Genomic DNA, 288,358 nt, shown 5'->3' on the forward strand with positions numbered 1-288,358 from the left:
ATTACTGCTCGAGCCCCATACTTTCAAAAGGGAACGATGTATGGCTCAATCCTTCTCAGGCAATGCGGCTAGAATCTGGAACTCACTTCCTCCAACCCTCCGAACCACAGCCTCTTTCTGGACCTTCAAAACAGATCTTAAGTTAAATCTCTTCTCTTCATAAGATACTTCCAGGCTTCATTCAACTCTCTCTCATGTCCATCAAGTCTGTTTGTCATTCATTTGCCGGGGCGGATTGGCACTGCGGGCACTCGGGCATGGGCCGAAGGGCCGGTGTCTCAGTGCACTCTGTGGGCCGGGTTTTTCCCCTTTGCCAGTCCACAGAGAGCACTGACAGGGAGAGGAAAGGAGCTTCGCTGGGCGGCCGTTCAGTGATGATCAGCAGTGGCCTCTCCTTGACCCCCTGTCCTATCAAGCAATCATGCTGATGGTGGGCTGGGGAGGTGGTGATTGTGTGCCAGAATCTGCCTCCCTGGAGCCCAGGTGTTGCTCAGGCCTTTGAGCCATTTTTGCCTCGGCCCCCCTGGGGCCCACACAGCCCAGAAACAGTCTTTGCATGAACACCTCGCCCACAGCCCTTCTCATTCAGGGCATAGTGGGCGCGGAAGAATGGGTCTCGCTGTGGGGGCCAGGTGATGTTGGGAACTCACAACATCTTAGCCTCTCCCCACTTCCATGGATGGCCCAGCAGCTGTGTTTTTTGCTGTATCCCCTCTACTGCCATGCCCTTGCCCTGAGGCACTGGAGGGCTGGGGAGGGCTGAGGAATTTACAAATAGCTGGGGCCTCGGTTTTTCAGGTGCTCCTGCGCTGGAGGCCTGGAGAATAATTTTGTAATAGAAAGGGGCCTTGTTGCTTTTCAGGTGCTCCTGCGCTGGAGGGCTGGGGGATAATATTAAGAGAACTGGCCTGTTTTTCAGGTGCTCCTGCACTGGAGAGCTGGGGAATAATTTTGTGATAGAAAGGGGCCTCGCTGCTTTTCAGGTGCTCCTGGCATGGAGGGCTGGGGAATAATTTTTTAAGAGAAAAGGGCCTCGCTGTTTGTTAGGTGCTCCTGCGCTGGAGGGCTGGGGAATAATTTTGTAATAGAAAGGGGCCTCGCTGTTTTTCAGGTGCGCCTGCCTTGGAGGGCTAGGGAATAATGTTTTAATAGAATGTGGCCTCGTTGTTTTCTCGGTGCTCCTGCGCTAGAGGGCTGGGGAATAATTTTGTAATTTAAAAGGGCCTCGCTGTTTTTCAGGTGCACCTGCGCGGGAGGGCTGGGGAATAATATTTTAAGAGCAAGGGGTCTCGCTGTTTTTCAGGTGCTCAGGCACTAGAGGGCTGGGGAATAATTTTGTAACAGAAAGGGGTCTTGCTGTTTTTCAGGTGCTCCTGTGCTGGAGGGCTGGAGAATAATTTTGTAATAGAAAAGGGCCTTGCTGTTTTTCAGTTGCTCAGCTTGTAGGACATTGTCTCCTTGGCCCTGTGTCCTTCTCAAGAACAATATCCTCCCACTTACATTCCTTGTGTGTTTGATAAAAAGGCAGGCACGTGAATGTGGGCCATGCCCGTGAATGTGGATCACACCCCGCGAATGACCTTTAGAAATTGGTCAGCTCTTTTTCAGCACTTGTGCTGGCATCCTCCTTGCGGAAGCGAGCAGCGGCGTGCGCGCTAATTGAAAACATATGGTCCACTCGCCGCTGCTCGCTCTCACAAGGGGCATGGTAGCACAAGCACAAGTGTTTACTGAAACCTCATTGCACTTATTTCATTTGGGGAAACTTGACGGTGTGAGCTTATTCGGATGTTGTTTTTTTAAATGGTTTCGTTTTGTTTTTATTAAACCTTTGTTTAAACCTTTTGCAGCGCTGCACAGTGTTTTACTTTTTATAAGTGTGGGCGAACAATTGCATTAAGAATCCTCTTCTCAACGGCTCTCGCCTTGTTCCTTCGCTACTGGCATGTTGTGAAAAAGATTCTGCCTAGCAGTTGCAGATTCCTGGAAATTGGCTGCGTTAATAAGGTCAGCCTCTTTTTATTCTTGCCTTGGGAGTGGCCTTTCCCTTGGTTTCACCTCGTTTTTTTGTCATATATTATACGTCCCCAAGTGTCTCAGGCTAGCTAGCACCAGCCCTGACTTTCATTAAAACCTTGTCTTTTGTCTGGAGGCCTCGTACAGTCCCAGTTGTCCTCCCTCCCCGGGGGGGTTCTACGCACAGGCTGAGATGAAAATGAGGTGCATCATTTGGCGAAGGAGCAGTATGCACGAGCTTGCGAATGGGAAGAACATGTACTTGTCGCGCATGCGTTTTTTCCCTTTTGGACATTAAATGCTCGCATTGACACTGCGGACCGCGCCACCAATCATTCTCACTGGGGTGGGACGTTTCCGGACTGGTTGTGCAGGCATGTAATTCTCCCTTCACCTACCTTTGATGCATGGTAATGGAGGCTTCCTAATGTAGTCCTGTGACACGGCTCTTCATGTGTGCTTGTATACTTTAACTGTTGGCAACATATGACAGTGTCTCACCAGTTAACGAGAACTTAGATGCAGCATTAACATTATTGAAACACTGCATTAAGAAGATAGTGAACAGATAGTCCTAATGGAGGAACAGTGACTGGCCGATATATGTTCCTTATCTATCATCTGATTCTCGCTAGTGGGTGGGCTGAAGACTATATGTGGAGGCGTGCTCTATATTTACATGGTTCATGGAGTAGTCCTGCTGTAAAGAATGCGGTCTTGTCCGGTACACAGTTGAAAAGAGGACAAGCACTACTATCCAGGGCGCTGAAGTCCACTAACTTCTTTTGAAACGCCTCAGCCTCCACATGTTTATGGGTAATTTTCATTACACCCTCTTCCCAGTCATCACACCGCGAATGCTACCTTCAGAGATCGGAAAATACAGTAATTGATGCATTTAAATTTGCTTCACCAGTGAGGTTGCCCAAGAGGTTGTTAAATGTTCCTCTTAAACATGTTTTGGCACTAGTACCCCATACCATTAGAAAGTTTGGTTGGCATGCGTACAGTCGCTCTTAACTCGGGACCAAATGGCCCCATTATGGTGACGTATTCACAGTAAACAACTGTAAAAAAAAATTGGGGCAGTTTTCCAGGGTCATAGCAATGCAGGTTTTGATAATTAAGCATCAATACTTTGCTTCTTAATAGTCATGAATACAAGGTGATGGGGTACTTCCACTTTTTTACACCACCTGTGTGCTCGTAGTGTAGCTGTGTTTGTTGGCTTTGACTCGTAAGTTAAAATACGGTGTTTAACTTGTAAATGCCAGTTAATGGTCACCCATAGAATGTTCTCTTCATCACATGGAAGCAGTTGCCTCTTTGACATCAATATTTTTGCCTAAATTAATGTACAATTACATCTTTGATAAACATATCATAATTTTATATGTTTGATATACGTGTGTCCTAGAAAACAGTAAATTTCGTTTACGTATTACTATTAGTAGTTTTTCAAGTTTCCTAACCATACTGCCAGGGCTTTAAGTGGGACGGGTCTTACCGGTACTGAGCACCGGCAGTTTTTTAAAGGGGGCCTCGAAATGGGTCTCTATCAGGCTCTGTTTTGAGTCAAGATGTGGTTCTGAAAATCTGGATTCGTGTAATTATTCTGGACTCGAGAATTAAAACTTCGTCGAAACATGACGACTTTGGTATCAAAAGACCGAGAATGACGAGTACATCATGTACATATATTTTCAGCATATTCGAGTGACGATTTCACCTCGAAATCATCATTTGCGTTCTGAACCCTTGGCTTCCATTTATGTGTTGCCCTTTACATAGGCCTTAATCCAGTTGAATTCAATCCCACAAGGACACATACTCCTTAATCGACTTTTCCATGACCTGTGCAAGTTGGAACCATTGCCCCAGGCCGAACTCGTTAGGTCAGTTCCCCTCCCAGTGGCCGAGCAAGATAGCATCTAGGCTCAACAAACCATAAAACCATTTCAGCGCGCACACCTGCCATATCTCGCTCACATCTATCTCCACTCTTTTGCTTCACTTACTTTATGGTGGGGAGGTGCCCGTTTTTATTGAGGGTCCAGTGATATCTGATGAAATGTTGTGCCTTGCCGGGTGATTTGTTGTAGGCAGCACAAAGTGAAATATGGACATGTCATCATGACTCTGCTTTTTCTTTGTATTGGAAATATGTTAACGATTTACTTTACAACCAAGAGTGTTTTGCCTGAAGCCTAAAATTGTGTATAAGAAGAGAAGTCTGACTTTGTAAAAGTGAGCAGTCTCCTGAGAATATACTTCCCCGTGTTGTACTTCTAGGACACTTGTTACCTTGGTTGCAGCCAATAAACTAATCTTTGACTTCACCTAGAAGACTCTGAGTTTCTGTGCGCAGGTATGCGTGAAAGTGCAGCCATTACGAACGTAAGGGCACGGGTTCAAATAGAGATTAGCTTCAAGCTGTGTGTAGAATAATGGGGGTGTCCCCGTCTTGATTGGGAGAGAGGGGGGAACATGGGAGAAGGGAAGCACAATGAGGGTTTGCACTCGCACATGTTTAAAGTTCATAGAAAGTTACTCAGTAGATTACGGAGTAAGAATGACATCTAACTGAACGGTGAAACAGGAGTTGAATAAAGCGTATTATGTGCAAGGTGGGTGGTACTACTAAAACAAGGGGAACGTAGGTGTTTCTCTGGGGGGATAATCACGGGGTGCAGGTTTTCTAATGGATTTTAAATGATGTTTTAAACACAAGAGTGAATTTCATGAAGTTGAAACGTAGATGATAGTGTGTATTGTTGATAACGCTGTAATCAGGCAATGATGTTTTTTTCTGAATCTATTAATTTGCAGTGACCCCTGACGAAGGGCTGATGTCACAGCCCGAAATGCATTGGGTTTGTAATAAAAGAAATGCTGCTCCAAACTACCTGTTGTACTTGGATCTTATTTCGGAAGAGGTCTGGATGGGCACACGGAAATATGAGAAGTTTCCAAAATACATTATGTTATGCATGTGGATTTAAAAATGAAAGAAACAACTTCAGATAAAACGCGGATGAAAATGGATGAATCTTTGAATAATGTGAAATGGTGACTAGCTGGTTGGATTTAATATCCATTAATGCAGTGCATCTGGGAGTGGAATGCGGATCCTGCGCTCCCCACTATAATGTACTCTGTTTTGTCCCCTGGCACAGACGGTCAGTTTTTTTCAGACTGCAGTGGCAGCAGGCACATCGATGTGTGCTGCTCACACTGCTCACTTTTCAGAAGTGGAGAAGTTACGGCATGACGTCATGCCAGATGAGCCTTGTAGGGGAAGGGAAATCCATTAAAGAGAGTCATTTTCTCTCTGGATTTTCCTTCTCTTTTTGAAACCCGGGAGCAGCAACATTGCCGTGGTGTCACCAGGGTTTTAAGTGAAAGCTTTTTCAATATTATACACACGTCATAGTTGCTGCTTATTTATCTTATGCAACTAACAACCACTGACAAAGCCAATAGCCCTGACTTATAGGTATGATGTTACTTGTTGTATTATATACCTGGATCCAATGACAGAAAAAGCAAAATAAAAGTCGGGCGGCACACAATGCTAAGCACAGATTGTTAGCTTACATGTTTTTAGGCCACGCCCTTGATTATATTGGTCACGCCCCTTCGAGAGACCACTCCCCCAGTTTTTTCATCCCACTTAAAGCCCTGCATACTGCCCTCTTGGTCTCGATCATTATGGCTGCATGAAGCTTGTTCTATTTTTTTACTCGATGCCTAACCTTATTCTAACGCTCTTTCAAATTGAGGCAGCTAAGTGTATTTAATTTAGTGGTGCAATTGATATTCTGTTAGTCCTCTTTTTATTTCCAATAAGAGCCTGTAAATGTTCAAACTGCAGTTACAGCAATTAGCTAGGTGTAATGTGCATGCAAGATCTTTCCGCGCCAAATTTGCACTTTCTAACGTTAGGTGTACCTCGGGCAGGCACGCAACATCCATTGGACTCGAAGGGCTTCAGCCCCTCCACCCGTCGTGTGTGGCAGCCCGGGATGAGACAGCTTCCGGGGCACACACACAGCCGCACCCGAGCACCTCACAGGTCTTTAAAAGGCCATTTGCATGTTAATGAGGCCTTGCTGTTGTTTCACCCCTTCTAAGAGGCCCTGCAGCGCCACTCTGCATGTTGCTTAAAGATTCAGCCCCCCCCCCCGAAATTTGGCTCTAGTTGCGCCTCTGACCTCGGGCTTACCTGCGTTAAACAGATTATAAGGTAGTCCTGTCATTTATCAAACTTAAAAAAACAATACGGACATTATTTAGCCATAAAACTTTTCATGCTTTCTGGGTGTGTAGGAACTGTACAGCTCTTCAATCCCTGGTGGCACAGCACACAGGCTAATGTGCTGCTTGGCTAAACACTTAATAAGGTCCAAAAGGTGGGACCTGTTGGCTTTGCCAATGCTTGTTAATGATCCTGATTGTATTTATAGATTGTATTGCTAAAACACACAAGTTGATGGACGGAATGTTGCACAATGGCAAAACATTCACCCCTAGTCACAGATCTGGGTTTAATCCATCTATTTTTCTCACCAAGCCACCCCATTTCAGACATGGGCATATGCAAATCAGTCTTGACCCTGTACCTGATGGGAACAGTCCAGCCCGAACTGCCAAGCCATGTCTTCCCTGGACCAGAATCAAGCATCCTAGGACCGGTTTCTGGCTATAGTGGGTCCCGGGCTCACTAAGCCACTGGAGTCAAGCTATCCTGGCTAAAGATGGCTGATAGCCAGAAACCGGTCCTAGGATGCTTGATTCCGGTCCAGGGAAGACATGGCTTGGCAGTTCAAGCTGGACTGTTCCCATGAGGCACAGGGTCAAGACTGATTTGCATATGGCCATGTCTGAACTGGGCTGGCGTGGTGAGCAAAATATCGATCCATGACTGGGGTGAATGTTTTGCCACTGTGCAACGTTCCGTCCATCATCTTGTGTGTCAGATTGCAGTGGCGTCACTAGGGGGGTGCGGACCGCACCGGGTGACACCATGACATGGGGTGACACCGTGGTCTGTGTCGACAATAATCTTGGCCGGCGGCTGGGTAAGGTTCGAGAGACTAATATTATCTTGCATTTTGGTAAATGCAAAATAATATTAGTCTCTCGAACCTTACCCAGCCGCCGGCCAAGATTATTGTCCAATTAGGCTACGACGTTGTTGACGTTCGAAACGTCACTCACGCGACGTTGCTCCCAGGCCCGCCGTTTTCAACACTGCTCATGGGGTTTTGAAAAGGAAGACAAGCGTGCACCTGGCACTGCACAGTCTCCCTCTAGAGTGCCTGCATGAGACAGCCCCCCCTCCCTCGAGTGTCTGCACGAGACCGCTGGGGTGCTTGTGGTGTTTCAACCATGCGCCAAGGCCCCATGGGGGCGCCCGGGATATTACCCGGATGTGTGCAGTGCCATCACGCCCGGAGGAAGAAAATTCAAAGTTATTGAGGCATTAGCGCGGGGCACTCAATCTCCGTCCGTCGAAGTCATCCTCAGCTCTCCTGGCCGCGCAAGAGGCTGCATCGGTGATGGCGGCGCAAACTGCTGTTAGAGCCGGGGGCGAATCGAGTGAGTCACAGCAGCAGTGTCTGGGGGGAGAAAGAAGACTGCTGCTGCAGAGTGAATCATGCAGTGCTGCAGGCCGCATGTCGGGTCCCAGTGAGCAGCCGGACGGGACAGTCACAGACGGGAAGAGTCTCTGAACTAAGTTCAGTAAGTGTGTTTAAGTACATGAGTCATCTGAAAAAATTTATTTCACGCAATTCTGCAGGGCTGCTCTGTCTCATCATCCTCAGTGAGCCTCCTGAGTCATGCTATTCTTTGAAAATGCCAGGGGTTAACTTGTTTCGCAGTTAAAATGAATATTATGTATGTGTGTGAATGACGTGTGGTGATTTCCAGCTGCAACAGAGTCCAATAATCCAAGCTGTCAGTAAACCATGAAATATGATATTGTGCTCTCAATTTTAATACAATTTCTGCAAACGTTTTGTGTCTAACCAGATAGAAACATAATACAGTACTGGTAGGCGTAATGGTAAACAGTGGCAACTGTATTATAGTGCTGTGAGGTCCCAATCTTCAGAATGCACTGTGAATATGCAAGGCTATAAACGTTTTATACGCTATGGCACAGTCATAATGATCAGATCAATACGATCATCTTCTGAGCAGCTGCAGTGCCTGCCTGCCCTCCGTTACCGAGAACTGCAGTCACACATTCTATCTCCAGTTATTGTGCTTCTATTTCTGGTGCTTTGGAGTATTTTTAAGATCTTTTTAGCGTTTCTATTGCTCAAATGGCTGTCATTGCTGATATTTATGTTTTTCCCTGATATGTATAGGCTAGCAGATGTATTTGGTGTTTAGCTTTCAGGCCGAGCCAGGTTCGTTCTTGATACAACTCTCGCAGACTTAAAGCACATTTTATTACTATGTGAAACTAGAAAAGGGTTAATTAAGAGCCATATTTTTTCAAACACTTTTGAAACTGACATCGTCATCGTTTGTTTTCTATTTTCTACTTATTTAACTAATCTGTAAAGCGCTCTGATACCCTCTAGGGTCAAGTTTGCGCTATATAAAACTTTATAAATTAAATAAAAAATAGAGCCAAAGGAATAGGGCACCCATCCCCTGGCTTGGTATAATAAAATATGTAATTGGGGTGTAGTGAGCTCCCCAGTCCCCCGATCCCCGGTGTCACTACACCTGATGCACTATCAGTAGCTACGGACTGAGAGTTTGGATTGCAATAGCCTGGTGATGTATTGTCCCAAAGAAGAAAGTGCGCCCAATAGGATCTAGGCCATGTGACCCTTAGCCTTCATCCCTTGTGTGCGTCTTTCTGGCCCTAGTCAGGGGCGTAGATTCCATTGGTGCAGCAGGTGCAGTGACACCGGAGCCCAGAGGCCTGAGGAGCCAACTGAACCCCGACTATCGCTGTATTTCAGTCACCGGTCAGAGGGACAATCGTCTTCCTTGCCCTAGGGCCCAGGCCATACTGGCTTCCACTGTCCCTCGTCTGTGCTGCCCTGTCTTGACAACATAGGTTCCCAAGGGTTTGTGTATGTAATACGATATGATAAAGGATGCGCTGTATTCAGACATAGTTTAGCTCAGAGAAAAACAATGCAATGGAGAGCCAACATGGATTTATTTCCAATTCTAGGGAAGACCTTGAAGTCTGTATCAAAGGGTTTCCTACAGGTAAGTGTCCTAAAATGACATAATAGTATAGGTGCAACAGGAAAACTAGCGTACAAAGTCTCAGGTAGAAAGCTTAGGGCTACCGCTGTTGTTGCACTGGTCTACAAGAGTCAAATGGAGAAAATAACCTGTCAACACTTTCACTAGTGCCTATAAGTAGGCCCACTGGAATTGTTCAATTCCATGACTGCTGGGGGTTGCCTCACTTGCTGGCTAAATCACCATATATAGTGCACAATTCCCCACCCCTCGCTCTCTCTTTGCCCTCCGTGATGTGTGTTTTTTTCTGCACGCAAATACACTCAGACAGGGCACCCATTATCTTGCAGTTTTTGCAGCACGCCGTGCGATTAGAATATTAGCAGTATGATTAGAAAAGAAACAGCTTTAGATGGATATTGGTTTCCACAAACAACGGTTGCCAAGTGTGTGTTCCGCCCGCAGGAAGGGCTGCGCTTTGAAACCCCGGACTTTTTTGCAATGGCTATTTACTGTTTTTTTTGTTGCTTTCCGTGGGGCACTATGGGCCCTAGTGCAAGCAGGAGGAAATGCGACCACCACCTCCGTGTGCGAAAGCAAAAAATAGTGACAATTGACGGCACTTTACACCCCAGATCCCCGTTGCCACTGCACCTGCTGTACTAAGAACAGATACGTACCTATTTGCTTTGTCAGTCTCGAGGTACTGTATTAGGAGCTTTCTCAACATTTTAACGTAGCAGTTAGTTTCGCCCAGAGTGTGCCGTGTTGTCAAGCCAGACTGTGTCATCATATTGTCAAGTGTGTTGCTGCCGTGTTGTTCAGTGCAGTGTCTTTCAGTCTAGTCTCGCACCTGGCTTTGCAGTGTATAGTGCTGTTTTTCTTGACTAGTGCCACATAACATGGGGTGAGGTCTAGTGTTATGGTTTTTTGAGGGTTCTTGGGGCCTACTGTGGTCCGTATTACTTAGTTTTGTACCACGTTGTTTAGTCTGGTGCCATATTGACCAGTGTTGCGCCATCGGGGTCTCCAGAGTTGTGCCATTTTGTCTAGTGTTGTCTCATGTTGCTAAGCTGGTGTCACATCATCCATTGCTGGGCCATTGCATTTTGTGTGGTGACGTTTTGTCTATTGTGGCGTCCTTCTCTCTAGTGTGATGCTGTGCTGTTCATTGTGATGTCATGTAAACCAAAGTTGTGCCATGTTGTTTAATATGGTGCCATCACATTTTCCACTGTGGCTTCATACTTTCTAGTGTAATGTCCATGTTGTGTTGTGCGTTGTGGCTCCATGTTTTAAGTTGTCCAAAGCAATGCTATAATGTGGATCTCTGGTGTTGACCTTGGTGGTATGCTGCCATGTTGCCTAGTGTTGTGTTGTCCTGTGGTCCCGTTATTTGCCAAATGTGTCCACTGGCGGACTCGGAGCAGAGGAGGTCCATGCGGTAAGTCGTGAGGGGGTGACACCATGTTAAATGTCGTATACTTGTAAAGCACACAGCTGCCCCAGCAAAGGGACGTCCCGGCGCTGTATACCGCTGGGGAACCCGTCCTGGCTTTCCCTGTGGGATGGTCCCTACTGGGAATCCCCAAGGTGGAGCCAGGCATCCCCGGCGTTGATGGGGCCGTTGTGGAGATTAGGCAAGCTAATGCCCAGAGTTGCCGAGTGTGATCCCTGGTTAGAGTAGGCACCGAGGCGAGAATTGTCGAGTCCGCTGACCCTGGTCCACGACCCTGCCGCGTCGGGAATTGAACCCTGGTCCCGGGCCGACTTCTGCTCCCGGGTCTGCCGCCTCTAACCAGTGAGCCACACCACTCCCGGTAACCATGAGTTACCCGCACCGGGTGACACCAACCCTAGTGACGCCACTGTCAGATTGTATTCGTACCTGGTTCCTGTGTATTTATCCTTATGCAAAGTACTTGGTTCTATTGTAAAGCTCTCGGACACCTTTGGGTAAAGTCCGCAGCTGCCTTTATAAAACTGCATTAAATAAATAAAAATTCCCAGGGCAATGCGCTGCAGAGGAGTTAAATAAAGGGGCGTAAGGTGACGGTCACTCGGGCCTTCTTCGCCGACACTGAGACACTGTTCATTACAGCACAGCGGTAAACCGGCCCTCATAAAGCCGTGAGCCTCGGTTGGCCCGCTACACGAGCATCACACCTACTAGTGGGCGGGGCACAAATAGAACTACAGACCGAAGTAGGCACATTTACGCGCGCATGCGCAGTAAGTATCATTGGCGCCTCCCAGCTGTTTTGCCCTCACACATCCTGTCCTGGGTCACTTCAAACAATTTGATTGGAGAACTCGGCTTTCGGGAGCACGTGGTCCTCGCTCCGAGTCAGTGAAGAAACGAATCATCACCAGCGGTACTTCCGACTCGGCGAATAGGTGTGTGACAGATTTTTGTACTTTTATCCAGATTTTTCTCTCTTCACTTTCAGGCACGCAACACCTAGTATCATGAATTTCCGCCGGACGTCATAGCCTGTGACCTCTCGCGGTCGTTCGCTGAGTTCCTCCTATACACAGTTAGATTCGGACTCGGCCAGCATCAGGGTGCGAGCTCCTTCTCGAGGACGTGGGGGCGGAGAGGGGCCACCCAGTTGAAGACGTCAGCCAATCATAGCGCCAAGTAAGTACAGTTGCCCCGCTGGTTGGACGGTGGTTCCTTTCCGGTGGTTCCATGAAAGGGGCGGGGTCACGAAGTATTGCATGATTGGCAACGGAGTTTGTTGGCGCACTGTGACGTGGTTGTTTATTTTTTATTTATTTGTTTATTTATTTATTTAATGAATGCGATTTTCTATAGCTCGAACATTACCGAAGGTGTCAGAGCGCTTTACAAAAGAACCAGCTGTGAAACATAAGGATTTAGGATTACATGAGTTACATAAAAGATACAAACAGAAAAAATTGCAAATGTACAAGTTGTAAAGTCACACAAAGAAGAGATACAAGCAGAGAAAATTGCAAATGTACAAGTTGTAAAGTCATTCAAGGAAGAGATACAAATGGATAAACTCTAAGAATCACATAGGAATGGTAGTGAGTACAAGTGTCTACTACATATACTAGTGGTTAGAGTTATCACTACATACACATATATACAAATAGTAGATTTGCTCAGGATTGGATTTTACTAGCAATTAGGCTGGACAAGTATATATCACATATTTACAGAGTTAATGGGGAAATAAAAAAAAAAATTAAAAGGGTTAGAGAGCGGTAGGTGGGGGAGAAGAGTTGGAGGCTGAGATTGGTGATAGGAGAGAGGGGGGTCCTGAGGGGGAGAAAGAGATAAGGCAGTCCAGAAAAAGAGAAATGACTGAAGGTCGGCAGAATGGAATCCAATGGACCAAAGGAAAGGACAAGAATCCACAAAATGGTGGACCCGCAAAATGGCAAGATGCACCCAGGTCATGACCCAAAAACCATGAGAGCAGAGTTCCATTAAGTGGGGTCAGAGGGGGGACGCAGTCACAGCACTAAGGGAGGGCAGTAGAATGTCTGCTGTTTGCGTGCACAGGCACAGCCCCACAAGGGCATCAGGCTGACGACCCGTGCAACAAGGAGAGCCGAGAACTGGAGTGAGCCTCAGAAAAGGTAGGGACCACAGAGACCGAAATAGAAGAGTGTCCCACACGTTGCCTGCCCCGCTGGGAACAGTGACGAATTCAGGCCAAAATCCATAAACGAGGAGGGAAGCCAGAGCCACCGTTAAACAGCAAGCGCTGCCGAGGAGCACTCCGCCATGTGCTCAGCAAGCGCGCATCTGGCCCGGAGAGTTCAAGGCTGGTGGGGGGAGAGGTCATCGGAGCCCCCCACTGTCAATACCAGAACATCTGGGGGAACACCAAGGTGATTAGCAGTGCCCCCACTCACCGTCTACCAACCCGCATTGCGTGACAGCAGACAGTGGAGACCCCATGAATCCAGCGCTGCGCTCACCCCTCAAGAAGCACATCGCCAGCCTTCAACTCCGCTCCAATCTCCCGCACCGCGAGTGGCTAGGCGAGGCTCGCTGAAGTGCTGGGGGTCTCCAAAAGCGCCCGCGCTCACCGTGTGTAGTGTGGGGAGGTGCCGGCAGCCACGGACAGTGGATCAGCCTCGGCAGCAGTGATGGTGGGTGGCGTAGCAAAGGTCTATCAATCACTCAGAAGGCTGGTGGACATTCTGGTGACTTGGGAAGGAGTGAATTGACGCACCCAGTGACCTCTAAAGTAAAGAGGGAGCTAGCAGTCTGATCAATTTCGCTTACGTATACCACACAATCTTCTACGCTCCTGTAGCTCACTGAAAAGCCCACACCCTCCTCTTTCCTGTAACTGACAGCCTAACTGCTTCTTGGGTCTCGCATAGGCAGCGCTTGCGCTGTTTATTGGAGACATGATGTATTCAGGTATGGACTTGAAGCTCCATCCATCTTTTAAGCTGGCTCCTGTTACTGTACTTTCTCAATGGTTGCTTTAGGTTTGTGAATAGGCTTAGTAGTCTGATTTTTTTAGGTCTCGCCTGCGTAGTGCGGATGCGTTGCATAGGAGGGGATATTTTGGAATCGATCAGCATTTTGGCAAAAAACGTGCACGTTTTGCATGGCTTTCTATTGCAATGCGTGCACGTTTCTCGTTTCCCTTGTGGGAGCGAGCAGCAGGCCATCAGTTAACAATTATCCCGCCTGCCGCTGCTCGCTCCCGCAAGGTAAATGTGATTTGCATAGGAGGCTCAGCTGTAACTCCCCGTGAGCCTGTCTCAGCTGGCACTGTTATTTGTACGATGCCTCATGATTGAAACATCCCCCTCTCTCCGGACACCCACATGTGGCACACAGTTTCTATCTTCTTGTTTTTAATGCACTTCGACTTCTTGCTCGCGCACACGGACGCTCACACATGCACACTCTCCAACTGACTGCCCTGACGTCGAAAGTCTGGCAACATCTTTTATGTAGCAAGGAGTATTTATTCCGCTGCGTTAAATGCCAGTCGAAGTCAACATTGCTCCACCAGTGTGACAGGACCACAAAGGCTCTTCGTTTTCTGGAATGTTTCTGCTCATGTATTGAAGCGTTATACAAAAAATGTAGCAGGCCGAAAGGCATGTCTACACGATCCCAGCGGGGCCTGGCGGAGGCTGTCAGGAAGCAACCTTCACACAACGCTGTGGTCTGCGGCAGGCATCGGCGTCCTGCTCCTTAAATTTAGTCGTTCTTTTCTTTTTCTTTTTATTGTTAATTTCTTCTATTTTACCTATAAACTGACCCTTTTAGTTTTATCTATCAGCTGAATAATATCTTAAGACGATTATGATGAGAAACGTAACTAAAAAGCAGGACCTGTTAATTCTTTCTTTGTTCCCCCACCTGTTCCATTTTATGTGGGGTTTTTTCTTCCTTCATCCACCCTGCTCTGACGTCCCAGCTCATACAATAACAGACTTATTTATAAAGGGAATCTTCACTTTGCTCCCTCCTGAATCATTGTTTAATAATGAACGTTTGAAACTCACTAAAGCACAATCATTTTACCAATCATCAGAAGGATGAAAGGCTGAGAGGACTAGCCGTGAATTCTGTCTGTCTTAAAGTAGTCCATATACAAAGACGTGCGGCGGGGCAATGATATAAAAGCTAGGCTCAACGAGTACAGTTTTAAGTAGCATATCGTTACATAATACAACGCAGACGCTGACGTCATCAAGTAATAAGCACACAGGAGCACCTGTTGGTCAATGTTTGCAGTAAACACATGGGTACAAATAACTGTTTCTGTCCGCATCAACTGGATGTCCCCTTCAACATGCAAACGTGATTGACAGCTTAGCCTTATAGGCTGGGCCACTGCCATTATGCGTCTCTGCTGCTGCAGAGTTTTTTTGCAGATTTATGGATTTGCAACATATGCCACATGACACAATCCATCATCTGCAGCATCAGTTGCAGCCCCTCCCCCAAATTTTTGTGTGTATTTTAGTATTAGACCGTTACCTATGAGGTAGAATATTTTCCCATACAATTTTAGCATGCTTTTGTTGATTGGTAGCCAGTGAAGGGTTCTAAGGTGGCCGGTGATCTGGCTGCAGCGTGGGATGTTCAGGATGAGTCTGGCGGAGGCGTTCTGGATGTTATCCAGTTTCTTTTAGAGTTTCTGATAGGTGCCAGCGTAGCGTGGGCTGCTGTAGTCGAGTCTGGATCCAAAATATTTACATATCTTCTGATCAAGTAAAACACTCTTTTAATATGGCCACGCACAGAATATGATGTCGGTGGAAAGTGACTTAGTTGGGCTGATCTCTTGAACTCACTGTACCGAAGATTGTCAAATGTGTGACAGTTAAAACTTGTTTTCCCCTGTAATGACCTACTTCTCTTTATGTTTTGGTGCTTCCGTCAGTCACCAGGCCATTACTTACCACATCCTTTCTCAGGATCCAGAAAGACACCACATTTCACAATACTTACCCAAGAAAGGAATAAACACTGACAACATATAAGACCATTGCCGAGGAGCTCGCAAATAACAAGTCATCCGAGAGGGTATACAGCAAATCACAACACCTCCCCATCCGAGAGGGTACACAACGCATGCTCCTCCTAGCAATGTATTGGATAGAATAATTAGAATTTAGACATCCCTGCTGGGAGGCAATTTCCAATCCGTATCAACAATTACCCATTAGAGGGGAATCGCCCATCCCTCTGTAAGTACTTGGTAAAAAACGGACCTGACCTTCCTTCACAAGGAATAAAGACAAATTATATACTCCAAAGGTTCTTTATTACATTATAATAGGATGACAAAAGAAAGAAATAACTAAACATCACAGTAAACATTAGTAGCAATCATCAACACATACATATACATAGAGCCTGAAAATAAAAGACATAGCTAGATACAATAAGTACACCTGGAACACCTCACCATAATCTTAGGCGTCTTGTCATCTGAAGAAGGGTCAGTCTCTCTTTCCCTCTCTGGTTAGGTCAGGACTCTCTGTTCCACAAATACGACTGCACGTCAGACCCCCAAACCACCAGACCAGCATCTCATCCTCTCTCGGACCCCCTTTCTCTAATATAGAATGCAGCTCTCCATCGAAGTTTCTAGCTAACTCTGCCTACAGTTCTAATTGGATTCCTGTGCCACCTCGTACCAAGAGCACAACAAGCAGCTGGCCAAGCATTTTGCTCTGACTTGGCACGAAGAGAGCACATTCCACCCGATAAGAACTGGTACTGTCTGGTTCACTACTGGTGAACAACACATGTAATCTAAAATATAACCTCTCACCTAACGAGGCTCAGAAGATGGCTGCAGTTTAGAATATGGAGTTGCTCAAGCATAGGCCTCTACTACTTGGAAAGCAGAATGATATTAGACCACGTCAAAGCCAATAGGCTAAAGTCATAATTCACCTAACTCAAAAAACACTATGCACTTAGTCCCCCAGTCCCATACCTTCTATTCTTTGGCAAACATTATTCTACTGAAAAACAGCCTGAGTATACAACAGAAGAGAAATAGGCATATGCAAGACCATCCTACCTTAAGGCTAAGGTAACATAACACACTGAAGTCAGTACACAATGGTGGTGATCGAGGGTCATCACAGAGCATCAGACCACTAAAGTGGCTGATTCACTACATTCCCACACGCACAAGGTACTTTTCTACATCTTTGAAGTCACATTCTTTTTCTGTCTTAGCAAATCCTTTTAGAAACGTCTCAAGTTCAGCTGTTAAAGCTCCAAACCTTGTTTCAGTTTTGCTCATAGTGCCATCACCTGTAAGAATATATGCCTTGATAAGAACACTGGGCAACTCTGGGTCAAGCTTCTTGCACAGAATATGAAGCAGGATTAAGTGTCGTGTTTCTCTCCTGTTCCATAACGCATCCATAACTGATAATATTTGACATATGAACATTGCACAAAATCTAAGTAGCACAATAATAACATTTGACAGTACGATGACTCGATTGGAACCATTTTGAACAACCAGCTCAACATGTGGCACAACAGGAAGGTCAACTTCCTCCAATTTGCTGTTAAGTTCTCGATCAATATGGCCCATACTTTTTGAATATATCTCTGCAGGCACCAACCCCTCATTGACAATCATTCCAGTTGCAATAAATGGAAATTCAGTGTTCACTGAAGCACCAGCAATGTATAGGCTAGTTAACATCTCCAAGTTCATCTTGTTCGTTGTTGATGACCATAATTTATCAAGTTGCACAGGTATAGGTGTCAAAATTTTGAATTGATGCAGGCACGGTCAATTGTTCCACTTGTAGACGTTTGTTTGATTCTCTCACATTCTTTGACAGATAGTTCAAGATAACTGCCAAAGACAATGTGCAGTTCCTGCAAGGTGCATACTGACTTTGATATCAGACTTTGATATTTGTAGGACTGTCTGAACGGCCTCTCTGAAGTTTTTTTTGGATGCATTTTTGATCATTCACAATTGTGAAATATAGTCCACTTGGCGAAGAGAGCTAAAGAATGATGATGGATTCAACCCAGATCAGTGACTGGGGGTGAGTGTCTGCAAAGTTTCAGTGCTCATTCCATCATCTCCTTGTGTTTGCTTTGTTCGCCCTAGGTTGGTAGGGTATGCCCAAACATGGGTCCTTTGCTCACTTTGGCACTGGATTTCAGCTAGCCTGGCTGATGAAGGGTGTTACCTAGAAACTGGTCCCAGGATGCTTGTTTCCAGTTCAGGGAAGACCTTGCGTGGCAGTTCGGGCTGGACTGTTCCCATGAGGCACAAGGTCAAGACTGATTTGCATATAGCTGGGTCTGAACTGAGGTGGCGAAATGAGCTAAAGAATGATGATGGATTCAACCCAGATCTGTGACTGGGGGTGAGTGTCTGAAAAGTTTCAGTGCTCCAAAAGGGGGTGGTGATGGACGGAGCGTCTGAACCAATCAAACACTCACACCCAGTCAAAAGATCTGGGTTTAATCCATCACTGTTCTTTAGCCCACTCTGCCACCCCAGTTTCAGTGCTCCGTCCATCATCTCCTTGTGTTTGCTTTGTTCGCCCTAGGTTGGTATGGTATGTCCAGACGTGGATCCCTTACTCACATTGCAACTGGATTCAAGCTAGCCTGGCTGATGAAGAGTGTTACCCAGAAACCGGTCCCAGTATGCTTTGTTTCCGGTCAGGGAAGACCTGGCTTGGCAGTTCGGGATGGTCTGTTCCCCTGAGGCACAGGTCAATACTGATTTCCTTATAGCTGGGTCTGAACTGAGGTGGCAAAGTGAGCTAAAGAATGATAATGGATTCAACCCAGATTTGTGACTGGGGTGAGTGTCTGAAAAGTTTCAGTGCTCCGTCCATCATCTCCTTGTGTTTGCTATGTAGTCCACACCAACAGCAATTTTCAATGAGGACACATTTTTTTATTTAAATTCTTCAGGCGAAAGATTTTTTTACGAGCTCTTGTATGAATTTGTGCTTAACTGGTTTGCATTTGGTGGAAGAAGATCATGCTACAGAATGTCCTTGGGAAATTCACCCCTTTCTTTTACTTCATACATCTCTCTATGTGCTTACGGAAGTTTTTTTTTGTAACAAAACTCTTGCTATGGCAATTTAAGTGTGAATGTTTAGCTTTAGTGATTGTCTCCGGCTTCTGTTCAGCATATCATTTTGATCAATGTTCCGGGACATCTAGTAGAAGTGTCTTTATAGTGTTATCCACAAATTGTTTGATCACAAAGTTGGGTAGTCGCACAGGTTCAGTCATTTCAAAGGGGTTTTCTTGCTGCTGCATGAAATTAAGAAAGCTGTCAACATGTTTATTAAAATGTTTCCCTCTCTTTCCCACAAGTTCGTGGTGAGGAATAGTTTCACAATGGTTCATTCATTTTGAATTTGTCATCTCTCTGGAAACATTGCAAATAGAAAAGACTTTGTGGTAAATTATCTGCCATTGAGCAACAGATTCACTTATACATTTCTGACCAACAATTCCATTTGCAGCTTTTCTGTGATCTCTGGATCGTCTATTCCAGTTTCATATTTGGAGCCACAGCATTGAACCTTCCCTCTCTGTCTTCCTCCACCTCCGACTTACTCAAAACCACCTAGCCTTCAGAAAACAGCTTAAAACCTGGATATTCGATAAGTAACCCTCCCCCCTTCCTCAAGCGCCTTGAGACCCTCTGGGTATGTAGTGCGCTATATAAATTTTGACTTGACTTGACTTGACTTCCTCCACAAAATGTCTTTGGGTGAATTTTCTGTAGAAGTATGGACCCATATCTCAAATAGTATATGCAATCGAATTTGCGAAACACAGTAATCCGTGATTCCACAGTCTTCATGTGCAGATCCCAATTACCTTCCCGATCAGCAAGTTTTTTACTAGAGCTATCATGTGCAAAACATTTCCTCAGTACTTGCAAAGTTCTGATTTTTCTTCACATTTCTTAACAAACTCTCCAAACATGTTTTTTTAGGTTCTTTCTGAGTTGAACTGAGTATATTGAACACTGCCTGGCTTTGAGTTATGTCTTTTGAATGAAGTGCAACCCATGCCTTGTTCACTTCTGAGATAAGATATGCAAAACTGAATTTGTCATTCTTGTTCCTGAAAGCATTCTAATACAATGTTTCTATAGCCTCAGATATAATGAGCATACCTTATAACGAATGAGCATAATGAGTTTCTCTCAATACTGACTGGACAGTTTTACTTCCAGAGGTTCCAGCTTCGATAAGTGCATTGTCCATGCCACATCCACTGAGATAACTTCCTGCACACCGCAATGCAACTTTTGTCATGTGGAAAACACCCTTCATTGGATAGAGATCATCAAATTCTACTGGTTTGCTCATACAAATGTCAGCTACAATATGGAAAACGCCCTCCTTGCTGAAAATTGGCAGGATAGGCTGGTCTTCAGGCTGAGCAAGAACATTTTGGAATTTGTTTTAGGGCTGTGTATACTGTTGGGTATTTTGTGACCTGAGATGGTATTACTGGTAAAAATCCAACCTTCTTCAGTGGGACGGTTTTCTGGGAGATCAGGGCATGAATTCCAGCCACTGGCTTTTCATCATCCTTCAGTTCACATCAAATAAGTGATATGATAAATTGTTAAATCAGCTTTGCGGACTGCAGCATCAGGTAGAAGAAGATCCATGACCTCAACCACTTTGAAACTGTCTGGTAGACTGGGACGTGTTGATGGCTTGCCGTGATTTGCACACATTAGCATGACAGTTGAGTTATAAGTTTGCAGCTTATTTTGTGTATGGCTACAGCGGACACAGCTTGTTTTCCAGCAGCTACTTCATTGGTACTTTCTTGAAAAAGCACCATGGCAGTATCATGTGTGCTGGATATTCCAGACAAAGAAGAGCTGGCTTCCAAATTTTCAAGAGCAGCAATTGTAAATCATTTCCTGGTAAAGTCACTTGGAAGTGGTGTGCTGTTGTATTCACAAGATTTTACAGCATGAGCTGCTAACCAATTCCTGCCCGCACTATGTCGTTATAACTTGTTGATACGCCAATCCTATTTATTGAAGTGATTAACTCTACTTTTGCACGTCATAAATGACATGGGCAGTCATCATGTCTAGCAGGGTTTTCTTTTTGCTGTGTGTCACGAACCTTGGGCTGAAAGCGAGGCCATTCACCTCCCTGGTGCCGACTGCCCCCATCTTATGTTGCAGGGCCAGCCAGACAAGACCGGAAGTCAGGCAGCCCATAAGAGACTAGGACTTCTGTGGAACATGTGCTCGCCAAAAGGAGTATTCGAGGCAAACCAGGAAGAAAAGGAGGGCGGAGAATCGGGGACCGCAGCTTCTGGAGGCGAGAGGACGTATCCTATCTGCAGGTCAGACTTTGCTCCTAGCCAAGTTCCAGGAGGTATGTGGCTCAGCCAGGTACGTGAAACGTTCCTAAACAGAACCTGTAAGCAAGAGGGAAAGCCGCAAGCTGGAGGTGGTCGGGACAGAGAGAGAAGGGAAGAAAGCTGTCTTGAAGGCAAATCTCTTGAAAGATGATAGTATTTGGGTTGAAGTAACACTACTTGAAGTTAGAGGTAAAGAGAATTCTGCCTTCTCTGTGAGTTGACATTAAAAAAAAATACTTTTAGGTTCTTTATTCTTTCGACTTCTTTGACTCAGCGTGAGCACGGGTCCTTTCCGCTTGTACCACCCCTCCTTTAACTTCACTATTTTTATAAAGGAGACTTAAGAAGATCAGTACTCTAACACACCACTGAGACAAATATAGCAGTGACTTATCTGATTTCTTCTTTCTGTTGAGGGTACTGGCGGACAGTAACTCCAAAAGCCCTGCAGAAGAAAAGAAGACATTTGTTAATTTTGGACTTCTGTTTCTTGTTTTTGTGCGTTCTTCTGGAGACTGTGAAATAAAAGACAGTCTACCACCCAAAGTAGACTGACTTTATACTAACTGCTCCATACAAGATCACACTGTGATGTAATTCATAAAACATGATTTGTAAACTACAGTACATTTGCACAGCATAAGCCTGTTGGTTCATGGGATTATCTTTCTATTGTTCGCTTATATCTTCAAAGCCCTCATCAATGTTGTCTGCTTCTGCTCAGAACTCAAGAACTTTAGTTTTTTTTTTTTTAAATGTCTATATTGCATTTTACAAGGAAAAAAACAGCAAGATGGGTTAACAATTCCCCCTCCCCTCCCGCCTAGAAGCGTTGTTGTCTTCCGCATATACAGCGTTAGTGCGTCATATTCGATAAAGAGAAATAGTATACACAGCCATTCAGCCAACATCCCGTAGTCGGGCAGGCGGCGTTACAACACAGCTATTAAAGATTTAGCCTTTAAGAGGCATTCCACATATCAGCTTACACAATACAAAGGGATCCCCTCGCGATCTGTCCCCCTCTCTCCCAAAAATGAACACACCCATAGTCTATTCGTGTGGGGATTCAACAATTCCCTCCTTGCTTGACAAGAATGTATGGTACAAACACCAGAAATTCTTGGGCCTGCTAGTGGGGGTTGCAGTTCACTATAGTTCTCTGACTGTGTACAGCAATAAAGCATGGCATGCGCCCAGCGTTTCATGGTAGGCAGCGGGCCCTTCATCCAACAGCAGGGCAGAACTCGGCGGGCCATCAGCAGGCCCATATCCACTAGGCGTCTAATCGCTCTAGGCAGTTGTTTAGTGTATCCTAGCAAGGCTATTACAGGGTTGGGCGCAATGACTACCTCCGTCAGCTTACTTATGTCTGCGAATATCTTCTCCCAAAAATCCCAAACACCAGGACACTGCCAAGCAAGATGCAAAAAGTCAGCTTCTGGGGCGCTACATCTCTTGCACGGGCAGAGTCTCTCAACCCATATCTGCAGAGTCGAGACGGAGTGTAGTACACTCGGTTCAAAAATTTGAAGTGGATCAGTCGATGTCGGCCATTAAGTGAAACTTTCTTAGTGATATTGCAGCAATACCGCCACGTGTCATCGTCTAATACAGTGTCCAAGTCAGTCTGCCATGACAGTCGTGTCTTAGTGTAAGGGTATCGTGTGTCAGTCTGCGTTAGTCTGTATAAACCGGACAGTAGCTTCCTAGGCGATGTGGTTTTGATTACATGTGTGAGCTCAGGGACCTCCGGCGGCTCCGCCATATCGCTACCCAATAGGTCGCCCAAGGCACTGCGTACTCTGTGGAATTGAAATCGTGTTAGCAGAGGCGGTGTTTCACTGGCTCCCAGTGCCTGCTCCCAGGTTTTAGCCACTCCGTCAGTGAACAGATCGCCCGCCGTATGTATGTTTAGTTTGTGCAAGGTAGCGATTACTCCCTTTTCCATGAGCGGGGGCAGCCATCTGGCCCAGTCCACCGGCATCATCGGTGAATACAGCAGCGCACCGTTTTGCATCTGTAATAGACTGTGCCATGCATGATTAGTGGCAGTCAATGAGTCCAAGACACCCGTTCTGCGATCCAGCGGACGAAAAATCGTGTGGGGGAGTGCATCATGGTCAGCAAAGAGGGTCTCCATGCGTACATGTGGGATTTCACGGTCTCCATGGAGCCACGTGTGTAGATGTGACGCTTGGGCTACTCGGTAGTATGCCTCAAAGTCAGGGGCGCCGAGCCCCCCCCCATAGAGTACGGCATGGTAAGCGTCGTCCACCGAACGCGGGGTTGACCGCCCGCCCAGGCCAGCTTTGTCATTTGCTGTTGCAGCCTTGCAAAGAACGACTTGGGAAGGACAAGTGGTAGAGTCGTAAACAAGAACAAAAAACGGGGAGCACAACCATTTTCATTATGGATATGCGCCCCATTAATGACAACGGGAGCTTGCTCCAATTTATCACGTCGTCCTCCAGTTTGCTAAAGGCCGTACCATAGTTGGGTCTAAAGAGGATTTCTGCATCGGTGTGCAGCTGTACCCCCAAATAGCGGACCGCGTCTGTAGTCCACTGGAGGGGATAGTCCATTGCCACTGGTTGCGTAATCGGCGTGAGCGGAAAGGCCAGCGATTTGGACCAGTTGACCCGTAGGCCAGACAGCGCCCCAAAGCGGACCACTTCCCGAAGGACTGACGATAGATTGTTATTAGGGTCACGCACATATAGCAGGGTATCATCTGCGTACATTGACACTATGATCTTATACCCCGGGAATCCTATACCCTTGTTGCCATGGTATTCTCGCAGGGCACATGCCAGCGGTTCTGCCACCAGAGCATAAAGGAGAGGCGAGAGGGGGCATCCCTGTCTAGTTCCTCTGGTAATAGGAAAGGGGTCCGTGACTAGATCTCCCATACGTAACCGCGCCTTCGGCTCATGGTATAACGCCCCTAACATTTGTAGGAACGGCTGCCCAAGGCCCATACGCTGCAGTACCGTGCACATGAAAGGCCACTCCACAGAGTCAAAGGCCTTCTCCATGTCTAAGAAGACGGCTAGCGCTTTTCTGTCAGGTCTAACATGTTGGATCACTCCCAAAACCGTTCTTATGTTGTAGACCAGGTTTCTGCTAGGGATAAATCCTGCCTGTTCCGGGGCTACCAGGCTGCCGGCGAGGAGCGCCAACCGGGTGGCCAGCACCTTAGCAAAGAGTTTGGTGTTGACATTTAAAAGCGACAAGGGTCGATATGAGCTGCACTCATCGTGCGGTTTCCCTGGCTTCAAGATGGTAACCAGAAGCGCCTTCCTCATTGATTGTGGCATACTGCCCTCTACGCAGATGTCCTCAAATAGTGTAGATAGGTGTGGGAGCAGTTGGTCCTTAAACGTTTTATAGAAGGCGGCAGTGAGACCGTCAGCACCCGGGGCGCTGCTCGATCTCATGTCGGCCAGGGCGTCTAAAATCTCATCCTTATCTATAGGTTGCATAAGGAATTCCCTGTCTGAGTCAGACAGGACAGGGAGGTCGATGTGACCTAGGTAGTCCTGTATTTCCTCTTCCATATCTCCATTTTTTGAGGAGTACAGGTCGGAGTAATATCTTCTAAAGACCTCGGCTATGTCCCTCTCGTCAGTGGCCGGTTCTTCCTCTGGGGTGTTGACTACCGTGACGTGTTGGCGCCGTCGCATTCCCCTCATGAGGTTTGCTAGTACCGCACTTGGCCGCTCCCCCTCGCCGTACACCCTAGCAGTGGATTACTTGCTCATGTGCTTGACCTCCCTGTCTGCTTCATCATGGTATTCCGCAAGCAGGGACTTAATCTCTTCTCCCACTGTGTCGTCCGCAGGACCACATTGCCTGCGCTCCAACTGACCCAGCTGTCTTTCAAGATCGGCTAGTCTACTCCGAATGGATTTAAGTATGCCCGAGTGCTTAGACATTGCAACACCTCGAATATAGACCTTGAAGGCCTCCCACACCACCTGGAAGCTCTCTACCGAGCCCACATTGTGTTAAAAAATGTATCTATGGCCTCAGCAAGCTCACCTTTAAACACTGGGTCAAGTAGAGAATTAGGCGGGAATCGCCACGTAAATGGCGGTACGGATTTACCTGGAATACTCAATTCCAGCAAGACAGGTGCGTGATCAGACAATGTTCTGGGCAAAACCCTGCAGTCTTTTACCCAGCCTATTTGGGAGGAGGAAGCAAGCCAGTAGTCAATCCTAGTGTGGATGTTATGATATGCAGAGTAGTGTGTGTACCCATCCTGATGGGGATTACGTGATCGCCATACATCCTCCAAACCCAGGCGAGTTAACGCGCCGCAGAGCTCTAGTGCAGCGGCCGTAGGTCTACGAGCAGGGCCGGAAGATCGGTCCAGGGTCGGGTCCAAAACCAGGTTAAGATCGCCTCCCCAAAGTAGCAGGCTCCTCTGGTCAACTCGCCTGATTTTGGCAGCGAGGGTTTTGTAAAATTCCGGCGAATCAAAGTTCGGGCCGTATGTGTTTACCACTGTGACTTCCACAGCAGGGCCGCGACACTTGGATATCACGAATCTGCCATCAGTGTCCGACTCCAGGGTCTGTATCTGTAGTTTGGATTTAGGGTTCACCCATGTCAAAACTCCTCTGGAGCTAGTGGTAAACCCCGCTACCGAAATGTTACCCTCAAGCCCCCTGCTTCTAAGCATGTGACTGTGTGCAGGGAGATGCGTTTCCTGGAGCAGGGCTATATCTACGTGGTGGCGTTGCAGGTAGCTGAGGACCTTTCTGACCTTGCGGTGGTCATTAAGACCACGAACATCCCAAGTGATGGCTGTTAGTCTAGGTGTGTGCCCACCTCCCCCACCAGTATCTGTGTCAGTCATCGCGCACCGCGGTAGTGTATGTGTGTAGCTGTTTTGTAGTAGCGCAAGAAAGGACGTAAAACGCAAAAATCAGGCTGGGCGGAGCCTCAATAGACATGCAACAAGCTTCTCCCAACTCAAACAGAACAAACCTTGGTTGCTGTGATTCCAGTGCATCATCACTGAGTACATTAGGAAAGTCCCTCCCCCTAACCTCCTCCCTCCCCGCCCCTCGATGACCAACCCCCAACCTGGCCGTTAACTTCCCCCAAGCCCTCCCCAACTCCCTCCCACAGCAGACCTACCCCAATTCGGCCTAGCATGTAAATGTCTCCCTCCCTCCCCGTGCTCTCCCAGAAAACTCAGGTAATCCCAAAGGGGGATCAAGGTGCTCACAGCGCAGGGGCCGAGGTTGCCAGGTGTATCAATCACACCTTCGTCTGGTTACTGCGCATACAGCCCCTCCGCCGCCAAAACCTAGTGTATTCATCCCAACAAAAGTCGTCAGGGGATCAGACAATTTCAACACCTTAAACTGCAAATTGGTGCTCACACCGCCAAAAATGTCTCAAATAAAGTCCAGTAAACAATCCATGCCCACTGCAATTTACAAGCAGCAACTTATCAAGCGCAAACAGCTTACCCATGGCAGCAATAGGAACAAGCATTGGCATTGCCAATAGGTCTCGCATTTGTGGGACCTTATAAGTATTTAGTTTTGCAGCACAATATCCTTGTTGCATAATCGGATATTGTGCTGCAAAACTAAATACTTATAAGGTCCCACAAGCGAGACCTATTGGCAATGCCAATGCTTGAGGACCCCCTGTTACCCGCCTCTGTGATTCCCAGACTATGTTTTCCTTTTGTTAATAAACGCTTGCAAACAGCTGGCGCATGCGCAGAGCGGGGGCAAGCAAAGGAAGGAGTGGACACAGGAGGGAGCCGGAGAGAGAGAAGAAAGGAAGCTGGAAGTTATGTCACGTTGGCTGCTTATTATACGACAGTAAAGTTGCCCTACATTTATAGTGCAACTTAGTACTTTAAGGAAGCAGTAAAGGTGAGGAGAAACAAATGGAAGGAGAAAAGGAATTAGAGAGAGGGAACAGGAAAACCCGATGTTATATGCCAGCAGTTTGCATAGATAGTGCTTATGCCACATGCAGATAGGGTCAAAGCGCTGCATCTGAAGGGGAAAGGTACACAGAAGTGGCGAGGGGAGGATGTCACTTTATGTAATGTATTGGCTTGTATAGTGCTTATTGCGTTTAAAGCGCTGCAACACAATTGAAGAGGGAATGACAGGGCATGGGGGGGGGAATACTTTAGGGAATTGGAGTGAGGGAAAGAGGGAACATGATGCTACGTCACACTGCTTGCTTGGATGATGTTTAACCCTAAACTGCTCCAGAGCTGCAAGGAGGGGACTCTAAAGAAAGGAAAGCAAAGAAGGAAAATATGTAAAGCGCTCTGATACCTGATTCCGTTCGGGTCTAGTTCGCGCTATATAAAACTCGGCAAAAAAAAAACCTCAGTTTACCGCCGGCTTGGCTTGTAAAAAAAAAATAAAATGCGTTCGCCGGGAAAGGAAGGCAGAGAAGGGGAGGGGGGAGGAGAAATGCGACACGGCGGGCAGGGGAGCGGCGAAAATGACTAATTAGGGGAGGAGAAGCCGAGAAGCCGCAGAGCGCACGCTGGGCGAAGCCCTTTGATGTGCTCTGCGGCAAATGGAGGGAGGCTGATCGCGTTCATGTTTGAACACGTGGTTCACATGAACTGCATGAAAAAAAGCTGGTGGTTTCATGATGTTTTCGCCGCTTGAATTCTCGCTCCGCTCGATGCGCATGCGCGCATCGATAGGTCGCGAGACCTAAAAAGCAAAAACAGTCTCACCAGCAGGGCAAAGCATCAGGGCCCCCACAGCCCCCTCTTCAGTGTCTCGGGCTCCATGCACGCAGGTGCTTAGATGGGCCGCGCTGTGGGGACGCACTCCTGGTCAAAAACAGGGCAGCTAACGAACTGACGGATCTCCGTGCAGAGTGTGACTCCTAGTACACGTAGGGTGCTTAGTTCTGTTTATTCAGCTGACTACAGGTTTCCTCGTCATCGTTCTGGCTCCTGGGGCTGCCTCTGCCCTCCTTTGTCCATACTTTCAATGCTTGGTGAAGGTCTTTCGGGTCCGTAAAGATGTGTGAATGGCCCTGTCGGTTAATTCTCAGTCTTGCTGGGTACAGCATGGCATAGTCCAGTCCGAGGTCTCTGAGCTGCCTCTTGTAAGGAGCAAAGTGTCTTTGTTCTTCTTGCACCTTCGCAGTGAAATCCGGGTATAAGGAGATGTCAGACCCCTCATATTGCAGCGTCTTCTTTTCTCGTGCAATCCGGAGGGCTGTGTCTCTGTCTCTGTAATTCAGCAGCTTGGCAATGATCGGTCTCGGGGGAGCCCCCGGCTTTGGACGCGGGCCCAGCGAGCGGTGCGCTCTCTCCACTATGAACATCGGGGAAAAAGCGTTGGTTCCTAGAAGTGAGGTCAACAGTTTCTCGACGAATAGCTCCATCTTTCCCGTTTGGGTGGTCTCTGCCACTCCCGTAATGCGTATGTTCGATCTTCGAGAGCGGGCCTCCAAGTCTTCCGACTTCTCCTGAATTACTTGCGGGAGTCTATCATGCTGCTTACGAACTTTGTCCTGTTCCGTTTGTGCTTCTTCCACCTCCATTATGCGTCTTTCCGCCATGTCCAGGCGCTCCGCATGTTTATCCACTCTTTCAGACATGCGGTCCATCCTATAGGAGAGCGCATCGATCTTTGAGCCCAGGGAGGCCATGCTATCCTGCAGGCCTTTTTCCATCGTTGTGTGAATGGCCCTGTCGGTTAATTCTCAGTCTTGCTGGATACAGCATGGCATAGTCCAGTCCGAGGTCTCTGAGCTGGCTCTTGTAAGGAGCAAAGTGTCTTTGTTCTTCTTGCACCTTCGAAGTGAAATCCGGGTATAAGGAGATGTCAGACCCCTCATATTGCAGCGTCTTCTTTTCTCGTGCAATCCGGAGGGCTGTGTCTCTGTCTCTGTAATTCAGCAGCTTGGCAATGATCGGTCTCGGGGGAGCCCCCGGCTTTGGACGCGGGCCCAGCGAGCGGTGCGCTCTCTCCACTATGAACATCGGGGAAAATGCGTCGGTTCCTAGAAGTGAGGTCAACAGTTTCTCGACGAATAGCTCCATCTTTCCCGTTTGGGTGGTCTCTGCCACTCCCGTAATGCGTATGTTCGATCTTCGAGAGCGGGCCTCCAAGTCTTCCGACTTCTCCTGAATTACTTGCAGGAGTCTATCATGCTGCTTACGAACTTTGTCCTGTTCCGTTTGTGCTTCTTCCACCTCCATTATGCGTCTTTCCGCCATGTCCAGGCGCTCCGCATGTTTATCCACTCTTTCAGACATGCGGTCCATCCTATAGGAGAGCGCTTCGATCTTTGAGCCCAGGGAGGCCATGCTATCCTGCAGGCCTTTTTCCATCGTTACCAACAGGGCCTTAATGTCAGTGTAAAACGTGTTTTCCGCCCCCCTAGGCTGTGGAGATGGCTCCATTTCTGGCGCTTCTGGGGCCTTAGTGCGGCGTTGTTCGAAGGGCAATTTGGTGTGGGTTTTGTCCCCCTTACCCCCATGCTGCATCCAAGTCGCTGGGTAGCTCCTGACGGGGTCGGCCAAAGCGTTCAGTCGATATCACGTCGTCCCGTCGTGTAATCAGCTTTAGAGCATGCCACCCTCTCCGCCGACTCCAAGTGAGCGGGTCCACTCAGGCCCAGGGACACGGCCTGTCCACACCCCCAGGGCCGTCAGCTCCACAGTCGCGATGGTCTAATGCGCTCCCCAGCTGCAACCCAAGGGCGCCTCCAGGGCTCACCTCCAAATAGCCACCAGGGCGGGCAGCGCACACCGCCCGTGTCCGGAGAATGCGGCCGCAGCCCCAGCTGCGCAGCAAAGAATACCTGGAAAGTATGGGCTCTCCCGGCAGCAGTCCACGACAAGTGACTTGGGGGGCCCGCGTAGCAGCTTTCAGGATTCTACGCCGCTATGGTTCCAACACAAGCACCGTGGTGCGTGTGCATTAAGTCCCGCAGCCCGAGGGGGGTGCCACGTGTCCCCGCTGCGCAAGGGGGAGGCCGCGGGAGCTCCGAGCACACAGGCCCGGGGTCACTCAACTCAATGCCATGCGAGAGCTCATGTACAGTCAAAAAAAAAGGGAGGTCTCCCCTCTGCGTCAGGATAGAGCCGCACATGCAGATCAATCCGGGCCGCCTCCTCCCCGCGCCTCGTTGCGGAGACTCGCACCCCCTCAGTCACCTCTGTCTCCTCGGGTCAAGGTCAGCACGGCCGCTGCACGTCAGAGCACGCACGCCGGGCTGCGTGCTAAATCCAGGCCGGGGAGGAGCGGCTCTGTGTGTCGGCACTTTCACTCCCGCCGTGAGCGGCTCCGTGCGTAGCTGCTCCGTAAATTTGACTGTCTGCCGGTTGCGGTGGGTTGCGGCGATGTTAGCGCACCATGTATTCCCCTTCAGGCCTCGTGGGGACAGGATTATTGCAGGATTTTAGAGGCGATGGCTCGGAGCACTGTGATTAGGCGTCCGCCATCAGCGCTGGCAAGCTCCGCCCCCCAAGAACTTTAGTTTTTAACAGTTTTGCTTTGCTGATATTAAACAATGATGTAAAAAATGTCACGACAACATCAGAGATTCTTGTTGACGCCCATGATTTGCGGAGCTCTGGGGCATCACAAAATTTGTCATTAAGTCCAAAATTGAAATCTTTCAGGACATTTCTTAAAATGGTTCCTGCTGAATTTACTGCATCCTGTGGTCTTATTTTGGCAGCAAGAACTTCAGGAGTCAAATCAGCTGAAAACACCATAAGTGGCTTTTTCTTTTTGTTAGAGGGACAAAAACGGTTTCTGTCATAATACATTCTTACCAGAAAATTCGAAAATGTCATTATTATGAATCAATACCGTTTCATCAGTGTTGACCATTATTTCTCTGCTCTTACGGAGTGCTTTAAAAGGATCCCCTAAGAGAGGGGGGCCAAGCAGCCTCTTTCCTGGGCGTATTTCGGCCCCGGGGACCACATCCAAGATGGCGCAGAGGCTGGACGTGCCTTGATGACTCTCCTGACTGCCGCCGCCCTAAACATCGCTTTCCGGGCCTGAGACGGGGCTCAAATAGCATCAGAAAGATCCACAGGGCCCACGGAACACCGGGAGGCTCCGGGTCCCTGAATCTATAGGCTGGGCGGGTGCCCGGTGAGATTTGTCTATTGCGGCAGAGGAGAGACGCTGTATAGTCCACGGCGGTTGAACCCACACTTGAGGCCCAGAGTGGCGCCAGCGGTCTCAGATCTGAGGTTGGAGGGGGCAGGCCATGCAGAGAACGCCCGCCGCATCGCGCCCCCCTCTGCCACACATGCACAGCGAGGATATTGGCACCAGGCTGGGTGCGAGGCCCTGAGAGACTCGCTGAGGCAGGAGGCTGCGGGCGAGCAGACTGCTCCTGGAGTGAGGAGTGGAGTCGCAGCATCGGGCACTCCTGTGTTCAGGCCCCCATATCTACCACTTCTAGGAGGGCGGACAGGCTAGGCCCGGCACCCTCGTCTAGCAGAGCTGGGAGAAGCATTGATAGCCATAAAGAGACTTCGAGGGGTGGGGCCCATTGTACCGCCACAGGCCTAAAACAAGCACTGCGGCCACGATCCCTGAGAGGGGCGAAAGGTAGGCCGCGATCAGGCCAGGGAAGTGAGGGGAATGAAATATCACAAAGAAAAAGACAGATTTCCCTCAATGGCCACACAACTTTATCGTAAATATATCTCTAATTAGTAACGAGATATTGGTGACAAAAGTACAACAATCTATTTTATTTCATTCAAAAAGTATGATGTTTATTTCATTTTCTCTAAATTATCATTGCTCTTTTGTATAGGAATATCTTTCCTTATTTTTTCACAAGTAGAAAATTACTATTTTTTCAGAAGAAAGTTTTTTTAAAAATATGAACATTTTTTAGATTCAGACAAGAAATAAAGAAGAAAACATGAATAAATACATACAATACATGACTATATACAAAAAAATAATTTGTTATGCACTACACCCAGATCAATGTACCCCTGGTAGAAAACAATCTATCACAACATTCTGACACATTCACACCCTAACTACATACATCACCACACCATCTGAGATAGAGAAACTGGATCATAAATGGCAGAGGCACTCTGCCAAAATACAGGTCTCAGAGCTAAATCTAAGACCCCGCACTTGGTCGACGCGCGTTTCGGCGGCTCAAGGCCACCTTCTTCAGGACCTCTTTCAGATAAGCCTGTATTTTGGCATAGGTAATGCTTTCCCAAGGAGGGACTACGTGGTTTTGTTGCCTGTTGCTGCTTATCTCCCACTGCTCGCGGCCCCCGCTTCGCGGGAGCCGCTCGAGGCCATCACCAGAGAGGACTCCCTGACACCCTGAGGAGCTGAACAGAGACTTCCCACCCCTGCGGGACTGCGAGGACCAGCGGGCGCTGCGCTTGAAGACTCGCCGCAGCTGGTCCTCTTCCCGCCCCCCCCGTCTGGATTTAAAGTACTGAGGGACGGGTGCTCACCTGTACTGCTTTCCCAAGGAGGGACTATGTGGTTTTGTTGCCTGTTGCTGCTTTTCTCCCACTGCTTGCGGCCCCCGCTTCGCGGGAGCCGCTCGAGGCCATCACCAGAGAGGACTCCCTGACACCCTGAGGAGCTGAACAGAGACTTCCCACCCCTGCGGGACTGCGAGGACCTGCGGGCGCTGCGCTTGAAGACTCGCCGCAGCTGGTCCTCTTCCCGCCCCCTCCCGCCTGGATTTAAAGTACTGAGGGACGGGTGCTCACCTGTACTGCTTTCCCAAGGAGGGACTACGTGGTTTTGTTGCCTGTTGCTGCTTATCTCCCACTGATCGCGGCCCCTGCTTCGCGGGAGCCGCTCGAGGCCATCACCAGAGAGGACTCCCTGACACCCTGGGGAGCTGAACAGAGACTTCCCACCCCTGCGGGACTGCGAGGACCAGCGGGCGCTGCGCTTGAAGACTCGCCGCAGCTGGTCCTCTTCCCGCCCACCTCCCGCTATAATTTGACAACGACCGACGCGCACGCGGGACGCTTGCGGGTCAAAGCGCGGGGATAAGCCCGGGCAAAGGGCGGGCCGTCTTAGGCCGTCCTAGGTCGGACAAGGCCAGGCTGGGCCATCCCCTTTGGCATTTACATTTGTACTATTTCTGTGTTGTTTTTTGGCCTGTGCACATTTATACTTTGTTAATACGGCCTCCCAACTGGTCAAGGGTGGCAAAGCAGGTCTAAAATCTATTACCGGCAGCTTAATGGGGACCCTGGATAATTACATCACCAGGGTATCGGTTGCTTTGAAGCATCAAGTAGTAGATGTGGAAAAACGGCTGTCCTCTGAAATGTTTAATAAAAGGTCTTCCCTGGGCCCCATTGGAGACTGCAAATCACCAGACAACCGTGTGAGTAAGGGGCTCAGTGATTTGGGTCTCCCAGAAACTAGCATTGAATTGGATTCCCTCGCTAACATTCTGGAAGAAAACAATATCACAGATATACATATTGGTAGCGGGGATCAAAATGAGCGGATAGAGATTCTTGCTAGCTCACCATCCTCTCCTGGTGTATCCACTCGTCTATCAAGGGACACCCTGTTAGAAGATGAAACCCTTGTTATTGGTAAAAGGAAAAGAAGAGGGGGTGGACCAAAGGGGAAAAATGCTAAACTCCCTAGATTAGCTAGTCAAAGGGGTCGCCACCATGGATTGGGAAAGCATGTAGCGCCAGTTAAGGTGGTTCAGACGGTCCCCACACTGAGTCAACATCTCTTACCCAGGTTGACAGGGCCCTATTGACCCATATAGAGCATATGATCCGCTCCCTAACACTCCCACTATTTGAGAGGCTCAAACTTGTCTCGGCAAGCTTATGCAAATTAGAACTTGCTACTAAAATTAACTCAGACATACTAAAAACCCTTGCAACACTTGAGACTAAACCATGTGAATCTAACGCCCCCCAACCAGATCAATATCGGGACGGCCCCTGAATCTGTCCAGAGGGAGGATCCCTTGTTAGTAGACCCTACAAGAAGAATGGATATAGGGAGGGGCTCGATGGTAGCAGGGGACCCAAACATGCTAATCCCCCCCAAGGACACTTTTTGGAGCTCCTACTGAGAAAACGCAACTATACCAACCTAGTTCTGTGTTCGCAAGTACTGGGACTCGGGAGACCGGTACTCGTAACCGAGTAACCCTCGACCTTCCCCCTCAAAGCGCTCCGTTAGTCTTGGTTATGGCTAACATCCCTCCTCTCCGTGCTGGCCTAACCGAAGACTATTTCCAACTAAAAAACAAAGTCATACATTGGCTATCATCCAATTTGGATATTGGTCAGGAAGTGGGTGATAATGTTATCATGGCGCGTAGGGTGGGATGGGTAGGGCACTCAAGGAAAAACAGAGGGGGGGATTACATAGTAATTAATTTTAGCAATACTGAATCAGTGGATAGGCTGCTCTGGGAATCCGAACACAAGTTTCAGGCTATGGGTAATGGCATTGAGATTTTACCCCTCGGCTTCTTTTATAGACCAGAAACACTGGGAGTACCGACCTACAGCAATAACATCAGAAGGCAACCTATTAACCCATATTCTTCTATTGGGGGTTGTGCAGGGCGGTACAAATCTCACCCGAGGTCAGCTGGTCCCTGGATAAACGGTGGTGCAACTGGTTTTGGTGGGGCGGGGGTTTCAAATAGATTTAATGTTTTATCTGGCCTTAACGAATGCGACTGACTCAGTGTTAACTATGTAGGTCGTGGGTGTATTGAAAATCCGGGGCCTTCTGATATTCTTGGCATTCACAATACTGTGAATAACAAGGAGGACAAAAACTAGAAGAGGAGGGGTACGTAGGAATCTCAACTAGTCATCCTGGGGCTCCTTCTGCAGGACTAGCTCCCGTAGACGGTTCCAGTCTAGGGAAGATGGTCTCATGGAACATTGCGGGATTAAGTAGTAAGCTGGAATCCCAAAATTGGATTGACTTCATCAACGGTTATTAGCGCCGAGACGCCTACGGGCAATTGTACTCGCTGTATAAATCTCAAAAATAAATAAATGATGTATGTCTATTCCAAGAAACATGGGCCTGTGAGCCTATATTCCTCCCGGGTTACCTAAATTTTTCAATACCGGCTAGCAAAGGTGCTAAGGGACGACCTATGGGGGGTCTAACTATTTGGATACGTCAAAGTCTACCCGTTACAATTAATGTGGTGGAATCGGGTAGCAATGATATCCAATTGATAAGAATGGTTTTAGACCTCAGGGGAGGACTAGACATTTATAATGTCTACGTTAGGGGTAATATAAGAGGGAAGTCACCTATCTTAGAGGCCTTGTCCTCTCTTTTGGAAAAACAGTCCCTGGGCAACAATGTTATTATTGCTGACGATCTAAACCGGACCCTTGAACCCCTAGATATCTCTGATGATTCTTTGGGGCGGGAGGAGGACACGCAATGGGGCGTTCCAATTTTAGATCTGGCCCCGGTTAGGCGGTGGACTAATGACATCATACGATTGAATGCCATCTGCCTGGAACAGGGACTAAGAGCCCTAAATGGGAGAACGAAGAGTGACAGGGGAGGGGCCTGCACATTTGACAATGGTCGCAGCCAAAGTCGGATAGACTATGTCCTTTGTAGCCTGAACCTGTGGCAGTTAGTATGTGACATGGAAGTAAAGGGTAGACTGGAGAGTGACCACAACCCTCTCTGTGTGGCCCATAACTGGTGGTCGGCCACAATAGGGAATTCTCAAACGACCAATGCCCCGCTGCCTGACATGACTAATGATGTGCGTAGATTGAAATGGCCGTGCGTACTGGCTAATGCGGAATCCATGGCATTTATAACCTCTGAGGTGGATATTGCAACCACCGCTATGGAGGATGCAGCCCTAGTAATGCCAGGGTCAAGGGAAATAACTGATATTCACGATAAACTCTTTTCCCTCCTAAAACCGCACTTCCTGAGGCCCTGCAAGATAAATAGTAACCAACCACCTAGACTAGCTAAATGGTATAATCACCAGTGTAGGGAAGCTAGGCTAAGCTTGGGCAGAGCAATCCGGAGTAGGGATAGGGTAGGGATTAGTGGCGCCAGAAAGCATTATAAGGCCAGCCTATCCCTAGCTAAAAAACTATGGGACAAACAGCATTGGGCTGGACTAAAGGAGGCCTCGGGGGGCTAAGGACTCTAGATTATTCTGGAACATTGTCAAATGGGGTAGAGGTGGAATTCCAGACAAACCCGGCAACAATGTCCCAGAGGGTGCATGGGTAGATCATTTCAAACCCCAATATGCAGAGACCCCACAGTATAAGGGTATGGAAGAAATTCTAGCTGTATATTCCACTGGGAATTTATTTACTCTTAAAGAAACTGAAGATGCTCTATGCACTGTCCCCGGGGGAAAGGCCCCGGGTTTAGATGGCGTACCAGCTGATGTTTTCATTAATGACAAAGCGCGGTGGGCTAGATATATATTCCTTTTGGGAAATGCCATTGCGAAGGGATCGGTCGTCCCGGAATTATGGAAGGGAGCGATCATCATACCCATATACAAAAAAGGGGATCGGTCTCTTCCAGTTAACTACAGGCCGATAAGCCTGATTGCCACAGTTCAAAAAGTGGTAGGTAGGATGGTGGTTAACAAATTGATGGACTGGGCTGATGAGAACAACGCCCTGTCCCCTTATGAGGCTGGTTTTCGGCGGTCCACTAGTACAGTTGACCAGGTGTTTCGTTTTACTCTGCTACAGTGGGGGACAGTGGTACTAGGCGAAGGCAGTCTGTATGTTGCTTTTGTCGACCTGCGGGCTGCCTTCGACCTGGTCCCAAGGAGAAAGCTCTGGGCAGTTCTGAGTAAAATGGGTCTCCCGGCTGAGCTACTTACCCTGGTTATGAGGTTGCATGAATGCAACTTCGCTAAAATCCAATGGGGCATGCATGGCGAATCCTCTGATGACTTCCCGGTTGAACGCGGAGTGCGCCAGGGGTGCGCAATGGCTCCCCTGCTTTTCTCATTATTCATAAATGGGATTGTGGCTCGCATGTTGGACGCCAGCGTAGATGCGCCATCGTTGGCGGGCCTCAGGGTTCCGATCCTGATGTTCGCCGATGATACGCTAATCCTATCCAAAACTCCAGGAGGTCTGCAGCGAGCTCTGAACATCTTCGATTGTTTTTGCGGGGAGCATGGCCTGGAAGTCAATGTGAGTAAGACCAAGCTGATGGCCTTTGCACCAAAACGTAGACCCAGCCCCAAAATATTCTTAAACAAATGCTTGTTAGAGGTGGTTACCGTATTCACCTATCTTGGGATCCAGATAACAAATGATTCGAGATGGTCCCAGCATATAGAAATGGCGGTCTTGAGGCACCAACAAATCTCGGGGGCACTTCGGGTGGAGCATAAAAAAATCCAGGTCCAAACCAATAAAACCAGTTTTGGCAGTGTATGAGGCCACGGCTCTTGGGTCTGCTCTATACGGGGCAGAGCTGTGGGGCTTTCGGAAGCTTCCCCCCTTGCAGACCTCTGAGAACAGGTTCTTTAGGGGAATTACAGGACTCCCGCAGAGCACCCCACTGATTCCCCTTGGTCTTGACTTGGGGAGGAGAGCAGTTAGTGATCTAGTGAGGTTGCGCCCGATTCTTTATTGGAGACGGCTCTGGACTACCCCGGAGATCCTGCATTATGCAGAGGGGTTTTTAGCCATAATAAATGCTGATATCTTTCATAGGATAGAATGGCTAAAAAATCTTAGGACTTCTTTATGTGATCTTGGTCTCTCAAATTTATGGGATAATCCAACCGGGGAGCTCTGTCCGAGCAAAAAAGTGATTAGAGATCTATACTGGGATCATGTAGCTGCAAGGGTTTGGAGTAAAACTAAATCTGATTCCATGACGGGGCGTTTTGTGGAAGCTAAACTGTATCCAGTTTTGGAACCCTATTGGGATAGCATAACCAACCCTGGGGACAGGAAGCTTTTCTTCCAGTTAAGATCAGGTGCCCTTCCACTGAGATCACTGACAGGTAGGTGGAAGAGCTCCTCTACTTTATATTGTCCAGCCTGTGGTGCATTAAATTAAAGTATAGGCCACTTTTTATTTTCCTGTGAAGCCTATGCCATCCCGAGGAAAGTTTGGCTAGCCCCTGCCTGTAAAAACCTAGGGTCATCTAGGGGTGTAGAGGCCTTACGAATCATTTGTACCTCCACTCACATGCCTGTAGTCTTAGCAACAGCTAAGTATTTGGGTTGGGCATGGTCTATTAGACGGAGGGCTGTTCCCAAGAGTACACTGAATGGAGCACCTCTTCTGGCACCCGTGTAAATATGTATCAAAGCTTTTATATCTATTCGTTTTTAATCAATTGTGTATGTGTTTTTAATCTTTTTTAAACCATTGTATCAAACGAGGAAACAATTGTTTAATGATGTATTATTTTAAATGTATGTTTGTGCTTTTATGAGACAAATCCTTGAATAAAGCCTTTTGAATTGGATTGTAACCTATATCTTAGTAAGGGGTGCATGCACCACCTTACCCAGGCTGCAGTAGCAGACCTGTTGGTGCCATTTTGGAAGGCTTCCCAGGGGTGGCATAATACATGCTTCAGCCCCTGGTAGGCCTCTGGAGTACCTAAGGTACCATATACTAGGGACTCACAAGGGTAACCCAGTAACCAATCTGGAGTGTACCTAAAGTACATGCAATCAATTTATAGAGGAAGCAGCTAGGCTGGGGTCCTGGATAGCAGAGCCCCAGCCAGACTAAAGTCGAAAAACAGTGAAACACCAGCAAAAAGCGGGGGTAAACATAGTAAGCAGATCCTACTCTCCTACACCCCCCCCCCCCCCCAACGCAGGGACATTAAACTAACCTTGACCAGTTAAGTCTTCATGTTCTAAGTGGAAATATCTGGAGAGTCCATCTGCATTGGCATGGTTACTCCCAGGTCTGTGTTCCACTGTATAGTCCATCCCCTGCAGGGAAATGGACCACCTCAAAAGTTTGGGGTTTTCAGCCTTCATCTGTTTTAGCCATAAGAGGGGCTTATGGTCAGTCTGAACAGTGAAGTGAGTGCTAAACAAGTATGGCCTCGGCTTCTTCAAAGCCCAAACCACAGCAAAGGCCTCCCTCTCAATAGCTGACCAAAGTTTCTCTCTAGGGGTCAGCCTTATGCTAATAAAAGCTACTGGCTGGTCCTGACCTTCATCATTCAATTGTGACAGCACAGGCCCTACCCCCAACTCAGATGCATCTGTTTGGACAATGAATTCTTGGGAGTAGTTAGGACTTTGCAGAATTGGTGCAGTGCAAATGGCCTGCTTCAGGTCATCAAATGCCTTTGACAGACAGCTGATAAGGCTTGTACGTTGCCGCTTTCCCTCCTCGGACTGGCTGCTGAGTGATGTTGAGTTCGAGCATGTCGCCCTGTCTGCATTGCCATGTGTTGCCCTGACTACGTTGCCGCTTTCCTTCCTCGGACTGGCTGCGGGGATGATCGCGCGCATTGTCCTGTTTTTCACATTACCGCGATCCTACCCTGGAGTCTGTTGCTGGCGGGAGTAGCAGGAGGGCTGATCGTGTTTCTCGCCCTGTTACTTTCCATCGTTTGATTTAACGCACTACTTCAGTCTTGATCTGGATCCTTCCATGAGATGTGTGCAACAGGAGTTGTCTGCTCTCCTGGCTATCCCCTACTGAGGTGAGATCTTAGTTATTGATAGTGGGCTGCTTTCTGCCTTTAAAAGACCTCTGAATTAGGCACAAGAGCTGGATGCCTGACTTTATAATGGCGCCTGCTTGTGACTCATTTCCACTAGTAGTAAACATGGAAACAAGAATAGAATCTACAATCAAGCTGCCTGGATTTAAAATGGTGCCTGATCAATACCTCAACTCAATTAAACATGGTCTCTCTTCACACTGTTCTCAACAATGAAACAGATCTAAGTTTCTAGACTACGTCTTGGATATATTAACAGCACTTTTTAACTTTTCAACTTTTTAATTTTTAACTTTTATTAATCTATATCCTCTGGACAAAATATCTAATCTACCAAATTAATTTAAAAAAATGGCCTCAGACCTGGAGCCCGCAGGCCACAATGCCTACACAAGTCTTTACCCAGCTAACCTCACAAAAAGTGCAACTAAGAAATTCAACACCGGCTTATGCTAAAAAATACAGAGACTTTCGTCTTAGACACTTGCTTCTGCACTAACAAGGGCATTATTGCTAACGACCTTATCTTCCACACGAATAAACGTGCCCAATGGAGAAATACCTTCCAAGCTATGCTACATATTTCCTCCAATGAAGAAATCCCCGTATGCCATCAAACTGACGGTTATTTCCTCAGACCTTTACCCTTTGAATGCCACCATTACTATTTACAATAATGGTAATATTCTCATACAATCCTCTGACGAGAATCTAGATATCTTTCACAGGCTCTTCCCCACTTTCAAGAAAGCAGTAAACAATAGGGCTAACACACTCACTGCACCCTTGCATCGCCAGGACTTAGATGTCTCCTTAACGCCCCCCCTTCCAGTATACCTTATCAGACTCTCCCAGCCGGACAAATGCCACCCTAAACTTGATAACCTGTCCCTCTAGATACCTCTACTGCAGTTATACATGGGTCTCCTGACCCTTGCTAGTTAGGTTTGCTTTCAGCCCCTACCATCAGTACTACTGAAACCACCAGTAATCACTACCAACTAGTCCATCCGGCTGATACCACTCCTGGTTTCCTCAGTCCTGAAGATACAAGCTTAATCCTTGATATCGATCACATCCTGACTAATACTCCAACGTAATCTTGGCCCTCCTCGTTGGATAGCACTAAACTGGAGGTCTCCAGCACTGTCCCCTCCCCCTCCTTCACACACTGGGGATCGCCTAGACTCCACTCACCTACTATCTGCTGCGGTATATGAGGGAACTCTTACAACTGCTACACTCATTTCACCTATACAATCTCACATAGTGGATTGCCTAGACTCCACTCTCCCACTACCTGTCACATTATATGAGGGAATCCCCACAATGGCTACATTCACCTCACCCATCATTCGCAGAATTAAGTGACCCTTCCCCAACCTCAAGGGGGAGACCCTAACGGGCTGCCTAGCAACTTTACCACTCCTACAATGGATTTGCATAATGACATTACGGGTAGTTCGCCTCACCAAACAGTCCATACACCAACACCTATTACATACTCTCCCATCTCTGTCCTGATCAATCAAATCAATGAGTTAGCTACGGGCCTATCTCATCTTAAGGACGATATGCTTAATCTTTCAACCATCACGAAAGATCTTCTTATCTTACACAGAGCCACCAATGACACCATGAATCTTGACAGTCTCCAAACGAGAAACTACTGCCCCATGAATGCCCCCATTGACCATATTACTCAGCACGACGAAAACTATGTCTAACCTAGTAGACTCATACCCACAATCACACTCCCTAAAACCACCACTCCTGGTAGTTTATCCTCCCTCTCGGGGCCAAAGAGTTCAAGCAATGATCTTTCAGACAGCGACATAGATAATCTACTTACATCCTATGCCCTGGACTCTTATAATAGTAAGTCCCACTGCAACGTTATTCAAACCATTGTAACCAACCCCCTCAGAGAGCCTACACTCAAAAATAGAGCTGTTATTAGAGTTAACCTCACAAATATCAATTTAGAACAGACTCCCTCAATCCCCTCGATTAACAAGCTGAAGTTTGGGCTTTTAAACTGTAGATCTACCAGCAAACATGCTACTGATATTTTCAATCTCATTTTAGATGATGATTTCGACATTATGGTCCTCACGGAAACTTGTCTAAATAGCTCCTCATCTCACATTCTCGATTTACTGGTTCCTCCTTCCCATGATCTAATCCGACTTGATAGGATTGGGAAACTTGGTGGAGGGGTAGCCTGCATTTATCGTAACTCACTATCAGGCGAACAAGCGGATTCCATTGAGCTATCTTCGTGTGACTATCTATGCATTAATATCTCAGGTGCTAAGCGTATCACCAGTAAGTTACACATATTTTACACCCCCCAGGTGACACTTTGACTTGTATTGATGAGATTATGGAGATCATGGCATCCAATTCCAACTCTCTAGTTCCTCATGTTTACTTAGGTGATTTCAACCTCCATTGGAGCAATGCAAATGATCATATTGTAGGCTGCTTTAAATACTTTTTGTCAGAACAAGGGTTTTTCCAATTCTGTGACAGTCCAACATATATAACAAGGGAGAGACCTTGGACATCATCATTGCAAAATCAAACATTATCCTCCTGGAATCCATCACCCCTTGTGATTGGTATGATCATTATTGCATCCTCTTCTCCATCAATATCGAAGCTATTCAAAAAAGGGGACAACCCTCAAAATCAAGGCAATGGAAACAGAATCTACAAAATATCAATCACATCTCCTTGGTAAACCAATGCAACTCCGCTTTGACCCTCATGACCGATATAACTGGTGTACATGACCTTACAACCTTCTACAATGACGCAATACTCGAAACTCTGGACTCCACTGCATCGTTACAGGAAAAAAAATGTCTCCTCTAAGATTTCCAAGCCTTGGTTCAATGAAGATCTGAACTTGGAGCGTTGACACCTAAGAGCTGCTGAACGTCTTTGGAAATCGGCTCCTAACACTGATAATCTGGAGCACCTTAGAAGGTTAAGGAATTCTTACAATAGGAAGATTCTTAAGGCAAAGGCAGACTTTTTCCGAACTCAGCTGAACCAAGCTAGCAACCGTCCAAAAAAGCTATTTGAAATCGTCAAGCAACAATCATGCACCTCAACTAACCATAGTGAGTTAAATGACCTGGCCACTCCTACTTGTGACGTGCTTGCCAATTTCTTCCATGAAAAGACTAGGGCTATTGAGCTAGACATCCAATCAAAGTAGCCCCCCCTCAACCTATGGTACAAGATCCCAAATTGCGCTCTTTATTCGAAGTTCATTTTAACAACCCAAGGGAAGTCACAAAAAATAATGCCTCTTGGCACACCTTCTCGCCAATTTCTCAAAGCAATCAACCTCTCCAATCATTTCTCGGACCCCTTGCCTCCTGCCCTGTTCAAGATTTTAAAAACATCCATCCTACCGTTATGGTCAAAAATTGTAAACGCCTCCCTGAGTCAAGGTGTCATTCCGGACTGTCTTAAAATAGGCCACGTCCCTCCTATATTAAAGAAAGCTGACGCCTCTCCATCTGATCCTAACAACTACCGTCCTATAACCAACATCCCCACCATGGCTAAATTATTGAAGAAATGTGTTCAAATTCAATTATGCAATCAAATTGAGAACTTCAACCTCTTAGATTGTCACCAATCTGGATCCCGAAGAGGGCACAGCACAGAATCTGCACTCACTCACATTTTGGATGATATACTAACTATGCTTGACCGTAACAAATCATGCCTTTTGATTCTTCTTGATCTGTCCTCCGCCTTCGATACGGTCAAGCATGACAACCTCTTGTCTCTATTGGAAAGAAGGATGGGCCTCTCAGGCACTGTGCTGCAATGGTTCTCCTCCTTCCTGAACAACAGATCTAAAAAGATTCAAGATGAAGAATTCACTCTTGCAACCTTCCATGTTCACACTTAGTGTGCCTCAGGGATCGTCCCTCTCACCCATTCTTTTCAATCTCCTTAATGGAGCCTCTGGCGAATGCATTGAAATCAGCAAACATTCTATATCACCTGTACACGGATGACCTCCAGTTATACCTGAAAATCACCTCACCAGATGACTTCATTGCTCTTAACACTACGCTTCTGAACACGAAAAGCTGGCTCATTAACAACCACCTGATGTTGAACACCAAAAAAACTTAATTCATTCTCATCTCACCTCCAAATCACACTCCAAAGATAGACCTCTGGTTAAAACATCTAACCTCCTTTGACTGTGTCCCCCTCATCTTAGACTCGGCAAAATCCCTTGGTGTCTCCATTGACAAACATTTGAATATTCAGTCGCACATCTCTATTGCCACCAAGGGAGCTAATCACAATATGAGTAAATTAAGGAAACTCAAACCTTCCTCCCTCAGGCTGATCTAAAAATTGCAGTACAAGCTCTAGTACTACCAAGACTAGACTACGGAAGCACCACCCTCGATGGTCTCCCTAAATACAGGCTTGCTCTGCTGAGAGCAGCTCTTAATGCAGCGGCTAGACTGGTATCGGGAACTAAAAGAAACAGTCACATTTCATCAACCTTGAAAGCACTGAATTGGTTGCCTTATGAGGCAAGAATGCACCTTAAAGTGGCGTGCATGACGCACAAATCAATTCACAACAATACACCCAGTTACGTAGCACTAAAGTTGGAAAAATCTGGAGGCTGTAGACAACTATGAAGTGCGAGTACTTTCCTTCTGAAACCCCAATCCTTCCAGAAGAAGAGAACAGGCTGTAGAGCTTTCCCAGAGATTGCACCAAAGATTTGGAACTCTCTATCACCACTTGTGCATGGAATCACCTCCTTTACTGTTTTCAAAAAGGAAGTAAAAAGATTACTAATGAACAAATTTGTGTCCTAAGTTTAAGTATAGGATGTATTTTGTATTTGAGTTTAAGACTTTCATCACAACCCTTGTTGCTCTATAATTGTATGCAGTTTAATGCTAGCTGGATGTTGATCCGCATGATCATCTACATTTTTTTAAAAATATTTTTTTTTATATCTACTATTATTCGTTCAAAGTTATAATATGTATGTCTGGTAGCACAATTTCCTAACGTTCAGTAACTGTCTAATGTACAACGTTCTGCAGAATCCTATTTTGGTCCTCTATGTTAGCTATGTATTCTTTCTTTTTTTTAGTTGCTCAATTTCTTTACAAACTGGCAAATTTGTTTTGTTAACTGTAGACTACCTCATCCATTAATATTCTTCTACTGTAAGGCGCTCTGATACCCTCGTGGGTCACGTTTGCGCTATATGTGGAGTGGTGTGGCTCACTGGTTAGAGGCGGTAGACCCGGAAGCAGAGAACGGCCCGAGACCAGGGTTCAATTCCCGACACGGCAGGGTCGTGGACCAGGGTCAGCGGACTCGATAATTCTCGCCTCGGTGCCTACTCTAACCAGGGATCACACTCGGCAACTCTGGGCATTAGCTTGCCTCATCTCTACAACGGCCCCCCACATTCGCCGGGGATGCCTGGTTTCACCTTGGAGATGCCCAGTAGGGATCATCTCACAGGGATAGCCAGGACGGGTTCCCCAGCGGTCTACAGCGCCACGACGCCTCAGGGCAGCAGTGCGCTTTACAAGACACATACATACAAGACACATACATACATATAAAACTCTATAAATAAATAAATAAGTAAAATAAATACGTCATTCAGGGATGTCACAATGGAGCCATACCCCTTGCCAAATCTTCTGTAGTACCCAGCCAGGCCCAAGAAAGCTCTGACCTAAGTCTGGGTAGTTGGAGCAACCCAAAATCCAGACCATGATGGTCTGGATTTTGCTCTGCAATGGTTGAACCTGGCCTCAACCTACAAGGTGGCCCAGGTACACAACCTGACTCGGCCCTATCTGTAGCCTTGATAGTTAGGCCTGCCTTTTGACGGGCCTCCAAAACATTTCTCAGGTGGACCAGGTGATCCTGCCAGGTGGAGCTAAAGGCAGCAATATCATCTAGATATGCTGCACTATCAATCAATCAATCATAAAAATTTGTATAGCGCGCTACTCACCCGTAAGGGTCTCAAGGCGCTGAAGGGGGTGGGGGGGTCGCTACTGCTCAAACAGCCAGGTCTTGAGTCATTTCCTGAAGGAGAGGTGATCCTGGGTCAGCCGTAGGTGAGTGGTGAGGGAGTTCCATGTCTTGGCTGCCAGGTAGGAGAAGGATCTTCCTCCGACGGTGGATTTCCAAATTCTTGGGGCGGAGGCGAGGGCGAGGCTGGCGGATCGGAGCTGGCGGGTGGGTGTGTAGAAAGTGAGGCGGCTGTTGAGGTACATCGGGCCCAAGTCGTGGAGAGCCTTGTGTGCGTGGGTGAGGAGTCTGAACGTGATCCTCTTGTTAACGGGGAGCCAGTGCAGGTCTTTCAGGTGGGCGGAGATGTGGCTGTGGCGCGGTATGTCCAGGATGAGTCGTGCTAAGGCGTTCTGGATGCGCTGGAGTCTTTTCTGGAGTTTGGCTGTGGCTCCAGCGTAGTGGGTGTTCCCATAGTCCAGACGGCTGGTGACGAGGGCCTGGGTGACCGTCTTCCTGGTTTCGGTGGGGATCCATCGGAAGATCTTTCGGAGCATGCGCAGGGTGTTGAAGCAGGATGATGAGACTGCGTTCACTTGCTTGGTCATCGTGAGGGAGGAGTCCAGGATGACGCCCAGATTGCGTGCGTGGTCCGTTGGTTTGGGTGCGCTGCCCAGGGCAGGCGGCCACCAGGAGTCGTCCCAGGCGGAGGGCGATGATCCCAGGATGAGGACTTCTGTCTTGTCTGAGTTCAGTTTCAGGCGGCTGTTCTTCATCCACTCGGCGACGTCTTTCATCCCTTCATGCAGGCTGGTTCTGGCGGGGTCGTTGGTGAGGGAGAGGATCAGCTGGGTGTCGTCGGCGTAGGAGATGATGTTGAGGTTGTGTTTGCATGCGATGGCTGCGAGAGGGCTCATGTAGACGTTGAAGAGGGTTGGGCAGAGTGATGGTCCTTGTGGTACGCCGCAGATGACTTCGGTAGCCTCGGATCTGAACGGGGGGAGGCGGACTCTCTGGGTTCTTCCGGCGAGGAACGAGATGATCCACTCCAGTGCCTTCTCTTGGACTCCGATGTTGCGGAGGCGCTGCACTAGGGTGCGGTGGCAGACAGTGTCGAATGCTGCAGAGAGGTCCAGGAGGATGAGGGCCGCTGTTTCCCCGTTGTCGAGCAGGGATCTGATGTCGTCAGTGGCTGTGATGAGGGCGGTCTCGGTGCTGTGGTTGGCTCGGAAACTGGACTGCGAGGGGTCGAGGGATCCGTTTGTCTCGAGGAAGGCGGCAAGCTGTCTGTTGACGGTCTTCTCGATGACTTTGGCAGGAAAGGGGAGGAGCGAGATGGGGCGTAGTTCTTGAGGTCGGTGGGGTCTGCTGTTGGTTTATTCAGGAGGGCGCTGAGCTCGGCGTGCTTCCAGATCTCCGGGAAGGTGGCGGTGTTGAAGGAGGTGTTGATGATGTCCGCAGTTGGGGTGCGATGATGGAGTCGGCCTTGTTGAAGACGTGGTGGAGGCAGGGGTCGGTTGGTGATCCGGAGTGGATGGTGTTCATCGTGCGGGTGGTGTCTTCGGTGCTATAGTCTTCCTGGCCTGTTAGGACTTTGTTCACCAACCTTTGAAAAGTGGCAGGTGCATTCTTTAGACCAAAGGGCATTACCACAAATTGATAGTGCCCACTAGGGGTTGAGAAGGCTGTCTTTGGCTTTGCATCATCAGCTAATATGATCTGTAGGAAGCCAGCTGTAAGATCAAATGTGCTCAGAAATTTGGCTGAGGCCAACAGATCTATAAGCTCATCTGCTCTTGGGATTGGATGGGCATCAGTCCTAGTGACTGCATTGAGAGCCCTGTAGTCAACAAAAAACCTCATGTCTCTCTTACCACCCTGGGTGTGAGGTTTAGGTACCAAGACCACTGGACTAGCCCAAGGGCTATCTGAGGGTTCAATAACTCCCAACTCCAAAATGTTCTGGACTTCAGTCCTGGTCCAAACCCTGACATGATCAGGTTGCCTGTAAATCTTATTTTTAACAGGCAGACTGTCCCCAGTGTCCACTTCATGAGTGCACCAGGTAGTCTGACTAGGAGTCAGGGAAAACATATGTCTGAACTGATCAAGTACCTGTCTGCAATCAGTTTGCTGCTGATCAGTGAGGCTGCCTGCCAAGGCAACACCATCTACTGATCCATCATCAGGGTTCTGTGAGAGCAGGTCAGTTAGTGGATCACACTCTTCTTCCTGACCCTCATCAGAAACCATGAGCAAGCCCATGTCTGCCCTCTCAACATATGGTTTCAGTCTGTTGACATGAAGCTCCCTATGGGGGCTCCTTGGAATTCCTAGATCTACTAAATAGGTAACCTCTCCCTTCTGTTCAATAATAGTGTGGGGTCCACTCCATTTGTCTTGGAGTGCTGTTGTGGCCACAGGCTCCAACACCCACACTTTCTGTCCTGGCTGGTAAACAGTCAGTACAGCCTTTTGGTCATGCCAGGCTTTCTGTAATTCCTGGCTAGCCTCAAGGTTTTTAGTTGCCTGTTTCATATACTCAGCCATCTTGGAGTGGAGACCAAGTACATAGTCCACTATGTCCTCTTTAGGGGGGTTGAGAGGTAACTCCCTTCCCTCCTTCACCAGACAGAATGGGCCTCTTACAGGATGCCCAAACAGAAGTTCAAAAGGGCTGTAGCCAACCCCCTTCTGAGGAACCTCCCTGTATGCAATAAAAGGCAGGGTAGTAGGATGTCCCATCTCCGCCTAAGCTTTTCTGGGAGACCCTTGATCATACCTTTTAAGGTTTTGTTGAATCTGTCAACTAGACCATGGCATTGTGGGTGATGGGGTGTGGTGAATTTGTAATTCACTCCACACTCCTTCCACATTGCAGTCAAGTAGCTAGACATAAACTTTGCACCTCTATCAGATACTACCTCCTTAGGAAAACCCACTCTTGAGAACACTCCCAAGAGGGCTCTTGCAACAACAGGTGCTGTAGTGGTCCTAAGGGGTATTGCCTCTTGGTACCTAGTGGCATGGTTCACCACCACTAGGATAAACCTGTGCCCAGATGCTGTCTGAGGATCAATTGGTCCAACAATGTTAATCCCCACTCTCTCAAAGGGAACCCCCACCACAGGTAATGATATTTGGGGGGGTCTTGTTGTACCACCTGCTTTGCCACTGGATTGGCAGGTGACACAGGAGTGACTTTTTTGTGTCTTCAGACATGTGGGGCCAATGAAAGTGAGGGACAATTATGTCCCAAGTCCTGTTTTGGCCCAGGTGTCCTGCTAAAGGAATATCATGGGCTAGTGTCAATAGGAAGCCCCTGAATTTCAAAGGTATAACCAACCTCCTGGCTGCACCAGGATTGGGGTCTATACCCTCTGAGCACAGGAGTCCAACATCCCAATAAATCTTAGGGGTGCCACTAGCATTCCCAGCAGCCCCACAGCAGCTTGCTGTCTGAGGGGTTCAAGAGAAGGGCAGCTCAGCTGCTCCTGACTCAGATCTGCCCTGGAAGGCCCCCTCGAAGAACTCAACCTGATCAGGCTCAACCTCCTCTGGGACATTTCCTTCTTCAGGAGCACAGTTATCTCCCTCAAGAGTCTGATCATCACTCTGAGTCAGGGGGAAAGCACTGCCTTAACCCTACCACTCCTTGTCTTGGGAGGCACCTGGCCCAAAAATTCCAGAATCCAGGGCCTGTTCAGTTTTAGACATTAGACCTAGTCACAGCAAACACATGTGCAGAGATCCTTAACATTTCTGCATGGGTCCTTAATCCACTTCAGAACAGGCTGAAGTCTCTAAATTATTTCCAAGTATGCATTCTACAGGGAGGTCTGCACTTACCACAACTTTCTTGAGGCCAGTTACCCCTCCCCAGGAGAAATAAACAACTGCCAGGGCATGGTTGGTCCTGACATTGCTAGCATTGGTCACTTGTTAAAGTTCACCAAGTATGATTTGTCCAGGGTCCACAAGGTCTTGTGTCACCATTGTGACACTTGCTCCTGTGTCCCTGTAGGCCAAAGCCTCTTTTCCATTTATCAAAGGCTGCTGTCTGTATTTGCCCAAGTAACTGGGACTCACACAGGAGGACATATCCTTGCCTCCATCACAGTTCAGAACAGCTTGAGTTGGCACTCTGACTAGGCCAGAGCCCATCTCAAGTTTCGTTGTAATGGTAGTGCGTTGTTGTGCCCGAGTTGTGATGGCTGTTTCCCTTCAAGACTTAGCCTGAAGGCTGCTCTCCACAGCTACCACTGGGATAGCTTTCTATATAGGTTGTCTTTAAACCTACCATCAATAAGGGTCGTTTGGACTGGTTAAAGGTTCCCACTAGAATAGTGGACAGCATATGCCAGTCCAACTTCTCACGTTGGTGTGCAGCGTGTGGAATCCCAGCTTACCATTGTTTTACCAGATAATCTCAAGTGATTGATCATTTGAAAACAACTAAAGGTACCAGAGGTACATATAAAACAAGCTTAAATACAGTAAGTTCTACTGAACTTAGAGTTGTGTGTCAAGGGCTTAAGCACACCCTTTCTACAACTCAAGAGAGTTTAGTAGGTAAACAACTAGAGTAGGTAGTGCATACACCACACCGCACTAGTTATGTCTTCCGGTCCAGGAACCAGTGGGTCCCTGCCAGATGTCAGTATGTTACAGGCATCCAAGTATGACCCATTCCCTTTTTAAGAATTAAGGGCTCTGTGTACTATGAGGAAACTGAAGACAGGTAAGAATGCCACCACCCAACACCTTAGAGAGGTGTTACTGCTTGATGACCAGACGAAGGCTGCAGAGCCTGAAAGGGTAGGCAATGGGGTGGAAGCAACAGAAGGAGAAGAGGCCAGTGGTACAAACCCCCAGGACTCAGACTATGATGTTGACCAGGCAGGTGCTAATGACCTAGACCTGGACCAACCAGCTCCAACTGGAGATGAAGAAGGCCAAAGGGGGCCTTTCTTTGTCTCCCCAGGAAGAGTTGGGGATGTGCCTAGAAGGCAAGATCTCCTTCACAGGAATCGAACGATTCTGACACATCTGTAGGGACCTCAATCTCTTCTAGGGACACCTCCCAGGAGAAGAGAGAGAAACTGCTGAGGCTTGAAGAACCTCAACTGAGAATAAGGAGACAGAAAGTAGCCTTAGAAAGGGAGTCCCTAGAGCTTGACAAAGCAAGAAAGAAAATGGGACTAGAGTCCCATGGTGGCAGCAGTTTCCCTAGTGGTAGGAAAAGGTCTTATGACCATAGAAACTTAAACAAGATCGTCCCTCCCTATCAGATTGGGGATGACATCCACAAATGGATAACTGCTTTGGAAAGGGCCTGCAAAGTACAGAAGGTCCCCAAGGAGCAGTGGGCAGCAAGCTTGTGGCTCTCCTTTGCAAACAAACGTAGAGATAAGCTCCTCACTGTTAGAGAAGAGGATGCTTACAACTACACAGTCCTGAAGAGTGCTCTGATAGATGGGTTTGGCCTAACCACTGAGCAGCAGAGGTTGCTGCTCAGAGATACCTAAAAGACACAGACTCAAGACTGGACTGATTTTGTAGATTGTGCTACTAAGGCTCTGGAAGGCTGGTTCCTGGGCAGTAAAGTAAGTGGCTATACAGGATTGTATAATCTGATTATGAGAGAACAAATTCTTAACAACTGACAAAACCAGTTATTGCATCATCACTTGGTTGACTCTGATCTTACCTCTCCCCAAGAATTGGGAAAGAAGTCAGACAAATGGGTCAGAACCAGGGTAAAGCAGAAGGTACAGAACCAAGGTGGTGATCAGAAGAAGCAAGACCAAAAGGGTGGGGAGAAAGCAAAAGACCAGAAGTCTTCTCAAGCTCCCCAAAAAGCTTCTAATGGTGGTGGTTCCCAACAATCTAAGAAGAAAGAAGGCCCAAAGAATACTTGGTGCAAGATTTGTAAAGTAAATACTCACTGGACCAGTGATTATGCCAAAAAGGAGACTGCTCCAGCCACCATTGCCCCCAAGGCAACTGTCCCCCCTAGTTCAGCTCCAAGTGGTGGTTCTCAACAGAAGGGTGTAGTAGGGTTAACCCTGGGAACTGAGATTGGATTCTGGCCTAGTCAGAATACCAACTCAAGCTGTTTTGATCTGTGATGGGGACACAATTCTGTCCTCTACTGTGAGTCCCAATAAATTGGCCAAGTACAGACAAACTCCTTTAATTATTGCCAAAGTGGCTCAGGCCTACAGGGACACATGTGCTAGTGTCACAATGGTGACGCCTGGCTTTGTGGACCCTGGGCAGATCATACTAGGTGAAAATTACCTAGTGACCAATGCTAGCAATGTCACTATCACTCACAGTATGGCAATTGTTAATTTCTCCTGGGGAGCGGTAACTGGCCTCAAAAAGGTCGTGGTTAGCTCAGACCTCCCTGTAGAATGTTTGCTTGGAAATGACCTGGAGACCTCGGCTTGGGCTGAAGTGGAGTATAGGACCCATGCAGAAATGTTAGGGATATCAGCACATGTCCTTGCTGTGACTAGGTCACAGGTCAGAAATTGCAACACTAAACAGGCACAGGATTCTGGAACAATGGACCAGTTGCCTACCAGGAGGAGAAGCAGTAGGGTTAAGGCAGTGCCTTCCCCTCGGGAAGAGGATTAGCCTTCTCAGGAAGCTGATTGTGAGACCCAGGAGGAAACTGTCCTAGAAGAGCTTGAGCCTGATCAGGTTGAGTTTCTTGGGACAGGGGGACCCTCCAGGGCAGTTCTGAGGCAGGCGCAGTTGGACTGCCCTTCTCTTGAACCCCTCAGAAAGCAAGCTGCTGCTGAGGCTGCTGGGAATGTTAGTGGGTCCCACAAAGTTTACTGGGATGATGGGCTCCTGTATTCAGAGGCTATAGACCCCAAGCCTGGAGCTTCCAGGAGGTTGGTCATACCTTTGGCATTCAGGGGCTTGCTTCTCACACTAGCCCATGATATTCCCCTTGCAGGACATCTTGGCCAGAACAAGACTTGGGACAGGCTTGTCCCTCACTTTCACTGGCCTCATATATCAGAGGATACCAAAGAGTTTTGTCGCTCCTGTGTCACCTGCCAAGCCAGTGACAAATCAGGTGGCACCACAAAGGCCCCCCTAATACCACTACCGGTGGTGGGGGTTCCCTTTAAACGTATAGGGATTGACATTGTTGGACCAATGGATCCCCAAACAGCATCTGGGCACAGGTTTATTCTGGTGGTAGTGGATCATGCCACCAGATACCCAGAATCCATTCTCCTAAGGACCACAGCAGCACCTGTTGTGGCAAGAGCCCTCCTGGGAGTTTTCTCAAGAGTGGGCTTTCCGAAGGAGGTTGTCTCAGACAGTGGTGCAAACTTTATGTCTGGATATCTGACTACAATGTGGAAGGAGTGTGGAGTGAACTACAAGTTCACCACACCCTATCATCCACAGTGCAATGGTCTAGTTGAGAGATTCAACAAGAGCATGATTAAGGGTCTCCCTGAAAAGCTTAGGCAGAGATGGGACATCCTGCTGCCCTGCCTTTTGTTTGCTTACAGAGAGGTCCCACAGAAGGGGGTTGGCTACAGCCCGAACTTCTGTTTGGGCATCCTGTAAGAGGACCCCTGTGTCTGGTGAAGGAGGGATGGGAGTTACTTCTCAAACCTCCCAAACAAGACATTGTGGACTATGTACTTGGTCTCCGCTCCAGGATGGCCGAGTACATGAAAAAGGCATCCAAAAATCTTGAGGCTAGTGGGAATTGCAAAAGGCCTGGCATGACCAAAAGGCTGTGCTGACTGTTTACCAGCCAGGGCAGAAAGTGTGGGTATTGGAGCCTGTGGCCCCAGCAGCTCTCCAAGACAAGTGGAGTGGACCCCACACTATTGTTGAACAGAAGGGAGAAGTCACCTATTTGGTTGACCTTGGAACTCCCAGGAGCCCCCACAGGGTGCTTCATGTCAACAGATTGAAACCATATGTTGACAGGACAGACATGGGCTTGCTCATGGCTACAGATGAGGGACAGGAGGGAGAGAGTGACCCTCTCCCAGACCTGCTTTCTCAGAACCCTGATGATGGTTCAGTTGATGGTGTAGCCTTGGCAGGCAGCCTCACTGACCAACACCAGCAGGACTGCAGACAGTTCTACAGTCCTACAGACATATGTTTGCTCTGACTCCAAGTCAGACTACCTGGTGCACTCATGAAGTGGACACTGGGGACAGTCTGTCTGTGAAAAGTAAGATTTATAGGCAACCTTGTCATGTCAGGGACTGTATCAGGACCGAGGTCCAAAAGATGTTGGATATGGGAGTCATTGAGTCCTCAGAGAGCCCTTGGGCCAATCCAGTAGTCCTGGTGCCTAAACCTCACACCCAAGATGGTATGAGAGAGATGAGGTTTTGCGTGGATTACAGAGGCCTCAATGCTGTCACTAGGACAGATGCCCATCCAATGCCCAGGGCAGATGAAATCATTGACAGATTGGCATCTGCCACGTTTATGAGTACATTTGACCTGACAGCTGAAGCTGGCTACTGGCAGATCAGACTAGCTGATGATGCAAAGCCAAAGACAGCATTTTCAACCCCTGGTGAGCATTATCAATTTGTGGTGATGCCCTTTGGTCTGAAAAAAGCACCTGCCACATTCCAAAGGTTGGTGAACCAAGTCCTCTCCGGTCTGGATGACTACTGTGCAGCTTATCTAGATGATATTGCTGTCTTTAGCTCCACTTGGGAAGATCACCTCATCCCCCCTGAAGAATGTTTTGATGTCCCTGCAAAATGCAGGCCTAACTATCAAGGCTACCAAGTGCCAGATGGGGCAGTGTCAGATTGTATACATGGGCCACCTTGTAGGTGGAGGCCAGGTTCAACCATTGCAGAGCAAGATCCAGACCATAATGGACTGGACTGCTCCAATCACCCAGACTCAGGTCAGAGCTTTCTTGGGCCTGACTGGGTACTACAGGAAATTTGTCAAGGGGTATGGTTCCATAGTGACACCCCTGAATGTCTTAATTTCCAAGAAAATGCCAAAGAAAGTTCAGTGGACAGTCAGTTGTCAAAAGGCATTTGATGACCTGAAGCAGGCCATCTACAAAGTCCAGACTACTCCAAAGAATTCATTGTCCAAACAGATGCTTCTGAGTTGGGGGTAGGTGCTGTGCTTTCACAATTGAATAAAGATGGTCAAGACCAGCCAGTCGCTTTTATTAGCAGAAGGCTGACCCCTAGAGAGAAACGTTGGTCAGCTATTGAGAGGGAGACCTTTGCTGTGGTTTGGGCCCTGAAGAAGCTGAGGCCATACCTGTTTGGTCCTCACTTCAAGATTCAGACAGACCATAAGCCCCTCTTGTGGCTAAACCAAATGAAGGGTGAAAATCCCAAACTGCTCAGGTGGTCCATTTCCCTACAGGGGATGGACTGTACAGTGGATCATAAACCTGGGACTGACCATGCCAATGCAGATGGACTCTCCAGATATTTCCACTTAGAACATGAAGACTCAACTGGTCTAGGTTAGTTTAATGTCCCTGCGTTTTGGGGGGGGGAGTTGTGTAGGAGAGTAGGGTCTGCTTCCTATGTTCACCCCCACTTTTTGCTGTGATTCTCTGGTTTTTCGACTTTAATGTGGCTGTGGGCCGGCTAATCAGACCTACAGCCCAGCTGTTCTCTCTCTAAATTGATACCATGTTCTTTAGGTACATACCAGATTGGTTACTGGGTCACTCTTGTGAGCCCCTGTATAGTGTACCATAGGTACCCAGGGCATAGGTGTACCCTAGGCCTACCAGGGGCTGCCGCATGTATTGTGCCACCCCTGGTTTGCCTTCCAAACTGACACCACAGGTCTGTTCACACAGCCTGGGTAAGGTGGTGTAATCACCCCTTACTTAGATATAGTTTACCTATATCTACCTTTACATATAGACACATATACACCATATACACCTATAAGCCACTCCTATGGTAGGCCTTGACAATCCTGGAGGCAGAGTGCTTGGTTTTATGTGAGAGGGTGCCCTAGCATGAGCTGAGCCCCTCTGCAGCTTTCGGAACCATCTCCTTATAGCTGTTCTATGATATAGCCATACCATATACTCTTAAGTGCAGAATAAATGCAACCAAGGAGCATCAATTTTTCACATACATTTCAAGCAACAATTCATGCCATTGATCAGATAATCAAAGAAAGTATTCAATGCAGGCTTTTCTTCTTTCTTTAGTTGTTTCTTTAATTATATCTTTTGATGGTGAAATTCACTGTTACGTTGTTCATTGCTTTTTCATAAACAACTGTTGTGTATTCTATACAATTGCCACAGCCTACGCGTTTCGTCCCTACAGGGACATCATATGGGCTTCAAATGTAATAGTTCTTTCTCCAGTCCAAACTGCTTCTATCTTATTGGATTGCTTATTCGCTATTCATCTGTGACCATGACACATTAGTTAAAAATAGGGCATCAATCAAAATGGAATAAATAGTCACTGGTCGTCCCAACTCGAATACTTAAAGTTGCTTGTAAAGCACACAGTAGAATATCCCACTGTGCACACGATTGAAGTACCCTCATCGTGCCAGTTTGTTCAATACTCTTAAGTGCATTATAATCCTCGCGGTTAATGCTAACTTTGGTTTGGCTTTATCAAAACATGTTGTGTAAGGTGTCAAACACTTTGGAATACTACCCCCCACCAATTCTGGCGGTGGGGGTAGCATTCCACCCTTCTAGGGGGAGACGGCATGTAGCTACTGCTTTACCCGGTTAAAGTTAAACAGAGCCTCAGCATCACAAAATAGATGCTGCTGCCACAGACACAAGTCTGACCTCCTGCTGCTGGACGAAACTCTGACAGGGGAGGCCTCTACAATAGGGTTCCTGTCCAGGGAGGTGCTGGCACCTCCCCAGACAGGGGTTTTGTGTATTGGGGCAGGGAGGACTGCATCTAGACACTGCCTGGGGCACACATGGTGCTCCATGCATAGCCCGGTTCAAACCAGCTGTATCCCTGGGACTTTAGATTATCCTGGACGAATCTTTGAAAGACATATCTTGGACCTTCGACATTCCATTCTGACTGGAAGACATCTCCCTTGTGATCAAGGAGTGACCACCCTGTGCAAACAGGCACCAACAGCAACTTTGCCTGTCTGCAGTTTCAAGGCTCCCTTCGGAACCCGAAGACTCTGCGACCCAAGAACTGGACTTCCAGACTTCTCTGACCCCGACCCACATCCACAGCAAAGCTGAGACCCATGGCGGACACGAGAGATGTGGGACCGGACATCTTGGACATCCTGCATTTTGCTACCTGCACTCCTTTCTGAAGCCTCAGTAAGTTGTGCATTGGGGTACGAGAAGCCCCAGCCCCGAGCACCATTTGCACCGAAACCCAGGCCCCCACACTCCGCAAGTGTCCCATGGGCCCCGCCTTTGCATTTGAGCTCGAAGTGTCTTCCCGGTTCTTTGCACGTTGGCTTGTGAGCCCACTGAAGACCTTCCTTTGAATTTAACTTGCTTGTCTGGTTGCTCCAGGCTTGCTCCAGCTTCCCTGAAAAGGAGAAGCGCCACAGACCTTGCTGGTCTGCAACAGAGCCAATCTCGACATCCTGCGTGGGTTGCGGTTGCCAAGGCTTGTTGGGTCCAATCCAGATACCGACACCGCAGTCATCTAGATCCATCATGGGACAGTTCGAATCCAGCGCCTGGTCATCGTCGATGCCTCCTGGACCTCGTGGCTGAAGAGACAAACTCACCTTCTTCACCTTCAAGCACCCGACATCGCCTGGTTCCTTCCTGGTACCTTCCTGGTCACTGGCTAGTGACCGTCAAGTAAAAAATGTTTTTCCCTTTGGGAGGTCAAATGGTCTCAAGTTCAAACAATCACCACATTCAGTCAAAATCTCTCACTCAATTATAAGCTATCAACTTATTGTTTGGGAAATACTCAACAAGAGAAAAAACCTAATTCATATAAAAATATACATTTTTATTTTCAATAAAAAGACATAAATCCATATACAATTGCATTAAAACCCTACACAAAACATGTTAAAACCACCTGATGTGGAATGGGAGAAGTATAGGACAAGACAATACACTTTGTTAATTTGGACGCTTTGTTGACAACTTTGGGAAGATATATTTTCCTTATACCCAACTATTTGCTGACAACTCCAAATTTAACCCTTATGTAGTACGTCGACGCGTTTCGGAAGCTTTTGATGATTATGGCCTCCTTCCTCAGGACAGTGTGTATAGCTTTCTCCACAATCAGTATTTCACCTAATGCACATAAAACATTACTTTTAGCAAACAGTATTGTTGTTAAACTTTTACATACTGTTTAGACAATAATACACAGAAACAACAATCTCTTTCCTGTGCCCTATACTCTAAGCTGTTTGCATGATGGATGGGTTTCACCAGTTCACAATGTGACAATTCTACTAATGTTTTTTCATACCGGTTTACAGCATTTCCACAACATGGCAATGATCTTTGCATATTATTTACACGATAAAAACATAAAAAACAAACTTTTTTCTATGTCTTATTTTAAGCAACATGTGTATGATCAGTGTACTAAAACAATTCGTGATATGACAATTTGCAAAAGGCCATATCTATCAATGTTTTTTCATATTGTTTATAGCATTTCCCCAAAATAGCTCGAAACTTGACAATAGTCTTACATTCCATCTCACACACGACATTTTCACACCATTCAAAAACCGTATCTACAGTTTTAAGCATGACTCACCTATGCAAATGCATCTAGGTGATTAAGGCTTACCCATACTTCGTCCTATTTGGGGTCGTTTTTCGATAAATTTCGATCTCCCACGTCACTGTTAAATATGAATAGGTACAGCCAATTAGTGCACCCCCCTTCCAGTGATCGCTAAACATATCACTCCAACTGCCTTATTTCGCTAATGGGCTTTTTACCTGTTAAGATGCGATGATTAGCTTAGAACGCGGTATTTCAATATCCTCGTTCTACTCCTATTTGAGAAAGAATATTTCTTTTTAATGCCTAATCTTAATACAGGTTTCATCTCAAACCTCGTGTCATAGATAGTTACCTCAAGGCTCTTGTCTTGTGTTATAACCTTGGTGGTCCCATGTGTTCTTTTTCCACCGTTATATTTTCACCTCCCTGTTCTAAAAGAGGAGTAACTAATTCAGTATTTTTTATATACTCATATAGGCAAATACTATTTTCTAGATTCACACAAGAGCTCACCTGTTAGGGAAGACCTTTATTGAGTTGTTATCTTGTTGCACCCGGGTATCTAAAGCTCGTGGCTGCGTGTTAAATGGATACAAGAAAAACAAGTTTTCTTTGATTATTATCGAGTGCCCAATGGTACAATTACCGTTATTTATACAATGGGGTAGTTTATAAACCCAGTTTCGACATTGATTTGAATGCGATTGTCTTACTATTTTAAATTACACCGCAATTGGCAAGTTCTATTTAATAACATCCCCAACAATGTTTGATTTATTTTACTCTCTGTAGCCGCCTATTGGACTTATCAGGCTTCCTAACTGGATGTATCTCCCGTTCTGAAACGTACCTTGTATAGTTGCAAGGCAGATTTTCCCGGAGTGTTTCTCTTGCGTCTAAACGATCGCCATTAAGGTTTGATAAACAGCTTCGTTTACCGCTCGGTCGCTTTTTGAATGCGTGCTCTTGCCTACGTCACTACATACTCTGCACGCCCCCTACTCTCTACTTACATCGTATACAACTTTATTGTTTCACGAACGTACATCACTCTTTTTTATTCCTAACTAGAGTTTTTACATACAGCTCGCAAATACTTTGGGGTCCGGCGGGAGCCTCGGAAATGCAGACTGGCTACATGCTTCTTTGGTGCCTGTTTGTCCAGGGGAGTCACTCCTTGATCCCAAGGGAGAGTCTTCCGTCTTCTAGTCATGTAAAATGTCGAAGTTCCAGGATATATGTTGCAGAGTTTCGTCCAGGTGTAATCTGAAGTCCTAAGCACTGGGGTTACTTATACTAAGAAAGGGGGTTGGACATACTCTGGGGACCCACCTATGGGAGGGTCTGGGAAGAGGGGTGGTTACACCCATTCCCTTTGTCCAGTTTCACGCCAGAGCAGAGGCTGAGTGCCCCTGCAACCGGTTTGAACTGGGGTATGCACAGGGACACCAAGTGTGCCCCCAACACTGTCTGAAAAGCATTCTCTGAATGCACTCACCCAGCCCCAATATACTAAAGCCTGTCTGGGAGGTGATTACACCTCCCTGTGACAGGTAACTTATTGTCCAGGCCTCCCCTGCCAGAGTTTCGTCCAGCAGCAGGAGGTCAGACCTGTGTCTGTGGCATTCATTTTGTGATGCCAGGGCTCTTTTAAACTATTACTGGTTCGACCAGTGTGTACATGTCTCTCCCGCTAGAAGGGTGGAATTCTACCCCCGTCTCCAGGACTGGCGGGGAGGTGGGAGGGGTAGGATTCCAAAGTGTTTGACACCAAACACAACATGTTTCCATGCAGCGATTCCAAAGTTAGCATTTACCGCAAAGTTATAATGCATTTAAGAGTATATAGTCTGGCTTCATCACAGAACAGCCTCAGAGAATAGATTCCGAAAGCTGCAGAGGGGTCCTGCTCATGCATGGGCACCCTCGCACACAAAACCAAACACTCTGCCTTCAGGATTGATAAGGCCTGCCATAGGAGTGACTGATAGGTTTATATGTGTCAGTGATTAAAGGTAGATATAGGTAACCTATATCTTAGTAAGGGATGCATGCACCACCTAACCCAGGCTGCAGTAGCAGACCTGTTAGTGCCATTTTGGGAGGCTTCCCAGGGGTGGCATAATGCATGCTTCAGCCCCTGGTAGGCCTCTGGAGTACCTATGCCCTTAGTACCTAAGATACCATATACTAGAGACTCACAAGGGTAACCCAGTAACCAATCTGGAGTGTACCTAAAGTACATGCAATCAATTTAGAGAGGAAGCAGCTAGGCTGGGGTCCTGGATAGCAGGGCCACAGCCAGACTAAAGTCGAAAACAGTGAAACACCATCAAAAAGTGGGGGTAACCATAGTAAGCTAACCCTACTCTCCTACAGTCATGCTTCCGGGAGGGGAGGGAAAAGGAAAAGGTTGGTCAGAGTGGAAGCCAGTCCATTGCCTGTATGAAAAGAAACACTATCCAAATTCTCACACTAAACATATAAAGGCTCAATAACCAGATCAAAAGGCGGGCAATACTTAACTACCTTGAGTCCTCTCTGGCAGATATATGCCCACTTTAAGAAACTCAACTCTTCTTTGGGGACTGCCACAGATTGAAATCAATGGCCTTTCCGCAGCAATTTTTCTCATCTGCCCCTTCCAAATCAGTAGGTGTGGCTATCTTGATGGCCAAATCCTTTAAAGGAGTGGTTGAAGACAAGGTCGAAGAGATTAAGGGTCGTCTTCTGTTATATAGGTTCTTCGTGGTGGGGAGGTCACTTGTGATTGGTTCAATCTATGCTCTCAATGAGAAACAAAAGGGGTTCTTGCATGAGGCCCTGGAGAGGGTGCTGGGATCTGGGGACCAGTTAATGCTACTAGTAGGGGACTTCAATTTAGTATTTGATAATTCATTGGACAGATCAGTGCAGAGGTACGGCTAGTCCGGGGCTCTCTCAACCGAAGGGCAGGCTCGATTACATAAGCTAGGGGTGGTGGACTTTTGGAGGGCTAAACATCCACAGTCCAAAGCATTTTCATACTACTCTAGTGCTCATAAAACATACACCAGGCTCGACTATTTCATGGGAACCCGGGAAATCCTTTCTCTCACGAAAGATGTAGATAGGATCTTACCAAGCGGAGATTAGAGCTTGAACGCATACAACAGTGCACGGGAGCCCCTAGGGTCTTGCGCCAATTAACTAACATGTGTGCTCAATTGGCAGCTTTAGACACAGGGTGGAATATTCTGCACTTTGTCTGTGACACTCCTATTACTTTGGGGGAGGCAAGTGCGGCAACGTTTGGCTAACACATTGCAGGCTAAAAGACAAGAACAGCGTTTCGGAGATCTATTCCACCAAGGGGGACCTGGTCTCGGAAGGCTCAGACATAGCGAATGCCTTCGAGGAGTTCTACGTACACTTACATCATTACCAATATTTAGATGCAGAGGCCTGATCTCAATATCTGAAGGGGGCTAAAGCCTCATCTCTCATTCCTGACCTGGCGGACTTCCTGATGAGGATATCCACATCTACTAGGTCATCTCTGCAATAGCGCGCCTTAAACTTGCAAAGTCACCGGGCCCTGATGGGTTTTCTGCGGCCTTATACAAATCCTTCTGTGCAACACTAGCACCTATCTTAACATTACTCTACAACTCATTATCTAAACCTGGGACTATCCCAGCTCAAATGCTCGTGGCCTCTAAAATAGTTTTGCCCAAGCCAGGGAAAGATAAACAACGCTACAGCTCTTACAGACCCATTTCTCTTCTGAATATTGACCTTAAATTATACACAAGTATTATAGCCCACAGTATCAACACATATCTCCCCTCTTTAATAGACCCAGATCAAGCAGGCTTTATTCCATGCATGACAACTCCAAGAGAGCACTACACATTATAGAAAAGTCGGGCAGGGTCCAAGAGGAATACAAGCTCTTAGCGGTCGATGCCGAGAAGGTCTTCGACCGGGTACATTGGCCATACCTCAAACAATTTCTAAACACTTCAGGTTCGGGGATCCTCTGGAAATGCATTCACCTCGCTATTTAAATCAGCTGCTCGGTTGAAAACGTAATCTTGGACGAAACAAGCTGCAGATAAAAACATGTTTGCCCTTTGAGACTCACATACTCTGTACTTTTTTCTGTTCAATCTCTTTGGCCCTTGTTCTGGTTAGACCACAGATAACATATTGAAGATCCTCTGCTTTCTGATCCCTTGTTGGAGATAGACGAGGGGTAGTCGTCAAACCTGTAAGTGGATGGACATTGGGTTTGGTTGTCGTCACTTTCTCAGAAGACTCAGATTCTTGTCATGATTCACTGGTTTCTGCTATTTTTTCCCCAGATTTTTCTCCATTGTATACGACTTGTAGCACTTACTGTTACAATGATAAAATATTTGATCTTCTTCATCTATCAGTTTCAATCTTTTGTGAACTTTGTCTTGCCATATTTCTGCAGCATCTCAAACTCTCTTCTGTCCATCCACAGTTGATGATAGCTTTTTTTCGGATTAGTTTGGCATATAACACATTTTACTTTGTTGAAGGAGTCCTCAGATTTTGTAGTCCGCAACACTCTGTCAGGAGGTAAATATCCTCTGCTACCACCTGCTTTGCTCATGTTTACATATTTGAATCAATAGAAACCCTGAAACAGGAACAATATTAAAATAAATTACCAGTATGATGGCTAAAACACATCATTATAGAGTTGCCATTTTGAAACATGACTGAAGAGTTGCTCTGAAATGTTATTTTCTGTTTCTGTAAGATTACTTTAGCCCTAAAATCTATGTTTTGACACCAAAATGAAGGCTATAGGTCTCATGGTTCCTGAAATATTACATCATCACTGTAATGCATCCACTATTTTTAAAAATGTTCGAAAAATTCAGCCTGGTTTAGCAATGTCTACCCAAGCTAAATTGCTTCCCCAATGATACAAAAACACAAGCCAAAAATGAAAATCTCTGGACAATTTTTTTAGTGCGGTATATCAAGGGGCCAAGACTAATTGTGAGATCTCTTTTCTTTGCTATGCTGTTTCTGTCATCTACTGTTGCAATCCCATATGCCAAGATTCTTATTTCATTATTGAGCCCATTTTAATGGAATCTGATTGAGTAATAGCATGCCAATTTCCTGGTGGACTCTGGTTAAGTTAACAATCTCATCTAACAGAACCCTGGGGTAGCCAGGAAGTTCTCTGCTTTTAAGACTCTTGACTGTTTGACCAAAATAATCAGTGAGCCTGTTTAAATATGGAAGGCTGATTAAGCAAGTAAGTATCAACGTTACTTGTAGCTTTGAAAGATGAAGCTATCATTTTTGTTATAAATGTTTAGGGTATCACAGGATGCAGGTGAGTCGGCCCGGGCGTAATTTCTGCTGGTGCAGCCCGTGCAATGGCACTGGTAAATAGAAGCTTGGGGGCGCACCAAAATCTGATTATTACTGTATAGAAACAATTCAGATAGCAGCTAGAGGGCCCATTTCCTTCCTTGCACCAAGACCCATGACACATTGGCTATGTCACTAGAGCAACTGTCAGTGGTTTCTGAGGGTGGCTCTAGATGTTTATTACTCTAAAGAGGGGTCATTTCAGTGTCTTCCATCTGACCAGGTTGAGGTCAGTGGCTCACTCACTTTAACCCCTTCGACGATGATGACGAGCTGGGCTCGTCATGAGGTAGCCTCCTCGCACGCTCATGACGAGCCCAGCTCGTCACGTAACATGCGCTTTTGAAAATCTCAGCGTACGGGCGGAATTCCGCCCGCACGCATGCGGTTAAGAAGTGATTGTTTGTTTCTTTCTTTCTTTAGGTATTTTTGCATGCCTGTCCCTGTTAGTGATGATTTCAGTGTCCCTCTTCTTTGTTAGTGGTTGTAATAATACTCCCTACTCTGTTAGAGAGTATATAACCACCCCCATTCATCTGATGGAAAGAGTTGGCATTTTTCATTTTATTCAATGGTTTGTAGGCTGTTTTCATCCCACAGGGAAGGTTTCAGTTTTAAAACAGTAACTTCAGCTATTTACAAGACCTAGAAACTGAATCAAGCACTGTACAATAGCATGTATTGTTATTATGAACTGATGATTATGCCATGTTTTCTCCTACTTAGACCGATTTTTAATGTTTCACAGCGTCACTCGTTTTTTCCATGCCACTCACATAAACTATTGGGTGACTACATCTGCTTGCTTATCCTAGAATATTGTCTCCAGGATCCGAGCTGAGGCTGCCTAAACAAGACAGTGGTCATCCATGTATGCAGGATTAATACACTTTAGGAAGCTTGTCCCCAAAGCATACAATGTTTGGAGGTCAGCTATTTCCAAAGTATTTTCTGTGTTGCATTCTGCCCTTAAATGACACTTGGCCAGTAGCAGATAAGAGATGGAGATCAGGGATCTGCAATTGTGGTTACCCACTCAAAACCGGTAGTAGCCTTAGCCACTATGATAGTAGCCCTCTTGCTTGTCTGTCCCTTTCTGCTCCATTTTTTTATGCCTCAATCTGCATGTACCAGGTGGGGCTTGAGAATCGAGCAGAACAGAGAGTTAGGGTTACTCATTCAAAGCAAGACGTAGCCATAGCTGCTATTAGCTCTCCTGATCTTATTCTATCATACCTGTTACAAGGGCACCTACTTTATATATAATTGGGGACCATTCAAGTTTTCCACCTCAGGACCTGGAGATCTGGTTTGTGTCTCTCTGCCTAAAATTACAGCACGCCTGCATTCTTAGAAAGTTATGATACAAGAATACTTTTCTTGCCCCTTCTGCCCACTTTTTAATGCAAATCCCTGCCTACCTTTTTAGTAGATAGGGATTGTAGTCACAAACTATAGGTGGTTGCATCGGAAGGCCCTCGTACCACCCCTGGTACGCCCCCTTAAAGCAAAGTAAAGCATAGCACAACTTTGCATTACTGTGGGGTTACTTTGCAGTGCCAAACATGTTGGCACTGTAAGTAAATCCCAAAATCAACACCTGGCGCCGATTTGTATAACTTTTGTGAGGCAAAGACCGTGCAAAGTGTTGACAAATTTGCCACCTTTTACTTTAGTACGTCTATGGATAGAAAAATCCTCATTTTTAAATCTTTACATCTATTCTCTGGTAAATCTTGTACATGCAATACAAAGTCATTTGCTTTCTTTATTAGGATCTGGGATTTGATGTGCAGCCAGACTGATAACGCACTCAAGATGCCTGTTAAAGAAAGGCCCTGCATAGGCAGGGCTTTCATACAAAGCTTTCCCTTTACATGGATAACCTGGTATGTAGTGATTTGATACAGAGGGCAATATCATATTGGTATTGATTTTATACAGGCCAGACTTGTAAATTGTTGCCAGACTATGGTTACTACAAGCCTGCAGCTGAACAAGCCACTGCTTTGATACATGTGAGACCATCAGCCCCAGTTCAGGTCAGGCGGTTTTTTATCCACTTCATTTTGATTGGATGATGCTTAATTAATGTTTGGGCATGAGCTGGAAGCGATCATATCACATGCCTCCAAGGGGAGAAAAAAAAAGTACGATTGTACATTCAAAGAGAATTCGCAGAGTTTCCATTCATTTTGAAATCTAGAAATGGGCCAGGTAGTGCAGTTTGTGAAATGCATCAGATTTCAGCAAACCCCTAGCGATGTCTGATCACGTTGGTTCACTTTTCAGATTGTTTCCGGATTCAAAATTAGCTTAAAAAATTCTCCTGTGCAAGGACCAAAGCCAGTCACATAATTAATGGAGCTAATACCCAATACAGTATTGCTGAGGTATAAAAGGCTCTGGAGAAGAAAGCATGGTTTGACCTAGCAACTGATAGAAGTAATGATGAAAATTATAAATATCTTCCTATTTTAGTGCTCCATGAAGATCCAAATACAGGACACATAGTTGCATCTTTACTTGATATGCCTTGTGTTGTTGCAGGAGATGCCCAGACCTTGTTTGACGCATGCAACCACGTTATCAGAGAAACAAATCTTAGTTGGAACAACTGGGCAGAATTTTCCTCTGATAACACTAATTGCATGAATGGTAAGCACAGCAATCTACTCAGTGAAGTGAACAAAAGTATAAGAAACAAAAGGTGTATGACATTGGTTGTCCTTGTCATTAATATCATTTGAATGCACACAAATCTTCCAAGGCACTGTTGGTCAAAGTTGATGATGTGCTCCTAGACGTATAATACCACTTTGAAAAAAGTGTGAAACGCAAATGTGTACTCAAAGATTACCATATGAATTTTACTAAGACAGGCCAGGAAAGTTATTAAACATATCAGTACTAGGTGGCTACGTTTGGGAAAGTCTGCAGAGAGAACACTAAAGCAATGGGAGTCTTTCAAACTTTGATCAGGATGCTGAAAAAATAGGAAAAAGGGAAAATCTGGTGATTGAGAACTGCAACTTGTAAAGCTTTTAAAAAACTCAGTGACCAAACTTTATTTCATGTTTATTCAGGATGTGCTTCCAACTTTCGATTATTTCAATACATTACTTCAAAGTGAGTCCCCAATGATACATCTTCTCCACTCTTCAGTAAACCATCTTTTCCAAAATTTGATGGCCAACTTTGTAAAACTTCAAGTTATGGCTGTGGCTGCAGATCTGCTACAAATTGACATTGAAAATCCTGACAATCATTTGCCACTAAATGAAATTTATATTGGCCTAATGGCCAAACAGGTGGCCAGAAAAGATGATCTCCCGAGTTCAGCAGCGTACAACACTTTTTTAAATGAAGCAAAGTGTTTTCACATAAATGTGAAATGCATGAAAAAGTCAGTGCATGCATTAAACGATGTTGTCCTCGCATCTCTCGCTTTCTTGAACCTTGACACCAGACTACAAGCTGTCGGAACAAAAACGAAATTCTGTATCTTGACTTCCAGATGTGATTCTCATTTGTTCTTCTATATCTGGGGGAGCTTGTCTCCCCCCCCATGCTGACCTGTGTCTATCCTGCAGTGGAGTTCCATTTGTTACCTATGCTACCAGTCTTTCACATCCCCACACAGGTACTGGTGTCCACTGTATTGGCTGTGAACCAGAAAGGACTCTGTCCTGCTGGGGCTTAAGGTCCTGGACTATGACACTTTCTATCAGGTCAAATTCCTCAATGTCACTAAAGTTGAAACCGGTGACATAAATAACACATCTGCTTTGTAAAAACCATATGGTCTCTGCTGCAATTTGTTATCTCACTCTCGTCTTCCCCTCCCTCTCATCTTTGTTAGCAGTTCACCCCCCAGGTGTACACACAGACTAGTACATTGTATGCCACCAGATTTCCCCAAAAATTGAACTCAAATATTCTGCACTGTGCGAACAACAGTATCTGCTCTAATGTGATCTCCCAATCTCATCGTAATCACCAGCTCATCTTCTAGGTATACACATTTGTACTGTTTTGCTACACACTGCCTCAAGCATTGTCTCTGATTACAACAAGAACACGAGTGTATTATGTGGGTAAGAGCACGTCTTTGTAATTTGATGTCTTCTTCATTATCCCCTTGTATTTGTCACTATCTGCCACTACAGGTAGGGTATCGTCCTGAGGCACAGCTACGTGAAGTGTTGGTGATTTTGGAATTATAACTAGGTGCAGTTGCATTATAATTCGGGAACCGGTGCCTTTGCATTCTTTTAAAAAACTTTATTTTTTGGTTTGCTTGAAGCTAGTTGTATGTGTTCAAGTGCCAACTTCCGACTTACTAGTGGACATTTTGCATGTGCTGCACATCAACTTAGATGCCAGCTGTTTACCCGCACAGTCCTACTAAGTGCAGCCGTGGCCCGGACGCGCCTAAGGCAAGCCCGTCTGCGCCCAGTGGCCACAAACCCTGCATCTTGTCAGCAAGAAAAACTGGTGATTACTCCCAAACAACTTTTAGCATTGCAGCTGTCCTGCTCTAAAGTCTTCATATCCTTCTTGGACCCGACGGTATGTACACTAAGCTGCTCTAAATGTAACTTAGTTACATGGCCTTGGGATAGCACCCATGCTGTGCAGTTGGCATTTCCAAACTACTTAGTAATAAAGCAAGCATCTGTTGTAGACTGTGAGGGAAGCGAATTCCGTTTTTTAACATTAACTGCTGATCCCTCCCTTAACATCAGCAGCACTCAACTTTTTGTGGAAAAACTATCCGGACGCCTATTTTCTAACCGAAACTTTGCTGCATGAACCATCTTCACCAGATGTGATTGTCGCATTACCTTGCAACTATGCTATCATTAGAAAGGATCGGTAAGGAAGAGAGATTGCTCCTGGATGGGGGCAGTACAGCAGCGCTGATTCTTTTAGATCTCAGCACGGCTTTCAACGTTGTATCCCATTCCATCCTCCTGGAAAGGATAATGACACTGGGACTCGACGGTACAACTTTGGCCTGGATGACGTCATTCCTGGAGCGCTGTTTATTTCCGGTCTTCTCAACCATGGAGAGAAGAGATGAGCGGGGGTGAAGGCAAAGGAAGATTGTATGTAATACAGAAGAGTCAGAAGGTTTGGCTGGTTGTCTCCACGGACAGCAATTTTTGAGGAAACCAGTGGCTGTGGTCCCGAGAGGGGGAAGGAAAGGGTCCCTGTTCATGTTGGGGATGGGCATAGGGAGGGAGGACGTAACCTCCCTCATACATCTGAGGGGGCAGCCGGCCACTCTACGCTCACGTGCCATACGGTTGGAGGGTGTGATTGCATGCTGGTGAGGGGGGGGAGAAAGAAAGCCACGTAGTGTCAGGCCAAAGAGGACCGTGGGCCGCTAGCGGGGAGGAGAGGGTAGGACCCTGAGGGGACTACAGGGAGGTAGTGGCAGGGCGAGTAGCAGTGGCAATCCACCAATAGGGCATCCACTTATCTGAGTGTCCGAGGGTAAGGAAGGAGCAGAAAAGATAGGGCGCGGAGGCAGACTGGGAAGAAGGGGGAGAGGGTACATGTAAAGTAGTAACATAATAATAGAAGGAGGGATGGTATTACAATGGTAATAGGGGAGGAGGGAAGAGGGGAAGGGGATGGCGTGTGTGGGTTGAGTTAGGGGAGGGGTAGGAAGGAAGGGGTAAGGTGGTGTCGGGCAGAAAGGACTGGGTTTGCAAAAGAGGGGTGGTGCGCAGCAGAATTTGGATGGTGTGATATGGGCGGTATAGTGGGAACCCTCTCAAAGAGGTGTCAGGGGTAGTCCGCATGGCCCCCAGTCGAGCTGGTCCCGGTGTGCCAGTTGGGTAACAGGTGGGAGGAGGGGTAGGGTCAATATCTTCCCCCTCATGGGGCGTCCAAGAGGAAGGGAGCCCATGTCTGTTTGAACACTTCCCCCTTGGTCTTGTAAATTATCAATGACATGCTCATGTGACGCTGTCTGTATCATCACCACTGTCCAATCGTCCTGCGAGGGGAGGGTGTTTGATCCAGTGCCGAAGATACTGATCTTGGCCATAGCCATGGCCGTGTAGAAGAGGCAACGCTGCTGGCAAGGGAGGTCCCGGGAGTCTCCTGTATCAGAAAGGAGAATACCAGGTGGGGTAAGAGGCAGTGGCATGGAGGCTTTCAAGGTGTCCCAAACATGAGGCCAAATGGCCCGGACTGAGGAACATTCGCAAAGGATGTGGGTTAGGTTGCAATGGGTGTCCGAACCCCTCCAGCAGTCATTGTGGGGGAGGAGGCTGGGCCTTTGCAGTTTGTCGCGGTCCAGTGCAACTCGTGAAGCGTTTTATAGAGGCAGAATTTCAACCCGGCCTCCCGGGTGCCCCTGTCAAAGGTCTCCAGGATGTCCACCCAGTCCTCCTCTTCAATGCAGATTTGCAGGTGGTCCTGACATTTGGTGCGGAAACAATGTAGAAGGGGTTGGGAAAAAAGGTGGCTTGTTAGTGTGCTATAGAGTCCCAATATTACACCCTTGTGGCAGCCCAATATGACTAGGTAGGTTACCAGTGGAGAAGATTGTGGGTACCAACGGTGTGGGCCAATGCAGCATTGTAACTGCAGATAGCGCCAGACTTTCTGTGGTTGCAAGCCGAATTCTTCTCTCAGCCAGACGAAGGGTTTCCGATCACTGTCAAGCAATACCTGGTCCAGGGTACGTGTGCCCGCATCCTTCCATGGAGTCCACCGGTGGACCTGGCCATCTATGCAGACACTGTTGTTGCCCCTACAGTGGCACCTTGTCATGCATTCGTTGGTTCACCCCTAGTAGTCGACGAGCGCGCTGCCAGGCTTTGTGCATGGCCTGAAGCACTGGATGCGGAAGGTGCAGCTGGGAAGCACAGTCCCTATAAAGAAGGCTGAGGCCATCGCCGCACAAGAGAAGCAACCGTTCCACTTGGGGCCATGGTGGCGGATCCGGGATACCTGGAAGCAGGTAAGCCAGTTGTGAGAGGTGGTGTGCGAATGCATAGTGTTCCACAGAAGGGAGGCCTAGACCTCTGCAGGAGCACCGTGCCATGAGTTTGGACGCAGCTAAGCAGGGTGCCAAGGACCAGCACTGACCCCTGCTTACTAGGGTAGACCCTCGCTCTTGCCTCAGTTTACTTTATATCTGGACAAGGCCGTCTATGATTTCCAATAGCGCCTGTAAGGAACAGTGGAGGTCTGTAAGGGTGAGTAGTTCATCCTGATCGTAGAGGTATATTTTGGAAAGGCTGCTCACGAGAGGCACACCCGCGATGAGTGGCTGATGACTGAGTTGAGAGGCTTCATAGCCAGGAGGAACAGGAGGGGTAGGGGGCGCTAGATGGCGCACGGCCAAGATGGCCGCACTACATTGAGGCTCTTGCTGCCCGGTGGCATAATCTGGTAATTTATCCTACCCATGATCGACTATATGCAGCTTTGACAGGTGCCAAGGACCAGCACTGACCCCTGCTTACTATGGATGCTCCTTTGCCCCACCAGCGAGTGTTTTAGCATTGGAATAGCGCTCAGGCATCCCGGCAGCGCCGAATCCTACCCAGACGCTGCGAAACTAAACATTGGCTCCACCTACAACGTGAGCCCCGAGGCGCCCACGAGGCTAGTAGGCCACGTAAACTGCATTAACGCCGCCGAAGACTGGAGCGACACATGAGTCAGACTAAAGCAAGGCTCCACTGGGTACACTTTCCTACACCCATGATGTTGTAGCTGCTGAGCTGACTTTGGCAGAGTAATAATTTACTTGTGTGGGATATTGGGCGGAGTCACTACGGAGAAGACACGGCGCTGCCATCACACAATCTCGAAGACAGCCGGGAATTTCAATTGCACGGTGAGTGATTGCCTGTGCGCTACAGGAGCGAGAGATAAGAAGGACCCGTGTGGTGCGGTGGGGTAAAAGTCTCCATTCGGAGTGTAAGACGCAGCTCTGGTATGGGGAACCAAACTTGAGGAAGAAGCGGAAAGTGAACATGTACTGTTAGGGCAGAAGGCCTGATTTTACAGTTGGAGCACTGGGTTAAGGCAACAAGCAGAGAATAAACATAATAATTGGGGAAAATATATATGCAACCTTTAGACAAAAAAACACCTCTTCCCATCCATCCTGCCTTGTGATATCGGCGAAGGTGCACACATATATAGAGGACTGGTGCGCACACTTACCGGTGATTGGCTCATCAGCTCTAAGGTCTGTGGACGTAACCATCACAGGAACTACATTACACAATACCTCAATACCGTTTGTTCATGGGGTAATTGCGTCATAATACATCGTTGAATACAGGTTTGTTGTATAGCTCCTATATATCCTTATATCGTGTTAAGTTAGCATAGGTACATTTGAGATTTAAACGCCATTTTTCCTTTCTTGCAACTTCTGCACACGACCCTTAATTGTTGACTTAGCTTTCAACCTAGTGGTTTGCCGTGGTGTATGTGAGAATAATATGTTATTGCTCTGATATCAGTCTTGTTTAATAAAACATGTCTGCACGGAGAGTGCTGAAGTTTCAGGAGCAACACGATATGGAATTGTTATGAGGTCTGATCTCCACGCCTTCATAGTCATAACACAAGTGCAGCCTTTGCCAACTTGGGCTTGAGGCGGGATTGATATTGCTTTGCACGAGAATTGTTAACACACTTGATGCGGTGCACATGCAGAGAGAGCTGGTGTATGCTGATGTGATTCCTTCATGCTAGGACACTAAGGTATGGGCCCGCCCTAAAACAACCCAAAGAGACCTTCTTAGCTAATAATATAATATATGTGTCAGGGAGGGTGAGATATAAGTGTTGTTAACTCTTATTCATTACAGCATGTTAACATGCTGTCACCATTCGCTTTTTATGTCTTAGTAACTATGCTGATAATTTTGCTACTGATAATAAGTATACTTGTATTATCAAAGATACTGCGCCTGAGAAGACGGCATTAGTAAATAAACATTTCAAATGCACATGTGTCTTCTTTACTCCATGTTCTGGTTTGTAATGATAATATAACGAAAGAGTGTTCATGAGTCCCACGTACCGTGAGGTACTGTAAGTTCATGTTCTGGTTTGTCTAAACATTGGGTGTTTGATATGTCCAATGAGACACTGTAGCTAGCTCGGTAAGGGGTGAGTTGGTTGCTAAGGTAAGTTTTGGGACATCCTGATTTGCCGAGGTTCCACTCCTCTGTGCACAGTTCTGTGTGAGTACAGAAACCCTGCAACATGGCGCCCAACGGTTTCGGTGGTCTTATATCATGACACTCGAGTAGTTTATCATTCATGCCTTAACCCCTTCACATCCGTTTCCGGAAAACGGGGTGTTGGTGAAACCTGCCTATTTTTTGAAATAGGTCTTTATTCAAGCTTGATTCTTACTTAAACGGTTTCTTTGAATTACTACCCAGTTGTGCTACAAAGTATTCTTTGTGTTTTCTTGTTTCCGATTCTGTGATGGCGGCTGCGGTGGCTATTGCACAGCATAGTCGCGTAGCGGTACGCAACCATCTTCAGACGTACCAGGTCCCAGTAGATGGGATGGCTGTGATTTTCGTGGTAAGTGCAGATCCGGCGTTTCCTTACGAGTTGTTTTACTCTTGGGTTACGTTTCCGGCTGTGGACGCTAATTCTGGTTTGTACCACTCCTACACCGCCTCGGATGTCCCGGCTGAATATACGCCATACAGGGCATTGGAAATACCTATTGATCATTGGCAGCATCGAGTTTGGTTTGATGGCGCCCTCCCCCACTCTTTGTCCCGTGCGAGGTTAGGTCCACTCTCAATTCCAGGTACTAATTGGCCTGCATTGGGTGGCTTTACCCCGCACCCGAATCACGGGGCTTGTACCCTGGCAGAAATTCGCAGGCTACATGTAGTTTCCATTTCCGTGATTCGTGCTTTAGTGCAATACATTGGTCGACATCTTCCTGGTGGTCCCCAGGGGGGTGCGGCCGCTCCCATGGAACGAGGCGGAATGCGTCTCAATCCAGTGATGGTGAATTCGGTTTTTGGTGCGCGTCCTGTTGACAACGATGACTTCCCATTCTGGCTAGCGGAGAAGTTTGATCAACTGGAGGCGGTTTTTCCGAATTCTACTCCTGCTGATAAACATAGAATGTTGACGATTACTCTACCGAAGGATATTACTCCTGAACTTGCTGACTGTGAAAGCTGGGGAAAAACTTTTGCGGCAGTTTATACGAGGTGCTTCGGCACCCCGTCTATGAATGCCCTGCCTGAAATCATTAGACGTGTTCAGAATGATCACGGTCCAGAGGCAGCGGTGGAATTGGGTATGCGCCTGTGTGGTTCTTTTGAGATTGTAAGTGATCTCATTCTCTCCAATGTTAAAGGAGATGCAGTTAACTTTCAGGTGTCGAATGCTTTGGCTGCTCTGCCCGATGCCGACAAACCCCGACAGTTGGCAAAGATTGTAGTGGCCGCTTATAAAACGATTGGCCGCACAAGTAGAGGTCTGAAATATTTTCCAGTGAAGGATAAAAAACAACCACAGGGACAATCTGCAGTGACAGATGCCCAGCCCAAGTCCAAGAAATCGAATTGGCCTAAAAAACAGACACAGGGGAAGCAGACAGTGCAGACTCAGGGTCCTTTTCCTGCAATACAAGCTCCTGCGCCATCCGAAAAAGTTTATGATTTGCGCGACCGCGCGATGATTAAATCACCTGATCGTTTTCAGGGTTCTGATCAACGCTCTCCTCGTTCCTTTCAGGACACATCGGCCCCGAAGACCGGTGGAGGAGGAGGGGGTGGACGTGGACGTGGTGGCCAACAAGGACGTGGTCAGTCCCGCCAGACGGACGGCGCAGTGAAGCAGGAGGATTCTACGCCTAGGCGTCCGCAGTTTGCGAAAAAGAAAGTCGCAGCCTTAACAGCGCATCGGTATGCCACAGATAGTGAGAACACGGCTTCGGAATCTGACGTGGGCTCTGACCTTGCTGGACAGCGCGGCGGAGATAACCATAGTCAGAGAGGCGCTGCGTCCACTACTGAGGGTGACAGCGACTGATGTCTACGTTGTGATAGAAACAGCGGATACGAGACTTGCTCCCCCTGAACGACTATATGAAATTGTCCTGTTAATTGAAGGTGACATACAGCGTACCGTTAAAGGTGTATTTTGGGAGAATCTGTCTTCTACATATGATATTTTGCTTTCGGAGGCTGACTGGCCCCCACCTTTTGTGCTCGCGGCGCCGCGAGGGGAGGAGGTGATCCTACCCAGTTTCGCGAACACTGTCTCGAAAGAGCATGCGCAGCATTTTGCAGAAGAGTGGGCTCGGGCTCTCGCGCCGGCTCTGTACCGTAACCAATGTGGTTGGGATAAATTGTCGCCTTGCCACGAAATTCCGTTGCGGTCTCAGCCGCAGCCTCAACCTCAATATCCCATTCGGCGTGAAGCAAAATCTTCCGTCGCGGAAATCCTTGAACAATTGGAATATCAGGGAGTTATTGAAACGTGTGTGTCACCGATGAATAATCCCCTTTTTACTGTGAATAAACCTGACGGATCATATCGTTTGGTTTTGGATTACCGGCATTTAAACTCGCATTGCCGTAACTGTGCAGTACAGAATACCCACGGCTCTGCCCTAGTGGATAGTCTCGTGCGTAAGCGTTTCAAGACAACGCTTGACATATCCAATGGTTTTTATGCCCACAGATTGGACAGCCTTAGCTCCCAATGGACCAGTTTTACAAGCGCTGGAGTCCAAAAGCAATTCCGGCGTCTTCCAATGGGCTACAAGAATAGTCCTGGTATATTTACCGCTCGCATTGTCTCTATTCTGGAGGCACTCGACCCTGATGCTTTTTCGTATGTGGATGACATATATCTCACAGACGACGATATTTGGGAGCATCTGTGTCGTGTAAATTCACTTGTTTGCAACTTCGCAGACATGGGTTACAAATTCAACTTTGCAAAATCGCACATTGCTGAACACACAGTGTTGTTTTTGGGCTATGAGCTCAACAATGAAGGTAGAGGTTTAGCTCCTCACTTCTTAGAGAAGTGCGCACAATTGCGCGCACCAACGACACTGAAAAAATTACAGTCTTTACTGGGCTTTTTGAATTTCGGCAGAACTTACATTCCGGAATATGCCCAGCGTATCAAGCCTTTGTATGCTTTGATACAACCAACTTTCTCAAAATCATGCTGGCTGCCTGAGCATTCAGCCATTTTGCAATCCTTGCAGGCTGATCTGCTCGCTTCTAAATATTTACTGACTCGTGATAACCACACCAACCTGGTCATAAGAATAATTCCTGGGACGGTGGGTTTCACGTACCTCACTTTTAATGAAGGTGACACGGTACCTATTGCTTACAAGTCACACTTGTACACTTCGGCTGAGATGCGGTTTCCCACAGTGGAAAAGGTTTTAACTGCTGTACAGATGGCAATTCTAAAGGAACGTGCTCTGTCACAGGGGAAACGCATGCTAGTGGTAACACCCTGTCCTCATTTGGAGGCAGTCACGAAAGCCAGTGTACCAAATTCAAAAGCTTTGCACCCTCGGTGGATTCAGTGGGCTGCGTCATTGTCATCCACGGATGTCATGTTTATTTTTGACGCTTCCTTACGGTCGCAGGAGTTCTTGCAGTATGAATTCGTTCACCCTGCTCCTCTGGCGATGCGACCTTTGGAGGACTTCCATTGCATCATTTACACTGATGGGTCGGCGCAGGTTGCGCATGGCTCTAAACATGCCTACGTTTCCGCATGCGCCATTGTGGTCGGTGCTATGTTGAATGATGAGTTCATTTCCAGGGAGGTACACACGTTGCCCCTGGGCGATTGCACCGCACAATTGGCAGAGCTTCGTGCTCTCTTACTAGCTTTGGAGTACGCAGATCCAAGTGTTACTACTCTAATTGTAAGTGATTCTTACTACTGTGTCCAGTCTTACAATGAAAACTTGTTCTTTTGGATTCAAAATGATTTTCATGATTCCAAGGGTAGCACAATAAAACATAAAATGATCTGGGTTCGAGTGGCAGAGCTTAAGGCTATGTTGCCACTCGTTTATGTGATTCATACTCTCGGTCATCAGCGCGTGGGAGTTCACGCTGTTGGCAACTCGCTTGCTGATGAAGCAGCGAAATCAGCAGTATCTACATACTTAGTTGCAGCAGTTACTAGGTCTAAAACCAAGATTGATAGCGACATCTTGGCAGCGATTGCTGCCTCTGAGAAGGGAAGTAAACATCCTTCGGGATTCCCTTCAAAGTATAAATACCACTTAAGTCCCGAACAGGTTCCTTTTGTGACAATTCCTGATGTTGGGGAACGGCTGATTCCCAACTCGGATCGCAGAACAGACTTGATTACAGCGGCTCATGAAGGTGTGGCGTCTGCGCATGCGGGCGTCTCAGCCACTGTAACGCAACTACAACAACGTTTCTGGTGGCGGGGACTTACAAACAGACGCGTGATTATGTCCTTCTTTGTGACATATGCCAGCAGATTAAACCTTCAACTGCTACGCGTCCGCCTCAGACTCAGTTGTACATTTCTAATAAACCACTAGGCTGTGTTTATTTAGATCACTGCGGTCCATTTTCATCTGATACTGCGTATAAATACATCTTAGTAGCAGTTGACTCATGCACACGCTTTGTGTGGGTATGGCCACATCGCAGCGCTGATTCCCGGACTGTCATCAGAGATTTGCGTATCTTTATAGGGATTTTTGCCTGTGGTACCTTCCATTCGGATCAGGGTCCGGCTTTCGCCTCTAAGGCGTATAAGGATGCCATGACTTCGATGGGGGTCCAAGTCAAGTTTTCGTCACCCTACAGACCCGAGGGTAATAGTGTAGTTGAACGAATGAACCGTGATTTAAAGCAATCTTTGACAGCCCGAGTTATAGGCACTGGCAGAAACTGGCTGGCTCACCTCTATGGCGTGCAGCGTGCTCTTAATAATCTCCCTAGAAGGTCTCTGGGTGGGCGGACCCCATACGAAATGCTCTTTGGCATCAAGATGTACGTCCCTGACCTTGACGGTCTAGACTCGGTGGTTCGCGCCACTTCCTTTGACGCAGATGAACATTGCAATGTTTTACAGAATCTACAAAAGACGAGAGACACTCTTGCAAAGGAACATTTGCCCTCCACATCGGATGATGCGTTGCAGATCCCGGTAGTTGGCTGGCTACCCCAAGTTGGAGAACTGGTTCGAGAGAAGATCGACAACAAGAAAGAGTTTGGTCCCTCCTATCGAGCTCCGGTCCCAGTGCTTGGAGTGAAGGGCACAAGAACAGTCATTTTACCACCACTTCCAGGTCGTAAGGAAAACAGGTTTATTTCTATTGACAATGTCAAGATACACAGAGTGGCCGATTCTTCTTAGCATGACACCGGCTGTTTCCTGTCCTTCCATTGTGAGAAATTCAATTATGCCCACTGCTTCTAATAATGAACCTGAGGTGGCCATCGAATTACCTGCTGTTTCCAGTCCATTATTGAATAATTTACCAGGAACTAACCTTGATGAGACAGACTATACATACCCCACTGATTTGTCCATGCCTGACCTGCAAGCTCGTTTAGCCACGGAATCCAGATTTTCATTTGACTCTGCTTCCCTTGCCTCGAAAAAACCCTCTAAAATTGCAGTATATGCTAGCCTGTTTAAAAAACATTTTTTGATACCTCCTTGGATATACATTTGGCTGGTCCTTTTTTCAGTTTACCTTTTTATGTCAATTGGTTTTGTGTTTTATTTTTTTCGCATTATGAATGGACACTATGTCGAGGAGAGAACTTGCATTACTCATTTGAATGGAACTTTGGCCCCACTTTCCTCTTCACATTCTACACACAGATTAAAAAGAGACTTGACTTTGGTTAACATCACAGCGTGGCCTGTTCTGGATGGAATCGCGTGGGATGCAGTTCGTTTTCAGATACATGGTCCAACGGAAGTCGTTAATGTCCCTAATGTACTAAGAGTTAATATGGGGGATGTGGTGAAACAAAACATTCGTTCTGATGATTGGGATGTTAATGCTGTGGAAAGTTTGTTTTCTGATTTGAAATATTATGCTGCTTTTGATGCTGAGGATTTATATTTAGAATCTGCTAATTATGGTGAATTGTTCTGTTACCAACATTATGGCAATCACTTCTTACACAAGACATCTTCCCGAAGGGATGCGGTTAATTTTACTCAGTGGGAACATTGCCCAGCACCAACACAAGGGAGTTCAGAAACGTTTCTTAAAAAGTATACTTATTTCACTGACTTTAATCAGTCCAATCCCGAGTCCTTTTATTTTAAATTTCACAAACAGCCACTGTCCAAGGTTCGACTTACAAATACAAAATTGTTATATTCAAAGGCCTTCCTGGATCAATTAGTTACTGGAGGGTATGAGTTATGGAAGGATACCATAGACCTTAAATCAGTTTGGGGCTCAAGGGCCTGGCAGGTACAAGGCACTGAGGCTTTGCACCGTGCATGTCTCATCCCAAATCATATGTGGTTTTTAAATGAAACCATTTCCCAGACCACGTGCTTTGGATTGGCTACATCTAAAAGGTTAAACACCCCGTCTTTCCCGGAGTTGGAGGAATATGAGAATTGGAGTAATTTTACTAAATTGTCCATTAGAGATATACAGGCTCTGCTTCTGAATTCCTCCTTTAACATTTCCAGTATGAATCCCAAGGGTTGGCTGCTTTGGCACCGTAGTGCTGATTCTTGCCAAAAGAGATTTTTAAATATAACTGACGGTTTTAAGACTGTTAGATCTGATCCCCGTTTTGATTTGAGTCATACTGTCACCTCTTACTCAGTTGGCAAGTTGTGTCAAGCTTGGCTGAAACATTCAACTTTACCTGCGGTTAAGTATCACCTTTCCAAACTGAATGCAGACGTGGATTTGAATGATTTCATTAAGGGCCCAGCTAGTGGCAGGTCGAAAAGGTGGTTATATGGTGTTTACAATGAAATTTGGAAACTCTCACAGATTGAGGCTGCTTCACGCCTTAGGGCTATTGATCAGGCAAATCTTGAGAAAGTGCTTGCAGTGGTTGACAATAGCATTAACGTGCTTTCCTCTAGAATTTACACATTAGATAATATTGTGTCGTCTGTTGTTGATATTGTGCATGATGAAGTGTCTGTATTATACCATGGTCAAAATCAATTACGTTCAATCATGCAGTTTGCATGGACACTACAGACTCTAAAAATGGGTAAAGTTCCCTGGGGATACATGAACGTTTCCTCTTTATTTGCACCGTTTAATTTGACAGACAAACAACGCTTGCTTTCAATGCGTGATGCTTCCTTTTCTATGCTCCATATTGAAAGATTGGAATCTTTACCTTTTTCTGTGGCAGAGACCACTGCTGCTACGTGGCTTATCCACGGTTTAATAACGCTGCCGTTTGCTTTATATAAGTTTTCAAATTGTATGAAATATGTGCCAATAGGTCGTTTTGAACCCTTAGGTAGCGGTTTTCTTCATGAGGTCTGGTCACTCCCATACACATACAGATGTTTCAAGGATGAACAAGAGGTTTATCTAACAGGGGATGAGTGTACTGAGACGCCAGATCATTCTTTAATGTGCAGACACATACAGTTACACGGTTCATGTAACAAGGACCGACCGAATATGGCTTGCGTTTTACAGGGCACGCCAGTTCCTGCTATCATCCCCACGTTTAAATTGTTGGAGAATGGTAGTTATTTAATGCTCAATAATGAAAACTGCTGTGGTTTAATTAAAGGTATAGCTTTCATAGTAACGGTTAGTGAGCGAGTTATTTGCTGCAGAAATGTTCTTTATCCTCCCACACGTGAACATAGGGAGTCTTCCATTTGGCCACAGATACCGACCTTGGGAGCAGAATTCAGCGGCATGGCTAGAATAAGAGCTCTATTGTCCCAGAAAGAGGTGGCCTTGAGCTCGGCCCGTGAAACTTTCGTGCTTCACATTGCTAACACCCGCACGGAGGTTCAGGCTCTTTTAAACACTGATTTGCCCTTGCATTTCGGAGCCATGGTCCGTTCTATCTTTAACGCATCCTCCACAACGGGCCTAGCACATTTTTTTAAAGTTGTTAGCGGTGGTCTCGTGACTTCCTTTGAGAAGATTTTTGGAGTCATCCCTGCTTTCTTCCATTCTATTTTTTCATCCTTGTTTGGAGGGTTCCCGTTTTTGCTTGCATTAGCGGCTGGCGCATTGGTGGTTTTCTGCCTTTTTAAATATGGATGCCCTTCCTGTGCTAGACCACGAACAGCTACTGCTGACGCGGTTTCGCAACCGCATGCTTGATTACTATGGCACACTGCCGTTGGCGACTCTAAGCACGGCGTTTGGATTATCTTTTCGGTTCTCCTATTTCACCTGTGTCCAGCCTGTATTTCGCTGTCTGACCTGCGATTTCCTTTGGGCCATTGATTTGTGTCTCTGCGGACCAGCATCTTCTGACGTCGATTTTGATCAACTGATGAGTCCTATCATTGCTCACGAGTTGGTTTGTTCTGACGAAAGGGTTATGGCCTTGGCGGTGGCACATGGACTAATGGGTCCCTGGGATGTGTTGTCGGCAGCGCAGAATTTCTTGGAACTAAGTTTTCTTGAGAACCCACCGAGCTGTCCTCTGATGGTTATAGAGGATCCGGTGCTGGAAGATCACGTATGTTCCTTTCATCTTTTAAATTGGATGGCTGAACTGTTTTCTGATGAGGACAGTGACTTCCTCCTGGAGGCTGTTGCAGCTTACTTTTCATATACGGTCTTATCTTAGACACTGCCTCAAATTGACATGCTGATTGATAGCATTTCCTTGACTTTATTGACTTTTGGTCAAGACATTTTATTTTTCCTTGCCTATTGGCTTGAGCCACATTATATTTGTGGGCTATTTTTTTTAGCATTAATTTTTATAATTGAATCTTTTTTCATGCTCGTTTATAAATGGATTCTGCTCTCATGTGATGGCACTTCTGTTACCTTATTTAGTCCGTTCTCGGATCATGGGGGGGTGTTGTATAGCTCCTATATATCCTTATATCGTGTTAAGTTAGCATAGGTACATTTGAGATTTAAACGCCATTTTTCCTTTCTTGCAACTTCTGCACACGACCCTTAATTGTTGACTTAGCTTTCAACCTAGTGGTTTGCCGTGGTGTATGTGAGAATAATATGTTATTGCTCTGATATCAGTCTTGTTTAATAAAACATGTCTGCACGGAGAGTGCTGAAGTTTCAGGAGCAACACGATATGGAATTGTTATGAGGTCTGATCTCCACGCCTTCATAGTCATAACACAAGTGCAGCCTTTGCCAACTTGGGCTTGAGGCGGGATTGATATTGCTTTGCACGAGAATTGTTAACACACTTGATGCGGTGCACATGCAGAGAGAGCTGGTGTATGCTGATGTGATTCCTTCATGCTAGGACACTAAGGTATGGGCCCGCCCTAAAACAACCCAAAGAGACCTTCTTAGCTAATAATATAATATATGTGTCAGGGAGGGTGAGATATAAGTGTTGTTAACTCTTATTCATTACAGCATGTTAACATGCTGTCACCATTCGCTTTTTATGTCTTAGTAACTATGCTGATAATTTTGCTACTGATAATAAGTATACTTGTATTATCAAAGATACTGCGCCTGAGAAGACGGCATTAGTAAATAAACATTTCAAATGCACATGTGTCTTCTTTACTCCATGTTCTGGTTTGTAATGATAATATAACGAAAGAGTGTTCATGAGTCCCACGTACCCTGAGGTACTGTAAGTTCATGTTCTGGTTTGTCTAAACATTGGGTGTTTGATATGTCCAATGAGACACTGTAGCTAGCTCGGTAAGGGGTGAGTTGGTTGCTAAGGTAAGTTTTGGGACATCCTGATTTGCCGAGGTTCCACTCCTCTGTGCACAGTTCTGTGTGAGTACAGAAACCCTGCAACAGGTTTTTTTGGGGAACTGTAGTACTGGTGTCCAGACCCTCCCTGTACAGTGTGCTAACCAGTGCACGGGCGAATTGGATCTTGAAACTGCAATAGTCATGAGGAAGACTCGAAGGAAACAGTAAAAACTACCCTTTGAAACCAGAAAAGCTACCATGCACTCAACTTCGGATGAGCAAGATCACTCAAACACAGACCGTACTAAGGATTCATGGGATACGGAGGAGGATGTTGTCAAGAACCTATTAAGTGCTATGCAACACAGCCTCACCTCCATAGAGAGTAAAATGGATTCAATGACAGCACATATGGACTCCATAGTTCATAAATTAGATAAACATGATCAACGGATTCAAGAGACGGAGAGAAGAATATCGGATAATGAAGGCACCACGACTGAAGTGCAAAGACAGGTAGCTCAAATGGACACTCTCCTCAAAGTTATCGCCGCCAAGAATGAGGACTTTGAAGCGTGCAGAAGGCGCAACCATATATATATACATGTGATTGGTGTTCCGGAGAGCACTAATACAGGACGCATAGAAGACGTCATTGAACGTCTACTGCGAGACACGTTTGGCGTTGAGTCATTTTGGCACAACCGACAGTGGAAAGGGTGCATCGCTCACTAAGCCCTAGACCGCCTCCAGGAGCTACTCATCGACCGATTAGAGTGCGCTTACTCAATTATCAGGATCGAGATACGGCTCTTAAATTGGCCAGAGAAAAAAGACACTTGAGCTTTGCAAGGCAACAAATTTACCTTATACCCTGATTTTACGGCTGCGGGGAAAGATGTGAGACGGAAGTTTATCCCAGCCAAACAAAAACTTTGTCAGGCACAAATAGATTAAGCCTTAATGTACCCAGCGTGCCTACATGTAACACATCAGGGTAAAGACATTTTTTCATAAACACGCAGCAGGTAGAAGATTTCCTTAAACGTGTCAAGAGACAAGCCTCGTCACGATCAACACAGGACAATCCGGCTTGTTTATCGTCTCAAACATCGGACTAGTATCCAGGGAGGAGACAAACCAGGAATGATACCCCAATGTACAATATGTACTCGCAGAAAAGAACCACATTGACTTTATGCTCTATTAATATGAACTCAATGTAAGGGGGGGGAGAAGAAACAATAATAACAGAAAATAAAGAACACAACAGACCTTCTGAAAATTGCCTGTGAGAATGGTTTAAGCCACACATAACCTTCATAAAAGACATCACCATGATAAAGCTCACAGATAAGTGGATTGGGAAAAGCAATGAAGGGAGAGTCCTGGGTAACAAAAGAAATGGGACTCCAGTACGGACGATACTGGGCACCCCTTCCCCCCCTCAGGGTACTTCTGAACTTGTCATCATACAGTAGGGAAGGAAGTTCACTAGTGTGCCCCCTGGTATAACCCCAAGGGCGTTCCCTATTTATTTTGGGTTGTTTGACCATGTTGTTTATGGGTTTGTTTGTTGTGGGAGGGTAGACAAATACCAGCATGTTTGGGTTGTTTTGTTGTGGGAGGGGGGACGGGGAACATTATTTAACCTTAGCAGAAGACATGACATGGGTCAATTTGCTGATACGTGTCCAGAAGCAGGTGGGCAGCATTGAGTATGCAATCCGGGCTGAAGTTACGCCTCTAGACACAACATCACTAAATATAAACCTTTTAACATGGAATGTCAGGGTGTTTGGGGACCCATGAAAACATAGGCAAATACTAACCTACTTAGATAGGCACCACATACATATCGCCATGCTCCAGGAGACACACTTTGATCCCCACCACAATCTCACATTTGCCACCAAATGGTCGGAGTATAGAGTTTTCTCCTTGTTTTCCTCATACGCCATAGGGCACAGCGATCCTCATAAAAATAAGTTCCATACATTTCAAGAGGGATGAGTTCTGACCCTCGTGGGAGATACTGCATGATGTGGGGTAGGCTGGGCCCGCACTCTGTCACGCTAATGTGTTGCTATGGACCAAATATAGATGATCCAGACTTCTATACCACCCTATAGGGACAGATCCTCGAATTAGGGTCCACACATGTACAATGGGGAGGAGATTTTAATACGACATTACATCCAATAAACGACAGATCCAACCCCCTCCCACACCATTATACCAAAACACACAATATCTTGCTGGATATATTCTCTGGCTATGGGCTTGTGGATACCTGGAGGCACATGCATCCTGCAACAAAGGAGTGCACACATTACACAGCTCAACACTCCACATGGTCAAGATGAGACTACTGGGTGGTGACCCGAGGCATAGGGCCTTGGATAACCAATGCAGAGCACTTGGCTAGGACATGCTGCGATCATGCTCTGGCGCGCTTGACATTATCCACTGCAGGATTCAATGCCGCCCCCAGAACCTGAAGGCACTACTGGACATAGTCTTCCAGACTGAATTGGGGCAAGAGATTACAGACTTCTTTCCAAAAAATGTAGGCTCAGTTGCGCATGTTGGTAAGGTATGGGAGGCCTTCAAGGTCACAGTGTGGGGATTTTGCATAGCCAAAATCTTTGGGGTCTTGAGGGATATAAGGCGAAGCCTACAGGCACTAGAGATTTGAAAAAAAAAATGTTTTTGCAGAGTTTTATATAGCGCGAACTAGACCCGAGCTGAATCAGGTATCGGAGCGCTTTACATAGCATAGTTATGTTACATGAGGACACACAATAATTTTAGGCATGGGGAGATTAAGTGATTTGCCCAGAATCACAGGCGATTGTGTCCAAAAGCAATTATTAGGAAATGGCATAGTGTCTTTGCTTGTGCACTGAAGCAATACACATGACCCTAAAGTGTGCAACAGTGCCCTAGTTTAAGAATTAGTGCACAGTCCTGAGTGAATCAGCACATGGAGTGACACAACTGGAGGGTGTAATGGGGAGCGGCACAAACGGAGAGTTTTAAGCAAGGTTCAGAGACTTAAACTCTCAGAATATAAAAACACTGCAGAAAAGGAAGCCCGTTTTAGAGGGAAATATTTTATGACCAGGAGATATGGGGAAGGAGAACGGCCAATCAGAGCCCCAGCGGAAGGAATTTGTATCCCTTGTTTCTCTAGCTATGTGATGGAGATCTCAGATGAAAATGGGGTAAGACATAGAGATAGTGAAGCTATGCTTCAAACTTTTACCACATACTACACTACTCTATACAGTACTCATAGACCGCAACCACTGGATTTGTCTAATTACCTAAATGATGTAGCAATCAGTTGGCATGGGGACGCACTTGTGAATTCCTAGCTGCTCCAATAAAAGATGAAGAAATTTGTGTCACTATTATGCAAATGAAATCAGGCAAAGCCCCCGGTTCTGACGGACTCTCAATAGATTTTTATAAGACACTAGCTTACCCGTTACGCGTTACTGCGATCTCTGAAGAAAGGAAATTCAAGGAAACTCGTTATGATAACATTCAATTTACATTGTGTCATTTTTATTGAAACTTATTCATTTTAATATGGAAAACATTTAAAAGTGTAGTTTTAATTCTATTTATTTATTCGAGTGCTTGTGGATACACGATTTTTTAGGTCTCGGCTAGCCGCGCGAAGCACGTCTCCGCCGAGCCCCTTTTGTCGGCATGTGTGCTTCCCAGGAGACAGTCCTGGCCGCGCGCATCGCCTTGGAGGCGATTTGAAAGTGACACGCGCACGCGAACGAGCGCTGCGGCCAGGCGCTGTCTCCTGTGAAGCACACACGCATGCGCATACACACATCAAGTGTCTCCCATAAAGCGCCCCGTCACCGCACGCGCGGGGGCAATGCTCCTCAGTCACCTCACGCGCGTGGTCGGTGCTCCCACCTCACCTCGGGTGTCGCAGGCAGGGCCCGGATAACAAAGACCCGCGGTCGGACCGGAGGAAGGCGGGGGCTCGGCTATGACAGACTCCGCTGCTGCGCCTGGACTGGGGAAGGAGGAAGAAGCGGCCCCCGCCCGCCAGGCCCGACCCCTTTTATGATAATGAGCCGCCTCTGCCAGTCGCGTAGAAGTAGTAAACTTGCACCGGCCCCTTTCACGAGCGCTGCTGGCCGTTCAAACGCTGGAGCTAACCGCCGCCGCGCCGATAGCCCAAAATACGCCCCCTCGTCGAGCAGTGCCAGCCCGCAAGTATGTGGGGCTTTCAGCGGGCTGGTGGGGGGCCCCGAGCCGCGGACATGGCTTTAGGTGGAAGTGTGTCCCTGTCCTTCAACAGCGGCTGCCGCCTTCCTCAGAGAGACATGCCGTGTAGAATGTGAGAGCGCATAGGGCCAGTGCTAAGTAAATGTGACTTAGAAAAATGTCCCGTGTATATTTTTTTAAACTTAGCAGTTCTGCTTCTGCCAATAAAAATACAGCAGTACGTTAGATTATTCGAATCGCCCTTAAAGTGATTTTTCCGTTCTGTTTGATTTTTGGGGGGGGGCATGTAGTATAAGCGAGCAATAGTGGCTCTCTTTGTTTTTGTGGGTCTTTAACTCAAAAAACCGGCTCTGTCGATAACGTATCTCTGCCCAAAGGTGGTGGCTCTAGACGGCTTGGAAACGGATTCTCGTTATTCATTCAACGCAAGCGCTTCCTGTCTGGAGGATATTTACCCACCGTGAATGAAAACCTCTTTTCTATCAGTGCTATTTTCTACGGTAGTTGCCAAAAATGCGCATAGAGCAACATCAGGAGTCTGCAGGAATTGTTGGAAGATGTGGCGCATCCTGTGGTGAGGCCAGGCAAGATTAGTAGCACTTGAGAATTTATTATTTATGCAATGTATTATGGGTCTAAATTAATAATTGCAGAAAGCATAGTGATTCGTTTATTAGCACTTGATATTATGATTTGCTTACTCTATACCTGCCAATTTACACGTTGATACCACAGTGTGAGGCGGGGTCAGGGCTAAGTGCTGAGAGCTTCTCACCAAGCCCCCCCTCCCGCGCCTATCAAACAGTAATAAAGGGTCATTGAGGCTGGTGCTGATGTCCTTTGGTGTTTTCACACCTCCTAATGGATGTCTGCACTTCAAAGCCTCCGAAAATGAGCTGAAACCTCCTGTCTACAGTGGTTTTCAGTGCGTTTTCCATGCCACCGTGTGATTACGTCTCTTCACCGGGTGGAATGAGTGAAGGGGGTGGAAATCGTGGCACTGTGTGAGTTGGCAGGTATGTTAACTGAACTTATCCCATTCAGTATCCTCTAACCTCGGAGCAGTGTATATTTGTGCCATCTGCGTTATAGGTATGTCTTTTTCGCAACTGCATTACCTAATGAGTTGTCTTGCAGCATTGAATATAAATGATCACCCAGTAAGATCTTACTACGATTGAAGCTTCTGTCCTGCAGCTTAGACCCGCTGCTCTTCAGCAGACACACGAACCAACTGCTAGTGTATCAGCGTTGCAAGGTCAGACTCGCAGGATACATACATGCAGAACACAGTTTAAACTGCTGCGCTGACAAAATGCATTAAACATGCACATTATGGTCATGTTCTTACTGTGGAAATTTGTGGGCAAAATGTAACTGGCCAGGTTTTTATGCTAATAAAGTTAATGACATGAGTCCAGATGAGCTGGATAATAGTAACACCAGTTGTTTACTTTGCCCCCATTCTGCCTCCTAATCCCCTCATCCATTTCTTAGTAAATGTTGTCTGTCAAGGGTCGTGTATTTGTTAAGAAAACAATTCCATTTAAATGTAACTTGCTTTTGAATAGTGGGTGATTGACGAGTTTAACAGCAGAAATTGGCGAAACTCTGATTTTGGAAAGCCATATTATGAACTCTGAGAAGCTAGTAGGTGCACATAACATCCTAGACGTTTTTTTTTCCAATAGTAATTCTCATTTTCAGGTATTAACCTTTCGAATCAGCCAGTCATTGTAGTCAACAATTACACTTGTAAATGAACATTGCAAAAAAGCAATTGCAATTTAATATGGCCAGTGAGCCACAATACTAATGGAGAGTTACTATCCAGTTCAGAATTGTTAGCACGTATAGTGATTTTAGGAGCAGAGAAAACAGACAGCTGCAGTATGTAAGCAAAATATATGTATATAGAGTAGAGTAGTGAGTGCGCAGAGTAGTGAGTGCGCAGAGTAGTGAGTGCGCAGAGTAGTGAGTGCGCAGAGTAGTGAGTGCGCAGAGTAGTGAGTGCGCAGAGTAGTGAGTGCGCAGGGTAGTGAGTGCGCAGGGTAGTGAGTGCGCAGAGTAGTGAGTGCGCAGAGTAGTGAGTGTGCAGAGTAGTGAGTGTGCAGAGTAGTGAGTGTGCAGAGTAGTGAGTGTGCAGAGTAGTGAGTGTGCAGAGTAGTGAGTGTGCAGAGTAGTGAGTGTGCAGAGTAGTGAGTGTGCAGAGTAGTGAGTGTGCAGAGTAGTGAGTGTGCAGAGTAGTGAGTGCAGAGTAGTGAGTGCAGAGTGGTGAGTAGAGTAGTGGTGAGTAGTGAGTGCAGAGTAGTGAGTAGTGAGTGGCTGGCCCTGTTTCTAGCTCAAGCGGCACCGGCACCTGTAGTCTAAAGATAATACCTCTGCCTCAAGTGAAGTACTCTGGTACCCAAGGATGACTAGCAAACAATATTATTCACAACGTTGCTTACTATTCAGCAACATTTGACAGTTTGCAATCAATCTTTATAAAACAATTCAGAGTTTGATAACAAATTAATGCAACACATTGTAATATACAATGGCAATAGCTCAAACTTTAATGCTGCGAGACCTATTGCATTGTAAATGCTTGTTGTTTTTCCGTCTGGTGCATACATCAGTATTCAAAAGATTATGAGGGCCCTGGGGGGCTGATATTTAAAATATTTTTATGCCAGAAACCTTCGCGGGAGTGTACTCAACAACTTCCCAAGTTTCCTGGCGATCGGATGAATGCTGTTTTAATTCTATTTATTTATTCGAGTGCTTCTGGATACACGATTTTTTGTTTTTCCGTCTTGTGCGTACATCAGTATTCGAAAGATTATGAGGGCCCTGGGGGGCCGATATTTAAAAACAAATTATGCCAGAAACCTTCACGGGAGTGTACTCCACAACTTCCCAAAGTTTCATGGCGATCGGATGAATGGTGTAGTAATGCATAAAGGACAAAACAGACAGGCAGACATACTTTCGTTTTTATATATATAGATATATTAACCAATTGCTCTCTATTCTAAAAGAGGTCTTTAAGGAAGCTCACAAGACAGGTGAACTCCCGACTTCCATGAGGGAAGCTCGTATCACATCCGTCCTCAAGCCTAGAAAATCTGCAGATACATGCGACTTCTATCAGCCTCTTTCATTGATTAACAATGACGCAAAAATCTTTGCTAAAATACTAGCCAATAGATTGAGCTTGCTGATGGACAAGCTAGTGTTGGCTGATCAGGCTGGTTTTGTTTCGGGAAGAGCGACCTCAAGCAACCTTTGCACATTGTTTTCCATACTGAAAATGTAGACCATAACTTGGAACTCGTGGCGGTCTTTCAAAATGCCACGAAAGACTTTGATTCGGTCTAGTGGGGATATTTGTTTGCCATTCTGCAATGCATGGAAAAGAAGTAATTTTTTGGTCATAGATACATCTTTTATATAACTCTCCTACAGCCAAGGTTCTTATTAATAGTCAGATATCGACACCCTTCTCAGTTACAAGAGGTACAAGACAGGGGTGTCCCCTTTCCCCACTACTATTTGCTCTTGCTGTTTAACCTCTTGTGGCCAAATTGAGACAACACCATCAGGACAAAGCCCTACGCTGCCAAATGCAGCAAATACTCATCTCTTTATATGTATATAATAATACTCTCTATCTCCAAGATCGTGAACAGGACCTAAACCCTATTCTGAGAGAGTTTGTTCGGTTCTGAGGGCTATCTGGGATACACATTAATTTGGGAAAGTCCCAAATATTTCCCCTTACTACTTCCGTAAAACCTTTTAATCCCGACTTCCCCATAGAATGGTGCGATTCGGAGGTAACGTACTTAGGGATACATATCATAACAGATCGCGCTGAGTTAATGCGCTTAACCTATGGCAGGGCCTTGAAAAACATTACTAACTGCGTCACAAGATGGATTGCGCTGCCATTTTCAATGGCGGGAAGAACATCTCTCATAAAAACGGTGGTTCTCACCTGACTCCTATATTTATTTTTAAATATTCCATTTTACCTGAGTAAGCATTTCTTCGCAGCACTACGCACGAAGATGATAAGGCTCACATGAGGTGGTAAGCAGCCTAGGCTGAAGTGGGATGTACTGACCAGGTCATATTCTCATGGAGGCTTTGATGTTCCCAACCTATAAATATATTATAATTGTGCACAGGCTCATTATGTGCATTATTGTTGTCACCCTCCCCCCGATCCATGCCACACGTAGCAGTGGAACATTGGCTAGCAGATCCAATAACCCTTGAGGGTGCTATAATGGGTACTTGGAAACCTTGTGAAACCGAACCTACGTCCATCTCCTGTACGGTAGCAGCCTGGCAGTGCGTAGCCGAAATGCTACAAGCCCCTATGCTATATTCACCTTTACTTCCTTTAGCGTACCAGCCCAAGATGTCAGTACTACAAGAAGGTTTTTTAAAAAAAACAAAGCAAAGTATGGTATAGCATGTTGGGGAAACATATCTGAATGGAAAGTTCCATACCCTACAACAGATCTTCACTAAAACAACACCCTCCCCCATGGACATCTTTCTATATGTTTGATTGAGACAAGGTATTAAGGAATACACACCTAATTATCCACAAGAACTATGAGAATTAATCCTGCTGCGACTGATATGGAGATGTAACAAGGCGGCATATGCAGAGTCCACATTATATCATTACATTTATACCGCTCAGATTTTAGAACAATGTGACGCGAGGGCTACATGGGAGGCAGATACGGGACGGGAAATAACAGACAATCATTGGGGTTATTGCTGTGCACAAACAGAGCAAGTCTCAGCAAGCTGCCGTCTACGCATTATTTATTGTAAATGTTTACACACTCCTGTTAAAATGCACAAATTTAAATTACGGGCCAATGATAACTGTAATAGATGTGGGATGCCAGAGGCAGATTTTTTACATCTCGCATGGAGCTGTAGCGGGGTTCAGGAATATTGGTGACAAGTTTTTTCAGTGCTAGAACAGATGACCACACTACCCATTAAAATTACACCTATAGTTGGCCAATTGGGGTATACAGCAAATATTGAAGCTGGATATAGACGCTTTGTGTTTCTAGGGCTCTTATTAGCCAAAAGGAGAATTGCATGTTAATGAGGACGTGGGAGAGCGTCCAAGTTTAAGGACTGGGTCAGAGACATGATATTCTGGCAAGATCAAACACTTACGCTGAGTCACTACCACTAGCTTCGCGCCCCAGATATAGATGGGCTCTTCTCCAAACACATCTTCTGTCGCACCCAGTAGACATCACGCTTAATAACCAGGCAGGATAGTCATTGCACCTGGCATAGATATGTCATGGATAATTGGGGTCTGGAAAGACATATGGTTGTTCAGAGAAATAAAGATATAATCCTTAAAGTGCTGAACAGACGTATACAGATAACATCTCTGTATGTGAACAATGTATTGCAGACTCATGCTGTTACTGCAATATGTAAACTGTTATGAATATCATAAGAATGCACACAATGTGTAGACATACAATGACCCATGTACTTTGCGTATTAATACTGATCTATGTAAAATGTTTAAATAAAAAATAAAAAAAAGTACAGGAGGGGGAGAGTGGTCATCCTTGACGAGTGCCCCTCTGGATCTGGAATGGATCAGAGAGGAACCCCTCACAGTTGACCTGAGCCGCTGGGCAGTCCTACAGCAGTCGTACTTTAGCAATAAATTGGTCACCCAGATCGAACCGTTGCATGGGGGCAAAGAGGTACCCCCACTCGATGCGGTCAAATGCCTTCTCGGTGTCTCGGGACAGGATCACTGTGTCGACCGGCAGGTCCTTGGCGGCCCAGAGGGTATTGGTCAGAGCACTGAGATTGTTCCTGGAAGAGTGGCCCGGCATGAAGCCGACCTGTTTGTGGTGAATCAGGGAAGGGATTCAGGGCCGGACTGGCCATAGCGGGCAGCATGCGTTTTACCAGTAGGCTGGAAGGACGGGGGCATTTTTGAGTGGAGGAGTCAGTTTTGCAGCAGTGCTGCAATATCTACCCTCTTTATCAAAAACGACAGTAGTGCTTCACACTAGCACCCTCCACTTCCCCACTGCTTCTCACTAGCCCCTCACTGCCCGGGATGGTTTGTGTTCCCAGTCCGGCCCTATGGGGGTTACCAAGCCAAGTTGTGCCAACAGAATGCTGGCGAGGATTTTGATATCGCCAGTCAAGAGTGAAATGGGTTTGATGGCCCGCCTTCTCTCCCTGCTCGTAGTGTTTCCTCTTCAGGCGTTGGAAGGCATATTCAGCTTTGGATATAAAGAGGGCGATAAGAGCCACTCACGCCTGTTCCAACTGGCAGCAGTTTGGCAGTGTGGGATGGGAGGAGTATAAGCGGGTATGGAGGCCACCTGACCCTCCAGTTCTGTCTCATGGAGTGCCGTCTGTTTGCTGAATATCGCCGCTTCCCTCATGAGTTGGCCCCTTATGGTCGCCTTCGGGGCCACCCATGATACCCTGCAGGAGTCAATTGAGTTTCCGTTGTCTGGCATGTATGCAGGGAGTCGGGACGTACCCTGGGGGGAGCGGTACCTCTGGACATTCAGGTCCCATGGTTTGCAGCTCGGGGAGGCCAGGACCATGTCGAGGGACAGGAGGACCGGAGAGTGGTCTGAAAAGGCGGCTTTCAGGATGGGAGATTCGCCAACAAGGGCCACCATGGACTGGGAGATGAAAAAGTAATCTATCCTGGATTGAGTGCCATGGATCGGGGAGAGGAAGGTGTATTACTTGTATGACGGGTGACAGACGCCATTGGTTCGTCAAACAGTGGTTCGAGATCACATCTCCCAACAGGGTTCTGCCTGCCTCTTTTGCCTTGTCCAGTGGGCCAGTTCTGTCCAGGATCGCGTACCGGGCACGATTCCAGTCCCCACCTATGACATACTGCGATGCACTATTCCAGTCCCCACCTATGACATACTGCAATGCACCTATCTCCACAAGGAGGCGGTTTAACTGAAGAAGGAATAGCTTTTCACCCCCGTCGGGGTGTAAACCGAACCTACGCAGATGCATCTGTCTCCCAACCCCATTTTGGGGAATGCATCTTGGTAGTACCATGTTTTTATGGCAGGAATGGGCAGTGATTTCCGAATAAGTATTGCCACTCTGCACTTGTGGGTGGTTTCTCCCTCAATGGGCGGTGGCATTGAGACGCTGCTATGGGTTATCCTACCCACCCAGTCACGGCGCAATCTGTCGGATTCTAGTCCATCCAGGTGTGTCTCCTGTAAGAGAGCCTCATCTGCCCTCTTTCTCTGGAGGTAGGATAATACCTTTTTCCATTTGATGTAGTTCGTGAGCCCGTTAACGTTCCATGATAGGATGCGGAGAGGGTGGCGGGATTAATGCAGCTTTAAACCTGTGCTTGACAAGGATTTCTTCCTGGATTGGGAAAAACGCACTTAAGCTGAATGGTGAGAAGACTGAGGTCATGATTCTTGGTAAAAAGAAAAACCCCAGCTATGGGGCCCTCATCGTTGGCCAGAACCCTCCCAAAACTGTCATTGAAGGTAAAGAACCTCTGCTTCCAGCTGGATGAGAGGCTATTGTTGAAACCTCGGGTAGTCAAGGTGACCTTCACGTGTTTTGAGGTAATCAAAAAGATCATAGGCATAATACCATTGCCAGTACAGAAAACGGTGGTTCAAGCCTTGATTCTCTCAAGAATGGACTACGGGAGCATCATATATCTGAGAGCAGACACGTCAGCCATTTGGCAGCTGCGGATTGGCCAGAATGCTGCGGCCAGGCTATTCTATCACCTACCAAAGTGTGTTTCGGTGGCAAACCTCCTCCATTAGCTTCACTGGTTGACATTGGTGGGCGAATACAGTTCAAAGCCTTGCGCTATACGCACAAGGCCAGATCTAGGACAGGCCAACAATATATTCAAGATCTGGTGGTGCCCTACCAGCCTGCGCACACGCTTCATTCAGGCAACCAGTTTCTCTATTAAGTGCCTAGAATCCATTGGGTGCAGACAGGAGGCTGTTCCTTTGCGTATCTATGTCAGACATTATGGAACGACCTCCCGGTAGCTTTACAAAGTTGTACCTCACTTACTGTCCCGCAAAAACCTGAAGACCTGGTTATTTTAACCTGGGGGCCGACTTATCCTACCTGTTTCAGTGCAGGAAACCCTGTGGGCTAGCTGTATGCTTCACAAGACGCAATAATAATTATCTGTTCTCCAAGTGTATTGGCTTCTATAATTTGACCCATTATATTGACTTTTCATACATTTATTACATACTTTTTGCTTTTCATGAGCACCAGTTAGATTACACATTAATTTTTGGTAGGTGCCGAGATTAAGTGATTTGCCCAGAGTCACAGGATGTTGAGCTGACTCCGAGACTCGAACCTGGTTTCCCAGCTCCAAAGTTGGCAGCTGTGGCCGTTACGTATGACTCACTTCCTGGAAGTGAGCATGCTACATCCTACTTATAGGTATGTGTATGTCCAATTTCTATGAAGCAGAAGTTATTTCTTGAAGATGGTAAAAAACATCTCTCCTAGTTACCCCTATGACCTGTTTTGTGTTACTTGTGACCCGTTTTACATTACGCGTTATTCAGGCCGATGCGCCCATGCACGTTTCTCCCTCTTATCGAAGTTGAAATGTTGGCATGTATGTAGAGCGGATCCTAGGCTTTGCTTTCTCTGTTAAGATGTTTAACTCGCCCACATCGAGCGTAGCATGCTATCCATGTACTCAAGCTCTTAGACCTGCTGTATAAAAATGTTGAGACAATTTTACGTGTCATATACCATGGGCCAAGAATTTGGGTCGCTTCCTCTCGTTCAGTCTTTAATAAAGTAAAGTTACCATTCTAGTTCTTAGTGGTTTGGGAGCACAGTCTTGCTTATTGAATTACCTCCCCCCACCTCTCACTGCTTCCAGCGATGCTCAAGCTTATTGCTCAATGGTATGCATCAGCTGTCTATTCGTTCGCTCTGCTTACGTTTTTGCATTGTTCAGTTTAATGGGTCCGCTAGAGTGGGCCAATTTGTTTGAGTATCTAGGCACCATCCTGAATGACAAGCTTGACTGGTCAGCACACATTTTGAAGCACAGGCTTAAATTGGAGACATATGCCGGAGGGGGGTTAAAAGTCCACCAGAGCTCCATATTCAAACCAGTGGTCCTAATATGCGCTCACCAGGTCCGAGGTGCGGCCCTCAATGGCCCCGAGTTCTTTGGTCAAAAAGACCCCAAACCCCGAGAAACAGTTGAGAATAGGTTCCTCAGGCAAGTGCTGACCTTTCTGGTCAGCACTCCACTAGTCCTGCTAAGGCTAGATTTGGACTGATAGCAAAACAGGGTTAGGCTCTGATCAGTAAGGCTGAGCCCAATCAAAGTTCATAACAAGAGAAATGCCATTACTGATACCTCATTCAGAATCACAGTTTTGACAAAAATGCACAGACAACCGTTCAATGCATTTGGTGCTATTTAATAGCTGTTTAACCCCTTCGATGCTTGTGACGGAACCATTCCGTCATGCCTCACGGTTGAGCTGTGCGGATGACGGAATGGTTCCGTCACGACCACACCCGCGAATGGAATGTTCAGCACCGGGGGAGAATCGGCGCCGCAGGCAAGGTGTTAATTTGCAAAATTGATTTATAAATTATTTAGACTTTCAAAGATTTCCAAAAGACATATAAGACATAAATATACAACCACTGTAAGTGGAAACGAGAAAGAAGTGCAGCAAAATTCACACAAATACTATCATTCAAACTAAGTCAGTCGTTTCACAAACACACCTCATGCATTCAACCTATACAAACGAACACAAATTAAGTGATGGGTCTGCCACAAAAAAAATTTTAAACCATTGTTTTGAATACACCTTATCCGCATTCATGTGCAAATTTACATTTGTTATTTGATATGGTGTAATATTGCCACAACAATTTCAGAGTTGAAAATTAGCAAAAGAAGCAACTTTGGCAAACCCGATGGTCTACGCGTTTCGAATCCCTTTCAATTAATTGGATTCTCCTCAGGACCAACCACACACATTACGGTGTGTTTAGGCTCCTTTCGATCCAAGCCAGTAGTCTTATCGACTCATCCAATGTTAAATCGTCTTGTCCACTGCGGGTTAAGACGCGAGTCCCTTGCTCACTTTGCCACTGGATTTAAGCAAGCCGGGCTGAAGACGGCTGTAATGCCAGAAACCGGTCCTCGGAAGCTTGTTTCCAGTCCAGGGAAGGCATGGCTTGGCAGTTCGGGCTGGACTGTTCCCATGAGGCACAGGGTCAGACTGATTTGCATATAGCCATGTCTGAACTGGGGTGGCAGAGTGGGCTAAAGAACGGTGATGGATTAAACCCAGATCTTTTGACTGGGTGTGAGTGTTTGATTGGTTCAGATGCTCCGTCCATTACCACCCCCTTTTGTGCCCCCCTTTTGTACCGCTTTTGGCTGCCATAAGTGCGGCAGGGAATGCTCAGACGTGAGTCCCTTGCTCACTTTGCCACTGGATTCAAGCAAGCCGGGCTGAAGACGGCTGTAATGCCAGAAACCGGTCCTCGGAAGCTTGTTTCCAGTCCAGGGAAGGCATGGCTTGGCAGTTCGGGCTGGACTGTTCCCATGAGGCACAGGGTCAGACTGATTTGCCTATAGCCATGTCTGAACTGGGGTGGCAGAGTGGGCTAAAGAACGGTGATGGATTAAACCCAGATCTTTTGACTGGGTGTGAGTGTTTGATTGGTTCAGATGCTCCGTCCATTACCACCCCCTTTTGTACCGTATCTTTGAGCTTAGCACTTAACCTGAAAAGTAATTATAACCGTGATTTACTGTTAACGCAACTTTCCTCCATAGGACTACATTGCCTGGTTTTTGCGAGAATTTCTTCTAAGTATCGATTTTCAAAACTTACAAACATTCCTTAAAAATCGCCTGTATAACAAAAACGATTTCTTTCAACAGTTTACAGAAAATGCACCAGGGATGAATCCAGGGTCCAGCCCTGAGTAAGAAAAACATTCGTAAAGTGATTTTATTGCATTTACTTAAAACTTCCCATTGAACTCAATGTTATTTTGTGTTTAACTTGTGTTGCATATTACAACAACTGTAACTATTGCATTCCAAAGTGTAGTGCTATTAGAAAGTATTCAATTGCAACATCTTATTCTGAGAAAGTATTTGATACCACTGTGGTTCTAAAATAAAGTAAGTATTTTTTTATATACAAAACAATTGGCCTAGAGTTCAGTTCTTGAGTGTGAGAGACCATTTGCTGACTGAGTGTGTACAACAAATGCTTTACACCGTCCTCTGATACTGCCTTACTGCTCGACCAAGCTACCACTTTAGAGAGTAAGGTTATGTCTAACTTTAGCCTCTAAGCATGTAAGTAAGAGCCCAGGGCAGCCCTGGACTGCTAGAAGCACAGCTGTGCTTCTAGCAGTCCAGGGCTGCCCTGGGCTCTTACTTACATGCTTGTTAATTAGGAGGGAGTCGGCACACATCCCTCATTCTAGAAAGCACGCTAAGATTTTTCAAAACACCCATAACCCCACCCTTACAATTGATCACGGTTGTGCAGATCCACCCTTAACAAAGATAACTTTAGCCTCTGCCATACCTCTGGGGACTGTGGACTCTGTGCACACTGAACCTTACATTGGTGCAGTATATACAGAGCCACTTTCTTATAGCCAGAAAGCTGTATGTCCTGTTCAGGCACGGTTCATTACCTATTCTATCCATCACTCCGAAATGGGCAAGTACTGATAGAATAGCCAAGATGGATTGCCCATCTTGTGGTCATGGCGAAGAAACAGTGGCTCATGCCCTGTTCATCCGCCTTGAGTATAGCCGGCACAGAGGCATGCAGAATTTTAAGTCTGACACCAGCAGGCACATTGTTTTTGGAATCTCCAGGTACTTATTTGCTAATTGGTGAATAAGGAGGAAAAATGTCCTAACACCAGTCAATAGATAGGACATCAGTGCAAGCTCGGTAGGGAACACCACATGGAGGAATGTTGTAAAGGTTAATGATTTTAATAACTAATCATCTCCAACCTAATAATTGCTGACAACACTGGTGCTATGTATAGAATAGATGGACTTCGTTTTTAGCCTTTTTGAAAATCATTGTGTCTTTTTAATTTGTAGCATGACTTTTAAACACATCAATGTGGGACAGTGTTTTACTGATTTTATTTGTCTAATTTTATTGGATTTAATCAATGGTTGGAGGGCACGTTATGCTTTGTATTATGTACATAGCCAAATTATTTTGTATTTCTAATATTTTTTATATGAATGTCTCCTTATGGCAAGTGGCTAAAATAAAAAGCATTGACTGGCAGTGTTCAACTAGAGACTGACTGTATCCTTCCTTCTTCTCTAGTTTCCAAAGACGTATTTTCCCCATGGCGACCTTAGCAAAACTCATGAAATCTGCCCTCTTCCTGTCGGCCTGTACCGGAGTGGGGGTAGTGCTATGGGTAGTAGTGGCACCAAGCGAGGAGCGGAAACAGGTACTAATAAAGGTACTGTACTACAACATCCATTATGCAACTTCTAAGGGGTCATAGTGACTTTAATTCTACAGACCAGGATTACAGCATAGCTTGTTATATAAATGCTACAGTGTAAGAAGTGTGACTATCTATATTTTTGTACAGTATATTTCGTCTGTGGTTATAAAATTAGAGAATTTATTTGAGGCACCAGTTTAGTCAGGAGATTAGCCTCTATGCATATTTTGCAGGTTTTTTATTTTTATTTGAGTATTTTTTTAAGATGTATTTTGGCGACTTGCTCTCTATTTTGGCGTATTGAAAACATGTAAGAAACCTATTTGCTAGACTTTGTGATCTTCTGGGAAATATATAACAGGTGGATGTTACATACTGGAATGTTATGATGTAATTGTGGGAATGTTTAATTGTGAGGGATGTGTGGCGGGTTGCGTCAGCGCGTGACGAGTTCGAGGGAAGGTGAAGGGAAGGTACGCTTAATCCGCAGGTCGCGGGGTGAAGAAACTAAGTATAGAATGTTACTTACTTCGTATCGCGGGTAAGAAGCCTCGAGCGTGGCTGTTAAGCTTACGGGCGGGTTGCCTGGAATGAGAGTCGCGCGTAGGGGAGTTTAAAGGAAGTGCGCGTGCAGGCGTTAAAGGAAGGACTAAAGGAAACTTAAACTTCCCTCGAACTCGTCACACATCCCTCACTCTTTTCAGAGGTTTCATCGTTCACACCATTGATCGGCACTTTCCCAAACTTAACGCACAGCCCACTGCATACCCTGTTCTCACCGTTCTTTCGTCTTCCCCACAGCGCTCCTTGACAAAGGGCCACCGGCCCGAAATGCATTGGAGATGTTCACTTCACCTTATCGCCATGTACTAAACTCGAAAAAGATATGATGTGAATATCTACAGAGAAAATTGTACCAAAACTTTCAACCATTAAAATCACGTAACAACAAAAATTGAACTTTCTTTGAATCATAGTTTTGAACTTCAAACGTAGTGCCTCCATTGGGGATGCAGCTGCATTACGATGCCTACACTACAACTCAGTATTTAGTACGCGTTTTGACGGAAACGCGACCCTAGAGTGCACACGAAACTGAAAACAATTCAATAACAGATCTATCAACATCAACCCACACCCGCTGTGCCCCTCCTAACTTCTACTTTCAATGTTTAATTGTAGGCACTCGGTAACCCTTTTAATGAAAGAATCCATCATTGCCAACATTGGATCATTGAAAGCAGAAGTAACCACAGGCTTTTATTTCAGATTAAAAAAAGCCTTAAACTATTGCTCTTTCTCACCCCTTGCAAGTTAGACATTTCAAAAGAGCAACTTTTGGTGTCTGAGTTTAAATGGTATGTGACTCTAAGCTCCATTCAAATGAGTTGGAAATACATGTCAAAGCCCCGACTTTTTTGGAGCAGATTGTCAATTAGCTTCACTAATGGATGGTCTCGTCTATTAAATAAAGATGCTAATAAATAAAGATGCTTAAGTGAACAGGCGTATACTAGCAAAGGTTGTGTTTTAAAGTGTACAAACTGAGCAATGCGGCTGCATATACGCTGCATTGTACTACCCTAGAAGCCAGCAGCATGTTCTATTGTACTCCGCTCAACAGTCACACAGGGCCCTCGCATTTGCAGTATTTTTTTTGAAAGGAGACACTTGGACCCTGATCATGGAATGGGTGAGTGGGGTATTTACTTAATCCAGTAAATAATTTGTCCATGTCGGGTATTCCCGGGTGCCTTAAACACAAATGTCTACTTTTCAGAGTATTGTTTATGGTACGGGGGCATGACACATGGGTGCTGTGTTTTAAGCAACAAATTCAGAATTTTGTGCCGATATACCACACATTTTCTCTCGCCACAAATCTTACAAAATCTGACGGCAACATTGCATTGATGCAGTGGTTTAGTACGTGACTCGCAATATTTTTCAAAGGTGTAATATTGTGATGCATTCTAGTAGTTGGGAGTGGGCGGAGCTAGGGGGCCAGAGGAAGAGGAGGAGCGGAGACAGGAAAGGGGCAGTTAGAGTAGGGACAGGGACATAGCAAGAAGCACAGAATAAAGCTCTTGTAAAATATGATGAGTGTTTGTCGTTATTGATACAAAGACACGAGAGCTGGCGACGAGGGTGGGATAGTGCAGTCTGCCATCCCTAGAACACCACGAAGAAGCGTCCGTTCCCTTGCAGCGCAGAAAGAGGAAAACACTGCTGAAGACACGTGTGTCTTCATTGAGGCCGCCGCCCAGACCAAGAGGCCAGCGGTATTCGCCCCTGCTCCGCGATCGGCTGGTCGCGTAGAGCCCCGAGGGAGAAGCGTCATCGAGCGCTGGGAGCGTTTGATGTAAAACGCCGGTGCGCGCCAAAAAGGTGCTCACCCTCGATGCGTGTAAAACGGCACGCACTCGAGCAGAAGAAATCGGGAGCCTACCCCGATCCTGCCTGCTGCTCCGGTGACTGAGAGGCATCTGAGACACTGTGAGAGGCGTCTGAGGCACTGTCAAAAGCCTCGTGAAAATGCCCTGAAACCGAGCGCTATTCGGCGCCAAAAATCGGGAGCTCACCCCGGATGCGTGAGACTTGGCACGCGGTCGCCGATCGAGAGCGCGACTGGAGAAAGTAAGTCGGGAGCCCACCCCCATCTTACCTGACTGCTGCAGCGACGCAGAAAAGTGAGAGGCTGTAGAGAAACCCCACCGCCTCCAAAACCGGCTGCCGGTGAGTACTGGAAAGAATCAGCCCTGTGAGAATGAATGGAGATTAAAGTCTTGTGTGAGCTGAGAGTTCAGGGACGGCGGCCATCTTGGAGTCAGGCAGCTATTAGGACATCCCTTATGTGAGGATTGCAAGTGGCCATCTTAAAGTCAGGCAGTGTCAGACATTAAGAAATAAGCATTGATGCATGCAAAATAAGCACTGGCAAAAGCACCAGGAAAAACAAACAAGCATTGGCAACGACCCAATAAGCATTGGCAAAGGCCAGAAACAAGCAAACAAGCATTGAAAAATGCAAACAAGCATTGGTAAATGCAAACAAACAAGCATTGGCAAAGACCAAACAAGCATTGGCGAAGAACAAACAAGCATTGGCGAAGCCAATAGACAAGCAGACAAACGTTGGTAAATGCAAAACAAGCATTGGCGAAACCAAGCGAACAAGCATTGGCAAAGACCAAACAAGCATTGGCGAAAACCAAACAAGCAGTGGCGAAGACAAGAGATAAGCAAACAAGCAGTAGTAGATGCAGAACAAGCAGTGGCAAAAGCAAGCAGCAAGCGAACAAGTGTTGGCAAAGACCAAACAAACATTGGCGAAGACAAGCACACGCAAATAGAAGTGGTGCAAGAAAACAAGCACTGGCCGATATACGAAGTGTGATGAAACAAGCCTAAGCAGATGCAAGAAACGTAATCAAACAAACATAAGCAAACGCAAGAGGTGCAAGAGACCAAGCACAAGCTAATGCAAGAGACAGATAAAGACAACGTTGAGCACAAACCGAAGAGTGCAGAATTGCTGAAGACCCCGAAGAGGGCAGTCCTGCAGAAGACCCCGAAGAGGGCAATCCTGCAGAAGACCCCGAAGAGGGCAGAACTGCAGAAGACACAGAGAGGACAGTCCTGCAGAAGACCCCGACGAGGGCAGTCCTGCAGAAGGCAGCACCAGAAACAAGCGAAGATCGCACTGAATGTAAACAAGCACGAGTACAAGAAACACGAAGTGAAAGGAGCAAAGGGCCAATGAACACAGCAAACACTGGCAAGTGCAAGGGATGCACTGAAAACAATCACAAGCCCGCACAACCCTCGAATGCGACAAACACAAGCAAAGGCAAGGGCCGGCAAGTGCCAAAGTAAACGTTCAGCACCACGTGAAGACAAACAATTCAAAAGTAACAGAGGCTAATAAAATAAATGATCCAAAAGTATGAGTAGATGAATGTCGAGGAAGCCTTCCCTCATCAACGAAGCGATTGAAGGACCTGTACTAGTCCAGAAGAGACGCATGCACGACCAAGATGTCAAATGTGCCAGGCACCATCTCGGAAGAACCATCAACCACCTGCAGCTAGCATGCAACTCTAAGGAAAGGGAACCACGAGTTACGCATAGTGTAGCTGAGTGGTGGCCATTCTGAACTCAAGAAATCCAAGTTTCACTCACTGGCGCATACGGAGATAGTTTTGAAGCTTACCAACCTCAAAGCAAACGACCAGACAAAGGATCTCGGCTGAAGAAGTCAGCAAAAAAGACGGGAAGCAAAGTGAACAGTCCTGTGCCTGTAATGGGTCAGAATTTTCCTCTCTCATGGCGGTGGGAGAAGTAACACAACGGTCCAATCCCTGCACTGAAGTGCCGCCCCCAGTGACACAGACTGACACTCGGAGTTTGGGTCTCAAATGGAACCGGTGGCTGGAATCACTGGACGATTTTCTTGAGGCAATTGGTGAGCGAAGAGATAGAAAATGTCTGATACTACTCCTCCAGCTCGTAGGTCATGAGGGCCGACGCTTAATCAGAACATTTCCTGCAAAGGACACAGAGACATACGAAAGACTCCAAGAGAAGCTACGTGCCCATTTCCATGCACAGGCAGACGTGGATCATGATCGCATCGTCTTCAACACAGCCCGGCAGGAACCAGGAGAACCATTGCCAAAATTCATCACCCGGTTGCAAAGTCTGGTACCATGTTGCCATTTCAATACATTTACGAATGAGGAAGCAGTTCAGCTCCGGATTGTAAGGATCCGGTCGCAGTTTCCGCAGGAGTGCCAGGAGCCGAAGAGAACCCCAACCCTTCCCCCCTACACCTCTTGTGCCTATCAAACACTAGGACACAAGGGTGATATGGAGGGAAAGGAGGGAACAAAACAAGGAAAGTAGGGGGAGACAAAACACTGGACTCTTCGGACACTGCTCTCGACTGCTTCTTTCGGAAGATGAAGCTACAAGGAATAATGGGTTAATACAACAACAGTCAACCCACAAACCCCCAATGTTAATACATAAACCACCTTTTACCTGAGAGCGCAAGGGTGTGTCAATGAAAGCAACTAGGACATCTTCTGGAAACATACATGTGAATATGGAACTTATGGATATCCAATGTGGCCTAGATTGAGGGATATGAAATATTACCTCTGGTTATGACACCGGTATGTACTTCTATAAGGGTATGAGTATGCTTCTTACCTAACCAGAACCACCTCTCGGCTAAAAGGTTTTGTATGGTAAAAGGTCGGGATCACAGAAGCAGGGGTCTGGAGGGCAATAAATACATACATAAACACCAATAGAATATTTGATAAGAACACGATGTAAATACAGTGCGCTACAAGCGCTTTACCGGTTCTTCTTGTCCCTGTACTGTGGTGAATGCCAGAATCCGGGAAGTCCAGAGAACGAACAAATAATATGGCAAAAAGGGGAAGGAGGACTCTCGCTAGGCGGACCACGAATCCCACAATGCCACGTAAACCACTCGCACCACTGCTCCCGCAAATACCGGCCGTTCGGCGGGACCTTAGTCCGGCCCAATGACGGGTCCGCAAGAAACAGGGCGAAGTAAGTCACAGTGACACCGGGTTAAGACAGCCGGCGCTGAGTGAGGAAAAGAAAGAGAAGTAGAACCCGCGTTAAACAGGACACGAGGGTCTACCGGGAATGAGGCAGAAAACTTCTGTACTACCCCTGAGGAGAATTCACCGAAGACAACTCTCGGGGTGAGGTAAACAGGAAGGAAGGAGCTTCGGTAAAGGAATCAGGTAAGCGGCATCAGATACAGGAATGGCCGCTCTGGAGTCCGGGCGAAAGGTAAGGTCAGTAATACTGTGACCCCAAGCCAGGACTAAACAAATAAACAAAAGAGCACGGCAAAGGAAAGCTGTGCCTCAAATCAAGGACGTGCGCTCACGAACAAACATGGGCGTGTAACGGGAAGTGGCCAAGCGGAAGTGACGACTCTGAAGAGAAGAAACTAGATCGCAAAGCGCTGAGCGCCTGGGGAAGCGAGCTTAAGTTCCTGCTCGGACCCCTCGCGCATGCGCATCACTGCGAGGCCATTTTGGATTGGTCTCGATAGTTCGTCTTTAAGTTCCGCGGAGGCTAGGCAGGCGTGACACGGATAATCGAAGGCTGTTTAAATTCTAACACAAAGCGCAAGATCCTTCGAGGGCAGTGGTCGCTAAAGGAAATCATCAGAAAGGCCGAAGCTGGAGTGCCGGTCAAAGCGAGAGACATATCGAAAGAATTGCACTCGAATGCAAAACACAAAGATACCAGGAAAGAGACATCCCTCATGTCTGGGAACAAAACCCAAGAAACAAACAAAACCAGAAAGAGGGAGGGTGTAGGCAGACCAGAGTCAAGACAAAAGGAGAGACAAAGGGACATGAAGTACTCCAAACAACGGGAGAGACAAAGTGACATGAAATACTCTGAGTCAACAACACAAAAGACCAGGATGAGTCAGGATTGCGATAGCGGCACTGATACAACCTCAAGGAGTTATTCAACATATGGTGCAAACGGTTCTGAAGCAGATGAAGTGTCAAGTGGGACAGATCGCACCAATGGACCAGATGACAGTCTGCCCAACAAACGCGCAAGAAAGGCAAAATATAGAAGACTGGACCAGTCACGTCTGGAAATCGGTACACGATCACACACAAGCACCTCACTGTTTGCCAAATTCTAGAGACGAGTCCGAGGAGACATCAAACAGGAGAACACATCACACCGGTAGCACAGATGTCAGTGCACCAAACAAGTGTGAAGAGGAAGCGAACTACATAAGATGGACTGATTCACTCAGACAACGTAAAGGGGAAGACAAACGCATTCATGACATCCGAGATAATGAAGAAACTGAGAGGAGGTCATTACCATCATGCGAGAGAGGCAGAAATGAAATACCTTGGGATCAAACTCAAGAAACAAGTACGTGGTTATCGAACAACTTCTCCAGTGAATTGACAACGAAGATACTCGGAGAAACAACCCAAAGATAACTCCGACGTGAAGAGCAGCTCGTCGCGGACTACCCATGTTAGAAATCCACCTGTTAAGACATTCTTAAAGGAACGTTCTCAAAGGAAATCGACAAAGAACTCCTCTGATTCAGAAAGCATGTCGGTCCGATCCTTCGAGTCAACCGAGTCGTGGTCCCAACAACGGCCATGGCGTCAATCACCCGAACACACCAGAGAACCAAGGGACATTCTTCCTGTCAAGAGCAACATGTCTCACGATCTTCGAAGGGGCGTGGCTTGGGCGCCGATGGTGGAGGTCGCCTAGACGCTCGGCTCCGCGGTCGAGCCTCTATTAATCCTGTACCCGGGGGTTTATTGGGGGCCCCGACCCCGCACAGACATCCCCTACACCCTGCGGACCTCCCTGCCCTGGCCGCGGGACTGCAGCTGCCGCTGGGTCGAAGCTGAGACGAGGTGCGGGAGCCGAGCGGCGCGAACCAAGATGGCGCCTGCTCCGCTCTAACTGCGGCGAGAAGCGGTCGGAGACCCAGAGGAGTCGGCGATCCCTCTTCAGAGAAGGGACATAGCTGGATTTTTCTCCCCTACACACTCCGGAGGCGGACGTCGGCACCTGGAGACCACTGGGGTGAGCCCTGCGGCTTTGCTGCGAGACACTGCGGAGACGTGCCGGAGGGGGAGGGGCGGATCGACCTGCCCGCAGCCGGGAGAAGAGCGGAGACGGGGAGCCGCGAGGCGGATTCTACACCCGCGCCGTCCTGCAACGCGGACCACACGGCAGCGCCGAGGGGGATCCGGAGGCCGCCCGAGCCGCTCCCTGCTGTGAAGGTACTGGGAGGAGCGGTGTAGTGCCGGTGGATGGCGCTTTAGCTGGCGGGGCTGAGAAGCCGGCGAGCACATAGTGACGGACGGAGGGGGACAGACGCCTCAGGTCCACGCTCTGGAGACGCTGAGACTTGCCGAGGGCAGAGGCGGAAGAGGGGCTGAGACAGCCCTTGGCCACCGCTATCGCCCCGAAACCCAGAGTTGAGCACTGGAGCGGAGTGGCTGCTGGGACCTGCGGGGGGACTCCTGGCTCACGCATAACGAGCCCAGGCCGGGCGGAGCTGGATCTTCCGAACGGGCGCCCAGATCACGCGCTGGTACCTGGCACGGAGGAGGAGCGCGCAGCTGCCCGAGCGCTGTCGCCACCTTGGCGGGACGTTTCCTACCCCCCACATGGATATTGCATCCACCAGTGGACATCCATTGACCTAGGTGAGCAGGGTCCTCACGCACCAGACGTGCCTGCCTGCGAGCACCCACCCTGACCACCTTGACCACCGCCTGGTAGCCCGCTAGCCTTGAGGCCGGTTGTTGTCCACGTGGAGGGCGCTTTAAGGACTTTTGGAGGGCGCCGTGCGGCCTTCGCTACCCCCCGTTACCGAGGAGACCCTCCGGTGGCCCCCCACGCGTCATGGGAAAGCCAAAGGGCCCTAAAGGGGGCGCCCAGGCCACCTCTGATACAGTTCCGCCTGAACCGGAAGAGGGCCGACACCTGGAAGGGCCGAATACTCCGCAGCTTCAGGAGCAGCTGGACCAAATCCTGCGGGCAATCACCGAGACTAGATCGGCCCTCCGAGAGGATATAGCCCAAGTGGCGACGGGCTTGGGCCTGCTTAGAGCGGACCACGGTAAGCTCTCAGACAGGGTGAAGGAGGTGGAGGGCTTGGTGCGCCACTTGGAACCGGAGCAGAAAGCACTGAACGCCACGATGAAAGACGCTCTGTCCAGAATCGAAGCCCTAGAGAAACGTGCGGAGGATGCGGAAGGACGCAACAGGAGAAATAACATTCGGATAGTGGGCCTTCCGGAGAAAATTGAGGGTGAGGACATGGTGGCGTTTCTGGAGGATTGGCTGCGAACGACGGTGGCGCCGGAAGGGCTGTCGCCCTTCTATACGTTGGAACGGGCACACAGGGTGCCGGCCAGGCCGCCGTTGCAGGGTGGCCCCCCCCGACCGGTGGTGGCGAGGTTGCTCCATTTCCGCGACAGGGACCTGCTGTTACAGGCGGCCTGGAGGGGGGGACCCTACCAGGTGGACAATAGCCGTGTGAACATTTTCCCGGATTACACCTACGAGACGCAGAGACGTCGATCCTCCTTCCTAGCGGTGAAACGTGAACTGCGTGCTGAAGGCATCCAATACTCCTTGCTCTTCCCGGCACGGCTCCGCATCATCATAGATGAGACTACCAAGTTCTTCAACACCCCGGACGAAACATGCAGCTGGCTTGAATTGTACAGAGCCGGCAAGGATGGCTTTGGGGCCTCTTCTCAAGCAACAATGGGAGACAGTCTGCTGCGGCGACCTAAGAGGTTCAGGCACCGCAGGGGGAGAACCGCTCGCCCCTCCACGGTGGAGACAGCGGCGGAGAGGCGTGGAGTGATAGAGATGGTCTCTTCCATATCTGGCCCTCAAGGTGACCAGGAGAAAACGCAATCGGATCCTGATGAAAGCGGGGGCCGCTCCGGCACGGAGGGCTCGGAGGTTGATAGTCTGAAACTCCCGGCTGTCACCCCGGAAACGGCGGAAGGTCTACTAGATGAACAATGACACTGATGGGTGAGCCGGTTCTGGTGGTGGGAACGGGGGTCGGGGGTTGTGGGGAGGCTGTTTGAGTGGGAGGATGGACCTCGCATGAGGAAATGTTTACTTTCTGACTGTGTGAGGGGTTACGGGGCTCCCATACGTAACCCATAATTGCAAGGGGCTCGGCCTCGTGATGGCTTGCGGTGGGCGGCCCACATTGTTGCTCAACCCCCCATATTGCCCTTAAGGCATACCTACGGTGGCTACCGTCAGGTTAGTTGAGGAAAGGTTTATGGAGGGTGCAGTTTGGATGGGGTCTAGATGGTACTGTTTGGAACCTGTTCTGGGGGGGAGGGTGTGGGATTCTTGTTTGATAGTTTCTTCATTGTTGTTGGAAAGGGAACTCGTCATTGGTAAGAGAGTGGCTGGGTATTTAACCGAGCCTGTACTGCACTTAGAGAGACTGGAACGCAAAATATGGGATTATGGCTGATATCTCAACTCTGAAATGTATCACCTGGAATGTGAGGGGCCTGCACACCATGACCAGGCGACATAAGGTTCATGCTTATTTAGTGCGCAGGGGGGATACAGATAGCGCTCCTGCAGGAGACACATCTCACCAAATCAGAAGGGCTCGCGCTACAGCGCAGATGGAGAGGTCAAGTGTATAACACCACATACTCGGCTTATGCAAGGGGGGCGCTGATATGGATTAAGGCGGGAGTGCCCTTACAGGTACATAGTCACACAATAGATCCGGGAGGGAGATTTGTGGCAATTGCAGGGAGACTAGGGGGTCGAGAAGTGAACATCTGCTGCATTTATGCGCCTAATACAGACCAACTCGCCTTTCTGACTGAATTGTCGGGTTCATTGGCCCGCTACCTGTCGGGCCCATCCTTCTGGGGGGCGATTTCAACTCGGTGACAGACGTCAATCTGGATAGGTCCCATCCTCCCCTTCCGGACTCCCCGACACATCGGGTGGCCAGAGGCAGAGTAGATTGGCAGGCTAAATGGGGTCTGGTGGATATCTGGCGAGCGCAACACCCGCACGCCCGGGACTACTCCCATTTCTCCGGCATGCACGAGTTGCATGTGAGGCTGGATGGCCTGCTGGGATCGAGAGAGGTGGTCTCGTCGGTCTTACGGTCTGAGTACTTGACGAGAACCATCTCAGACCACAATCCGCTACTGATTGATCTCCGTTGGCACCAGGGCGTCCCTTGTGTACCAACCTGGAAGTTACGACCGGAACTCCTGGAAGACCAGGTGTTCCGTAGTGACTTAGAAGCCAAGATAGCGGGATACTTTGAGCTGAACGAGAACACGACTGCAGAGAGGGCCACGGAATGGGACGCCTTTAAGGTGGTTGTTAGGGGTTACTGCATCACGCAGAAAGTTGGAGTACGCCGTATACTCCTGGAGGACCTAGCGAAAGCTGATAGGGCCCTCCGCGACCTAGAAGTCGCCCGCCCTGGCCACCCGGAGCTCCAACAACAAGTTTTAGCGGCTAAAGAAGCTGTGGCGGTTGAGGTTGAGCGTCTACGAAGCTATGACTATAAAACATACCTGACTAGGTCACTGGCTGAGGGCGATAAATCGAGTACGCTACTGGCTTGGCTCGCCAATCCGGCTAGACGCACCTCGCCGATTGTGGCCATGCAGACTGCGGAAGGCAGTGCGGTGTATACTCAACCCGAAATCCTTCACTGCTTTTGGACTTACTATAAACAGCTCTATAGTAGTCGGTTGGCCCCAGACGTTATCCCGACGGATGCCTTCCTGAGGGACCTCCCGATCCCTACTCTGGAACCGGAGCGGGCGAAAGACCTGGGGCGAGACGTGGAGATCGGGGAGATCAGACGTGCCATAAAAAACATGGCGCGGAATAAAACTCCGGGCCTCGATGGACTCCCAGTTGAGTTCTATGCTGTGTACATAGAGCTCCTGGCCCCCAAACTCCTACAGGTTTATAAGGAAGCGAAGACTTTAGGGAGGCTACCGGGTACGATGCGGGAGGCCCTGGTGGTACCTTTACTTAAACCTGACCGCGAGGGAGTGGAACCAGCGTCTTACAGGCCGCTCTCAATGCTCACGGTCGATTATAAGATCTTGAGCAGCATATTGGCCGCACGACTGCTGGGCCACATGAGCTCCTTGGTACATATGGACCAAGCGGGCTTCATCCCCGGACGAAACACCACGATGAACATCCGGCGCTTGTTTCGCCTGTTGGAGGGAGACCACGCCTATGCCTCGGACCCTGCGATTCTCTCGATAGATCTTGAGAAAGCCTTTGACAGTTTAGAATGGGTTTATTTACACAGGATCCTGGAGCGGTTTGGTTTGGGGGAGGGTTTCCTGGGATGGACCAAAGTGTTGTACTCCTCAGCGATGGCTAGGGTGAAATCGGGCCCGCTGATATCTCAACGCTACCCTGTAGAAAGAGGCACGAGGCAGGGCTGCTCCCTATCTCCATTGCTATTCGCCCTAGCAGTGGAACCGCTGGCAATTTCGATCCGCACTGGGGCCCACTACAGGGGATTGCAATCTCCGCTGGGCCACCAGTACATATCCCTGTACGCGGATGACCTGTTGCTTTTCCTGGAGGACGTTGGACCGGCCCTGGCTGGAGCGGACTCAGTGCTCACGGCCTTTGGTGCGGTGTCCGGGCTCCAGGTAAACTGGGCTAAGACCTGCCTGTTCCCGATCCGACGCGACAGTCCCGTACCGGACATTCATAGGGAGATCCGCTGGGAGCCGGCTTGTTTTAAGTACTTGGGGGTGCACGTTTACCATTGCCCTGCTGACACGCTTGAAGGTAACATCTCCAGGGGTATCCGAGCGCTCAAAGGCAGCATGTCCTTTTGGTCCACCCTGCCCTTGTCAGTGGCGGGGAGAATTGCTTTGTTGAAGATGGTCGCACTGCCCCGTCTTTTATACTACTTCAGGACGTTGCCGATCTGGATCCCTAGATCTACGTTTCAGGGCCTGGAGTCCATGATAGTGACGTTCCTGTGGGGCGCGGGGCGCCGCAGGGTGGCGCTCAGAACCTTGCAAAGACCTAAGACGGAGGGGGGGCTGGCGGCGCCTGACTTTGAGAAGTACTATTTGGCTGCACAGCTACAGACCTATACCCAAGAGTTGGCGCGCGAGTTTCGGGGTCCGGGCGAATCAAGGGGTACTGGCATACCCCGACATGTCCTGGCGTATATTGCATTACAGCAGAAATTAGATCTGCGGGACCTCACTCTGGAGGAACGCACCATACGCTCGTGTTGGAACAGAACACACCGTAAAATAGGAGATACAAGACCTTATGCCCCGGAGATCCCGCTGGGAGTGCTCACTGCACTACCCCACGGTGGAGACTGGTCACGGCTGGGTGAATGGGAGGAAAAGGGTATACAGATCGTGGGTGACCTCTACGAAGACGGGACGTTGTTGCCCTTCCGGGCGCTTCTGGACCGCTATGATGTCCCTAGAGGCGATTTTTTGCTCCACGCGGCGGTCATAAGGGCACTCCAGGCACATTGGAAGATGGGCCAGGAGGAACCGCAGGTGTCGAAGGCGTGCCAATACGTCATGATGTCGGCGGGGACAGTGAAAGCAGTCTCCTGTCTATACTCCAGAATGGTGGAGGATAGACTGACCCCCTTGACGACCCTCAAGGCCAGTTGGGAAATGGACATAGGAAAAGAAATCCCGGAGACCGCATGGGCCCAGCTGGTGCAGCGGCCCTGGAAGGGCACACGGAATGCCCGATTCCAGTTAGTCCACTTCTACGTTATACACCGCGCCTATTTGACACCGGAGAAACTCCAGAAATACTTCGACCTAGAAACGGCGGCCTGCCCTAGATGCAGGACGGACGGAGCGGACCTGCTGCATAAGTTGTGGTCCTGCCCAATGCTGACTTCCTACTGGCTGTTTGTGGGAGAAACACTGACTGAAGTGACAGGCAGATCGTTACAGATAGATGCAGCTGGGGGGATCCTCCATTGGTTTCCGCATACCCCCAAAACCAAGATTACTAATAAGTTTATAGACTTAGGGCTGCTTCTGGCAAAACGAGAAATCACCAGACACTGGAAGGCGCGAGCTGGTCCTACAGGCGATAGGTGGCGTAATGAACTTCTCAAGTGGGCGGGGAGTGAAAGCACATTGCGATACCAGCAGGCGAGGAAGCGGCGAGATGAGAGAGCCCTAGAGTTGGCGCAGGCATGGGAGACGCTGGTGCAGGCCCTACGTGATCATAATACACACACTGACTCTGATAGCACGGAAGGAGAGCGGCCTAGATCCCGATAACAGCTCACTAGTGGGTTGGCCCTCCGAAGATGAACTGAGTCTCTTCTAACACTCTGATAGACCGCACGATACTCTACCAATGACGGGAGGGGAAGGGGAGGGGGAAAGAGGAGGGTTGCGCTAACGGCTTCCGTATACACTAGCATAAAGTACCGAAGCGACTGACGAATTGCTCCTCTGAGGGGAATGGGAAGTTTGGGGAGGGGAAAAGGGATGTTTTTGTTGGGTTGTTTAGAAAAGCAGACGTGTTTCATTTCTTCACCTACTGAACACTGCTGGAACGGAGAGTTGTTACCCATGACCTACTGGCACACGCCGCCCGACCCCCGGGTTGTGGGCTGAATGGCCGTGTATAGAATCGTTGATTTCAATATTTTAATGACTCGTGTTCTCTATTAGGTGCCAATAATGTGCTCACATTTCTTTCCTGCAATAAAAATATATTTGAAAAAAAAAAAAAGAGCAACATGTCTCACACCAATGTCTCTGAACACTCAATCATTCCACAAGACAACCTGTCATGTCAGTCACAGGTGTATCAAGACGTAAATAATACACCGTCACCCCTGATGGGGTCAGCGAGGCTGACTCAAAGGGCCTACAAAAGGAAAACAGATATAGTGGACCTTACTCACCGGATGGAAAAGGACCAGCCAGTCAATCTGCAAGGAAAGCCAGACGTGTCAATAGAGACAGATCATCATTGGATGAAAGAGAAACATACATATGCCCAGATGTTCCAAGGGTTCACCAGTCCCTAGCGGGAGTGGATGAGACAACCAGAGGCAATAAATGAGTCCCCAAACCATACCAAGACGATCTCTTCAGATCGTACCTTACCGTCTGGCACCCATGACTCTGAACAGGAGGGCAGTGGTGCCCTCAACCGGACAAGACAAACAGAAGCAAAAGGACATGCGGGTGCACGGAAGAGAACCAGAACCACATCCCCTCAGAAAAGAGATCGAGCGTCAATAGAACAAGAGTCGCAAAGAAAGACAAACTGCCGATATCAAACTGAGCCCTTCGCCATCACCTCAGACACTGAAGGTGAGTGGATCACCCAGAAGCTGATTGAAAATCACCACGAATCTGAGCATACGCAGATCACACGAAACGTTATGCAATTGCAGAGAAGCACTCTTGTAGTAAAGGATGCTCTCGTCAAGGTGACAGAAAGTCACACAAAGGAAACAGAGATGCGTCTACATGGCTCAAATGAACGACTCGCGGACCCGTGTGGCTGATCGAGGAACTAGAAATATGTTGGACGCTAAGTTCATTTTGTTAACAAAGGGGGAGATGTAATATTGTGATGCATTCTAGTAGTTGGGAGTGGGCGGAGCTAGGGGGCCAGAGGAAGAGGAGGAGCGGAGACAGGAAAGGGGCATTTAGAGTAGGGACAGGGACATAGCAAGAAGCAGGATGGGAGCTTTCCTCTGCATTTGGAATAAGGATACGCCAGCATTAAGCTTGAATTGCTGTATTTCTTGCCAAGGCTGATAAAAATATTGGGAAAACCATCAAGAGGTGTTCTATTCCTCATGAAGTATAATGTTGCTGTCACTTTTAACAGCACCTTTCCTTTACCTACATATCTTTGATTAATTCAACTTGTCTTTGTAAATCCACTTTTTTTAGCTCTCTTTACTCCCAATTTTCATGTGTACTTTCTCTTGCCTGCTGACTTTTCTACTTTACACTGTTGATCAGTGTAGGAACCATTTGAACAACGATCAGGAATGGCGGGTTGATGGCTAACATAAGTTGCGGCTTAACTTGGTGATTTTTTTCAGGCAGGTCACACCATGATAATTTTCACCAAGTTCTTTCAGGTTAGCATTCAACTCATCTGCTTAGTGCAAAAGTGTCCATGCCCTGATCCATTTTTTCTTCTAAGACCAGGAGCCCATTACCTCTATGTCCCTCATCCTTGACCCAGTCATAACTAAATGAGGTAGTATCCAATCACTGACAGGAAACAAACAGGAAACCCTTGATAACCTCACCCACCCTCCTGCTAAGGGCTATAATACAGTAACCTTACCATAGCACTTCCTGTTTTGTTTCCTGTCTTTGATGGGATATGGGGGACGCAGAGGTTTCTGCCGGGCTTTTGCCTCCAACTGGGCTTTGGGAATGGCCATGACCATGGTGGTAGCGACGGGAGTCAGAACGCATTTCTGGTCTCCTGAGATTCCAGGTATGTTTTTCTTCCATACACGCGCCACCGGTAGAACAACCTGCTTGGCTTGATTGTTCTCTTGATGTGCCCTCAAGCTGCTCTGGCAGGCTATGGCTAATCGGCGTTCCCGTGAGGCGGGTGCTCGATCGGCGTGTGTAGCAGGCTTTTGGTGGTCTACGCATGCGGTTGACCGTGCCTTAGCACTGCAGTTCAGGGGCCAGCGTGCTCCATAGCTCCTAGTCTGCGGTGGTTTCCCGGTGTCTGTATTGCACTTTGGCATCCTTTGGGAAGTCTTGGCAGCCGGCAGCGCCGTGTTCGCTGCAGAGGGTGGGGAAGGAGCATTTCTTTAGGCATTTCTGCACGGCGTACACGCCCCATTTTTGGAGTTCCCATTACCTGGGATATCAGGAGGATGGCCGGGCAGTGCTGATATGAACTAGCAGGGCCAGCATGTCCATTGCAGTCCAGTGCTGACGGCTGTGAGGTGCGCGCAGGTGCTGTCTTGGCTGCATTGCTCATGTCCTGGTCGGAGATTGCCCCCTTTCTGAAGGTAATGTCCTGTCAGTCATGTGTTTGTTCAAGTCATATGCGGTTTAAATTGCATTTTCTGGTGACTATATCTCTGGGAGCCTGGATGTTGGTGGTTGGTATTCTAATGTATTTGTGGTGGTGTTTCGGTCTCTGCTGGCTGCACTATGGGAAAACATGCTGGAAAGAGGAGGCATTGTTTTCCGACATTGTCATCAAGTTCCATGGAGAGTATGCCGTCAGCACCTCCCCCCTAATAAGAATTTGGGTGAGGAAAAGAGGTTTAAAAAGCTGATTTTCGAAATCTTGTCTGCCTTCAAAAAGAAAAAACCTAGTTCGCAGTCTGGAGGTGGGCAGGAGCTGTATTCTGACATTTCCAGTTCTAATTTGTCTGATGAATCGTCTGAGTTCCATGGAACATACAGAAAAATATATCTCTAACGACTTGCTGCGGGACATTCTGACCTATGTTAGTGAAAACATGGGATTTTCCAATGCGGAATCGGCCAACACTTCTAAAAACTTGTTGTTGCCACAATTTAAAAAACAATCTACTTCTATTCTAGAGCAGGTAAACATCAACTAACGGGACCGACAAAACACTCGGTACAAATTTGGCATAAGGCGCAGCGTAAGCTTGGTTGGTCCAATACCCTGACCATGGCCACTCCCCTATGGGCATCTGAAAAATTAGGCAATCTGGGACGCACTAAGGGGTTCCATAGCTGGGACCTTATTGGCATCTCGCAGATTAAAGACTTGTGGGGCCCTAAGGGGGTCAGGTCCTTTACTTACCTACAAGAAACATACGACTTGGCACACACTGAATATTTCAGATACATTCAAATTAGACACTCCCTCCAATCTAACATACCGCCGGGAACTAAACCCCCACAGGCCTCCCCACTCGAAGACAGGCTGCTCGACGGCCACATGCCAGAACACGCCATTTCCCTCACGTACAAAAAACTGATAAATAATCCCCCTGACCCACTCGTGTCCCTGAAAGAGAAGTGGGTAGCCGACGGGCTAGAGATCGATGATGAGCAATGGCTGAATGCGCTTGCATCCCCTAAGGAGGTGGCGATATCCGCCAGACTTCGGCTCATACAACTTAAAATACTCCATAGAGTCTACATCTCCTGCACTAGACCACAGTCGATGGGAGGTGGGGGGGAGGGACTCTGCAGGCGGGGCTGCAGTGAGACGGGCTCCTTTTTCCACATACTTTGGGACTGCCCGTTGGTGCGGAGGTACTGGAGACGTGTGGTGAACTGTATGCAAGAGGTGTGGGAGAAAGACATACGCCTGGAAGCTAAGAGGTGCCTCTTGAACATTTGGGAGCCCACAGACTTGCCTGCAAAAGGGAAAATATGGGTCACACTGGGGCACATGGTGGCGAAGAGGAACATTGCCCGCCTCTGGGGTGCGCCCACCCCACCGAAACTAGCCGAATGGCAAAAAGACATGGCCTGGTGCATGCTGCAGGAGAAAACTGTATATATTGTACGGGGATGCCCCCGAAAGTAGGAGGAGGTGTGGTCGCGCTGGAATGAATACAGAGGTGGCATTTGTGAGCCTCCACAGACCCTCCGTCCTGGTGTGGAAGATATGGAATGATGTGTTGCTCTCCAAAGCTAATCCAACCTATATTATATACGCAACTGTCAATGTATTGTACTGGTGCTATGACGGACTCTATTGCACGCACTGTGTTGACCAAATGTTGTTTACTTTACTCTGCAAATAAAAAGATTTTTTTTTAAAAAGAAAACAATCTACTAAATCCCAGCCCATTCATCCCTTTGTGATGGACATTCTGTTAAATGAGTAGAAAGACCCTGAACGTATTCTGATGCCTCGCTTTATCCATTGAGGGATATGGAGGATATGATTCCTGAAATAGTCAATGTGAACAATACTGTTGCCAGTATGGTGGGGCACCCATCAATGATGGAAGATAATGTCCTTAAGGAGGGAGCAGACAAAAAGATTGATTCCTCTTTGCAAAAAGGCTGAGGCGGGGTCTCATCTTGACATTCGTTCTGGTATATATGGTGCATATGTTGCACAGTCTTTGTTATCAGTCTTCAAGATTTTGTTCACTACTATGCAGGATGGTGGGCATTGTTCGGAAATATTGGAATCTATCGAACACCAGACTGAATGTCTTTAGAAGATTGCATTTGATTCAGTCAGAGCATCAGCATTGCCCTGTGGTGCTTCCAGGCACAACCTGTTGCTGAAGGGGTGGCATATGTATGTTGCGCAGAGGCAGATAGCTTTGAGGTTGCCATTTATAGGTTCAAGGCTTTCTGGAAAGGAAAAGTTGTATAAGGTTTTCAAGGAGCGGAAACCTTTCTTTTCCTTTAGAAAACAGCAGCAGCATAAACAACCTTTTTTCTCCACTGTGAAATCCTTTCATAAGCCTTCTCATCAGCAGAAGTATACCGTCAAGGGTCAGAAGGACCAGGGGAAGGGTTTTAAAGGCAAATGTCTGAGAAAACCTCATCCAGGACCGGAGACTCATAATCAGCATTCCTGACTATGCTGCCGCCGGGAAGCCAGTTGGCGTGATAACAGAGATGGTGGGAGGCTGCATGATTTACTGGTAAATTGGCGTCACGCGACGTCGGACACATTGGTGCTGAATGTTCTAGAACGAGGTTACCAAATCGAGTTTGTGCCCTTTCCCTGTCACCAGGGACAGTTCAGATGCTGCTTTGAAGATGTTGTCTCAGGAGTAAGACATTGTTTGATGGGGTTCAGGTGCTGCTCCAGAAGAAAGCAATTATTCCAGTTCTGGCTTCGGAGAGGGGACAGGGATGTTATTCAGTCTTGTTCCTAGTCCCGGGAATTAAGGGGGGTGCTTCCAGATACTAATCACCCTTAAGTCCCTGTCGGAGGGAAGGTCGGAAACAGAAGTGAGGAGGCCGCATGGGTTGAATATTGTAGGGTTTTATTGAGCTTGATTAATTACCCTTAGTGAATAGGATAGGTTGGGGAGTAATTGCCTCTGGGCATAAACAAACAAAAGATAGTTAACAGCATTATCTTCCAGGGGTCTTCCTCCGGTATGTTGTCAGGTGGTCACAGGAACTGTGATACTCTCTGTGGTAGGGCTTCCGCGGGGTACCGAAGTCACTCAAAAGAAAAGAGAACAGCGGTCACTGTTTGGTTCTAGTTTGTGGGGGTTTACCTAATCCGCCACCACACCGTGCGCAAGGGTTAGAGGCAATGTGAGGAAGGGGTTTTCTTATAGGGACAGTCTATTTCTCAAAAGCGGCTATCACGTGTCTGACAGGTGTGGGGAGCTTAACCCAGGTCACATGTAGGCCGTGGGTAGGAAGAGGGGGTATAAAGTGTGCTAGGAGGAAAACAAAACAGTGCCCGGCTTCCCTCCCTGCCTCCCAACCTCCCAGTCTCTCCCACCCCACTCCCCCCCTGAGCGCGAGGTATCCGCTACGTACCACTGTCTGCCACAACTCTCCTGAGTTGTGGCGGCTCGTGCGTGTCCCCCGGGCTCCACCAGCCTTCGGACCAAATGTCGGGATCCTCTGGTTCCTCAATTAGAGTCTCCTCCTTGTCCTCTCGAGTGGTGGTGGCGTCCTTGGCTCTTTCGGTGGCATCCTTGGCTCCGTCGGTGGCGTCCTTGGTGCCTCCTCCCGGCGTTGAAGATCCAATTCCAGCGGGCGCGCCGACTGTTGTTTCTTCCTGCCTTTTCTGCTGCTCCTGACCTTGGTGCAGGCTCCCTGATTGGTCCATTCGTTGAGGTCTGCCTCCCGAGAAAACAACTTCCGGTTCAAGTCCGGCGTACTGTGGGGCGGGGAAATGAGTCTTGGTTACTGCGCAAGCTGAGGCGGGGAAAAGAGTCTTCGATATGGTGCAAGCTGGGGAATCGGCGTCCTCGCCCTCATCAGGACGGTAAGGAATCCAACTCCCTATGACGACATTGGGATATTTACACTCATGGCACTGCTGCTCCTCACATCCCCCTACCCTATCTTTCTTGTTTACAAGTAAAGGATCTTGAGGGTATCTAGAAAGGAAATCCGCGTTCGCTTGGTCCGTTCCTTTCCTGTGGTGAACGGTGTATTGAAAAGGTTGAAAAGCTAGGAACCATCGTAAGATTCTGGGGTTATGCCCCTTGTTCTGTGAGAGCCACTCAAGAGGGGCATGATCTGTATAAAGGAGGCAGTCCCTACCGTCAAGATAATAACGGAGTGCTTCTACTGCCCATTTAATGGCTAGTGCCTCTTTTTCGATCACCGCATATCGGGTTTCTCTAGGATATAACTTGCGGCTGATAAAAAGAATTGGTCTCTCTTGTTGTTGCTTGTCTGTTTGGAATAATACTGCGCCAATACCACTATCCGATGTGTCTGTTTGTAAAATAAAAGGTATCTCATAGTTAGGATTTAAAAGGGGTCAGGAGGTGATGAGACGTTTTAGTTGTTGGAAGGACCTCAACTCTGTGGGAGAAGGATTTTTCAAGTGCTTCTCTGTTGGTATGGCTTTTTTAAGTAGGTATGTTAAAGGACCGGCAATCTGTGAGAAATGAGGGATGAACCTTCTGTAATAACCGAGAAGACCTAGGAATGCCTTTAGGTCTTTCTTGGTTTTCGGGAAAGGGTACCTGGGAAATGGCTGCTACCTTTTCTTCCTGGGGTCTGATACATCCCTCTCCTAGGAGAAAGCCCAGATATTTTACGGATTCGGCAGCTAGTCTGCTTTTGGCTGGATTGATGGTCAAGCCACCATCTCCCAAAGTTTGGACTACAGATAATAAGTGTTGAAGGTGTTCTTCCCAGGAATTACTATAGATGATAATATCATCTAAGTAAGCAGCCGCATATTGGCTGTGATTCTGTAGCATTGTATTCATGAGCCTCTGAAACGTTGCCGGGGATCCGTGTAATCCGAAGGGTAATACCTTAAAGTGGTACAGGCAAGTAGGGGTACAAAAGACTGTTTTTTCTCTGTCCTGAGGTTTTAGGGGCACCTGCCAATACCCCTTACAGAAGTCGAGGGTGTTAATGTATTGTGCTTTTCCGAGCCTCTCTATCATTTCATCGACTCTAGGGAGGGGATATGCGTCAAACTGTGACACTTTATTTACCTCCCTAAAGTCAATACAAAAGCGAATGGACCCATTGGGCTTCGGCACAAGTACTACAGGGGAACTCCACTCACTTTTAGAGGGTTCGATGATGTCGAATTTTAGCATTTGTAGTACATCTTGTTCTATGGCCTCTCTCCTGGCATCGGGGATCCTATATGGCCTCAGGCGCACCGTTTTCCCAGGCACTGTGTGGCTTTCATGTTCTACTAAGCTGGTTCTACCTGAGACTAAGGAAAACACGTCTTGTACTGGTTGTAAAGTTGTTTTTAGCTCTTGTCTGAGGTTGTAAGGCAGATCTGCATTAAGCTTTGGTCCACTAAAGCGGGGGCTGGTTCTACGACTAGTACCGGCTTAGGGCCTTCCCACTTTTTCAATAGATTTATATGGTAGATTTGAGTGGTATTACCAGAGGGATCCATTTCTATTTTATAGGTGACGGGGGTTACCTTATAAACTACTTTAAAGGGTCCCTGCCACTGGCTTAATAGTTTGTGTTCGGATGTGGGGCGTAATATTAGGACCTGCTCTCCTACCTGGAGGGACCTATTCTTAGGGACCTTATCATACTGTTTCTTTTGTGCATTTTGGGCTTGTTCCAGGTTTGTTCTCACTATTTCATGTACCTGATTCAAGTGGGTTTTAAGATTGACTACATACTCTAATAAAGGTTTAGAGTTGTCAGCGTCCTCTTCCCACTCTTCTCCGGCCATATCCAAGAGGGTATGCGGTGGTCTACCATACAATAACTCGAATGGAGAATATCCTAGAATCTTTTGATGACTACACCTTATAGCAAACAGGGTGAGCGGGAGCATGTCTTCCCACTTGCGGGCTTCCAAATTGAGTAATTTTCTGAGGGTGGTTTTTAATGTCGCATTGTAGCGCTCCACCAATCCGTCCATCTGAGGGTGATAGGCGGCGGTACGGGTCTGTTTAATATTTAACTATTGACATACTTGCTTAATCAGTTCGGAGGTGAAAGGGGTACCCTGATCAGTGATTATTTCCTTAGGGAATCCTATACGTGAAAAGAAGTTGATCATGGCTTTAGCTATCTGTGTTGTATTGGGTTGTCTAAGTGCGATGGCTTCTGGGAATCTGGTAGCGTAGTCAACTAATACTAACACGTAGCAACAACCACTACGTTGTTGTAAACGTATCTAGGACCCTATTTAAATATTCCCGATTTATGCCCTTATGTGGTTATAACAAATCATATCCTTATAAAGGCATAAGAATCATAGCCATATTAAGTCATAGCCAATGCAGTCCAAATACGGCAAGACTACTCCCATAGACTCCTAGAAAGCACAACGTGTTCTTAAACAAACCAAGCCTCCAGCAGCCCGGGAATTCCCCCTGCTTCTGTATTGATTTGTCCTAGAACTCCTCTTAGTGACATCTGCCCTAGCAAAACACACGGTGGTTTGGAGCAGATCAGCTATATACTTGCCCGACGCCCTGCTGTGGCAAGTGCCGAAGGAAGCTGACCCTCCCATTGACGCACTGAGAGAGACGCTGTCTTTTCTCCCGCCGAGAAATCCAGCTCCAGTGTTTTCCTGGTCACCCTTGCGGGTTGCTGGGAGATCGAGTCCTGAGAGAGAAATACAAGACCTCCTTCATTCTATAAACCAGGTACGGAGCTGATTAGACCCTTAGAGAATTCTTGATTCAGATTCTTGGCAGAAACTATCTTAACTTAAACTGCAGCTCACTTACTCCTTCCCACGTACTAGGCTTAGGTTAGGTACACCGGGGTAGGCGTATCTTAGAAGCACCAGTTTAGTACGTTTAGTCATGGTTTTATCTATGTATATATTTTATCTATTTTAAACACTGTATGGCTTAGTAACCATACCATGCTTTTACAGTATTATTTCATAATACTCCTTTTACTGTACGCACTTCACTTTATAACAAGTATTGCAATTGTGGCAACTCACTTCTCTTGCATGAGAAAGAAGACTGTTCAATAAATAACCTCTTTTACTGAAAATGCCCGTCTCTCTATTTCTCTGCGCTTCTGGTGAAACTAAGCATGCACGATTGACTGAGTAAAATAGTTATCTATTGTTTCCGCGACTCTGGAGATATACTCCTTATTCTGGAGGGAGCAAAGTTGTCATGTTTACGCGGTTGTCAGAAACGAATCCCTTCTTGTCTATTCAGGAAAGTTAACACCTTCTTGTTTACTCGAGAAAGTTTCTAGTGACCTCTGAGCTAGCTGGCATTCATAATTAAGTCTAACATTTTCAATAGAGACCTAGTCGACCTAAGTCCTACGTCTAAACTATCGTTTGTTATTCCAATGCGCAGAGCCTATTGGGAATATAGGAACTACACTACAATGTGAGGGTGAAAGAGGTCCTATGATGTCCATTCCTACCCTAGTGAAGGGTACATCAATAACAGACAAAGGGTTCAAGGGCACCAAAGGTGGAATATAATGGCTACTTTTTTGACATACTGCACATTCACGACAATATCTCCTGACCTGTTGATATATAACTGGGCAATAAAACCTGTCCAGAATATCCTTCTCTGTCTTGTCTCCTCCAAAGTGACCACCCAGTAGATGACTGTGAGCTAAGTAAAGAACTTTATCTCTGTAGGGAAGGGGTACTAACATTTGGACAGGCATAGACTTTCCCCCTTTCCTATATAACAAACCCTTCTTTGTAAAGAACTGGGGACCTACTTGCAGTGGATCTACCTGTTCGGTTGCTTGTCTCCATGCTTCCTGTAGGGTGCTGTCTTCTCTCTGAGCTGTGTGGAAATTACGATCGTGACTCCATAGCGGGTCATCTGACTGGGTGAAAACAACGGGTTTCCCGTTTCTTTTTTCTCTTCTTCTCTGTTGCTTACTCTTCCTGTCTTTTCCTTGTTCCCACCCGGGATCTATCTCATGGTGGAAGAATGGTGCCTCTTCTCTCCATTCTATCTGGTCTGATGCATGGCTAGGAAGTAGGTTATGAAAATGAAATGGGGATAGTCTGTGCCTAGGAGCACTGGTTCTGGAAGATGGGGAAGGAGTCCTACTTGCTTGGTTACCGGACTTTTGGTGGATGTATGTTGAATGTTGACATTAGCCATGGGATAGGTCTTGCAATCTCCATGAATGCATTGGATATTAACAACACCCGTGGTAGGTGGAGGCCCGCCTGGTATAACTTGGGGTCTCATTAAGGTTTGGCGACTTCCTTTATCAATTAGGGCCTGTCTAGGTTCTCCGTTAATGGCTATCTGTCTTTGAAATGGACCTGGGTCTCTTTCTGTTTGACAATACAGGGCTCTCACATACCCGATCTCCATGGGTTCTTCTTTTTGGGGGCATACGTGGGTTACCGCAGTGGAAGCATTGAGACCCCAAAGGAGGGGAGGGCCGGGGCACCGGTAATACAGGATTGGGACTACTGTTAAAGTCTCAGGTTTTCCAGGGTAAATGAGGGGGTCGGGGATTCCTTGCTAAGTGACCAGCGGGTTGTTTCCAGGTACTATCTTCTTTTCCCTTTTGTAGCTCTTGTGCTCGAAAGTAGGAGGCAGCTACTTCTACCGCTTTTTCTAGATTTAAGTCTTTATGTTGCCGTACCCATCTTTGAATGGGTGGATGTAAGGAACTGAGAAATTGTTCTAGGTACATTTTTTCAAGTATGACCTCCTTCGTTGAAGTTAGGGGCTTGAGCCACCTGTCAGCAATGTCTTTTATTCGATAACATAAGGCCCTGGGGTTTTCTTGTGGTCCTTCTTTTATTTGGCGGAGCCTCATCCTGTAGGTCTAATTGTCAATGCCCATATGCTCTAGTATACATTTTTTTATTTTTGGATACGGGGTAGTCACAAGGGGATTGGCGGCCTGGTAGGCGGCTTGGAGATCCCCAGAAAGAAAGGGTCCTAAGTATTGTCCCCACCTATCCTCAGGCCAAAGTGCTACACAAGCAAGTCTCTCAAAAGAAATGAGGATCCTCTTCGGCAACAAACTTCTGCACAACTACAGAGGGAGGGGCGGTGTAACCCCTGGGTTGTCCCAATGCGTCTGCGAGTTTGCCTATGGTGGTTTCCTGCGTTTGGCTTTGTCCTGTGAGGGTTTTGTGTAATGCTTCTCTATCACTTTCCGCTGTTTCTAAGAATCGGGCCATAATTTTCTCAAGACGATCTTGGCCTTCCGCCATTTTTTTAACTACGGCCTCCATTTCCTCCGATCCCACTTCTGACACCAAATGTCAGTGGGAAGGTCGGAAACTGAAGCGAGGAGGCCGCATGTGTTGCTTGTTGTAGGGTTTTATTGAGGTTGATTAATAACCCTTAGTGAATAGGGTAGGTTGGGGAGTAACTGTCTCTGGGCATAAACAAACAAAAGATTGTTCACAGTGCTATCTTCCAGGGGTCTTCCTCCCGTATGTTGTCAGGTGGTCCCAGGAACCGTGATACTCTCTGTGGTAGGGCTTCCGCGGGGTACCGAAGTCACTCAAAAGAAAATTGAACAGCGGTCACTGTTTGGTTCTGATTTGTGGGGGTTTACCTAATCCGTCACCACACCGTGTGCAAGGATTAGAGGCAATGTGAGGGAGAGGTTTTCTTATGGGGACAGTCTATTTCTAAAAGGCGGCTATCACATGTCTGACAGGTGTGGGGAGCTTAACCTAGGTCACGTTTAGGCCGTCAGTAGGAAGAGGGGGTATAAAGTGTGCTAGGAGGAAAACAAAACAGTGCCCCGCTTCCCTCTCTGCCTCCCAGCCTCTCCCACCCTACTGCCCCCCCCCCCTCCCAAGCACGAGGTATCCACTACGTACCGCTGTCTGGTGGCTCGTGCGTGTCCCCCGGGCTCCACCAGTCTTTGGACCAAATGCCGGGATCCTCTGGTTCCTCAATTAGAGTCTCCTCCTTGTCCTCTCGAGTGGTGGTGGCGTCCTTGGCTCCTTTGGTGGCGTCCTGGGCTCCGTCGGTGGCGTCCTTGGCGCTGTCGGTGTCTCCTCCCGGTGTTGAAGATCCTATTCCAGCGGGCGCGCCGACTGTTGTTTCTTCCGGCTTTTTCTGCTGCTCCTGACCTTGGTGCAGGCTCCCTGATTGGTCTGTTCATTGAGGTCCGCCTCCCGGCAAAACAACTTCCGGTTCAAGTCAGGCATTCTGTGGGGCAGGGAAAAGAGTCTTGATTACTGCGCAAGCTGAAGCGGGGAAAAGAGTCTTCGATATGATGCAAGCTGGGGTATCGGCGTCCTTGCCCTCATCAGGACGGTAAGAAATCCAACTCCTTATGACGCCATCGGGATGTTTACTCTCACGGCACTGCTTCTCCTCACAGTCTCTGAACAAGTATGTGTGGAGGATCCCATTCAAGAAGGAGGCCTTACAACTGTGTATTCTGTTAATTCAAGCAGGCTTTGTGATGTCAATGTTGGATCTCTAGAATGCCTATCTCTATGTTCATATGGTGTTGGGATTCCAGAAGTATTTACGGTTCTCATTGAGGAGGACATCATTGACAGTTTTGTGTCCTCCCATTTGGTCTGCGGTCCTCATCCCTGGTCTTCACCAAGGTGGTTGCTTCCCTGGTCGCTTTCCTTCATCTGCATTGTGTCTCGGTGTATCCGTCCCTGGACGACTGGCTGCTCCAGGCCCCATCTGTTTAAGTGATGCAGCAAAATCTGGACGTGACCCTGTGTACTCTAGGAAGCCACAGTGTCCTCCTAAACCTTCCGAAATTCAATCTTCAGCCCTCAACTAGGAGAGCTTTAATTGGGGCAGTATTCAACGCTGTTCTGGCCAAGGTGTTCCTGCCTCATTCCAGGATCCAGCGGCTGCAGGACTTGGTGCTGTCACTGTTGTTACAGAAAACGACTCCCCTGTTACAATTGACGGAAGGGCAGGGGCACATGGCCGCCTCCGTTTTCACTGTATCCTGGGGCAGGTTACACTTACAACCATTGCTGTGGCACCTATACCGACTTGTTGGTTTTCCGATTCAGGATATGACCTTTCCTGTCCAGGAGAGCAACATTATAGCCTATAAAGTTTTACTTTAACCCCGTGCATGCGGCGCGAATTTTCGCGCTGTGCAGGGGAATTGAATAGTGGGCGGGATTCGGACGGCCCAGCCGTCCTCCGCTCACGCCCACCATGACACATGACGGCGGGGGACCGTCCCGAGCACTGGCGTGTGGAATTTAATAAAATATCTACTTGTCCATGGGGCATGTTGCTTTATAAATCTACTTTACTACTGTAACAAAATCTGCTTGTCTTTTTTGTGCCATGTAATACAGTGACAAATTATGGCCGCAATCTCATTATATATGAGCTCTGAAATAGCCTCACTGATTATGCCAGAGCTCCTTCCATAGTAGGGTTTGAATACTAGCAAATCCCTTATGTTTCCACAGATCTACATACTAGCGCTGAAAGTAAGCAACAGTTCCTGGGTTGGAATGCCCTTGAGTGTGTGCAAACCTACTAACTTGCATGTTTTAATGGTTTTCACCAACTCTTCTCTAATCTTTTCCCATAATGAGAAAGGTTGCAAATGTACTCCTGACAATGGCAGACATAAAACGTATTCCAGGGTTGGGGAAAAAAGTGGTTGGAGGGAAAATGAACTTGCCAACACTCAGATTTTCGCATGAGCAAATCTACACCTGAAAATTTGCTCATGCTAAAATGTAGTTCACAGTATTTTCGGGAGTACTATTTTTTGGCCTACTAATGTAAAGTCCTGTAAATTCTCTAAAGTCTTATATCTGCACTTAATGCAAGGACATGAGTGCACTTTTGAGACTTTATTTAATAATTGGGCTCCTGATTAGGTCTGGTGTTAACCATTACCTTTTGTGTTTATTAAAATGTGTCTCTGTCTATCAGCTAGCTTCTCTATGAGTGACATTATTCTGTTCTTTCACAAGGAGCATAATCGACACTGTTGTTTTGTTCAGTGTCAGGAACTACTAGCCTGGCAGTTCCCACATCAATAAGGTTTTACAAAAAACATGATAAAAACAAGTCACGCATTGACAAACCCAAAAGGCTGACGAACAATTTCAGACCTATTTGCTTTACCAATGCTTGTTTATTGTTCTGTTTCCCATAATCTTATTTAAACTGGTTACATTGATTTTCCATTATGAATATTTTGGGGAAATACTAGCATACTTCAACACATTTTACTAAATGATGCTGCAAAAAAATGGTACCTAAAATGTTACAGTAGTTTAGCGAAATGCTGTTGCATTTTTTTGTGAACATTTTAGTTTGAAAGCAAAGAATCATTAGTCTAGTTTTCAAGCTTCTGCATATATTTGCATCCAATCAGAGAGCATTCTGGGAGCAGTATGCATAGCCTCATATTGCTAAACATTGAAACGTGTGAACATATTTTTATACTGGAACCACTGTCAGTATTACAGTTTGAGCTTACAACATGTACTTAGATTGCGCACCCTAATAATAAAGGTTTTGCATTAATGAACCATAAATACAAGTTTGACCAGTGTTTAATACATGGACATAAATGTCACCTTAACTGAAGGCAATGCCTTTCCCTGATCTATAATGTGGTACTGTAAACTGACAGTCAACGGGTTTGTGATGTAGGGCATTGTGCCTACTTGTCACAAGGACAAAATACACATGAAAACTTGTTGCCCATGACCCCAAACAATATGTCCTGGGCTTCGGGCTATAGGAATTCCACATCCCCGAAGTAAAGACCTGCATAAGAGCCTCCATACTTGTAATCAGCTAATGTGCTCTGGTTGGAATTAGAATGTTTGGGTTTTGTTAACTTTTCATGAATAAATTGTTGATTAAACAATGGATTATGGTGGGAATCCAGTTGCTTTATGCAGTTCCAGGATTGTAGTATTTACTTCATAATTATATATTTACCACTTAATTTGTGCCAAAATGTGCTGATTTCACAGTAAAAGACGTGCCATATAATTTTCACTTTTTGCATTATTTAGATAACCTTGCTGTTATTTTTTGCCCTCCATGCCACATAATCCTAATAGCCCCAACAGTGGAAAAACTCTGCAGAGTTATTTGGTAGCCGTTATGATGATGACATCCATATTTCACAAGGAAAAGTGAAATATTCTCTATATTTCATGGTTCTCCATGAAATATGGCTCTTTGTACCACTGCATTTTGTGCAATAAGAGCTCCTAAACATAAGATTTGGAGCATTTGGAAAAATGTACACCAGCTGCAGGTGGTGTGTATATATGAAAATAAAAATGGATCGTTTTATCTAGCCTGGAAGTGCCTCCATCCGAATCAGTACTCTGTTATGCTGTTGAATGGTCCTTACCCCTTATTTAGCTTTGTATATTGCATGGGGACAGAATATCTATCAATGTAAAGCCACACTGCCATCATGGTACACTGACATATCTCTAACTCTTTTCCCTTTTTCATCTAAAGAACTTTCCAGAAGCAAACCCTAAGCAGATGTCAGAAATTCGGGAGCGCAACATCCTGGTGATGCAGGCTATCAAAGAGGCTGCCGAGACCAACGAGAACGTGGCCAGGAGATCACCATGGAGCAAGTGAAGTGGAATGGATTACCCTGCTTACTGTGGAACCTGTGTCCGCTTACGATGGAAGTAGCGGGGTTGGGAAGGCCCTCCAGTCCCAAGGATCTGAACAAAACAGACCAGGCATTAGACTGCAACATAAATACCCTGTGCCCCTTCTTAAGAGACTGTGCCAAGAATTGTCATTTAAATCAAAGCACTTGATTTACACATTGCCTGCCTTACTTGGCACTTTTAGTCAGTATATAGGAATGCTAGCTTCTCTCAAGATTACTGGAGGGCATGGGTGCTGGGACTACAGCTGGCCAGGCTTACGTGTTTCTTTCTCTGAACATAATACAGTCTGTGCCCCCTCATTGTATTGTTGCCCGGTTATGCCCAACATTCATTGACTCTAGAGTCCATTTTTAACAACATTAAATCAATATATGAATTTCTGCTGGGATCCGTCATACCAAGTTCCGCTTTTCAAGAAATGATCTTTCAAGTTGTTCTTTTTGTTAAAGATCTACCAGCAGTTGGGTGAGGAGCTGCAATCTCTGCATAATTAAAATGAAGCTGTATCACTCTGGCCATAGCCTCCCATAATACTTATGCATTTACTTTTTTCTGTTTATGAAAATGTATGGCCTGTGTACGTTGATAAGGTTTTTTCAAGGTTATTTAAGTGGCAAGGGGAGTAAGATTTCCTGGTGTGCATTTTCATTCCCACCACCTCTAGACCATGTGTATGGAACACTAATAAAGAACCGAATAGTCACCTTCAAAAGCTTGGTGTTTTTGTTAATTATCAACTGTGTCTTATAGGTGAAGCATGACACCAACTTGCGCAAGTCTATAAAATTACTGTTATTAATATATAATAGGATGAACATCCTGAACTTCTAACCAGAGTTAAACCATACTGCCAAATCTTCTCTGTAGGCCTTGGTGCTTGTATGTTTGCCATGTGCCTTTTCTAATTATTTCATTTCCTCTCTTTAGCACCGTGTTACTGCTAATCATAGAGAACCCTAATGTCTAATACTCCCAGAAGCTCAAGTAGAGGCGGTTAAGGAATAGCCTCCAAGCTCCCACTCTCCACACCGCCTTCTTATACAGGCCTATAGATAAATGCATATTTAACAAGCAGATGCAGTAGAGCTCTAATTGTACTCGCAATAAAGAGGGTACGAGGCAATCTCGTGCCTCCCAAGGGCTTTCTATGGCCTACCCATGTATCTCTCAGACAGAGTAATATGATTTCTCTGTTATTTCTCATTGTCCACCGCTTGACTCTGACGACTTCTACAACCTTTCATCCTGCTTCTCCTTCTCAATTAACTTTCCTTCGGTTTACCTGGAAGAGGCTCAGTGTAACTCCCTGGAAGAGACCCCACATAAAACTCAATATCTCCCAATCAGATGAGATTATAACTACACTTTGTTGGTGAGTCTTGTGTTTTGGTAAGACCACTCCATTCACAAAGCTTCTTCCTCATTCCACATTATTTTCTCCCCTTTTTCTCTCTTTTTTAGGTCTCGCCTTTTCCCATTCCGCAGGAATGGAAAAGGAGAGAATTCTAGTGGTCAAAATACTCGTCAAACTATGGCTTTTTCTGTGTGGTTTTCTTCGAGTTCACGTGAATCACGTGACCAAACAAGCACGCGCATCAGCCTCCCTTTTCCTTCTTTCTCATCTCTCACTATTTTCATACAACCTTAGAGTGGCATAAAACACCAGAAATGAATCAACATAGTTTAACAGTCACGGACCTTCCTTGTAGTCAACATTTCTGCTCTAGGGCAAGCGCTTTCTCCCTGCTTTGTTATCTTAATGGCTGATTCTCTGTGTGTGGGTCCTGTCTTTTGAATCTCACAATCACATTCCAGTCTAAACCTTTTGGCCATTCACAATTTGCAGGCTCCCACCCCCCAGCATTTTGTCTTTAATCTCTAAAGGTTCTATTGTACTCTTGGTCATGGGCTTCAACCTTGATACTGGCCTTCACAGACATGACTTGTGCTTTGCCTCTATTTCACAGGCCTCTGCTGTCAAAGTCGCTACTCTTTCCCCTGATTGTGGGAGGGATGGGCGGAAGTAGAAGCTAGGAGGCTTAATTGGTTTATCAATGGTGCTTTTTATTCGTGCTAGGTGGTTCACAAAACAAGGGCTTTGGTAGCAAGAGGAAAGGATGTGTGAGGTGGTGGTGTCTCCGTGTCTTCTTCTGCTCGTGTTGACGTATTCCTGCTGAGGTGTTCTGTTGTAGTATGGTAGGATATACCGTCTGCCCCAGGAGCTCAAAGGAAAAAGAAACACAGAGGGCGGTAAGTATGTTGCCCCATGGTTGCCTGTTTCTTCCAGCCCAGCCTCCCTCCTCCCTCAAGTTCCCTCCCGCCTCCCGAGTTCACTCGGTGGTGCCCTGGGCACTGGTTCACTCGCCGCCGTAGCCGTAACTCTCCGGAGTTACGGCGGCTTTCTCGTCCTCCTTGGGGGAGGGTATCCACCACTCCTCGCTCCACTCCTTGGCGTCTTCGGTATCTTCTCCTCGCGGAGTCCTCCGTAGTCGAGGTTTCTTCTCTCTTCCGGACTCCCTGATGACGTCACCACGTTCTCCGTCAGGTTCCTCCTTTTCTTCCGATCTGCTCACTCTGGATTGGTCCACACCTCCGGGACCTCCCTCATCTCCCTATAACAGAGACGATCCTCACCAGGAGTTACGCAATGCCTTTCAGGTGGGTCCCTAGCCCAAGAACTTTCTGAATTCCGATGCAGGTTTTCCTCATTCGTGGCATCCCTATCGAGACCTCTCCGATATCCCCCTTCCCTTACTTTCTTGTTCACAAGAAAGGGGTCCCTGGGATATCTCGATAAAAAGTCAGCATTAGTTTGTGCTTGTCCTTTTCTATGCAATGTGATGAATCTGAAGGGTTGTAATGCGAGGAACCACCTTAGGATCTGATCATTGTGCCCTTTGTTCCGTGCAAGCCATTCCAGGGGTGCATGATCCGTGAATAGTGTAAATTCTCGACCCTCCATGTAGTACCTTAGAGAGTCGATAAGCCATTTAATGGCTAAGGCCTCTTTTTCATTTACCCCATAGTTCCTCTCTCTGGGGTAGAGTTTCCTACTTATATACATTACTGGTTTCGCATAGCCCTGAGTGTCTTCTTGTGACAGTACGGCACCCAATCCATACTCTGAAGCATCGGTTTGCAGTATGAAGGGTTTCGTATAGTCGGGTCTGAGGAGTACAGGTTTGGTTATTAGGGCTTGTTTTAGGACATGGAATGCTTGTTGTACTGCGTCTGAGGGGTTCTTCAGTTCTGCTTCTGTTTTTCTTTCTTTCCTAAGGAGATCAGTGAGGGGGGCTGCTGTTTGAGAAAATGAGGGAATGAACCTTCTACAGTATCCAAGTATACCGAGAAAGGCTCTTAAATCTTTTATTGTTCGGGGAAAGGCTAACTGGGCGGTGGCTGCTACTTTCTCTTCCTGAGGCCTAATGTATCCTTCTCCCTGTAGGTACCCCAGATACTTGACCGATCTCCCAGCTAGATGGCTCTTTGCAGTGTTAATGGTTAACCCCCCTCTTTTAAGGCTTTGATTACTCAGGTTAAATTATTTAGGTGTTCCTCTCATGAATCACTGTAGATGATATCATTGATGTATGGGGCAGCAAAGTCCCTACAGGGTCTCAATACTTGGTTCATGAGCCTCTGAAAAGTGGCGGGCCCCATGCAAGCCAAAGTGTAATACCAGGAAGTGGTACAAGCCCCCAGGCGTGGAAAATGCTGTTTTCTCCCTGTCTTGTTCTCGGAGGGGGACCTGCCAGTAGCCTTTACACAAGTCTACGGTGCTGATGTATTTTGCTTTGCCTAGCTTCTCCACCATCTCATCAACTCTGGGTAATGGGTAGGCATCGAAATGAGATATTTTATTGATTTCACGGAAATCGATGCAGAAACGGATTAATCCGTCAGGCTTAGGTACTATCACTATAGGCGAGTTCCACTCACTGTGTGAGGGCTCGATGATCCCCATACGTAGCATCTGTTGCACCTCCTGCTCTATGGTCTCTCTACGGGATTCAGGAAGTCGATAGGGATGTAGTCGTACCTTCTTTCCTGGGATGGTATATATTTCGTGCTGCACTAGGGAAGTTTTCCCTGGGATGGTTGAAAATACCTCCTGTACCTGGGACAAAAGTAGAACAGAGTTCATGCCTAAGTTGCAGGAGTAGGTCACTGTCTGTGCTCTGAATAAACAAGGGGTTAGTCTTTTCTGTGGTACTCAGTTGTGTAGGTACGGGGCCTTGCCATTTTTTAAGTAAATTGACATGATAAATCTGGGTGTTTCGTTTGTTGTGGGGGTCGAGCTCTAACCGATATGTGACCGGGGTTATTTTCTCAGTTATTTTAAAAGGTCCCTGCCACCGTCCTATAAGTTTGTGATCGGAACTTGGCATCATCAATAGGACCATGTCACCCACTTCTAATGATCTGTCAGCTGCCTTCTTATCGTACTGCCTTTTCTGGTTTTTCTGGGCTTCTTCTAAATGTGCCGTAACTATGTTCCTGATTTGGGCTAGATGACTTTTTAGGTTCAACACATACTCTGGGAGAGGTTTGGCCCCGCTCTCTTCTTCCTCTGATTCCTCTCTAGCCATTTCCAGCAAGGTCCGGGGTTGTCTCCCATACAGGAGTTCGAATGGCGAGTACCCCGTACTCTTTTGCTGGTGGCAACGTAAGGCAAAAAGGGCGAGATGCAGCATGTCCTCCCATTTATGATAATTTAGCAATTTCTTATCCGTCTGGGGATGATACGGTGCTGTACGGATTTGTTTGATTTTAAGTTGTTGGCATACTTGTTTCATGATCTGGGAGACGAAAGGGGTCCCCTGATCGGTGATGATCTCTTTTGGGAAACCTACCCTTGAAAAGCAGGAGATCATTGCCTTGGCTATTTGGGTAGTGGTGGGTTGGCGTAAGGCAACGGCTTCTGGAAATCGTGTCACATAATCGACAATAGCCAGTACATACCAGCTTCCACTGCAAGAGGGAAATAGGGGGCCAATCAAGTCCATCCCTACTCGGGAGAAGGGTTCCCCGATAACAGGAAGGGGTTGTAAGGGCACACATGGAGGTTTGTATCTGCTATTTTTCTGACAAGTGGGCCACTCTTGACAGTACTTCCTTACTTGGTGGTATACCCCCGGCCAAAAAAATTGAGCCAATATCATGCTTTCTGTTTTATCCCCCCTGAAGTGGTTCCCGAGGAGATGGCTATGCGCTAGGAACAGAACTTTTTTGCTGAAGGCCTGAGGAACCAGTAATTGTAACGCTTGACCTTGTCCCCCCCTTCTATATAACAGTCTGTTTCTTTTTATGAATTGGGGACCTACTTTTTGGGTGTCTTCATTCTCCACTGCCATATTCCATGCCTCTCTTAGTGTGGGGTCTTCCCTCTGTGCAATGCGAAACCGTTGATCGCGTTCCCAGAGACATTCGTCCCCTTTATGGGTTACAGCTACTTGTGACCAGTTGCGTCTATCCTTCTTCTTCTGACCCTTACTCTTCTTTGGTTTGGAGAGAGGCCATTCCTGGTCTGTGAGAAGAGCGAATGGAGCTGTTTTCCTACATTCATCTGTGCTTGACCGGGTTTCTTTCAGCAAATCCTCGATGTAGGGATAGTCTCGTCCAAGAATAAACGGTTCGGGCAACTTAGGGATAAGCCCTACATCTATCTTTACAGGCAATGGCAGGATCATGTTGTACGTCTACCTTGGCTATGGTATACTGCTTTTGGTCGCTGTGCACGCACAAAATATTCACATGTCAATGGGTTTCGTGTACATCCTGGGGAAGGCTTTGTGGTTGCATGACGCTCTGGAGGCATCCGGTGTCAACTAGGGCTTCCCTGTGTTCCCCATTAACAGCAGCCTGGCGATGGTAGGGATGGGTTCTTCCTTCCGTTTTACATAGGTATGAGCATGTCAGGCCTATCTCCATTGGCTCCTCCTTTTGGGGGCATACCCGAGCTATATGTCCATATGCCCCACAGTTAAAGCACTGGGGACCTTGGAGAGCAGGTGGCCGCACCACCACCGGTAAGGGACCAGGTAAAACAGTCACAGATTCCGGTTTCTTAGGGGGTTGTAGGGGTCTAACATTCCGGAGGGTACCTCCTCTGTCTAGGTGTTTCCAGGAGGGTTCCTCTCTCCCCTTTTGACTCTCTTGGGGCCTGCTAAAAGCAGCTGGCTATTTCTACGGCACTTTCCAGTGTAAGCTGAGTGTGTTGTCGGACCCACTTTTGTATGGGAGGGTGCAGGGATGTGAGGTATTGCTCCAGGTACACCTTTTCCATAATCTCTTCTTATGTAGCCTGGGTCGGTTGTAACCAGCGATCCGCTAAGTCCCGAACTCTATAATATAGTGCTCTGGGTGTTTCCTGGGGTCCTTCTCGGATCTGCCGTAAGCGGATCCTGTATGTTTCAGGATCTATCCCCATGCGCTCCAGAATACTTTTCTTAATATCCTCATAAGGGGTGAGGCCCAATGGATTGACTGCTTGGTAGGGAGCTTGTAGTTCACCTGACAGTAAGGGTTCTAAATATTGTCCCCATTTATCCTGGGGCCAGGCAGCTGCCCTGGCCATCCTCTCAAAATTGGAAAGATAGTAGTCCGGATCCTCACCCGCTACATATTTTTGCATCACTACAGACGGTAGAGTGATGTGGGGTCTTGGTTGGCCAAGCGTCTCAGCTAATTTCCCAATTGCTGTTTCCTGGTCTGTACTCCTTTATGTAAGCGTTTGATGCAACTTCTCTCGGTCTTCTTCGGACACAGCCAGAAATTTCTCCATGATTTTCCCCAATTGCTCTTGATTATCCGCCATTTTCTTCATAATAGCCTCCATTTCCCCTGATCCCATTTCTGACACCACTTGTGGGAGGGATGGGTGGAAGTAGAAGCTAGGAGGCTTAATTGGTTTATCAATTGTGCTTTTTATTCGTGCTAGGTGGTTTCACAAAACAAGGGCTTTGGTATCAGGAGGAAAGGTTGTGTGAGGTGGTGGTGTCTCCGTGTCTTCTTCTGTTCGGGTTGATGTATTTCTGCTAAGGTGTTCTGTTGTAGTATGGTAGGATATACCGTCTGCCCCAGGAGCTAAAAGGAAAAAGAAACACAGAGGGCGGTAAGTATGTTGCCTTATAGTTAGGTAGGGTCAGAAGGAAGCCGTCACCACACCCGGGTGTAAGGAGGGAATACTAGTAACAGTCCGAAGGTCTAACCAGCTGTCTGCCGTCCTCTCAATGCGCGGTTGCAAATGCCCGTTTACTTGAGGACTATCAGCGGAGTTTTAGGACTATCAGCGGGGTAATAGTGCAGATTTTGGCAAGTGGGGAGGTCGTGAGGAGGAAGGGGGTGCAGGTGGTTGTGCCGGGGAATATTTACAGTGCCCCCTGGTTCCCTGTTCCTTCCAACCCAGCCTCCCTCCTCCCTCAAGTTCACTACCGCCTCCCGAGTTCCCTCGGTGGTGCCCTGTGCACTGGTTCACTCAGCGCCGTAGCCGCAACTCTCCGGAGTTGCAGCGGCGTTCTCGTCCTCCTGGGGGGAGGGTATCACAAATTTGCTAGCATTCGCAACAAGAATTTGCAATTCTATTAAGGACACGGAGGCGAGGATTATGCTTCTCAATCTTTATTGAAGCTCACAGCAGCCAATGAAAATGCTTGCTTTTCATTAATAAAACGTTAAACAACTACACATCCCATCATGACTAGCCCCTAGGCACGCCCCCTAGTCCATAAGAGGCCTCTGCCTGCCGCCATCTTCCTCTTTCTTTAAGGCGAACAGCTCCAACAACAACTTGGATAACTTGGTAACTCCTCCAACGTGGAAGAAAATAACTTTTCAGGCGTATTATCCTTGCAGTCACCTTTCTTATCTGACCCTGCAATAAAGGATATGAGACCGTAACCACCATAACCACTGGGTGGGCAAGCATTTATACATGCTACCGAGCCACCCCGAGACGAACCCACGGACCCTTCAGCTGCCACGCCTGCAAGTTCACCTGCATCCGGACCTGCCCCGCACCAGCGCCCGCCAAGCCGAACACCAGCAGCAACCACCTCAAGTGCATCCTACTCAACACCCGCTCCGTCCACAGACACGCCATCGAACTCTGGAACCTCCTCGACACCACAGCTCCTGACGTCGCCTTCCTCACGGAAACCTGGATGAACGACTCCTCAGCGCCCGACATCGCCATCGCCATCCCAGAGGGCTACAAGATCACCCAAAGAGACCGCGGCAACCAGACTGGAGGAGGCATCGCCATCATCTACAGAGACACCATCCGCATCGCGACCAACACCGACGACACCCTGACAACCGCCGAACACCTGCACTTCCAGATCCACACGGACCCCAAAACCACCCTCAGAGGCACCCTCATCTACCGACCCCCGGGACCACGCACACAATTCAGCGAAGACATCGCCGACTTCATCAGCCCGCACGCCCTCCCCTCCGCTGACTTCATCCTCCTGGGGGACATCAACTTCCACCTGGAGAACAACAACGACCGCAACACCACCACCCTGCTTGACAACTTCGCCATCCTCGGACTCAAGCAGCTGGTGACCACCCCCACCCACCTCGCCGGACACACACTCGACGCTGTCTTCTCTTCCAGCAAGGACATTGTCTTCAGCCACGCCACCGGACTCCACTGGACGGACCACAGCTGCGTCCACTTCACCTTCAGAAGATCCACGATCCACCAGCACCAGCACCAGCAACAGGTTGCTCGAAGAAACTGGAACAAGATCCCAGCAAACCAGCTCGCCACTTCCCTGAGCCAACACCCTCCCGCCAGCTCAGCGAACCCCAGCCAGGCCGCCGACAACCTCACGAAGTGGATCAGCAACTGCGCAGACGACCTCGCCCCACTGAGGACCCCGCCTAGCAGACCCGGCAGCAAGAAGGCCCCATGGTTCACCGACTAACTCAAGAGCTCCAAGAAGAACTGCCGAGCCCTCGAGAAAGCCTGGAGAAGGGAGCCAACACCGGACAACATGACCACCCTCAAGCTCGCCACCCGGAAGCACCATCAACTGATCCACGCCACCAAGAAATCAGCATTCAAGGACCGGCTGGACAACAACGCACACAACTGCAAGGAACTCTTCAACATCGTGAAAGAGCTCTCCAACCCCAACGCCGGAATCAACGACATCACCCCGTCGCAAGACCTCTGCAACTCCCTCGCCTCCTACTTCCACAACAAGATCGCTGACATACACAACAGCTTCAGCCCACAAACAACGCTCCCCACGACCACACCAACGCCCCCCACCACCACCCTCAGCGCCTGGACCCAGATCAACACAGAAGACACCATCTGCACAATGAACTCTATCCACTCCGGATCTCCGACAGACCCCTGCCCTCACCACGTCTTCAACAAGGCCGACGCTGTCATCGCACCCCACCTGCGGGACATCATCAACACCTCCTTCGACACCGCCACCTTCCCTGAGAGCTGGAAGCACGCCAAAATCAGCGCTCTACTAAAGAAACCAACAGCGGACCCCACCGAACTCAAGAATTACCGCCCCATCTCGCTCCTCCCGTTTCCAGCCAAAGTCATCGAGAAGACCGTCAACAAGCAGCTGGCCGCCTTCCTCGAGACGAATGGATCCCTCGACCCCTCACAGTCTGGCTTCCGAGCCAACCACAGCACCGAGACCGCCCTCATCGCTGCCACCGATGACATCCGAGCCCTGCTGGACAATGGTGAAACAGCAGCCCTCATCCTCCTAGACCTCTCCGCGGCGTTCGACACTGTTTGCCACCGCACCCTAGTGCAGCGCCTCAGCAACATCGGAATCCAGGAAAAGGCTCTGGAGTGGATCATCTCCTTCCTCGCTGGAAGGACACAGAGAGTACGCCTGCCACCGTTCAGATCTGCAGCCACGGAAGTCATCTGCGGCGTTCCTCAGGGCTCCTCGCTCAGCCCCACCCTCTTCAACGTCTACATGAGCCCCCTTGCGGCCATCGCACGCCAACACAACCTCAACATCATCTCCTACGCCGACGACACCCAGCTGATCCTCTCCCTGACCAACGACCCCGCCGCCGCCAGAACCAACCTCCACGAAGGGATGAAAGACATAGCCGAGTGGATGACGACCAGCCGCCTGAAACTGAACTCAGACAAGACGGAAGTCCTCATCCTAGGCTCCTCGCCCTCCGCCTGGGACGACTCCTGGTGGCCCCCCGCCCTGGGCACCGCACCCAAAACGACAGACCACGCACGCAACCTGGGCTTCATCCTGGACTTCTCCCTCTCCATGAGCAGACAAGTCAACGCCGTCTCCGCGTCCTGTTTCAACATCCTGCGCATGCTACGGAAGATCTTCCGGTGGATCCCCACCGAGACCAGGAAGACGGTCACCCAGGCCCTCGTCACCAGCCGACTGGACTACGGCAACGCCCTCTACGCCGGAACCACCGCCAAGCTCCAGAAGAGACTCCAGCGGATCCAGAACGCCTCAGCCAGACTCATCCTCGACATTCCCCGACGCAGCCACATCTCCGGACATCTGAGAGACCTGCACTGGCTCCCCGTCAACAAGAGAATCACCTTCCGTCTCCTCACCCACGCACACAAAGCCCTACACGACTAAGGCCCGAGCTACCTCAACAACCGCCTCAACTTCTACGCTCCCAAACGCCTCCTCCGATCGACCAACCACGCCCTCGCCGCCGTCCCCCGCATCCGAAGAGCGACAACAGGAGGAAGGTCCTTCTCCTACCTGGCCGCCAAGACCTGGAACACCCTCCCGACCGACCTTCGCCTGACCCAAGACCACCTCTCCTTCAGGAAGAAGCTCAAGACCTGGCTGTTCGAGCAGTAGCGGCACCCCCCCAAACGCCTTGAGACCCTCCGGGTGAGTAGTGCGCTCTATAAATGCCTTGATTGATTGATTGATAACATGCCGGGTGGGATAATCCTCGCCTCCGTGTCCTTAATAGAATTGTAAATTCTTGTCGCGAATGCTAGCAAATTTGTGATTCTATTGCAGGACCGGAGGCTTCAGATTATGCTTGTTTAACGCTTATTAAAAACAACAGAGGTAATATCCCCCACCGGCTTATAATAATACGTTTTGAAGGTCGATTCTGATGACCAATCTGCACTACGCATGATATTGTGTATACTGGAACCCAACATAAATGACTTTGACGCCATGGCTCCTCTGACTGAATGAGCACAAAAAATGGTGACGTCCACCCCAGCTTCCTTCATGACATAACGAAGCCATCTGGCAATGGTGGCAGCTGCCACCGCTTTAAAAGGCTTTTGTATGGCAATCAATAACTGAGAACAGCCCTGCGGTCTATTAGCCGCTGTACATACCTCATAGGTTTTCAAACATTTTACAACACATAACTTATCATTCTCTTGAAAAGCATTATATGAAATATGACGAGATAATGTCTTGGTGCGTCCTGAAATGGAAAAAGAAACTCCTGGAGTAAATACTCTACCTGTAATCTCCAGCGCTCGCACGTCCGATGACCTCCTGCATGCCGAGAGGCAGAGTAACATGGCTAACTTAGCTGACAACTGCTTTCTGGATAAAAGGGAGTTTACCGGCCATTTGTTAAATAATTCTAAAACCAAAGACACATCCCACAACCCAGTGTATTTGGGTTTCGGTGGGTTAGCCACCCTAATTCCTTTAAGCAATTTGCACACCACTGGGTGCATGCCTATTGGTTTTCCATCCAGCTGAGCATGGCCTGCTGAGATGGCTGACCTAAAATTATTGACCGACCTATAGGCCAAACCCTCGGAAGCCTTATCCGATAAGAAATTCAGCACGTGGGGTAAGTCTGCCCCCACGGGATCCAGATGTCGCTCCATGCACCAATCCATCCAGTTCTTCCAGGCCGAGGAGTATCGCTTCCGCGTGGATGGTGCCCAGGCCTGCTTGATGAAATCACAAGTCCTGCTCGAAACGCCTGGCAGCTGCCACTGTTCCCTGAAAGCCTCCAAGCCATCAGCTGGAGCCTGCCTTCCATTATCAAGGGATGCTGTTCCTGATGAGGGCCCAGCAATAGCGTCTCCGATTCCGGGAGGAGTCTGGGTCGGTCGCAACTCCACTGCATTAGTTTGGGGAACCATGATTGTGACGTCCACCATGGGGTCACCATGACTACTTCCGCCCGTTGCTTGATCACTTGAGACATCGCCCTCGGGATCAGCATGAAGGGTGGGAAAGCATACTGCGCCCCCTCTGACCAATTCTGGAGAAATGCATCCGTTGCCTGCGCCACGGGATCCGGTCTCCAGCTGAAGAATCTGGGTACCTGATACGTTAGTCTGGATGCAAATAAGTCCGTCCTGAACAGACCCCAAATTTTCTGCAGCCATTGGAACACCTTCGGGAGCAACTTCCAGTCGCTGTAGTCCCTGAGGTATCTCGAGTTCCAGTCCGCCACCTGATTGGACTGACCCGGTAGATATTCTGCAATTATCGATATCTGATTCTCTAGACAGTAATGCCAAAAGTCCTTGGCTATTTGCACAAGCATTGACGACCTCGTGCCGCCCAACTTGTTGATGTACCTCACTGCTGACACATTGTCCAAACGCAGGAGGATACAACAAGATGTCTGCCTCGGGGACAACGTCCGCACCGCGAACGACCCCGCGAGCAGTTCTAGACAATTTATGTGAAGCGAAAGCTCCTCCGGAGACCATCTGCCACCTGTAGAGATGTCTCCGCAACGAGCCCCCCAGCCCCAACGGCTGGCGTCCGACTCTATTGTTATCTCTGGAAGAGAGCCGAAGATAGCTCGACCGTTCCAGGCGTCTACATGACCCAGCCACCATTGCAGTTCGGTTCTCACCTCTTCTGAGAGAGGCATGCTGTCCGAATACGACAGCCCCTTCTTTAGGTGTCTGATCTTCAACTGTTGCAGAGCCCTGTAATGCAGAGGGCCCGGGAATATCGCTTGCACCGATGATGCCAATACTCCTACCACTCTTGCAATCGCCCTGAGTGAAACTGTCTGACTGTTCAACAGTCTCCTGATCTCCTTCTTCAGGTCCTTCAGCTTGTCCTTCGGGAGGCTTAGCTGCGCTGTCATGGAATCGATCGTGAAACCCAGGAAGTCTATCACTTGAGTGGGTACCATGACTGATTTCCTGGTGTTGACTACAAAGCCCAGGTTTTGAAGCAACGTTGTCGTCAGAGTGAGGTGTCGCAAGAGTGTCTGCCGACACTGATCTACTATCAGGAAGTCGTCCAGATAGATTATGAGGCGTATACCTCGTTCTCTGAGGTATGCCACCACTGGTTTCATCACCTTGGTGAAGCACCAAGGAGCCGAGGAGAGCCCGAAAGGCAGAACCAAATATTTGTACAATCGGTCTTTCCACCGGAATTGGAGATATCTGCGATGCGGGGAAAATATCGGTACAGAAAGATAAGCGTCTTTCAGGTCCAGCCGGACCATCCAGTCTCCTACCTGCAGTAGATCTGTCAAAAGATGGATGCCCTCCATCTTGAAATGATTGTATGTTAGAAACTGGTTGAAATCCCTGAGGTTCAAAACCAATCTGTTTCCGCCTCCCTTCTTCTGTATAACAAAGATATTGCTGCAGAATCCGCGAGGACCTTGGTGGACCGGTGCTATCGCGTGTTTCTGCAGCAACTCTGTGATCTCTTCGTCTATAAAACTGAGATCTTGTTGGGAAAAATGGAGATCTTGAGGAAGTCCCGATTGGACAGGATGCAAATAGAACTCCAAGTGGAAACCTTGAACTGTTTGTAGCACCCATGCGTCCTGTGTAAGCTCCCGCCACTGCGCTAGGCAGTGCTGAGTCCTTCCCCCCCCAAAGGAAGAAGATAAACTTCTGTTACTCTCACCTGGGTTCTGCTGGTGTTTGAAGCTCCCCCTGTTGTTGTTCGAGTGGTAACGGCTCCTATCGAACCTCCTGCGGGAGGGGTAGAAGGTTCCACCACGGGTGGAGTCGTACTCGTTCCTGCCCCTGCCGAAGTCGCCTCTTTGGGAACCTTGTGGACCTCCACGGCCCGACGAGCGGCCCCCGCCTCGTCCGGCCCTGTTAAAAACTCTCTGGCTGAGAGCTCTCTTAATGCCCGACTGCGCCTTGTCCAGCGCCGTAAAGGTCCACACATATTTGGAGACGTCCTTGACAAATTTGTCTCCAATTAATTGACCCGCTGCTAGGGGTCCCGGCTCAGCATCCGCTAGCTCGGTCAAATTACTATCCATTTTCATGAGTAGCGATTTCCTCCTTTCTGATGAAATGGCACAATTCGCGTTGCCCAGCAAGCAGATGGCTCGCTGGGTCCAACCAGCCAGCACGTCCGGGTCCACAGGAGAGGAACCCTCTTTGCCCGCTAGAGCCATCTCCAAAATCTTTGCCAAGGTCCGATGGCGTCTAACATTTTGTCTTGGCATCCTGACCATGCCCTATCCAAACCTCGTTTGGGGTCCTTCGAGAATTTCCTCAAGAAGGTTAAGAGACTTGCGTCAATTTCAGGGGTCTCCGCTACTTTGTCCGGGATGTCCGGGCGAGGGCATTCCGACTTAAGACGGTTCCTCACTTCCCTGGGGAAGCTCCGTCTAAGGTTGTTGTGTATATATGCTGCCACCGCCGGAGGTGGCACCCAGTCCTGTGACCTGGGGTGCATGATTTCTGACGGATCGAAGGTAAAAGGAGTATTCACCTGAGCAACCTCTACCTGCGCCTTCTTCGGAGGAGGCTGCTCCTCCGAGGTATCCGTATCTGTGCCTGTGGTAGTGTCCGTGTCAGTGTCCGTGTCCATATCTGCATGGACCCTACGTTTTGACTTGGCCTTGGCGCCAGAATAGGAGTGTTCCGCCGTGTCCGGTAGGGTAGCTAGGGCCTGTGCATGAGGCCATGTGGCAGGGTCAACTGAAGGTTGACTGGAAGTGGATGCTTCCACTTTTTTCTTTTGTGGTTTGTTATAGCCATGCCTCTTGGCAAAGCCCTCCAATTGTTTTCTGATTGGGCGAAGGGCTGAAGCTAGGGCTTGCTGCACTGTCTGTGGGACTGTAGTTTCCATAGCCCTATTAACGGACGACTGTACAGATGCGTCCAAAGCGATGACTAGATTGTCCTCAAGGACAGCCTCCTGCCGTCCATCAAACACCTCCTCCTCAGCATACTCTTCATTATACTGTTGCCACTCTGCCATTGCAGGGGTGGCTTATTCCAGTGCACCTCAGGGAAGTCTAGCACTCACAGTTTCTTGAACACTGTCTAGTCACAAGGAGGGTCAAGGGGGGGTCAGCCCTGATAGCACACTTTAAATCACAGTATTTCAACCCCCTCAGCAAAGCTGTAGTCAACAGGGGTCAAGGACCCAGGCCAAATCAAGATCCACAGAGCGTGTGCACACTCTAAACACTGGCCACAATATTTTACAACCTTTACAGGCGTTTCGCTAGAGCAGAGGGACCACCGGTATCTACTAGCACCAAAAACGCTGTAACTGTCAGTTCGGGATTCGCACCGTGACGTGCAGCCCAAACGTGACTGAAAACCTACTAAAAGGTAGCCCAATTTCAGCGCGTTTAGGCGCACGCCGCGTCCGAGAGCCACCCGGACCCTACTCGCGTCATCGGCCTATTAGGGATGCCGATGCGCATGCGCGAGTCGCGCCTACGGGGAAACCAGCCGGGACAACAATAGAGGCTCCTAGTGTGTCATACGGTGCCCGTCTGCCCACGGTCAGCGACCGCAGCTACCTCGCGCCACTTAGGCGTCTCAAAGCCACAGAGGAATGAACTGAAACTCGCTAGGCGCCACGACGCTAGCGATCGTGCACAACACACCCTCCCCGATATGCAGATTACCCCGCAAGCAGGTAAAATTAATGAACAATCTTTTGCCCAAAACACATCAGCTTTAATCAGTATAATATTACTAAGTAACTTTTAGCCATTCGTTAAATCACATTAACATAAGCACTTTCAAGCCATATTTGCCAACAGCAGAGGGAGGAAACAAAGTGCACTTAGCTCTTGCTGTGAGCAGCAAAGAAAGAGGAAGATGGCGGCAGGCAGAGGCCTCTTATGGACTAGGGGGGCGTGCCTAGGGGCTAGTCATGATGGGATGTGTAGTTGTTTAATGTTTTATTAATGAAAAGCAAGCATTTTCATTGGCTGCTGTGAGCTTCAATAAATATTGAGAAGCATAATCTGAAGCCTCCGGTCCTGCAATAGAATCCACCACTCCTCGCTCCACTCCTCGGCGTCTTCGGTATCTTCTCTTGGGCGTCCACTCTCCTCGGATTCTCCTCGCGGCGTCCTCCGTAGTCCCGGTTTCTTCTGTCTTCCGGATTCCCTGATGACGTCACCACGTTCTCAGTCGGGTTCCTCCTTTCCTTCCGATCTGCTCACTCCGGATTGGTCCGCACCTCCGAGACCTCCCTCATCTCCCTGTAACAGAGACGATCCGCACCAGGAGTTACGCACATGCCTTTCAGGTGGGTTCCTTACCCAGGAACTTTCTGAATTCCGATGCGGGTTTTCCTCATTCGTGGCATCCCTATGGAGTCCTCTCCGACACTGATCTTGGTCTCTGTTGGTGTTACTGGTCTCTCCCCTGTCTTCTCACAGACTTCCCCCATGCTCTAAGCCTCCAACAATTACGGTCTTCTCCTGTGGATCACAATCTGGTAGTCCTGTATTCAAGGCCCGAGAGCAATACCCTGAACCATCTATCCTCCCTTTGTGCCCTGATTCTAACACTCCACTGACTGAATGGCATAAAGTAACACTTGCATTTTGTGTCCTGACACCCTGGAAGTAAGGCCCCAGTTTTTTTAATTTAATCAGCAGTGCTCATTCCAAGGCAGGCACAGGAAAAGGGTGATGTCCAGTTAACAATTGTTTGCTAAAGTTTCTTCAGTTTTAGAGCCCATGAATAGGCAAAAAGGGAAGTGGCCGTCCCATCCATTGTTGAGAATGACCAGTGTGATTTATCTTTCAGCAAGCAAAGTAGCCCTTGCGACAGACAACTAGTATAAATTTAGTGCATTTGTGAAACAGTGCATAGGTTGTTTGTTTTTGGTTTTTTGGGGGGTTTTTCTATGTTCTTTCCCCAAGTCCTTATATGGCCCTTGGATGAGTGTCTACAAAACGTTCACCCAAGCCCTTGGATAATAAAACACTCTTGAGAGGTCTTGAGATCTTTACATGGGCTGATCATACCTCAAGCCATTTAACACATGTGATCACAGTTGCAGCTTTCTTGCTTAACATTATATTCATAGGATATGTATACTTCACAGACCTCTAGTCTCTGGAGGACTAAGGCTTTTCTTACCATCATCTCAACATATAGAATCCTGAACATATTACTTAACAGTCCACCAGAACATCTCCAAGCAGAAACAAATCAACAATATAGGAAGGTCATTGACATTCTCCATATTACGTTTTGGACAGCTTGCTTCATGGTTCAGTCTGTATCTTCATAGTGTATAGGGGGCCAATAAAATCTGTGATTAGTAAAGAATGATTTCTTCTCTGAAGTGCAACTTCAACTAACTTGTATAAAAATTCAATAGGTAATTGCCAAATGCAATCAATATCAATCAATCGCAAGCATCTCTCCAACACTGGTCCAGGCATTTCATGTCCTCTTTATAGATTTATTGCTCCAGCAGGTATTTCTAGACTGTCTTAGTGTCCTAAGCTCATTTTCTAGATCCTGACTTCCTTATTTATATTGCCTATCCTGGTGATCAGAAAATAGGCAACAACTCAGCTCAGTTTAGCGTCCTGTACACTAGCATCTCCCTCCCCTGTAAACTAGCAAACCCCCACCCCACCAGCCAAAACCCTACTTTTCCATATTGGAATGCTAAGAAAATCCCTAGGATACTCGAGGGGGGTCCATTTGAGTGCCTGATAATATAATATACTCTAGAAGAAGCATACAATGTCTTCAGCCATGAAGATGATTGGATGTCCTGGTCTAGAGTACATAGAGCACACCGGTGTAAGGGGTAAGGCGGGTGGGGGGGCCGAGCGAGACTTGAACCAGCGGGAGTACCGTGTTGGAACTCCATTGCATTACTGGGTAGTATACGTGGCAAGTTGAGTGGAGGTGAGGCAGGAACGATTATTCTGAAGTTGATATTGATGTATCTACAAACCTATCTGTGGACAGTGGCTATACGAATTGTGTTCTATATGTTGCCCTTACTGATGAAGGTCTTGTAGGGGGGATGTTGTTTGGGTCGAAAACCAATAAAAATGTTTTTTTTTTAAATTCAATGTCTTCAACCAAAGGACCTTGAAAAATGAAAGAGCTCCTAATTTATAAAATACTTTTCACCTTCCATATGGGAAGGTAAGGGTAAAAGCTTCAGAGTCTGTATATTATGAACTCACTTCTGCTCTTAGTATTCTTTTGACTAATATCTCAATAATACAGATGTACATCGAGGAAGACCAGTCTACCATTTCTTAAAGATCCCCTAAGCTGTTTTCATGATACCGTGAAACTGTTTGAAGAACAGATGTAACTACTAAACATATGCTTTGTTTTTGTGAATTCCGTTAAACTAAAATATATGGGAATTATGTCAGAAATGAAATTATATTTAATGAGGCTGACATTTATTACTTATTTGCCCTTCTATAAACAGTAAAAGGGAGGCTTGTCATTTATTCAAGAGTCTGCTTTTTTTGTTTCTTTGCTTATGTTGATAGGAACAAAGACTTTGAGAGCTTTAGTCACTAAGATCCCAAGCTATCTTATTTCACTAACTGCTTGTGAAGATCTGTAGTCGAAATTGCGAACCACTGTATCTGACTTGTTTAGGTTCACCAAAAAATCGAAAAGTTGACCAGACTGCTTGGTTATTTAATTAACTCATAGAATGGTATGTACAGTGGTCTTAGACCACCATATCCTCTGCAAAGAGTTGAACTTTATATTCACAACCTACATGGACAAAAGGTTTTACATTGAAATCCTGCTTCAATATACAATTTATGTGCCAGTGGCTCAAAAGATAGATCAAATTTGTGGAGATAGAAGGGGGGCCTCTCTGTCCCATATTGGCCTGGGCACTAACATTTAAATGCCCTTATTTCTACTTTTATTTTTTGCCCCATACCAAGAGATTCTACTATCCATCAGCAAAATTTCCAGTCAGCTTTGTTGAACGCCTAGGTAGCTTCCAACATGTACTCTGCCAGGGGTACAGAGCATACTTCTGCAGTATCATTATCACTAATTAATATATGTGTAAAATGTATTAAAAGCTTACCAAGAACAAACCCTTTTTGGTCCTCATAAACTAAAGGCTAAAAATGCTTATTTAATAGGCTGACCATTTAGGCCGAAAAATACATAATCGTTATTTAGAAACAATATTTGCCTACAATCATGGCACTTGCAGCCAGATTCATGAAGCCAAAATCGGCTCGCAAGGGCCAGATTCGCAGAATCTGGCCCTTTGGGAGCGCGTTTTTTGCATTCGGGATTCATCATCCCAAATGCAAAAATCGCAAAATTTGAAATCGCTAAATTGCGAAGAATTGCATTTAAGGAATCTCTATTTGAGATTCCTTAAATGCAATTCATGAACCATTTTAGAATTGCGAATTCGCAATCTTGGGCCGCTATTTACCGCGAAGTCTGACTTTGTGGTAAATAGCGAAAACTTAGAAAAATGCACTTTAGTGCATTTTCTAAGTTGGATCTTACACACACACATGTCCTTTGGACGTGTGTGCGCAACACCAGTGTAAATCACCATTTCAGGGGTGCTACAGGGTGTCCTTTGGACACCCTGGCACCCTTGAAATCGCTTCCTTATTTGCGATTCGCTAATTGCTAATTAGCAATTAGCAAATCGCAAATAAGGAAGCAGTAGAAATCGCTATAAATTTTGCGATTTCTACATGCATCCTGTTTTGCGAGTCTTTAATAGCGATCCCTTAATAATCTCTATTAAGGACTCGCAAAAGAGGAGCATGATTAATCTGGGGGTAGGTTCCTTATCAAAATCAATACTGTAGTTGCCTGTGCTCACAGAAAAGGGAGTTTTCCACCTATCAGTATGTTAATAAAAATGATGACTAGAAAAGAAGTAACTCGAGCCATAACATTTTTTTAAATATCAGAGGGCTGCGCCATCCAGCCCTGCAGATTTACTACTCAAGACTTTTCCCTGACGTACTTCCCCCTTTAGCTCCATCGCCCCCTGATGGTCAGAATATATTCTATGTAGCTTCAGGGTATCCAGCCAACTTCACTTTACCTGGGGGGTATGTCATCCTGATTGATAATTGAGAAGTACTGGACAAATACCACCTTCAACAAGTTCACTTTCTTAACTTTAACTTTGCTGATTGGATCGGTAACTGCCCGGCTAGAATTCCTTTCTTGGCCAGCTTTTGTTTTTAATGCCAATAGTGAGCTGCATCAATTGAAACATTACATTTCTCTCCAGTCTTTTGTGAGACGAACTCTCCACTCCTGTACAATCCACCCTTAGCAAGAAACATGGAATCTATACCCTCAACCTCATTGTCTTGGAACCCAGCACACAGATCACTCCACACAGGAATATCCTCCTCTGCCTTTTCAATCCTCCTGCTAAGTTTCAGAAGAGCCTCCTCTGCAACTGCCCATTCCATATCCCTGCAACAGCGATCAAAATCAGGGGCTCCTTGTCCCAACCAGGTGATGGCCACACGATTTCTGGCCAACACCAGAGCCAGCTGCAAAAATGAATAGGACATGTTTTACCTTTTGGCCATACAATATTGGAGGTAGACAGGATTCCAGGGTGAAATCAAAGGCGATGTGTACTGCCCTATGTATTTCTGGAATCACCTGTGCCTTGTATCTCTATACTCCTCCACAATGCCAGGCCAGATGCATAAAATCCGCCAGTCTATTCTGCACCTGAGGCAAATTGTTGAGCGAGTTGGAGCCCATTTCTGAAGTCCCTGTGGTGTTATGTAGGACCAGTGCAAAAAATTGTAATGAGTCAATTTAAAATGCGCATTACAGGACACAGTATGGGTGAGTTCTTTAACTCTGTCCCAGTTTTTAGCTGCAAGAGGTGTCTAAATCTACGTCCCAGGCGAGGTGCGACCTCACACATAGCTTTGTACATGAGCATAATCTTATGTTGACCCCCTCCGCAGGTCAGCATAATGGTGAATGGTGAGTACCTTTACGGGCTGCAAGAAAAGTGGGCTAAGTCACTTTAGCTATGTCTGCCAGTCCAGCATATTGCAGAAAGTGACCTGTGCCGATATGAAAAGTATCAGGTGCCTCTTCAAATTAAATTAAGTGTTCGTCTGGAGATAGATCTCCGGGCCGTTCACAACCGGCCTCCCACCACGACTGGAAGGACATGTTGTCCAGTAATAATTGGCCAAGCTTCTAGATCCAAACTGGGAGTACCCTATGAAACCGGGCCTGCTTCAATATCGACTGCACAAACCCATGCCACAATATGGCCGTATGTTTGACAATGTGTGGAGCGTCCAAAGGAACGCCGCACCTTTCATTAACAACTCCGGAAGGCCACCCGGGCTATCCGTAGGGCACCATATACTGGTTCACTCTTGCTACAAAGGCTGCAGGGGTTTCACCCAATCCTGTCAATCATGGATATCACAAAGTGGTATGAGGGGGATGCACGGCTGCTTCAGATCTATGCATGAAAAGGACTTTCTTTTCTTTTGACAAGGCAAGGGAGTGGTTCCAAGTCCCAGAAGGCCACTTCCTACAGTATGCAAAAATGTCACACACAGTCCGCGTGATAAGGACCTCATTCCCAGAAGTGCTGGCAGAGTCACACACTTAAGCATTATTAATTAACCAGGGGTCCACTAGAGGGCTAATTTTGCACATCTTTATAGCACTGAAGGAGGAACGCACAGTTAAGACCTCCATGACAGAAGATACAGGGACAGCGGATTTACCGGCCCCGCCCACTGAAGGCGAGTGGACAAAGGCATTTGCACAGGTACAAGACGCAGCCAGTAACGCAAGATTCAAACTCACTCTGTTCTACTACCTACACCATACCTTTCTGACACCTCAGAGACTGGCCTGCTTCAACCCAGGGTGCCCCTCACATTGCCCCTGATGTGGTACAGATCCTGCAGTGTTCATACACTTGACCTGGACCTGCATCCGCCTCCAACAGTATTGGCAACAAATAATCCAGATGCTGTGCACAGCCACAGTGGTCCAAATAGAGGCGTCAATTAAACGTTGCCTACTAGGATTCCACCAAAAAAGGGAACCTGCATAAGACACAAATTTCCACTACTAGGCCTAGTCCTGGTGAAACGGCGTTTTGCCATAGAGGGTGCAAACCCTCCCCCCGACATTGGACAGATGGAGGACAGACGTGCGAGAGTGGGGGTGGCAGAGGAGGGCCGCCTATGAGGGGTATGTACAGACAAGAACGCAGAGCATGATCTAAAAGATTGGGGGCACATGCTAGAGGGAATGCAGTTACCAAATGATCCAAATGAGAGAGAGGAGGGTGCAACACAGTTGTCACATCATACCACCCCCAGCACCGACCACAGCAACTGAAAACAGTTCTAACCCCCACACATAGAAATAGCATTCATTGTTGAGTAGTAAAGATTACCCCTCTGTTTCACTGGATTAATAATGATGGCTGTTGGATAGCCTGCCCTAGAAGACATATACACGTTGTTTATGAGATGGAGTTCCATTGCTAGTCTCTGCCAAGGTTTTCTGTTTCCCCTTTTTTTTTAATTTCGCATTCTAACTGTAACTAAATATTTCTGTACATATTTCTCCTGGGCTTGAAAGACTTTTGAGTACCACATAGTGAATATGCGCCCACTGTTGAAACTATGCAGCGAGATCACGGACGCTCAAATAAACTGATATGATGTAACTTGAATGAATAGCCCTTAAGGGCAGACTGTAAAAATAATATGATGAATATGTCCTGTGATAAATGTGCAGCGATGCATCCAAATTTAAAATAAGTTAAAAAAAAAAACTCAGGAAGGCGCGTGAACTACACCCTGCCCTGCAACAGCCTTTTTTCATGATTATCGGAGGGGTCAAACCATCGAGCTGCATATTGCAGCTGAGCAGCAAAATAGGCCTATTCAAGACGTGGGACTTCAAGAGGCCCATCAATATACCGCCTGGCCAAAGTCAACAACGCCACTCTGCTGCGTTTCCCGGCCCACAAAAGAGAGATTAAGTTAGTGTCCAACTGCCTAAATATGTGATCTGGAAGCAAACAAAGGGAAATCTGTAATACGTATAAGCATCTAGGCAACAGCACCATCATAGCAATAGCTATTCTGCCCATTAATGAGAGGGGTAAGGTATTCCAAAATAATACCGACGTCCTGCCATGACCCTGCCTTTATAATTGCGGAGCTGAAGGTCCTGGGTATTTGCCACTTGAAAACCTTGACTAATACTTAGATTCTAATTATTTGAGGCATTTATAAGCCACTCCAAATTACTATTAGTAGGAGCTTCTAGGTGCACCTAGAAACTTTATTTCACAGTCCCCTGACAAATATTTATCAAATAGCCATGTTTTCAGCGGTTTCCTGCACTTGAATAAGTTGGGTTCTGCTCTTCGATGATGAGAGAGTGAATTCCAGAGTTTTGCGCTGTGAGTTGCGAAGGATAGACCTCCCCAAGCGTTCAGCTTGAGTGTGGGGACGATCAGGTGAAACTGTCCTGTAAATCTCAATGCATCCACTGGTTTAGACTTGGAGTTTCTGGGAGAGGAGAATAGGACGTGATCCATGGGTTATTTAAATGTAAGGCAAAATGCTTTACATTTGATCCCATTAGCAACAGGAAGCTATTGGCATATTTGCCTAAGGGGCGCAACATGATGTCTTTTATTTGTTTAATTGAACGTCAGTCATGTAATGTCATTTTGTATGCAGATGATAGCTTTTCGTGGATGGTCCAACATAAATGATGTTGACATAGTCCACTTCTGATTGGATTGATTGGACATTATATAAAAATGGGGAAAATAGAAAAAGTCTTCTCAGCGCTGTCCCATGAAAGAAGCAGGATTTAGTACAGATGCTATTTGGGCTTTGAACATGAAATGCTTATCCAAAATGATACCTGGGTTGCACGCAGTAGTGACGTAGGACGGCCTTCCCTAACGAGGAGGGCCAGAGGCAGTTGCTTCATTTAGAGTTTTTTCTTTTACAGTGTGGGAGGATTTTGTGTTTTTAAAGGTTTCAACTTAAGAAAATGTCTTGTCATTCAGGCTTTTGTGGTGGAGAGTACCGGACTCACCGCTCACCTGCCACCAACCTCACTCACCTTGCATTCACACAGACACCATTCATTCTGCACACCGTTCAACCTGGAATCACCCTTCACTCACATACCTCTGCACTCACACCGCTCACATACCTATCACTGTCCACTTACACTAGTAAAACTGACCACTCACATCTTTCACCCTACAGATACACACACACCTTGCACACCCTGCAGTAAGACATTGCTCGCCCAGCTCTCAAACAGTGCTCACCACGCACAGTCAGAGCTCACACTGTCCTCAAAAGACAGACCAATGTGCTATGTCATATGTCTGTGTCTCTTCTGTTCAGTTTTATGGTAAAGTAAAAAAAAAGTGCAATCATTTATTAGCACTTCACCCCTTGACTCGCTTCAGGTGGTGGTGGACGTGGTGGTGGTGGACGTGGTGGATGTGGTGGTGATGGTGGATGTTGTGGTGGTGGTGGATGTTGTGGTGGTGGTGGTGGACGTGGTGGTGGTGGACGTAGTGGTGGTGGACGTAGTAGTGATGGATGTGGTGGTGGACGTGGTGGTGGTGGGTGTGGTGGTGGACTTGGTGGTGGTGGAAGTGGTGGACGTGGTGGTTGTGGACGTGGTGGTAATGGACGTGGTGGTGATGGACGTGGTGGTGATTGACATGGTGGTGGTGGACATGGTGGTGGACATGGTGGTGGTTGACATGGTGGACGTGGTGGTTGTGGACATGGTGGTGTTGGACGTGGTGGTGATGGACGTGGTGGTGTAGGACATGTTGGTGGTGGATATGGTAGTGGTGGACATGGTGGTGGTGGACGTGGTGGTGCATGTGGTGGACATGGTGGTGGTGGATGTGGTGGTGGTAGTGGTGGTGGACGTGGTGGTGGTGGTGGTGGGTGAGGTGGTGGATGTGGAGGTGATGGAGGTTGGTGTGGTGGACGCATTGGTGCTGGACATGGTGGTAGTGGACATGGTGGCGGACGTAGTGGTGGTGGATGTGGTGGACGTGGTGGTGGTAGCTGACATGGTAGTGGTGGACATGGTGGAAGTAGTGGTGGTGGACGTAGTGGTGGACGTGGTAGTGGTGGACATGGTAGTGGTGGACGTGGTGGTGGACATGGTGGTTGTGGACATGGTGATGGACGTAGTGGTGGTGGAGGACGTGGTGATGGTGGACATGGTGGTGGTGGACGTGGTGGATGTGGTGGTGGTGGATGTTGTGGTGGTGGACGTGGTGGTGGACGTGGTGGTGGTGGACACGATGGTGGTGCACATGGTGGGGTGGACGTAGTGGTGGTGGACATAGTGGTGGTGGATGTGGTGGTGGATGCGATGGTGGAAGTGGTGGAGGTGGACATTGTGGTGGTGGACGTGGTGGATGTGGTGGTGGTGGATGTTGTGGTGGTGGACGTGGTGGTGGACGTGGTGGTGGTGGACATGGTGGTTGTGGACATGGTGGTGGTGGACGTAGTGGTGGTGGAAGTAGTGGTGGTGGATGTGGTGGTAGACGTGGTGGGCGTGTTGGGGGTGGATGTGGTGGTGGTGGAAGTGGTGGACGTGGTGCGGTGTGGACGTGGTGGTGATGGACGTGGTGGTGATGGACATGGTGGGGGTGGAGGACGTGGTGGTGGTGGACATGGTGGTGTATGTGGTGGACATGTTGGATGTGGTGGTGGTGGTGGTGGACGTGGTGGGCATGGTGGTGGTGGACGTGGTGGTTGTGGACATGGTGGTGATGGACGTGGTGGTGGTGGACATTGGTGGTGGTGGACATGGTGGTGGTGGATGTGGTGGACGTGGTGGTGGTGGATGTGGTGGTGGTGAATGTGGTGGTGGGTGTGGTGGTGGGTGTGGTTGTGGAGGTGGGTGTGGTGGTGGTGGACGACGTGGTGGTGCTGGACATGGTGGTAGTGGACGTAGTGGTGGTGGACATGGTGGTGGTGGACGTAGTGGTGGTGGATGTGGTGGTGGTGAATGTGGTGGTGGTGGATGTGGTGGTGGATGTGGTGGTGGGTGGTGGACGTGGTGGTGGTGGAGATGGGTGTAGTGGTGGTGGACGTGGTGGTGCTGGACATGATGGTAGTGGACATAGTGGTGGTGGACATGGTGGTGGTGGATGTGGTGGTGGTGGATGTGGTGGTGGTTGTGGACGTGGTGGTGGTGGGTGTGGGTGTAGTAGTGGTGGTGGGTGTAGTGGTGGTGGTTGTGGTGGACATGGTGGTGGTGGACTTGGTGGTGGTGAACTTGGTGGTGGTGGATGTAGTGGTCGTGGATGTGGTGGTGATGGACGTGGTGGTGGTGGACATTGGTGGTCGTGGACATGGTGGTGGTGGATGTTGTGGTTGTGGTGGTTGGTGGACATGGTGGTGGTGGAGGTGGGTGTGGTGGTGGTGGTGCTGGACATGGTGGTAGTGGACGTAGTGGTGGTGGACATGGTGGTGGTGGATGTGGTGGTGGATGTTGTGGCTGTGGTGGTTGGTGGACATGGTGGTGGTGGAGGTGGGTGTGGTGGTGGTGGTGCTGGTAGTGGTGGTGGACATGGTGGTGGTGGACATAGTGGCGGTGGATGTGGTGGTTGGTGGACATGGTGGTGGTGGAGGTGGGTGTGGTGGTGCTGGACATGGTGGTAGTGGACGTAGTGGTGGTAGACATGGTGGTGGTGGACATAGTGGCGGTGGATGTGGTGGTGGTGGTGGATGTGGTGGTGGTGGACATGGTGGTGGTGGACGTAGTGGTGGTGGACGTAGTGGTGGTGGATGTGGTGGTGGTGAATGTGGTGGTGGTGGATGTGGTGGTGGATGTGGTGGTGGGTGGTGGATGTGGTGGTGGTGGAGGTGGGTGTAGTGGTGGTGGTGGTGGACGTGGTGGTGCTGGACATGATGGTAGTGGACATAGTGGTGGTGGGCATGGTGGTGGTGGATGTGGTGGTGGTGGATGTGGTGGTGGTTGTGGACGTGGTGGTGGTGGGTGTGGGTGTAGTAGTGGTGGTGGGTGTAGTGGTGGTGGTTGTGGTGGACATGGTGGTGGTGGACTTGGTGGTGGTGGACTTGGTGGTGGTGGATGTAGTGGTCGTGGATGTGGTGGTGATGGACGTGGTGGTGGTGGACATTGGTGGTCGTGGACATGGTGGTGGTGGATGTGGTGGTGGATGTTGTGGTTGTGGTGGTTGGTGGACATGGTGGTGGTGGAGGTGGGTGTGGTGGTGGTGGTGCTGGACATGGTGGTAGTGGACGTAGTGGTGGTGGACATGGTGGTGGTGGATGTGGTGGTGGATGTTGTGGTTGTGGTGGTTGGTGGACATGGTGGTGGTGGAGGTGGGTGTGGTGGTGGTGGTGGTGCTGGACATGGTGGTAGTGGACGTAGTGGTCGTGGACATGGTGGTGGTGGTGGATGTGGTGGTGGATGTTGTGGTTGTGGTGGTTGGTGGACATGGTGGTGGTGGAGGTGGGTGTGGTGGTGGTGGTGGTGCTGGACATGGTGGTAGTGGACGTAGTGGTGGTGGACATGGTGGTGGTGGACATAGTGGCGGTGGATGTGGTGGTGGTGGTGGATGTGGTGGTGGTGGACGTGGTGGTGGCGGACGTGGTGGTGGTGGAGGTGGGTATAGTGGTGGTGGTGGACGTAGTGGTGGTGAACATAGTGGTGGTTGATGTGGTAGATGTGGTGGTGGTGGATGTGGTGGTGGTGGACGAGGTGGTGGTGGACATGGTGGATGTGGTGGTGGTGGTGAATGTTGTGGTGGTGGATGTGGTGGTGGTGGACATGGTGGTGGTGGACATGGTGGTGGTGGACATGGTGGTGGTGGATGTAGTGGTGGTGGACGTAGTGGTGGTGGACGTAGTGGTGGACATGGTGGGTGTGGTGGTGGACATGGTGGTGGTGGAAGTGGTTGACGTGGTGGTTGTGGACGTGGTGGTGATGGACGTGGTGGTGATGGACGTGGTGGTGATGGACATGGTGGTGGTGGACATGGTGGTGGTGGACATGGTGGTGGTTGACGTGGTGGATGTGGTGGTTGTGGACATTATGGTGATGGACGTGGTGGTGATGGACGTGGTGGTGGACATGGTGGTGGTGGACATGGTGGTGGATGTGGTGAACATGGTGGTGGTGGATGTGGTGGTGGTGGTAGTGGTGGTGGTGGTGGGTGTGGTGGTGCACGTGGTGGTGGTGGGTGTGGTGGTGGTGGACTTGGTGGTGCTGGACATGGTGGTGGATGTAGTGGTGGTGGATGTGGTGGATGTGGATGTGGTGGTGTTGGAGGTAGGTGTGGTGGTGGACGTGGTGGTGTTGGACATGGTGGTGGTGGATGTAGTGGGGGTGGATGTGGTGGTGGAGGTGGTGATTGTGGCTATGGTGGTGGTGGACGTGGTGGTGGACGTGGTGGATGTGGTGGTGGTGGGTGTGGTGGACGTAGTGGTGGTGGATGTGGTGGTGGATGTAGTGGTGGTGGTGGGTGTGGTGGACGTGGTGGTGGTGGACGTGGTGGTTGTGGACATGGTGGTGATGGACGTGGTGGTGGTGGACGTGGTGGACATGGTGTTAGTGGACGTAGTGGTGGTGGACATGGTGGTGGTGGACGTAGTGGTGGTGAACGTGGTGGTGGACGTAGTGGTGGTGGATGTAGTGGTGGTGGATGTGGTGGTGGTGGATGTGGTAGTGGTGGACGTGGTGGTGATGGAGGTGGGTATAGTGGTGGTGCTGGTGGACGTGGTGGTGGTGGAGGTGGTGGTGGTCGACATAGTAGTGGTGGACATGGTGGTGGTGGACGTGGTGGTGGTGGATGTGGTTGTGGTGGTGGTGGGTGTGGGTGTAGTGCTGGTGGTGGGTGTAGTGGTGGTGGTTGTGGTGGACATGGTGGTGGTGGACTTGGTGGTGGTGGATGTAGTGGTGGTGGATGTGGTGGTCGTGGATGTGGTGGTGATGGACGTGGTGGTGGTGGACATTGGTGGTGGTGGACATGGTGGTGGTGGATGTGGTGGTGGATGTTATGGTTGTGGTGGTTGGTGGACATGGTGGAGGTGGGTGTGGTGGTGGTGGTGCTGGACATGGTGGTAGTGGATGTAGTGGTGGTGGACATGGTGGTGGTGGACGTTGTGGTGGTGGATGTGGTGGTGGTGGTGGATGTGGTGGACGTGGTGGTGGTGGGTATAGTGGTGGTGGTGGTGGACGTAGTGGTGGTGGACATAGTGGTGGTGGATGTGGTAGATGTGGTAGTGGTGGACGTGGTGGACGTGGTGGTGGTAGACATGGTGGATGTGGTGGTGGTGGTGAATGTTGTGGTGGTGGACGTGGTGGTGGTGCTCATGGTGGTCATGGTGGTGGTGGACATGGTGGTGGTGGACATGGAGGTGGTGGACGTAGTGGTGGTGGACGTAGTGGTGGTGGATGTGGTGGTGGACATGGTGGGTGTGGTGGTGGACTTGGTGGTGGTGGAAGTGGTCGATGTGGTGGTTTTGGACGTGGTGGTGATGGACGTGGTGGTGGTGGACATGGTGGTGGTTGACGTGGTGGATGTGGTGGTTGTGGACATGATGGTGATGGACGTGGTGGTGGACATGGTGGTGGTGGACATGGTGGTGGATGTGGTGGACATGGTGGTGGATGTGGTGGACATGGTGGTGGATGTGGTGAACATGGTGGTGGTGGATGTGGTGGTGCACGTGGTGGTGCACGTGGTGGTGGTGGAGGTGGGTGTGGTGGTGGTGGACGTGGTGGTGCTGGACATGGCGGTAGTGGACGTAGTAGTGGTGGACATGGTGGTGGACGTAGTGGTGGTGGATGTGGTGGATGTGGTGGTGGTGGTGGATGTGGTGGTGGAGGTGGGTGTGGTGGTGGACATGGTGGTGTTGGACATAGTGGTGGTGGATGTAGTGGTGGTGGATGTGGTGGTGGAGGTGGTGATTGTGGCTGTGATGGTGGTGGACGTGGTGGTGGACGTGGTGGATGTGGTGGTGGATGTGGTGGTGGTGGGTGTGGTGGACGTAGTGGTGGTGGATGTGGTGGTGGTGGACATAGTGGTGGTGGTGGGTGTGGTGGACGTGGTGGTGGTAGACGTGGTGGTTGTGGACATGGTGGTGATGGACGTGGTGGTGGTGGACATGTTGGTAGTGGACGTAGTGGTGGTGGACATGGTGGTGGTGGACGTAGTGGTGGTGGTCGTGGATGTGGTGGTGATGGACGTGGTGGTGGTGGACATTGGTGGTGGTGGACATGGTGGTGGTGGATGTGGTGGTGGTGGAGGTGGGTGTGGTGGTGGTGGTGCTGGACATGGTGGTAGTGGACGTAGTGGTGGTGGACATGGTGGTGGTGGATGTGGTGGTGGTGGGTATAGTGGTGGGTGTGGTGGACGTAGTGGTGGTGGACATAGTGGTGGTGGATGTGGTAGATGTGGTGGTGGACGTGGTGGTGGTGGACGTGGTGGTGGTGGACATGGTGGTGGTAGTGGTGGTGGACAAGGTGGTAGTGGACGTAGTGGTGGTGGACATGGTGGTGGTGGACGTAGTGGTGGTGGATGTGGTGGTGGTGGTAGATGTGGTAGTGGTGGACTTGGTGGTGGTGGAGGTGGGTATAGTGGTGGTGCTGGTGGACGTGGTGATGGTGGTCGACATAGTGGTGGTGGACGTGGTGGTGGTGGATGTAGTGGTGGTGGTGGATGTGGTGGTGGATGTGGTGATGGTGGACATGGTGGTGGTGGACATGGTGGTGGACGTGGTGTGGTGGAGGTGGTGTGGAGGTGAAGTGGTGATGGATGTGGTGGTAGATGTGGTGGACATGGTGGTGGTGGATGTGGTGGTGGTGGACGTGGTGGTGGTGGACGTGGTGGTGGTGGACGTGGTGGTGCTGGGTGTTGTGGTTGTGGACATGGTGGTGGACGTGGTGGACATGGTGGTGGTGGACGTGGTGGTGGTGGATGTGGTGGTGGACGTGGTGGTGGTGCTGGCCGTGGTGGTGGTGGACATGGTGGTGGACAAGGTGGTGGTTGACGTGGTGGTTGTGGACATGGTGGTTGTGGACATGGTGGTGATGGACGTGGTGGTGATGGACGTGGTGGTGGTGGACATTGGTGGTGGTGGAAATGGTGGTGGTGGTTGTGGTGGACGTGGTGGTGGTGGACGTGGTGGTGGTGGATGTGGTGCTGGATGTGGTGGTGGTGGATGTGGTAGTGGTGGTAGATGCGGTGGTGGTGGTGGTGGTGGTGGTGGGTGTGGTGGTGGGTGTGGTTGTGGAGGTGGGTATGGAGGTGGGTGTGGTCGGTGTGGTGGTGGAGGTAAGTGTGGTGGTGCTGGACATGGTGGTAGTGGACGTGGTGGTGGTGGACATGGTGGTGGTGGACGTAGTGGTGGTGGATGTGGTGGATGTGGTGGTGGTGATGTGATGGTGGATGTGGTGGTGGATGTGGTGGTGGTTGACGTGGTGGATGTGGTGGTTGTGGACATGATGGTGATGGACGTGGTGGTGGACATGGTGGTGGTGGACATGGTGGTGGATGTGGTGGACATGGTGGTGGATGTGGTGGACATGGTGGTGGATGTGGTGAACATGGTGGTGGTGGATGTGGTGGTGGTGGACGTGGTGGTGGTGGTGGACGTGGTGGTGCTGGGTGTGGTGGTTGTGGACATGGTGGTGGACGTGGTGGACATGGTGGTGGTGGACGTGGTGGTGGTGGATGTGGTGGTGGACGTGGTGGTGGTGCTGGCCGTGGTGGTGGTGGACATGGTGGTGGACAAGGTGGTGGTTGACGTGGTGGACGTGGTGGTTGTGGACATGGTGGTTGTGGACATGGTGGTGATGGACGTGGTGGTGATGGACGTGGTGGTGGTGGACATTGGTGGTGGTGGAAATGGTGGTGGTGGTTGTGGTGGACGTGGTGGTGGTGGACGTGGTGGTGGTGGATGTGGTGCTGGATGTGGTGGTGGTGGATGTGGTGGTGGTGGTAGTGGTGGTAGATGCGGTGGTGGTGGTGGTGGTGGTGGGTGTGGTGGTGGGTGTGGTTGTGGAGGTGGGTATGGAGGTGGGTGTGGTCGGTGTGGTGGTGGAGGTAAGTGTGGTGGTGCTGGACATGGTGGTAGTGGACGTGGTGGTGGTGGACATGGTGGTGGTGGACGTAGTGGTGGTGGATGTGGTGGATGTGGTGGTGGTGGATGTGATGGTGGATGTGGTGGTGGATGTGGTGGTGGTTGACGTGGTGGATGTGGTGGTTGTGGACATGATGGTGATGGACGTGGTGGTGGACATGGTGGTGGTGGACATGGTGGTGGATGTGGTGGACATGGTGGTGCATGTGGTGTACATGGTGGTGGATGTGGTGAACATGGTGGTGGTGGATGTGGTGGTGGGTGTGGTGGTGCACGTGGTGGTGGGTGTAGTGGTGGTGGTTGTGGTGGACATGGTGGTGGTGGACTTGGTGGTGGTGGATGTAGTGGTGGTGGATGTGGTGGTCGTGGATGTGGTGGTGATGGACGTGGTGGTGGTGGACATTGGTGGTGGTGGACATGGTGGTGGTGGATGTGGTGGTGGATGTTATGGTTGTGGTGGTTGGTGGACATGGTGGAGGTGGGTGTGGTGGTGGTGGTGCTGGACATGGTGGTAGTGGATGTAGTGGTGGTGGACATGGTGGTGGTGGACGTTGTGGTGGTGGATGTGGTGGTGGTGGTGGATGTGGTGGACGTGGTGGTGGTGGGTATAGTGGTGGTGGTGGTGGACGTAGTGGTGGTGGACATAGTGGTGGTGGATGTGGTAGATGTGGTAGTGGTGGACGTGGTGGTGGTGGACGTGGTGGTGGTGGTGGTAGACATGGTGGATGTGGTGGTGGTGGTGAATGTTGTGGTGGTGGACGTGGTGGTGGTGGTCATGGTGGTCATGGTGGTGGTGGACATGGTGGTGGTGGACATGGCGGTGGTGGACGTAGTGGTGGTGGACGTAGTGGTGGTGGATGTGGTGGTGGACATGGTGGGTGTGGTGGTGGACTTGGTGGTGGTGGAAGTGGTCGATGTGGTGGTTTTGGACGTGGTGGTGATGGACGTGGTGGTGATGGACATGGTGGTGATGTACATGGTGGTGATGTACATGGTGGTGGTGGACATGGTGGTGGTGGACATGGTGGTGGTTGACGTGGTGGATGTGGTGGTTGTGGACATGATGGTGATGGACGTGGTGGTGGACATGGTGGTGGTGGACATGGTGGTGGATGTGGTGGACATGGTGGTGGATGTGGTGGACATGGTGGTGGATGTGGTGAACATGGTGGTGGTGGATGTGGTGGTGCACGTGGTGGTGCACGTGGTGGTGGTGGAGGTGGGTGTGGTGGTGGTGGACGTGGTGGTGCTGGACATGGCGGTAGTGGACGTAGTAGTGGTGGACATGGTGGTGGACGTAGTGGTGGTGGATGTGGTGGATGTGGTGGTGGTGGTGGATGTGGTGGTGGAGGTGGGTGTGGTGGTGGACATGGTGGTGTTGGACATAGTGGTGGTGGATGTAGTGGTGGTGGATGTGGTGGTGGAGGTGGTGATTGTGGCTGTGATGGTGGTGGACGTGGTGGTGGACGTGGTGGATGTGGTGGTGGATGTGGTGGTGGTGGGTGTGGTGGACGTAGTGGTGGTGGATGTGGTGGTGGATGTGGTGGTGGTGGACATAGTGGTGGTGGTGGGTGTGGTGGACGTGGTGGTGATAGACGTGGTGGTTGTGGACATGGTGGTGATGGACGTGGTGGTGGTGGACATGTTGGTAGTGGACGTAGTGGTGGTGGACATGGTGGTGGTGGACGTAGTGGTGGTGGATGTGGTGGTCGTGGATGTGGTGGTGATGGACGTGGTGGTGGTGGACATTGGTGGTGGTGGACATGGTGGTGGTGGATGTGGTGGTGGTGGAGGTGGGTGTGGTGGTGGTGGTGGTGCTGGACATGGTGGTAGTGGACGTAGTGGTGGTGGACATGGTGGTGGTGGATGTGGTGGTGGTGGACGTGGTGGTGGTGGGTATAGTGGTGGGTGTGGTGGACGTAGTGGTGGTGGACATAGTGGTGGTGGACGTGGTGGTGGTGGACGTGGTGGTGGTGGACATGGTGGTGGTAGTGGTGGTGGACAAGGTGGTAGTGGACGTAGTGGTGGTGGACATGGTGGTGGTGGACGTAGTGGTGGTGGATGTGGTGGTGGTGGTAGATGTGGTAGTGGTGGACTTGGTGGTGGTGGAGGTGGGTATAGTGGTGGTGCTGGTGGACGTGGTGATGGTGGTCGACATAGTGGTGGTGGACGTGGTGGTGGTGGATGTAGTGGTGGTGGTGGATGTGGTGGTGGATGTGGTGATGGTGGACATGGTGGTGGTGGACATGGTGGTGGACGTGGTGTGGTGGAGGTGGTGTGGAGGTGAAGTGGTGATGGATGTGGTGGTAGATGTGGTGGACATGGTGGTGGTGGATGTGGTGGTGGTGGACGTGGTGGTGGTGGTGCTGGGTGTGGTGGTTGTGGACATGGTGGTGGACGTGGTGGACATGGTGGTGGTGGACGTGGTGGTGGTGGATGTGGTGGTGGATGTGGTGGTGGTGCTGGCCGTGGTGGTGGTGGACATGGTGGTGGACAAGGTGGTGGTTGACGTGGTGGACGTGGTGGTTGTGGACATGGTGGTTGTGGACATGGTGGTGATGGACGTGGTGGTGATGGACGTGGTGGTGGTGGACATTGGTGGTGGTGGAAATGGTGGTGGTGGTTGTGGTGGACGTGGTGGTGGTGGACGTGGTGGTGGTGGACGTGGTGGTGGTGGATGTGGTGCTGGATGTGGTGGTGGTGGATGTGGTGGTGGTGGTAGTGGTGGTAGATGCGGTGGTGGTGGTGGTGGTGGTGGTGGGTGTGGAGGTGGGTGTGGTTGTGGAGGTGGGTATGGAGGTGGGTGTGGTCGGTGTGGTGGTGGAGGTAAGTGTGGTGGTGCTGGACATGGTGGTAGTGGACATGGTGGTGGTGGACATGGTGGTGGACGTAGTAGTGGTGGATGTGGTGGATGTGTTGGTGGTGGATGTGATGGTGGATGTGGTGGTGGATGTGGTGGTGGTTGACGTGGTGGATGTGGTGGTTGTGGACATGATGGTGATGGACGTGGTGGTGGACATGGTGGTGGTGGACATGGTGGTGGATGTGGTGGACATGGTGGTGGATGTGGTGGACATGGTGGTGGATGTGGTGAACATGGTGGTGGTGGATGTGGTGGTGGTGGACGTGGTGGTGGTGGACGTGGTGGTGCTGGGTGTGGTGGTTGTGGACATGGTGGTGGACGTGGTGGACATGGTGGTGGTGGACGTGGTGGTGGTGGATGTGGTGGTGGACGTGGTGGTGGTGCTGGCCGTGGTGGTGGTGGACATGGTGGTGGACAAGGTGGTGGTTGACGTGGTGGACGTGGTGGTTGTGGACATGGTGGTTGTGGACATGGTGGTGATGGACGTGGTGGTGATGGACGTGGTGGTGGACATTGGTGGTGGTGGAAATGGTGGTGGTGGTTGTGGTGGACGTGGTGGTGGTGGACGTGGTGGTGGTGGATGTGGTGCTGGATGTGGTGGTGGTGGATGTGGTGGTGGTGGTAGTGGTGGTAGATGCGGTGGTGGTGGTGGTGGTGGGTGTGGTGGTGGGTGTGGTTGTGGAGGTGGGTGTGGTCGGTGGAGGTAAGTGTGGTGGTGCTGGACATGGTGGTAGTGGACGTGGTGGTGGTGGACATGGTGGTGGTGGACGTAGTGGTGGTGGATGTGGTGGATGTGGTGGTGGTGGATGCGATGGTGGATGTGGTGGTGGATGGTGGTGGATGTGGTGGGTGTGGTGGACGTAGTGGTGGTGGATGTGGTGGTGGTGGACATAGTGGTGGTGGTGGGTGTGGTGGACGTGGTGGTGGTAGACGTGGTGGTTGTGGACATGGTGGTGATGGACGTGGTGGTGGTGGACATGTTGGTAGTGGACGTAGTGGTGGTGGACATGGTGGTGGTGGACGTAGTGGTGGTGGATGTGGTGGTCGTGGATGTGGTGGTGATGGACGTGGTGGTGGTGGACATTGGTGGTGGTGGACATGGTGGTGGTGGATGTGGTGGTGGTGGAGGTGGGTGTGGTGGTGGTGGTGCTGGACATGGTGGTAGTGGACGTAGTGGTGGTGGACATGGTGGTGGTGGATGTGGTGGTGGTGGACGTGGTGGTGGTGGGTATAGTGGTGGGTGTGGTGGACATAGTGGTGGTGGATGTGGTAGATGTGGTGGTGGTGGACGTGGTGGTGGTGGACGTGGTGGTGGTGGACATGGTGGTGGTAGTGGTGGTGGACAAGGTGGTAGTGGACGTAGTGGTGGTGGACATGGTGGTGGTGGACGTAGTGGTGGTGGATGTGGTGGTGGTGGTAGATGTGGTAGTGGTGGACTTGGTGGTGGTGGAGGTGGGTATAGTGGTGGTGCTGGTGGACGTGGTGATGGTGGACGTGGTGGTGGTCGACATAGTGGTGGTGGACGTGGTGGTGGTGGATGTAGTGGTGGTGGTGGATGTGGTGGTGGATGTGGTGATGGTGGACATGGTGGTGGTGGACGTGGTGTGGTGGAGGTGGTGTGGAGGTGAAGTGGTGATGGATGTGGTGGTAGATGTGGTGGACATGGTGGTGGTGGATGTGGTGGTGGTGGACGTGGTGGTGGTGGACGTGGTGGTGCTGGGTGTGGTGGTTGTGGACATGGTGGTGGACGTGGTGGTCATGGTGGTGGTGGACGTGGTGGTGGTGGATGTGGTGGTGGACGTGGTGGTGGTGCTGGCCGTGGTGGTGGTGGACATGGTGGTGGACAAGGTGGTGGTTGACGTGGTGGACGTGGTGGTAGTGGACATGGTGGTTGTGGACATGGTGGTGATGGACGTGGTGGTGATGGACGTGGTGGTGGTGGATGTGGGTGTGGTTGTGGAGGTGGGTATGGAGGTCGGTGTGGTGGTGGAGGTAAGTGTGGTGGTGCTGGACATGGTGGTAGTGGACGTGGTGGTGGTGGACATGGTGGTGGTGGACGTAGTGGTGGTGGATGTGGTGGTGGTGGATGTGATGGTGGATGTGGTGGTGGATGTGGTGGTGGGTGGTGGACGTGGTGGTGGTGGAGTTGGGTGTAGTGGTGGTGGTGGACGTGGCGGTGCTGGACATGGTGGTAGTGGACATAGTGGTGATGGACATGGTGGTGGTGGACGTAGTGGTGGTGGATGTGGTGGTGGTGGATGTGGATGTGGTCGTGGACGTGGTGGTGGTGGGTGTGGGTGTAGTGGTGGTGGTGGGTGTAGTGGTGGTGGTGGGTGTAGTGGTGGTGGACATGGTTGTGGTGGACATGGTGGTGGTGGACTTGGTGGTGGTGGACATAGTGGTGGTGGATGTAGTGGTGGTGGATGTGGTGGTGGTGGTGATGGACGTGGTGGACATGGTGGTGGTGGATGTGGTGGTGGATGTTGTGGTGGTTGGTGGACATGGTGGTGGTGGAGGTGGGTGTGGTGGTGGTGGTGCTGGACATGGTGGTAGTGACGTAGTGGGGGTGGACATGGTGGTGGTGGACGTAGTGGTGGTGGATGTGGTGGTTGTGGATGTGGTGGTGGTGGAGGTGGGTATAGTGGTGGTGGTGGTGGACGTTGTGGTAGTGGACGTGGTGGTGGTGGACGTAGTAGTGGTGGTGGATGTGGTAGATGTGGGGGATGTGGTGGTGGTGAACATGGTGGATGTGGTGAATATTGTGGTGGTGGACGTGGTATTGGTGGACATGGTGGTGGTGGACATGGTGGTGGTGGATGTAGTGGTGGTGGATGTAGTGGTGGTGGACGTAGTGGTGGTGGACGTAGTGGTAGTGGATGTGGTGGTGGACATGGTGGGTGTGGTGGTGGACGTGGTGGTGGTGGAAGTGGTGGACGTGGTGGTTGTGGACGTGGTGGTGATGGACGTGGTGGTGATGGACGTGGTGGACATGGTGGTGGTGGACATGATGGTGGTGGACATGGTGGTGGTTGACGTGGTGGATGTGGTGGTTGTGGACATGGTGATGGACGTGGTGGTGATGGACGTGGTGGTGATGTACATAGTGGTGGACATGGTGGTGGTGGACATGGTGGTGGTGGACAAGGTGGTAGATGTGGTGAACATGGTGGTGGATGTGGTGGATGTGGTGGTGGTGGTGGACGTGGTGGTGGTGGGTGTGGTGGTGCAAGTGGTGGTGGTGGAGGTGGGTGTGATGGTGTTGGACGTGGTGGTGCTGGGCATGGCGGTAGTGGACGTAGTGGTAGTGGACATGGTGGACGTAGTGGTGGTGGATGTGGTGGATGTGGTGGTGGTGTTGGTGGACGTGGTGGAGGTGGGTGTGGTGGGGAACTGGTGGTGTGGACATAGTGGTGGTGGATGTAGTGGTGGTGGATGTGGTGGTGGTGGTGGAGGTGGTGATTGTGGCCGTGGTGGTGGTGGATGTGGTGGTGGTGGGTGTGGTGGTGGTGGACGTGGTGATGGTGGACATGGTAGTGGTGGACGTAGTGGTGGTGGATGTGGTGGTGGTGGATGTGGTGGTGGACATGGTGGGTGTGGTGGTGGACGTGGTGGTGGTGGAAGTGGTGGACATGGTGATTGTGGACGTGGTGGTGATGGACGTGGTGGTGATGGACGTGGTGGTGATGGACGTGGTGGTGATGGACATGGTGGTGGTGGACATGGTGGTGGTTGACGTGGTAAATGTGGTGGTTGTGGACATGGTGGTGATGGACGTGGTGGTGATGGACGTGGTGGTGATGGACATGGTGGTGGTGGACATGGTGGTGGTGGACAAGGTGGTGGATGTGGTGAACATGGTGGTGGATGTGGTGGATGTGGTGGTGGTGGTGGATGTGGTGGTGGTGGTGGGTGTGGTGGTGCACGTGGTGGTGGTGGAGGTGGGTGTGATGGTGGTGGATGTGGTGGTGCTGGACATGGCGGTGGTGGACGTAGTGGTGGTGGACATGGTGGACGTAGTGGTGGTGGATGTGGTGGATGTAGTGGTGGTGGTGGTGGTGGTGGTGGTGGAGGTGGGTGTGGTGGGGGAACTGGTGGTGTGGACATAGTGGTGGTGGATGCAGTGGTGGTTGATGTGGTGGTGGAGGTGGTGATTGTGGCCGTGGTGGTGGTGGACGTGGTGGATGTGGTGGTGGTGGGTGTGTTGGTGGTGGACGTGGTGGTGGTGGACATGGTGGTGGTGGACGTAGTGGTGGTGGATGTGGTGGTGGTGGATGTGGTGGTGGACGTAGTGGTGGTGGTGGTGGTGGGTGTGGTGGACATGGTGGTTGTGGACATAGTGGTGATGGACGTGGTGGTGGTGGATGTGGTGGTGCTGGACATGGTGGTAGTGGACGTAGTGGTGGTGGACATGGTGGTGGTGGACGTAGTGGTGGTAGACGTGGTGGTGGACGTAGTGGTGGTGGATGTGGTGGTGGATGTGGTGGTGGTGGACGTGGTGGTGATGGACATGGTGGTGGTGGACGTGGTGTGGTGGAGGTGGGTGTGGAAGTGGTGATGGATGTGGTGGTAGATATGGTGGACATGGTGGTGGTGGATGTGGTGGTGGTGGACGTGGTGGTGGTGGACGTGGTGGACATGGTGGTGGTGGACGTGGTGGTGCTGGGTGTGGTGGTTGTGGACGTGGTGGTCATGGTGGTGGTGGACGTGGTGGTGGTGGATATGGTGGTGGACGTGGTGCTGGCCGTGGTGGTGGTGGTGGTGGTGGACATGGTGGTGGTGGACGTAGTGGTGGTGGATGTGGTGGTGGACATGGTGGTGGACGTGGTGGTGGTGGAGGTGGGTGTGGTGGTAATCCTGCAGGAGTCTGCCAGCAGGCTGTGCAAAATTAAGCAGCTCCTCAAGGCATTTGTTGCAATGCACGGACTTCACACAGAATTTGGCATCATGGTATAGTACACAATAAAACATTTATTAGCACATAATTAAATAGGAAGCTCAAAAGAGCTTTTCGGCATCTCTGGCAAGTGTGAATGAACAGCACTATAAACCTCTATGAAACGAGACCTGAACGGGTAGGAATGCATACAGTGTAGTTTCTGTAAGACTTTCCGAAAGTGACCCTAATCAGGACATAACTAAACCTTTCATGTCTATTTCACAACATCTAAATAGCAAAAGACTGGGATCTAATGATGAAAGCGTAGGTGACACCGGAGTAGCAGGAAGCAACAATATAATTTATGGGCGCATTACCTCGGCTGTTTAATCGGGTGTGATCTTGGGCATGACAGCCTTCACCGAGCAAAGCCAGAAACGGCGGGGGCGGGGGAGCGGATTCCTTTGAAGTCTGATGCCGGCTACAAGCAAACCAGCATGAGTGAGGAGAGAGGTAAATGGTGTGCGATGTGCACCCGCCCGCGCACATGCACTGTAGACAATCCGCCTTTGGGTGCATTTTTGAGAGCTCTTACTTAAGTCTCATTGAGAACGCATTCGCGTTCGCTCAGCGAGACCTAAAAAGGAGGACTCCCTTGTGCTAGTGTTTTCTTTATTAGAGAATTTTCATCTCAGTTTGAAAGGAAACAAATAAAAAGTATCCCAGAACAGTCCGCAGCAAGGGAAGTAGTCTTCCTCTGTACACGTCCTCTCTTGGATACAACAGGGCTAGGTTCCTTCTCCCCTCCTCCCAATGGGCTGTTGCGAGGGGGGCTTGGTGGTATGCTTTGTGTTTTCCTCAATGAAAGCAAACAAAAAGTGAAAAAAAAACAATATAAGGTTAGGCGAAGGGCTAGGGGATTCCAGTATAGACCTTCACCTAAACACCCAAGTGGCTAGGTGCTCTAAAGATGCTTCAGGGCATGCAGTGCTCCGGCATTGCTTTATAGCTCCCACCACTTCCCAATTGCAAAATAACGGAAGAGTCGTACTTGCCTCTGGCCACGGCCCTCCTGGGTCGTGGCAGAAGGAGTCCAGACGTCCTCCTCTCTCAGGACGGTTGGACCGGTAAGTGTTGCCGCTGGGCTGACCCCGGCAGTCGGCCCCTGCCTCCTCGCTCCTGGGCTCCTCTCTCCTGGGCTCCCATCTCCTGGGCTCCCATCTCCTGGGCTCCCATCTCCTGGGCTCCCATCTCCTGGGCTTCTCTCTCCTGGGCTCCTCTCCTGGCGTTCCTGTCGACATCGCGTCTTCCTCCAACAGCACTTCTCCCTTTGCTAGTACATCACTCTCTCCCCTCCCTGCTTTAAGGGCAGCAGCGCTCAGATGATCAGTGTTCCGTGCTGCTGACACGGTAACTGACTCACCCTCCTGATGCGTGGTGGTGGTCCTCTTGGGTGTCCCGGTTGCAGGACTACACTTCCCTATCTTGTGTAGGGCTGCACCCTTCAGGTGCAGAAGCGTAGGGCGTTGTCTGTCATTATGTAAAGCCAATGCTGCAAAATATGTTTCTAGGCGCTCTTACCATTCTTTCCATTTAGCTGCTTGAGCAGACGGGGGCCCGTTGACTATGAATGGCTCAATAGGAGGTACAGTAGTCATGATGGGTATTAGTTACAGCTATCACCTTTAGGGGTAAGTGTCTTTCTTGAACTGTGTACCTGTTTGTCTGCTGATGAAGGCACTCTGGTGAATAAAACTGGGGACCCCAGTGCACGCTGCGGACTTTCAAAATTTCAGCCAGCAAGGGAGAAGAGAAATAAAAAAAAATGAGTCCCAGTGATGTAGGCAATATGGCAGGAGTATGAGACAATTCCAGGGCAGCTGGGTGCTTAGAACACGGTGTCAGCAGAAGTAGCCTTTTAATGGGACCTCCAGCAAAGAAAACAGGTAGTGCTTGCAGAAGAAATTGGCCTCCTGGTCAGCAAACTGCAATTCAAGCCTTCATTGACGAGCGTCTTACCTCCTCAGTCAGCCGATGTGGCATCTGGCTTGAGGACGCCTCCCTGGGAGGTTCAGTGACATCAGTGGGAGGAGTCCTGAAGAGGAGCTGGGAGCGTGGTGCCACGGCGGTAGTATGAGGCAACTTCCTTATTGTGTGAAGGGTGGGCAGGCGCCACAGCCACGGAGGGCCACCAGAGACAGTCGCTGACAGGAGGCAGCTTCCCCACCCTCGGAAGGGTGAGTGGGCGCTGCTGCCACGGAGGGCAACCCAAGACAGTTGCTGGGAGATGCAGGTCTGCAGGAGGCAGACTGATCGTCTGGCGAAATATTGGGGTAGCAGTCACCTGTAGCCGCATGTACGAGGACAAGGTGGGGAACCGGGACACGACCACCTTCATTTACAGTTGTTGCATTTGTGGTAGACAGGCCTGCGGGTACCTGTGTGTGGTGTATACCAAATTACCCTGATTTAAAAAAAGGGGGTGGTGATGGACAGATTATCTGAGTTAATCAGAACACTCCTACCCAATCAACAGATCAGGGCTTGATCCATCACCGTTTTTTAGCTCACTGCACCATCCCAGTTCAGAACCTGGTTACATGCAAATTAGTCTGTCCCTGGCCCAGTGCATCATGGGAACAGGGCAGACCAAACTACCAAGCCAATTCTTTACTGGAAAGGAAACAAGCTTCCGGGGACCGGTTTCTGGCATTACAGCCGTCTTCGGCCCGGCTTGCTTGAATCCTGATGGTGCAGTGAGCAAGGGACTCATGTCTGAGCATACCCTTCCACACTTATGGTGGCCAAAATGATTTAAAAAAAGGGGGTGGTGATGGACAGAGTATCTGAGTTAATCAGAACACTCCTACCCAGTCAACAGATCAGGGCTTGATCCATCACCGTTTTTTAGCTCACTGCACCATCCCAGTTCAGAACCTTGCTACATGCAAATTAGTCTGTCCCTGGCCCAGTGCATCATGGGAAAAGGGCAGACCAAACTACCAAGCCAATTCTTTACTGGAAAGGAAACAAGCTTCCGGGGACCGGTTTCTGGCATTACAGCCGTCTTCGGCCCGGCTTGCTTGAATCCTGATGGTGCAGTGAGCAAGGGACTCATGTCTGAGCATACCCTTCCACACTTATGGTGGCCAAAAGGATTTAAAAAAAGGGGGTGTGATGAACAGAGTATCTGAGTTAATCAGAACACTCCTACCCTGTCAACAGATCAGGGCTTGATCCATTACCGTTTTTTAGCTCACTGCACCATCCCAGTTCAGAACCTGGCTACATGCAAATTAGTCTGTCCCTGGCCCAGTGCATCATGGGAACAGGGCAGACCAAACTACCAAGCCAATTCTTTACTGGAAAGGAAACAAGCTTCCGGGGACCGGTTTCTGGCATTACAGCTGTCTTCGGCCCGGCTTGCTTGAATCCTGATGGTGCAGTGAGCAAGGGACTCATGTCTGAGCATACCCTTCCACACTTATGGTGGCCAAAATGATTTAAAAAAAAGGGGGTAGTGATGGACAGAGTATCTGAGTTCATCAGAACACTCCTACCCAGTCAACAGATCAGGGCTTGATCCATCACCGTTTTTTAGCTCACTGCACCATCCCAGTTCAGAACCTGGCTACATGCAAATTAGTTTTTCCCTGGCCCAGTGCATTATGGGAACAGGGCAGACCAAACTACCAAGCCAATTCTTTACTGGAAAGGAAACAAGCTTCCGGGGACCGGTTTCTGGCATTACAGCCGTCTTCGGCCCGACTTGCTTGAATCCTGATGGTGCAGTGAGCAAGGGACTCATGTCTGAGCATACCCTTCCACACTTATGGTGGCCAAATTGATTTCAAAAAAGGGGGTGGTGATGGACAGAGTATCTGAGTTAATCAGAACACTCCTACCCAGTCAACAGATCAGGGCCAGAAACCGGCCCCCGGAAGCTTGTTTCCTTTCCGGTAAAGAATTGGCTTGGTAGTTTGGTCTGCCCTGTTCCCATGATGCACTGGGCCAGGGACAGACTAATTTGCATATAGCCAGGTTCTGAACTGGGATGGTGCAGTGAGCTAAAAAACGGTGATGGATCAAGCCCTGATCTGTTGACTGGGTAGGAGTGTTCTGATTAACTCAGATACTCTGTCCATCACCACCCCCTTTTGAAAATATTTTGGCCACCATAAGTGTGGAAGGGTATGCTCAGATGTGAGTCCCTTGCTCACTGCACCATCAGGATTCAAGCAAGCCGGGCCGAAGACGTCTGTAATGCCAGAAATCGGTCCCCGGAAGCTTGCTTCCTTTCCGGTAAAGAATTGGCTTGGTAGTTTGGTCTGCCCTGTTCCCATGATGCACTGGGCCAGGGACAGACTAATTTGCATATAGCCAGGTTCTGAACTGGGATGGTGCAGTGAGCTAAAAACGGTGATGGATCAAGCCCTGATCTGTTGACTGGGTAGGAGTGTTCTGATTAACTCCGATACTCTGTCCATCACCACCCCCTTTTGAAAATACCAAATTACCCTGACACTCTGTTACGTAATGAGCCACGAGGGGCGGCTCTTGGGCACATTTATTTCTTTCATTCCTTCCCCCACCGGCATGAACTATTCCGTCCACGGGTGGAGGGTTCACATCAGGGACACCCCTCCTGCCTGGGTAGACCGTGAGTTCACCCATTAACATAACAGTGTATTAGCATTATAACACTTACCATTACAGAGAACAAGGCACCAAACCACACATGCTTGCATCCACTCCTACGTATGACAAATTGGAAAGGGTGGGATCCTTGCCTGTGAATATTGGACGGAGACTCCTACACCCAAAACCATGACTTTGAAAGCGTCACTGGACTATAGTGGATACTGCTATAGACTACAATGGCAATGAAGGGCTTTAGAACAGTAAGCCCTGCATCGTGCGTCACAGTTCAGAAAGTTGATTTACTGCCTGACTTCCATCTCCTACTTCAGAGCACGGGGCAGGCAGCCTTGGGACAGAGAGCCCAGACTTAAATACATCAGTTTGTTTCGAGATACAATTGTATCTCTAAATAAATCAATCTATTTAATATTTGTACAGGAGTGTGTAGGAATTTCAGTGGGGTGCAGCCCCAGAGCCCTAATGGAGACGCCACCCCTACCATCTTCTACCCCCCACCCCATTGTCCTTTTCAATCCAACTGTCAGACTCACATGTCTGCTGCTCAAATTAACTCAATTTTCACCAAAGCTCGAAATGGAAAAATAGAAGTGTAGTTACTCTATCAGAGTACCTGCTTGTTTCTGAGAAGTCTCTTAATGCTACAAGGGAACCCAAACGGTTGGCTGAGGACCATGGGGAATTTATGCTTTAGAAGACAAAGGTCCTAAGCTTATCAAGATAAGGAAAGTAAATAAAATATAGGCCATAATAGGAAACTATATTTATCCTCTGTCCAGCCGGACAGGGTATTTATTTTCAACAGAATCACAATTTTTTAGATAAGTGAAGGCACAGTCCTGTACCTAGTTCAAGAACGACAAACAACACATAGGAAGAGGTTTCCACAGGCAAGAAAGAGCTATACTGGCCACTTTCACATCAATGTTAAATTAAAGTTTTTGCCAGTCAGTACAAAACACAATTAAGGTACAGCACAATTGCTAAGTTGTGGAAGTACTGCTTATAGTCGACGTTTCGATCCCTCTACGCTCTAATTACATGGGATCATCATCAGGACAACATTTAAAAAACATTTGCCTGTTTGTATTTAAAAATGCGACCACCTGTTGAGGAGGAAGGAAGAAAAGGGGAAGAAAATCATAGCCAAGGGCTAAGTTAGAAACCATCAGCTAGTCTTTATGTCCATCTACATTGTACATTTCACATCAATTCGGAATCGGCTTAACGTGTTTAGGGTTTGGTGTATTTTTAAAGTGCGTCGTTTTGGGGCATCCATACCCGAGTGCGTGTCCGTGACTAGTGTCAAACACATTCAGTCTTAACCCACAGCGTTACTCTGGCAATTTCGTTTAAGTTCAATAAATAAATGAAAATCATTAGATAAATAAAACGTTCTATGCGGAAGTGGTTCGAAAGCAGGCGCTCGTGTACAATCATACCGTGTTCGCTGGTCGGGGGAGGCACAGTGCACTTACTCGGAATCGAGAGGTTAACTCCCGATCCTAGCCTCACAATGGGGGAATTAGGGTGCAGCTAGACGCTGGCAAGCCCATCAAGGGTTTCGGTTTGGTGATGATGCCTACGGGATTAATGGTGATTAGTATTAATCCTGAAATATTCCTATATCTTCTTTAGGAGATGTACTCATTATTACCTGTTTGTCCGCCGGGTCTGGCTTCTACTACAGGTCTGCATAAATAAAGACGCTGAATCTGGTGGGGGTGATAAGTGGATTTGAGGTCAAAGCACTTACAACCACTGAGGAGATTTTGCGCGTTTTTTCGGGGTTCTATAGAAATTATCTTACCCAAGTGGCATGCTGGCCACAAGATGGACGGGATTCTTGGGGACGGGATGGAAGGGGTCCTGTCAATTCATCCAATGCGTGATGAAGGTTTACCACAGGTATGCCTGTTAGTGGGAAAGAGTGGGTTAAATGACTTTGAGGTTAAGCCTCTTCATAGCCGCTCTTTTTAACCTGTCCATCACGGGCATGGGCTTACCTTTGTTATTTAAGTTGATCCATGGTATCTGGGTTTCTGGTGGGAGAAGGAACGATGTCCTATCGATCCGCTGCTTCGATTGCAGTCTGGTGAGGCGTTTCCACCGTGTTGCTTAAGGCAGCATGGTAGTCAACATAGAAAGGGGCCAATGGATGGCGGACATGATGGAATTGTCAGTTTGCCGCGGGGGCGGCCATTTTGGAGTGGGTTTGTCTGATGGTCGCGGGGCGGCCATCTTGGAGTGGCTTTGTTGCACATCTGATGGTGGCGAGTGGGTGAAATTAATAGTCGTGATCGTGATTGGTTGGGGGAGTGAATACTATTTGGATGAGAACTAAGGTGAAAGTGCATTTTGTGACCATAGTGACGCCGGTTTATGATTTAAAACCTCAGAAATTAACATTACATTTTCGGGGTATATCAAAACAATCTGCATTCGTGTCAATCTTTGGAATGATCATAGTCTGTGTGTCCACTTAAATCTTGGACATGGAGCAGGTAAAGTTCATATTTATAGTAGGGTGGTCCAGTCCTCTGCTCGATTCAGACCATTCCTTATTGTGTCGAATTGGATCATTGTCTTTAATTCCTCTCGGTTGAGTATTTGGGCAATATCTCCACCTCTGGCTGGTAGCTTGACCACTTTGAGTATTGTCCATTTTATGTCATTTTCACTGTGCCCAGCTTCCTCGAAGTGATCAACCAAGGGTGCATTGGCTGTCTTGCACCGTACACGGCTCCTGTGCTGGCCAATACGTTTTTTAGTCTTTTGTGTGGTCTGGCCAATGTATAATTTCGGACAAGGGCATTGTATCGCATATATTACATTAGAAGAATTACAGTTGGAAAATGAGCGTCTCTCAAACGTGGTGCTATTGTGAGTGAATGATTTGCCCTCCACCGTGTACTCACACACATTGCAGCATCCACATTTGACATGGCCTATCAGTGGTGGTAGTCCCCAGGCTGACTCAAGTGTGCTTCCTACTGGTGATATCGGTAATGCTGCTCAGACTGGATTGTCTTTTAAGTTCTTACTCTTGCGAAATGCGAAGAGAGGTTTGTCAATGTATATTGACCCAGCGTTAACTGTTGGCCAGTGTTTAAGAATTGACCTTTTAATTCTGTTAGAGACAGGGGAGAAAGTCGTGACGCATGCAATTCTTTCATTTGGATTTTTATCTTTAGGCGTCAGTAAAACCTCTCGTGGGCAATACCATGCTCTTTTGAGGGCCTGTTTGACGATTTTCTTTGGGTAGCCTCGATCTTTCAATTTATTAGAGAGGACCGCCGCCTCTCTGAAATAATCAGTTTTGCAGGAGCAGTTTCGTCTAATCCTGAGGAACTGTGAGTATGGTAAGGAGTCCCTTAATGCCCTAGGGTGATTACTTTTGTAATCAAGAAGCGTGTTTCGCTCAGTTGGCTTCCTAAAGAGTCTTGTCAGGAGTTCACCTTCTGAATGGTAGATGGTGAGGTCCAGAAAGGATATAGAGGATTTGTCCCAGCTTAATGTAAATGTGAGACCGCAGCAGTTGTTATTTAGCCAATGTAGGAAACAATTTAGTGTTTCACTGGACTGGTTCCAAATTAGGAAAATATCGTCAATATAGCGCCTCCAGATTTTAATGCCTGTGAAGAAGGGGTTGGAGGGTGTTAGTATTGAACCTACTTCCAGCTGGTCCATAAACAATATAGCCAAGTTGGGGGCAAAAATAGCCCCCATGGATGTTTTAACTTAGCCCTTGGCTATGATTTTCTTCCCCTTTTCTTCCTTCCTCCTCAACAGGTGGTCGCATTTTTAAATACAAACAGGCAAATGTTTTTTAAATGTTGTCCTGATGATGATCCAATGTAATTAGAGCGTAGAGGGATCGAAACGTCGACTATAAGCAGTACGTCCACAACTTAGCAATTGTGCTGTACCTTAATTGTGTTTTGTACTGACTGGCAAAAACTTTAATTTAACATTGATGTGAAAGTGGCCAGTATAGCTCTTTCTTGCCTGTGGAAACCTCTTCCTATGTGTTGTTTGTCGTTCTTGAACTAGGTACAGGACTGTGCCTTCACTTATCTAAAAAATTGTGATTCTGTTGAAAATAAATACCCTGTCCGGCTGGACAGAAGATAAATATAGTTTCCTATTATGGCCTATATTTTATTTACTTTCCTTATCTTGATAAGCTTAGGACCTTTGTCTTCTAAAGCATGTTTCTGAGAAGTGCCAGTACTTCCCAATTAAAAGTATTACATTTCTCTTGAGAAGTGCCAGTACTCTCCCTCTCAAAATAAAAAAGTGCTGGTGCTCTGTACGGGCCCATTTAAAGCACCAATTTTCACTATTCAAATCGACCACTAATCCTTTTTAGGTTCCGGAGTATCGTGTTACTTGCCGAAAAGCGCTATGATTCGTCATCAGGGGTAGTAAGCGCTAAATAAATACAATTACAATATAATGTGTGACTAGTTAGCCAAGTACCAGTTTTCTTCCTATAATTCTGGGCCTAGTAGTCCTTTTTTAACCAAGTATAAAATCAGGACTGTGGGGGTTCATGCACGATAAGGGGCACCAAGGGTCGCCTACGTTTCTAGGCTGCTTGTCAGGATAGAGACGACATACACACACAATGCTGGTAGTATAGGCCGGAACTCCCGAGCGACCCCGGCCCCTTTATTTATGCTCTCTGGCCACGCCTGGCCAGAGAGTGATACATAGTGTGGTAGTGTTTCCGGGTATGGACTATTATCAAGTGGGCAACTAGACCGCTACATCCCATCCCAACTTGGTTTTTCAAACAGTTAACAGAAAATGCAGTTCAGCATACAAAATCAGCTAGTCTCTTGTTAGGCCGGGGATTCCGCCTGAGGTTATAAGGGTGCCGGCAGCTCTCTTGTTCCTGCCGGGGACTTCTCGGGCCTTGATCGCCGTCGGCCTCTTCGAAGCTAAGAGCTCCTGAAGAGGATGACTCTGTCAGATTCTGAGGTGGAGCTTCATCAGCGTTGCATTCAGCTACGACCGGTTTCCCTCGGGGACTCTCGATAGATCTGCCTCCCGGGCTGCTCTGACTGGAGGTGGCACTTCCTTAAACCACAAAATGTTCCTAGTTATTGCTTCGCCCTCCCACTCTACCGTGACTGCTGTTCCCTTGGTCGACTTGACTGTCCACAGTCCGGGCTCATAGGACGTTCTGAACTTTCCTCCGCTCCACCGATTCCGCAATAACACGTAGCACCCAGGCTTCATCCCACGGACCCTCGCTCTTCGTCGATGGCTTGCTTTGTCATTGGTTTTCTGTCTTTTTGCCTGAGCGCTCGCAGGGTCGTAAGGCTCTGGCCTCCAGCTGTCGGCCATGGGCAACAAGTCTCGCCGAGTTCCTGTTAGCATGAGTGACCATGGGGCCGTTGCGTTGTGCAATGAGGTGTGCTGCAGTATTCTCTCAGGAATTGTTGAAGAGCAACTTCAGGGTCTGTATCCTCGGCCATCGCTATGCGCAGTATTTTGTTAATGGTACGCATAAACCGCTCGACCTCACCATTTTCTTGTGGCCACTGAGGGGTAATTCGGTGATGCTTCACTCCTAGGAAGGCCAGAAAGTCTTTGAACTCGCTGCCTTGGAATGAGGGCCCATTGTCGGTCTTGATGACATGTGGCAGGCCAAACAGGGCAAATTACTTCTCTAAGACAGGTTGCAGATTGGCGAATGCGGTGGACGGCAGAATTTCGATGACTAGATATTTGGTGTAGCTGTCAATGAGAACAGCTGTGACTCTCCCATCGGGGAAACTTCCGAAATCAAGGCTTACCCATGACCATGGCGATGGGGCAGGGTCCTCGGTGATCACAGGTGCTGAGGCTTCAGCGTTGCTTGTGAGTTGACACGCTCTGCAGTTGCGCACAACAGCGTCCACGCTGTCTTCTAGGTCTGGAAACCACACTTTTTCCCTCATCCTCGGTTTCATCCTCCCGATGCCTTGATGTCCCTCATGTGCAAGTATCGTTGCTCGTTCTTGCAAACTTTGCGGTACAACAATGCGTCAACCCATTAGTATGATTCCGTCCTCTGCGGAACTGAGTTTGTTTCGAACCCTCCAAAATTTTCCCCGGCGGGTCCTGTCGGGCTCACTCCACCCGTGGATGTTCCTGAGGAATCCTTCCCACTAGCCATCTTTCAGAGCGTCAGCTACTCGTTGGAGGATCGTGTCTTGTCTCGTATGCTCCTTTATTTCTTCTAGCGAAAGAGCCCGCGGGCACGACCACTGGGCGACCATGTTGACGAACTCCTCTGTTCTTGTCTTTTGATCACCAGCTTCGTCTGCCGTTGGTGCTGGGTGGCAAGACAGAAAGCCTGCTGGATTCTTTGCGCCTGGCCGATATATCAGTTCCATCTGATAATGCTGTAAATGAATGGCCCACCTTTTGATCCTGGGGGGTGGGTGAGGCGCCGTCCCTTTGTACAATGGGACAAGAGGTTGATGATCCGTTATCACTCGATAGGGGTGTCCACTCACGTATAAATGAAAGTGGTTGCATGCCCACTTGATGGCCAGTGCTTCTCGCTCTATTTGCGAGTACCAGGCTTCTGTTGTTGTTAGTGCTTTGCTTGCAAAAGCTAACGGGACCCAGATCCCTGGCTCAGTCTCTTGGGTAAGCAGAGCTCCAAGGCCTACTGGGCTGGCATCCACCAGCAACTCTGTGGTGCGCGTGGTATCAAAGTAGGCCACGGTCGTGCTGTCTAGTAGAGCTGACTTTACTTGCTTGAAGGCTTTGTCTTCCTCTGTGGTCCATTTCCAGGGAGTGTCTTTCTTTGTAAGATTTCGCAGCGGTTCCGCGATGGTTGCCAGATTTGGGATGAACCTCCCGCAATATGTCGCCATCCCTAGAAAACTTCTTACTTCAGACGCATTGGATGGAGCAGGGGCGAGTTGAATTGCTTGGGATTTCCTGGGGTCTACTTTGACGCCTTTCGAGCTCAATACATAGCCAAAGAAGTCAATTGTCTTGCGGAAGAATTGGCACTTCTCCTTGCGGAGGGTCACACCATGCTCTGCCAGTCACTGGAGCGTGGTGCGGAGTCATCGGTGGTGTTCCTCAAGGGTTTTGGAATGAATGAGAATATCGTCACTCACATTCAGGACGCCTTGGAGGCCTGACAGAATCTCTCTTACAGTGTTCTGAAAAATTTCGGCTGCTGAAGATATCCCGAAGTTTAATCTTTTGTACCGACGAGGCCCAAGGTGGGTTGAAAATGTGGTAATATACCTGCTCTCCTCCGCTAGTGTCAATTGGTGGTATCCGGCATTGAGGTCTAATTTCGAAAACCACTGCGAGCCATTGAGGTCGGCCAGAATGTCGTCGACCGTTGGCGTTAAGTGTCTCTCGCATTTTATGGCCCGGTTGGGCATTCTCATGTCAATGCAGATTCGGATCTTCCCTGGCTCCTTCGGCTTTTCTGCGATTACCATGGGGGATACCCACGGAGTTGGCCCTTTTACTTTTTCGATTACCCCTTGTTGTTCCAGCTTCAGGAGTTCTTGCTCTACTAGTGGCCGGAGGTGGAAAGGGATTCGTCGGTGTCTTAGCGCCATGGGTTGAACCGCCTGATCTATGTGCAGCTTCACTGGTGATCTCTTAATCTTCCCTAGGCCCTTGAACAATTGTGGGAACATGTCCAGAATATCGTCGGTCTGAAGGAGTTTTACTGCGTTAGCAAACGCAATCAAGTTGAGATCTTCGGCAGTGAGCCTTCCAACGAGTATATCTGCTTCTCTGTCAACAAAGTGGAACGTTGTTGTTACCTCTTGGGTCTCGGACTTCACTCGAACTGTCATCTTCCCTTTCAACGGAAGCGGTGTTTGGCTTCCATATGTGAGAATTCTGATTTTGGAGGGGGTAAGTGCTGGTTTTGGGTTCAGCTGTTTGTAATGTTGTGACCCCTTTACGTTAACAGTCGCCCCAGTGTCAATCAGGCCTGTTACTGGGGATCCATCGATTTCAATGTTGAATTTGGTCGTCGTCTCCTTTTGAGGTCACCTGCAAATGACACGAAGTAGCACTCCTCATCGTCTTCCGTGGAGGAGTCATCCAAACGTTGGGCGTGGCGAGACGGGGTTTTTGCTGACCGCGACGTTGTAGGTTCTTCTAGTGCTAGGTGTCTTATGGCTCCTGTTAGTGTCCTCCTTCCTGGGTTGCTGCTGCCTCGTGAGCCCCCGCGACATACGCTCGCGAAGTGGTTGGGGAAGCCACACTTGGAGCACGTCTTTCCCTTCGCCGGACAACTTTCTGGAGGGTGTTCTTCTCTCCCACAGTAGCCATACTGTGACCGTTGCGGTGTACGGGTGGGCCACCTCCCTCGCCCACCACGAGATGATGTGCGTATGGCGTCCGCTCGCTCCGTCTTGACCGCCACTGCTTGATCAGTTTGTTGGTTTAGTGCGGTCTCCATTGCCGTTGCTCTGATGTCTGAAAGTTCATGTGAGCAAGCGAGGATCAGAATTTCTTCTAGGGTTATGCGGGGTTGCCGAAGTATGAGTGTTCGCAAAGTCTTGTTGCGGCAGCCTTGGATGAGCGGTGCCGTGACCTCTTTTGTCTGATCGTCCTCAGTGCACGTACTTGCTAGTTCTCTGAGGCGTGCATGAAAAGTGTCCATTGACTCTTCTTCTCTTTGCCTGGCCTGTCTAAATGTGAACTGTTCGTAGTGAGGGTTGAGCTGGGGGTCAAAATGAGCGTCCAAGGCTCGGACCGCAGCATCATAGTCAGTAGCTGCGCCGGTGTTCAGGAGGTGCGTAAACAGTTTGTATATTTCATCACCTGCGAAATGCAATAATAGCGATCTTTTAACACCCCCGTCTGTTTCTCTCGTGGCTACAAAGTAGTTGTTGAGGCGGCTAACCCACACCTTCCATCTCGGTGACGCGGTCGCCGGGTCAATTAGTTCACTGAACGGCGGAAGCGCAGTGATCTGGGTGTGAATTGGAGGTGGAAGCGCAGGTGGAGCTGCTTGCTGTTGGGCTGCTTGCGCTGCAGCGTTCGACATGATGTGCCCATACTTGTTTGCACCACAGTTGTGTTGCCCCGTGTCGGTCCCTCCCGCGCCTTCGCGTTGTGCCGTGTTGTTTTTGCCAGTGTTTGTTGCTTTGGATTTATCTGTTTATTTCCTGCCAGTGTTTATTGCCTTTGCTTTGCCTGTTTATTTCCCTTTTCCTAGTGTGTCTTTGGGACTATCTTCTTTGCCCCCGTGTAATTTGGGGCCCCAAATGAGCTCTCCTGGTTATTGCTGTGTGTCCCTTTTTTTTGTGTGCATACTGGCTTTGCTTTTGCCAGTGCTTGTTTGTTGTGGTTCGCCGGGGGGGGTGGGGGGGGGGGCTTGGGGGGGGGGGTGGGACAACCTCACCGTCAGGTGCCGCGCCGCTGGTGCGGTGGTTAATACTGTCAGCTGAGCCCTTCGGCGTGTGTCTACCCCGTTGTGGCTTTGTGTGTCTTCTCTCACGCTGGTCGGGCCGTCAGCGTTTAGTCGCAGGCCTCTGCGCATGCGCGCGGCCGTTCGCAGGAATGCGGGGCTCCTGGCTGTGCTGCGGGGCTGTCCGTTTGCGCATGCAGCGCCTTCTACTGCTGAGGTGCTCGGGGACCCCGGCCGGGCTCAGGTGCTGCTCACCTCAGTGTTCGCCGATGACGGCGCTTTCCTTCCGCCGGCCTCCTCGTCACTGGGTTCGCGCCGATCAGTGTTGCCTGTCGATTCAGGTCGGCGCTGCTCCTCCGGTGTGGGTGTGGGTTTTCCATCCCACCCTCGTCGCCAGTGTGGGGGGGTTCATGCACGAAATGGGGCACCGAGGGTTGCCTACGTTTCTAGGCCGCTTGTCAGGATAGAGAAGACACACACACAATGCTGGTAGTATCTGCCGGAAGTCCCGAGCGACCCCGTTCCCTTTATTTATGCTCTCTGGCCACGCCTGGCCAGAGAGTGATACATAGTGTGGTAGTGTTTTCGGGGATGGACTATTATCAAGTGGGCAACTAGACCGCTCAAGGACTACAATTCCCAGAATTCTCAGGAAAAAAAACGAGACTAGCCTAATTAGTCACGCATGGAGCTTGGAAATTTGGTAGTTATACATATAATGATAGGTGAGCTTTCCGAGCTGCGTGGAACTCGGGCCGATGCAAATGAAACTAGAGGCTTCCAAGAATATTGTATCTAGAAACATGGCGCTCGATTCTGACACGTACTCTGAGCAAAGTTAGTGCTCTAGTTCAATATTGACCTCTGCGACTGACTCTAAGATGTCCGGTGTCCCTACAGTTCTCACGTCCGTAACACAACCGCCCTACATCACGAGCCTCACCCCTACTAGTGGGCGGGGCATAGCTAGAGCTATAGACCGAACTGGGCGGTTGTACGCGCGCAGGCGCAGTGAGTCACATTGGCACCTCCCAGCTCTGTTTTGCCCTCACTCGTCCTGTCCTGGGTCACTTCAACCCCTGGCGAGAGCTGGAGAGGACCCCACTTTCCAGAACACGTGGTCCTCGCACCGGGTCAACGAAGAAACGAAGCAGCACTAGCGGTGGAGGGTAAAAGGGGTACAGCCGCCACGGCGAATAGGTGCGTGACAGATTTTATACTTTTATCCCGGTTTTTCCCTCTTTGTCTTCACTTTTAGGCATACGACACCTAGGAGCATGAATTAGCGCCAGGCGTCAGAGTCTGTGACCTCACTCTCGTAAGCCGAGTTCCTATACATTCTCCTGGACTCGGCGATTAAAGCGGGGCACGAGCTTCTTCTCGAGGACGCGGAGAGGGGAGTCCTAATTCCAGACGTCAGCCTATCATAGTGCTAGGTACCGTACAGTGCCCCCCTGGTTGGACAAGGAGTGTATTGAGGGGGCGGGGTCACGGAGTATTGTGTGTGAGGCAGGGGACGTGGTTGGCACACGGTACAAGTGTTGTGTTTAGGGCGAGTATGCTGCCGAGGGACATTCTGGTAATCTGGGCACGAGAGAATTGACGCACCCAGCGACCTCTAAAGTAAAGAGGGAGCTATCCGCCACATTACAGCCACGGGACGTAGGTCATGGTCTGATACATTCTCCTTTGCAATGCCGCACACCCGTCGACCTTGGCGTGGCCCACAGAAAAGTCCACACTCTCACCCTTTCCTGCACTTGACAGCCTAATTATACGTTTTTTTTGGGGGGGCTACTGTCGCCCCAGCATTCCTGTAACCACAATAGCCCGTAGGCCAGACGACTTTCCCTCTGGAGGCATGTGCCCTACAGATTGACCCTGGGCATTTAAAAATGTACCCCATATTTTTTTCTCTTTGATTGTCCTATGCATTCTACTGGCGGCCTCCTCTCTGTAATAATTACGTTCTGTTCTCAGTATTAATGTGCCGCATCTTTATTCTTAGCCAAGAATCTTAATTTCCCCTCTTCACTTCGTCAGTCATATTGTCTCTCAATTCGTGTCCATTACATGACAGTGCCCATATTTACCGCATTTTCTTTCATCTCTTTCCAGTCAAAATGTGCATAGGTAAGTCCTAACAAGTAAACACCTTGCAACTGGCTGTCACCTGTTTGGCTTTGCCGGTCCTTGTTTTGCTATAGTAATAAATTCTTTATTCGGTTTTTATCATTATAAAACCATAAAAGCAACAATAAGAACGTAACACGGTACATTAATAAAATCCACTCAGTATTAAAGATTTTTCCTGTGCCTGATGATACATTTTAAAAAATGTAGAACATGGTAACAAGTGCGCTCAGAGTCTAACATCTGTAGGGATAGCATAGCCGGGCGACATTGTCTAAAACCCCAAGGCTTTAGCAGTGGGAATAGCCAAATTTTTCTGTGAGGCTGAAAGTATTTACAGAACAGTATCGTGTGCATACACGTCTGTGGGGAGGTATCGTCACACGGACAACAAGTCAGGTTTGGATCCCAAGTGTTCTTTTTTGGGAAGGCCACTAGTCTATGGAAAAGGTTGAGTCTGAATCTAGTCAAGAGCATCTTATCATATGTGCTGATTTCCAGTGTAAGATAGGGCTGAATTTGTAGAGTGAGCTGTACCATATTTGCATGTTGAACAGATTGTTTAGTTGAAAGCAGAGTAATTCTAAGTGTCTCTAGATGATTCATAGCTTTCTGCTTCAGCTCTTTCTTGGTTATCTCAATTAGAGATGCTGGAGTGAGATAATATCTTTCCAAGCCCATGTCTGTGAAGAAGCGTCTGACATAGGTGAGCCAGGCTATTTTATGCGCACAATCTAGTGTCATTGAGTCCTCTAGGATGTTTTTAGTCAGCATGTTCTTCTCCGCTAACCAACTGCGTCTCCAGAGTAACAATGGCTGAACGTTTATCAAATCCTCTATGTAGGGGATTCCCAGTTCTGCGTGACATGCGTAGATTGAAGAACACTTTGGGGCAGATAGAAGAAATCTCATAAACGAGTTCTCAGCTATTTGGAGAGAGCCAACGTCAGCGTGTCCCCATACACCGGCCCCATATAGTGCGATGGCTTGACATTTTGCGATGTACATTTTTAGCAACTCGACTGGTGGTCTCCTTCCGAGTCTTTGTGAAAAGTTCGTCAAGGCAACGATAGCTCGCTTAAAAAGGTGTCTTCTGCACTCGATAGCTGCTTTCCAGGTTAGTCTTTCATCTATCATTATGACCAGATAGGGGTATTGAGGAGTCCTCTCAAGTTTTTGTTTATTTAGGTGGATGTTCTTTGTGTGTTTTCGCCCTCCACCTGCCACCATGACAAAAGTTTTTTTGACATCTATGTGGAGATCTAAAGCACTCATAAATTCAGCGTATTTGTTCAGGGATTTTTGAAGTTCTATTGGTGTACGGGCCAGGATAACTGCGTCCTCCGCATAGAGCAGTGCGGGGATCAGGCGTTGTCTTAGTCTTGGTAGGTCTTGCCCCCCCCCTCAACATCTTCTCCTCTAGCCCGTTTGTGTACAGGGAGAAGAGGAAGGGGGCAAGGACGCACCCCTGCCTGACTCCTCGCTCTAAAGATAGACCCCAACAAACTTACCAATAACTTAATTAAGACATTATACCCTAACATAATAGTGTCTAGACCTGGAAACAGATGATAATACTATCCTTGAAAATTTTAAGATCATCTTGTTTTGCTATAGTTTTTGAATACCCTTCTTGTTGGGTAACAAAAGTATCGTTCCGCAACAAATCCTATGAATGAAAGCACCGACAAAACCAAAAGTGTGGCAGCTGACTATAAGGTGTCAGAATATGTTGGGACTTGCCTTCAGATAGGCAAAAGCATACATTATTTCATGGTCTCAAAACGCTATTATTGAGTAGTCCTTGGCATTGATGAGAAGTACTTTGTGTTAATGTGCTCATTGTGAAAGACATGGACTTAAATATTCTTCTACGCTAATGCTGATTCTTGTTACATGGTGTTCCCAACAACTTACATTTTGTTTTGGGGCCGTTCTTAAATATCCACTTTTTTCACTTTGCGGTGTTATTGCAATGTTTTGTAAGTACCTGTCTTTCTTTGTTTTGTGTTTCTGCAAGCAAGATGCGTGACTTGCAGTCCTGAGTGATGTGCAGTGTTTTTGTTTGCAATTTGCTTGACATTAACGTGTCAGCTCTTTCTAGAATGTTTGTCCTTGCTTCATGTATAGCCGACAGGTTTAATGCTGAAAAGGCATTTTTCTTTGTAAAGCAATTGATGCAAAATTGCTGAGTGCAGTTTTTTTAATCACGTCTGTTCAGCAGAGGAGTGATGTACCATTACCAGCCGACCACTATTAGAAGTGTTTCTAACACCATAAAATGGCTGTTAACCATTACACCCATGGCAGAGAGACTGCATATTTAAGTATTACCACCATCAATGTATTTTGCAGTACTATGCATTAAAACATTCATAGGATGATTGCGATCTATGTTGGTACCCTCTGCTGAAAATGGTATCTATAGTGTCACTTGTAGTTGCATGCCGACTAGAAAATGCTTGTCAAATTTCCCTTTAGATTTTTCTGCTAGACGAGTTGCGAAGCATCGACTAACTCCTTTACTGAAAGCATACCCGTTTTGAGGTGGTAGAGGGTCACTGTTGAGAGAGTAGTGTTTTGTTCGCCTCATTTTCTATCAGTTGTTTGGGTGCTTGGCCACTATCCACTGAAGTTTGCACCAGAAGCTTAAGCATTCTGTGCTTTATTGCTTGGTCTTTTAATTGATCTTTTTCAGCCAGAGAACGGATGAACAATTTTGCAGTACAATTTCTGTAGCTAATACCACACAATTCTAAATTAATGTATCCTGTTTGCGCTTTTCTCAAGAAAGGCAACAGTCTTTTTTGCCATTCTTTACAACTTTTCTTTAGTATGGTTTAACAGCTTGTGGTAATTCGGATGATTGTTTTCCTTCCTCCCTTCCTTTTTTTCTTGTGTACATTATTGAACATTGCGCTCATTGAATACGTTGCTGCAGTCTGTTTTTGTTGACGTTAGAGTTGCTAGTGTCGGTTTCCCTGAATTATACAACCGGGTGCAGCATGTTGAGCCACCTTCGAGGCTTACTGTCAACAATCTTCCAATAAATGTTTTTATTTTTAAAGTGCTTTGCTCAAGAGAATTGATTTAGGGTAGAAAACCCTGCCAAAGTACATATCCCGTATTTCCGAGTATGATTGTCATTTCACTGTAAAGATATGACATCTTCTCTCACACAAGATCAGAGTAGAGCATGCTTCATGAAGCTTGTAATTGTGCCTGGTCTATTTCTTAATGACGTTATCCTCATAATAACCATTATTTGTTGAGCTCATACTGTTACTTGGCTCAAAATGCAGATGTAAGAAGGAGCCTATATATTGTAATCTTTGTCTTATTTTGGCAATGAAAGCGGTTTGTTACATTTTGGAGAAAACGTTTAAGTGATCAAAAGTATCTGAATCTCTCCCTTAAAAGCCACTTTTAAATTGTAATTAACACAATTTCCCAGTGGAATGGAGTCATTTACAGTCTGTATAACCTGCAGCCCTAGCAGTGATCAATGCTCCGGTTGTTAAAACATTGTTAACTTTTTGGATCCCTCTGGCAATAAAGCAGTGTAGAAATTAGTTTGAAGACTTGAAAGTATGAAAATAAAATCCTGTTGTGCATGACATTCTGTATTGTTGACCACAATGCAAATAATGAAAATAAAGCACTGCGGTGGGATAAGCCAAAATGGTGAGTGCATAACCAGTAAGCCATTGTTACTAAGATGGCCATGAGACCCCTGGCTACTTATCTCACACCTTGAGTCTTTTGGCCAACTGCTGCGGGGAAGGGGCACACAGAGGGTATTGCTGGAGTTGCTGTCAGGCAGAGGAACTGGCTGAGGGAGGTCTCGAATCAAACCTCAGTCTGGGTACACATGCTAAGATTGACCTGCTGCTCCGCACTGACTTGCATGCCTAGCTGGGAGCAGCACTTAATTTAGCTGGGAGAGAATGAATCATCGGGAGTTGCAGAGTTGGCAGCATTATTTTCAGAAATACTGCATTGTGATTTGGTGGGAAGAGGTGACCCTTGAAAATGACTTTTTTCAAGTTCTCCTGTTTTAGACACATTTTCATAGTTCACTTGATTTGTTTCGGCAATCGCTCGTGGTACGCTTGCAGAATGTTGAACACTTGAGAAGAGCCTATCGACAGGGGCATCTTTTTGTAGCACAGTTTTTGCAAGTACATGTAAGTTCTGTGGGCAGAGGCTTTAGAAATTTTGTAGGTTTTAGCACCCCATCAATATCTTCCCAACCAAATTCACACAGATCTTTCTCTACATATGCATGTTCCAAAACATTTACACATCTTCTGATCAAGTAGAACGCTCTTTTAATGAGTCAACTCACAGAATAGGACGTCAGTGGAAGGTCACTTAGCGGGACTTATCTCTTGAACTCGCTGTACCAAAGATAGTCAAGTGTGTGACCATCAGAACTCATTTTCCACACACGCACAATGTATTTTTCTACGTCTTTAAAGTCACCTTCTTCTCTCTCAGCAAATTCTTTTAGAAACTTCACAGGCTCAGCAGTGAATGATCCAGTCTTTTTTACAATTGTGCTCCTACTGTAATCACCTGTGCCTTGATAAGAACACTGGGCATCTCTGGGTCAAGTTTCTTGTACAGAATATGCAGCAGGATTAAGTTTAATTCCTCGCCTGTTCCATAACTCTGACCATCCTTGACTTATGAACATTGCAACAAATCTAAGTCGCACAATAATGCCACTAGACTAGTTTGAGATTGCTCCGATTAATAGAAGGAAGAAAATAAGGTGAAATAAAGAGAAATACCATAATGAAATTCCGATCTTTGAATCGATAATGGTAAAATATGGAACCACAAGCATGGAATTCCCCGATAGACAGTAGTGGCATTATAATGTCGGCATACGACTTTCTGATAAAAGAATTATATCTGCTTGCGTCAAATCAGGGTTGAGGTTGCACGTCCGACTGGTAGAAAGTTCAGTAGTGGGTACAGTTGGTATGTTGCTGAATGTTTCCACATGAAGAGGTTGGTCTTGCAAGCTTGGCTTCGACGACATCGCAATTTGCAGAGTGAAGCACACTTTCTAAGATGTAGGCAAGAGTACAAACGCCTTTTAAATACAAAGAAATTGGCACTACAAAACACCCTCTGAGCAGACCTGGGAGAGGGCTCGTCCATGGAAAAACGCCAAAAAGTTCTAAAAAGTTGTCACCCATGTGGAGAAGGGGGCAGCAAATACATTAGATTGCCATATTGGCCCTGAGGCTTGGATGAAACACTTTAGTGCTTCCTGTAATGTCAAGATCGATGGCGATTTTGACTCCCAGCTGATTAGAGAAGACCTTTTAATAAGGAGCATTTTGCATTTAATATCTTGGTACCAGAAGTAGAACGAGCGCTGCATAGTATGAATTTTCATAAAGTGCCGGGCCTGACCTAGTTCCCACTGATTTTTACCAAGAGGCTTCCCATCTTTTGGGCTAGAGCTCTTGCAGAAGTTTTCAACTCCTCCTTAGCTACTAATAATGTCCCACCTTCTTGGCGGTCAGCCATTTCGGTACCCATATTGAAAAAGAGTGATCGAGGTAGCCCCCTCAATTACCGTCCAATCTCCCTGTTGAATGGGGCGGGTAAAATCCCTAGATTGTCCTACTAAATAGGTTACATGGCTGGGTGGGTAGCCAGAACATCTTAAGAGGTTAAATATTGTTTTAGAACATTGTGGGTACCATCGACCAAGCAATGAGATTTCATGTAAGTAGGTAATTTAAAAGAAAACAAATATTTTTGTGGACCTGAAGGGTGGTTTTGATCTAGTAGACTGGGAAAACTATGGAGAACGCTGGCAAACCAAGGCGCGCCCTTGTACAGGCAATAATGGCGTCCATACTGATAACACTGCTATGGGACAGGCATGACCAGAAGGCGAGTGTACTGACATTTTTGCTGTAGAAAAAGGTGTATGGAGCGGTTGTGTGCTGGTACCTTTACTTTTCCACCTTTTCATAATTTATTTAGTAGAATATGTACTGGGTGAAACTCTAGATGTCCCTGTTATGGCAGGCAAAAGGGTCCCGGTACTACTTTTTGTAGTTGACCAGTATTGTTGGCTCAGACATAAAATGCAATGCACAGATTAATAGTACTGTTTATGGATTACTGTTCTATGAAGTCCTTGACCATTTCCTTTACTAAAGAGTATGTATGGTCTTGGGTCTGGCTCCTAGGCTTAAGAGGAAGTTAAAAATAGATGGCAAGTCCATCAGGACTGTCAATTAGTATGATTACCTGGGTATGCCGTTTACTGAGAAATTGCAATTGAAGAACCATGTGTAGAAGGCTACTACAATTTTAAGTCTTCTGAGGCTATTTTAAAGACTAGAAGAAAGGCAGGCGCCAAGAGTATCTGCATCATCCTCAAAACGTATAAGCAAATCACTAGCAGCAGCACTTTATAAGGCTGACCTTTGGAGATATTGGAACTTATACTCACTGCAAGTGCCTGAGAACAACTACCTTAGAGCCGTGATGAGACTGAGTCCCGGCACTCACCTGTTAGCATTTTATGCACAACTCAGTCTTTCGCCAATAACGGAAGTAGCAGCTTTAAAACCTGTTTTATACTGGATTAGAGCGGTGAGGATCCCTAAGGCAGCAACCTACCCCAAATTATTGAAAGACGCTGATGTTACTTTGAGACAATGGTACAGGCCTCGAAAAATTATAAAAATGTTACTAGACCGACTTGGATAATCTACTCGACCTAACTGATGTACTTGACCTGTTTGAATGTTTCTCAGTTCATGTTTCAGAAGTCACTTTTAATAAATGTATTTCTGAAGCATGATTTGGTAGTGCACTGTCATTTACAAACAGTGCATTTTTCATTGAAAGAACCACAAACGGGCAGTTTTACTGATAAAACTATGAATTGTATCAACAATCTTTGGGAATAGTGTTTCAGCGAAATAGATTTATCATTTGCACATCAAGTAAGCTGTTCTGATTTATTTTATTTTTTTTCTCTTTCTTTGTTCTATTAAAAACTTCTTTTCATTGTACAGAATTTGAAACAAGCGTTTTCAATGCAATTGGTCTCGCATTTGCGAGTGTTTAAGCTATTGGCATTGAGAATGACAAAGCCTTTTATTTATGTGTTTTTAAAAGGAACACACATTTAAAAGGCATTGTTGTTTTTAATGTCAAGAGTTCAAACACTCGCAAATGCGAGACCACTATAATGGTGGCACTATAATGATGGCTCCACCTCCCACTGTGTGTCTGATGGCAAACCCCCTCTTCCTGAAAGGCAGGATGCAGCCTTGTAAACAAAGTGCTCCAGGGCGACACCAAATTGGTTCTGGCTGGGTTCAGTGATTTGTGACTTTTTGAGAACAAAGACTTTTGGGGTATAAAGATCTGTGCCGAACCCCCTACACAGTGTGTTACTTCTGGATGTCAAGACGGACGTCTGTCCGTGTAACTAGAGAGAAAGGACTTTGAAACTTTCATCCATCTTACTGAAGCAACGACCCAAGGGCCTGATTTGAGCTTGTTCCTGCTGAAGTCTCAGGGACATTAGACTTCACCCATCAGCCGTCCGGATTCCTATTTGAGGGGAATTCTACTCGCAGGTGAGGCTTCTGTTGAGAATTCCAGAGCCTTTGGTTCTACTGCGGGGAACGCAGACTGAAGGTCATCGTATTGCTAGTGTGGGCCGCTGCAGCTGAGGAGTTGTGCCGCTGAGTGCCTGCATTTACCGTACTAGGAAAATCATCACTATCGCTATTGTGGGCCGCCGCAGCTGAGGAGCTGTTGCCGCTGAGAGCCTGCATTTGCCGCCCTACCAGAATCATTGCTATCGTGGGCCGCCGCATCTGAGGAATCTGTCGCCACTGAGAGCCCGCATTTGCTGTCTACAAGTATCGTCGCAGTCGCTATTGTAGGCCGATGCAGCTGACTAGCTGTGCTGCTGAGTGCCCGCACTAGTCACCACTTTGAGGATCTTATTTAAAATTTTCACCTGCGTGTGCCGCTGGGTGCCCGCCTTTAAGCCCCGTCCCAGGATTATCGCGCATGCATGCTGCGGACCGCTACAGCCGGGAGCTGTGGCCACTGCGAGTCTGCCTGTCATCACCGCGGCTTCCTTGTGAGGCTGCGTGCCCCTTTAAATCTCAGGTACATTGTGCATCACCAGTGCGCATGGACCCCGGCCTCGAACTAAGTCCGTTCCACATTCTTTTTGAGTGCCTTTGTTGCTTTGACGGGAATCTGTAATTACGTGCATTGTGGCCACTTGAGCGCTTTTAAGCCTCATGTTCAGTCTATATAAAGATAACTATTTTCTATAAACACTTGTGGTGTCCGTTTTGTAGCGTCCTTCCTGCGTCATTGTATATGCTCATAAATGCTTCACACACTGCCTCTGAGATAGGCCTGTCTGCTCGTGCTACATTACCACAGGGTTGAGCAGGGGTTATCAAAGGGTGTAGCCCCTTACTCTGACTTAGGAAGAAGGATCCCTATTTGGACCTCGGCGCCAGCCGCTGCCAATTAGAGATCCCCATTTCTAACAAGAACACTTGTGTTTATAATCTTCGTTAAGGAATTGACATTATTTCTTTCCCATATATTTTATGGAACTCTAATGCAAAATAAACATTTGCAAAAACCTTCCAGTTGGTAAAATGTTTTACGTTTGTTCCACTTTGCAGTATTTAACCCCTGATCTATAACAGAGAATGTTTTTTCCCCAAAATTGAGCTCAAGTTGGGTTAATGGCAGTACCCTGCAGGCATTTATTTTTTATCTTTTAAAGCTTACTCACAATTCATACTTATTTTAGAGTGCTTTGTGTAATAGGTACCAACGGAAGCCTGTGTTTTCACGAGGAAGGGCTTGGCAAGTATTGCCACAGGCTTCAGACTTTGCTTGGGGCAGAAAAGTTGGCTGGAGAACTTATTCCATGGTAGCTTTTAACTTGTATGACCCAAACACCATCATTTTTTCCTTCTATGTTTGTTCTGGTCCATTTCCAAACGGGAAACCCTCCTAAGTGTAAGACCTCCTGCATGTGAACTGCTGCTGTTGACGACATGCGAATGAATGGTCGATTAAAGAGCAATTCTTTTATTTTTGAACCTTTGCTGAACTAGTGTTACTAGTAATGGATTTCTCTGTTACTATTATTGCAGTTTGTTTCTTTTAAAATAAACGTAAACCCAGTGGCAGTTCTGCAGGGAGTAACTATTATTAAACAACTCTCCATCACAGGAAATAGCTGGTGAGAAACGCTGAAGCCTGGCATTACCCTTTCAACTCCGCGAATGCACCCCAACTACAGCAGATTTGGCTCTGTCATACAAGAAGTTGCTTATTTCTTTTCCTTTTTTTGAGGTAATTACATAAAAAACCAGGCCCACACCCTCTAATCAAATGGATAAAACGCGCTGTCGTCTTTGCCTCTGGAGCTGTTTGGAGACCGCCTTTTCAAAGGACCTCCCATGGTGCTTCCCATGGTGGTGGCTGCAGGTCTAAATGGGTCACTCAGGATCTGAACCTTGACTAGAAAAGCTCTTAATTCTACTAGAGTATATTTTTTGTTCTTTCTGGACCATTGGACGACTGAACACTTGAGTCTTGGTTAACAGCAACACAAAAGAAAGACTTGTTTTGTATCCTACTCCTCAGGAGTCATAGTTGACTTGTGTGGCTATGTTTGAGCAAAGTTGATTAGTACCTGTTGAGATGTATCTACCGGAGGCAGATGGGGTGACTATGCTAGCTTTCCTTGTACAGGCTTCATGGTATTGGTTGCTATGATTCCTATGTATAGAGATACCTGCTGAGATCGCTCTGATGGAAGCCCACTTTTTGGAGATAAGTGTGCAGCTTGCTGGGCACAGATTTAAAATCTGATGGTGTAGGCTTCCATTTTATGCTACATAATCTGAAAAAATGAATGCCATTGAGTTGTTTAAGAGTACTTATGGCTCTATGGAGTGGGGCAATTGCAGCAAGAATCACTATAAAAACTACATACTTTAAATGAGATTAAGAGGTATATAATAATCCTATGTTAGTCACAGACAAAGTACTACATTATGCTTTGATTGGTAACGCAGCTGTTAAAGGTCAAACATTTTCATTATCAAGCTGCCGTGAAAATGGTAGAGATAATGTCCCCTTAAAAAACAAAAAAAAACTTTTGATGCAAGAGGTTTGTTTTTCACGCACTATCCGACAAATGCAACGGTGTTACTAATCTCTCAAATTCCTTCATAGGTTTAAGTTTCATTTTTAGGTCTCGCGACCTATCGATGCGCGCATGCGCATCGAGCGGAGCGAGAAATCAAGTGGCGAAAATCTTCATGAAACCACCAGCTTTTTGCTGGCGTTTTCATGAAGTTCATGTGAACCACGTGTTCAAACATGAACGCGCATCAGCCTCCCTCCATTTGCCGCACAGCACATCAAAGGGCTTCGCCCAGCGTGCGCTCTGCGGCTTCTCCTCCCCTAATTGAATAATGGCCGGCCATACTTTCAGTTTCCCGCTCTGCATTTTCATGTACGTGTTTGTTTTCCCCCACCACTCCTCACAGTCCCCGATTCGCTTCTCCTTCCCTAATTGAATCATGGCCGGCCGCAGGCCGGTCGTACTTTCAGTTTCCCGCTCTGCATTTTCATGTACGTGTTTGTTTTCCCCCACCACTCCTCACAGTCCCCGATTCGTGACAAACTAAGTTGTCTTTGCCCTCACAGTCCCCGAATCGTGACAAACTAAGTTGTCTTTGCCCGAATTTAAACCGCAACACATTACTACCTTGCCACATCTACTTTTCCAGCACAGCCCTAAATAATTTGCTGCAACCGCGCTACCCTCTCCATTAATGCACACTAAAGGAATCAGTCTTTACCAGGAAGGAAGTATACTTATCAGAAATGACTACATACCACGGTCCACGACAGACAGGAGGAGTCTTTAAGCATAATTAAGAAACGCTTGAATTAATCTCACCCACTGGTGAGATCCCCGAGCCCAGTCCGTGCCATTGTCTTCCAGCTCGTCGGTGCCACTACAAGACCATGAATATGTATATTAGTCCTGGCAATGGTCCACAAGGGACAGTTCAACCTAAACTGCCAAGACCGCTCTCGGACTGGCTCCCTCTGACCTACATGTGCTGAACAAGTGGGGAGCTCTCTTCATGTTCCTGATGAAGCACTGAACTGCAGGCCGGTACCACCACAGATTACTTTTACCTCCAATCGCACCTTTGCTTTTGGTTTCATTATGCCAAAGCGCCACTGCTGCGGCGAGAAGCGGATGCGATGTACGCCCCAGGTCTTGTCCTGCAAGAGAACTCTTTAGAGCGGGCACGGATGCATATGGGACCGTGCACCAGCAGTGGCAGACTTGGACATGCAAGGGAGATTCTGACACCCAGGAAATGCAGAGAGCAGACCCCACTTCCTGCAAGGGAATGGAAAACAAATGTTGCTTGGGGGTTTGGTCACCGTTTTTAACAATGAGAAAAATGGTTCCATCCCCATCGCACCCTCCCCCCAAAAACACATATACATACATACATCCAGGAGATGCTAACTGCCCCGCCTCAGCCGCCATGGCCTTCGCTTCTACCGTCCCGTACTCGGGTTAAGAGGAAAAGGCGCGTTGAGCGCTAGAAACAATACATTAAGAATATGCGCTACTACCGTCTCTTACAGCTTCAAAGCGCTGAGCTGTGACCGATTGGGGCCCCGATAACCGTCACTCAACACCAGGGCCTGTGTCACAGAGTCCGCATTAAAACTCAAGTCACAACCGGGTGATCCAGCACACGTGATGAAAAGAAAAACAAAACATCTTTGCAACTGCCTAAGGCTGGTGCCCCATCCTTAGTTAAAACAGAAGCGAGCTGGTTCAGTGCCAAGCTGTCCACGATAATGCAGTTTCCAAACTGTACAGATTTCGTTTCCTTGATGATGAATGCATTTAGCTAAAATCACAGGGTACATATCATCTTTGAGAGAAGTGCACGTACCAAGCATGCAAATACGAATCTGAAAAAACTCACGTGCACGTACCAAGCATGCAAATACGAATCTGAAAAAACTCACGTGCGCCAGGGTGTCGCAAGTGGCGCTGTAGAGATCGAGGTAAGGCCATTCCATTTGCAGTCCCGCGGGCCCAGGCATCGGAGGGTTGGTTATGCGGCGATTCTGCGGCTGCTTTTCAACATGCTCCAAGAGCCCATCATCTCATCTGCAAACAAGCATTTGCATTGCCAATAGGTCTCGCTTGTGGGACTTTATAAGTATTTAGTTTTGCAGCACAATATCCTTGTTGCATAATCGGATATTGTGCTGCAAAACTAAATACTTATAAGGTCCCACAAGCGAGACCTATTGACAATGCCAATGCTTGTTATGGATTGCCACTTTTCGGACCTTTGTTGTCATATTTTCAGACCTTCCCCCAAATAGTAATCCTCCCTACAGCTATCGTAAACAAAATTACATATATATATATATATATCAAACAAGTGCAATCACCCAGGCTCCGACCACAGCGACCCAGGAAATTACGCGGATCCAGTAAGTATGAAGCACAGATTTTTATTTAAAAGCTGAACCAAGCAATCTATATATATATATATATATATATATATATATATATATATATATATATATATATATATATATTTACCTCCTATAAAAGAATAGGTTGGATGGAAAAGGGAAAATTGGATATGTAAAAATAGATCAAGCGGAGAAGGGCAATGGGTAGGGAAAGTAGAGAATGGGGAAACACCTGAAGGAAATGAATGGTTATAGTACCCACCACACGAGTTCCAAAAATATTGTCAGAGGGTCCCTAGTAAGCACAAGCCACCTTTTTCATCATAAAACAGTTCAGGATGAGCCTGTCCTGCTGACGGTATTGCTAAAAGAGAGCACAGACCATCTTCCATTCGTTACCCCTTCACAAGTTCTAATGGTCTGGCTGGTGAAGGCTTGGCCTACAGATTGCGATTCACACATGGCATGCATAACCTAAATAGTTATGTGTTGGATCTGAATGTAATGTCTGCCTACTATGCTTACATATGCCCTATGGTTGGGTATAATTAAGCACACACAAACTCACTGCCCACCAACAAACCGCGCAGTGCTGTGCAATAGTGCACATTAAGCCAGTCTCTGCACATTCACCAAGCGTAATCCGAATATGCAGTTATTTAGCTAGTGTGGCATCTAGGAGAACTTGCTACCATCAGCAGCTTACCACACATATACATCTGTCAGGCAATGGGTACCATACCAACCAAGAAACTATATGTGAGCAGTTTGATACTCTCTGGAAGTCATGCCATTAAGAATTCAACCACTCATTAAAATAGAGGTACTTGTCGTACTTGCTGTACATGCTGTACATCGCAAAAAAACTGAATCAAGCTCCAGTGTGTAATAGAAATGTTTCCAAAGTCATATACCCGACTACTAAAAGGCGCTGTGTAGCCATACTAATGGCAGATTCTGTGATATCCACCTGATAATTAACAGTAATATGATATGGAGAAGGCAAGTTGTTGGGATTGGCTGTTGTGGTCACTTGTTTGTGCATGGCCGGTTCTCTTCAGTTTCTTTGTGGTCGACAGCCCTTTCCAGGTTTAGTACACTGAGTGATGGGAATAAACCTAGATCTGAAGATGAGCTGTGCTGGAACTATGTTTAGCATTGCAAGAAACAGACTGTTGGCATTACCATTCCCTTGTGCTGCCTGCTTTCCAACCCTGCAGCTTATGCGTCCTTGAACCTTATTTTGTATGCCATTTTAGAACAATTATTCGAATTTGCAACGGAGTAAAATGTCAACAGGGTGAGCTACATACTAACTTTACACTTCGAGTGTTTTTAGATCTATAAACCAAGCCAACTTCTTATGCTGTGGTCATTTTGAATAATAGCCCCTTGATAGTCCTTCTTTACTTGTGATTACTGCCTCACCTTTGTCCCTGGAAACAAAGCATAGCTGCAGCCAAATAGCTCACAGAGCAAGTCTTAAGGCCACATTAGGTGGTCTGCTAAGGTCAGAGCAAACTAGCTTCAAGGCTGCGGTCTTGCGCTGGAATGGGACTGAGGCTTGCGTCTTATCAAAGCAGACATTTGAATTTAATATACTCCGGCCTTCTTACAATGGCGATTATGATATTATTGTGCAAAGGGCCCTCTAAACAAAGCACCATACTGAGTCCCTGCGTGAGGTCAACCCACAACACCTGGGTCGCTCTCCCTGACTGCCCCGCCCCACCTCCCCCTTTATTATTGTACTGTGACACCGCTGCGCGGGAGGGCGCCGGGAGAAGCCCGGGACAAGAGCGGGGCCGTCTGTGGCCGTCCGGGGCCGAAGGAGGCTGGGCCCACACCCTTTCGCCTGTATCCTCCTTACCTTAGCTGGACTGAGCTCAGGACCCGGTCATGTCATCTCCGGCCCTAAGTGAAACTCCTTCAAGGGCTGGTGGTAGCAACACTGGGACGCTAGATAATTATTTCAAATCAGCGAAGGGGGAAGGGGGAAAGGAAAGTTCTCTTGAGAAGCGTAGGGTAGACCGTCGCCCGCTCCATCGAAAATATGAAAAACAGACCTCTTGGTGATATAACTCCCTACCCAATCTCCCAAGGAGAAAGCCCCTGTTTCGGTAGTCAGGATCTATCTTCCCAAGAGGGTGTCCCCCTACTACTACGGGATACTATCCCTAACCCCGACATACTCACTCAGCAGACCATGGAGGCCATTCAACCCCTAACTGTTAGTAGCATGACTTTCGATTTGGTCACCCAAACACCCCCGGCAGCTAAAGTTAGGCAAAATAAGCCCAAGCAAACTGTTGTGGTGGAGGTACATGGTCCTCCACCCAATAAGCGCAGAAGAAAGACGAGGGGGGGCCAGGGAAAGACTAAAATTCCCCACTCAGAATTTGGGAAAAATTATAAACCGGCACACACTCCAAACAGGCTTATACAAAAGGCGCCTGTGGTCGCCTCCCCCAAGAGCGCCAACACGACCTCTGCACTTGTAAACAGTGACATAGGGGCCAATTTACCTAATATAGTGCCCCCCACAACATCCCTGGGGAACATTGAATTTCTACTAAAATCACTCTTACTGCCTATCAGTGAGAGCTTAAAAAAAAGTAGAGATTAGGCTTACAATTCTAGAAGCCACCCTAACTAGTCTGAGTACCACGGTCAGTAGACAGACAAAAGCCGCAGGGCCCAATCTTTCGGCAGGGACCCCCACCCATCTACAAAAACCTCCACCCAATGCAGGACCCATTCAGGGTGTCCCTGCTGCGGCTTCTTTGCAACCACTTATGTCCATCCAAGTCCCAGTTCCATCGAACACACCGAATATTATGCCCCCCCAGATAGTAGCTCCAGTTTCTCATAGTTCAGTCTTAGGCACAAACCACAGGGCCCTACCAAACCTAAGTACTTCACCCCCTCCGCCGGTAAAGCTTGATCTCAGACCCCGGAGACCGGACTTGCCCCCGGAAGTAAACAATTTTATGGTGGTACTGGCGGGTGCCACCCCTCTCGAAAGGGGCGAAAATGAAAATTTCCTGTCACTTAAGAAAAAAGTCATCAAGTGGCTTAATTGGAACAGACCCTTACCGCCCCAGTTTAATAACGAGATCATCATGGTCAGAAGGGTACCATGGCTGGGGAAGACAAAGAAAACAATTGTAGGGGATTGCATTATGGTGTCCTTCCGAGACCCGGGCACCGTTCTGCATATTTGTTCAGGGTCAAGCAGATCGCTGGACTCCACTATACAGTCACTGCCAGTCTCCTTCTTCTTCCCCCCCACCCGTATGCATTACGAGTCAGCACAAGGCAATTGGACAAGGGTAGAACGGAGACACAGATACAAGGAACACGTGGCACGCCCAGTTTACCAACCGCCGGACACTCCCTTTTTTCATTATAATCGTTTCAATTGTTTGGGTGGGTTGGACGGGGTTGATTGACTGTCTTCAAACCCAGCCCTTAGCTATGTGTCTCCGGATACTGACCGAGGGGCTGTCATTGAGGTAGTTGGATTTACAGCTGACACCCCCGCGGTTGTTCCACCGAGGACGTTATCTGGGGTCGCTCCCCCGGACACTTTTTCTTCTCCAACCTCTACTACTGAGCACCTGAGACTTATCTGGTGGAACGTGGCCGGACTTGCCAACAAGTTGTTCACCCCAGACTGGACAGCATACATTGAGACTGGGGATGTTTGTATGTTCCAGGAGACCTGGGCAAGGGAGGAATACACACACCAGGGATATCAGTCATTCTCTATCCCGGCTAGGTGGGAGGGCAAGGGTCGCCCTTCTGGAGGACTAACTACGTGGGTGGCATCCCATCTAGGGTGTGAGGCCCAACGCTTATTGGTGCCATCTGACGATATTCTTGTGGTCTTACTGTCCTGGCCGAATCAAGCAAAACTTGTCCTGATCAACATCTATTCAAGGCCAGTGGGAGTTGCCAGGGAGTCATCCACCATTGATGAACTCTCAGCTTACTTAGCTGAAATATCAGGAGATCTACCCTACATAGTGGGGGGGACCTAAATTCTCATTTTGAGCCACTGCCAGGCCTCCTAGATGGATTCCCGACAGAAGAGGAGACCAGGTGGTTAGTACCTCCCGTAGAAGCTCCTCCCCCAAAGGCATGGACCCCCGTAGCATTGCAGATCACAGCTCTCACCCTAAAATTCGGAATTAGAGCCTGTAATGGGCGTGCCAAGTCAGACGTACCCAGTAGAACCACCTACAATAGAGTAGGAAGAGAATCCCGACTGGATTACGTTTTGGTACAGATAGTGAATTGGCCCACTATCAAGGATTTTCGGGTGACTGAAAGGTCAGATAGTGATCACAATGCTTTAGAACTTGATCTTATCCACCCTGGCCTTCAAACCTCTGCAACTATGAGTGAGGGAAACAAACCTGAACTTCTACTGGCTAATAACAGAAGAAGAATCAGGTGGGAAAACATAGCCTCGAGTCAGGAGAAGCTTCCGAAGCTGTATGCAGGATTAAACCCTATTCTAGAGAGAGTAAGAGACTTAGCCATCGGGGTGGGCGACAAAGATACTCTGGGTAAATTACACCAGGCACATGAGGATCTCGTAAAGGGTGCCGCCCCCATTCTATTTAGCAATGTACAAAACTCGAAGAGGGGGCAGGTACATAAATCCTCATGGTACAATAAAGCCTGCAAAAAGGCAAAGGAAGAACTCCTTAGAAATATCAAGGAGGAGAGAAGGTAAGAGAAAGTAGACGGGTATATAAAAAAACTCCTGGCCCATGCTAAAACTGAATGGGAGGAGAATCAATGGGAGGAGATAAATAATTCTCTTGTGAAAGGAGACCACAGGACGTTTTGGAGAGTGGTGAATGGGGGGGTCGGGGAATCTCCACTCAGCTATCGAGCCTAACATCGCACCAGGGGTATGGCAGGCCCACTTCCAATCTCTCTACAGCTCTGAGTTGAGAGAAACCACGAATGATGTCAGGGGTGGCCAGGCAGTATATGAGGGAGAACCAATAACAGTGGGAGAGGTTAGGGCAGCAATAGCAGGTCTGACATCGGGCAAGGCGCCAGGGTTGGACGGCCTACCTGGGGACTTGTTCAAGCAGGAACCCGACGTCTGGGCCCCCTACCTTGCTGCTCTGTTTAATGGAGTTTTGAGCGGCATGGAGGTTCCAAGCACTTGGCTGGGGGCAGAGGTGGTTCCTATATACAAGAAGGGCTCGCCCCTGCTTCCAGCCAACTATAGACCAATCAGCCTAATTGATGTTCCACAAAAGTTGCTTGGTAGGGTATTGCTGAATCGACTGCAGGAGTGGGAGGAAGAAACGGGTGCCCTTAGCCCCTATCAGGCAGGATTCAGAAAGGGGGTTTCAACAGCGGACCAGGTTTTTAGATTAAATATGATCTATTGGAGGGCAGCGATATTCGATGGCGGCAGTTTATACACAATATTTGTGGATTTAAGGGCCGCCTTCGACTTGGTGCCCAGAGGTAAACTTTGGAGTGTCCTGTCAGAGATGGGTGTACCTGCGGACATTTTGATAATCTTACAGAGATTACATCACAACAACTATGCCCGAGTGAGTTGTGGGAAGTCTGGGGAACTGACGGACCGATTCCCCGTTGACAGGGGGGTTAGGCAGGCCTGCGTGCTTGCACCGACCCTGTTCTGCCTCTTTGTCAACGGGGTAATCGCCCACTTGAATGGTACTGAAAACACTGATGCCCCAAAATTGAACGGCAGCAGGGTGCCTGCAATTATGTTTGTAGACGACACCCTGCTCCTTTCCAAAACCCCAATGGGGATTCAGCGTATCCTTGACTCTTTTGTGGCTTTTTGTACAGACAGGGGTCTAGAAATCGACGCCACAAAAACTAAATTTATGGTCCTGAATCCTGGTCAGAAATTGCGCCCGAACCCACTATTGGGAGCATCAAGGCTTGAGAGAGTCTCCACCTTTGAATATCTAGGTGTAACCTTGAATGAGACTGTCATGGGGGGTCACATCAGACTAGAGCTAACCTCAAATTAGTGCAGACCACTGGGGGTATTGTGCGGATGATGAAGAGCTCGACATACCGGCCTTTGGGACCGCTCATACAGATTTATAAAGCACAGGCTAGGGGCGCCACTATGTATCGGGCGGAATTGTGGGGACATACATCAACTCTTAGTTTGTCGGCAACTTAGAACCATTTCATTAGACAGATAGTTGCACTTCCGGGCAGCACCCCGCTCCTTCCTCTGAGGCTGGATCTGGGACTGAGACCAATAGCTGATGAAATAGGTCTCAGACCCATAGTCTTCTGGCGAAGACTGTGGAGTAGTGAAGAACTATGTGCCTATAGGGCGGAACTGAGTGAGCTTCTAACCCATCCCAAAGCTTCACAAATCCCCTGGGTAAAATACATCCAAAAATCATGCACAACACTGGGGTTCCCCGATCTCTGGTCCGACCCTGCAAACGCCTCATTAAGCATCCCACGCAGAACTTTGGTCAAGGTCTTCCACGACCAGAAATTATTATCTGCCATGGACGGCCAGAAGGAGGGATCATTAACATCTGCATTCATGCTGAGCAAGGACTCTTACAGGCTGGAAAGGGTCTTGGACGCTATGTCCCCCGTGTTGGCCAGGAAGCTGTTTCTCCAATGGAGATATGGAACATTGCCCTTCAGATCTTTTACCAGCTCCTGTACAACCCCGCCCCTTTCTAAGCAGTGTCCGACATGCTCTTATGCGGAGGAGAGTGATCTACACGTGGCCCTGTTTTGCCCAACCTATATGAAAGCTAGGAAGTACTGGCTTTTACCACTTATTAGGAACTTTGGTTGTAGAGAGTACCTGCCAATGTATAGAATTCTAAAAACCGATGCTTCGAGTTTAACTGTGTTTGTACTGGCAAAATTCCTCACTAATGTCTGGCATACCCGCACTCGCATTTTGAAATCACAGGCCTCGAGTTAATCCCAAATCTTTTAAAATGTAACTCCGGTAGTTTTAATATTCAGGAATGATTTTATAGTGTATAGCATGTGTTGCTTTGTTATTGTTGTGGATTTTATCATGATTGTACATGTTTTACTGTTGCTGCATATCTTATGGCCGAAATAAAGACTGAATGAATAAATATGCCTCATGTATCTTCCCGTGTTCAGTATGTACTCCCATATTATAGATCTAACAGGAAGAATATTTTAGGAATAACTTTGTGCCGTTATCACTTTGGACATTTGGGTTCCTGCAATGCCTCCGAAGTTTAGCTGAGATCATTAGGTCTGGTGTTAGCCAAGACCTTTTGATTGTACAAAAATTGTTTGTATATTCTACTTATTTATGGAGGCTTTAAGTCATTCGTATAAGTACGTTGGTCTGTTATTGTCGGCTTTTTGCTTACGCCCACCACCGCATATGCCATGGTGCTGTGGGTCAGCACACTTCAGCCATTGGTTGACTTAACTGTTACTAACCGCATTTTATAATGTGAACAACAAGGACCCCCTGATCAGAATTGATAGTTCCTAGGACAGGGAAATAAACTGTGTGTATAATGTTTTGACATTCATAAAAAACAACAGGGAAGAAAGGTACAAAAAAGACCTACAAATATATTAAAAAACTCTATTCTTTTTAATGGTATTTCTTTTAAAATCATAGTTTGTACATCTCAAAATTGCATAAACAATAACAAAATAAACAATTATTACATCACTAAAAACTTAGTCATTCAATATTAAAAATAGGGGAAGGGGGTGGCAATCCATGCTTTCTCAAAACATTATACACACACTAACCGCATTTTACCCTTTCATAAGGACCTCATCAACTTGCAAAGTAGTCCCTTTAGCAGCTTCGCCAACAATTACGTTTTGAAAAACAAAACAAACATTTACAAAGGTAAAGGATGGCTACCAACACCGTAACTATCGAGTTTGCCAATGCTTGTTAATTCCTGAAACATCAGTAGGCGTTCTAAGGATGGTGTTAAGGGTTGCTTATACACGAGTTTTGAAAGGGTTTGCCAGTTGGCTCAAATACGTGTCTTTCCTCTATATATTTAAACGTCCACATGTTTTTATCTGCCCCAACCTGCGTTCCTTCCCAACGAGGCTGACCTGCTTGTTATGAGTCGCTGGCCTGCTTAAGTGACCATTAAAAGTGCTGATGTTTCCAACTTCCTGTCCGTGAAATGGCTTGCGTGCTCGCTTGGCTATGAAAAGTAAGGTTACAAATCTAACCATTGAGACAACTACAAGCGGTTCTGGGAACCCAGACACTTTTTCTTCGTGCATGATATCTTGTGATTTATGTTGAGTGTAGCCCTCGTATATTGTGTACAATGTATACAGTTTGTGCTTGTGCATCGATTTTTCAGTAGTCTTACACATTTGTTTCTCTGTGTTTGGTATAGAGAAAGTTTTCATGCTGTGCATCTGAGAGTTTCTAAATCTTTAAATATTTTAATACAAGTGTCTCGCGTTATTTTTTTTTTATCTAAACATTATGTGCAACGTGCATTTATGGTACGCATTTTTTTAAGGGTTCAATTAATGGTTTTTTTTTTAATCCAAAAGTCCAAATCCAATTAAGTTAATAGTACAAAATAACTAACATTGTCTGTCACAAGCAATGCTACTGTTTTAAATGGCACGATTTCAGTGTTGAAGAAAGTTTAAATGACGCCAGATGGTGCTCACGTATTACCTCAGTGCCCTGTAATTCTCTGTTCTACAATCCACAAGACAAATGACAAATTGAAACAAAAAGTAAAAATAAGTGAAAAAATCATATTCTATATGTAGCAGATGAGGAACATTTCAATAGATGTACCTCACTACTTCCCCCCCCCCCCCCCCGCCCCAAACCATCTATCAAAACGGTACACCCGGAAATGGCATAAGTGTTGGATTGAACTTTTTTATTGTGTTGGTGAAAATGTTCCTATTTCTTCTGTAATTTGAATATTTTTCTTTGTCTTACCTCACAGAACACTGGTGTGAAGCTGTCGTCTCAACACTATGTATCACTTAAGGACTTGTGCTGCTAAATTGAGGCCATTGACGGCCTCACAGACTGTTAGGACGTTATCACACAACAAGCCAGCGCCAACAAGGACGTTACCGCAAATCAGGTGCCTTAGTACGCCTGTGGCCGCTGAGCCTTTTTTGAGTGGGACTAGTTCGAACTATGTTGAGGAAATGTACTATGCCTGGTTGGAAAATCCAAAAAGTGTACATAAGGTAAGGAAAAGAGGGTACTGGCCTCTTGTTGGCTCTCCTTGTCCTCTCTTTAAGGCTGTAGCTTCAGGTAAGTTGCACGCACAGTGGGAGGAGCTCATAGGTACTTGGACCCAGGCTAATGGATCAGCTGTTCACTCTCAATTTGGATACACGCCAGTTCAAAGAACGGAAGGAAATCCATGCGGATCTGACGGCCTTGATGAGATGGAGTTCGGCACTCTCTTTAATGTCTGCTTCTGCTCATGGATTTGCACTTAATTTGGAAAATGAAGAGGAGTATCTATTCCGGAACTTGCTAACATTTTGTTAGTGTTTAGGTTCCTTTACTGAAATCAGGGTGGTGTTTTCCAGTGCCCCACCACTTAGTCATGAGCAAGAACTGTACAGTTGAGTGGTAAAGGAAAAGTGGTTGGGTAGGTTTGACAAAAATACACCTTTTATCACATGTACATTTCAGAATGCAACTGAGAGTGGATTGAGTGGTTCAAGTGGTAGCCATTTACTCAATGTGTAGGAGATTACTGTTCTCCTTGGTGTATTGTTTGTTTTTCCCTGCAGGTTGTTGGTATATCCATTGAGAAGTAGCGTTCCCAAATAAACATGCAAGTTTGTTCAGTGGTCATATGCTTAGTTGTTGTGGTTATTCTTGTAGTAGAGCCAGTGGAGGCAAAATATATTTGTTGGTCATTTGACTCTTCCCTAACAAGTGTGTGCTTGCATTAAGTATTTATGGTTTTAGTCAGTTTTGGTTACGTGTCATTGCTGATGTTCTTATGAATGTGCATCCCAAGTGCTGGTGCTTGTTTCATTTTCAGTTACATTTTGGCCTGGGTATCAAAATGTTTTATAGGGCAGTTGCACTCCCAATGAAACTGCTGGCTCTGTTGTCTGGGCTTAGTACTGAAAATCGTTCTATGTGAACAAAAGGTACGAAAACTCAGACTGATAAAGTGCATTGTTTTTATAAGTATCAGTCCAATGTTGATGAATGTATATCTAAACTCTACATATTGTACTGTAGTGTATATCTTTATTTGCTGTCCTCCAGGCCGCTTTTGTTTTCCCCTTACCAACATCTTGGCAAAGCCTTTTCTCTCCCCATGCATTCGGTATGGTGCCTTAGCACCCATACCCATATCTATCCATATCTACACTTGGTAAGTATCAATTAAGTGTAGTCCCTCCACACACTCTTCAACCTCCGTTTCACCTTGCCAGCTAGTGCCTCCCACTCAATCCTATCCAAATCGAGGTGCTTTTTAGGTCTCGCCTGTCGATGCGCATGCGCATCGAGCAAGCGAGACTATGGGGGCTTATCCACTCTTTGTCCAACTTGCAAGGAATCGTGGCGATTCCTTGCAGTGCCCGTGACTTTTAAGCTCAATGCGCATGCGCATTGAGCTTAAAAGCGCGTGCACATGCCCCCAGCCGCCTGCCTTGCCTACTCTCCCAGCTGGTGCCGCTCCACCCCCTGCGGCATCAAAGGCTTTCACGGCCGGCCGGCCATGCTTTCAGTTTCACGACCGGCCGGCCGTGTGAAGTGCATTTCAAAGCCCGCTCTCCCTGCTCCGCCCCCTGCTCCGGCCGAGACGCATTTCTCCTCCCTCCTCCCCCCTCCTGGGTCAGGTTACCCTGCTTTCTCTTTCGCTTTTTTTTTTTCACTAGTGATTAACTTTTCCTTCGCCTTGACGCCGGTGGATGCAGCGTTTCCTCGCTCCTAGGTAGGTGTCTGGCTTTTGTGCAGTTGGAAGAGCTTCTCTGCAGCAGTTTTCTTTCGTTTCCTGTGTTTCTGTTGGCTCCTTTGAAGTTGGAATGTCATTGGAGTTGGGTGTTTGTGACTTTCTTCTCGGCTGGGCGGTGTTTTAATGCGGGAAAGGAATTGCGTGTTGTTTATTTTTATTTGTATAGCCCCATACTCTTTTCATGTTCGGTATGGTTACTTCTTGTTGGTCTCAAACTTAAACTTTCGCACAGAAGTGTCTGTAAAGTGAAGTAGTTGTTCTAATGTAGCTGTTTGGATGGCATCGCGGTGCTAGGCGCAGGTGAATTCAAATCAAACCAAGTAATTAACCCAGTCGAAAAACATTTAGGGTACTTTGTATTTAAATGATTTATCAATGCGTTTTCTTTCAGATAACTGAAAGGTGCAACACAGCATTTTAATGATGTTTACATAATCAGAACTGCATGTATTACGAACAGTAAATGCTGTGTGTTGAAATTCAAGTTCCGCTAACAAAGGTGTGCTATATGCTTTAACAAGTACCGCGCTACATGAAAAGCTAACACAGCATGTGAAAATAACTTTACTTTTCAGGAGCACGTGAACAATAACAACGTGCTGATATCGAATTAGACATGCCTGTTGTTTGTCAAGAGAGTGGAAGTGAGAACTTGTTGTGAACACTGTTTTTAAGTTGTGGTGTTGTGTCTCACTGAGCAGCGCCACACATCACGCATTTGGCATGTGCCCGTTTCACAAAATATCAGCACATTTAGGGAATGTTCCTCAGAGCGCGTGGTCGGTGCGATAAAAACTTCACTTGTTCATGCACACTAATTGCCTGCCAGCGCCGAGTTATTTGCAGACAGACTGTACACCGCACCGCAGCCGGGTGCTTCATGCCAAAGTGTGCTCTGCAGAGTTTAACATGCTCATTCTCGCGTGGTAGCATGTTGAGAAGGTGCTTCTTGTGTATGTTGTCATGTATTAACATTAATAATAAATCGTATTTCGGAGACTCCAGCATACCTGGTACACAGGTGATTTGCAAGACACGTTTTATTTCTCTCCCAAACACAAACGCATGCACAGACATGCTGTTGCTGCAGAGGTCGATGAAATCTCCATAAAATTATCGAAATTAAATATAATTCACTGTTCCTTTGGTTTATCAACTCCTTTACACTTTTGAGTTGCGAATGTGTACCATTAAAGAAAAGAAAATACATTTAAAAAAAGTTCAGAGTGCCTACTTTCTGAGAGGTGTGAGGGCTCCAACAAATAACTTGAAGTAGAAGCTGGTTTTCTGTGTGATCTTGTTTTTTCAAGTCGTTTTTAGGTCTCACCCTCACTCACCCTTAACCCCTCACACTCACTCACCCTCACCCACCCTCAACCCCTCACCCTCACTTACCCTCACCCTCACCCACCCTCACCCACCCTCACCCACACTCACCCTCACTCACCCTCAACCACTCACCCTCACTCACCCTCACTCACCCTCACTCACCCTCACTCACCCTCACTCACCCTCACTCACCCTCACTCTCACTCATCCTCACTCACCCTCAACCCCTCACCCTCACACTCACTCACCCTCAACACCTCACCCTAACTCACCCTCACCCTCACTCAACCCCTCACTCACCCTCACTCACCCTCAACTCCTCACCCTCACTCACCCTCAACACCTCACCCTCACTCACCCTCACCCTCACCACCCTCAACCCTTCACCCTCACCCTCACCCTCACTCACCCTCACTCACCCTCACCCTCACTCAACCCCTCACTCACCCTCACTCACCCTCAACTCCTCACCCTCACTCACCCTCAACACCTCACCCTCACTCACCCTCACCCTCACCACCCTCAACCCCTCACCCTCACCCTCACTCACCCTCACCCTCACTCACCCTCACTCACCCTCACTCACCCTCACTCACCCTCACTCACCCTCACTCACCCTCACTCACCCTCACCCTCACTCACCCTCACTCAACCTCAACACCTCACTCACCCTCACTCACCCTCAACCCCTCACCCTCACTCACCCACCCTCACCCTCACTCACCCTCACTCACCCTCACTCACCCTCACCCACCCTCACCCTCACTCACCCTCAACCCCTCACCCTCACACAGTGCAATAGGTCTCAGACCATTTCAGTTAGAGCTTTTAGAAAGGTTTATGGCTTTTTTTATTTGTAATTCTTTAGCATAGGCTACAGGAAACAAAAATGCTAAACATTTACAAAAAAAACCCATAAACAATTCTAAAAGCACTAACTCTAATGGTGCGAGACCTATTGCATTTCCAATGCTTGTTACTCACTGGCTCCCTTCTCATTCTGTCGTTGTGCAAACCCCCTTCTTGCATTCACCCCCTCCCCAATATATTTAGCAAACGTTTCCTGGGATCCTCCAAACTGCTTGTTTGTTTTAGGCTGCTCTCGAGACTGGCTAGCTTTCTCTCAGTACACTGGTAATTCCCACAGAGACAAGAATTTGTTTATATATTGTGGTTGTTTGCATATAATTTCTCCATTCTTGTAATCTACCTTTGAATTCAGCAGCTGATGTGTAGAGCTGGACCATTGCACATTGATTTGTGGCACCTTTCTCGCCCCATTGATCTCTCAAGGAAAACATGTGTCTTCATTGAACCATTTGTTGCTCAAGCACTGGCTTCGGTGTTGAGTGTCAAATACATCATTCCATTACATTAGGGCACAGTACTGGAGCTGAAACAACTATTTTGGTGGCATTTATACCCACTGATGCTGCCTTAGACACTGTGCACATTCACTATTGATACATTTAGGTCTTGCCTACAAGCAGCTAAGACTTCTTGTAGACCATACGAAAAACTTAATGGGTTTTGTGCCATCTCCTTGCTTTTCATTGCTTGGCTTTCTTGTCGTTCATTTGCCCGCTTCGTACTATATGGCTTTCTTTCCTCCTCTTGTGTTTGCCCTTCTCCTGGAGCATAATTTATTTACCGTCCATTTGATTGGATGACTTGTATCTTTCCACTGTTCATTCACAGAATTAATTTCTTAGGTCGAGCCTGCGGGCAGGGTGCATGCTCTGTCCCTTTGTAACAACCTATTGTATCTTGTCTGTGGACCAGCACGGAGTAATTTGCTTAAGGATACAATCATACTGACTATATCAACCCCCATGCATATTGAATGGTTTGATACGAACTGCAGTAAGTTAAAACAATCTCTTTCCATTGCACTTAAAACAAGGCACAAATCAGACTGCAAAATCCGCCTAAAAACAAGAATATAGAAGTATGTGTCTCGTTAAATAAAAAAAAATAGTCATAAGCAGATAAGACCCTGACAGACACTTATGGAATCTCTAAGAAGCAAGAATAACAGGTGCTTTTGGGAAGTAGTTGGATGGGGATCGGAAGACACTCGAAAAACCTTGAAAACCAGCATCTCGCCTGACTCCTGGTTTAAGTACTTCTCCTCATTGTACAGATCCACCATCCACAAAACGTCGGCCATTCTGAAGATTGCAGTACGGAGCGACCGTCTGGCAGATGAGGAGGACAGCTCAGAGGAGTCGCAATGTCCACCTCCGAGCCAACAGGTAGTGTTCCCCTGGGAAATAATTCACTAAAGGCAAAGTGCGAGTAAAAGAAGGATTTTTCGAATGAGGCAAGATGGCGGCCGTGTAGGACGGTCGGGAAGCAGCTCGAGTGAGGAGATGCGATCTGGGAGATTGTAGGACCCAGATGAACCCGAACCACGCACCATGGTGCCGCAGAGTGCGGTGTATATATGACATGATATGCGAGGATATGGGAATTGAGGCATAATATAATGTGGATACAAAGACCCAGCCAGCCGATCTGAGCGCAAGAAAGGCAAGAAAGGCAAGGACAAAACGCGATAAACACTGAAGGAGATACCGCCCTGCCGCATGAAACTTACTCGCGGTTGGCCGCTCGAGCGGCTTCTGCTGGAACTGCTACGGGCTGTAAGGAGGCGGGGAGCCCTTTCGGCGGTCAGTTTGCTGGCGGAGGTTGCGGAGGCGGCGTCTAGCAGGCAAGCACAGCGGAGTTCGCAGGTGAGGCGGGTGAGGCGGGACCTGCAGCGGAGGAGGAGGGAACAGATCGAGGCTCTGGAGACCCGACTGAATCAGCGGCGGTATTCTCCCTGCAGTGTTGGGAAAAGCACCCTGAGGGCTCTGGAGGCTCTAGCGGACTGTAGCCCGGAGGGAAAAATCCGGGGGTGCAACAGCACGAGGGGTGAGGCGCAGTTTGGGCTTCTAGAAAGGAGGAGAGAAATTATGGCCCCCAAAACTACTGCAGGCGCTAAGGCAGCCGCTAGAAGAAAGGCTGCAGCGGAGCTAGCAGGCTTAACCGCAGAGAACGAGATGGAGGGCAAAAAGACTCGGAAACAAGATACCCCAAATAAAAAAATGGCACAACAACAGGGAAACAGTAAAGTCAATCTGGATTCCCAGGGTACCACCCCGATATCGAATATTTTCCAGAAACTGGCTAAAATAAAAGGCTCTAATGATACTGTTGATTTTACTGCCACCAGTAATGAGGTTGTCCAGGTTATGACAAGAGCCGAAGACGGGGGCGGGGGGGGCCCCATGATGCAGAGGTTGTACCCACAAATGAGACAGATATAGACACGTCTGTGCTCCAGGAGCAAACGGAAGACACACTGGGGTATAAGAAAGCGGATCCAGGTATATCAGGAACCGGTACAGGAGAAGCGGAGGGCATTGTGCCCGCACTCCATCAGCCAGAAGGATTATCGGAGGAGGAAACCGGGGGCGATGCAAGTGACAAAAAAGAGGCCCCCAGTGAAGCGTTCTTTTCAGTGTCAGAGGGTGGGGAATGGTCGGAGGAAGGGGATGGTAGTCTGGATCAAGAAAATAGTGGGTCTGACGCAGACACTGACAGCGATCTGGAACAGGATGATCTTAACCCCCCAATAACCGCAGTGAAAGCCATGAAGGGCTCGAAAATCCAACATCAAAAAAAAGAGCAGCTGACGTCCAAGCTTGCTAATACAGCTCAAGACAGTCCAGGGGGGGAGACGGCACAGATGTCTCTCCTAGAGGTTATCCATCAGGAAATAATCTCGCACAGGGAAGAAGTTCGTCAGGAAAGCCGTAAATCTCAGGCAGCAGCCAGAAAAATCCAAGGGGCAGTCAGGAAACTAACAAAAGTCTGTATGAACCTAGGGGAGCGTGTTAATAATCTGGAAGAACGAGTGGTCTCAGTGGAAGCCGAGACGGCAGCAGCATCTAGCACCATGGACTTACAAGGAACTCAGATTACTGATATACAGTGGAAATTGGAGGCGCTGGAGAATAGATCAAGACAGAATAACCTGCGCATCTTGGGAATTCCCGAAGGATCAGAGGATTCAGACATGAAAACCTTCGTGGTGAAGTTATTTGAACAGGCCTTTACAGATCTGAAAGATTGGAATTGGTCAAGGGAGGTTCAGAGGGCACACCGTATACCTTTTAAGATTCACAAAAATGCAAAAGAGGGGGACCAACCAAGGGCCATTCTGATCTTCTTGGGCAATTTCAACTTGAGGCAAGCAATTTCAGAGAGAGCGAGACCTGATAAAAAAAGGACTGTGGACGGTTACTCCTTTTTTGTGCGCCCTGATTTCTGTCATGTCACGGTGGAGAGACGCTGGAGACTACGCCAGATGATCAAACCGTTTCAAGATAAGGGCATGCAGGCATATTTGATTAATCCGGCCCAACTGAAGATAATTAAAGATGGTCGAACATTATATTTCTCTTCTGAGATAAAGGCCAAAGAATTTTTGCAGCTGCAGGGCATGTAGCAATGTGTAGTAATGTGTAGTAATACATAGTAATGTATAACCGTATTTAGAATATGTCTATTTTGCCTGGTAGAGTAAATCTGTCCTGCATTAGGGGAGTATTTTGTTAGAAACGGATCTCTATTTAGACCAATAACTATCATGATCGGTACACGAAGTGGTGGTGTTGGGTGGTGCTGGGTGTAGTATATATGGTGGTGGGTGATAGGGTTATGGGCATTCAAGGATGGGTCATATGTTCTAAATCTCCTTAACTCGGGCGGCGAACCATCACGTGCACAGACCTTAAGTCTGAGCGCCTCGAAGAAAGGGGGGGAGAGCCCTGGCTGGGGAGAGGAGTGGCAGGGCAGGGAGGGGGAGGGTGGAATAGAACGGGGGAAAAAAAAGAATTTTTGAGATGCAAAGGAATAAGACTATCACTATGAGCAGAATTATATGCATGGATAACAGTCATCGTAGGGAGAAGAAATGCGGCAATAATGTCAGACATTAGGATTTGTACCATAAATGCAGGGGGGTTAAATGACTGGAAAAAAAGGCAAAGGATATCACACTGGGTAAGATCTAATAATATAGACATACTCTGTATTCAGGAAACTCATATACCCTGGGATAAAAGGAAGCTGCTGGGTATCTATGGGTATACGCTGATAGGGTGTTCATCACAAACATCGATGATAAGAGGTGTGGCTATTTTAGCTAAATGCAATCTGGGGGGGGGCGAAACGTAGCAAAACGGATGGGTCTGGTAGATGGGCCATAGTGGAACTTCAGATGGGGATTACGCTGTGTGTAATTTATGGCCCAAATGAAGATGAGCCAATGGTTTATGATAAGCTGGAGGAAGTTTTTGGCTAATTGGGCAACCCCGATGATAGTATGTGGTGATATGAACATCACAGCTGACTGGAAACAGGGAAGTAGATACATAGGACGTAAACGAAAGGTAAAGAGAGCTCTCGACTCTCTAATAGAGTCACATGGCCTGGGGGATGTATGGGGAATTAAGATGCCCAGGGATCCAGGGTATACATATTTCTCACATCCCGCACAGAAATATTCTAAACTAGATTATTTCTTTGTGACAAAGGGAGAAATCTGTAAGGTTAAAATTACAAAACCCCCAGGAATTATTTCAGATCATAATCCTTTGATACTAACATATAAGATCCCCAATACTCCAAGGAAGATCTCAAAGTGGACGTTTGAAAGGAAACTCCTAAATGATGAAAGGTTTGTTAAACACATTAAACACTGGGCGAAAGAATTTTTTGAAATGAATAGATATAGCGCATCTAGAAATGGCGTATGGGAATCCTTTAAAGCCTCATTAAGAGGGGAGACAATCAGCTGTGCAGCCAAATTAAGGAAGGAGGATAGAAGTAATTTGGAGAAACGTACGTTAGAGTTAGCAGAAGTCGAGAAATGCCACATAATGGAAATAGCTTCGGGTCAGGATAGTTCGGAAACGACTAGAACTATGGCTTTGATCAAGGGGGAGATCCTAAAAATAATTACGCAGAAGGAGATCGGTAATTATCAGACACACAGAGCAAGGAGATATGAGACAGGCGAGCAAGCTGGAAGAGTCCTAGCCCTCCGTATTAGGCAAGAAACGAATAAAAATAAAATTGCGAAGATCAAATATAATGGTGTTGAGCATACAGACCCTAAAGCAATAATGGAGGTATTCCAGAATTTTTATCAAAAATTATATGATCAGGAGACTGGGATGGTACCAATGCCGCATGACTATGGGCCATTATGCCCATCGCTGGGGGAGGAGGATAAGACGCGACTGGACCTAGACATAACATCAGAGGAGATTAAGACCGCATTATATGAACTAGCAGCGGGTAAAGCAGTAGGTCCAGATGGGCTACCATTAGAAGTTTATAGGGCTCTTGAAGAGGAAATCCTTCCTATGTTGGTAGACCTTTTTAATGGAATAATCTGCTCTGGAATGATCCCCGACACATGGAAACAAACCAATATCGTAATATTTCATAAGAAGGGTAAACCTGAGGAAAACCCTGGCTCGTATCGGCCAATATCATTGATAAATTCAGATGCAAAACTCTATTCGAAAGTATGGGCCAAAAGACTAGGGAGGGTAATTGGTCAACTTGTCTCACCCTGGCAGCATGGGTTTGTCCCGGGAAGGGGTACAACAGAACACATCGCGCGAGCAATCTCGCTGTTTGACTCGAATGCTGCTACAGGAGGAGATATGGCCATGATCCTTTTAGATGCCGAAAAGGCCTTTGACCGTGTAGTTTGGGATTTTATGTGGGAGGCTTTAGCTAGAAGGGGTTTTGGAGAAAAATGTAGAAATGCAATTAAAGCTATGTATAGAGATCCAGTACAGTAGCCAGAATTAACGCAATGGGTCTGCAGTCGGAAGAAGTGGTGATTAGGAGAGGAACTCGACAGGGATGTCCCTGTTCCCCGATACTTTTTTCTCTCTTCATCGACCCTTTTATCAGGAAAATCCTCGCTTCTGATAACATATCCCCAGTCATAACTAATGGTTATAGCACTAAACTATTGGCATATGCGGATGACTTGGCAATCACCACCACGGATCCGCAAACGGCAATGATTGAACTAACTCAGCTTGCGCATGAGTTTGGATTATGTTCTGGCTATAGGCTTAATACGGAAAAAACAATAATAATTGGTACAAAAAACATCCATAAAAGAGATTCAAGATATGTGGATTCCGCAGTTTACCTTGGGGTAAGAATCAATGCTAATGTTGGGAAAATTATTGAGGAAAATTACCTGCCTCTACTTACCTCAATAGATAGAGAACTCAGAAGAATAGATGTCTTACATTTATCCTTGATTGGGAGGGTGAACGTATTGAAAATGTCAATGTTTCCGAAATTGTTGTATTTATTCCGTGCCATACCTTTACTAGTAGAAGAGGGTCTGCTAAAAAAAATGGAAGCAGTTTTTGTAAAATTCGTGTGGCAGTATGGGAAAATACGGAGATCACTAGCTCGACTTTCTGCACCATTGGAGGAAGGAGGGCTATCTGCACCCAATTTGAGGTTGTACCACTGGGCTTGTTTACTGCTGCAAATGAATCTTCTGTTGAAATATGATGCTTTAGTAACTCCACCTGGCTTTTATAGAATTCCCTCAATATATGAAGTATTAGTAGGAGAAAGGGCTTGGGGGGCTCTTAACACGAGAAATTAATGTTTCATACTTTAAAAGGAGTAAAAGCAAAATAATGCTAAGCGTATGGGGTACTTGGAAGGCGATATTGAAATTTTTGAAAATTCCGAAGATCAATGGTATGATTGACTTATGGAGCTCAAAACCCTTCTCTCATCTTGGAGAGAATAGAAATAGCAGTTCATGGAAGGCGCTGGGTATCAGATATTTGGGGGATGTCATGTGTGGGGATGATTTTCTGGGGTTTGATATTTTACAACAGAAATTCGGTATTCCGGCCACCCACTGGCTCCTGTATAATCAAGTCAAGCAAACCATCAAATCACTCAGACCGAGATTAGCATTACAGGAGATAAATCCTCTTATAAAGTATGTAATAAATGGTGGCAAGAAGATCAAAGTAGGGTATAGTTATCTTTTGAAGGCGCTGGGTGATGATATTGCACAGGTAGAGTCGGCTTGGGCTCAAAGAATAGGGGATCCAAATGTAGACATAGATTATGCGCTCGCACTGAACAAAAAGGTATTAAGAGCAACTAATTTAAAAGCACAGCATTACAAGATGGTCTTCAATTTGTATTATACCCCTGCAAAGCTGTTTCAATGGGGTTTAAGAGACAACGATAAATGCCCGAGGTGCAATCAAGGCCCGGCGGATCTACTGCATATCTTTTACTCTTGTCAGAATCTCACACCTGTTTTAACAGAAATGGAAAATTTTTTATCGGGGCTGCTAGAGCTTCAAATATCTCTATCCCCAATTACTGTTTTACTTGGTAGGGATGAAAACTTAGCAATTGGACACGAAGCTGAAGCATTTATTTTTCTATCCGTAGCTGTTTTTAGAATCTTAATTGCCGCGGCCTGGAAAGACCCGATTGCGCCCTCTTTTCAGATGTGGCTAACCAGGCTGCTGGGGATCCATAATATAGAGGAATGCCTATATAGCTTTAAGGGTAAAAGGAGGAAAGAGTATGGTAAAAGGATTTGGGCTCCTCTTAGGAACTGGAGAGAACTAAGATGAATAGACCGGGAGTTGATGGGAGAACGATCCCCCTGCATTATTTGGACTGTAACATTCTCGTGAACTTTTGCTGCTCTTCTGCTGATTGTTGAGATTTTTACATATTAACTGTCTGATTTTATCACATGCAATATAGTTTAAGTCCATATGTGTAAATGTCTGATGGTATTCAGTTGGTATTTGTAATTTTGTGTTATATTCCGATCCATCTCAATAAAAATATTTTTAAAAAAAAAGGCAAAGTGCGAGTTGCAATCCTCAGCCGGAAGCAAAACAAGGCACCTAGGTGCACCCGTTCTAGTTTCTGCCTAGAAAGCCATATGGCACCAGGGGATGATACTGACCTAGAACTCTGCCATAATTGTTCTGCTTTACAAGAAAGGCCCGCGGAATGAATCCGCTAGCTACCAAATAATTTCCCTGCTTGATGCATTAGGGAATATCTAATCAAAACTCTTACCTCCTCGTCTACATTGTCACACTTGGATGTGTGACAATAGGATGATCAGAACTTCACAGCAGGCTTTAAAAGAGCCAAAGGAACAATTGATCTAGCAATGCAGTTATTCAATATTTGCCTGAAATACACCTATATAAAAAAAGTCGAGATTGTACTTAATCATCGATTTGAACATGGCCTTTGACCCGGTCAGCTGTGAGTCATTCTTCCAGACACGGTTATCATTGATTTGTATAGAAAAACTGGTATCAGCAAACTCCTTTACAATATTAATGCGTCTTCGGTCAGATATAGCTTGAGTGGAGAATTAACTACCAGCTTCAATATCAATGTTTGGGTCAGGCAGGGTTGTGTTTTGGCCCTAGCTTTGTTTACTATCTTTATCAATGATGTTGACAGGTACCCGGAGGCCGTAAACCTTAATATGCCTGTCTCCTGAGGCCAACAAAATGGCAATAGTGCTTTTTGCCGACTATGCGGAGCTCTTGGCATGCACCGAGTTGGCCATGCACAAACTCCTTAAGACATTTGAGTGTTGTTGCGACACGGAGAAGTTACAGATGAATACCTTAATACATGATCTTAAAGAGCAATACTACGCAGAGTAGTGGTTTCTAAATGTATGGAATTTCTCTGGATTGTGGTGAGGTTCGACTCCAAGCTAACATGTTCAGTCACTTATTAAAAAGTGTGGCCTTGCTGAGCCAGTATGCAGTGGAGTACTCCGTTTTGCCATGAGCCAGGCCCGCAGATTAATAGGCCTGCCTTGAGGCATATTAAAACACAAGCCATCGCAGCAGGGCTTTATGGAGCAGAACTGCGGGGCTATAGAAAGACTAAAGGTTTGGCTAAGGCAGAGGATAGGTTTTTATCTCAATTACTCCTCCTTGGCCTAGGAAGCCCAATGGATTCACTGAGGCATGATTTGGGACTTAATTCTGTTCAGCAGCATTAAGTGCTGCGCTCCCTCCATTACTGGATAAGAATATGGAAAAAACCCGAGTTGAGGAAGTATTTGAATGCTATTCAGGAAGTCTTGGTTCAGACCAAGCTAGCAAAACTACCCTGGTACAATAATGTGGCAACTACGTTGATAGCCATCAGCTGCTCAGAATGCTGGTTCAACCTGGAAAGTGTGATCACGAAAAACTGATAGATGGTAAAAGAGAAGTTTTAGTTTTACAACTTCAACCATTTGAAAGGGAAAAGGGTAGCCCAGCTCCAGACCCTTTAACCCATTCCTAAGTATGAACCATTTTTGGATATGATCTATCCAGCCTTGAAAAGGTCTTTGTACATCTGATTTAGGTTAGGCACTCTGCCGGTGAAACTTTATAGTAGTACTTCAAAAAAAGGAGTTAGTAGCTCACACACCTGCACAGGCGTGTTTGGGAGGAATGATAGAAGATAGAATCTGTAATGCTTTTTATACTGTTCTGCTCCCTTTCCCTGAAGGCCAGAAGTGGCAACCTCTGTGGGTTCTTCATAGCTTATGGCACAATACATTGTAAGAATGTTTTGATTTTATGCATGCTATAGACTGAACTAGTCCTCAAACCGAGATGTATATCTTTCAGAGTAGCCACATCTCTAGCCACCATCAGCTGTGAGATTCAGGGTCCTTCATAAAGGTCCTGTTCCATTCGGTGCTATTCCACTGTACTGTCTAAAGTTTTGTCACATAGTTTGTTGTTGTTTGCACCAGGAAATTAGGATTTGTGTACACTGGGAGTACTTTATCTGTAATTTTTAACACCTGCCGGACCTCTTCAACTAGAAGCACCTCCACTTCAGCAGCATTGAGCCCCTAAACAACGTTTTTTAACTGTGGTTTTTATACTAGCCAGACGGCACTTTGGCTCAGTAGGAGTCCATGCAAACACCATAAATATCAGCACTTCATTCGACCGCTCCAGTCATGCACTTTACTTTTGGCTGTATTTTTAATTATGAATGGAATCTAATGACAGTGGGACCTCTCTTACATTTTTTTGTATGAATTTACTATGATGTGTTGACTTAATTTTTGTATGATATTGCATGGCCTTCTTTTGTCTGGCAATCTGCACCACTCCAGACTACCCCAGACTATCCCAACATACCCCACTCCAGTTTGCTCCACTGTAATCCAATCTACCCCACCCCAAGCTACCCTAATCTACCCATTCCTCTTTTACCCAACTTCACTCCAATCTACCCCACTCCCAATTTAAACCACCCCAATCTACCCCTTTTCATTCTGAAATTATTATGTTTTCAAATGCGTAATGTTTACTTGATTTTTGTATCCTATATTACATGGTCTGTTTTTGTGAGGCTGTCACAATCAAGTTACTTACTCCACTCGAGTGTACCCCAATCCAGTCTACCCCAAAATTCCCTACTCCAATTTGCTCTGCTGTATGGTAATCTACCCCATTCCAATATTCCTGTTTTACCCCATTCTACTCCACTCTACCCACCCTAATTTTTCCCACTCTACCTCTTTCCACCCTAACCAAATCTACCACGCTCCATTCTACCCTATCTACCCCGCTCCACTCTACCCCACCACACTCCACCACACATTCTACCCTTCTCCATTCCGCACCACTCTACCCCACTCCACCCCTTCAACTTTTTATCCATGCTGAATAGCAGCCACACTGGTGGACAACCTATTGGCTTTGTTTATTGTTTTTCACTTAGTACGCCACGAGAATGCATGCGTTTTTTTGCTTTCTCCTTAGTGCGCCATTCCCTCCTCACATAACCACCGCGCTTTAAGTGTTGCTCCCCATCATCCTTGTAAAAGAGAGCAGTAGGTATATTTTTACTGGGGTATGACCAGTAAAGGGTGGTTGTTTTATCTTCTGTATTTCACATATTGCATGAAAGCCCAGACCTTAGCAAACAAAGCCATTTATCGCACTGGGGAAGGGTCTGGCTGCTGCACTCACGGTCTCCGGTGTGTGCTCTAGTTGATGGGGCTGTAGCAAGATAAGACTATCTGCCTCCACTAGGGAGGACCAAGGTTGGATACCTGTGCCTCTCGTGACCATTGTCCACAGGGTCAGTTATCCAGTGTTTTTGAATAACAAATACCGTGAAATACGTTTGCTTTGTGGAGAGAAGAGGGTGGGGTCCTTGATAGTATGCCCTTGGCCCGCATCCAGAAAAGCAAGTGCCAGAGAATCTTTAAAATGTTTTTACTTTAGCTGCGGGGCATGTTTGCCAAGTGTGTAGATGACCTTTTAGAACACATTACACTGTTTTTATTCTGAACCTTATTTTACTTGGTCCTGTCAAAAAAGGCTCCCTAGCGCCTGGCTGTACTGAGGAGATATATATGTGTATATATAATATATATGTGTGTGTGTGTGTGTTCAGGCTGAGCAGTGTCGATTTTCTCGTTGGCTCTTAACGGTCTTTTTCTGGCAGGGGTGGACTGTCTCGCTAATGTGTTGGCTCTTAGTTTTATCCTTTAGCCTATTTCGAGGCACTGGCAATTTATTTTTCCAGTTAATGAAATGCGGTTACACAAGACATACGTTTGCTCAAGTTCGCACAATGTGCAGGCCCCGTGATTCTAACTTGGATTATTGCATTTCAGTGCTGTACAGAGGCAACTTCAAACGCGTCAATCTAATAGAATAATTCTCGGGGGTTGAAAAGTACACCGTTCCAGGCGTATAACGCATTGGAGTAAAAAAATATCTCGTGGGAGGACTTGGTGTTTCAGGGACCCTTTTCTCTCTCTTCTGAGATTTGATCAACTCACAGTTTTAAGAGTTTAGTGCAAAAGGTAATTATATCACAAAGTACTTGTCCCGGATTGGGCGCATTTGCATGCCTTTCTGTTCATAAAAATATTTGCTGATGCAACGCAATTATGAGCAGTCTCGAGTAGCGACATTTTTTATGGTAATCATTTCAAACTGGCAGAGCCGCCTGTTGGGGTATATATCTCCTAGGACTCGCTGCAGAAGAGGGGTATATGCTTCCTTTCATCGGACTTCAGATTCCATAGGCAAGAAGGTGAATGAGATTTCTCGGATTCTGCATCTTGAAGTAAACATGCATTTATTTCGTAGAATGTGATAGAAAAGAACGCTCGCAGTGATGTTATGTTTAGATGTTACAGCACGAATACCGTGTGGAAATTTTTAGCCCTGCCCTATCCATTATAACTAGAGTTGGGCGAGCCACTGAGCGCTTGAGCCTTAAGCCTGGGTCTGGCTCAGCTCGAGTTCCTGTTGGAACCTCGTGCCTACAACGAGCCGAGCTTTGATGTGGCTTCTCTCACCATCCCTTGTTTCACGATGTGTCTTTACGGCCAGAGCTGCCGTCTGTGGGACTAGGAAACCAGGTTCTAGTCTTAGCATATGCTCCATATTCTGTGATTCTGGGCAAATCGCTGAAATCTCCCTGTGCCAATAAAAAAATTAACGTGACCTTATGTAATGTTTCTGTACCTTGTGCTCATGTAAAAAAACTACAAAACCTTAAGAGTTGATTTCGACTATGTAAAAACTGCAGAAAAATTGACAGAGGTCAAAACAAAACCTTAACATAACTAAAGACAAATAGATACAATTTAGTGGCTGGTTTGAATGAAGTGGAAACCAGAAAACCTGGACAAACAGCAGCTTCCCCGCTAAAATTGTGGGCATATATTGAATTCCGCGAAAACTTTTTTCATTATCGCCAATGAAACCACTTTCAAATATGGGGTACTGAAAACCAGTTGTACAAAAAACTATTGTTTGATTTTGATATAATGTTGCTCCATAATAATCTGGGCCACGTACAGGGTTTACATAACAACTTTCTCGCCTCTTAGTTCACGAAAGGTTCAGGTTTAGAATCCATCACTTTTAAGAAATACTTCAGTGCAGTTCTGTAATATGACGAATTACTGTCAGTACTTCCACACATTAAAGAAATACTTTTTTTGAATTTTGGAGAGACTTTTAATATTTTACGTGATGTCTGTTGTATAATCTACCAGGCAAACATTTTGAGGGCTCTCTTCCTGTTTGGGTTCTTAGATCCGAGCCAGACCATTGGCTCGGGACTCCAAACTTTGTAACTGAAATTAAATGTAGATTCATAGTTTAGTTGTTTGTTAATCCAATTCCAAGAGTCTATTTGCAAAATGTAGGTTTATCTTTTTGGTGGATTACTGCATTTGGACAATCTGAGTGAATGCCTCCAGTTAAAATTAAGAAACTTGTCCTTTCGTACATATCGGCGATGCCTTTCTGGCTGACAGACATTCATTGCTTATTCCACCTCTGCGACCAGAAAGCTGCCTCCTCCATGCATCAAAATAAAGTAGAGATTTTTTCAACTGGATCCCTGTCTGGAGAGTCACCTTCTGAATGCAGCGTTTTAGTGAACAGCACGCTGCTTGCGGCCCAGAGTTATAATTGGGGAAACGTGGAACTCCAAGACCCAGAATGATGGAAGTGCTGCCTAAATGTCAGAACTGGTTGGATATTACACTGGTGACGTTTGGCGTGTTAGGATCTGTGCTAGGACAAGTTACAAAACAAAATCTTGCACCCTGACTTGCTTCGAGGCACAGGAAAGGTTTGTGTGGTGTTACATTCTGTGTTTGATTGGTTTTGGAACTTCGCATCGGGCGCACTTATTGTGTGCTAGATGGAATAGCAGTAAAATGTTGGAATTTTTGGCAGCATAATAAAAGCTTTACACAGCAAACGTTCGAACAGCAATTGGGAACCTTTAGAGACCGTGCTAATCCTACTTCCCCTCTTGTGGTTATGGCAATTCTATTAAAGCTGAAGTAGCAGCTGGCCTTGTCTGTCTTCACAGTGTATTTTTAACCTGCTGTGTTCAGGCCTCAAAGGTTGTGGTTTGAATTTGTTGATCAGCGTTCTCTCTGCTGCAGCACAGCACCAAGATTGAGAAGCGTCTTATTCAAAAGGTCACGTAGCTAGATACTTCTTTTAAATTCACCTACTCAAAATATTATTTTGAAACCAAAAAGTCAGAAAGCCCATCGGTGTTATAACATCATAATCCAACACCGACTCTGATAAACAGCAGGGGTGTTGCCACTAATACAGAGATGGGTGAGTTATGTTAAGCTTGTTTTGTATTAAGCCATTCCAACTGCACCATTGAGAACACAAGGGGATAATGTTTGGGGACGGAGTTTTGGGAAGATGCTGCAGAAGATCCTGCAACAAGGTTTAGTTACAGCGTGCCATCAAGATGTCATGTGTTGATGTCCACTCAGCAAATTTTCTGCAGATTTCGTGGCATTGGCATGAAAAGCACAATTCCTCATAGTGGAGAGGCTGAAACATCTGAAATGGAGAGCAGGGAGACAAGGACCTTGGGCGTAAGTAAAGTTGAAAGATTAACTGGGACGAAATGCTCCAAGCATCTGGCGGCCCAGGGATACCAAAGGTTAAAAACTTGTTTGTGGCTTATTATGGAAGGCCCTTAGAACGGAATGCTCTTCAGGAGCACTTCTGGGGAACAATTGTTCGCATTGAGAAACTGAGCAGCAGGAAGCAAATGAAAACGCATACTGTAATTTGATGAACCATGCCAAATGGAAACTAGATTTTTGATTCAGTTATGTGTGGGGAAGGTTGTAATCTTGACTTCCCCAAATTATGAGATCCCTGGCAAATCCCTGTCTCTTGATTACTATCTGCAGTTTTCGAAGTGCTCAACTGGACAAATGCCTACTGCCAAACACTGTGGAATTCGGGAGTGTTATCCGCTTGTGGCATTTTAACGGTTCTCTAGAACTTCCTTTATTTGTAAGTTTATGCAGCAGGCAGATAATTCCATCATTAATCTGTTAAATATTTCCTATGTCAATAATTCCTATTGGTAGTCATTTGAGGTGAGAATTCAAGACCTGGCTTGTTTGTCTGTGGTTGTCTGTCTCTTATTACCATGTGTCCACCTTGGTGGATACACTGAACTTGTGCTTTGTTTTACATGTTAAAAAAAAATTTGTAATTCCTTATAGATGGAATGGAGCAGTGGGTACACCATTGCTCCACCATTTTTTCTGAACGGTACAGAAAAGCTCATGGTCATAAATCATTACAATTACTCAACCCCTTTCCCTTTGAATAGTTCAGGTGAAAGACCTACACTAGTTCAGCAAGAGTGACCCATTTATATGTCCTCCTATGCTGTGCATAAGTTGTGAGAGAACCCAACTATTGTCATGTAGAAAACGTGGAAAATTTCAGATTCTGATAGAGAATTCTAGCCATAGATTACTCGCCTTTCTGAATATTTTCCAGGCATCCGACTGGATCCAGAAAGCAGTACCTTTGTGTGCCAAAAGGTAGCGCCTTGCGTCTCAATTTGACAGCGTTCCGGAAATGACATATGGGCTCGCTGAGATAAAGGTTCCTTTCTTTCCACGCCTCTAGATATGGATCCAGAGATCTGAGACGTTACCTCATTTTCTTCAGTGTATAAGCGAAGTCACCTCCAAAAACTACAAGTTTCAAGCCTTGTAAGGACGGTCACCAATAAGTGCCTGTAACGGATCACCATCCAGTGTCCCTGGAGTTTAGCCATGACTTCAAGGGAATGCACATTGATGCACCTGAAGGACCTCAGTAAACGGGTAGTGAAACTCCAAGTCTCGAAGCATAAGAAGACTCCACATTTGGACTGTTCCAGGAATACTCCGCGTCCAAGGTTTGATCTCAGTCCTGTTATCGTTCCCAGAGTCGAGGAGCTGCTCCAGAGGCTGGTCTTGGTCTCTCTCCAAATCCTCAGGTGGACAAAAGAAGCACAAAAAATATAAGCGGGATTCTACTTCCTTGTGCCATTCTCATTCGCTTGAGCAGGCACGGGGTGGCACCACTCTGCTCTATCTAGCTCCCGAAGTCTGCCAACTTTGAAGCCAATCTTGCTGCAGGTTCTGCACTACCATAGTTTCCAGGGCTTGCAGCCATGCTGCATCAGATTAAAGAATTCCGCGCAGCCATGCTCCAGCCCTTTGGATCTCTGCTGACTCCCTCTGGTGCGGCTTTTGGCCCCAAGAAGCCGAGAGGCCTTCAACGTGGGAGCCAGCTGGGTCCTCCGAGCCCCCTACTTGATTTGCCACATGAACGACTACGCTCTCTGCAATTCCTTTTTGGGAACGATTCAGATAGCTACTGTGACCCAGGCAATGGGCTTGCTTCTGGGCCTGGGCGGTAAATTACATTCCGGTCGCGGAATTTGGGTAATTTTGCGTTCCGCGGAGAATGAGAGATTGCTCAAAATTCAGCGTTTCGCGGTGTTGCGAAATTTTTTGCTTGTTCGCAAGACATTTCCCCCCGAGCACGCAAACAGCGATTGCGAACAGTAAAAAAGCATATCGAACAAGCAATTCTGCGTGTTCGCGGAGATTTTTTACCGTTTTGCAGAGATTTGCGTAATGCGATTACACAAATTTTGCCCACCCCTACTTTCTTCCCCCTACCAGGAGGACAGTTGGTACGAGGAATTATAGGAGGCAGAGGCCTTGATTCCTCCCCAAAGACCGGTCTTTTTTCTCCTCCAGGACTAGCTACAGAGGAATCTGCTGCCTATGCCATGGTGATGTACAAGGCAGCCAAAGTCTTTGACCTCCAGCTCCCCACCTTGGCGGTTAAGACTAATGGTTTGACTGAGCTCCTTCAACTGGGCAGGCTTCTTTGTAGCTCCTTCCTCTCTTCAATGAAGTGCTGAGTGGTATCTAACTAGGGCCTTTGGCCAACTCGTGTTCTAGCTCACTGGTAAATGGATGGATTGCTAGGGGCCATCGCCCTGCTCCAGGTGACCTGGCTTTTCTTGCCTAGCAGTTTTCGCCAGAACACCCAGTGGTGCAGGCTTCCACCAGTTGCTCTAATCGCAACACATTTCCTACACCCCCCTCCCCGATTGAGAATCTAAGCGATCGGAAGTGTTCAGCAAATGTCTTTTCTGCCAGCTTGGCTCTCTGCCCTAAGACCTCCAGCTGTTTCCTAGGATGCTGCTCTCTCTTCCTTTAGAATTTGTTGGCAGAAGACCTCCCTGGTGTGCCTTAAGATTCCATTGGAAGGGCCTTAGGCACCTGCCTTGCCATTTACTGCCGTGCATTTCTGCGATTGACTGTGTTCTCTAAATATGGCCACTTCTCCCTGTTGGGAATAACAAAGGGTTCTGTATAGGTATTAATCTTAACTCTATAATAGAGACCTAATTCACCGTTGTATACCAAAGATGTTTTCATATGATCGTGAAACTTGCGTTTGCTTTGATTTACTTTAATATATAATTGCTACAGTGTGAACATATACACAATCAAGTTCTGGACATTGTGCAACACAAACCAAAAAAATACGCAAATTAGTGAAAACTTATTACAGGTCTCATTTAGTTCTTTTGATCTTTGTGTATGTATTTTACTTCAGTGCCTCAATTAATTTTTCAAAGCATTTCAGCCCCCTTACTCTAGACCGCCTCAAGACCGTGTACTTCTGTACTGCCTTGCCCTTTTTCGCTGCAGAGAACCCCACAAAGAGCTGATCATCTCCCTGGTGTTCTTTTGCACGATCTATGTAGAAACTTGCTGCTATTTTCGGCTCCAAGCGATGGAGCTTACCCCTCCTCTTTCGAAGGGTGAAGCAGAGCACAGTATGCCAGCAAGGTGATGGGTTGACAGATGTGGAAAGGCGTCGCAACTTCTCGGCAGGATGGATGCGAGAGTCCTTAGAACCAGTTTGTCTATGAAGATGGTAGTGTACAGTTGAGTGACGCAAAGAGCCTGAAGCTCACTCACACTAATCTGAGGTGATGGCAATGAGGAACGCAGCCTAAATACTAAGGAGCCATAAACTACCGCTGTGAAGTGGCTTGTACAGAGCGCACATCAGATAAGTTAGGACCAGAGTAAGAGCCTGTTAAGGCATTACAAACTGAGAAGTAGGAAACGTGTTGCAGCACTTAAAAAATCGCATCACAACTGGTGTCTTAAACAATGAGGGTTGATCTGGCAACTGTAAGAATGCCAAACTACCTAAAGCACTTTTCCTTTATACTCATTACAGCCACTTTGCCTCATTCAGCTCCAGAATTCCGACTTTCAGAAAGATGACCTAAGAGAAAATTTAGGGGACATTGTCTGATGTGGTTATCTTTTGTACAGCACAGACTTATCTCATAGGATGGCGGCAATGGATGAATAACGACATTTGTTACATGCTGACCACCTAAGAAGATCTCTTGATGTTCATTTTAAGTCATACTGTTTAAAACTAGTAGGTTTTCAAAATTGTTCTAAAGTTTCCATATGTGGTTAAAACTCTGGTAGGTAATGGAAGAGTGTTCCACAAACAAGCTGTTGCCAGAGAAACAGCCTTGCTGCAGGAATTATGCTTGTGGTTGGAAGCAGGGAATGGTTCTGTCTCCTAAATGTAAGATCTAGCTTATAGAACCTGATCCTTTGATAGCTGGATAATATAATCTAATCTGATCCACCACTCGAAGCCAATGCAAAGATGTCCTGGCCTTGAAACCTGATCCCTTCTTTTCAGCTTGAAAGTAAAATCCACGACTTTTAAGGACTTACAACTGCACTGAAGGAGTAGAAGTGCACTATATATATATATATATATATATATATATATATATATATATATATATATATATATATATATATATATATATAGATAGATAGATAGATGATATATATAGATAGATGATATATATAGATAGATAGATAGATATACATACATTTAAAAGCGGCAGGCCAGCCACTGAGCGAGCACCACCCCATCTTGGGGGGCCTCTAGATCGGAGCACGGCGCATGGTTCCAGCGCGGCTTCTTTCCCTGGGAAATGGAAGTAAAATATGATGGTAGCAATAACTTACTACACCTCCCAGTGACCATTGCGCACAGACTCATACAGAGCAGCTGCATATCAGCGTGTGATAGGGTTATAAAGGTGGAGGTGGCCCTGTTTGCTTCCGTAACTGCTGTGCCTCTGAAGAAGTGAGAAACGAAACGCGTCAGGTGGCAGTTTGTAAGAAGGATTGAAGTGATGCATGCCAACTAACAGCTTTCAATGGGGGAAAGTACGCTGTGTTCGAGTGCCGCTCGCCTTGGTCACCCCAACGAGTATGTGTGTGTATGTATGTATGTATGTATATATGTGTATAGTTCAGATGTGATGGAGGGCTGGAAGAAGCATCATTGGGGACAGGTGGGAATCCAGCTCTGAATTCCACATTGGGATGCATTTAAAGTCGATTTTTATTTCTCTACAGTGCATTCTACTTGGTCTTTCCTCCTTCTCTTGGTGTTGGTTCCCTACTTACCCTTGAAGCTCCCGAGTCTATTCATACTCTGCCTTCGCCTGACCCAGATGACCCATCCTTCTGTATTGAAAGAGTTTAGCAGAAGTGGGAGTACTAATGCTAGGGTCACGTAAGTACAGAGAAAACAAGAAGGTTGAAGCCAAGTAAAGGGGCTTCTGCAGACCCTGCACTTCAAGATCTGGACTTTAACCCATGTGCAAGCCCACCACCGTGTTACCGTTTATAGGGTCCTGGGGGAGTCTGGGATGGGATAGGTGATTAGGCTGTATTACGTATAGAAGGTGTTTGTTGTTCTGGGGAAGTGTACAGAGTAGGTTTTCTTTACCTCAAAAATGCTCACCTGTGCCCTTCTAGTACTATACCTGCCTACCTTTCTTCTTCTATCTATACACGACACACTGTCCTTTCTTAAACTCATTTACTTCTTGTGCTCCAGAATGGTCCAGTTCTCTGTCCTATAGGCACGTTTTTCAACGGTTCCAACTGCACTTCCGCCACTCACTCCAATAGTGATCCATAGTGATCCATGATCCTGAATTCATAGGCGATAAAGGCAGACATCTAATACCTCACATTGGTCCAAGAGTCCTGAATATACCCAAGTGGGTGCCCCTGTCTTAGATCGGTGAAGAGTCTAGCGTTTCATTACTGCATACATCTAGGTACCCTGTGGGGTGCTCCATTTTAGTAGCCTAACATTTGCAGGGCAAGTGCCATGGCGTTTGACAGGCCTATATTCTGTAGAGAGACAGACATGGAGACACACGCTACACCTTCCACACCCCACTCTTACCAGCAACCTAGGACACCATTTTTCTTCTAATCCTGCTGTCCTGTCCAGCGTATCCGGTGCCTAAGCTTGGCTCCCCAGTATGAGCTACTGCTCTGCTAGGCCGTGTGGTCACTGTTCTTTTGTGATTGCACTTCTGTCAACACAAGGATCTTCTTGACTCGTCTGTTCTACTTCATTTTGCGATTGTATTTCTTCTAAATGCATTGCCCTTTCAAAAGATAAATGAGGTGGAGATGTGGCCACTGATGGGACAAACCAATGCGTTCTTAATCCTATTTAATTAGTCTTGGGTGGATTCAGAATATTTCAGGTCCATCTTTGTGTCACATGAATGTGACTTCCGTTTTATGGCTGTCACCCGAGGCTGCTTACTGATCCCGGAGTTCCTAATTGGCTTCCTCCATTCTGGTTGGGTGATCTGTCTGCAGAGGAAACAGACTACTTTGCTTTCTCCTGAAAGCACGTCTTTCTCGGGAGCACAGAAAATGGGGCGTTACCTCTGCCTGGCAAATGTCAGTTTAGCACCTTTGGTGTAGGTTGCAGTACTGCTGAAGAGCGGTGATAAAACCAAGGGAAGGTCTTTAAAGCGTGTTCTTTAACAGCAGACGTGTACCTCATTCTGCCATTCTGACTCCTCACTCCCACCATTACGCAATACCCCAGACTGCACTGTGTGTGTCCCTCTTATTCCTGCAGAGTTTATTTAGACTTAACAAACTGGACTTCCTGTTGGACTGTTTTGCCCATATTTATGCTGACTGTTCATTTGTAACTTTTTTTTTGTTTTTCTTCTGTGAGCAGTATTTGTTTTTGATTATTTTGTTAGTTTGAATAAACTGTCCTTTTTCTGCATCGGCGAATTCCTTCCATAATTAAGCTGCCAGTACTGAATAAGCGTCTTCTGTTCCTTTCTGCCGGCCTGTGCTTTAGAGTCACATTGTTCGAATGAAAACTCCCAACTAATAAACATAGTGATAAAGACCATTAACCCGGCTTCAGATTCGCCACTGCATCTGGTATTTGCTTGATTTGAGTACGTGGCGCGGGCTGGCGTCCAATTCGTATTCACAAACATTTACAGTGCGCTGTAGACTTCTTAGACGAGGTATTGAATTTGGGAGTCGGATTTTCAGTTTACATGATGCTAGTCTGTGCAAGATGGTTTCTTGTGGGAACCGACTGGTCTCTATTCTAGATATCCTGGTGTAATGCTACTAGAATACCAAAAGAATGGAAATAAATAGGCCGCCCACAGCAACTGTAACTTGGGTGTCTTGTGGCGGCATGTCAAGTGCACTTCCCTCTTGATGCTGTGCGACGTATTCTTTCAGAGGTGTATGATATATGCTGTTAATCTGGCACTGAAATTCTGTATTGCCTCCTTATTGGGGTTGAGCCTGTAGATTATGATGTATGGATGCTGTTTTCAGGTTCCCACGTTCTTTTTACCCCCCCCCCCCCCCCCCCCCCAATTTGTTTCTGTGTAAATAATTTGAAAATCCTGAGCTGCTCACCCAACCGCAGGAATTTTATCTGCTTTTTAAGTAATGGCTGCAGCCAACTTGAGAGAAAATCAACTTTAGCCTTGTATCCTAAATTTATCAGAAAAGTTCAATAAGAACAGAGAGGATGAGTGCGAGCTTTGGGCCAGCTCCCTTCAGCCATTGGCTCTCATGTGTTATGGGCTGCCATTGCTTGGATGAGCGGCCCACCAAGGTCATGTTTTTTTGAGGAAGGTCACATTGTCCCCATTAGGTTTTGTTTTGGGGGATTAGGTGGACCTTTTGTTAGACTGTAATGCAACATGACGTATTGCTTGTAATTAAAAGCCATTGTGTGTTCTTTGATCTATTTACTTTGCTGACACAGTGCCATTACAGTTGCTGATTTATGTATTTGTGCTGTTTGGATGCACGAGCACTGTTGTTCATTTGCAAACTACTTTATTGTACTTTGCTGTCATGACTATGTGTTAGATTTACTGTTGCTTTCATATAGCAGTAGCTCAAGATGTATGGGATTTTCTTTCTAGGATTTCTGGTGGCAGCACACAGTCGCCCCACTGTGACTAGACATACCCACTAATAAAAAGCCAGACCTCTAGGCTTTACCAGTGCCCGTTTTCTTTTTTTCTCAACTTCCATAAGGCAGCTACTTTAGAGTAAATTGCTAGTTTTCATGGCTATTCCTACCACCTCGACCCCTCCCGCGTGGCCAGAGCAGTTTCTGTCCCCTTGGACCGTTGATGCCTTGCTGGGGCAGAACTAGAAACGGACGCCCCAAGATGTCTTGAAGTTAGAGTTAACTCCTTCCTTTGCCAACAGTTGCCTTCGTATGCAGTAGCTTATCCTGACTTTCGGCCTTACAGAGGTTTGTTTACGTGGATTGAAACCGACTTTGTCCCTGAAACCTGTGTGGGTGGTGCGGCTGAAACCAGCTGCTTGGGCGTGTTTGAAGTCTGGTGCGTGGCATGCAGTTCTCGGGAGCGTCGCTGATATGACTACTGTGGTTGTGGAAAGTTGTTGCTGCGCCCAGCCAGAAGTACGTCCAGTAATATGGCGTGCATTCGTGATCTTTTCTGAGTTGTTTTTTGGTGCGGATTACATTGTAGGTGAGGTCCTGGCTCTGGCTGGTGGATATTATAAACTCTGATACTGATTTAATTAAAACCTACGGCAATTCAATTTTATTGAGACGTTTCAGACACTCGGGGGGGGGGGGGGGGGGTGCGTTTTGGAGTGATATGTAGAAGTGAATGTTCGCTTGAGCTGCACACGGATGTACTGCGCAGAGTTTAAAAAAAAAAAAAGAAAACACTGCAACCTTTTGTAAAGGTATTTTGAAATCTTTTGAGCGCTGATCTCTGGATTTTTTTTTAGACGTTGGCGTATGGGTTAAAATTCAGGCCAGCTGTCTCGCTGTACTTAAACACTTTACAAGGGCGGTGATAAGCAGCATGTTCTTCTGTTCTTGGAATTCGATTACACCGGTCTGACAACACGAGCAAGGTAAATTCCAAACGGGCTCCAGTGACGTCAAGCCTGGCTGGACTGCTTGTCTGTGGTGGATTGTAATCTCGCAAGGTCGTTGCAGAATGCACCCCGTGCAGCATGAACGCCCTTTCCTAAAGCAGCACCATATTTACATAATCATGTATTTCTGGCACCTACACGCATGTGTCTCCTGTAGCAAACCTGTTGCCTCGTGCTCACAATCCCACCAAGTATTTGGAAATTTGTATTAGAACATTAACTTCGAACCTGATGAGATTGCTGCTCTGGAGATATTAAAAATGTGGCTTTACGTTCTCATATCGGTGTGCAGGATTAGAGCTGTTTGTGCAAGGTGCTGGCAGTGGTTCTGCTTCTAGCCTTGAAGTAGTTTACTGAGTGTGTGTCTATAGTCTTCGACTTTGTTTGTCTTTTTCTTTTTTCTTCCAACTTCCATAAGGCTGCTACTTTAGATCTGAATAATAGGACACGATCAAGTCACTGAGCTTGATTTTGTCCTTGAATATACGGGTTTAGATTGAATCTCCGACTGGGAAATGGCTTATATGGATAGGCCAATATTAACTTAAATTAAGTGTTTGTAGTTAATGGCGATCGGTTTAAGTTTGGATTGCTGCTTGGATATTGAAAAATTGACTGAACCTGATGTATATGAGTACTGGGTGAATGTCATTCAGTTTACGACGAGCCCAGAGGCAGAGTAAAGGATTTGTAATAGGCATTCCAGTCATAAGACTAGATGAGTTGTTTGCACAAATATGAAGGTATGTAGTCTTGAGGGAAACTTTAAACACTCTGATATCCTGGTGAGTGATCACAAGATAAAGCAAACCAACCACCTGATGTGAGAGGTGATCAGTGCTGTAAAAAATATTGGTGTATGGTGAGATCTAGGCAGAGTTCAGAGATTACGGTTTATACACACATAGGACTAGGGCACCCGTCATGGACATACATTGAAGCTTGTTAAAATTTAACATCCAGTTGCTGTTTTTAAGGAGCATAAGGGAGCATGGTGCATGATGAAGACTGGTTTAGGACCGCTGGGTAGGCTTGATTTGTATTTTATGTTTCTTGGAGGCTATTTAAAGTTTTAAAGAGAAGCGTATGATTTTAATCCACTGTTGTACTCTACTAAATCAAGTTTTCTGTATGTATTTGGGAAGCTTGGAACACAGCAAGGGTCGTTTTAAGGTCAGTGAAGTATTTGATGATGGCAGGTCATAGATATGCATGCTGAAGGAATGGTTTGGGTAATGGGGACTAACACGCTGAATCAGTTTGATTCCAAAGGATTGTAATAATGTCTGCATTCGAGGCCTGTAGAATATTCTTGGTTGTTGACTTGTTGCTCGTCTGCAGTGTTGGCTAAAATTCCCATATGTTATATCTAATCCCTCGCACACTTCAGTTTGATCAGATTATTGTCCATTAGCCCTAGTTTTACTGATTGGTAATGAGTAGAAGACAAAAGTATTGCACTCTTAAGTCCTTGGTATCAGGATGTTTGGCTTTTTGGAAAAAAAGAAACCCCACATAAATAGAGTATGATACAAGCTAGTATGAGTTGAAATAGTTTACTTTCTTCACAATGAGATTGGTCTCGTAAGGCATGAATCCTGAGCTCTGAATGTCCGCTTGTGATGTCCTACTCAGCCGGTTCATTAGCCTAATGTGCCTCTATCCGCATTGGACCCCGAGTAATTTTTGAAGGATAAGCTGGTTAGTTTCAACTCAGTGCCTTTTAGATCATGCATCTGTGGATTGGCATATTTTGTGCTCCATGATCTTTCTGTTGTAAAGTGGTCCTTTGTGCTGCTTCCGTATTAAGAGTTGAGGCTGGAGGTCATTATGATGTTTTAAGTGGCCTCTTTCAGGCCTGGTCAACTTTTGAAATAACAAATATTCCTCTCGTTGTTGGTGAGGACCCAGACTGAAGTGGAATGTATTAAGTGTTTGAAGGTGAGGCTACCTCTGTATACAGAGAGAAGTCGTTTTGCCTGTTCCAGAAGTAGGTGCCTTATCACTTTGAGATACAGAGACTATTTCCTGCGGTTTTGAATGTTTTCCTTCTTAACTGGAATCCCTTTTTCTTTTGATTTTTGTATAGCACCCCAACGGTTCTCCCCCCGGAGCACATTCCATTTGAACATGCTGCAGGAGGTATTGCATGGAGATCAAGTAGTAGGATTCTGAGTTGATGGTAGAATAAAATTAGCAGTGATAAGTTATTCAAACCATAGTTGTAGCTGAGTTCTAGTCCAAAAGCTTGTGCTTCTTCAGGAACATTAGTGGACTGTCTAGATGAACAGGTGATAAACGGTAAAAGAAACCAAGTTCTCTATCAAGTGGGCTTAAACAGGAGTTGTTTTACCCACAAAATACTTATAGCTTTGCCTATGAATGAGTAAGTGCCGTACAAGTTGCCGTACGATGTTCAAGGGGAATGCCTGAGTAGATTGACAGATCTTGGGCATCTGGTAGAATGATGTCAACATGTTGCTATGGGAGGAGGGTACTAGGCTCAAGGTCTTCTTCATTTAGTGTCTTGTGCACTAGAATACATTCTTTGAATTCGACTCCCTGGGTTGGTAGGGATGCTGAGGAATGTAGTCTTTGATTCATACTTTTTGCAGCTTGGCTGTAGTTTTGGCAGGAAGAACACAATCGATTTCTTTGCCATATTCAATTATGGAGATTACTACATCTAGCACAAGTGGGTTGCTTTGAACCATGATAGTAGGGATAGTATTCCTTAAGCACATTTGAATGCTAAAACACATTTATGTGATGCTATTTATCTATGGAAATGATAAATCTCCATGAATAAAAACCCAATATTTTGAGATTTCCCTGGGGAACCTGGAGGGAAGACAATTGAGGGAAGATAATGGAGTGGAAAGGGGGGGGGGGGTAAGCCTAGGAGTCATAGATGGAGATTCATAGTGGGGAATCCAATGTCACAGGCAAGCAACATTTCGTTCGTTGTGTATGGATCGTTCTAATCTCGTCCTACAGGCTAGATAATCCTTCCTGATTGCACAGAATATTCCAAGTACACGATTTGCAGATTGATGCAGTGATTTAATAAAAAATCTCCTCTTATGGCCTTGTGCCCATCTGTAGTTACAGCAATTGACACTGTTCAAGGACTACCAATACTGTTGGTCTCTCTTTAGGTATGCAAGTTATTGTTTTCTGACACTTTTTCCTTCAGGTTAGCAAAGTTGAGCAGTTGTGGGTTACTCCGTAGGGGAAAGTTGGGAAAACCTACTTGGATGACAACATAAAATACAATAACATGAACATCCATTCAATAATATAACTTGTATGATGAACAGGAATTTTCGATGCTTGATGTGTATTTGACATTGGACCCTATTATCCACTACTTGTCTTTGGAACAACAGGCAGGTGTTTTTGGAATCGACTGGGACTCGAGCCTATTTTTTGGGTAGTTCAAGGAGACAAATGCAACAGAGAAATGCAGTTTGTCTATTTTGGATAGAAGTAAAATGATCTGCTCTATTGTCTGGTCCTTCGGGTGGACAGCTCTGTGGGTTTGAGATATTACTGCCGATTTCTGAATGTTCAGTAAGCTCAAACACATTCCCTATAACTGTTTAATGATTAGGGTGCCATGATGAGGTCAAATACCATTGTGTTCTGAATAAACAGGACTACAAGGTTGTCTTTGTTCAGTACACTACAGTTGAGGGCGATACCAGTTAAAGACCGAACTTCCTCAGTGCTTTTATGTTTTTAATGTGTTACAAACCTGGAGATTGCTAGTACCAACAAGGGCATCCCGTAGAGGTGCCAGACATTGAGGGTTGTAACTTGGAAGTAGTAAGTTATCAAACCTTTTTGGCTGGCGGTTATACCCAAGGGACCAGGGCACCCATAGGTCCCACAGGATAGGGTCCAGTCTCACCTTTAGCAATAACATTGTCTCCAGAATAAAAAAACTAAAAAAACAGTACAGATGAGGCATCTAGTATTACTGAGACAGTCTGAGACTGTACATCCTCGCCACCGATGTCTTACTGGAGAGTCTATCCAGCTCCTTGACTTTTTGCAATGCTTAGATCTTCCTTGGTTCTCGCCAGCTGGGCTACAGTGATAACATTGCTCTAGGATGAGACCCCTCCCTGTAATGCGACCGACAAGCAGACACACCATCAGTGAGCTGGACCATGTGTCGTTCTTAGTTTCAGTCTGAGGCCTGCTAGTCCTGCCTCTGCTTCCAGTACCTCTTCTGGTTTGGGTCCCAGAAACCAGGATTTGGAGCCTCCGATGTGTTCTAGGTTTTAGTGGTTCCGCTACCAGCAAAGTGCCTAATGCTTGTAAATGTCTTATCTCTGCACGTTTGTGCAGAATCATCTGTAAGTCCAGACTAAATTAAAATTATTGACTGCTGCCCACTGAAGGGACTGACCATTTTACAGGTTGTCAACTAACACCTCCAATTTAGGAGCCCATCATGTATGAGAAAACACCCTATATAATATATATGAATTGCAGACCCAGCAATGAAGCATAGCACCTGGGTGGATGAGAGTGCAGCGTCCTTAAATAACTTGTCTTCGAGAAGATCACTGCTGATATTAGACACTGTGAATAAATTTTTTAGGAATTGTGAGTCTATCATGCTCTGTTTTGTCTTGAGTCAATTAGCAGGGCATCTGATAGGGCAATTACAATACAATCGATTCACCCCTCCTTTATTTTTTGTGCACATTGGTGTGAAGCCGAGCCAAAATGTGGCATCTTTCTTTAACATACAATTTTACCTCTGTTCAACCCGAAGTACTGCGTCCCTGTTTGCGGTTATCAGGCAAGCATTCTACATCCGGCCTCTCAGAAAGGTCAGTTAGTTGTGGATTCAAACTAAACGCTTGAGCCTCTGTGCTCTAGTAGCAAAGGCAACAAAGAAAGTAATGTAGACAACGTTTAAAGCGCTTCTACTGTCCAGATAAGAGCTTTTAGGCACTTAGGAACGGGAAGATAGTAACTGACTGGTTCAAGATTTGCTAAACAAGTGTGAAATGGTAAAGAATTAGGTTTTCCGTTTTTTCTGAAGCTTGAAGTGATGAACAATCGTTATCAATGATGCAGGAAGCAGATTCCACAAATGTGTTTGTAGTAATGAAGTCACGATACACCAGCGGTACAATAGTTAAAGTATTTATTGAGCTTAGAGGAAGCACAGCGACAGGGAGCAGTGACAGAAAACCAACTGTCAAAGCACAGCGTTCTGAGACAAAGCTTGGAACCATGAGGCCAACAAGGTTCCAACTACAGATGCCTAAGAGGCACAACACAGAGAATACTACATTATCCTCTTTTCTATAAAATGAGAAACGAATGGAAAACAATAGTAGGGAAAAGGAAGAAAAGAAACAAAAGCAAGAAAGAAAGAAAGAAATGAAAGATAAAGAATAAAGTGAAAAGACACATCTGAGAACAGAGAAAGAACTATAAGGTTACATAGCAATAATCTGGTACGACAAGGTCAAAATGCAATATCGCTAATCTGGTACAACAAAGTTAAAATGCAATTCTCTGAACCTGGCAGGAATCCTACAAGTTCTGAGACTCCTGCGAGGCTCTGACACAAAAGTTGCATCAGTTCTGAGACTCCTGCGAGGCTCTGACACAAAAGTTGCATCAACAATACCATTTCCCCTCTTATCAACAGAACTAGGTAACACATCGCTACTATTAATCTTTACAACTTTACAAATGTTCCACCAATCCTTGTTGTTCACACGCACAGCATTCCCACAGACCCTGTCGACCACTAGTGGTTCAGAGAACTTGCTCCTTCCTTTGGTGACATGAACAGAATCCTTTATGCGAATGACATCCCCAACAGAAATATTATGAGGCACAGATCTTTTCCTCTCATCAAAATAAGTCTTCTGTTTCCTCTGGGCTGCCAAAACATTGTGCCTCACCACACCATCAATGCCATCCATCACATTCATCTTCACCCACTTAGACATCCAACCTGGACACATTTTCGTAGAAGGTTTCCTTCCCCTTAAAAGTTCGAAAGGAGAAACTCCAGTGGAAGAATGCGCAGTAGTACGGTAGAACCATAGCATGGAACGTACAGCATTCTCAACAACACACTTGCTGGCGATGGCCCACTGCACACAATTATTGAGCACACGATTCATCCTTTCCACAAGGCCATTGGCTTGAGGATGATACAAAGAACTTTTCTTGTGACCAACACCACCCTGTTTCAGAAAACACTCAAATTCAGAACTGACAAACTGCACCCCATTGTCTGTCATGACCACAGAAGGAAAACCCTCCCTCAAGAAAATATCCTTTAAGAAAAGAATGACATTGGCAGAGGTGGGCTCCTTGACAAACCGAATCTCCGGCCACTTGGAGTAATAATCAATGGCCACAATGGCAAAGCGAGAAGAGGAAGGTAGAAGATAGAAAGGGCCAACTAAATCAACTCCAATCTTTTCCCACGCTCTATCAGGAAGTTGAATGGGCTCCAAAGGGGGTGTCCTTACCTTGTGACTTTTGTCAGAAGATTTACAAATAACGCAATTATCGATCAAAATATCGACACAAACATCCATCTGTGGCCACCAGAACACATCCCTCAACCTTCGCTTTGTAAACGTTTTCCCCAAATGACCTTCATGAGCACCCTCAACAAGACGTTTCCTCAAGCTCTCAGGAGGAATAAGTCTGCCACACCGCAGAAGAATGCCATCTTCGACCGTAAGTTCGTCGGCAACCTTAACATATGTCTGGAATTCTCCAGAAACATACTTCTCCTTGGGCCAACCAGACTTCAGGTAATTGGCAACCTGAACAAGAACCTCATCCTTCAACAACTCCTCCTTCCACTCAGCTTCATTGACGGCACACATCCCTTCAAGATCAGCCGCAGCAACAAAACAATCCTCTAGATCATCCTCCTTTTGCATTTCACAGTCATTCTCAGTTATGGGAAAGCGTGAAAAATAATCCGCCCTGACATTCTTCGAACCAGGGAGATACACAATGTTGAAGTCATACTGTAGTAGTTTGGTGGACAACCTCGCAATTCTGGGAGTATGTTCTTTGATTTTCTCCCCAGACAGAATAGAAACTAAAGGGCTATGATCCGTTCGAATCGTGAAATGGCTGCCCCAAAGAAAAGGATTGAACTTCCTGACTGCCCACCAGCAAGCTAAAAGCTCTTTCTCGATGACAGAGAAATTGACCTCAGACCCACGCAACACTCTTGAAGCATAAGCGATAGTATTGTAGGTCTGCCCATTTTTCTGAGTGAGAACAGCCCCAAGGCCAAAACCATTAGCATCCACAGTGACAACACACTCCTTATTGGGATCAAAGGGTTTAAGTACATTCTCACTCACCAGCTGTGACTTGATCCATTCGAAAATTTCTTGACAGTTCTTGTCCCAGACAAAAGGCACATTTTTCTTTAACATATTTGTGAGAGGCTGAACCTTAGATGCATAGTCCTTGATAAACCTGGAGTAAAACTCACTAAGCCCTATAAAGGACTTCGAACCAGATTTATCAACAGGTGGAGTGGCATCTACAATAGCTTTAACCAGACCAGGACGTGGTTCAACCCCCTTATGTGAGACTACATGCCCTAGAAATTCCATTTTTTCCTTTAGGAAAACACACTTCTCAGATTTCAGTACAACACCTTTGTCTTGCATGATTTGTAGAACTTGACTCAAAGAAAAATCATGACCCCCTTTGTCTTCCCCAAAGATCAAAACATCATCCTGGAACACAATTACCCCAGGGACATCTTTAAACATTTGATTCATTAGTCTCTGGAAAACTGCCGCCGCCGAAGCAAGGCCGAACGGCATTCTGCAGTATTGAAAACTCCCCAAAGGAGAGACGAAGGCAGTCAGATGTTTAGATGATTGACTCAACACCACCTGGTGGTAGGCGGACGCCAGATCCAGCTTGGTGAACCACCTTGCACCCCTGGTAAGAGACAAGTCCGTGATCTTTGGCAAAGGGTGCGAATCAATCAATGTTCTTATTGACACTGCGCAAGTCCACACAGACGCGCAAATCACCATTCCTCTTCCTGGCGACCACAAGAGGAGACAACCACAAGATTGACTCTATGGGCTCTATGACCCCTCTCTTGCACAAGTCATTCAACTCCTTCTCAAGGGCATCTCTCACACTGAAAGGAACACTCCTGACCTTGTGCTTAACTGGAATAGCCCCATCCTTGACCCTTATCTCGTGGTTGAAACCCTTAACCATGCCAAGACTGTTCCCGAAAACAGCAGGAAACTCTAGAATTAATTTCTCAATGTATTCATTAGAATCCACCACTGCAAGATTTTCAAAATAGTCAGATGACTCATCGATACTGATCTGTTCTTTAGTGCCGGGTCTTAGGATCATCTTAAATAACCCTTGGTGAAACCACCCCAAAATGTTCAAGCCTTTAATGGAGACATAAACTTTCCCAAAAATTTTCCTACCCCTGAATTGAATAATATCTTCAAAAAACCCATAAAGAGATATTCTGTGTCCCTCATAGGAAACAGGGGCTCTATCTGGAGGCAATAGTTCCCTTTCAGGCCAAGTTTCATTAAACAATTCTTGAGTGATCATCGTAACTTTTGCGCCTGAATCCACTAATAGAGAAATAACTTTATCACCAACCCTAAAATCCTCATAAGGGTCAACACACTCTGAAGGGTCCCCAATGATGACACCATCATCTCGAACCACTACGACCATATCCCTAAAGTCGTCTTGAACACAGTTGATGGGATCACCATCATCTCGTACCACCACAACCATATCCCTAAGGTCGTCTTGAATGCAGTTGATGGAATCAGGATCCCTCCCAGTCCCACCATAAAATTCTGTGACATCCCCAACCACATTAACATTGTTCTGCCCTTGATACTTATTACTGAAAGTCGAATTCCCTTGTTTGGAAACTTGACAGATTTTGGCAAAATGTCCAAACTTTCCACAGTTACGACAAGTAGAATTTCTTGCAGGACAAAATTTGTTGTTCTTGTTATGTGAGGGATTGCCACACCTATAGCAAATGTCATTCCTAGAGAAAGCATTTTTTTCAAAACGTTGGGAACTGGCGAAATTACTCTTCTCAAAACGTTGCTGACCAAAAGCCATTTTGTTGTCTTTGTTCTCCTTAGTTCTAACTACTGAAACAGTCTCTTTAGTTTTCTTCTTAAGTTCTTTCACTTCTTTTTTAGACAATTCTATACTCTTGGCCACATGGATAGTCTCCTCAAGAGTTGGATTGCCCAACGTCAGTAGTTTCTGTTGAATTGACTTGTCTACACATTTGCAAACATACTGATCTCTAATCAGTTGTTCTCTAAAACCTTCAAATTCGCATTCTGCGCTCAGCAGTCTTAAACTAGAGATATAAGTCTCAACATCCTCTCCAGGTAGCTGGTCTCTTTTGAAGAATTTGTGTCTAATCACTACTAGACTGGGTTTAACATCAAATCTCAGTTCTAGTTTCATCCTTGTCTCGGTATATTCGTCTATATCCTCTTCTGCGTTATTTCTAGTCAAGGGGGGCAAATGTTTATTGATCTCTCTCTCTTCAAAACCCAAAGAATGTAGCAAAAGACACTTCTTCCTTTCTGCGCGATATCTTGACGCGCCTATCGCACCCAAATAGGTCTTGAAGGCATCAAACCATTTTTTCCAACTAATGGGTGGATTTCCCGGCGTCTCCAGGAATGGTGGTGGAGGAGACACAGACTGCATCTTTATTTGAAATGTGAAATCCCTTTAGAATTCCACTGAAGTACTTATTCGTTTTTTTTTCTTGCTTTTATTTTATTTATGTGCCCTGTCGCTGTGGATAAAATTGTCCATATAGTATTTAGGAGTTAAAAAAAAAAAACAATAATGTTTGAGCTGAACTGGACTCAATATGTGTATCTATTGACACCAGAATACACTGTTCAGCGCATTCAGCGCATCCGCCTTAGCTGTGAACAAGACTGCTTCGTGACGTGTGGCCAAGCGCGCCCTTTCTGAGACGCGAAGCTTGGTTGTCAGGGAGGCGCGAGCAGCAAACGTTGTTGGTAACGTGCTCACGTCACTAAGTAGGCGCGCCCCTCTCAGGAAGCGCGAGCAGCCCAGCGCGCACTGTCGGTGACAGAAAGCCGACGTCACGAGCGCTTGCCAAAAGTCTGCTGAAGCTCTCCCTCTTCCTTTTAAAATACGTCGATTATCCCCAAAAGTACTCAAAATCCACTTATCTCGCTTCCAGTCCAGAGCGGGTGCCTTTTTCACTCCTCCGAAGTCCGAGCTTCATTCGTTGCTACACGAGGGTGTGCGAGGTAAGACAGGCGGGTTCTTTACCTTCCTCCAAGCAGCATCGTCGCCAATAAATTTGTAGTAATGAAGTCACGATACACCAGCGGTACAATAGTTAAAGTATTTATTGAGCTTAGAGGAAGCACAGCGACAGGGAGCAGTGACAGAAAACCAACTGTCAAAGCACAGCGTTCTGAGACCAAGCTTGGAACCATGAGGCCAACAAGGTTCCAACTACAGATGCCTAAGAGGCACAACACAGAGAATACTACAGTGTTCCTAGTACTGTGATTAAACGACCTCCTCTCTTACTAAGACGAAGTTTAGCTGGATGAATGTAGTAGGCATTAGTTGATATGAGCATTCTAGATGAAGAGTACATCTTGTAGTCGTTGCAAGCTGAGAGAACCTGAGTTGTATATGGCTCTGTGATTGTGCACACACATTTAAGTGAATTAGCTTTCTGATCAGCAACGAGTGAAGGTCCCTAAGCTTCTGAGAAAATTGACTAGTGTCTTTGAAGATTCAGCAGGATTCTATCTGCTGAGTTTTGAACATCTGCAATTTATGTATCAAGTATGCCGGTAAGGCCAGATACAGAGTTAGAATAGTCTAGCCTCAAAGTTACCGTGGCACGAACAACTGTTTTTCTTGCTGTTAGCAGAATACCAAAGCACTTTATCAGCATCTTGATGATCGAAAAACAAGATCCTGGTTAATTTGTTGTTTAAACTATAATTGGCTGTCGAGTTTGATCCCAAGATTTTCACTGTCTCCGTAGTATAGGTCCCCAGTTCTTTGGGAGCCAGTGCTCATTCAAGAGTTGATTATCCTTCCTTAAGATCAGGATTTTAGTTCCCTTTGCCTTGAGTTTCAGAAGATTAGCATTCATCCAGTTCCAGACTCGCCTTGGGCAGTTCTTCAAACACTCCTTCAAGTTAGCTTTCTCAGTGAGTGATACGATATTCGGGTATCATCTGCGTAGACTAGCACGTCCAATCCAAATTTGCGAATAGTGGTGGCCAAAGGGATCATGTACCATTTAAAGGACGGGATTCCGGAATGATCCCTGTGTCCTCCCTGTTTGGTAGGGTTTGAGGTACAGGAGGACAGGCGTTTAATGTGGTCTGTTAGCGAGAAAGTTGATTAGCCATGGCAACCTTTTTCCACAATCTTTTCCACTCTCTAAATCCTTATGAAGAGTGATAGGGTGTCATATGCTGCCAGCTAGCCTAAAAGCCTAAAAGGACTAGGGAAGCTATACAGCCATTATCTAGAGTTTTTTTGTTTTGTTCACATACTGTCAAAAGAATCAACTCGGTACAGAGGGCTGGCCTATATAAATATTGTGATTCATCCAGTATGTTAATGGATTCCAGGTAATTTGATAGTTGATGGTCAACCTGTTTTTCTAACCTCTATGCTGGGGCACATAAGCAAGACATCGGTCTATAATTAGACAGATTAGAATTGGTATTACTTTTTTCCCTGAAGAATAATTCATTAAGTGGCTGGTCGACAGAGAATGGAGTTCAGAAGAAGAGCAGAGAACCCTGTTTTACAGGTGAGGTTATGTGGAACCGTTCTGGACCACTCGACTGCTACAGTATGAGAGAAAATTCTCAGCCAAGCAAGAGACTGGATATCTGGTTCATCACTGCAGCCGCTTACATCACAATATTAAAACGTTCCAGAATAGGACAATAGCAAGACATGAAAGGCATGAGCCATCAACAATCTGCCTCTTTTAAATGTGGAGGAAAATAATTTCATGAAACTTGAAACATCCAAACTATCTTCTGATGAGCAGGTTGAAGGAGAAGGAAGAACGAAGGTAAAACCAAAGGCCAGGCGACACACAGTTAAGGAGCGTTACCTGAAAAGAGAAAGAAGTCAATATCTCTTGAATGTAAAAAATAGTGTCAAGCTTATCAAGTTAAAAGGAACTAGAGATGAAACAAGTACTGTTAATAAAAAGTACAGTAATAAACTGTAACAAAACAGCATTAAATCATTGGAAGATACCAAGGGGTGGGATGGGAGGGATAATGCCAGCCTCCATGTCTTTAATGAAATCCAGATTCTCTAGTCATGTTAATATGAGAATCGCAATTTCATTACAAGAATGGAGGCTACGTTATGCATGTTGGTAGCTTTGGAAAACAACATCAGACGTATGTTCAATAGGCTTGCAAAAATGACGTGCAAAGGTGTTAGCATTTGACCAGTCAGCAGCTTTGAGAATGTCATCCAACTTGCCTCTAGACCAGAGAGAGTTACTGGCCATAGCACCCCTCTAAGGGAGTGAGCTTGAAATTTCTTTAAGTCAATAACTGCTAAACTCATAACCGTCTTAACCCATCTAGCTATAGAGGTCGAGGTTATGCCTTTGTGGGGTTTAACAAAGGATATAAGTAATTGGTAAACATCCTGTATAATGTCAGCCTCCATGTCTTTAACCGCATGCGTGCGGCGGCTATTTTTGCGCTACGCGGCTTTTTTCAAAAAGCCGCGTTACATGACGAGCTGAGCTCGTCATCAGCGTGCGAGCGGCACGACTCATGACGAGCTCAGCTCGTCATGAGCGCCGAAGGGGTTAATGAAATCCAGATTCTCTAGTCATGTTAATATGAGAATCGCAATTCTCAGCCAAGCAAGAGACTGGATGTCTGGTTCATCATGGACAAGACAAGCCTTCAGGGGAATAACCATCTTGTGCCCTTGTACAGAGCGCTTCATTTGGATACAGATAGATCTTCAGTAAAGTCTCCTGACCACACAAATACGTTTACTCTCTCCTTTTCTTGCGCCCCTTTGCTCCCCATCTTCCTTCTCTTCCTTTCTTTCCTCTCCTTTTCTCCTGCTCTTTCTCCCGATATTTCTGCCTTTTCCTCTTGCACTGCTCCTCTTTAGCCCCTTTCTTTGGACTGAAGGTTGGGGAGCCAAACCGTGGGCGATCGATTTGGTGTGACTCTAAATGCAGCGTCATTATGCAGCTCCCACGCTCCTCTAGTGTTGAGATGAGGAAGTCTGTGCACCTCAACTATAATCCACTGCCACCACTGACGGCAACCTCATAAACTGGTGTCAGAGGGCAGTTGCCACCCTCTGTTATTTTTGGAGGTAGGCTTTGTAATTGCCACTCTTCAGCTTGGTGTGTCTCATGATAAAAGCTAGAGTACTTTCAGATAGTGGAGACTATTGAGGGGTAACCATAAGCTGATCAGAACAAGCATTGGCAAAGCCAACAGGTTTTGCCTTTGGGACCTTTTGGTTTTGCCAGTGGTCCTTAGCCATTGTGCACAGCATCCCAATGCAGTGCATCATGGCTGAAGAATTTACAAGAAAATGCTTGAGGCAGTCTGTCGACTTGTAGACGTGTACACCACACATGCACCTTCCTGCAAGAGGCTATGACCCCCTTTTTTAGGTCTCGCCTATGCAGCGCTCATGCGCGGCATAGGAGACCTTTAGCCGTCGCTCTGCTCTTTTTCGAAGCACACACTTGTGCTTGTGGCGGCATCCACCTTGCGGGAGCGAGCAGTAGCGCGCCACAAGAATGAGTATGTGCTTCTAAAAAGAGCAGACTGCACGCACCACTCCTGAAAACAGCTTAACAATTACGGCTGCGCGCGCACCACTCGCGTGTTTGTTTTTTAGTGTGCTGGTTGGGGCATGTGACCAGCTCATGTTAAACCTCTTTTTCACCAGCGTGTTTTTTTCTATTTTATTTCATTTTATTAAATTTTTTCAGAAAAGTACCATAACATCCGAAATACACGATACTTGTAACACATTTCCCAACCGCTGGGATTTCTCAACTTTTTTCCACAGTCGACTAACACTGTACAAAGATCGGCATCACGCAGTCCTTTTTTTTCACTTGTTCCCTAACTTTCGAGCACGCACAATGAAGCACGATTAAATACATAACTTTTGTAGCTCGGAACACTTCAAGCTCCGCAACAAAGGAAACTTTTTTGCAAAGACTTACGTAAGCGAAACCCTTGGTGCATGTGGGAATAACACGTATCAGCTCTTTTTGATCATTATCATTTCTTTTTAGATTTCGAAATTTAGCGCTTTGCAACGACGGACATACTATATACTTTAATTTTGTCAAAAGGGCAGGGATTCATTATTTCAGAGGTCCGAGTCTGCATTTTTGCATATCACCATCTGGCAGTAGGTCACGATGGTGGTAGATAACTCGCAAGCACTTACTATTCACAGATATCGGTTGTGCACTTTCTCTTTTCGGTATTGGTCTGGCAACCAATCCGGGTTTCATCTGTCTTTCATTTTTTTTAATTTACTTATTTATTTATAAAGTTTTATATAGCGCAAACTTGATCCCGGAGGATATTGGAGCGCTTTACAATTTGAGGCAACTCTGTCAATTCCGTCATTCCTAAATAAAGAATAGCCTGTGGGTAATAGGAGATCAAACATAGAGTGAGAGGTATCGTTGAACCAGGTCTCTGTTAGGAAGAGCATGTCTATGTTGTGAAGGGTGATAGTATTGGAGATTTCAAGTTTGTGTTTGATTGCAGATTTGCAGTTGTGGAGCAGACATCGCAGCTCTGCCAAGGCAAACACACAACCACAACCACACACAACCACACCCAACCGCACACAACCACCACCACCACACACACTACCACACATACAACCACACACAAAGCCACACCCACACACAGAACCATAACCACACACACAACCACTCACAACCACACCCAACCACCACCACACCACCACACACACTACCACCCACACTACCACCCACACTACAACCACACACAACTACAACCACACCCCCACACCCACACCACCACACCACCACACCACCACACCCACAACCACACCACCACACCCACAACCACACACCCACACCCACAACCACACACAACCACACACAGAACCGCAACCACACACAGAACCACAACCACACAACAACAAAACCTCACACACACAACCACACACAACCACACAACCAACCAACCACACAACCAACCAACCACACAACCAACCAACCACACAACCAACCAACCACACAACCAACCAACCACACAACCAACCAACCACACAACCAACCAACCAACCAACCACACAACCAACCACACAACCAACCTCAGACGACCAACCTCAGACGACCAACCTCAGACGACCAACCTCAGACGACCAACCTCAGACGACCAACCTCAGACGACCAACCTCAGACGACCAACCTCAGACGACCAACCTCAGACGACCAACCTCAGACGACCAACCTCAGACGACCAACCTCAGACGACCAACCTCAGACGACCAACCTCAGACGACCAACCTCAGACGACCAACCTCAGACGACCAACCTCAGACGACCAACCTCGGACGACCAACCTCGGACGACCAACCTCGGACGACCAACCTCGGACGACCAACCTCGGACGACCAACCTCGGACGACCAACCTCGGACGACCAACCTCGGACGACCAACCTCGGACGACCAACCTCGGACGACCAACCTCGGACGACCAACCTCGGACGACCAACCTCGGACGACCAACCTCGGACGACCAACCTCGGACGACCAACCTCGGACGACCAACCTCGGACGACCAACCTCGGACGACCAACCTCGGACGACCAACCTCGGACGACCAACCTCGGACGACCAACCTCGGACGACCAACCTCGGACGACCAACCTCGGACGACCAACCTCGGACGACCAACCTCGGACGACCAACCTCGGACGACCAACCTCGGACGACCAACCTCGGACGACCAACCTCGGACGACCAACCTCGGACGACCAACCAACCTCGGACGACCAACCAACCTCGGACGACCAACCAACCTCGGACGACCAACCAACCTCGGACGACCAACCAACCTCGGACGACCAACCAACCTCGGACGACCAACCAACCTCGGACGACCAACCAACCTCGGACGACCAACCAACCTCGGACGACCAACCAACCTCGGACGACCAACCAACCTCGGACGACCAACCAACCTCGGACGACCAACCAACCTCGGACGACCAACCAACCTCGGACGACCAACCAACCTCGGACGACCAACCAACCTCGGACGACCAACCAACCTCGGACGACCAACCAACCTCGGACGACCGACCAACCTCGGACGACCGACCAACCTCGGACGACCGACCAACCTCGGACGACCGACCAACCTCGGACGACCGACCAACCTCGGACGACCGACCAACCTCAGACGACCGACCAACCTCAGACGACCGACCAACCTCGGACGACCGACCAACCTCGGACGACCGACCAACCTCGGACGACCGACCAACCTCGGACGACCGACCAACCTCGGACGACCGACCAACCTCAGACGACCGACCAACCTCACACACACAACCTCACACACACAACCATAAGAAACCGACACAACCACAACCACACACACAACCAAAATCCGCTTCTTTCTTTGTAGAATCCTCCAACTTGGAGGTTGGGGGGAGAGCTGTTAGTATTCTTGATAAGATCAAATAGTTTTTTGGGTCTATTTTTGGCTGAGTCAAGGAGGGTTCTGAAGTGCGACGCTTTCCCAAGGAAGATGTGCTTGTGGTACTTGGATCTTGCTGAACGAAGCGTGGCCAAATTATGGGTGGAGGGCGCTTGCCACCATTGTTTCTCTTGCTTTTCAGTTGCATGTTGGGAGATGGAGTTCCTCTACATAGTCGGTCAAATGTCAGCTTCTCAGCTGCAACCGAAAATCCGACACTCAATACTTTAGAGCCAAATTCTCTTTAATCTGCTGGGCAATGGCGTCAAATGTGGTGCTCACGCCCCAAGTAGTTCCGACTTCGACCGCAGCAAATGTGATTTAGGACAGAGGGGACAAACAAGCAGACAGCTCCTTGTTTTAGGTCTTGCCGTTTTACCACTGTTTAACAAAAACAGCTTTGCTCTTTGAGACTTCTAGATACGTGCTGTGCCGCCTACATTCCATGCATTGGAACTAGGAAACTTGACTTTTAATTCCTGCTTTCCCAACTGCCAGCACCGTGTGATGTTGGGCAGAGCATATTCTCTCTGGTTGCTTTTTCTTCCTGGGCTGCCAGAATATGCACTTGTGGAAACAATCTGCCTACCCCTGTTTTAGTTCTAGGTAAATCATCAATTATTCTATTGAGCACAGATGCGTCCAGAGGGCGTTATGTTTGCTATTGAGTGTTATAAATCTTTTCTCTCCTCCCCCCACTCTTTTCCGCCAGTGCATGTCTCTTCCCATGCATTCTATATGTTTATTCACTTTGCTGCACAGACCGCAAACCTATTTTAACAAAACACCTTCTTGGCAATGTCCTGGTCGGAAAGACAGATCGTTGAATGGGGTCACCGTCTCTGCTCTCATGACCCCTGAGAAGGTGGGGATGCGCCTTTTTGGCAAGTAGTTGTAGAAGCTGGCACAGACGGCGAGGGCTTGGCTTTAATGCCCCCAGCTGGCACTGAACACACACCCTCCCTGCCAGCATAGTTTTATTGTGGAATTCTGCCCCCGCCTGGAAGGCTTATCGACGCTGTACTGTGAGCAATTTGCAACGGATCACCCCCTCCCCCCCCCCCCCCCGTGTGTGGCAGCACGGGCTGAGAAGGCTTCACGGGCACACAGCCGCACCCGAGTACTTCACAGGTCTTTAAAAGACCATTTGCTTGTAAATGAGGCTTTGTTTTTTTTTTTCACCCCTTCTAGAGCCCCTCGATCTCCACTCTACTGGAAGAGTCCAACCCTACCCCCCCGCCCCCCAGAAATCTTTTCTTAGAACCCCCCCCCTACCCAAAATTTGCCTCTAGTTGCGTGCCTGGATCAAATCTAGTGAAGGGGCAACCGAGCAGTGGGTAAACTGAAAGAAAGGCAAGGGTATTTAAAGGCACCCAAGGCCTGCAAGGGGGCGGGGGCAGAATTTGAGATTACTTATCTTTTTATTTTGATTCATGGCAGTTTGGATGGTGTATTTTTCGAATTTCTTTTTGAGAGGTAAATAATACATTTGACGTTACCCAAAGCACCTAGAGGCTGTTCGGTTTGTTTCGCGAGGCTTGCAAGACCAATTCATCAGTGTAACCACAATAATAACGTAAGTCTGAGACAAGGGCCCTACATGTCATTTTGGGAGTGTTCCATCACATATCATTTTTGTATTATAGATTGATGTCTTTACTTTTATTTTCATTGTTTATATATGTGCGTATATAGTAGGACCTATGGAATAGATCTGAAGTACATATGTATTACTTCGGTGTATATAAGCCATGTGACCGCTCTGTGATGCTATACACGTGCACTATGTACCAGAAACATGCACTCGGTCTTCCAGAGATTGGACCTCAAAAAGTCATTCTTTTTCACATGCATGCATTGTATGCGTTGTTATAGCGCTTAGAGTCAGAAAGGCAAACATTTGGTGGTCAGGGTGGCAGGGGCGTGCCTGTGTTGTGGGGGTTATGAAGTTGCTGCATTGTATTCTGGCAGTTAGTCTTGTGGCACCACAGTCGAGAGGGGTGTTTTTCCGTTTCCTACTTGGCCCCAACTGTAGTGTTCGATGATGGGCTGACCGGCCCTAATTCTTGCATCCGTTTGAAAAATATGGGACGCATGGACTTTAGACGAAGGGATGGAGGAAATGTTATTAATTCTAAACATTTTGATGGAATGTTCTAGGAAGACTTGTACCTGGATCGACTGGTGAGACTAACTTGTTGCACAAGTGGATTACACAATAGGTTTCTCAACTTCTTTTCTGCCTTGAAGTCCATTTGTGTATGGACGAAACGCGTTGGCTAGTTTTTGCTCTGCACATATGAAGCAACCTTAAAGACAATCATTGGCATAGCCAATAGGTCTCACCTTTGGGACCTTACCAGTATTTAGTTATGCAGCACATATCCTTGGTGCAACAGCATCAACTGTTGCATGGGTAAACACTTACAAGGTTCCAAAGGCGAGACCTATTTGCTATGCCTATGCTTGTTTTCTTTGTTGTTACAGATGTGAGTTGCATCAGTAACTTAAATGGAAAAAAACATGCAAGCAAAGCAAATGGAGGACGCAGGTGGGGGAAAGCAGATGTCACAGCAAATTGGAACGATGGGGGAAACAAGCAGGCGAAAGAGTAATTTGGAACGGGTGGGGGAGAAGCATGCGTGTGAAAGCCACTGGGCGTGGCAGGGAGGGCACGAGGGCTCGCACAGCCTTGAGGGGGCAGAAAAAGCATAAGGCTGACAGACCGCAACACCAAGTGTGGGGAAAAGAAGTGCACAAGGGAGACTACTGGAAAACACGTCCTTTCTTATGGATTGTTTAACGAAAGTAAAATGCAGTGCTTGGAAAGCATGCAATGGAAGCGTAGAAGCCAGCCAATCGGAAGAGCTGGTAAAGGCAATGCTTCATGGAAGGGACACAAATAAGAAGAGAAAGATAGGTAACAGGTATTAGGGCGCTCTGCAAATAATTTTGGCTCTGTTAGGTTCACAGATTACTCAAATTGCTACTAGGCAGAATAGGAAGGTTACCTAACTCCCTAACTTATCACCCGAATTCCAAGTGATTTCAAATAATTCGAAATTCCTGCCGAGCAAAATAGTGTATAGTGTTTACACTTTCATACAGTAAAGTCACAGTGTCCGTGTATAGTCCATTAGCTAGTAAGACACCAGAGTACTAGTGTAAGTTGATCCGTATTTATTCTCAACTCATATATTCTCAATTTTGCTTCACACAGCTAAATTTTTTTATCATCAAATTCACAATATTTTTTAAGGTCAAATCAGCCTTGTGAACAGATTAATCATTCTTTGAAATCAAAATTCAGCCTTGTGAACAGATCAGCCAACACGTGTTTCGTTGTCAAAACAACTTCATCAGGGCTGCAAACCAAAAAGCAAAAATATATTGTATAACTACACACACTTAGTGTTATATAGGCAGATATTATTGATAATTAATCTAACACCTCCTAAGTGAAAATAGAGGTACATAGTTCCCAATGCATTTGTGCTCGTAAAGTAAAATAAGTGTGACCCCCGGTGTCAGGTAGCAATACACAACAAAAGCATTCGGGTCTCTCGCCTTTAACAAAGGACCAAGTAATGAGTTATCTAAGATCTACAATTCATCTTCTGTTCAATCTACAGTTTTTCAAGAAAAGTATTTTCTCAACATTTAAGATCTCTGGAATGATATAAGGATACCCCCCACTCTGTCCTAATAGTAACCGCCATTCAAGCTTCTTCTAATAATATCGTGAACGTATTTAATAAAAATTTCTAATCGTAAACTAAATTATATAGAGCATACATGCAAGCAGCTTCCACGCAATGTATATATTAAAGAGTCTACTTAGAGTCTTTAGACTCATTCACTAAAGTAACCACTTTGTCACTATAGAGGTACAGCTGTATTACCTCTCTAATGTTCACATAGTCCATTCAATAACGGAATCCTTCGAACTTTTTACAAGGTTTTATTATTGCCTTTCTCTTGCAGGTTCTGTAAAGATATGCGGAAATGACTATACATATATGTCACTTCTGCGTTATAGATATTTATAATATTCATACCATAAAGGGTAGCTTACCGATCAAACCGATAGGTCTCATCTATCGTGTATCTGGAATTTCACGTGTCTTTTTTAAGCGCGATATCACTTATTTCTTTATGTCAGTCTATAAACAAATGGTTGAAAGGATCGAGCTATGAAACTGTATTCTACCATGTAGTTATAATTGTAAAAGCCGTATTCTCCACTTATAATAAATAATGCTCACCTTATATAAGAGTACATCACTTTTTAAACGTCTTCCCGTGTATTGCTCGCGTATATTATAAATCAGCGCGTTGCCTCGTATTTGTATATCTGAATCTACAAAGAAGTATTAAGAAAACCAATCAAGGTCGAAATTCTATATTGTGTTTAAATTTTACTGCTAAAGATATTTATAAAGGCAAAAAGCGCTCACCTTGTAAGAGTGTGTATCTTCTCTTACTTCTTCCCTTGTTCTATGTTGCCGGCGTCTAGTTTAAGCGCCATCTTAAGTAAGTAATTGAAAATCACGTCGGTATCGCAAATGACTAGTTAGAGCAGCCATCTTGTGTAAGTAATACCGCGGTTTGGTACATCACAGTAAAGATCATTATAAAGGCATTATTTATGCCACCACTACACAAGTATTATTATTTTTATTTTTTAAGGTTCTTAAATTAAAAGTGAGCTGTCAATATCACTATTTGAATTATTTTCATTACGTGTGTTACATCGCCAGTCTCGCTAAGTTGGCATTCCCTGTAAAAAAGGGGGGGTTATATTTAATATTATCCTTTTCACAACTTATCATAGTATCAAGCTGCTGTTTAGTTATGTATTTCCTTAAACAGCCTCTATTGCCAGAACCTACTAACGAAGTCTAATTTTGTGCCGCCATATTGGAATGGTATCCTAGTATCGTGCTGCTGTTTACTTATGTATTTCCTTAAACAGCCTCTATTGCCAGAGCCTACTAACGAAGTCCCTGATTTTGTGCCATCATATTGAAGTAGTGGATCTATCCATATTATTCAATGCCTTATTTCTAAGGGTAATACGCAGGATAAAGATTCATAAATAGTTTGAAGTTTTCACGGGGGCAACCATCAGTATCAGAGCTGCTGGCACCTCACATCATTCCATTACAATTAATAAAAGTATTAGTCATATCAAGAAAAGGGGTGTTCATGGCAATAACATTAGAAGCATCATCACAGTTCAGCAGTGTTCATAATAAAGTTTATACATGTAACAAATTGCTATTTACTAATACAACAAAATCAAAATATACTTGTCAGAAATAAGCATTTGCTTATTGAGCTGGATACTCAGATACTGTAATTACTGAGGCGGCTCGTAGAGCCAATAAACTACAGAGAGATGACACATTGAAACCCAAGAGTAGATCTGAGGTCCCAACCCACAATCAGAAAATTCGAATGATCACCAACTTTGGTAGAGGTAGTTATAAACTTTTCAATATTATGAATAAATACTGGCAAATGCTTATTTCTGACAAAGATCTGAAGCCCTTCCTAACAGAGCGTCCGAGTATTACATATAGAAAAGGAATGTCTCTTGCTAATATTGTAAGCCCAAGCTATCCAAAATCAATAACACCTGCGAGGCAAAGTGACTGGCTGCGCACTTGTCCGAAAGGCTTCTATCACTGTGGAAACTGCAGCTCTTGTAGATGGGCAATGAGGAAAGTACAAATATTTGAATACAACAATACAGGGACATTTCATATAGAATCTTTTATCAACTGTGAAACACCGTATGTCATTTATGTTATTGTCTGCCTATGTGGCAAAATTTACGTAGGCAGTACAGTGAGGAAACTTAAAGATCGTATGACTGAACACTATAGAGCACTTAAGAATGGAGACACAAGGTATCCAATCGCCTCACATTTGATACAAAATGGGAATGACTCTGTAAAACATAAATTCCTATACCATGGTATAGAACAAGTGAAATCTGATAGACGGGGAGGAAACAGGCTTCTTAACTTAAGACGTAAAGAGGCAAGATGGATCATGGTCCTTAGAGCAGTTGAAGATGGACTCAATATAGATTCTGAGCTTCAATACTACTTGGGTGAACATTAATTAAAAGATCAAAATACCAGTAAACTACTTCATTAAGCTTAGAATTTGTTATACGATATCTGTGTTAAGTATATTTTGATTTTGTTGTATTAGTAAATAGCAATTTGTTACATGTATAAACTTTATTATGAACACTGCTGAACTGTGATGATGCTTCTAATGTTATTGCCATGAACACCCCTTTTCTTGATATGACTAATACTTTTATTAATTGTAATGGAATGATGTGAGGTGCCAGCAGCTCTGATACTGATGGTTGCCCCCGTGAAAACTTCAAACTATTTATGAATCTTTATCCTGCGTATTACCCTTAGAAATAAGGCATTGAATAATATGGAGAGATGCAATACTTCAATATGATGGCACAAAATCAGGGACTTCGTTAGTAGGCTCTGGCAATAGAGGCTGTTTAAGGAAATACATAAGTAAACAGCAGCACGATACTAGGATACCATTCCAATATGGCGGCACAAAATTAGACTTCGTTAGTAGGTTCTGGCAATAGAGGCTGTTTAAGGAAATACATAACTAAACAGCAGCTTGATACTATGATAAGTTGTGAAAAGGATAATATTAAATATAACCCCCCCTTTTTTACAGGGAATGCCAACTTAGCGAGACTGGCGATGTAACACACGTAATGAAAATAATTCAAATAGTGTTATTGACAGCTCACTTTTAATTTAAGAACCTTAAAAAATAAAAATAATAATACTTGTGTAGTGGTGGCATAAATAATGCCTTTATAATGATCTTTACTGTGATGCACCAAACCGCGGTATTACTTACACAAGATGGCTGCTCTAACTAGTCATTTGCGATACCGACGTGATTTTCAATTACTTACTTAAGATGGCGCTTAAACTAGACGCCGGCAACATAGAACAAGGGAAGAAGTAAGAGAAGATACACACTCTTACAAGGTGAGCGCTTTTTGCCTTTATAAATATCTTTAGCAGTAAAATTTAAACACAATATAGAATTTCGACCTTGATTGGTTTTCTTAATACTTCTTTGTAGATTCAGATATACAAATACGAGGCAACGCGCTGATTTATAATATACGCGAGCAGTACACAGGAAGACGTTTAAAAAGTGATATACTCTTATATAAGGTGAGCATTATTTATTATAAGTGGAGAATACGGCTTTTACAATTATAACTACATGGTAGAATACAGTTTCATAGCTCGATCCTTTCAACCATTTGTTTATAGACTGACATAAAGAAATAAGTGATATCGCGCTTAAAAAAGACACACGTGAAATTCCAGATACACGATAGAGGAGACCTATCGGTTTGATCGGTAAGCTACCCTTTATGGTATGAATATTATAAATATCTATAACGCAGAAGTGACATATATGTATAGTCATTTCCGCATATCTTTACAGAACCTGCAAGAGAAAGGCAATAATAAAACCTTGTAAAAAGTTCGAAGGATTCCGTTATTGAATGGACTACGTGAACATTAGAGAGGTAATACAGCTGTACCTCTATAGTGACAAAGTGGTTACTTTAGTGAATGAGTCTAAAGACTCTAAGTAGACTCTTTAATATATACATTACGTGGAAGCTGCTTGCATGTATGCTCTATATAATTTAGTTTACGATTAGAAATTTTTATTAAATACGTTCACGATATTATTAGAAGAAGCTTGAATGGCGGTTACTATTAGGACAGAGTGGGGGGTATCCTTATATCATTCCAGAGATCTTAAATGTTGAGAAAATACTTTTCTTGAAAAACTGTAGATTGAACAGAAGATGAATTGTAGATCTTAGATAACTCATTACTTGGTCCTTTGTTAAAGGCGAGAGACCCGAATGCTTTTGTTGTGTATTGCTACCTGACACCGGGGGTCACACTTATTTTACTTTACGAGCACAAATGCATTGGGAACTATGTACCTCTATTTTCACTTAGGAGGTGTTAGATTAATTATCAATAATATCTGCCTATATAACACTAAGTGTGTGTAGTTATACAATATATTTTTGCTTTTTGGTTTGCAGCCCTGATGAAGTGGTTTTGACAACGAAACACGTGTTGGCTGATCTGTTCACAAGGCTGAATTTTGATTTCAAAGAATGATTAATCTGTTCACAAGGCTGATTTGACCTTAAAAAATATTGTGAATTTGATGATAAAAAAATTGAACTGTGTGAAGCAAAATTGAGAATATATGAGTTGAGAATAAATACGGATCAACTTACACTAGTACTCTGGTGTCTTACTAGCTAATGGACTATACACGGACACTGTGACTTTACTGTATGAAAGTGTAAACACTATACACTATTTTGCTCGGCAGGAATTTCGAATGACACAAATAAGAAGCAGGCAAAATGAGTGACAGGAAAGCCAACCAATGGTAAGCAACAGGCAGGCTCCAAGCACCTTTATGTTCTTGGTAAGTCCAAGAAATGTCTCGCAACATACAGTGCATGTGCTGTCTAATAGTCGAGACCTATACCTGTAAAGGAAAGGGCGGCACAGCTTTTGCAGTGTATGTAGAGGACTTCTGTCCTAACAGATGTCTGTGCTAAAGTCCTGTTGTTGCATGTATGTTAGCAATGATGCTTCTTCCGTTTACAAAAGCAAGAGAAAGACGGCTCTTATTGGTTAACTACAAACGCGATTCCAGCTTTGTCTTACTTTCACAAATTGACTTTTCTCTCCACTGTTTCTGGTGAACCGCACACTAAACCAGACTGCGGTCAGAACGTTGTGTGTTCCCTGTACTCTTGCCACGTGTCCTCAACACGTAAGATCTGACAAGAAATATAAATCGATGTTAAGCATTATCTGCATAATTTTGCCTTTATTTCTCTTAAGAGTTGCGCTCTAGTGGAGGGGGGAACTCGGTATGACCCAGTAAGCAGTATCTGTAATGAAAGGGTGTGTAAGCAGTTGTGCCTTTTCTGCTTACTCAATAGGCCTTGTTGATCAAAGGTTAAGTAAACCTGGCTTGTTCTGTTGAGTAGATGTTCTCAAGGGTACTAGGGTCAGATGAGGCGATTGTATGTTTGCTGGGGGAAGGGATTTGACAACCAAGCGTTTTCAATTGGTTGACTTTTAGCAATTCTAAATATCGCTGCATGTCTAACTTGGGAATTAACAGTGCAAATGAGACAACTTTAGGGATATACTGAACTCTGCTGGATGTTGTTCTCAGTTGTTTGTGATTTATTTTAAGGGATTTCTAACCCCAGACACACCATCAGAAATTCTCTGAAGCTTGATGGAATAGTTTAAACGCAATGATCGAAAAGCGCTCGTTAATCATATACCTCACATTTACGTTTATTGCTCCCCCCCACCTCTCCCTCTGTCTGAACATTACTCCCAACTGCTGCTCATCTTTTTCTCTTACTTCAACATTTATTCTCTTCCCCTCATCCTATTTCCTCTAACCGAGACTGTTGGTCCCTGCCATAAATTTCTGCAAGAATGTTCTACTGTTTTCCAACTAGATCTCCGCAAAACCGGCCTAACCGGAAACCTCCAATTATCTGTAGCAACCACCTGTGCCAAGGTGAACATTGAGAGGTTCCTGGCACTGCTGCTTTGGCTTGTCTCCTACGGGTTGGTGGTTGTTCTGCAATATATATCCTATGTCTGGAAAAAAAGACCAAATTCATTTAACAGTTAAGGAAAAAAAATGGACCGCAAAAATGCGTTGTGGGAGGACTTCTTATTAGGAGTTTATCTCCTGCTTGCACCCTCATCTATTTGTGTTATTTGGGAGTCCTCCACATTTATCAGACAAGCTACAGTTGGCTTTTATGTTTCCCCAGCCCAAAAGAGCCCCCCTCAAATTGTAAAAGGCTTTTTGTTGTCAAGGCAGTCTCCCAATAAACAACTGGCTGTGTTTCAGTCTCTAAAAGTAGAAAGGAAGGGGAGATTTATTGACGGACATGAATAGGAATGTTGCACAAAAGCCTTCCTCCAGACTTGAAGAGGCTCTGGCAGGATTAGTTGATATTACATTTTCCTCAAGAAGGCTTTAGTTTTTCACATTGCCATTCTCATTACAACCTGACGGATCTATATTCATTGTGCGCTGCTTGTCACTTCATCTTTAATCGACACCATTGTCGCAGCGCTGTTATTCAACCACGTACTTTTGTTTAAGAAAATCAGTTTGGCTTGCCACCCATTATTTAAACCGTCATCTTCCACCCTTCATCTGAAAAATTCCTAGCAAGCCAACTAGAGTGCCAGCAAGATCCCTTGTTCCTAATCGGTGGAGAACACCTAGTAAAGTGCAGGAAACTTTTTGCTTAGCTTATCAATAATCGTACTCGTACAGGTGTACCCAAAAAAATTAGTTAACACCATCTGTAATTGATGAGGAAGAAATGCAGGAGACTAAGAAGAATCTGAAATATTTCCACAAACTTGATGTGGAACTGTAGGAGGCAAGCTATGCCCCCCTCCCCTCCCCCCCCCTCCCCCAAGTACTCTCTGCTCACGAAGACTCAGTTTGAGTTAATAAACAGTAATAAAAAGAATGCAACATAAACCTTCGTTGCTTGCTAGAGGGAACAGATCACACCGAATTAAATACAATAAAGTTAGATAACCTAGGCCTGCCGTAACCGCTTAGATCTTTCTTTAAAGAAGCAGAGAAACTCATTATGAAAGTATGGACCATTCTCCACACTAGCCACTAGCCAGGCAGTGCAAGGTACCCGTCATGAACACTACACTGAATCCAAGACCAGACCAGCACAGGATTTATTTAGGAAATTGCTACAAATAGATCTACTTTCTGTATACTGCGCAGAATAAAGGCAGCCATCTGCCTTCAGCCAGTGAGACTAGACACTGCGTCAGGGGTGTAGAATTAAAACTTGCTGATCTCCCTAGGACTGGGCAGAACATGCCCAAGGCCCAGTTATGGGATAAAGCGGATTGAAGAACAAGGTTTCTGTAGTTAAATGACCCAGGCAATCATGTCTTTGTAATACGGTCATTTGGTCCACACAGGATTTCTTGGTGTACCCCATGCATGTTCTTGTGCAGACCTCCCTTCAGTCAGTACAACTCCTCTTTTAGCAAGGCAGTCAAGCTCCTCTTTTAAAGGTCACAGCATTCGTGTCTTCCAGCCAGGTTTGCCACTAGCGTGATGTGAAATATAGCTCTGGAAAGGGTCTGTCCCTTACAAGGAGTCTGCTGTTGGTCAGTCTCCTTAAAATCTATACTATTTACAAGTTACCATCTAGAGGACTCAAAATTATCCTTCTTTGGCTCGAGCACAAAGCCTCAACCGACCAAAGTTATGCTAGTTTCACAGTTCAAAGTCTCTTAACTGGGGAGCACAGATGTTCCCTTCTTGCATCCAGTTTTAGCGGAGTCCGACAGGGCCAAAGTGCAGTTGCCAGTTGAGTTAGCAGCATACAAAGCGAGGTCCACTGAGACAGGGGAAACACATTTGTCAACAAAGGAAGGGGATTGGAGCTCTTAAACTTCTAAATGGAAACAGTCTTGGTCAAAGGAGTCTTGGAACAGGAACCTGAAGACTATCATGTTTACTCTGGACAGAGGTCAGCTAGCCATGTTCTGCTCCTGTGCATACTGTGTCCCACATGCCACTGTCATGATGGTGTAGCACCATCCCTCACACATTGTGGGTCCAGTTTGGGCCACCAGGCGGGGCCTGTGCAGATAAAAGCTGTGGGGCAGGGAAGGTAGGGTAGGGGGTGATTCAACGTAGGACAACGAGAGAAAATTAAATTAAAAATAAAAGAATCATGGTTTTCTTTTTTTTTAAATGTGTTTCCCTTGTCGTATGTTAAATTCCCTCCCCCACCACGCTTACCTGCATCGGCTGCGCCTTGGGGCCACCCCTGTTAGCAGCATGAAATACTTGTGATGAATGCCACCACAAAAATGTGGATCCCCAACAATGGACTGCTGAATGATGACTCATTCACTGGAGAAAGGATTACAGAAAGTAGGCCAGGAAAAAAAGTAACCTCGGGTTTGCCCAGTGTTATGAACTAATGGAGAGTATTTTTGCCCCAACAGAATGTAGTTGAGCTGACCCCAGGAAATCAAAATTGTAATGGGGGATGTATCCCCACAGTTTGAACGCCACGGATCTGCATGCAAGGTCTTCTTGCTAGATGTCCTCTTACAAGAGGCAGCTTCACAAGTGGACGACTGGAGGAGCTGGGTCACTCCGCAAGTTTCAAGTGTGGTCAGACACTCTTGTGTCTGTTTCTTTTTAGGTCTCGCCTGTCGATGCGCATGCGCATCGAGCAAGCGAGACTATAGGGGCTCATCGACTCTTTATCTAACTTGCAAGGAATCGTGGCGATTCCTTGCAGTGCCCGTGACTTTTAAGCTCAATGCGCATGTGCATTGAGCTTAAAAGCGCGTGCACAGCCGCCCGCATTCCTCCGACACCTTTGAAGTGAAGCTTAGCTTCACTTCAAAGGCCCGGCTTCTTCACACCCACATGCCGCTCTGCCCCGCTCCGCCCCCTCCCCTGAGTCATCCTGCCTGCCCAGACTTCTCCTCCCCCCTACTTACATCCCGCTTTCACTTGTTTTTTTGTTCAGGTACGTCTAACATAAGCTCAGCTTCTACCGAAGCCTTTCGATCTCAGCTTATCACCGGCCTTAGTATTGCACGTTTGGCAGCTTTTTATTATTAGTTTTTTTTTTGCCTTATCGGCCCTCGTTTGTACGGAGTTTTGTGCCCCCCCCACCCCCACACACACACATGCCATGTCTACCGTTGTCTAACTTGGACCGGTATTCTTTCTTAAAATACCTTGTACATCCGGTGTCTTGCTTATCATAGGAGGCGCCCCATGCACTGTCTTAAGACTTCCTCTTATCCCACAGGCCGGGAGGCTTACACCACTAGTAGGGCCCTCTTTCTTTGGCCCACCAGCGCGCTACAATATACCGCGCACACATCTAGTTTCCTTACAGCGCACGATCTGTGCCTCCTTATGCGCCCAGTTTTTGATAATCGCCATTGCACTACTGCGCGCCGCCTCCCCTGCGTATTATAGCTTACGAAGTTTACTCAAATCACAGGGCTTTGCCCTTCTATTATGTGCTTATTATGATCGGTTTGAACATACAGGGCTTTCTCTCACTGTATTTTTCATACGCAAAACTCTGCTTTCCTGAATGTGCGTAGTTATCGTTTTTCGTATCCCACTGTTTGTGTGCCACCCCGCCCCCCTTGTTTTCCTATTATGGCAGTTAAAATTAGTTTTAAATCACAGGGCGTTGCTCTTCTATTATATGCCGGTTTCTTTCGTTACAATTGATTTTACATACGGGGCTTTCACTCTTTGTGTAGTCCGGCACACCACTTTACCCTTCACTTTTTGCTCCCTCTCCCATATTCCTCTTGCTCCACGTGCTTTTTCGGCATCCAAACCTCACGCGCCCCACCCCCTCCCTTATCCCACTTCCTGCTTGTTTTAACAAGATGATAACTACAGCCTTTGGAAAGGGCTCCGAGCTATAATGCGACTCCGGCTTCAGATCAACGTGTTTCTCTCTGTCTCGTGAAGTGTGGAACCCTTGCACAGTGGCTCGTACTGACATGCATATTATAGCTATTGTTAACATGTGGTAATGAGGGTTTCAAGAGTGCTAAGAAGAGAGGTCACTGCACAGGGAATGACAGTGTGAAACACACGAGCATCCAGCCAAGCACATGATAATGGGGGGTACGTTTATTGTATCTTTTCTACTTTTTTTATGTTTCTCTCTCTTGGTATTTCACTCCCCTTTTGACTTCTTCACTCGAATTTCTCGATTTTATCTCATTGTCTTTCTTTCCTTTCCTCTGGCCCTCTTCTCTCTCCTTCTCTTTTTTCCAGAAAAACAAGCATTTGCAATGCAATAGGTCTCGCATTTGCAAGAGTATAACCTATTGGCATTGTAAATGACAATGCCTTTTATTTATGTTTTCAAAAGCAACACATAAATAAAAGGCATTGCCATTTACAATGCCAATAGCTCAAAGTCTAATAACTGCGAGACCTATTGCATTGCAAATGCTTGTTTGTCTATGTTGCGCTAGGAGGACCATCCTCTAATACTGTGCAAGCCTTTTCTCCTTGAGCATGTTTTCATTGCAGGTTTAAGCTGAGCCTCTTGCCTAGTCCACTGTGTTAGATGCGCATCCTCTCCATTCTGGGAAGTCCACCTGTTCTTTTTTGGCCCAGTTGTTCTTTTTTGGTCCAATTGAAGGGGGGCTGCTACAGTTCTAGTTTAAGTCTTGACTGGGTGAGTTACAGCAACACATGGATGTGTAACCAGTTCACAGCTTCCACAAAGCAAATGCAAAGAACTTCTTTCGAACCCCAGGGAAAGCTACTGTGCTCACTCGGAGCTGCAGGTATGCATCCACAGTTGTTGGCCCTGTTGAGAAAATATGCCTAATAATCCAGCCCCCCGATATACCTCTGTTTAAAAAACAAATTGTTGTCCAGAAGAGATTTTCATTTTTTATTTGTATTTTTGGATCATTAGAGAAGGAATTTAGCTTTGGTAGACATTCCTGATCTGGACTGAATTTATTTGAATTACATTTTTAAAAATTGCGAATATGTTGCAATGATATAATATTTCAGGAACCATGAGACCTTTATACTTCATTTTGGTGGTTTTGGGGGTCAAGTAGCCTCAGACAGAAAATAACTTTCAACTGAGCCAATGCAGTGATCAGGTAGACCAGTGTTAGTCTTCTGGTGTGCAGGACTTCTAAGTTTGTTTAAGTTTGTTTATTTTAAAAACTGAGAGGTGCATGTTGAGATCCTAGGGTGATTCAGATCCTCTTTTGGTCAATTGTAGTGTGCTTGAAATATGAACAGTGAAAATCTGAATATTTTCAGTGTTATCTTGAAATTGTTCTGGAAACCAGACCAAAAATCAATTTTATTGTCCAATTTTATTACATTTGTTGCTCCAGATTGATTTAATTTCTTATTTTGTTGGGGAGCCTACAGTTTGTTAGTGTAGTGTGTTCCGTCGTGGACTTGACCGTTGGGCTGAGACTGATGCAGCTGGTCAATGATAACTTAAATCAATGAAAATAGCGACCACTTGATTCTGTGCAGTAAGTTACCATAGCCTTAAAAGTTCTAGAAGTGTGAGGTCAGTGTACCGGTACTTAACTCATGGCCCTCGCACAAAGTAATATTGGAAGACCGTTTCTGCTGCCCACTTTTTGGATCTTTGCCTCAGAATTGCGAGGCATCCCCAAGTTCTCTACTTCTCTACTTTGGTTCTTGATTAGTTATCCATTTTCTTTAAAAACGTTTATACGGTTTACAATCCAGTTGTTAAGTCTTTAGTATATTTCCTACTTGCTCTCACATTGCTTGATATTGTTACTTATTGCTTAGAACAGCCTCACATTGTTTTTTAAATTGATAGCACAAACTGCTTTTAAAATGTCCTCATCCTTCACTCACCTCTCACTCGCTTCCTTTTTGGGATGTACGCCAGCAACTCTGGTCCACCACGCGGTCTCACTGCTTGTCGTGGAGGATGCCGGCGCTTGCGATCTAAAACACTAGGCAGCTGGGGGTGGTTAGGGGCAGAGCCATTCAGGTAGCGCTCTAGCTCTCCCAGCTCTATTTAATTGGCATGCCTTTCCCCGCCCGCAGCGGGCGCGCCGAAGGCACGCCGAAGGCAAGCCCGTCTGCGCCCGTCCTTGGCAGTCTGGGGCGAGTCACTATGCCCATTTTGTGTCATACACAGCTTTTGAGCTGGTTCGTGTAGGAGAGTAGGGTCTGCTTCCTATGGTCACCACCACTTTTTGTTGTGATTTACTGGTTTTTCGACTTTAGTGTGGCTGTGGGCCTGCTAATCAGACCCACAGCCTAGCTGTTCTCTCTCTAAATTGATACCATGTACTTTAAGTACATACCTGATTGGGTATTGGGTCACCTCTGTGAGCCCCTGTATAGTGTACCATAGGTACCCAGGGCATAGGCGCATCCAAGGCCTACCAGGGGCTGCAGCATGTATTATGCTAGCCATCCAAACTGACACCACAGGCTGATCACTCCGCTTGGGTACGGTGGTGTAATCACCCCTTACTTAGATATAGTATATCTATATCGACCTTATCTATAGACACATAGTAACCTATAAGTCACTCCTTTGGCAGGCCTTAACAATCCTGGAGGCAGGGTGCTTGGTTTTATGTGAGAGGGTGCCCTAGCATGAGCTGAGCCCCTCTGCAGCTTTCGGAACCATGTCCTTATAGCTGTTCCACGATATAGCCATACCATATACTCTTAAGTGCATTATAATCCTCGCGGTTAATGCTAACTTTGGTTTTGCTTTATCAAAGCATGTTGTGTAAGGTGTCAAACACTTTGGAATACTACCCCCCTGCCAGTTCTGGCGGCGGGGGTAGCATTCCTTCTAGAGGGAGAAAACATGTAGTTACTGCTTTACCCGGTTAAAGTTAAACAGAGCCTCAACATCACAAAATTAATGCTGCTGCCACAGACACGAGTTTGACCTCCTGCAGCTGGACGAAACTCAAGCAAGGGAGGCTTGGACAATAGGTTTCTTGTCAAGGGAGGTGCTAGCACCGCCCAAGACAGCCTGTAGTGTATTGGGGCAGGGTGGGTTGAATGGAAAGATGCTTTTCCAATTACTGCCTGGGGCACACAAGGTGCTCCATGCATAGCCCGGTTCAAACCAGTTGCTGGGGCACTCCAGCTCCGCTCTGGCGCGAAACTGGACAAAGGGAAAGGGGTGTAACCACCCCCTTCTCAGGGTCCACCCATAGGAGGGACCTAGCAGGTAATCCGGCCCCTAAAATCTGTATAATGATAGGAGCTGTGTCTAGAGACATTAGATTATCCTGGACTGAAACTCTGAAACGAAACTCTTGGACCTTCGACGTTCTATACCGACTAGAAGACTGAAGACATCTCCCTTGTGGTCAAGGAGTGACCACCCTGTGCAAACAAGCACCACCAGTAACTTGCCGGTATGCTTTGCCGACGCTCCTGCCGGAACCCGAAGACTCAGCGACTCAGGAACTGGACTTCCAGACTTCTCCGACTCCGATCCACATCCACAGCAAAGCTGAGACCCGTGGCGGACACGAGAGACGTGGGACCGGACACCCTGGACTACCTGCACTTTGCTAACAGTGCAACTACCGAGGCACCCTCGCAGTTGTGCATTGGGGTTCGAAAAGCCCCAGACCCGAGCGCCATTTGCACTGAAGCTCAACCTTCCACACTCCACGAGTGCCGCGTGGGGCCTGCCTTTGCATTTCAGCTCGATGCGTCTTCCCGGTTGCTAGCCCGTTGGCTAGTTAGCCCTCCGAAGACTTCCTTTTGAAACTACACCACTTTCCTGGTTGCTCCAGGCTTGCTCCAGATTCCCTGCAAAGGAGAAGCTCCCCAGACCTTGCTGGTCTGAACTGAAGCCCATTTTCCCTTCCTGCGTGGATTGCGTTTGCCAAGGCTTGTAGGGTCCAATCCGGATACCGACACCGCAGTCAACTAGATCCTTCGTGGGACAGCTCGAATCCAGCTCCTGGTCGTCGTCGACGCCTCCTGGTCCTCGTGGCTGCAGAGACCAGCTTCACCTGATCACCTGAAACACTCGACATCGCTTGGTTCCTTCCTGGTCACTGGCTAGTGACCCAGACTCTGTCCCCTCTGCTTTCAGGTTCTTCACATCTTCGATCCACCCGGACACTTTTCTCCTGGTCGCCTGCAGCACTTCTTTGCAGCTCTCCTTAGGAAACCGCAACAAAACCCGACACGAAAAGACACCTATGCACCCAGCTTCCCAGGGTGAGGTAACTAGAGTAATCTGGTGCTCCCGTGGGTGTCGACTCTCGAAGTGTCCTAGTTTAAAAGGGTTTTACCGTAGTCCATCCGGAAGTGTCCTTAATCAACTACTTTGTAACTTTTACGTTCCCATTATAACTCGCGACTGTGTTCCCACACTGCACGCGTTTCCCGTGGGTCTCCTACTTCCTTACCTTTTGGTTCTGTAGTGTAGCCCCAGCGATGCCCTAGGCCTATTCACTATTCCTGAAGTGGTCCTTATACCACTTACTTAGTATATGGTTCGTGAGGCCCCTAGGGCAGAATTGTATTTATGCAACTTATAGTATGCTTAATTAGTAACTTGTGATGTATTTCGATCTCTGACCTCATAAAGAGTTCAGAAGGGTTGTGTTAGAAATAAATACATATATATTTGATATATACCTGGTGTGGTTTCCTTTCATTTGGTATTTAAGGGATTATATATGGTAAAACAGCTGGCTTCACATGCTCTCTGAAGTTTTAGCCTAAGACTGCTGGTCCATGCTACCACTAGGATAGCTTGTCTATAAGGTTGACTTTACAACCACCATCAATAAGGGTCGTTTAGACTGGTGCAAGGTGCCCACTAGAATAGTGGACATCATATGCCAGGCTAACTTCTCACAGTTCGCTTACATGACAACGGGCCCATTAGTACTGACACCATGGCCCAGGCTAACAAAGCAGGGATACTCACCTACAGAGTCTTTTCAAGAGCTCTCTGATCTGCTTGCTCTCCAGGAACCCTCCGCTATCCACAAGGGTCTATTGGACCCCAACCTCTTTGAGAGTCGGGTAGCAGGGACTAGTAATTGGCTACCTCAGCACCCGCTCTGTGGTGAGACACCAGCTCCAAATCTTTCAGCACATAGATTCTCATAAACCCGACATTCGTCTTCTGTCCGAAACTCTGTTCACTACATAATCCATCCCTGATATTCTTGCAGCCGTTCCCAATGGCTACTATATACTTCAGACCAATAGGACCACGGGTAAGCACGGACGAGGGTTTGCGGCCATTATCCGCCAAAAACTCTGGTTCACGTCATTAGGGATCACAGACATACCCTTGGTTGACACTTATTTTAAAATTCAAATCACCCCAGTGCCCTTCCTTATGTGCTCTCTTCTACTGTCACCCTCATAATATTCCCTCCTTCCCCCAACTACTAGGCAAAATGATTTCCCAACTAGTTATTAACTATGCTAGAATCATTATCATTGGAGATTTTGATTATTGGCCCTTCGACATCCAGGAGAGTGCCAGCTCCATAGAATTCACTGATCTTCTGTCCGGTATGAACTGTACTCTGCACGTGATCAAGGCCACCCCTATAAAGGGACATATGTTGGACCAAGTCTGGACCTCCAATGTGGAAATTTCACAACTTTCAATTTCCCCATGCACATGGTCAGACCATCCCATTCACTGTGGCCCACGCTTCCTTAAACATACCTCCCCTGCCGAAAAACCACCTGGCCAGAAATTGGACCCAAGCCAACATCAGCAATTTTTGCACACTACTAGAGGCCACCTCTCCTACAGAATAGGAGTACCTCTGTAATCCGGAATCTAATATCAAGCAATGGCTTGAATCAGCCTGCGACACTATTGCCCCTTTTGAAACAACTAAACTTAAGCATCCCCATAAGGCAAAAGGCTGGTTTTCCGACGACCTGAAATAAAAAAAACTTGCCCTAAGGCAAGCTGAGCGTAGCTGGAGACAGTTCTATGCCTCAGAAAAAATTCACCTATGTAACCCTGCTTAAAGAATATAAAAACTCCATCCTTCAGACTAAGGCAGCTTACGTCTCCTCTAAGATAATAAACTCTGCTAATAAGACCAAGGATATCTTCTCCGTAGTGGACGAACTTGCCCAACCAGACAGAGTGATGGCGAAACCTGCCCCCTCGCAATCCCCATGTGATTCCCTTAACTCCTATTTCATTGAAAACATCACCACCATCAAAGCCAGTATTCCTATTCTCATTCCCCCCCATCTACCCCCCTATTACAAGTAAAAACTCCTCTCTCCTTGACCAGATCCCCCTGATCTCTAAGGAAGAATTCTGTATATTACTTAAAGTTGCATCAGGGTCCCCTACTGATTCCTGCCCCCCCCCCTCCCCCATATCCTGCAAGATGCCTTTCTCACATGCCTTGACCCGCCCCTCGCACTTCTGAATAACTCTCTCAAAAGAAGGTACTGTCCAAGACACCTTAAAAAATGCAGTAATTGTCTGGATCCTGAAGAAACCCAACTCCGCTCCCCTGGTCCTTAGTAACTTCCGCCCCATCTCCTTGTGCCCCTATCTAAGCAAAATCCTTGAGGCCCACGTAGGTAATTGTCTCAGTTCTTTGATTGAGCAATCCCAGTTCCTGGACTCCCAGCAGGCAGGTTTCAGACCAGCACACTCCACGGAGTCAGTCATTTTAGCAGTCATGGATGAGTTAGGAGAGGGGCTGATAAAAATCTCACTCAGGCTCTGGTACTCCTGGATCTATCTGCCGCGTTTGACACGGTTGATCATGTGCTCCTGATAGACCGTGTCAGTAATGCTGGCATACAGGGTCTGGCTTTGAAGTGGATTTCCTCCTTCCTCTGTAACCGTTCCCAGGCAGTTCGCCTTGCCAATTTCTCGGCCAAGAAAAGGAATTTGATATGCGTGGTTCCCCAGGGCTCCTCCCTCTCGCCCCTTCTTTTTAACTTACACTTGCTTCCTTTGATTTGGTCCTTAAGCCAAAGAAGGGTCGAAGCATTTAATTACGCCAATGACCTCCAGCTGGTGTTTGATATTGACTCCTCTAACACCTCAGCCTCCAACTTTCAATCAACCATGAGTTTTATCAGAGATTGGATGTATGCCAATCAATTAAAACTTAACCCTGATGAAACTGAGTTGATCCTAACTGGAGGAATGGCCAATCCCTGGAACTCAATCTTCTTGTCCCTGCTCCTAGGTAGTCCCCCTTTCCCAGTAGGATCTGTAAAAAGCCTTGGGTTATAATTAGTACCGACCTATCTATGATATGATATTTCCATATTGGCACCCTCCGGATGTCCTTGCCCTACTGCAGCATGGCACGCTCATAGCTACACTAGTCCTGCAGGAGGCCTACTGTCACATCCTCATTCACCTGGCTCATTGACGCTATCTTTGCTTCATGATAAGCTGGCAGCATTACCAGTTTAATTTGTTGGCCTTAACTTACACCACAGCCCCAAGGGTTTTTCACAAAATGCCTAGCAGTTATAGCCTCCCACCTTCATGGAAGGAGGCGGGACTCACTTCTTCCCCTTCCTAGTGGTCTGGCTGTTTGAGTGCAAGCAGACAGAAGTGCCTAGCCCACACCCAAGCAGCCATCTCTCTGCTCCACAGCTTACGATTAACATTCAGTGCCATCAAGTTGCACCTCCAGCCCTTGAAAATCCACCCTCTTCTGGGGTCTGTTCTAAATGCAGACACAGCCAAGGCCGACCCAAGCGCTCAAAAGGGTGTCAATGTTTCAGCATCTATTGCCTCTTTTTGAGCCATTTGGTCCTCTCTCAGTTCAAAGGGTGATGTGCCTCCTAGGTATGCTGGCCTCCTGTATAGCCATAGTCCTTCACGAAAGGCATTTTAGGTGTCCTCTTTGAGATTGCCTCTTGGTACAATGAACAATGGTCACAAGCATAGCGTCACTGGGAAGATGTAGTTTTGAACAGCACCCATCGTGCTCTGCAGTGGTTGAACAGCAACAACATGTTGTGGGTCAGACCCAAGTCTGCAGGTGACCTTGACCATCCCCAAACAAATCACCCACCACCTGAAGCCCCAGTGTTTCCCACTCCGCCAGAGCTGACCAATCCCCGCCATGCGGCAGGGCCGTGCACATGCCCAATGGTATTTCCGGGGCATAAGGTCTTTGTACTCAACTCGGCTGTGGTAGCGGTTCCAGCAGTGCCTCAAGGCACGCTCTGCAGAGGACAAGTCATTAGCCCGCAGCCTTTGTTGCAGGACCACGAACGACAGGACGTACCGTGGAACCTCTGGTTCAGTCTCCCGCTCCGGGCCTTGAAATTCCTGCGCCACCGCCTGGGCGAGGTGCTGGAACTGTGCGGCTAGATAATATAATTCAAAATCAGGGATGGCTAGGCCACCATCAGCTCTTGGACGAATCAAAGTGTCCAACGCTACTCGGCGTCGTCCTACTCCCCAAATGAAACCCCCAACATGGATCGGAGTTGCCGAAATAAAGCGACGGGTATCCGTATAGGCAGGGTCCGAAAAAAATACAAAAGCCGATGGAGTGCCACCAATTTCAGCAGCGCCACTCGGCCTGCCACCGATAGTGGAAGGGTCCCCCAGAATTGCATGCTGCCCTTAAGGCCCCTCAGCGCTCTGCCTATGTTACCTTCGAGAACATCTTCCTGCTTGTGGTAAACGTGCGTCCCTAGGTAAGGAAGGCACCTAGGTTCCCACACTCGGTCAGGCGGCAGGACAGGCTGGGCACGCTCCCCAGCCACCGGAAACACGCATGTCTTCGCCCAGTTGACTCGCAAGCCAGAGATCTCGCTGAAACGGCTGAGCAAGGAACGCGCCCCCTCAAGCGCGTCCTCCGCGTCTCTCAAGAACAGCAGGAGGTCATCGGCATACAAGAAAATATAATGCGACTGACCACCAAGCCTCAAGCCTCGGAACTCCCACCCCGACCTATCCCTCGCCGCCAGCGGTTCCATCGCTAGGGTGAAAAGCAGCAGGGAGAGTGGGCAACCCTGCCTGGTACCACCCCCCACCGGGTATGAGGATGATACCACTCTACCAACCCTTACTCTGGCGCTTGCCGACGATTATAATATTTCAGCCCAGCGTACATATTCCTCACCAAGCCCGAAGGCTTTCATGACTGAAAACAAGTAGGGCCATTCCAGGCTGTCAAACGCCTTCGCAATGTCCACCGAAAGCTCGGCTGCCTTCCCCTCCATTCCATAACACCCATCTAAAATTCAAATTAATCTGCGTATATTACTGGCAGTATTGCGAGTCGGTATGAAGCCGGCCTGGTCAGAGTGTATCAGTCGCGTCATGAAAGGGAGAAGCCTCATAGCCAGTACTCAACTCAGTATTTTATAATCAGTGGTGAGCAATGATAAAGGTCGGTACGCAGACGGGTCGGTCGGGGTCTTCCCTGGCTTAAGGAGGGGAATGATGTTGGCCTCCCTAGTAGAGGCCGGTAACACGCCCCACTGTCTGGCCTCTTTGTATATTTCATCAGTCGGGGGCCAGGAGGTCGATATAAGTTAGGTAGAATTCCATGGGCAGGCCATCGCTGCCCGGAGTCTTGTTGTGCGCCAGTTGTTTAATGGCGCAACGAATTTCAGTGATCGTGATGTCCTGACCAAGGGACTCCGCCTCCTCCGCCTCGACAGAAGGTAGCTCAAGGTCCCCCAGAAACACCTGCACATCAAACTCCCCTGTTTGCAAGTGACTGGTATATAAGTCAGCGTAGAAGGACCGAAACCTATCGTTTATTTGATGTTGCGTGTATTCCAACTGTCCCGTCGGCGACATGAAAGCCAACACAGGCGCACTCCCGGGGGTGGGATCAGCCATCCATGCCAATAGTGTACCCACCTTATCCCTTTCGGAGTGCGCACGGGGCAGGTAAGCTCTGTGGTCAAAGCACCTTAAGCGCTCCACAACCACTGCCACTGCCTCCCTCCGAGCTTGGACCGCGTCCCAGTTCTCGGTACCACCAGAGTGGGCCCTTTCAGTCTCCCTAAAAGCCTGTTCCTCAGTTTCAATTTCCTGCAGCAATAGCTTCCGCGCCCCCACCCATTTATTAATGCAAATCCCCCGGATCACTACTTTAAAAGCGTCCCATTCCAGGCAGTCGTTGAGGCCGAGCCATCATTTTCGGCGAAATACCGCTCAACACTAACCCCCAGCGAGGTGCGGAAGGGTGGGCCTTCCAGTAACTCCGGTCGCAACTTTCAAGTCGGAACAAGGGGGCGCTCCGCCACCCAGCAGAATCGCACCAATAATGGATTATGGTCCGAGATGGTGCGCGACAAGTACTCTCTACCCAGCGCCATAGCCGCCACTCCGGGACTGCATAAGACCGCATCTAGTCGTACGTGCAGATCGCGCTGAGACGAATAGAATGAGTAGTCTCTATCTGGGTGCTGCTCTCGCCACACATCTACGAGGCCCCAGTGGTTTTGCCATTGGGCCCTACATTTCGCTAGCTTATGAATCGGGCCGTGGGCAGCGGGGGGGGAGGGGGTGCGACCTGTCCATGGTCACATCCACAACAGAGTTAAAGTCCCCCCCCCCCCCCCCCCCCACCCCCCCCACCACAGGAACGGGGTCGTAAAGTAATCGGCCAGGGCGACAGATAAGCTCTCCAGGAAGGGCGCCTGCTCCATGTTAGGGGCGTAGACACTGCAAAGCGTCACCTCCCGCCCATAAAGGCTCGGGGTCTATCATGTGGTCGACCATTAGGAAGGGAACCCTAGCCCTAATCCAAACCAGTGCCCTTCGCGCAAAGGCTGAGTAAGTAGTATAATGAAGCTGCCCTCTCCATCTGTGCTGCAGTGCAAGCCCCTCCGCTTTAGTCAAATGTGTTTCCTGCAACAAGGCTATCTGCACACCCCTACGCACTAAATAAGAGTGAACTTTGTACCTGCGCTGCTTAGAGTGCAATCCACTCACATTCCAAGTCACACATTTCACATCAGGTAACGGCCCCAGAACATTGGTATAGAAAACACAGGAAGAGCACAATGCCCTGTAGCTGCGCCGGTGACCCCTCATCCAATCCTGCCCAATCCCCCAACAATCCACCCCCCCCCCAGAACAGGCACTAACATAGTGAATTCCATCCAAACTAACCCAACAAATGCCTCAATCAATACTAAGGCCAACTAACTGGGAACCATCCGGTGGGGCTGGATAGGGCCTAGCAGGCAATTAGTCAGTGCAACACCCAGCCTAAGCTCCAAAGAGCGCACAGCATCTGCCTCCCCCCTCCTCCCCCCGTACTGTCTCGCTGTATTGGAACCCTTCAGGCCCCCCTTCCCAACCATATTCAATGTCTACTCCTCAATCAGGTTGTCCGCCGTTCCCGGTGTGACCAGTGGCAAGTGCACGCTGTCCGATGCCGAAGTATCCGCCTTCGATGCTACTGATGCTTCCTTATCGTTCTCCTGGTCCGAGCCTTTCGGAGAAGTCAACAGTTCGCCAGAGATCGCCGTCACCGCCGCTAACGCCCCTTTGCGTTCCACCTCAGTTTGCGAGATCGTCGGCTTCGTAGGCCTCGCCGCCTATGTCTTATACGCTGTGATCTTCGGGGCAGCAATTCTTCAACCATCGCCCTCTCCTCACGTTCCGGTGCGCGATAGGATTCCAGCCATGTCCACGCATCCTCTGGTGTATCATGAAATCTAGTGGTCCCATCCAGCATGATGCAAAGCTTGGCCGGGAATAGCAGGGAGTATTGTATTCCCTCCTTGCGCAGTTCTTTCTTAACGGCCAAGGAGTTTGCTTGGCGCCGCTGAGTTTCAAACGAATAATCCGGGAACAGGGTGACTTTTCTGTTGCCGACCTGATAGGGTCCATCCGTTTGAGCCTTTTAAAGGAGCAAGTCCCTGTCTCTGAAATGCAGTAGGCGCGCCACCACCGGTCGAGGAGGGCGTCCCTGCTGCGGGGGTCTAGCAGGAACGCGGTGCGCCCGTTCGAGGGTGTAGAAGGCCGACAAGCCCTCGGGCGCCACCTCCGAGCGCAGCCATTCCTTCAGGTAGCCCACCATGTCCGATTCCCTCCGTTTTCTCCGGCAGGCCTACCACGCGAATGTTCCGCCTGTTCCTCCCTTCTGCATCCTCCGCGAGTTTCTCTAGCGCTGCAATCCGGTCCATTGCGCTTGACATCGCTGCGGTCAGTGTTGACTGCGCAGGCGCCACCTTTCGAATCACATCTTCCACTTGTTTCACCCGATCTGATAATTTCGAGTGGTCCGCCCGCAGGAGGCCCAGCTCCACCACCACGTGCGCTATGTCCTGCTGAAGGGCAGTACATGATTCAGCTATAGCAGATAGTATCTTATCCAACTGCTGCTGGAGTCCCGGCTCTCGCGTCAGGGCAGGCACGTCCTGCTTTGCCTGAGATGGAGACTCCGCATCAGAGGGCAGGGGGTCTTCGTCTTTCTTCGCTCGGGGCTTGCCCATGGTGGCAATGGACCAGCCTCCGGAGAAGGGCCTGTGGAGCTCAACTGGCCCGCGTCGGCCAGATGGGCGCAGGGGCCAGGATTCAGTCCAGCGGGTCCCCTAGGATCCCGAGCAGCTGCTCAGCCCGCATTCCTCTGGTTCGCCACCAGCAGAACCACCATCTGGCACCAGCTGCGCGCCGCGCCAACCACACAGGCCCAGATAGAGTTGCAGGAACAGTGTTATGTAGGCAATCCTAGACGCAATCCAAATGGGCCCCCCACAGTACACCGTGTGGTGGGGCCCGGGCCCCCTCCAGGCCAGCTGCGTCGCAGCAGTCACAATTCCCGCTGGGCCGTGCAGGCAGGTCTCCTCCACCCAGGCCCTCGTGGGGTCTCTCCCTTACTGGGCCCGCCGCGACCTCAGGGCCACGCCACGCCGCGCGGCGGCAGCCAGTATCTGCCGGCAGTGGGCCACCCTTCCAGGCACTACACTGCTCCAGCCTCATGGGGACTCACCTCCCGGGTCCCGGGCAGGGCTTTCCGGGCCCTCCGCCACACCCAAACCACGCCACAGGGTGCCAATCGCCGCTCCCAGGCTTGCTCAACCAGTCGCTCCACAGGGCCGACCACCGGTGCCCCCGCCGTCCAGATCACCCAGTGAGCCCCTCGCCGCGCTCGCTGTGCAGCGATTCGACCTCACAGACCACTGTGCACTCCAGCACTTAGCCCACTCCGCAACAGAGTCTGGGCTGCAGCACAGGGCCAGGGCAGTCCTGGCCCTTCTCTCCCGCTTCCTGGGCGTTCCAGGCCTGTGTGGCGTACCCACTAGTTCTCCAGGCCCAGCCGCCAGGCAGAGCGAGCCACCCCCGTATCAGTGCCGCCAAAGAGAGACCTCCGCCTGCAGCGCTCGCCGGCCAGGGCCGCTCTGCCCACTCCGCACCAGTCTCAGCAATTCGGCCGCAATTCAGTCCCAGGGGGTCCCCAGCCGCTCCTCCGGCCGTCCACCGTGTCCGGTCCGCTGTGCCGCTGCGATTCGTTGAGCAGCGCTCCACTTACAGCGGCCGCAGCAGTCGTGCACGGCTCGCTCGGCGTTGTGCAGTTGAGATCAACATCGGAGGGCCGTCATGCTGTATGCGCCGGTCCCAGTCAGCGCCGCCTGAGAAGCCCTCAATTTGGTTGGGCCGCGCCGTCAAGCGAGTCCAGCCTGCCCAGGGCCAGTTCCCCTATGCCTTGCCGCTCCCCGGTGGTGCCTGGGGGGGGCCTAGGGGGTCCGTTTCAGGATTAAATTAGGGTTCGCGAGCGGAGCTCAAGGCTCACGCCGCCGCTCGCATCAGCGTCCTAGCCACGCCCCTCATCCTCCACATCAACCATCTGTAACGTTTAGCCATGCAGTTGCCCTCCAAGCTTTTCTTCAAGTCATGCAGGCATGATAATCCTAATACGAATGAATAACGTGGTCACCTTGTTTTATCGACACAAAAGGAGGGTAGCTGTTCCTATAAAAAGAGTGAATGTCCCGCGATCAGGAAACTCTTCCTTAGTGGTAGATAGAGCCCTCACACATACAAATGGGTTTCATGCTTCATCATAGGGCTTTGCTCCTCTGGTGGCTGGAGCTGCAGTGCCCCATGGGCCACGCGAGAGAGCTCTTTGTCGGAGGTCTTCTCTTTTTGCTGTTATGATGAGTAAGGGAACGTGAAGGTAGGGTAGTGTGTATGGTAGACATGCGTTTTAAAACTGCCTAAGGAATACCTTTTTTGATTTAATAAAGGAGTCCCCATTGGCGGGGCTAAAAATGAAAATGTTGATTTTGGTCAGTGGGATATTATGAACCGTGACCGCCTAACAGTGTGTCTATTCAGTTTGTCATTTTTAAGGCCTAAAGGGTCCAGAAGGGATCTATGGCATTTCTTCACGACCATAAGGTGATGTATCCGTCCCCTGCACCAAAGCGGGATATGTGACTGGGGTTAAAATAATGTTTAGAGAAAGCTTAGGGTTATTATACCTACGTGCATGTTGAATCACTAGCTATATTTCAAATTCCAACCCTGCTGGTGTCTTGGTTAATGCGAGGTCCTCCAGACGGGCAGATAGGGGTAGGTCACAAATGCAAATCCTCTTGGAACGACATGAGCCGCAGTTAAGACGCCATTCTCTGCTCTGATCAAAGGTGCATTTACCAAGACACCAGCAGGGTTGGAATTTGAGATTTAGCCAGTGATTCAAAGCACACGTAGGAATAAAACATCCCATAAATTAAACCTAGTAAAGGCATTTAAGAATGATCTGGCTTAAAACCTCAAAAGACCCAAGCTCAACCATATTACTTTAGGTCTGTTTTCATAGCTCACAGATCACATGGTTTCCTCTGGTTGCCTCATAAGTTGCGCTGACCTGAAGAGAGAATGAGTGTCTTTGAGAAAATATGCAGGAAACTAGTTCAGTAGACTGTATATTCTACTGCTTAGTCCTGCTCTTTTTGGAGTCCTGTCCTTTGAAAGCCTCAATATGCGTTGTGTGAGGATTATTTTTGAAAGTTGAGTAGCAGCCTCCCAGAAATAGGTTCATACTCCCAACTGATGGACCTCATTGTAGCCGTTGCTCTGCAAACAATCATATTCCATTGGCAGAAAATTGTTCCTCCTGTGATGTCCAATTTGCAGAATCTTTTTTTTTTTTTTTTTTTTTAGTTACATAGTTACATTGGAAAAAGTAGCATGTTATCCAAAGAACCACATGTAGTTCACTAACAAATGGGACATACTAATTGTCTGCATGTTGACCAATTCCACTTCTGTTTACAGTTCAGCCTTCCCCAGAACATTTCAGGATACGCCTTCCAAGAAGGAGGCCTAGAATTTTATTGACAGAAATATTTACCTCTCTAAAACACTATTATTTTTACTACCTTCCTCACCACCGACATCTCCTCCTATTAAAAAAAACAAAAACAAAAAAAAAAAAAAATATATATATATATATATATATATATATATATATATATATATATATATATATATATATATATATATATATATATTTCTCTCAGCCCTTACAGCTTTCCAACTTTAGCTGAATTCCTTGTTAAAGCGACTAAATGTGAATGCAGCTGTAAGATAATCATCATAGGTGTGTAGCATTCCTTCCTTCTCGGATTTGTGCCACACCTTGCATGCTTCCAGTAAGTGAACTCGCGGTTTGTCTTAATTACTAGAGTCTGCCGGCATACATCTTGCACATATATCATCTCTTGCTTGCCAGTAAGGTTGCAAATGTGTATTTCTAGAATGCAGTGCAGACAATATGCTCTTTCTGATATCTCTCCTAACTGATTGATAATTGCACTGCAGGTCAGGTCAAAAAGTTCTCTGAACGATGTTGCTCGTGGGCCACTCGGGAAGGTCAAACGGCTGTGTGTGAATTGCTTCAGTATGTTTCAAGATAGTTTGCTGCTTTAAGAACATTCTGCTGGACAATACAGTATCCATTAGAAAGAGGTAAATAGTGCGTTCTCACACTCCTCATTAAAAGGAAATAAAAAGGAGCAGAAGGGCAGGTAAAGCTAAATAAAGAAATGGGACACTGCTACAGTAAGTCAGCCGGGCTGCTGACCCTAGCCATGCATTCTTGTAGGCATCCATTTATTTTTCTGCTGGATTTGCAAGACTATCTAAACTATGGGATTTGCTTTTTCATCTTTTTGTCTTTAATGGAAATAAATAATGAAGATTTTTATGTTACTTTATATCGAAGTAGGCTAAAGGCTTCAAAAATGTTTTTTGTGGATTTAAGGTTGTTTGAATATTTTTTTCCTTCAATTCCTATTTTCATTGCCCACGTGCCAGCAATTTGGCAAGTGCCCTGCCTGCTCTTACAGAAATTACAGGAAAGACTGCGATGTGCTCTGTATTATTTGTCTGCTGTAGTGTAAGATTGCAGGTTGCATATTAGTTTGTTTGCTAATGCAGTTGAAGAGACTGGGACAAAGCGATAATCTGGATGTGGGTCAACGCTGGTTGTTGCTTTGGAACATTTCAGGGCTCTTCCTTAGACAACTGTTTCCCAGTCAAGTAAAAGGGCTGTAACACAACCTCCCATACCATTGATCATCCTAAGAGCTATTCTGACACGGTGTGATTTGAACAGAGTGTGTCACTGCCATTCCAATCTCTTGTTTGTTTTTCTTCAAAATGGGCTCACTCACAATGTTGCCCTTCACTGTTTGTTGACATCAAGACCTAAATGTAAGGAATGCTAAAGTTCCCAGGGATCAGCACCTCTAACAGCCCACCTTCCTGTAGCGCTGACTCTATTTGATATGCCTAGAGGTTCGGAGTGGCCAGACGAGGGGAAGAACACTAGGGAGGCTGCTGTGTGGAAGGAGACCTGAAGCACAATAATACAGGTAGACCAGTATTCCCAAATATCGTTCGGTTTATGGCTTTCTATAGAAACATCCATCACCTGAAAATAAATGTTTTCCTTTTTTTAAATTATGGACTTCTGTGAATACATCTGACCAGTCCTTCTCCCAATCAGGTTCACTCTTGGTCTTTGGGTTGTAGCAGGGAAAATTCAGAATCCAATGTTACTTCGAGTTCTAGGACTTTTCTCAAAAGTCAATACAAGAATGCCCCCAAAAAATAACTCGAGGAAAGTAAATGCTTAGCTTGCAAAATGCATAAATTCTTGACAAATTTTCTTGATCTCTAATATATAGTTGTTTCTCTTCACAGGGTGGAAGTATTTCTTTAAACACTACATACTCATTACTGTTGAAGTACCTTAGTTGCATTAAGAATTCTCAAAAGTTCAACCAACCACAACAACTGTTTAATACATTTCTTCAATGTTCAAACTCGTCATTATACAAAAAGCCTTTTTGAAAAGGCTGGCATGGTTTGCTCTTACCAGGGATCAAGCTGTGCTGTGTGGCGTTCCCGAGTCTCTAATGTTGCAGACGATTCTGGAAGGTTTTCTGCTTCCTTCTGCCTAAATGTGCTGCAATAACAAGCGGTGTTTCTTGTGCGGGTTTCATAGATATCTGAACTAGTGATCCAAGATGGCCTCCGAGAAGTGCCTTGCAAGATCTCCCCACTGGCAAGATCTATTCACTTGCAAGAGTACGAGTGGATGTCTTCCAATGGGAACAGTAAAGGGGTTAATTCGCAGACCATGCCCCAAACAGTGAAGACAGCCCATTGCATACAAGGGCAACATACATGGTGTCCCAGTTTTCGAGGGATATATTGACACAACTTGAAACCACATATTTTGCGGTGAGAGGGCGAATGGGTGATGCACGAGAGGGGGACCTTATTATTGTGCTTCATTCTGACACTAAAAACTCAGGAACCTTGTCATGTGAGGCACTCTACGCTTGAGGAACTCATAGAAAAGTTCAAATCAAAGGAGATTATAAATAAAACACCAGAGGCCCGGGTTGCCCTAGACCGTATTCTGCACCCACAAGACCAGGTTCCTTATATAGTATTTACTTGCCCTTGTGGAGAATTTATACAACCAATCTAAACTGCTCATACGTTTCAGAATAAGTGTGCTTCTGTTGCACCTAAACATCATTCCAGGCATGAGATACCAATTTTAGGTCATACTCCACTCCAAGAAAGTCCCACTCCAGGACAAAAAAAAACAGTGAATTCTCGAAGTTGTACACCTGCATGTTTGAAGCAATCCATGTAGGCAGCATAGAGATTAACATGCTCCATGGTATCCTAGCACTAATTTCGAAATCTAGCTGGAGTAACCAACTCTCCAGCTTTGCCTTGTTTAGCCATTTTGAGGACCTACAACCGTAGAACATGTCATCAGTGGTAGTGTCTCTTTATCTTTCTATTGCACATTCACTCCCACAGATTCCTTGGTTGTTCCTTCTACCCGCGTACTAGATTTGGAATGTTTTGAGTGATGCACCAGATAATATTGTATAACTTTCAGCCTGGAGCTTAAAGGCTTCAAAGTGAGTTCGAAGGTCCATACGAGGCAGCACAGAAGTTGGTGATATTTGTTTTTTTTCCAGAGCTCTACAAATGTGGGATCTCTATTTTCTGATCCTATGGTGTTTGTAAGGAACTTCATTGTCGTAGAGAGCCATCTGAAATAGGCAACAGACTTAAGCGGAAAAAGCTCTGGATCTAGTCCCGTGTCTCAGATTTAGGTTCATCTAGAGAATCTTCATTAGCAGTCCGATTTATCACTATGAATATTACAGAAGGTGAGTAACTTGTTCTTTTAATTCTTCAGGGCATTGTTCTTCCTGATTTCCTTATGGTGCCAATGATGTACAATGGGAACCTTGCCCACTAGTTTTGCTTGAATCTCCAGACAATGCTCAGGTGGATACATCCCCTAGGCTACACCATGTGAGCTGCAAGTTCCACATTGTCGTTGAGCACGCATGACCGGTCTTTATGACAGTCCATTAAACTTCTTTCTTTGTTTTATTTGTCGTGTTTTATATAACGGGAACTTGACCCTTTCGGCATCGGAGCAATTCAAAATATGTGCATAACAATAATTATGGGGTTTACAGATTGAGCTAGACATGGAGGCATAATTGCCAGTACGTGAGCGAAACATATGACTGCATTATTGTCTGCAGCTGGTACAATTTTTTGAGGTAGAAAACATGTGGATATAGACGTTGTTTTTACAGCGCATATTAGCAGTGCATGTTTGGGCAGGCATTAATACACGGTGGCAGTGCATAGACAAAATGTGTATCTTTGAGGTAGAAACAGTACATATATAAATAATGTTGAGCAACGCATAGTTACATTTGCACAGGGTTACATGGGGAATAAGTAGACCTATATTGAGCCAAAGACTTCCCGGAGATCCATGCTTTGGGCACTTTATTCTCGACGGTTAGCAGAAACCATTAATGACTAATGTGTTAAACAGGTACTAATGAGGTGCAACCTATGTCCAGACAGTGTTAGCAAGGTAAAAATAATGAAGTAATACAATTACAAAATGTGCAGCATTATGCCACATAATTTGCCTTTTTTTGGTGCATAATTTACTCAACCCTGCTGCATAATTTGCCAGATAATTCGAGTGTCCCTGGTTATGAAGTCTAAATTCACAGAAGCAACATGGTACGGTAAATAAGACAGACTGCAAGTCTAGGTGGTGCTCTTGCTTCGAAAAGTAGAATTTCATAAACAAATTGGTAATACAATTTTGCAAAACAGATAGGTTTCACCTATGTGAGATCTAGTGGCTTAGTCAGTTTTTATTTTTTGTCATGTTGCACAGCAGGGCATTTTGCACAAGCAACACGAAGGAGGTGCAGGGGAGGAGGGAGGAAGCAGCAAAACAATGGACGGCAGGAGGAGGCCAGAGGGACAAGTTGGTCAAGGGAGTTTTAAGTTGTTAAACATGTGATTCAGAACTTCGATATAAGATTTTAATTTTGAATATTGTCCATCAGACCTTAATTTTATTTTCCATACGGTGCATATTTTTTATGTGTATTTGTAAAGCGCCGTATCACTCGCAAAGGTGCTGAGCAGGTGTTTTTGCACACCTTACACTACCTATAGTAGATTAGTTAATTGAAAAGCTAGGTTTTCAGCTTCTTGTAAAATTCAGAAAGAGTAGAGAAGGCTCTGAGGTGGAAAGGGAGGTTGTTTCACGCTTTATGAGCATTGTAAGAGAATGTGTCTGGATGGTTTGTGGAAGGAGATGCAACTGTTGAGGTAGGTGGGGCATGATTTGTGAAGTACTTTGAATGTGTGTGTGAGGCGTTTGAATTGAGCACTTTTGTGTATTGGAAGCCAGTATAGTTCCCTTAGGTGTGGTGTAATGTGAGCTCTGTGTTGGAGGTTGAGGATGAATCTGGCTTCCAAGTTCTGAATAGTCTGTAGTCTTTAGTGAGTTGCTTGGTGATCCTGGCATACAGGGTATTTCCATAACCCAACTTATTGGTGACTAGGGCGTGAGTGCCAGTTTTTCGTGTGTTTCTTGGAAGTCATTTGAATATCTTCCTCATCACCTTCAGGGTGTGGAAGCAGGATGCAATGACTGTGTTGACTTGTACAGTCATGTCCAGTTTGTTGTTGATGATTATTACGAGGTTACTAGCCTGAGTTGCAGGCGTGGGTCCGGCTACCTACCATTTTGAGTCCATTTTTAGGTGTTCCTGCCAAACATCACTATTTCTGTCTTGTCTGAGTTGAGCTTCAAGCAGTTGGCTTTCATCCAGTCAGCGACTTCGTTCATGCAGGCGGTGAACTTGTTTCTTGTCTATGCTGTCTAGTCCAAGAGGGAGAGTATGAGTTGCGTGTTGTCTGTGTCATGCTTCCAGGTGTCCTGGAATGTAGCGGAGTTGATGGAAGCATTGAGGATGGGTGTTAGTGCCTCATTGATTGGTAGGAGTCCTTTGGTGAAGGCGTGGTGTGGTCAAGGGTCAGATGGATCCTCGAGTGAATAGTCTTCATGGTGGCAGTAATTTCGACAATTTTGACTGCAGGCCAGAAGGTCAAGGTTCGTTCATCGGCTATGATTGGAAGTTGAGTTGCAACGGTAACAGGTGCTCAGTTCAAGCTCTAATTACTATATATGGAGGTGATTATGTTACAGAAGAATTATGAGAGCTTGTTGCAAAGGACTTATGAGGAGGGGGATTTTGCTGGAGGTGGCAGGAGGTGTGGTGAAATCTTTGGCGAATAATTCCTTGTGGGTGTTGGTGTCGATGCGATCTGCAAGAGCTGTGCATTGGTCTTCCGTATCTGCTTGAGGTAGTGTCTTAGAGCTGATACTGAAACTGATGAGGCGATCGTATGTCTAGGTCATAGTTGCTGACTTGTCCTGACTTGTCGACAGTGTTGCAAATTGAGCAGAAAATTGGGTCCAATAGGTGTCTGGTAACGTGCTGGGTGAGGCCAATATTTGCAAGGTTTCTCGAAGGGCTGTAGAGTTTGGGTCCGTACTGACTTGTAGGTGAAAGTTAAGGTCTCTGAGGAGGATGAAAGTGCTGACTTTGAATGAGAGGTACAATTAAGTTCACAATGTCGCTGATAAAATATATGTGAGGTCTAAGTGGTCTGTTACAAGGGTTTTTCCCCAGGAAAAAGATGGCTGTGGCGTCTATCTTGAACGTGAGGTGTTCCATGTAGGTAGTGTGGGTGTGTGAGGAAGTGGTGCTGCTGATGGTATCTTTGAATATCATGGCTACTCCACCTTGGGGCTTGTGTTCATGGTCTTGACTAACAATCTTGTAGCCAGCAGGTATGGTGGTAGTACGATCCAGTGCGGAGGTTGGGTTTAGCCATGTTTTCGTGAGAGAGAGCAGGTCTGAAGCGTGGTTGTGCAGTAGGTCCTATATCTCCATGGCCTTTTTGGGGAGCAAGCGGGTGTTAAGCATGCATGCATGCATGTGTGGAGTGGTGTTTGGTCTAAGTGAACATTAGCGAGTGGCGTGCCAGGTGCTGCTGGTACATGACTGATGGGTGTAGGGTATGGGAGAGTGCATGAGAACATTCAGGAGGCGCAAATGAATGCTCCTTCCATGTTCTGTGGTGCAATATGGCAGCAGTGCAGCGTGTGTCAGCTGAGGTTAGGAGTGGAGGAGGACTGCACGGTATCGTCGGTGGGGGAGAACCGGGGTACCTGTTGCTGGGTGTGGTCAAGGCGTGGACGGTCACAGGCGGGCTTGCTTTTGATGCATCTGCTTCACATCCACAACTACAACCGTCTGTAAATAGGTCCTGGGAGGAGGCGTGCAGGGTACGTTGGTTGGAAAACCAGTTACTGATGGATGATTGGAAGT

At 47.0% G+C, this 288,358-nt stretch overlaps 2 protein-coding genes across 6 annotated transcripts in view; both read left to right on the top strand.

The window, feature by feature from the left end:
• Nucleotides 1-11,475: 11,475 nt before the first annotated feature.
• Nucleotides 11,476-130,760, top strand: UQCC3 (ubiquinol-cytochrome c reductase complex assembly factor 3). Of its 2 annotated transcripts, none has more exons than XM_078666764.1 (3): nucleotides 11,476-11,634; nucleotides 99,604-99,745; nucleotides 129,879-130,760. In XM_078666764.1, the coding sequence occupies exons 2-3, from the start codon at nucleotides 99,626-99,628 to the stop codon at nucleotides 130,005-130,007; spliced, it is 249 nt and encodes an 82-aa protein (XP_078522890.1). In that variant the 5' UTR covers nucleotides 11,476-11,634; nucleotides 99,604-99,625; the 3' UTR covers nucleotides 130,008-130,760. The 2 variants fall into 2 exon arrangements, with proteins under 2 accessions (XP_078522890.1, XP_078522891.1); XM_078666765.1 differs by lacking the exon at nucleotides 11,476-11,634 and adding an exon at nucleotides 11,654-11,878.
• Nucleotides 130,761-185,195: 54,435 nt separating this feature from the next.
• The window catches only part of OGDH (oxoglutarate dehydrogenase), a 666,388-nt gene continuing 563,225 nt past the window's right edge, over nucleotides 185,196-288,358 (top strand). For 2 of the 4 annotated variants that reach the window (XM_078666770.1, XM_078666767.1), the window contains exons 1-2: nucleotides 185,233-185,419; nucleotides 207,925-208,177. In XM_078666770.1, the coding sequence (XP_078522896.1) occupies nucleotides 207,956-208,177 (222 nt within the window). In that variant the 5' untranslated portion in view covers nucleotides 185,233-185,419; nucleotides 207,925-207,955. Of the gene's footprint in view, nucleotides 185,420-207,924; nucleotides 208,178-288,358 lie in introns of all 4 variants that reach the window. The other 2 variants (XM_078666769.1, XM_078666768.1) reach the window with 2 other exon arrangements.

The sequence above is a fragment of the Lissotriton helveticus genome, chromosome 11, assembly GCF_964261635.1.
Source record: "Lissotriton helveticus chromosome 11, aLisHel1.1, whole genome shotgun sequence".
In the NCBI taxonomy this organism is placed as follows: Eukaryota; Metazoa; Chordata; class Amphibia; order Caudata; family Salamandridae; genus Lissotriton; species Lissotriton helveticus.

Excerpts from the sequence above, each read along its gene's own strand:
- UQCC3 (XM_078666764.1), top strand. The coding sequence starts at position 99,626 with ATGGCGACCTTAGCAAAACTCATGAAATCTGCCCTCTTCCTGTCGGCC. Across the intron at positions 99,746-129,878 it reads GGAAACAGGTACTAATAAAG|AACTTTCCAGAAGCAAACCC; the intron begins GTACTGTACTAC and ends TTTCATCTAAAG.